Below are 272696 nucleotides of genomic sequence, written 5' to 3'. Positions count from 1 at the left end.
ATTGAAATCACGATTGTCGTCGTCGTCATCATCATCATCAGGGAATAATCCTGAAAACCTCATGTTGGTAAATACTCTTCACTCAGTGGGACGGTATTTTATTTCACATCAACTCCAGTTTCCAGATCCCAGATCTCGACTCACTCGCCGAATAATGAAGCCATGACTGTATATAAAGACGATCAACGACTGTAAAGATGATTAGTGACTGTATATAAAGACAATCAATAACTGCAACTCTTGAATGTACATCTGCTGACATGGAAGGGGGGGGCGGGTCTTATGAGCTATATCGCAGACAGCCACCAGGGGGCGATCCAGATGATTTGGCTTCAGTTTATGAGCCGTCATTTCTTCCGACTTTATGTGCAGTGTGTGGTTTAGACTAACTAAGGTACTTTCTCTATTCCCCACAAAACCCAATGCTGAACTTCCAAAGGAAATATGCTGATTCGAGAGAGAAACAAAAAAACAGTTTAGATTGTCTCAATTCTTCAGCTGCAAAAACCATTTCATCACCATCGTGTGTTCTATTGTTCTCAGATGGATGTGAATCAACGTTTCTCTTTTTGAGGCAGACCGATCGTCTGTTTGTGCGATATCAATCAGAATATTGACCAGGTATCGAGCCCAAAGCGCTGCCACCTGCTACGCACGCACGCACACGCTTGATGACTCTTTAGCCTGCTCCCTGGGGACCAATCAGAAGGTGAGATGTCAATATGACATCACAGCGTGTAAGGAAGGTTTACTGCAAGCACTTTCAATACAACAAGTACTGTTTGTCCTAAACAAATCTGCACTATTGCAACTATTATATTATTACTACAGTAGAATAGAATTGATACTGTATGTAGACATATTAGTACTGTGTTTGGAAGTATTAGTTAATGTCAGGAATGTTTGTACTATGTTTTTCGCTCAAGTATTGTGTTTGTGTGTATTAGTGCAGCGATTATTCGACTACACACAGTACACACGCGGCTGAGGGACGACTGGAGCGGACATCTTTTATAACCTCACATCTCTGACTCGGCAGCTTCAGCAGCCAATCTGAATGAGCCATGTGAGGCCATGTGACTCTGCTCCATGGTCACCTGTCTGTGTCACCTGTCTCACCTGTAGGCCATGTGGTTCTGCTCCATGCTGACCCCACACTCCGTCAGGTACATCTCGAGTCGCCGCCTCTCCATCAGTCTCCTCGCCGCCTCCAGGATCTGCGACGCCAGCGCAGACTCCTCTTTCTCCTTTGTTTCTTTCTTCCCCTCCGCTTTGTCCGTCTTCCCAGGATTCCCTCTGTTCACCTTCGGCTTCTTGGTGAACCCGTACAGCTCCTCCACCGAGAATTTACCGCCTTTTCCGGCCGCCGCCGACCCAACGGCGGCTCCCGACGCCCTGCCCGCAAACATGGCTGCAGGGTGAGAGGTGGAGTCTCAGAGATTAGTGGATCCACTGCACTAAGAAAAGACAAGAGTTAAACATCCACCAAAGAGGTTTGACTCATCCGTCTCCACAGCGATGTGTTAAAGACACAGTGTACCTGTTGAGGTGTCCGATTCCTGTCGTCCACTCAGTCGCTGTGCTCCTTCATCTGTCCATCTCTCTGATACAGCTCTGATATTGTTGGTTTAATGCCACCAATCAGAGCCCAGATATCATGTGTCCGTCCTCTGTCACTAATGACTGATGACTGGATTAAAAACCTGCAGCTCCAAAATACCAAACCTCTGGACAGATGTCCCATATAAACTCATGTCCCCATCTAATCCGTCACACACACACACACACACACACACACACACACACACACATACACATACACACACACACACACACACACACACACACAACAAAATCATTTAGGACAGAGACACATGGATGGATTACTGCAGGCCCATGTATAAATAGTAAAAATAAAACAACCACAAAGAACTAACACAAAAAATACCACGGTGGCACAAACTACGACGAGACACAAAACAACCATGAGTAACAAAACTACCACAAAGACACAAAACTACCAGAGAAACGCAATACTACCATGAGTCACAAAACTACTTCAAGACACAAAACGACCACAAAAATACCACAAAGACACAAAACAAACAGAGACCCCAAAATACACAAAACTACGAGACACGAAAATACTGAGACATAAAACTACCACAAGGACACAACTACCACAATACCACAAAACTACCACAAAGACACAAATCTACCACAAAAACACTAAAATACCACAAAGACATGAAAACTGATCAGATTTACTCTCATCATCTGATCATCCATCTGATTCTGACAGACAGGTAATCAATCATGTTTCCTGTCACAGAATTCCCATCAGCCACTGCTCATTTTAATACGACATGCATCGACCCCGAGGTCAAACCAGCAGAAGAAACCTGTTCACACACGACTGCTCATGGTTATGATCATGACACTAATCAATTCTTTCACCTTCTTTCTAAAATCAGAACCTAAAATTGTTGTTGAATAGTGAGAAAACAGAAGCACCTTCATTAAGTCTTTGAGTGAGTTTTAAAAAGCTAACGGTTGAGATAATTTTGGTTGGCAGTATGTTTTTCAGTGGGATTAAAGATTACGTTACCACAGGGATTATGCCGTTTGCGCGCGCGCACGCGCACACGCACACACGCGCACGCGCACACACACACACACACACACACACACACACACACACACACACACACACACACACACACACACACACACACACACACACACACACACACACACACACACACACACACACACACACACACACACACACACACACACACACACACACACACACACAACTGAGTGCACATCCTCTAACCCTCAAACAAAACCTGATTCTAATCTGAATTTGACACTTTATCAAATTGATATTTCATGAAGTGAGAAGCAGCAGGAGAGTCCCCATTTTACATATGTCCCCACTTGGTAAATGTGTCCCCACTTTGTATCCGAGATATTTTGGCCCCTTTTTTGTGCGACGAGGGGAAGCGGAGACGCGTCGTCCATCGTTATATACAGTCAATGATTGTCTTCCAAATAGTTATTGATCGTAGACGGCGGACGCGCTGTTGACACTGTCATCTGCTGTTGACGGGCATGAACGTTGTGGTGAGGTCATCAGCTGCATTGACAGATGCAGAAGTGAATGAGCTTTAATCACATTAAACTTCAGCGTGTCACACGTTATGAAATTAAACACGTGTTCGTAAAAAATGTCATACATGTGACTGTGTAAACTAAATTTCTATCTAATTTTATTTATCTGATTATACATCTTTAGTCTGTTTCATTCTATTTCATTTATTTTCTTCCTCGAGTCGTTTTCTCTTTAAGACTATTTTTATCTCTGATTTTACTCTCCTCTCTTTGTACTTTATCATTTCTATTTTATCCTTTTCATCTTTTCTTTACTTCATATTTTTATTGTTTTGCTCTGTGTGTGGGGTGGTTTTATTGTTTTTTTATTCTGTAAAGAAATTAGTTTGAGATTTTTTTTATTTATTTATTTATTTTTTTACAAATAAAGTCTGATGGATTGATTTATTGATTAATTGTTCGATCATGACTCCAGGCTCTTGTGGAGAGATGATCGCTTTATTTAAAGAAAACAAAACAGTGGGGAAATTAAACCTGGTTGAACCGTTTAATTAAAGAGTCACGTTTTCCTGCTGCTGTACAGCAACACACAGAGTCATGAAGATACAAAACAACAGGCTGATTCGTGTTCACAATAAATACAATGCAACTCTGTGTGTGAGAGTGTGTATGTGTGTGCGTGTGCGTGTGTGTGTGTGTGCGTGCGTGCGTGCGTGCGTGTGCATCTCTCAGGCGGCTCGGGGGCTGTAGTATGGCAAGGCTCTGATGAAGGCGTCCAGTCGGCTGCTGAACAGTTCACTGTCCAAATTGTGGCCCAACACACACACCGGGTTCTTCACGATGTACTCCACATACAACTGAAACACACACACAAACAGGGTGAGTGATAAGTAGTGAGATCCTTCGCAATAAAAGCTCTAGATAACAGAATCTTTCTTCAACATAAAACCAACCTACAGCTTCACAATTAAATCTAGAACATAAAGTTCAATTTAAACCTCAGCAGAAAATAAAAAAAGAGTCAGGAGGAAATGAACTGAATTATTTACTGTGTACAAAGTTTTCCATCACTTTATTTTCAGTATATAATTTTTCCTACGGTTGAATATCTGACTTTGACTCAGATGAGTTTAAGAAAACAGGCAGATAGATTAAAACAGCTAAGGTAAACGTGAACGTTGAAGATTTTCGGCGTAGAAAACACACATGAATGTTTCACATCCAGTCAAAACGTTTTTCAGTGTGACGTTCTCCCATTTCCTGTTGCCAAGAGATTTTTTTAAAACCAGTAGCAGACAGGAAGTGGAGCGACGCCACCGAGAGGGAAATTAAAGCTTCTTATTTTTGAGGATATTACTTCAAGAGTGAAGTCAAGAATTTGCCAAAAAATGAAGATTTACAAGTAATTATAATAATTCATGAAAAAGACCCACAAAAATTAGGAAGTCACAGTATTATATATATAAAAAAAGTTTTTGGTACATTTTTTTGAATATTCCATGCATACAGTAAAATATTTTGATGAAGCAGTCAAGAAAAAAAGGAACATTGTTTTGAGGAAAAAAAGTTGTCATATTGCGAATCAAGAAGGTTCTCAACATTTCTGTTCACAAAGATCAGATGATGTTGTATTTAGACCGACTGAGTTTACAGGTGTGTGTGTGTGTGTGTGTGTGTGTGTATATGTGTGTGTGTGTGTGTGTGTGTGTGTGTGTGTGTGTGTGTGTGTGTGTGTGTGTGTGTGTGTGTGTGTGTGTGTGTGTGTGTGTGTGTGTGTGTGTGTGTGTGTGTGTGTGTGTCTTACGTTGCTGTATATGTGCTGCAGTGTCTCCCGGGCGTTGCTCACGGACAGGTCTGTATTCATGACAAACTTCAGTCCACTGGGAGTCTCGTAGTAATGCAGACGATACTTGCTGGTCTGAAAGGACAAGAAGCCATCCTTCCTGAGGACAGACGGGCTGCTAAGGACCACAGACAGACAGGTAGAAACAGACAGGTAGAGACAGGTGCTGTAAAAGGATACATGTCGAGAGGAGACATCTTACTGACAAAGGAGCGGATGGAGAACAGCATCCCATACATCAGCTTAAACTCCTGCAGACAGACAGACAGACAGACGTGTGGTTTTATTATTTTTGTCCTCCATTTTCTTTTGTCTTCATTAAAGGTTTGTCCTCTTACCTCATCCTTGGAGATTCCCGCCTGCTTCTTCCGGTTCCACTCGCTATAAAACAGACAGTTTCCATTCCGGTCAAATATGTAAAGGTTGTGTACGGTCATCTGGAATCACATGAGCATCAGATATACATTTTTAATCATTTCAATGACAGAACAATATCAATAGGTGTTTCACATTCATGCCGATGGAAAAAAACATTCTGCTAGAATCTAAAACGCTGTGTGTTTATTTTCTATCACGTGTACATTCATTAACTAGCAAGTGTTAAATGTCGAGATTTTTAAAAAAGCACATTTTCAAACGGAGTCTGGTCTTCCGGCCGGATCAGACGGCGCAATACGACCGGTAAATCGTCTGATAATCCAACAAAATCTCATTTACACAAAACACTTTTCTCGAAAAGTATAATTAATGTCACAAAGAAACAAACTGCTAAGAAACCTATCGAATAAAAGGGTCATGTACGAAGTTTATTAGACATTTAAAAATTCGACAGCAGTGTTTACCTTCTCTTCCTGTTAGTCGTAGGACCCCCGCTGCAGAGGTGTCCGCTTATATGCCGGGAAAAAAATATTTCATGCGGTTTTATACATTTACATTTGTGTTTTTAAAGTAGAAGAAAAATGATGTCATCAAATGTGACATGTGATTAAATCGGTCGGGATTTTTCTTTGTGGTTTTATTTGTAACCGGTTAAATCCGTTAACTGTGTAAATCTGGCGCCTCCTCTGTTCGGCTCGCACAGATAGAAACAAAATGGCGGCAGCACCGATGATGATGCCGGACTTCGGGCAGCGAAATGCTTCCAAAAGCGACCTGGTTCCGGACTGGACCAGCAAGGAAGTCAGCACCGGGGTGAGTTCAGAGGATGGATGGCCAGAGCTGACAGAACCGGAACAGCTTCTGCCCCGATGAGCGGTTTTTAGAAAACAGCGGCTGAATGAGACAGCAGTTCTGCAGCAGCTAGCAACGGCTAACGCTAATTCTTGTTCACTGTTATGAAGTTCGGGATAAAAGGAGATCGAACCGAACAGAAACGAACCGGACCCGAGGGAGAGACTGGAACAGAAGCCTCAAGAGAATAGATATTGTTTTTAAATTAAATCCAATGATGAAGCTGGGTGAACTTTGTGTTGCTAATGCTAATGAATCCATCACCAGACTCTGGTTTACTGTGTAGTTAATAGTCTGTCCGAAAATGGACTCGCCTTGAAAACACAACACAAAACAAAGTAAAAGTACACGAGTATTGGCAGTAAAACATAAAAGTTCCCATTATGCAGAATGATCCCGTTCAGAGATACATTCATTGTATAAATACGACTGACGTCTGAGTTTTACTGTATAGTTAATAGTCTGTCCGAAAATGGACTCACCTTGAAAACAGTGAAAAACTAAACAAAGTAAAAGTACACAAGTATTGGCAGTTAAGCATAAAAATTCACATTATGCAGAATGATCCCGTTCAGAGATACATTCATTGTATAAATACGACTGACGTCTGAGTTTTACTGTATAGTTAATAGTCTGTCCAAAAATGGACTCACCTTGAAAACAGTGGAAAAAAAACCAAAGTAAAAGTACACGAGTATTGGCAGTTAAGCATAAAAATTCCCATTATAAAGAATGATCCCGTTCACAGATACAACCATTTATTATATAAAAAGGTCTGAAGTCTGAGTTTGATTATAATAAAACTAAACTACACCTGAACAGATAAACAACCTGTGTGCCTTTCTGTCAGACCACCATCATGGCGGTGGAGTACGATGGAGGAGTGGTGATCGGTGCAGACTCTCGCACAACCACAGGGTAAGAAAGAAAAGACAAACCGCGCATACGATTATTGTGTGTGTGATAAACACTTGGTTAAACCTCTCTCTGTCTGTTTGTCTGTCAGAGCCTACATCGCCAACAGAGTCACAGACAAACTGACCCCGATCCACGACCGGATCTTCTGCTGCAGGTCAGTTGTTTTGGTTTGAATTATTCTTTAACTCTTCATATACTATACAGGGAGTCTATACCCAGGGCCTTTTCACAGTTAGGTACCTGTAGGACTGTTAGGAACTTGTGATCATGTTTTGTGACCTGCTGCGACCATTGTTGCAGGTCTGGATCAGCTGCAGACACTCAGGCCATCGCCGACGTGGTCACCTACCAGCTTGGCTTCCACAGGTAACACACAGACACGCCGCTGTTACGTTTGATTGACAGCCTCCAGAGGGTTCTGACAGTTGTAGTTAACGTTTGCCCGCTTGTGTTGCCCCCCACAGCATCGAGCTGGACGAGCCCCCATTGGTGGAGACGGCGGCTAATCTGTTCAAAGCCAGCTGCTACCGCTACAGAGAGGAGCTCTCTGCTGGGATACTGGTGGCAGGCTGGGACAAGAGGAAGGGAGGACAGGTAAAACACACACACACACACACACACACACACAAACACACACTCACACCCACATTCGGATGATGAAAAGTGATTCAAGTTTTTTTTACTACACTTCTCTGTGTGGCCACTAGATGGTGGTCTTACTCCAGCAGAGATGAGTTAATAAAGTTTATTCAAAATCAAATCTGAACTTTCATGTACAAAAGTCTTTCTTTTTTTTAAACCAAAAATCAGCCAATTTGTTTTTTAATGAAGTAATAAACTGATCAATGTCTGTCTTGTCACCCGTCTGTCGCTCAGGTATACTGCGTTCCTATTGGGGGGATGTTGGTGAGACAGCCTGTGTCGGTGGGCGGCAGCGGCAGCACCTACATCTACGGCTTCATGGACGCAAACTACAAAACGGGAATGACCAAAGACCAGTGTCTGGAGCTCACTTCCCAAGGTAGAGATGCAACTGCAAGGCATGCTGGGAGATCCACAGACTCCTCTGACATACACCAGCTGCAATATTCAGGCTGCATCTAACTGTCTGTGTCTCACCTGTCTTTCTGTCTGTCTGTGTCTCAGCTCTGTCTCTGGCGATGGAGAGAGACGGCTCCAGCGGTGGCGTGGTCAGGATGGCAACCATCTCAGAGGAGGGAGTGGAGAGACGGGTCATTCTGGGAAACAAGCTGCCTCGGTTCTCTTCCCACTGAGCACACACTCACACAGTCAGTGACTGGGTTAACTTGTCCATCTTGTTGTGTTAATAAAGGTTTGAATCTGTCTTTGTTGTTCTGTTTTTTATTGTGAAGCAACCTGATTCATCTGCCCTCACTTGTGGCTAATAAGTAGTTGTTGGTCATTGATTTTAATCTCATTAAATCAACCAAACGTGAAACACCAACTCACTGTCGCTCTGTCACTGAACTTCCTGCGTGGAGGTTATCTGTAAACTTCCTGATCGGACAAGTCGGATCAAACAAACACACACACGGTTAATGACATGGATGAGACCTTTTCATTCTAAGGTTTTGACCTGACCAGAACAAGGAGGGGAGAAAGGAAGGAAGGAAGGAGTGATGATTTCTCTGAACAGAGAAGCAGAGGTCACACAGGGACGATCGACACTCGGGTGTTAATGCAGAGAGAGAGGATGGGAAAACTAAAGGAACAACCCTGTTTTTTATGTTTTCTCTAAACTTAATTAACAGAAACCAGATAAAGACAAAGTTTAATTTATAATTTATAATTTAATAAAAACTGAAATTTACGGATCATTTTTCTTTATTTCTCTTTTTCTTTTCTCATATTTTCTTGTCTTATAGATAGATGTACTTTATTGATCCCAAAATGGGAAATTCTGGTGTTGCACACACTTTACAAAATAAAAAAGAATGTCTAAAGAATATAGATATAGAAGAATAAGAATGTGCATAACCTTAATGCCAGTGTGTAATCAGATACCAGTGATGTGCATAAGAATATAACAGGAAAAAGGTGCGTATGTTGTGGATCAGTGTCACACAGAGAGACTGAGAGGGGGCGGGTCTAACACCTGTCTGTAAAACCTCTCTATTCTTCTCCCCTTCCTGTCCCTTTTTCTTTTTCTTAGGCTTTGACAGACAGGTGACAGTTTCCCACAATCCATCTCTCTTCTGTTCCCTCCATTCTAATACTGACCACACATTTATTGTCCTCTCCTTCCTCTCTCCCTTCCTTCTCTCCTTGATACCTTTCTTCCTTCGTTCCTCTCCTCTCACCGGCTTCTCTTTCTTTACTTTCTTTCCAGCCCTAAATTTATCCTCATCCCTCCTTTCCTCTGCCAACCCCCTTGTTTATCTCCTTCTCTCTCTTCCTTACCTTGCCCTCTCTCCTTTGCCCTCCTCCACCCTCCTCCTGTGGCTGTTTTTTTGTCCTCTCGGCTTGTTCACACCTTCTCTGACAAAGACCAGGCAGAAACGAACAGAGACAAAGGAGGAGGAGGCGGAGGAGGAGATACCTGACCCTGGTCTTTTATCTTCTGACAGAGGCTGTGTGTGTGTGTATTGTGGATGAGGGGGTGGGCAATGATGGTCGCACGATATTTCTCACCTTTCATCTGATGTGACATCATTGTCTCTCTCTCTCTCACCCTCTCTCTCTCTCTCTCTCTCTCTGTACTGGCAACGTATCTCTCGCCCAGTCTCACCTGCTTTGTGTGACCCCCCCCCTCAGTGTGATCAGGTTCACATTTACTATTTTGCTGTCTATTGATCATTGGTCTCAGTTGTTGACGTGGAAACTTTTACAGTGAGGTGATCGCTGGAGGCCGCACTGAACTCTGGGTAATTATAAGAGACATCATACAGAGGAAACCTCACCTGACACCACAGGTAAACTTCACCACACAAGAATCCATTCACAAAACTGCTCGTTAAACACGTGACACACACACACAGCACTTCCTCTTATCACTGATGATAGTAATAATAATAATAATAATAATAATAATAACAATAATAATAATAATAATAATAATAATAATTACATGACAGTAACATAAATATCAGTTATGATGAATAAAACAAAATCAACTTTATTAGCGAAACTCACGACGGACAGACCCTCTCGGGTGACTGACAGAGCGCCCAGCCAATCACAGCCGGCGTGGGGATCTGGGGGCGCGGCCTCCGTGTCTGCAGAGGTGGAGACCCAAAACTTTTGTCCCAACTTTTTCCTTTGGACGTGAGCAGAGGACAAACGGACAGGGAGCGAGGACCGGAACACACCGAGCCTGACCCCCGCCCCCTCCACCACCACCCCCCGCTCCGTCCTGCGGTCGAGCCGCCGACCCCTCTCCGTTCGCCCGGCCGCCTCTCGGAGCTCCTCTCCCGGGTGCGCAAGGAGGCAGCCGCGCCCCGCGTCCTGCGGGGAAGCGATGTCGGAGGAGCCCCGCTGCTGTTTGTGACCGGAACTTCTGCTGCTCGGGAAAACTTCCTTGCGCGGACCGATACCTCCAGAGGGGGGAGGAAAAGAAGAAGTCCCCGTTCTTTCTTTTTCCTCCATGAAGCGCGCGCAGCCGGCCGAGAGCGCGCCCAGCTGACGCGCAGACATCGATAGGTGTGAGGAGCGACGCAGGGTCGCGCCCGCGCCCGGATTAGGTCGGACAGGCCGGGATGGAGGGTCCCGCGGCCCCGGGACGGGCCTCCCCCTGCGGGCTGCAGCTGCTGCTCCTCCCGCTGCTCCTGCTGAGCTGCTGCGGGGCCGAGGAAGGTAAGGGGCCGCATCGATGAGCACACATGATCGACGTGTTGTTATTGATGCTTCACAGCTGATGGGCCAGCAACAGAACGTTTGCCGTTGATCAGGGGTGGTGATTTACTCTAGTAATCGATTGATCCGATCAATCAGAACATTTTAAGCCCGAGACCTCATCAATAGTTAATTATCAGAGCACTTCTACAGGTCACATTGCTCCTGAAGTGATCAGGGTTGTTTTTCTCTGTCTAAAGTGACAGAAATCTGCTGCAGATTAATTTTTCTCACCGATCGAGTTGCATATGAACCGAGAGGCAGGTTCTTGGTGAGAGGTTTCTGTTGAAGCTTCCATTGATCGATCGATCGATTGGCTCGCCTGATCACCTTCTGTCAGCTTCAGGATTTTAAATCAGAAAAAAAATGGAAACAAAATGTTTTATTCTTCTAATTGTATTTTTTTTATTGAAGTTAAGTTTAAGCTTTAAATTTAGTTCAGTCAATTTGATTAGATTAATTTTATATTAAGTTTATTTTCATTTCAGTTTAGTTTGAGTTGATTAACAAACATCAACGCAACAAAGGAGAGAAACACTCAAACGAACACAAAGGAAAAGAGAAGAAAGTTGTTCAGTTGAAATATTCTTTTGGCCGTCTCCTCCTATGGACTTTAATACCCACAATGCATCAGGCGGGTCCCTCACAGTTGTGACTCACTGCTTCAATCCCTTCATCAATAAAGCTTTATTGATAACTGTTGCTGTTCCCGGCTTTTCGTGACCTCGGACAATTTTCGTGCGTCTGTCTGTGTGTGAAAGAGAGAGAGAGAAGTATTACAGCAGTATTACCTCTCTCTGCCCTTTCTTCTCTCTCGGTTTCTTGAGTAAAATGGGTAATCTGTTCACACACGTGCACACACGCATGCGCACACACACACACACACACACACAAACACACTGTAAACAGTGTATGTAGGGATAAGGTGCATGATGAAGACATGGTAATTACCATAACAACGCTGGCGGGATGTTTATACAAGACACTCTGAGTGTGTGTGTGTGTGTGTGTGTTTATTCTGTGTTAATGTGTGTTTTTATTCTGTCTGTGTCTGTATGTCTGTGTGTGCATGTGTCTCAGTCTGTGATGCCACACAATGCCATCCAATCACCGTCTGTTTAACGCACTTTCTCGGTCAGCCGTTGACGATCCAGACGCTTTCATCACTGTCACAGTCGAGAGCTGACCAATAGAAAGCCAGCGTCCGTGGTACGAAGTCGTCGACCAGGAATTGAGGTTATTGAGGCGACGTCCACACTGAGACGACCTGCGTCCAGATGACACACGTCACGTGACCACTCAGGTGTAAACAGGGAGTGGCCCCCTGAATTGGGACACAGCTACAGAAAAGGACTCTTTTCCTGACAGGAAGTGTTAGCGACGCTTTGCGTTCACCGCTGGCAGTCGAGTCGTGACCGATAAGCAACCTGGAGGAGAACGTGGGGCGTGTGCTTCTTCGTCTTGCAAACGTCCCAGTTACGCCTGGTGTTATCGTAGCAACGGTGATGAGTTTTTGAAACTGGCGCGTGCCAGTGTTGGCGTAGCCTCAGATGCAGTCACGTGTTCTCTCTCGCCTCTTAACAACATCAAACTGCCCGATTACATGACATGACATCATCGTGACATCACGGCCTGCAGCGTCGGCACGGTTCAGGATCAGTGAGGCGTTCAGGTGCTGCAGGGAATCAGACACCTGAACCTGTGAGGAGGATGAAACCTGAGAACACACACGCACACACACACACACGTACAGTTACATTATGAATTCATGTCGGTTACACTTCATCTACATTTACTGGATTAATAAACTGTAAAGGTGTGAAAAACACACTGAGGTCAGTGACACACACACGCACAGTTATTAACCGACAAGGTGGATTAAAGTGTGTGTGTGTGTGTGTGTTCCAGTCAGGGTTAAGCCCTTTAAGTCTCCCTTCTCCAGCACCGATTACAGAACATTATTCATGACTGATATTAAAGATATGCAGTAGTATTTCATATCTGTGTGTGTGTGAGAGTGTGGTTGTGTGTGTTGGGGGGTTAAGCCTGATCTTCTTCACTTGTCCTCCCTTTTCACAGAGTCAGAGACCTTAGTATTACATTTATTTATTACATTTAAAAAACAGAACCTTCAGTTAAAGTTAAAGCGCCACTGAATCAGACATCACATGTTTGATTTGTCATATTTAAAACGTGAATCTATCTTGGAACTGTCGTGGGTATTGATCAATTGATTGGCGTTTTGCGGCAGGCGATAGCAGCAGGGCCGTCCGTTACTATCTGTCCGACGGTGGAAGTCATGGCGACAGCCTGCTCTCTGTTGCCGGGGACTTCTCACCTTCACCTGTGGATTTAGTGGAGGTCCATGTGCTCCGGTCGCTAACCTCCACATTTAATTGTCACTGGCAGGGAGAAATAAAAAATTCCAGAAAGCGTGAAAACAGTTGAACGTGTTTTACAGGAAGATGAAATATGTAAAAATACAGGAGTCAACATAGAACATGCATGATAAATGTCATGAACCATGAAGAGGTTCCAAAGATCCTTCAGGATGTTCCAGGGGTTTCTCAGAGGAACCCGCGGGGTCTTCTGGAGGCCCTACGCTCTCTCAGGAGTCCTGAGAAAGTTGTGATGGGTTTATTCATGGTTCTTTGAGCAGTTTCTAGTGGTCTGTGGAGCAGGTTCAGAAGTTCACGTGGAGGCTTCAGTTCCAGGGGTCAGTGGGGAGGTTTTAGGGAACCGTAGAAGACGTTCTGACCATCCGTCAGGATGTTCCAGAGGTCAGCGAGGAGGACGCCTGATGGTTCCTCGTTGTCGTGTTCTTGATGATGACCTTTCAGAAGGTTCTCCAGGTGGACAGGGAGAACTGCTGGACCTTGTTAACGTTATGTCTGTACCTGTCTGTCTGACTCCACCTGTCTGTCTCCACCTGTCTCTCTCTCAGAGGTGTTGATGAACACTAAATCAGAAACGTCCGACCTTCGGTGGACGAATCATCCCGCTGACGACCCGGAGGTAAACAACCACTGACCGTCGTTCTGTTAGCGCTCAGCTGACGTTTACCATTGATCTCAGTGACGGATCCTAATCCTTTGCTGTCTCCCTGTCCGCAGTGGGAGGAGATGAGCGGTCTGGACGACGAGTCCAACATGGTGCGGATCTATCAGATCTGCACGCCCAACAGTCCGTCCTCCTATTGGCTGAGGACACGCTGGATCCCCCGGAGGGCGGCGACCACCGTCTACGTGGAGATCAGGTTGGTTGATTAGATCCAGATTTTCCCCCTGGGTCATCCTGGATGAGTGACGTTTGTGATCACGTGACGCAGCATGTTTTTCCCTTCAGGTTCACCATGATGGAGTGTTCTGCTCTCAACCAGCGTCACTGCAAAGAAACCTTCAACCTCTATTACTACCAGTCCGACAGTGACGAGGCCACGCCCACTCACCCGTCCTGGATGGAGAACCCGTACACCAAAGTCGCCACGGTCGCGGCCGACCACCTGCTGCGGAGCGGCGGCGAGCGGCGCTCCAACGTCAAGCTGTTGCGTCTGGGGCCGCTGCAGGGGGCGGGGCTCTACCTGGCCTTCCACAGCCAGGGCACCTGCATGGCGCTGCTGTCCGTACGCGTCTTCTACAGGAAGTGCCCGCCCCTCAGACGTGCCTTTGCCTCCTTCCCCGAAACAATCCCCCACTCTCTGGTGGAACAGGTAACCACGCCGTCACCATGACAACAACAGGTTTCAGTACCCAGCATGCCCCGGGAATCAGTCAATTTATTTAGAAAAGAGTTGTTAACAAAACAGAAGCTTCGTAGTTAAGTAAAGCTTGTGTGTGTTGCAGGCTCAGGGTGTGTGTGTGGAGAACGCCGTGACGCCGCCCGGCGAGCTGTCCCGACCTCCCAGCATGCTGTGTGGCGAAGACGGGCAGTGGGTGGGGCAGCCGACATCCAGCTGCGCCTGTCGCCCCGGATACGAAGCGGGCGAGACGGACTTGCGCTGTCGAGGTGAGATAATCGAAATGAATGAATCCCGCTTTAGTTCATGTTGACTTTTCAAATTGAACATCATAACCAAAGACGTGATGATTGACTCTTTACTGTACACAATACACAACACAATGCTTTACTGGACACGTGGACTTGTGGTCCTGAAGGACAAGATGTCGGGGCGTGAGAGCTTTCTGTCTCTGTCACTCAATCACAGACCATCATTTATTAAACAAAGTAAAGCATCTTCAGTGTCAGAGGTGGAGTGTGTGTGTGTCGTCATTATCAGCACTTAACATTCCTTTTACGCACGCACACACACACGCACACGCACGCACACACACACACACACACACACACACACACAAAAAGTGTGTAAACAAAGGGCAGAGGTTTACACAGAGGAGCTGGAGATGATTAGAGACAGAGAGAGAGACAGAGAGGTGTTGACAGTCAGAGGGAAGAAGGGAGAACAACATGGTGTAGTTATAGAGGGAGAGAGATGGATTTTCTCTGTTCTTATTATTTAATGTCCAGTTTCAGTCTTTGACTTTTGACCTTTCAACCGTCTCTGTGGGGACAGACTCTCACGACGGAGAAGAAGCTGCAGAACATTAACTTTTACTTTTGAATTCTTCACAGTCTTGTTTCTGTTTTTTCATTTTTCTTCTTCTTCGTTTTTTCTGTTGGACGGGGTCCGATCATGTGACCCCCGGGGTTCAGACTCAGCAGAGTAAAAAAACCTTGAAACCTTCGGTGGTTGAAGAACGTCAGCGCCCACATTAAACTCTAATCTACAGGAATGTGCCCCTGCATGTTTCTGAGCGGCCTCGCTCAGACGGGGGGGGGGGGGGGGGGGGGGGGGGTAAAAGCAGAGAGGCCACAGACGGTTTGGTTGTCGAAGCTTCCTGTTATTCTCTGTGAGGTCAGAGGTCAGCTGACTGCAACCAGGATGCGTTGCAGTGGTGACTCTGGATGGGGTGGGGTGCGCGTGTGTGTGTGAGGGGGGGGGTCGCCTCTGCTGCTGGTTAACCCTGTGGGGGTTGGGGTGCTGAAGTAATAGCCTGGCTGAGTGAAAAGGTCAAAGGTTAATTTGTAGCTGCTTAAGCTCCGCGGGACAGTGTGTGTGTGTGTGTGAGTGTGTGTGTGTGCTTGGCGGGTGTTGGCGTGGTGACATCATGGCAGCACTTTCCACATCCTGTCCAAGCCAAGGTCACTTCCTGTCTCTGCGTCTGTGCCGCTCTTCCCTCGCTCCCTGTGATGTCCGTCATCCGGACTCTGTCTCATCATTGTCCAGAAAAACAAAGAGACGTCTCCTGTGTCCGTCCCTCAGCACCGTCCCTCCCTTTGTCCGTGGCTCCCTGCTCTGAGCCCGTGGGTTCCTACTGGAGACATAAAAATCTTTACAAAACTCTTTTGTGACGTTTCCTGAAACAGCTGCTCGCTGTGGATTCATCACACAAACAGGAGCATGTGGCGAGGTGACGGGGTCGGGACTATTTTCAGCGGCGGACGACTCCACGTTTGCGCCAGAGTCTGAACGTGACAAATCAGAAGAAAAACAGATGAATCCTTGAAAATCCAGATGCTAATGCTAACTAACCTGTGTCTTTCTCTCCAGCGTGTCCATCAGACCAGTTCAAGGCGGGATCAGGACCCGGTGGGTGTAGCCCTTGTCCAACGAACAGCAACATGCGGATCCCGGGCTCCGCCTACTGCCTGTGTCACTCTGGTTACCATCGAGCCGACTCCGACCCGCCACAAGCCGCCTGCACCCGTGAGACTTGACTTTTCTTTGATTGTGTGTTTCTGTCCTGAAGCATTTCCCACAATGCACCTGGACAGTGTATCTCATTAGGGCCGCAATGTCTGGTGAACAGTCACGGTGTTTTAACGCCTCAACAGCACACACACACACACGCAAACACACACACCTGCTCCATTATATTCTCTGCCAACTCCACACGCCCCTCTAAGTATCCTGATCCCACCCCTTTAACTACATCGCCCCAGGCAACGGCAATTAGCCCAAATTAATAGGCTCATTACCTCTAAGTGTGTGTGTGTGTGTGTGTGTGTGTGTGTGTTATCTCTCAGACAAAGGAGGAAAATAAAAGGGAACGAAAAACAAATTGATGAATGAATTAAATAGAATTAAAATTAATTGTTGTTATTGTTGGAGGCGTCACTCTTTTACCCGTGAGTCAGACTCCACCAAATGTCCCCTGCTGTTGATGGACTGTCGGTGACCTCTGACCTTTTACCCCCAGGCCCCCCCTCAGCTCCCCGCTCCATCGTGAGCCAGGTCAACGACACCATGGTGACCCTGGAGTGGAGCGAGCCGCTCGACCGGGGAGGACGAGGAGACCTGACCTACGGAGTCCTGTGCTCCGGCTGCGGCACCGCCACTGCCACTAAGGTACGCCCCCCCGAGACCAGTCGGTCAAGAATCACAGAGAACACGTAGTCCACCAGAATAAAATGATAATAATAAGATAATCCACAAACTTTTAAACTAGTTCCACCACAAGACCTACTTGACCCAATATCCCAGTTAGACCAGAAACACCAAAGACAAGTTAGAGCAGAAAATTCAGAACCAATCTGACCAAGAACAGAGAGTCCAGTTAGACTGGACAAGGGCAGATATTCAAGATGGCACAACTCTCATCTTCCCTGACTGCACCTCTGACCACGCCCTCTCTCGTGCCCCTTTTTCAGGGACTGGCTGCTCCCTGTTCTCCGTGTGACGACAGCGTCCTGTACCGCCCGGCGCAGAGCGGTCTGACTCAGCGGCGAGTCGTCATCTGGGGACTCAGCCCTTACACCAAGTACACCTTCACCGTCCAATCGTCGAACGGCGTCTCTTCTCTCAGCCAGTCAGAACCGGCCTCGGACAGAGTCAACGTCACCACCAGCAGAGACGGTGACAGACGACACAACACAAAATAATCGAATGTCACAATGTCACACAATGTAACACAATGTAACACAACGTTGGCTTCTGTGTGTGTGTGTGTAGTTCCTGCCACACTGTCTGGACTGAGGCGGGCGGCGTCCTCAGAGACCAGTCTGACGTTAGAGTGGAACGTTCCGCTTCTGCAGAACCAGTACCACATCCTGGACTACCAGCTCCGCTACAGTCCCAAGGTACGCATGCACACACACACACACACACACACACAAACAAGGGGCTGATGTGATGGACTGTGACCTCACTGCTGATGTCGTTATCAGGACGGCGAGGAGGCGGGTCAGTGGCAGTACGTGTCCACCAGGTCTTCTTCGGTGGTGCTGACGGGGCTGCAGCGGGCGACGCAGTATGAGGTGCAGGTCCGGGCTCGCTCGCAGGCCGGATACGGTTCGTTCGGCGCGGCGAGCGGCTTCAACACACAACCTGACGGTACGAGTTCAGGGGTCATGGGAACTATGGGTTTTTTGCTGTGTCGCTAATGTTAACCCTTTTAAAAATATGAAGAACATTATTGATGATTGATTATTGATCTGTTTGTTTGTTTGTTTGTTGCTGCAGCTGTGAGGAGCCCTCAGCTGGTGGTGACGGGTGTTCTGGTCTCCATGGGGATGCTGCTGCTAATCGCCACGGTGATGGTCGCTGTGTACTGTTACCGGTGAGAGAGAGTGAGAGAGAAAAAGTGTGTGTGTGTGTGTGTGTGTGTGTGTGCAGGATGCTCCCTCCCTGCCTGCCTCAGCAGAACAATGGAACGTTGACCTCAGGTTCACAGACAGACACACACACACACACACACACACAGGGTGGGACATGTCGACTATATTAAGACGTAGAAACACGACACTCTGAGAGAGATTGGGCGATAGAGAGATATAATAACATTCCTGAGAGAGAGAAGGAGAAGAAAAGATCTATGTGTGTGTGTGTCTTTTGGGAAATGAAAAATCCTGCAGCTGCTGAAAAACTGAAGGCCTGTCTCTCTCTCTGTCTTTTTTTTCATTTCATTAGTAGAGGACCGTGATGTTCTCTGGTAAATCTTAATAAACATTGTTTTTTAAAAACCAAAAAATCTCTCTTTCTCTCTCTCTGTTCCTCTGTCTCTTTCTCTGTCTGTCTGTCTCTCCCTCTGTCTCTCTCTCTCTCTCTCTCTCTCTGTGTTTCTCTGTCTCTCTCTCTCTCTCTGTCTGTCTCTCTCTCTCTGTCTCTGTTTCTCTGTCTGTCTCTCTCGCTCTGTCTCTCAGCAGGAGAAAGACAGACTCACAGATGAGCGATAAGTTTGGACACTATCAGATGGGACAGAGTGAGTAAATCTTCCCCTCAGTGTTTCCTCAGGTTGTATCCATCTGATGATGGTGATGATGATGATGATGTCGTCTTCTTCACTGTCGTAGCGATGAAGGTGTACATCGACCCGTTTACCTACGAGGATCCCAACGAGGCTGTGAGAGAGTTCGCCAAAGAGATCGACGCCACCTACGTTAAGATAGAGGAAGTGATCGGAGCAGGTAACACACCTGTCTGTCTGTCTGTCTGTCTGTCTGTCTGTCTGTCTGTCTGTCTGTCTCTCTGTCTGTATGTCTGCTTGTGGTACTGATGAATCCAGGAACCCTTAGTTGCAGGAATATTTCAGGAATCAACGACTCATAAATGTTGAGGGAACGTTTTGAGAGCTGGGCGTTACGCAGACTCTTATTTTGAAATAAGTCTGCCAGAGGACCCCGTGACCTTTGACCCCCATGTGGGGGACGTTAACTTTCCCATCATCAGGAAAACCTCTGTTCATGTTCTGCTCCAACATCAATCCTGCTTTATTAAAAGTAAACATGAGAGTGTGTGCGTGTGTGCGCGTGCGTGTGTAGCCACTGAAACAGTAGTAGTCTCTGGTGACGACATTAGTAAAATGTAACTGGATAGCAGTTGCCGCGGAAACAAGGGTGTAAGGTTTTCACCGCTGGCTGGCGAACACACACACATACACACATACACACGTGTGTGAGTGTGTGTGAGGCGTAGATGTGTTGGTATGTGCTAATGAGCCTTAAAGGAACATTACACCTCTCCAGTATTCAGAAAGCAGTTTTTTGGGCTGGACGCTCTGCGTCTGTGGCTCAGCTCCGCTGGGATTGGCTGTTTTTGTTTTGTTTAGTTTTTTTGCTGGAGACATTGTGACTTCGTCAGCCACTCTGACACGTGTCCCTCAGGGTCCCGTCCTCGGTCCTCTCATGTTCTCTCCTCTTACACATTCAGAACGTTGATCCCAGGTCGTCTTTGGAAATGAATTTACTGCTTTTGGCTCAGTGGAAACTAATATCGATGGTGAACGATGTCATCTGTCCAGACACACCTGGACCTGTCCATCACGCCGATTCATTAGAATTATGAATATCCTTTTTCACCGAAGGTTTTTGATATAATTAAAAAGTAATTGGATGAAATCAACATGTGGTTAAACTTACCTGGACAGGTCGTGACGCTGATGAAACATTTTGAAGCACCTGTCCAGATGTTTGGTGTAACACCCGTCCAGACAGGTGGAATCTCTGATTTTATGTGAAAGACTATAACCCACCTGGTGTGCCCGTCCAGGTGAGTTTGGCGAGGTGTGTCGCGGCCGTCTGAGGGTCCCGGGCAGGAAGGAGAACTACGTGGCGATCAAGACGCTGAAGGGCGGATACACTGACAAGCAGAGGCGCGACTTCCTGTCGGAGGCGTCCATCATGGGTCAGTTCCAGCACCCCAACATCATCCACCTGGAAGGCGTCATCACCACGTCCTGTCCCGTCATGATCCTCACAGAGTTCATGGAGAACGGAGCGCTCGACAGCTTCCTGAGGGTGAGACGGTCGCCGCATCGCTCGGGTCCTTCCCCCCCGCTGTGCGTCCGACCACTTCCTCACCTGTCCCCCTGTCTGCCCTGTCTCTCTCTCTGCAGTTGAACGACGGACAGTTCACCACTATCCAGCTGGTGGGGATGCTGCGCGGCATCGCGTCGGGGATGAAGTATCTGTCGGAGATGAGCTTCGTCCACAGAGACCTGGCCGCTCGCAACATCCTGGTCAACTCTAACCTGGTCTGTAAGGTGAGACGGTCACGCCCACCTGCCTGTCTGTCTGCGTGTCGGTGGGATAAACCCTCGCGGCTTGTGTCACAGCTCTGAACGCTGTTTGCTTTGCAGGTGTCCGATTTTGGTCTCAGCAGGTTCCTGACAGAAAACTCCTCTGACCCTACGTACACCAGCTCCCTGGTGAGTCCGCCCCTCGTCACAGTCGAGTCTCCGCGTCGAAACATTTTCAATCGCACACCACAAGACTACGTTCACTGAACAATCAGCTTGCATTGGCAGAATTCTAATGTGTTATTGCTAAAATCTCCCTCCGATAAAAAACATAGGAACATCCGTATTTTTTTCAGCTCTGTGATTGGTTGATTGGCTCGCTGTATTGGGAGTCCCTCAGGGTTCTGTTGTCGGGCCTCTGATACAAACGCTCTTTTCAAATAAACTCTTTTTCATTTCTCAGGGAGGGAAGATTCCCATTCGATGGACGGCCCCTGAAGCCATCGCCTACAGGTGAGTGTCACCGCTCCAGGTCGAATTACAGTGATATTCATTTTTTTTTTCACGTAACAGTCGATAGTCATGATGATTTAATCCACTGACTGGTTGCAGGAAGTTCACGTCAGCCAGCGATACGTGGAGCTACGGCATCGTCATGTGGGAAGTGATGTCATACGGAGAGCGACCGTACTGGGACATGAGCAACCAGGACGTAAGAAAGAAAAACAGAAACAGTCTAGATGATTCCTGCCGAGACGGCATGGTGACGCATGGTGTTCGTTACATTGAAACGACGATCAAAGTGTCAAACAATTCATGTGACGACTTTCCTCGCCCGTCTCTCTGGCAGGTGATCAACGCCATCGAGCAGGATTACCGACTGCCCCCGCCGCCGGAGTGCCCCGCCTCCCTGCACACGCTCATGCTGGACTGCTGGCAGAAGGAGCGGGCCAACCGGCCGAGGTTCTGCGATGTGGTGGCGGCGCTCGATAGGCTGATCCGGAACCCCGCCTCCCTGAAGGTGACGCACCCAGAAGGCACGAGGTGAGGCTCGCTAACGCACCCCGATGAGGAGAAAGCAGAGAGGGCGGGGGGGGGGGGGGCTTGATTGGCAGCTGTGGAATGTCATTCATGCACCAGCTGGTGGCTTCTGGGGTCAAAGGTCAGAGTCTGCCGGGGAGACACAGGCAGTGGGTGGGGCTCCAGGGGCAGCCAGCTGTGTGATTGACAGCTGTTTACATGAGCAGGTGCAGCGCAGGTCACATGATCACATTCCTGGATCAGCACTCAGAATCAAGCAATATCCTGTCTGTCTGTCTGTTTCCCCGTTTCCTGTCTTTATGCTAAACTGAGTTAGACTTACGTTAATCAGAATCATTACAATAACTGGTTCAGTTTCCTTCACGCTCAGCCGTTTCCCTCTGTCCCTCAGTTCGTCCCAGCCTCTGTTGGACCAGCGCGTCCCCCCTCCGCTCTCCGCCTGTGGCTCGGTCTCCGAGTGGCTGCGAGCCGTGAAGATGGAGCGATACGAGCAGAGCTTCCTGCAGGCCGGATTCACCAGCCTGGAGATCGTCTCACAGCTCAACACTGAGTATGATGCACTTCAACTTATCCTTACTGATACACATCAGGTTGCCTGCACTCGGGGAAACACTTCCTCTTGGCGTATTGATCCTTATTAGGAGGATTAAACTGATTTACTTTTAATATACATTTTATTCTCCGTCTGTTTCCATAGAGACCTGCTCAGAGTGGGCGTGACCCTCGCCGGTCACCAGAAGAAAATCCTCTCCTCCATTCAAACGCTCAGGATACACAAAACCCCTCCCACCCTGCTCTACTGACCAATCACAACCAACCCAGGAACAATGCGGAGTCCCACGCTCTCCTTTTTATGAACGCTCAATTCGGATCTGACCAATCAGAGAGCCTTAGGGACCCGCAAGGACTCTGCCTCCTGATGGTTGGACCAATGAGAGGCTGTGACACTTAGAAGCACAAAGAACACTAAAAGAACAGCGCAGAGCTACTGCTCTTTAAGCCTTGCCAAATCACTGCAGCCGTTCCACTGCTCAGGAAAACCCCAGAGCTCCTCATACTTTGAGCTGATTGGTTGGTTAGAGTTCCAGCAGCCAATCGGCATCCACACACAGCAAGGACATATGAGGAGGCCTTTCTTATTGGACGCAGACTACTGCAGATTTTACTGTTACTGCCCTGTACAGCTCCGCTGTCATCACTAAGCCCCGCCCACAGCAGGTTAAAGCGCAGCTGGGATGGGGTTCCGTCCCCCGTCCATCAAACACTTTCCTGCAACATTGACGTACCTATTAACTGCAACAATAGAAATTCCGGAAGATTGAATTTGAGTTTCTACCAGATTCTATTTGACTGTGATTTGTTTTTCCATGTTCTACTTGCGTTAAAACAAAGAAAACCCTCTGACGGCTACGACACGTTTACGAAGAGCTGAAGGGGAATTTCCGTCGTGAAGTGGATTTGTGTACGAGTTCTTCCTAACTCTTACGGAATATTCTGGGATTTTATCAGAACAAATTTTTTTTTTTAAGGACTTCAAGAGGACGCTGCGGAAGAAAGGAAAGTTGTGGAAACACCGTGGACGAAGCATTCTGATTCCAAAGGGAACAGACGGGGCACATCCCGAGGGGATTTGTGTATCCTACTGGAATTCCAATTCAAAAATCTGTGAGGAATATTCTCGGGATTGCCTCTTTTGAGAACATTGCTCAAGCTTTCATGGGAAAAACAAAAACTGTGACAGAACCTCTCGGAGGTTTCATCCGATTCACTGTGATTCTTCAGGTGCTGAAATTCCCTGGAACAATGGGAGACTTTTCATGACAAACTTTTTCAGGACTATTCGCGTGGAATTACACGTCTCTTGAAAGGACAGCAAGGTTTTTTTAAACCGTGGTTCAGCAATCGCAGATGGTCTTAATTTCCGCTTGGATTTCAACAGTGTACTTCGTCGAGCCTGCGTTTCCATACGGAGGGATCTAGAAGTACTTTCACTCCTTGGAGTGGCAGTGCACCCCGAATCTTTCCTTCTTCTATCTGTCAGATGAAGCGGTTTCCAGTGTGATTCATTCAGTGACACGTTGAGTGTCACTTTAAAACATTTCATTTTCAACCCGCCTGCGGCTTGGTGTCAAACGAGAACCGTATCATGGGTCAACTGTCTCGGGTTTGATGACCGGACCCGGGAATATTTGGACAATTTTGTATCGACGTCAAACTGTTGATGGTTTTTGTATTGTAGCACTTTTTGTACCCCGATATTTGATCGTGTGATCATGTTTTTACGCCGAGCAGAAGATCAATGTTTTTGTTTTTTATAATAAACGTACATTTTTCGAGAAAATCTGTCATTGTTCATTTTGTAAAGAAAGAAGTGAACAAGTAAGTCAGTTGTTTGCTCTTCCCACCGTCTTATTCGCCACATGAATGTGTGATAATGACCCAGTAACCATCTCTACCGCCGACACAAGGACACTGAACGTGTCCCCAACCAGAGGCAGGGCAAAACATTTGTTTTGTGTCCGTTCAATCCTCTCCTGTCCCGCAGCCAAAACGCTCATTCGTGGTCAGACTTGGCGAAAGCCAAGCTGTCGTCAACAAAGGAAAAGAGAAGCTGAAACCTGCTGCTTCTTTTCTGTAGGGTCTGATTAGTGTTTTTGGTAATATAGACGGGGGAAGGATTCTTGGACCAGGGCCAAGAAAAGAAAGAATCCATTGAATGTTCCAGGAATTTTTTTCTTTTTAATCTCTTTCTTTAACGCTGACATTCTCACAGATTTCCCAGGGAACTAGAACGTCTCTCGGTAGAGCTCCGACCTCCACCAAGACCCGAGAGTCCAGCGTCATTAACGCTGAAGTTTGGGTCCATTGTTCTGTCTTTAGCACAGGACGGCAACGTTGACACTCTCCGCTTTGAGTCACGACATGAAAACCCCGTCAGGAAATGAAAACCATCAGCCCCATTGTTAGATGCTCATGAAGAACTCTGCCTTTTTTTTCAGTTCTCTTTCAGGTTTTTATTGCAACAATAACTCGGCTTCAGAGCGAAAGAGCTGAGCGGGTAAGATCGGCGCAACATCTGGAAATACGGTCAAACTGAGCCAGGTTAATCAGCAGGTCCACGTTCCTCCACTAACGAGCCAAGAACAGCACTACGGGGAGGGGGCGTCTCCATGGCAACTCCCAATTTCGTTATACTGTACCGATGCATGATGGGAGTTGACTCTGGACCGGGCCAATCACAATAAAGATGAATCCTCCTGCTGTCAGTCAGACTGTAAATAAAGATGGACGAAGTTACAGGTCCCAAGTCATCACGATCGCCCCCTGGTGGCTGGCTGGACTATAGGTCATAAGCCCCGCCCCCCTCCGTGTTAGCAGATGGGACATGGACCAAACAAAAAAAAAATCCAAAGTAGATGTTAAATAAATGTTTCCAAAGACTTGTCTCCAGTGAGGAGGGAGTTTAAACTGAGTCTACTCATCGTCTCATCTTGAGACAACATGGGAACTGTTGGCTTTGACCCCTGACCCCGGTTTGTGAGCGCGTGTTATCAGGAAGGAGGTGACACAGGGACGAGTGTGAGACAGACAGACACCAGGCCTGATAGAGCCGCAGTCAGGGGGGTTACCACGGTGACGAGGTGTTCAGGTATCTTCCGTGGAAAACTCTAGGCTAATCAAAAACCGAGGGGAATTCTCTCGCTCCTGATCGGCTGACGGATGACAGGGGCCCAGGAGAGGTCACGTGGTTTCACCGCATGCAGGTGTTTCTCTTCAGCAACAACAAACACTCGGCGTCGGGGGCCACATGCGAAGGTCGGAGGTCGGCAGCGGCCCTGAGCAATGCCGCATGCAGCGTGATTGGCAGGCGGCGTAACCCGAGTCTGGACAAACAGATTCTGTTGAAACCACAGCAGCCAATCAGAGCCGGGCTTTAAAACACACCCGGATTGGCTATTTCACAGTAGCAGTAAAAAACCGAAATGACGCACAGAAATTCAACGAGCGTCACAGCAACACGGCCTCGTGATGTCATGTTTCCATCATGACTGTCAGAGTCACGTGACCTGGGAGTGAAGCCAATTGTCCCCTTTCACACCGAAGACAAACGATCGTCCTTGTCCGAGAGAGGAGAGGACGACCCAACCTGCCCCGAACAGAACAGACCAGCGGACGATTAGACCCGAACCAGACGTGTGCTGAGTCCGATGTCACGTGTCACTGTGCGAGGTTTTTTAACGTGGACGCTGTTGGTTGGTAAGAATCTTGTCCTGTTGTGTTTCCTGCGAAGACGTCTCCTGGAACAGTAGGTTGTACTGCGGGTTACACGCACACACGCACGCACGCACACACATACACAGACACACACGCACATGCACACGCACCCACGCACACACTCCCAGCTCCTGAAACCTGGTCTTCAGTGAAACCTGCCGTCGCTCCTCGACTCCCAGAGCTCGTTTGACAGAAATGACTTCCAGACGTTTGTACTGAGCTTATAAAGGATCTTACAGCCATACAGTGTGTGTGTGTATTAGTGTGTGTGTGTGTGTGTGTGTGTATGTGTGTGCGTGCGCGTGTGTGTGTGATGTATAGGAAGGAACATGTCGACATGTTATTTCACTTTAATGAGCATATTGTTGGCAGAGACGCAGAGAAATGAAAAAAGCAGGTTCGTGTTTCATCTGAGTATGTGTGTGTGTGTGTGTGTGTGTGTGTGTGTGTTATCCACAGAGATTTTGGCTGCCCTCCTGTTCTGTCTCTCTCTCTCCAGGACGATCAATACTGACAGCCCTGAAGTGCCTGAATACATGTGTGTTTAATGTTTGTGTCTGTGTGTGTGTCTGTGTGTTTAATACATTATGTGTGTGTGTGTTGGACAGTCATGTGATTTTTCCAGTTGAAGATTTTCCAGTGTCTGACAAACCTCCTGACCTCCAACATACCAAAGCACCCTGGAAAGTATTCAAGGGCCTCTGGAACCACCCTCAGAACCACAGGGACCCACTTAACAAGTCTTGGAAACTCCCCCAATAACCCTGGAAACCTCCCGAAGTCTCTGAGAACGTCCTCACAGACATCTGGCAGCTCCTATACGTGACGCCTCATTCCTCCCGAACAACCTCTGGAGCGGGAGTATCGGGTCAGGTTGAGGTTGAAACCTCCTGTAGAACCTGATATACTGTAGAACCTCCATAGCCCAGGAATCGCAACAATGAGTATCAGAGGTTCTTCAAGGACCTCTGGAACTCCTGGAACCTGAAGCACGATTGTCAGCGCCGCCCGGGGAATCTCTAAAACTCCTGAACAAACTTTTTGAATGGCACCAGACTTTTCTTTGAACCTGGTCTTGGAACAACTTATGACTCTACAGGCATCAAGAACCGCGAATATTCTGTCATCAAGACGAATGATAATTGTAATAAAACTTGCGCTGTTATATTGTGCGGGCACACACACACACACACACACACACACACACACACACACACACACACTGATGTTATCTGATCTGCTGTGACCTCAATTCCTTTCAATGAGTCTCCTCCCAGCGGCCATGTTGGATTTTTCTGTGCCCCAGTTTCACTGTACAGAAACAACGCGCGCACGCACACACACACACACACACACACACACACACACACACACACACACACACACACACACACAGATAAGACAGATGTGTGTCTGTCAGGCAGCCTGTCGCCATGGTAATGATCACTTGTCAATCAGCAGGTGATCTGTCAGCTGATAGGCTGACAGGCTGACACCTCATTTCCCCCATCCCGACCTGATGGCGACCTCACACACACGCGCACACACACACACACACACACACACACACACACACACACACACAAACACACACAGAGAGAGAGCCTGCAGTGTGTGAGTCACTGCTCATTAAGTTACAACTTCAAAAACAGATCCTGTTACTGTGTGTGTGTGTGTGTGTGTGTGTGTGTGTGTGTGTGCTATGTACAGTATCTGGTGTACAGTTTTGTTGTGTCGCAGCCTCTCATTGGCCCAGACCCCGAAAGGACATGTCCCTCGACTCACGCAGAAACCAAGTCTCGAGGACGGCCTTCCTCCACCTGAACAAGATTTTGAAAATTAGACATCCTATCTCCAAAAGGAAGCTGAAAAACTATTCCATGCATTAGTTACGTCCAGACTTCTGTAATTTATTACTGTTAGGATGTGAAAAGCCTCCAATTGCATCTATAAGTCTCAGTGCTCAAAACAAAGGTTCTGCTAGAATTGGAATTGAATTGAATGCATCGCGGTGCATTCACTGTTGGCTGCTTCTTCACGCTCCTCATCCTCCCTTTCTTTTTGTGTAACGTGTACACACGTGAACACAGGAATGTTCACTGTTGTTTTCCTCCAGTCACACAAACCTGCCACGGTATCGTTACACAACATCAGTGTGTGTGTGTGTGTGTGTGTGTGTGTGTGTGCGTGTGTGCGCGCGTGCGGCTGTGTGCGCGTGCGTGTGCTACTGTTGTAGCTCTACTGAACATCTGGAACACATCTGCATACATGAATCATACTTATGAGAGCTGCTGCCTCTGTGTGTGTGTGTGTGTGTGTGTGTGTGTGTGTGTGTGTGTGTGTGTGTGTGTCTATCTAGTTTCCATAAAGGAAACGCACAGTAGGATTGGAAGCAATAACATTTCACCGACACATATTTGATCTTTTCCGGTTTCATGTCACAGTTTTTTACTCTGAGAGAAAATCTGAACCAGGTCAAATCAATGACTGTGTATAAAAATGATCAGTGAATAATATAAAGACAATCAATGATCAATATAAAGTTCATCAGTGACGGTATAAAAACACGATTAATATAAAGACGATCAGAGAACAATATAAAGATGATCAATGACTGTATATAAAGACGATCAATAATCAATTTAAAGACGATCAATGATCAATATAAAGATGGAAAACCTGTCTCCTCTTGTTGTACAAAAATAAAGTTAAATGATCTGGGATAGAGTCAATTCTGCTCTGGAAAGTTTTTCTGACGAGCTCTGTCCTGGTGGTCTGTGTGTGGTTGTGTGTGTGTGTGTGTGTGTGTGTGTGTGTGCGGCGTGTCGGATGTTTACAGTGTCCACGTTCGGATTAACACAAACACACGTAATTGGCAGAAACACGAGCGCGCACACACACATCTGGAAGGGGTTTTGGCCGCTCTCTCCGCCTCGCTGTGGTCTCCATGGTGACGGGCTGAAAGGTGAGACCCCGATACCCTCGACCGACCTCTGACCTCTCCCTGCAGTGGCGGGAGGAGGCTCCACTTCCTCTTCCTGTGCACTCCTCCCAGTCGCCACATTCCAGCTGAGAGGAAGTGATGTCGAACCAATGTCTCCTGACCCTGCTGCTGTTCCAGGTTGGCTTCCTACGTTTCCCATGAAGCCCTTCTGCATAGAGACGTTCATATATATATTATACACACACACATATGTATATATATATTTACAAATATATATATATATATATTTATATACACACACACATATGTAAATGTATAGTTACACAAATAAATCAATAAAGAGGGGTTTATGTTCGCTTGTATTTTTACAGTCGTCTTAAAGTTTTTTTCGATGGCGTAGTTTGTTTATGTCGACAGGCACAAAAAAATAATGTAATAAGAGCAGAGCTGCACATCACAACACAAACTTATAGCAAATTATTTCATTTTAAACAAGGCAATTTTTACCTGAACGTATTGATAAAAATGTAAAATAATGAATATATATATATATATATATTATGAGATTGTCCACTTGCTGGCGTTGTGTATCTGACAGTTGTCATACGTCATAATCCTGCGACAATAATATAATTACCAGAACGACTCAAGTAATGCCCGAATAGTGGTTTTTATTTTAATTTTCCCTTTAAAGACATAGTGGGCGATATTGACCACATCCCTTAATTGTCTCGTAGTAACTCCTCCCCCAGGTTCCTCCCACCACGTATCGCACTTTCATTGGCTGTGAAGCTCATTGGCAGTCATTGGCATGCGGGTCGCAGGCGACGGTCCCCGTTCAGGTGTCTGTCTCACCTGGACTCAGTCGTCTCCACAGTGTCTCTGTCCAACTTCAACAGAACCACGGAACGTCCCACACACGTTCTTTAGAACATGTACAGATCCAAAGAACCCCCCCCCCCCCCCCCACACACAAACTGCTCACCTCATCTGGCACTCACTCTGCTTTATCAGTGATGGATGATGAGACACAATCCATCCCCACCGGACCCACCAACACACGCACGCACACACACACATGCACACACGCACACACGCGCACACACACACACACACACACACACACACACACACACACACACACACACGCACACACACACACATTTCCCATTGTGGGACGAATAAAGGAGTATCTTATTGACACACACACACACACGATGACAGGACATGTAAGATGGCTGCTGCCTTCATGTCACGTCGACCATTTCATGTCTCAGATTACATCTTTCTGATCCTCCGACATCTGGGACGAGTTAGAGAAGGAATGAAGGAGAGAGAGACAGACAGACGGAATGAGACAGAAAGACAGAAGAAGAGAGAGAGACATAGAGAGATACAGAGAGAGACAGACGAGAGACAGATTACATTACAGTTGAAGGTCTGAGGCTGAGACAGACAGCTCAGTGTGTTTTCATTATAGAAACCAGATATGCAGCATGTAGCTGACCCTGCCACACACATACACACACACACACACGCGCGCTCTCTACCTCTCACACACACACACCTGGAACTCTTCCAGATGTTTCTGTTGTTGGATCAGAGGAGACTGATGAGTCTGATCCCAGCAACAGAAGTGTGTGTGTTTCTGCCTCAAACACACACGCACATACACACACACACACACACACACACGACATGAAGCTCGACCAGTCAGATCAGACCCCTTGTCTCTACTCACTCACTCACTACTTTGTGGTGGTGGCCGTCTGTCTCTTTGCGGCGGTCGTGTGACTGCAGAGAACCATTGAACGTTGCAGACGTGTTGTAGCTCCAACCGCACTCACCACTGACGTCCCAGTGTACTACAAACCCACCCAGAATGCACCTCTGCAACACCGTAGCGATGAGACATCGGCTCAGCTCATTTTTTACTCCAGTTCTAGTCCCCACAGCTGTTCTCACTCTCTCAACATTATTTTAATCACCCATGAAACGACTGGAGTGTGTGTGTGTGTGTGTGTGTGTGTGTGTGTGTAGGTATTAGATGGAGCTCTGGAGCTCTCAACAGTCTCGGTCAACAGTTTAAAATAATATTAGCCTAACTAAGCAAACACACACACACACACACTGAGGTTTGAACAGAGGGAGTGTTTGATTCGTCCACTGACGACCTCCTGGGTCAGGGTGGATGAAACCAGCGCACCTCAGTGTTTTATTCATCAAACATGATCAAATTGCAGCTGAAACTTTTCTACCTCCAGCTCCATCAGGTGACTTCTGATTGGCTGACAGTATTTCTACCCTTCGTCACATGGACGGCCAACATGACGGACAACAGCCCCAGTCCAGGACCGCCAGTTCTGTGACCTGGTCCGGGACTGTGACCTGGTCCGGGACCACCACGTCTGTGTCCTGGTCCAGGACCACCACGTCAGTGGGTGAACAGGAGAACATATTAAAACACCAACAAACACTTTACTGTCAGTTTTGATTGGAGATGAAAACATGTAAACTCAACCTTTAACTGAGAACAGCAACCCAACTTCCTGTCCCCCCCCCCCCACACACACACACACACACTCAGGATGTGGTGTAATTGACAATAATTGTTGGCGTCATTATCTGAAGTTTCAACCAAATGACCCAGAAAAGATCTGAGTGACCGTGTGTGTGTGTGTGTTTGTGTGTGTGTGTGCATGCGTGTGTGATTCTTTGTTTATCTGTTTGTGACTGTGACTGTGATTGTGACTTACTAATATAATAATAATAATTACTCATTTCCATGAAACTTGTGCTGTGACAAACGTCGGGCTGAACCTCGCCTCATCTTCACAGAGACCACATTTGAGCCTTGATCACAGAATTGTGTGTGTATCCTCACTTTTAATCTGCAGGTTTCCAGGGCATTTCCAGGACATTTCCAGGACATTTCCAGGGTGTTTTTTACATGACATCTTCCAGGACAGGCTGACAAAGTTCGGTCCTCATCCAGACGGACACACACAGACGTCAGAATCATCAGCTGATGTTTGTTGTGCAGTCATTATGGACCATTAAAACATGTTTGTCTCCATACGCGAAAATCAGGACCAAACAGTCGTCATGGAAACATTCTGGAAACATCTTGGAAATTTTCTGATTAAAATCCAGCTCATTTCCAGGACAGTACCAGGAAAAAAACTGGACGTGCGAGATAAACTGTTTTAAACATCCAGCCAATCAGAACCAAGGAAAACAAATGAAGGATGAGCAAACATCAGGGGACCTTTGACCCAGAGGTCAAACGCAAGGTTACCAGAGGCCTCAGAGCGCCAGAGTGACACTTTGAATTAGCACTTTTCAATTAGAAATATATTAAATATGATCTGATGAGAACTGACATTATCACCTTCATGCTGAGATCGGCTGATTCTAAACACACACACACACACACACACACACACTTTCTCTCTCTCTCTCTCTCTCTCTCTCTCTCTCTCTCTCTCTCTCTCTCTCTCTCTCTCTCTCTCTCTCTCTCTCTCATGATGTTTCCAACAGACGTGAAGGCAGTTTTTGTGTGTGTGTGTGTGTGTGTTGATGAAGCATGAAATTCACAGCAGCTAAATTAAATTACACCCGCAGAGACGCAGATACACACACACACACACACACACACACACACAGACACACACCAGATGTTAGTGCTGAACATGTTTCTGTGTGTTTCACATGACGTGACAGAGAAGGAAGGAAGGAGGTTGACCTGGACAAGAGGTTGGTGAGGAGACGGCGCCCTCTGCTGGACAGAGACCACATCACAGCCTGATCAACAGACAGATGGGCAATCAATCGATCAATCAATCAATCAATGATTGGGATTGTGGACTCTTGATTAAATGTTCATCACAAACATCAACCATTGATTCATGATCGACAACTGACACCAACACATGATTGGCCGAGCAAGTGTGTGGGCGGGACATCAATACTGTGGCTCCACTCCACAATTCACTATGGCGCAGATGACGTCACACGTTTCTGTCCATCATGTTCCCATCCATCATGTTCCCGTCCATCATGTTTCTGTCCATCATGTTTCTGTCCATCATGTGTCATTCCATCATGTTTCTGTCCATCATGTTTCTGTCCATCATGTTTCTGTCCATCATTTTCCCGTCCATTGTTGTCCATCATGTGTCAGTCCATCATGTTTCAGTCCATCATTTTCCCGTCCATCATGTTTCTGTTCATCATGTGTCAGTCCATCATGTTTCCGTCCAACATGTTTCAGTCCATCATGTTTCAGTCCATCATGTTTCAGTCCATCAAGTTTCAGTCCATCATTTTCCCGTCCATCATGTTTCTGTTCATCATGTTCCCGTCCTCTCTCCCTCCTCGATGAAGAAGGAAAATGAAGCTTGTAGAATCTGATCAAGGCACCTCTCTGGTTCTTCATGTCCGTAGAAAACAGGGGCAGTTGTCACGGACTCATTTTAACCCCAGTACCATTTGTTAAGGTGAGGAGTCACGTGACGTCCTCGGTTAGTTTGCAGGTAACCACAGGTTTTGCAGGCATGTTCTTTGCCGAACCAGGATTTGTGAACTCTGAATCTGTTTGTCCAGTTGAAGAATCTTGTGTATTCGGCGGCGTCCTGGTCGAGCTGCAGGAGCCTCTCTGCCAGCGCCTTCGGAGAGGGGAAGTCGTCTACATGAATGAAAGAGTCAGCGGGGACGTGGTCCTCATAGTTCTGTCTGGGGGGGCCCAGAGCCACTGGGACGCTTCCCAACATCATGGGCCGGTAGAACTTCTCCGTGATGTAGTCTCTGGCCTCAGAGTTTTCAAAGGACAGGTAGAACTTACAGCTGGATACCACCTTCACATACTCTCCGTCACTCAAGGAACGGTGGAAGGTGCTCCCGTAAGCACTGACGGGGACGTGTTTCTTCAGTTCCTGGTAGAACTGAACCCGTCGGTGACGCGAGTTCCAGTTGCTCACGACCCAGCACACCAGCTGTGTCTTCTCCGGCAGTTTGAACCTCTCGTCCTCAGACGTCAGAGGCACGAGGTACCCATAAGGGACGGGAACGTCTGAATCCAGGCGATAACTGCACGTCAGGTTGAACAAGTGATCAAGTGCGGCGATCGGAGCGGAGTTCGCAGGCGACTCCATGTTTGACCACACCCACTTCTGGTAGCAGGGGCGTGGCTCTCTTGGGAAGCCCGCGAGGTTTCTAGGAATGTCCCTGTGGTGGAAGAGAATGCCGTGGGCTTTGTGGTACAGAGACCTGTCGTCCGTCAGGCGGCATCTGGTGACGTTGAATGCGCTGCAGCCGAGATCAAACTTGAGGCCAAACGGCCACGTCCAGATCAACAGGACGGTGTCGGCATCCTGGCATGGAGCCTGGTCCTGCTGCACGGAGAATTGGTTTGGGTTTGAGTCCCGGGTCGGTGCGTCCTCTGGACACACAGCTGTGCGACATGCCTCCACGGAGAAGAAGGAAACCTTCTCTTTGAAGTATGTGAAGAAAAGGAGCAGAGATGTGGCCAGCAGAAAGCAGCCGAGGGCTAACCGGCGCAGAAACGTCCCCCAGGAACCCGAGGACATGATTCACCCTGGAACAGAACATGGGATTAGACATTACATTGTGTTTTCCTTCATGTGGACACAGATGTGAATGAAACCAGCAGCAGTGTGAAGAAGAAACATTCTCATGTCTTTAGTTAAAGGTGGTGATGTTTTCACCCCTGTCCATTTGTTTGAACTGATCTCAACTGTTCAACTGAATACTGAAATATCGCGGAGGGGTGGGGCGTGATCCAAGCAACAACCCACTCAAATTTGAAGCAGATCCATTTCTTCAACATGGGGAAATACGGCATCAGCCTTGGCGGAGGTATGTCCTCTCCGAGCGTCTCAGTTTGTCATTCTCCACCTTTTTTGGGCCAGCGCCCCCCTATCCATTATCCAGGCCCCTTACCGCCCCCTCCCATCAAATAAGATAGACCAATTTCCCTGAATATGAATGATTAGGCCCTATTATTATCATTATTGTTGTTGTTATGAGGCCAATTGTTGTTGTTACCATTGTTCATCCAAAAAATCATATAATTTAATGACAAACAACAGATTTATTATTTCCCCAGCAGGGGACAAAAAAGCCATGTGAATAGAAATGATATTATACTAATGGGGAATCCTTAATGAACAATAAACTATGAACAATATTTACAACAGCCAATCATAAGACTAGACATTGAACATTCAAACTTACTTAGGTATCACAAACAGCAGCCAATCGGAGACTTGTATTTAGCCTCCAGCGAGGTGACTTTCACACGACGACAATGTTCTCGGGAAGACTTCAAGTTCACGACGAGACCGCGTTATAACGCTGCAGTGCGGAGTTCCTAGAAACAGAAACTCCGATGTCCCGTCGCCGTGAACGCATCACGGAGCTGCGCCACACGAAGCAGACAGACGCAGAAGAGGAGAGGTTCCGATGACCCATGGCGCGTCTTCATGATGCAGACCACTGTTCCCTTGCAAGTGATTTAAAGTGTTAACTTGTATTGTGGTGAATCTTTAGTGTAAAGTCGCCTTAAAACAAGGCCACCTATTGTTTCCAGCGACCCCCCCCCCATCCTCTGAACGGCCCCTGGGGTGCGGTACCGCCCCCGTTGAGAAGCGTTATGGCTAAAGAAGGTCAAAGCGAAAGCATCCTGTATCCGCCCCTTGAATCTGCATCTGCACCGAGACGTAGTGGGTTGTTCTCAGGCCTCACCCTGCCGCCAAGTTTGGAGAAAACCAGTTCAGTAGTGTAACAGAAGCAAAGTAAAACAAACTCAGACACACCCTGGTGATAACACGACTTCCATCAGGTTTTGACTCAAAGGTTTATTTTCCTGTGAGAGATTCTCATCTGTCCGTCGTCATTCCGTTACTCACAGTTGAGCTGAGTTCAAACTGGCAGGAGTTCACCGACCTTGTCCCACGTCCTGATCGTCCTCCTGAAACATGGATTTGAACGAACTTAAATCTTAAGAGCACAGTATATATACTAGACTGACTGGAAAACTTGGTTTGAATCCCCCTGAAAGGACAGGGACTAATTTGTGTCTATGGGTAATTACAAATATAAAAGAAATACCAAAAGTAACGTGGAGTTCCCTCGTGGCTCCATTCTGGAGCCTCTTCTGTTCAACATCTACAAGCTACAACGGCTCGGATTACGGAGAGTAACTATTTCTTATTAGGTCGACGACACATTCATGTACATGACCATTTCACCTGGGGACTATAATCCCATACAAACTCTGAGCAAGTCAAGGATTAGGCTAGATTAAACATGCATAATTAAAAGTCAGCTTCAATTCTTTAAAGTTCAAAAGTACAAACCAAACCAGAAACCGCATACCTGAACTTCAACGTGATTTTTAAGTCAGTCGATCACCACCTGAAGAACATCAGAGTATTTTAGGATTAAAGGATTTACTGTGCGTCTTAGGAAGACTTGGCAAAACACGTCCATGAGTTTATGTTCAAAAAAATAGACCAGACAGCTGCATCTGATTCTGAACGCTCCTGCTGTAAGTGGTGGCGGTTCAGCTGACAGGAAGTGAAGAGAACGTTTTGTAACTCATCTGACAGCGTCTTTCTGCTGTAACCGCCAAAATTAGGAGTAGTGAGTCAGTGTGTGAGACAGAACAACAACCAGCGCAGTGACCAGAGGTTAAATTTCTCTTGGTGGAGAGAGACACTTCAGATTATATATTCAAAAATAGACGGGGAACTCCCATCATGCACTGAGCATATCACATATCAGGCCCTTGAACATTAACATAAGATGTGTTGGAATAATAGTCTGAATCGACAATTTTCCTCATCCTTAAGTTTTCATGGACCTCCAGAGTGACGTGTTCACACGGTGTCATCAAGAGACAGGACACCACGACATGTTGACCCCGAACACCCGCTGCCGGCCGTCTCCGGCAGCGATTGTGTGACATCACAGGAAAGAAAGAAAGCGCCGAGGCAGGTGACGCGAACAAACGTGAGCTGCGTTGCGATTGGGTGCCACGTCCTTCAGAGGACCGGGTCCTTTCGACCTTCGCAGACTGAGGCCAAGATCTCCCATTCGTGTCGTCAGTTTGTCCTGCGCTCACCTGTTGTGTCCCGTTGCATCACCATAGTTACTTTGAGCTGCTGCACTCAGCACGCACGCAACGCTATCTCGTTAGCGGCATCAGTGGCTCGCAATGAATGCTGGGAAAGGTACGCCAGAGCAGAATCCGCCTGTTGGAGCTTTCATGGATTGGGATTTTGGAGGGATACACTTTTTTGGCCATGTTAGAAGGAGGATGCGAAATTTGACGGCCGAGGATGCAGCCCCTGATTTGGGGCACAAATGCAGTGTCTACATGAGATAAAATGATCTATAGTTGTTCTCCGATGGCCATTGATCGCTTCTTAAACCCACCTGATGCATGCTGGGAACTCTCACTGACCCAGAGTCAGTTTGTGTTTCAGTGTGTGTGTGTGTGTGTGTGTGTGTGCGCGCCCTCAACACAATCAAAGTATGCACATACTTCTTGCCAAGCAGTGTGTCTGTGGAGGTGGCAGGAAGTGTGTGTGTGTGCGTGCGTGCGTGCGTGCGTGTGTGTGTGACCACATCACTTTCAGCCTGTAATTTCGCCACAAACCTAAACATTAACATTTTTCCGTCGTCCGGCAGAACTCCTTAAATATTCTGTGCTTTGATTGGAGGGCGGGAGAATGTGGGCGTGGCCCGCAGCTCCGCGAGGTGACGCGGACACAGAGGTGAAGAAGCTCTTTGTTTCTGGACATTTCTCGTCTGGACTTGTTCTTCTTCACACTGTGCGGCGGTACGTCTCCCTCTGGCTCCTCCCACCAGGTGACAACCAATCAAGTAATCAGGAACAGGTTCGTTAAGTAAGTGCAGCATGCTAACTGATCCCATAGATCTTCAACTTCTTCTTTTTACTCAATCTTACAGAACTCAAAGTGATTAATAATTGATTATTAATAGGAAACGGTTTGATTGATGAGACTGAAGTCCAGAGACTCTGATCAGTGTTGACTTATTGATCAGAAGTCAGCTGAATAATGTCCTGCTGTTGTAAAATGATAGACTGATCAGTGTTCTGATCCTTCTCTGCCAATGTCTAATTCATACTCAGTCAATGGATGATAAACTAATCAACAATGAAATACTGTGATCGGATTTTCATTTTCGTGCGATTTTGTTTTTCTTATTTTACTGATCAATTCAACTGTAGAAGATGCTGAGCTCAGTGTTCCTGCTCTGTCTGATGATCGATGTGGCTTCTACAGCACCAGTAAGACTGTGTATAATCATTATCAATGACTGTGTACAAACATAATCAATGAATGTACATTAACATAATCAATGAGTGTACATAAAGACGATCAGTGACTGTATATAAAGACAATCTGTGACATGGAGGGGTGGGGTTTATGACATATACTGCCGCCAGCCACCAGGGGGCGATGCAGATGATTTGGCTCCACGGGAGCCGTCATGTCATCCATGTCTATTCACAGTCTGTGCTGAGGACAGACGTCTATTTTAAACTTGTGGTTGGTGGGTAAACAGTGTTCGACATTCAACACACCGATTTAGACGCATACCACAAACATACATGAATGCACTCATGCATGCACGCACGCACGCACGCACGCACGCCCGCCCGCCCGCACACACAACACAGTGTTTTTACAGTGCAGCTGAAAGCTAAACATCTCCCTCGCTCTCTTTCTGCAGCTGAGCTCAGACTCTGATTCTTCGTCGCCCTCTTCATCTGACAGTGATGAAGATCTTCAGGTAACACAAACATACTGTACACACAAACACAAATCCTCACTACAACTACACAAGTATACTAAAAAAGGACAATGAAGTAAAATGACAAAAAAATAAAACATCTACACAAACATCTTCACTGTGTTTCCAGCTGCCTACTGTGTTTCCCCTACTGGAAGCCCGGCCCAGTGGGATTATTGAGGTGGATGACACAAAAAAAAACACCACCTTGAGGTTTGCCATCTTCCTCATCACTGAGGAGGAGGAGGGGAGCGGGTCTTACGGACGGGAAAGGTACATATCAGTCCGACGCCTCCTTGTCTCCGTTTTTTTTCCTCCTGTTTTATTTATTCAGATTCTTTTTATTTTCACTTAGGTCCGACGACATCAACGATGATGTCAGTAGTGAAGAAATCACACGGCAGGGCATTCAGCCAAAGACATCGACTCTTCCCACCGAGCCAAAAACCAGCAGCAAGCCAATGACTGAAGAGAATGCAGATCCCACGATCAGCGCCGCGGGCAAACACTTCTCATCAGAAGAAATGATGGGTGATCAGCCGATGTTTATGGTTTCTGATGATGAAACTGATGGATTTAACAACACCTCCTCCAGGGGGCACAATCAGAACCAAAACCTGAATCTCTCTGATGACTTTGATTATTTTACCAACAGCTCAACTGAGTCTAATTTGCACCAAAAGCTTAGTGTGTCTGATGATTATGATAATGCTGTTGATCACAGCGAGGACACAGCTGCTCCAACAGCACCAACTTCTGGTGACAACAGCACAGAATCCAGGGAGATGAACAATCAGCCAGCTAGAACCATTCTTGATTTCTTTCATGACATAATTACCAGGTTTGATGAACCAACATTGTCTTTAACTGGTGACTTAAGCAACTCATCATCCTTAGAGGTCACTCAGTCGAATCCAAACCTTCAGGGTATCCCTTTAAATCCAGACAACCAGGGTTCCGACAACAACCAGCAGGGGGTGTTGGGTGTTGACATGGTGGAATGGCCTGTTCCGGTTCCAGTGTCTAAAGAGGTCATGAGTTCTAGCTCAGAGAAAGTAATCTTGGGCAACCAGGACCAAGGCGGTTCTAGAAAAGGTAGCATTAGCAGGTATTTGGGGTTGGGTTCAAGACTTCAGGAGGTGTTCCACTCCATCCAGGAGGTTGTAGATCTGCTTCCCGGCAACCAGAGAGTAATGGGGGCAAAGGGTAACCATCACAAGCCTCTCGGTTCAACTCCCTACACTAGCAGTCAGATGAGGTTTCTTTCGACCTCTGATGAGAGTAATGAGAGTTTAGAATTTGTTAGCACTGATCCCAAAAATCAGACAAGTGTCAGTTTGCGTCCCGAGAGCCTGAAGTACACCACCACCAGTGTCAAGCAAGGCACTGGTTCTACAGATCCCACACAGCAAGTTACTGGTCTGGCCACAAGCTCGGCCGCTGACTTGATTAGTCCTGAATCCACCAAAGAGGCTAACAATGCCAGGTTGAACCCAATCAGTCCAGATCAGGATGCATCCCAGACGAACTTGACCATTCTGAAGAATACTGTGTCCAAAGAGACTTCCAAGTCATCTCAGATGGACAATAGTTTAAACCCAGACAGCTCTGAGGAGAGTCGGGAGGTTGTGGCTTCAACAACACCTGGCCTGGGTCCTGACTCCAGAGACGGACATCCAGATGTCAGCTCCAGCAGTGAGGAGATCCTGCTGGGCCTGGATTTTACACAAACCCAATCTGGAAGTATTCGGTCAGAATCAGAGGAGTCAGATTCATCAGACTCTGGATCTGCATTTGACTCTCCAGGAGTTGATTCAGGGAATAGCTCTATGAGCGTAGCACTTCATGCTAATCCCATCCCAACATCTGATTCCAATCTGAGTCCAGGGTCTACCGTTAATCCCAGTCTCAGTATGAACTTCAGCACCAGCTCAGAGATCAGTCTAGAAGAGTCTGAAAAATCCCCAATCAACAAGATCCCGAAAGATGCTAACCCCACTTTAGACGGTAACACCGACACCGGTATCATAGCCGCCAGCCCTGAGGTTAGCACGGACGGAACGCCTGAGGGCAGTGTAAAAGATGCTGAAGCAGATTCAAGTGCAGATGCAACTGCTGATTCTCACGATGGTGATGATGATGATAGCATTGAAGCTGACCCCATCATCAGCGCTACAGTGTACGGCACTGTTCTCCCAAGCGCGCATGCAAACTTTGATGCCAGCACAAACACTGGCAATGAGTTGAGTGCAGAAGAGGACGGTCATGCTACCACAGAGCCGGCCGCTGAATACAGCACACACCCTCCTGACTCCAGGGCTAGCACTATTGCTATCGCTAGTGTAGAAAAAGCGCAAGCAGGTACGGATTATAGGACTGAAGCCAATTCAGATGCTAACAGCCCAGGTCCAAACCAAGCTGCCAACAGTGAAGAAAATGTGGTCTCTCCTCTTCCTCCTCGCAGGAAGATACCTTATCGCTTTGGTTTCCTCGGCCCCATCAGTCATTTCCGTAGCAACGACCCCGTCGCCAAGCAGGTGAGAGTTGCCTCTCCTCACACCATCGCCAGGGAAACATTAGCAATACTACGTCGCCGACTGGTGACACCACAACAACACGGTCCCGATCAAAACGTTTTCTCGGATCTGCTCCGTGGCTTCTTGAACCGCCGCCCACAGCCAGTCGGTCGCCACACGGGCAGGAAGCAGACGGCAGCTGCAGCTCAGAGCAGCAGTGAAGAAACAAGCTAGTTCGGATGGTGTGTTGCCCCCATTAGCTGATTTTAAAGTGTGGAGGAGGTTTGATCAGGACCATGCACTACACATGCAGAGTTTAGAGAGTGATCAGGTTGCGAAACTCTGAGTAATTTGAAAACAATGGATCCTGATGAAAAACCCAAGTCGCTCCTCGTTTCTTTTCGAATCAGTAACAGCAAGTGGTTGGATTTCATCAGGACAGGACGAGGCTATGCTAACAGGCAAACAGTCACCGGCTCATTGAAACAGGTAGACGACAGAAGTAATAAAAGCTACTCTTGCTTGGTGTTATGGCAAATCTTTTTTCGATGTACAAATTCTCCTTATTAAAGAAGTAGAATAAAGATCAGAATAGGACGGTTAACCGCTGCCACACAGTGGATGCTTCAGACATGATCTTCCAATATATGCCACAAAGCATATCTGTGCATTTGATGTTTGCTCTCATCAATTATAATATTTGACATTACAACAGTGTTCCCTACTGTTTTCTTCATGCCATCTGGTTTACGCTGCTGTACAATTATCACAAGTTTAAATTCTGTTGATGTTCAGGAAACTCGATCCAGTGTAAGTCCCATTATACCAACAGTTTATGTTGTTTATTTTATACAAATAAATTGTATGTATTCAAAAGATGTTCCTCTGGCTCGATCTTGTTGCATTACTTTTTTAAAAATGCAGATTACTTCTCTGGAGTTCTGTGCGTGTGTGTGTGTGAGAGAGAGAGAGAGAGACAGTAAATCTGTCTGTCCTCCTCCTGGTTGTGAAATGTGTTTAGCGTCAGCTCCATGTATTGTTGGGGTGTCCGCTGGTTCACCACAGCTCCATCAATCTGACTACTTTCAACACATCTGCAACACACTGCATGGCCAAAAGTATGTGGACAGCTAACACGCTAAAGAAAAATCATGCAATTCTACAACTGTGTGGATTAATTGCAGTTGTGCAGAGTACTGTAACCAAGTACAGTTTTTTACTATAGTACATTTTTCTGTGTTTTCAAAGCTTTATAGAATGAGATTATGAATTCAACTCAGTTTATAATATATATTGCACTCAGAATGGCCAAAAGGTATATATAAATATGAACTATATATTAATGATTCTATTAGATACTAAAAATAACTTGGACGCAATTTTATGTCCATATAGAGTCCTGCACAAGATGGCGGCGCAGGCATCTGAGATGTTTTAGCTTCATTTTTGGTCAACGGGAGGAAAGCGGAGAGGAGTCATCCAATAAAATATACAGTCATTGGTCGTCTTAATATATATGATGATACTCTCACTGTGTTTTTTTGGGGTGGGGACAGAGGAGAGAATGATAACAGGTCACTTCCTACTCAACAGACAATAAAAGACACAAGTCAGAGCGAGACACAAACAGATCCAGAAGGACCAACAGACCCGGGCTGACACTGGACCATCAGAACTGACCTAGACCACCAGGACGGACCTGCTTCTTTCAGTTTGGACCAGTTCAGCTGAGGGTCTTTCCAGGATGTGGATGTTTATGCTGATGGTGGTTCTGCTGGACCAAAACAAGGCTGCTCCTGTAAGACAGATCTCCATCGATCACCTGATTAGTTGGAGATGTGGCTGATCAATGACTCCGGTGTGTGATGTGTGTACAGTCGGCAGGTGAACGTGGCAGGAGCCTGCAGCTGATTCGTCAACATCTGGACCAGAAAACGGTGAGTGAGGATGAGCACCACTGAAACAGAACAGGACAAATCATCAGTCACGTGGAACAGGAAGGTTTGATTTTCACGGAGTGGAGATCGACCAGTCTTCAACTGCTATATCAATAATCGTTCCAACTGTGTGCTAAACTAAAGCCTTAAGTGTTCATCAAACTGTAATGACTGACATTATGGGGACTTGTGTAATTGGAGAGAAGTTGTGTCCCCACAATATTGTTGTGAACAGATTTAAACACGCAGATAAATGTTGTGATGCATTAAGAATCAAGTGTGATGTATGAGTGTGATGTTTGACGTCTTTGTGATCTTTACAGGAACGTCTAGAGGTGAGAGAGCGAGAGAACCTGGAGAACATGGTAACACACACACACACACAATCAATGGCAATGGCTCCGTCCACACTGATACAGTGGTTGATACAGATGGTTTAAAAATGTTCTATTGTGAAAAACCCCACACAAATTTTCTTCTTCAAACATCTTTAATGTTTAATCTCCAGTGAAAATTTGTGATTTTTTCCATCAAGTGTCAGATTTTACAAAACTGAAACAGAAGAGACGACTCAGAAAAGCAGCTGATAAATTCTCTTTATTCTGAAAAAACGCAAACAAAAAAACAAAATTATATTTTGAAAAAGACAGACCTTTATAGACATGTCACTCTCTCTCCAGTGTCCAGTCACTGTCCTGGACCAGAGGTCACACTTCACTTTGACTTAATGAGGCGGTGTCAGCCAATCGTGCTCTCCGCTTTGATGTGATGTCATCAAGCAGTCATTAAACAACAGGCCCAGCTGTTCAACCAATCGGCTGCGAGCTTTCAGTCACAAAATTTATGGAGGGGTTATTTGGGTGCAACAGGTGAGCGTGTCATCCTGCCTCCACCAATCAGCTCCCTCCTCACCATTAGTTTAAGGGTGCTGCCATGGTAACAAGAAGGGTCTCGGGCTGCACTACCTTGAGAGGAAGGCCCGTCACATCCCGTCCGGTGACCTCACTTCCTCTGGGCGGGGCCTTTGTGGAACAGGTAGATCGGCCGCTGGTTACCTGGCAAACGCACACACACACATGTTATTCAGAAATCTCCATGACTGATGAGCTCCCAACCTGATCAGCTGGACGCTCACCGTGACGCTAACAAACAACTGCTTCCTTATGGTTCTCACTGAAGGGAAATCAAACCTTGTCTCTGACGCAGCTCGCGACCATTAAATGTGTCGACCCTGTGACAACACACGTGACTACCTTCTTATTGGCCAGATTGTAAGATTCGGACCGTGTCCGTTCACATGTTCGGACAAACGTGTTCACATCATTGTCAATAACAATAAAAACCTCTGTGAACTGTGGTTCTTCTGCCCCCTGGTGGTCTACACGTGTCATTTCCAACTGAACCTGCTCTCACCACCTGTCCCCCCCGAAGGCAAAACACAGTCACTGCACATCTGGAGTTAAACCTGCGACGACGACATGACCGGGCCCTGCAGTCAGGTTTGCGTCGTGTGTGTCTGACGACATACCTGTGTGTTTGAGGAGCCTGTAGGAGGAGAAGCCCACAGTGTCTGTCAGGTAGGAGGTGAAGTGTTCAGGTCTCAGCCTCACGCTGCTGAAGTGACGACGCGTTGTCTCCTACAACACACACACACACACACACACACACACACACACACACACACACACACACACACACACACACACACACACACACACACACACACACACACACACACACACACACACACACACACACACACACACACACACAGAATCAGTCTGTCTGTTCTCTGGTGTCATGCGTATTTGTGCTTGTGTGTGTGTGTGTTGTGTTACCGAGGCCCTCTTGCTGCGGCCGTAGCTGCTCCACGGCTGTGGCTCCAGGATGAATAATCCACCCAGTGACAGGCTCTGATAGGCACGTTTGAACAGTCTGACCACGCCCCAGTCACCTGACTGCAGGTGCACCCATTTGGTCAGTCCCATACACATGACAACATCATACTGACCCCGCCCCGACCACGCGTCCCGCTCTGATACACAGTCGCCCTGCGGGAGGAGTCACAGCTGTGATGTAAGCAAGGTAACGATGTCACATTGAAAAAACAGAATTCACCATTCTGTAGTTTTTATTATACCCTGTTCAGTGGAACCAGTGTCCCACAATGCAATGTGGAAAGTAGACCCATGGTCACCAAAGATTGGTTCATCACCATGTGACCAAAGCTGCTCTGAACAAACAGCCGGTGTGTCTGACACTCACCTGAATGAAGGTGACGTTGTTGGGGAACTTGGAGGAGGAGGAGGGCGAAGGGGGGAGAAGCGGAGGAGCAGATAGAGGACCCCGACTCACCCTGAATGACAGGGGGAGGGAGAGGAGGGAGAGCGCCTGCTGTAACGCCTCCATCACTTCCTCCTCCTCCTTCTTCTCCTCCTCCCCCTCCGCTCCTCCCCCTTTCCTTGTAGGAGAGGGGTCTGTCGTTCCTCCCCTCTTCCTCTTCCTCTCCTCCACAACCAGGTCATGTGACAGGAAGTGCCTGACGTTCTGCTTGGCAGCGTGGACCAATCGTTTGTCTAGCTCCACCCCCAGAATGTGGACGGGGTCAAACCTCCGGGCAATGCTGATGGCCATGTGCCCTGCACCGCAGCCCATGTCTAGCACAGTCTTGTCTCTGAACCAATAAGCTTCCAGGAGGCGGAGACGTGGGTCCTCCTCCGCCCCCACCCGCCCCTCCCATCCATCACCATAGAAACCATGGTAGCCATAGTGACGACTGTGGTTGCCTTGCTGGTATCGGTGTTTGTCCTTCCTCCTCCTCTCTGGTCGAGCGGAGCCAGGCTGAGGTCCTCCACACCTACAGGGGCCACACAAAGGTCATGTGAGGGGCGTCCAATCAGAATACAGCATTTCAATTCACCTTTGGTGACTCACCTGCCACTTTTTGCCTCTCCCATCAGTGGTGTCTGGAACTTAGTTGTTTGAGTCGCTGTTGTCGCGGTGACAGCATTCGCATTGCCGTCTGCTAACCTAGTTGAGGTGGTGCGTCGCCGTCTCCGTTGGCGACCATCACCCTGGTTGCCGGGTTTGTGGGTGTGGCCTGGTGGAGGGTGCGTGTGTCTCCTAGGGAGTATGGGGGGCGGGGCTACATCGTCTCGACAGGTGATGGCCGTGTTGAGTTCGCAGGGAAGAGGAGACGCAGAAGCACTGCCCTCTGTGGTCAACAGAGGTACTGCAGGATAAAAAATAATTATCAAAATCCTCTAGCTGTAGCGCTAAAGATAAAAATACCATACAAAAAATTAGAACATTAACTGTTTTGATTAACTAAATGTTATTAACTACATGCTAAGGGATAATTGTAACTGCCCTCTGTGGTCAACAGAGGTACTGCAGGCACCAAGTGATTAACATCATGCCTGATCATCGATCAGATTTCTTTAAAGATCCAGATTTTCAGTCTCACCCGCCAGTGCAGCTGTGGAGGGAAACAGTCGAGCAGGTATCACCTCCCTGTCCCCTTCACCTCCCCCTCCTCCGCCATGGTGTCTGTTCCTGTGTCTCTTCCTGGACTTCACGGGGGACAGCAGGACCCCCCCTGCCGCTGTCCCGTCTCCCCCACCTCCTTTCAGGTTCAGGGGGTCGGTGATGTCGCGTGGAACCAGGATCTCTACGGGGTCACCGCCCCGTGATGGCAGGGGCGAGCACTTTGGTGTTTCCTGATTGGTCACTCTGAGGAGAGTGGAGTTGGAGGAGTTTAATATTTATTTCTAAATTAAAAATTACAGCAGCAAGAAATAAAATTGTTGATTTAATAGTTTGACTGTGTCCGTGTTGTTGCTTCTAACTACACTCTGAATCACGTCCAGCACAAACTATGAACAAAGCTACAGTATTTTTGCAGGTCTGTGTGAACAGGGGTCAGAGGTCACTGACACAGAGGAATAATTCTGTCAAGGTCAAATACTTCATAAGAAAAAAATGAGGCGTGAATCACAGAAGTTGTCAGTCATTGTTATTGGTATTGTTAGACTAGTTCTTAGTTATTGGACTCATCACCGCAGTCTCAACAGTCTCACCTGTTGACGTCTTCGTCCAACAGCGAGTTCAGGTTCAGCGGGTCGAAGATGTTCCCGCCCAAGAGAAAGTGACTAGGCAGCACAGACTCTGACTGGCTGTCACTGTTGGCACGGCGACGGCGCTTGGCCAGTCCCTTGAAGCCGGCGCCCACGGAGTAACGCCTCTTTATATTTCGCTGAGCGGGGGGGGGAGGGCCGGCATGGGGGGGCTGGCTGTTACCCGTTGGCTGCAGGCCATTTTTAGGACAGAGGGGGCGGGTCTTAGTCAACTGCTGCTGCTCTGATAGGGCGATATTGGCAGGGAAGGGGGGGCTGACTCTGATGGGCGCATCATGAGCGAGGACAGTCTCTTTGTCCAATGACATCCTGATCATCTTCCACCTGAGGACAGATCAGCCAATCATAGTGATCTAGAGAGACAGCGAGAGAGAGGGGAGGAGTTAGTCTGAAAGACAGGGGGCCGAACCAATCAGACAGACAGCGAGACACTTTTCAATAGCAATATTGATCTATTGATTAATGGATTGAACCGCACATTATCAGATTTTTAAACAATACATTTTCAAACTATTTATTCACTGAAAATACTCGTCCCTCTTTCAACCAATCAGGGAACAGCTTACATTCACATCTGTCCACACTGATCAAATATGTAGTAAAGAATTTTCAATTGATTTTCTCAGGTGTAAACAGGAAGTAGATTGTCTACTCTGCAGTTGGCTGCTCAGTTACAGAAAATACTCTGAACGAGGAACAGCGATGCTGAAAAGTAAGAGCAGGGATTTATTTTCCTTGGAGCGGGGACGAGGTGAAACTGTTACTGACTACTTTCGAGTAGTGACTGAGAGGAACCAATCAGGAAGAGAACGTGGGCGTCATCATTTAAAAAAAAAACCCATCTCAGTTCCTGTCTCGGAGTTTGGACCCATCTCTTCTTCGCTCAACTTCTCACAGACTCAGCTGCTGCTTTTGGCAACAGGAATCTCTGCGAGAGGGGCCGACACTGGCAAGGACAGAGACGATGCACAGACTGAGGAAGACTTTGGCCAGCGACCAGGGGTCAAAGGTCACCAGTGTGACACCAATCATTTCCTGGACCTTCACTTGCTCACACTTATCATTCATACTAAGCATAATCAATCATACTCACCGTCCTGTACGAGTCAGCTGAGTCCACTTGTTGTCGTCTTCTGACCCCCCCGACTCTCGGTTTCCAATATTTTCGCACACTCTGTGTGTGTGTATGTGACACAAATAGACCTGTTTGTGTGTGTGTGAGTGTGTGTGTAGTGGCTAACACCCCCTCCCACATACCCAAAAACCCTTCTAGCCCCGCCCCTGCCGCGGACTCCACCAATCCCGGAGCGCCGTCATGAATAATTCCAACCAACTGTAAGAAACAAACAGGCAGATAGTTAGCTTGTCCAGCCAGCCACCGCTGGCTAACTTGCAGGAAGGAGTTAGCATGGAGCTAACACACACGCACGCCCGCGCACGCACACACAGAACGCTTACAGGCAAACAACTAGTAAACATCCGCGAAACCCCGCACCGTGCGTGAAAACAGGCCTCTGTCGATCTGTCCGTGCATGTGAGTGCGCGTGTCACTGAATATGTGCGTGTTGATGAGTCATGACTACAACTAAGACACTACACTTCTGCTGCGACTAGCTGCTAACTGTTAGCTCTCCGAGCCGTGCCCACATTTTTATATGCCAGCCGCGGGACAAGGCGAGTGACCATAGAGCTGGCCAATCGCGTGGCAAGCTGAGCCCCTCCTCTCCCGCGTTACAACCAATCAGAGCCAAGCGGTCGTCTGATTGGTCGCAAGGTTGAGGAGGCGGGAGAACGGCCGGAGCAGAAAGGCGTCCTGACCGGTGCCTGACTGGAAACACGAGCACTGCAGGGAAATAAACGGTTTAACGGTAAAAATACATAAAATCAAAAACAAATTATCAGAAAATATTCAGTTGCTGAGGACACGAACACACACCACCGTGTCTGACAACGTGTTAACCGGGCAGGTTCGACTTTTAGCCTTTTTGCTCCACACAGAACTCCTCGTCCCCCTCTTTCGTTCATGGGCTCTCTTTTTGCCCTGCATAAATTTTTGCAGGTGAAAACGAAATCCTGTTCACCTCCTTCAACAAGCCCCGCCCTGATGTGTGCTGCTGGAAATGTGTAAATATCTGTCAATATCGGACTTTATTAATATCTGACTTCGTTGTTCACCAATACTTTCTGTGTTTCGGGAAAACAAATCAGCCTGACAGACAGAACAGAGGGCAAAACACCCAGGGAAAAGTAGGTCATTCTATTTCTCCAGACTGACTTGAACCACAGACCACATTCATATGGTGGTGGTGATGATGATGATGAAGAATGTGATGTTGATTAATATGATGGTGATGGTGGTGGAGGTCTTCATGCTCCAACTCTTCCTTTATTAACTATGATCTGTGTTATGGTCCTCACAGTTTTGGTGATGTGACGCCCTCTACAGGCCTCTTACCTCATCTCCTCAGAGAGCTGCTCCTCCTCAGAGTCCCTCCTGAACACTGACCTCATGACATCTGTCACCTCTGATGTCATCCAGAATAAACCTGCAGAAACCAGAGAGACCAGAGAGAATAGGGGTGAGGTTGAATTGTCAAATTGGCTCAGGAAGTTTCCTAAATCTTGAAGTGACCCGGAAGTATTTGATCAGCAGCCATGATAAGAGCTGTTCGGGATTCTCTAAAATTTAGAGAATCCGAACAGCTTCCTAACAGGAAGCATTGAAGCTCGTCTCCCATGCACTTAGAGTCTAAATGCATAGGAAAGGAGCTTCAATGCTTCCTTTCCTATCTCCTTTAGCAAAGGGTACACTGGACCTTCCTTTGTGAGAGTAATGAGATATAGCCGCCCCACAATTCATTGTGGCAGCGTTATTTAACTTGACACGCCAAGCACTAACTTAAACGATTAAATCTGAAATAGAAGTACAAGTAGTCGAAGAGTATGAATATGAATATGTCATCATGTAAGTTACTGTTACATATGAAGCATTTACATCTGATGTCACACGGCGGTAAAACACACTGAAACATGCTGATGGGGCCACTGTGTTTCTTGTAGTCCATCTTCGGATAATAGTTTTGCCACTGCAGACGCACGTCAATAACATCCGCAGTCGCATGATGATGTAGTCATCTACTATCTGTAGTACCAGGTGGAATCTGAACATCAGGGATGAATTGCATGAAAAAAGAATCAGGAAGTAAAAATTTTAATTAAAAGCTCTTCAGATAATCCAAGACTATTTGCACTTTTTCCCACAGGGAGGCGCTAAATATGTTTACTAAGTGTTGGCAGCCAATGTGTTCCAGCTCTTCGACTTCATCAATAATCCTGTATTGGTTTGATATTGATTCTAAACATCCAAAATAATGGGAGGCATTTTGTTTGGATGGTTTGTAATTTTATATCAGTTCTGTGTATTTATTTCAAATATTTGAAAATAAATACACAGAAGTGATATAAAATTAAAAAAATATTTTATTTTATCTTATAAAAAAAAACTTTTAAGTGTCATTTTTCAACTGTTTTCACTCCCTTATAAATATATGTGCTATACATTAATACATATACAAAAATATAAATAAAAAACATGTTAATTAAATATGAGATTATATATAATTTATGACCTTGTTTTTATGTGTTGTTTGTTTTGGGGTTGTTTTATTATCCTTTATTTTTCAGTTTTAAAGTTGACTGTTTATTAAATGATTATTGATCCTTTCATTATTAAAGGATCACTAGTCATGCTGTCATATTGACCCCTGTCAATCATGTATATAAACAGGGGATGAAATCACAGATTAAACACATTGTGGATTTGGTTTGTTTGGGGGATTGTTTGATTTAAAAAAAAATCCCTAACCTTTAATTTTTCTATTTCCAGTTTCTTTCATATTTTTAATATTATTTCTTATTTACAGTCTTTGATAACTGATCATCTACTTTTACAGAGCTGTCAATCAGACTGACACCGAGGGCATCATCTAGCACTGGAGAGGGGCGGAGCTATATTGTGTAATCTGTGTGGATTGAAGGGAGTGGTGGGATTAGGACTGCATTACCCAGCATGCCCTGTGTGTGTGTGTGTGTGTGTGTGTGTGTGTGTGTGTGTGTGTATGTAAAATCCTTAAAGAGGATTAATGTGGATCAGAGAGAGACGACATGCCGCTGAAAAGAGAAGGTGAGACGTTGTTCAAACATTTTACCTGAGAATGTGTGTTTGTGAGTGAACTGTGTGTTTACTGTTGGTGTGTGTGTGAGTTTATTTTGTTCTCCACATCCTCGTCCTCTTCTTCCTCTTTAGTTTGGATCATTTCCTCTTCCTCTCATTGTCGTAACATTTCTTCTGCCTTTTCTCTGAGTCGTCACACAGTCCGACCTTTGACCTCTGACTGATATGTTTCTGTATTTTTATGGTGTGTATGTATAATACTTACAACTAACTGACGTTACACACCTGCTGTAGGACATTTAAAACATATTCAACATGTATGAATTATCATTAGTTATCACATGCTTCATTACAGTAAAGATTCATGATGAAATATTAGTAACAATGTCAACCACATAACAATATATAGGCACAACAAAAAGTTCCTGTTGCTAAAGGAACTTTTTCAAAATGGAAAGATTTTTTGGCTCAAATGTAGAAGTGACAACGTGACGTGAGACATGTTAGATAATTAAAGGTTACAGGAGCCGTCAGTGCACCGACTGTCCACCAGAAGGTAGAGGACAGGTATTAATTAAGTATTGATTGTATTGATGAAGGACATGTTTCATAAAGTCACATAACAAATATTATAACTTGGTTTTATAGAGTAATACTACTCCAATACTGAAACTATACAATACTGCATCTATACTAATACTACTGTTTACTAATAATGCAGCTAAACTAGTACTGATACTACTGTTGACTATTACTATACAAGTATTAATACTTATACTGCATCTATACTAGTAATAACACTGCAACTATACTCTTATGAATACTACTGTTTACTAACTCTGCAACTATACTTGTATAAATACTTCTGTTTACAAATATGTATTGAAGTATGAAGCATATGTTTAATAAAGTCACATAACAAATATCATACCACTGGTTTTATAGAGCAATACTACTGCAATACTGCAACTATACAAGTGCTAATACTACTTTTTACTTATACTGCATCTATACTAGTACTAAAATTACTGTTTACTAATACTGGAACTATACTAGTGATAATAATGAATCTTTACTAATTATATTACTGCAACTATACTAGTACTAATACTACTGATTACTATCCCTGCAACTGTACTTCTACTAATACTTCTGTTTACTTACCCTGCAACTATACTTTCACTAATACTTATTTTATGAAGCATATGTTTAATAAAGTCAAGTATCAAATATTGTACCACTAGTTTTATATAGTAATACTACTGCAATACTGCAACTACAAGTACTAATACTACTTTTTTAAATTACTAATAATGCATATATATTAGGTCTAATATAACTGTTTACTAATACTGGAACTATACTAGTAACATCACTGAGACCATAGTAATTATAATACTGCAACTATACTAGTACTAATACTACTATTTACTAATACTTCAAACTATACTAGTCATTATACTGCTTTTTACTAATACTGTGGCCATACTAGTAGAGACCGATGGAGACCAGTAGACTCCAGTATAGACCAGTAGAGTCCAGTAAAACCTGTGTTGGTGGCTCTCCTCAGATACCGAGCGAGCTCTTCAGGTGATGGAGGCCTGTCAGGCCGGAGCTGCTGAAGGGGTCAAAGGTCGCGCAGAGAAGCTGCTCAACATCTTCCAGAGTGACTTATTCCAGGCTCTGTTGGGTAACACACACCTTCACATGTTACACACAAACACACGCTAACATACATGTTAACATACATGTTACACACACAACAACAACTTGTGTCCAAAATAAAAAGAGTCAATGAAAATGATTCAAAGCATCAAATCTTCAGTTTGAAGCCGAAAACATGAGAAATGAATTCATCTCTTCTCTCAGGAACTTTGTCTCTGCTTGTTTTAAAGAAAAAATTAATAAAGTTTGTATGTTTGTGTGTTTGTGTGTGTGTGTGTGTGTGTGTGTGTGTGTGTATGCAGACATCCAGGAGTTCTATGAGCTGACGGTGTGTGAGAACCAGACGACAGCGAGCCGACCGCACACACCTGCACAGGTACACACGCACACACTTTTCTCTCCCCGTCTCTCTAATCCACATGGCGACACCCATCGCTGTTACCTAGCAACAGCTGCAGCAGCATTGCCGGGGCAACAGCTGCATAACACCATGGCAACAGGAGCCCAACCCCCCACCTGCTCCTCCTCCTCTCTCTCTCTCTCCGTCTCTGTCATTGTCTCTATGTCTCTCTACCTTTCTGTCTGTTTGTCATCAACCACAGTGACTCAAGGAGGTGAACAACCCCCGCCCTCCCCCCTCCAAAAACCCCCCCCCACACCAGTCTTCTTCATCTGTCTTGCTCTCCTCCTGCACTGCTCACTCACCCTCTCTCTTCTCTCTCTCTCTCTCCCTCTCTCTCGCTCGGTGTTGACAGTCGGAGGGATAGAAGAGGCGAGGGAGCGGGCGAGCGAGGGAGGATAGACAGATAGACGAAAGAGGAGAGAGAGAGAGAGAGGGGGGGAGGGTGACAAAGAGAGAGAGAGAGAGAGAGAGAGATCAAGCATGAGTGTGTGAGTGAGTGTGTGTGTGTGTGTGTGTGTGTGTGTGTGTGTGTATGTGTGTGTGTGTGTGTGTGTGTGTGTGTGTGTGTGTGTGTGTGTGTGTGTGTGTGTGCGTGAAAATGTGTGTGTGTGAGTATGTGTGAGTGTGTGTGGGTGTGTGTGTGGATATGGACTGCCTCTGCATTGTCACCACCAAGGTAAGAGCAGACCGCCCGCATGCATCCGCTATAACACACACACACACACACACACACACACACACGGTTAATGAGGACACACGTGTGTCCTCATTAACCGTGTGTGTGCACGCATGTCCTCATGAACAATCAAAGTGTTTTCATGTGTGTGTGTTCGTGTTTGCTGCTTCTGTCATGTTTTCATTCCCTGCTCTCTCTCTCTCTCTCTCTCTCTCTTTCTCTCTTTTCCTGTGTGTGGTTAGCATGGTCCCATTAGCATGTAGCTCAGCAGCTGTTGGCAGAGCCGTCGCAAGGCAGGATATTCAGCACATGTGGAGACAACATGTCACATGTCAAGAATCACATGCGGTTTTCATCTACGTCTAAAATGTTACTTGTTTTCTTCTTCTTTTTTTTTACATCAAATATGAACAGAAATCAAAATGTCATCAGTTTGAATTAAAGGCAAAGCGCAACAGGTTGTATCTCGTACAGGTAAAATGCACCGTCACTCTGATCCACTGCGTCCGTCATCCTCTCGTATTCTTTTTTTCCACCAAGGGAAGAGACTCATCTCCAACCAGTTCTCCATGTGTCAACCGCCAAACAAAGGCTTTTCGCTGCCTGGAAAACTGGTGCCAAACCAATGACTGTATATGAAGACGATCAATGACTGTATATGAAGACGATCAATGACTGTATATAAAGACGATCACTGACTGTATATGAAGACGATCAATGACTGTATATAAAGACGATCAATGACTGTATATGAAGACGATCAATGACTGTATATAAAGACGATCAATGACTGGATATGAAGACGATCAATGACTGTATATAAAGACGATCACTGACTGTATATAAAGACGATCAATGACTGTATATGAAGACGATCAATGACTGTATATAAAGACGATCACTGACTGTATATGAAGACGATCAATGACTGTATATAAAGACGATCAATGACTGTATATAAAGACGATCACTGACTGTATATAAAGACGATCAATGACTGTATATGAAGACGATCAATGACTGTATATAAAGACGATCACTGACTGTATATAAAGACGATCAATGACTATATGAAGACGATCAATGACTGTATATAAAGACGATCACTGACTGTATATGAAGACGATCAATGACTGTATATGAAGACAATCAATGACTGTATATGAAGACGATCAATGACTGTATATGAAGACGATCAATGACTGTATATAAAGACGATCAATGACTGTATATGAATACGATCAATGACTGTATATGTAGACAATCAATGAAAATAGAAGGAACCAACTTCGAAGTGGCACGAGCACCAGCCCAGAACCAGCACTTTGTTTGTGGTGGTGGAAAGGTGTTAAGTGTCGTTGATTTTTAGAAAACCAAACTGTTAGAAACATAATTTCCCACGGATGATTTAATCTTTTGCGTACTAGTTTCCGGTTTTTCGCATGTGAAGCGAATAACTTCGGGGAACGAACAAGCTGTACATCGTAAGCAAACTCGAAATCGTTCACGTTAGTTACTAATTAACTTGCACAATTTAAGAATCGAGTTTTTACGTTGTTCGGACCAGGTACTTTCTCTAATAAAAACAAACTCTTTAGGACGAGATCAGTTAATAAACATGTGAAACAGCATTTCACCGATGAATTCATGGTACAGCCCCCTAACGTCCAATAATTACTGGGGTTTAGCTTCTACGAGGACTGACTGTCCCTATTACTGACTATATATGTATTGGATATAGGACTTTGGTTTGATCCAGTATGTTTTGGTTTTGGTCTGGTTTTATATAAACTGGCGTTTAAACTGTGGCTTGATCCAATATGTTTTAGTTTGGTTTTGGTTCCGATTCATATAAACTGGTGCTCTAGCTTTGGTTTAATATTAACTGGCGTTTTAACTTTGGTTGGATCCAATATGTTTGGGTTTGGTTTGGTTTCGCATTTTTGTCAATTTGGTTTAATATAAAGTGGTGTTTTAGTTTTGGTTTGGTTTAATATAAAGTGGTGTTTTGATTTTGGTTTGGTTTAGTATAAACTGGTGTTTGAACTGTAGTTTGGTCTAATATTAACTGGCGTTTTAATTTGTTGGAATCAGTATGTTTTAGTTTTGGTTTTGTTTTATGTAGTTTTGGTTTGATATAAACTGGTGTTTAAACTGTGGGTTGGTAATGTATTTTTTCCTTTTTTTAATCCATCATTTACTGATGTATCAGTCTTTTCTACACACACACACACACACACACTCACAGAGATGGATGTGTTGGATCAGAAATAGCCTCTTCTATCTTTAGCTCCATCCGTATGCTAATGGCCACACACACTCTCAGAAGTCTTGTTGTGTGTTGAGACCAAGACTCCACTCTCTCCTGACTCGACAGTCGCACCAGAACCAGGACGACGTCAGACATCAGACCAGTTTACACCAGATTGAGAATGGTGAAATGAAGATGATCTTAACCTGGATTTTGGTCCGAGGCAGACTAGATTTACGCCAGAACATTCCAGGGAGATTGGTTTTACTGACCATTTCCAACTGGAGGAGAAAATCCAATCAATTGATCCAAAAATCCAAAAATCTGAGTTTGGTCTGAAATTTACTGATCTAACATTAAATGGTTTGTTCTGACATTTGTTGGTCTGATATCTGCTGGTTTAGTCTGAGATTTACTGGTTTGGTCTGATAGCTACTGGTCTGATATTTACTGGGTTTTTTTTCTGATATACTGATCAGAAATCACCAATCACAGATACAGCAGCAGGTGTAGTTGTTAACAAAGATTAATGAAAGGCATCAGAGGGGTGATGCTGTATATTGTAATAATGTAATTTCATATACCATATGATGACAATGATTGCCATTTGACAATGTGTTTCTAATGATACCCCCACACACACAACCTTGTTCTTCTATGGTAGTGAGGCCACTCATAACCCTCGAGCAACCCCTTGAAGGTGTGTCAGAAAGTGACTCACTCACTCACTCTCCCATAATGTCCTCACTCCATTAGATCTGGACTCTAGAATGGTCCTCAGAAAAATATTTGCAAAAAATACACACTCACACACACACACACACACACACACACACACACACACACTCTCACACACACACACACACACACACACTCACACAGGTGAAAACGATACCCTGCCTGTGCAGCTATGCCAACGTGCAGGAAAATAAAACTTTAGAAAATGTCGTTTGAAAATCTGTTTGTGATAAACAGTATTTAGATTTTTTTATATGAATGAATATGAATGAGTTAAATTGAGCGACCGTCATATCTAAAAAAATAACATTACGCATTTCTGAGCTCGTCTGTGACTCTACGTCTCGTTTTGATGAAACACAGACGTTTTAGTGACATGACATGTAACGTGGTTATCGTCCCTCTGTGTGTGTGTTTGTGTGTGTGTCTGTCACTCAGTCACACGCGTGTAAACACAGACTGTAAACATCAGCAACACATCAACACACTTCACACAACTGAGGATTTTACAGATGAGCTGTTAACTCTTCCTCGTCTGACAGAGGTCAGAGGTCACGACTGCTCGTGATTCATCTCCATTGGTGTGTGTGTGTGTGTGTGGGGGGGGGGTGTGTGTGTGTGGGTGTGTGTGTGTGGGGGGGGGTGTGTGTGTGTGGGTGTGTGTGTGTGGGTGTGTGTGAGAATGTGTTGTCCTGATATTACACGGGTCTCAGGTGAGGAAAGAGAGACAGACAGACAGACAGACAGACGTGACGACAGGTCAAAGGCGGTGACCTCAAGTTAGCGTCCCTGGAGCAAAGGTCAAAGGTCAACTTTAACTCTATCTGTTTACATGTCTGTCTCTCTCTTCGTGAATCGAGGCTGGCTCCTCCTCTGTCCAGTGATGTCAGTTGCCGGGCAACGGAGGCTCTCAGGGCCTTCTTGTTTCGATGGCAACCGCATCATCATCTCTGCCTCCTATTCTCTACGTCTTTTCCTTCATCCTTCAGTCCTTCACCTTCATCTTTCACTTCTTTACCTTCATCCTTCACTCCTTCACCTTCATCTTTCACTTCTTTACTTTCATCTTTCACCTTCATCATTCATCCTTCATCCTTCACTCCTTTACACTCATCCTTCATATTCCTCATTCACTCGTTGACTTCTTTACCCTCATCCTTCACTCCATCTTCATCCTTCACTTCTTTCCCCTTCACTCCTGTATGGAATAGAAATGAGGCCGTTTGTCGTACATAAATGTCGTCAGTGAGCGTGTAACAGTGCCAATCGTGATAATAGCTAACGCGAACACCATCCGTGTCTCTCTGCAGAAGTATCGTTACCAAGAGGATGAGACTCCGCCTGTCGACCCCAGCCCCGGTCACATGACCCACGGACGCAGCACCGAGCTTAGCCACGCACACCTGGACGGATACACACACCCAGCAGCACTCACTGTAGGTGTACACACACACACACACACACACACACACACACACACACACACACACACACACACACACACACACACACACACACACACACACACACACACACACACACACACACACACCCACACACACACAAACACACACACACACTGAGGTTGTCACTGTGGGGCCTCGCACCACACAACAGTGAGGTTTGACCCAAAGGTCCTGCAGAATATTCTCAGGGTCATTGAAAGGGTCGAGAAAAATTAGAGGAAAGTAAACTTAAGTTATGTTTCCTGGATTTATAATACATTTTAAATGTGTGACATTTCTTGTAGGTAGTGTATAATCAATGTTTCAGTGTCTGCTGGTTTCTCTTCGGGGTTCTCTCTCTGTTGTTCGGTCGCCGGTGTTTCTTCCTCTGTCCACCAGAGGGCGCTGTTCACTGTGAAACTGAGCTCAACATTCGAACAACGCCAAACGTCTTGAGACGAACCTCGAGAAGGTTCAAAGGCTCGGACTGAAAGCTCTAGGGGTCTTTGAGGGTGTTCTAAGGTCCTTGAAGAAAACTCAAGGGCCTTGAGGAGAATGCAGGGGTATTTGAGGAGGTTCTGTGGTCCATGAGCATGTTCTAGGTTCCTTCAAGGGGACTGAAGGGTCCCGGGAACTATCTGGGGATCTTCGACAGGGTCTTGAGCTCCTGGAGGACGTTACAGGGTCCTTGAAGAAGTTCTAGGATTCCTTGATGAGGCAGTATGGGCCTGGAAACACATGGTGACACATCGAAATGGCTCAGGTGTGATTGTAGTTGTAGCAGCGGGCGGCGGGTATGCTCTTAATTACTAACACACACACACACACACACACACACAGGCGTGGGCTGCTTGTACCCACTCTGTGTGTGATGCTGCTTCTTTTTTCCTGCTGTCACCATGGCAACCAAGATAAGAGAGGGGGGTTGGGGGGGGGCACAGGAATGGGAAGGGAGTGTTGCCATGGCAACAATATTAGCTGAAATGTAATTGTGTGTGGTTGTTGAAGCGCTCTTTTTGTTAAATTTCTATTATATTCTTTCTATATCTCTCTTCATCTCTCTCTCTCTCTCCATCTCTCTCCCTCCATCTCTCTCTTCCTCTCTCTCTCCTTCTGTTCCTCTCTCTTTTCTCTCTCTCTCTCTCTCTCACGGCCAGCGGCCAAGTGACATCACATAGGGGAGGGGATTCCTTCAGAGAGCGAGCGAGAGACAGAGAGACAGAGGGAAAGAGAGAGAGAGGGTGGGGGTGTGCAGTGGGGCGTTAGGAGGGTCGAGCCGAGAGAGAGAGAGAGGGAGAGGGAAGGAGAGAGAGAGAGAGCGGAGGAGGGATGACAGAGTGATAAACAGCCTCTCTCTCTCTCTTTTCTCTTTTATTTTGGAGGATTTTTCTCTCTCTTCATTTAGAGGACTCTGCTCGGTTCCTCCCCCCCTCCCCCCCTCTCTCTCTGGATGGACGGGGGATGGCAGGGTGATGCTCTGGTCTGTCCGTCATGACAGACTGAGCGGGTTCCTGCGGAGAACGACCTCTGTGGCGGCGTTCGCTGGTGAATTCCTCATGCTGCCGTTTATGTAACGCAGTGATGTTTGTGTCGGTGTGGTACGCCAAGAAGATGGGACGAAGATTCATCAACAACGTGAGAAAAGCCAAGAGGCACCGGCAGAGGATGATGGTAGGACATCTCAGCCTTAGCACGTCTCATTAACATGTGATTGGCTCTACGGGGGGTGGGGGAGGGGGGCTTCACTTGGACCAATCATGTTGGAGGAAGGGGAAAGTTTCAGGCCTGACTAGTGTTAAACTGTGCATTGAGAACCTGGTCATGTCCAGGACGTCCTGGGAAAAATACCTGGGCGCGTCCGAGGAGGTTAGCGTTGTTCTGCATTAGAATACTATCATCGTTCTACCTAAGCATCCTTGTACCTGAGACAATTGACATCATTCTGCCTGAGGCAGTTAACAACGTTCTACCTGAGACAATTATCAACGTTCTACCTGAGACAATTATCAACGTTCTACCTGAGACAATTATCATCGTTCTACCTAAGACAATTAGCATCCTTGTACCTGAGACAATTGACATCATTCTGCCTGAGGCAGTTAACAACGTTCAACCTGAGACAGTTAACAACGTTCTACCTGAGACAATTATCAACGTTCTACCTGAGACATTATCAACGTTCTACCTGAGACAATTAGCATCGTTCTACTTGAGACAGTTAGCATCGTTCTACCTGAGACATTATCAACGTTCTACCTGAGACAATTATCAACGTTCTACCTGAGACAGTTAGCATCGTTCTACCTGAGACAATTAGCATCGTTCTACTTGAGACAATTAGCATCGTTCTACCTGAGACAATTAGCATCGTTCTACCTGAGACAATTAGCCTCGTTGTACCTGAGACAATTAGCATCGTTCTACTTGAGACAGTTAGCATCGTTCTACTTGAGACAGTTAGCATCGTTCTACTTCAGACAATTAGCATCGTTCTACTTGAGACAATTAGCATCGTTCTACCTGAGACAATTAGCATCTTTGTACCCGAGAAAATGATGCGTAATTCTACTTGAGACAGCGTCCTTCTATCGGAGACCATTAGCATCTAACTACGTGATGAACGGTGATGTCGAACCGTGGTGAACCGTGGTTCAGATGCACATGTTCCCCTCGGGATAAACTGTAAGAACTGCGACCATCCTCCGACCGCCTTGGTTCTAACCAGCCATCGGGCTAACAGACGGTGACGAATCCTCCTGGTGGTCTCGTTTTGTTCAGACCCTTTTTACTCTGGGTGACCGAGAGACAAAGACAGACTGGGAGAGAGAGAGATGTCAGGGGAAATGGGGTTTAATTAATTCAGTGTGAACTGTAACTCTCTCTCTCTCTCTCTCTCTGTTATATAACTCTATTGAAGCTTGCTCTCTCCTCCAGATTCTCCAGAGAAAAACAGGATGAAGTGAACTGTGTTACAGAGAGAGAGAGAGACCCAGAGAGAGGCAGTACCACAGTAAAAGTACTTCATGTAGTTTTTATGTGACGATGTGTGTTTTTTTTGTGTTGTAATTTTTATTTTATGATGTCATGTGATGATGTGGTGCTGACGCAGGTATTATGTGATGTAGTTGTAATTTCATGGTGTAGTTGTTATGTGATGATGTCGTATTTATTTGATTGTGTAGTTTTTTTATGTAGTGATGTAGTTTTATGTGGGATGATGTTGTTTTTATGTGATAATGTAGTTTTTTATGTGGTGATGTAGTTTTATATGGGATGATGTTGTTTTTATGTGATAATGTAGTTTTTAATGTGGTGATGTTGTTTTATATGGGATGATGTTGTTTTTATGTGATAATGTAGTTTTTAATGTGGTGATGTTGTTTTATATGGGATGATGTTGTTTTTATGTGATAATGTAGTTTTTTATGTGGTGATGTAGTTTTATATGGGATGTAGTTTTTTATGGGATGATGTTGTTTTTGTGATAATGTAGTTTTTTATGTGGTGATGTAGTTTTATATGGGATGTAGTTTTTTATGGGATGATGTTGTTTTTATGAGATAATGTCGTTTTTGATGTGGTGATGTAGTTTTATATGGGATGTAGTTTTTTGAGTGATAATGTAGTTTTTATTTGATGTAGTTTTTTATTTGATGATGTCGTTTTTATGTGATGGTGTTTTTTGTGATAATGTAGTTTTAATGTGATGATGTCGTTTTTGTGACCAAGTCTTTGACATCTTAGCTTTAATAATCAGCAGCTTTAATCGTCATGAGAGACATTGTTCATAGTTTTTGTTTCTGGAGTGTTTGATACTTAAATTATTGATGAAAACTGCAACAGCAACTCAAAGAATCGTTTGTCTACAATGTTTCTCCGACACGGGACTCATGTCCGATAAAACTTTCTCGCAATGTTTACGTTTGTGTTTCTGCGTCTCGCGCCGTTTACCGACCGCAGCTCGTCGTCTCCGCAGGAAGTGATGTTATAACCGTGTTCTGGATCTCTGTGACCGTGTGCATGAGATAATGGGTGGTCGCCATAGCTACAGCTACAGTTGCTAAGGTAACGGGCCCCCTGGGGGCTCAACAGCTGTTACCATGGAGTTGCCATGGTGACGTGCGGTCAGCTGAGAGACGGCTGCCGGCCGTGATTTAACCCATCGTGTCTGTGTGTCTGTACAGATGAACGGATCAGAGGGAGAACTGGAGTACGAGGAGATCACACTGGAGAGGGTGAGGACACACACACACACACACACACATTGTGACATCGGCTCGTGTCTGTTTTTAGAAACTGTCACCAAGTGTGTGTGTTCACCTGGTGACATCAGCAGGTTATTTTTATGTTGCTGCTGATTATTTGTGGAAACAATGGTGAGATTAAGCTCCTCTGTCTCTGACAGATCACCTGATCCACTTCGGATTTTCACAACTACAACCGAAAAACTTTTACAAAAACCTCAATGTTCTTTGTCTCATCTGAACCATCTGCTGAGCCTCTAAAGGTTCTCTGAATGTTCTCTGGAGGTTCTCTGAATGTTCTCTGAATGTTCTCTGGAGGTTCTCTGAATGTTCTCTGAATGTTCTCTGGAGGTTCTCTGAATGTTCTCTGAATGTTCTCTGGAGGTTCTCTGAATGTTCTCTGGAGGTTCTCTGAATGTTCTCTGAATGTTCTCTGGAGGTTCTCTGAATGTTCTCTGAATGTTCTCTGAATGTTCTCTGGAGGTTCTCTGAATGTTCTCTGAATGTTCTCTGGAGGTTCTCTGAATGTTCTCTGAATGTTCTCTGGAGGTTCTCTGAATGTTCTCTGAATGTTCTCTGGAGGTTCTCTGAATGTTCTCTGGAGGTTCTCTGAATGTTCTCTGAATGTTCTCTGGAGGTTCTCTGAAGGTTCTCTGAATGTTCTCTGAATGTTCTCAGAATGTTCTCTGGAGGTTCTCTGAATGTTCTCAGAATGTTCTCAGAATGTCCTCAGGAGGTTCTCTGAATGTCTTCTGGAGGTTCTCTGGAGTTATCCAAAGCATCCAACAGGCTGTAGAACCGTCATAGTTCCTTGAATAGTTCCCTGGTGCAGGTTCTATCCTCACAGCTTCCGTTCTCCGACTTTAGGGGAATTCTGGTCTGGGCTTCAGTATCGCAGGAGGAACCGATAATCCTCACATTGGAGACGACCCGTCAATATTCATCACCAAGATCATCCCTGGAGGAGCCGCTGCCCAGGACGGACGCCTCAGGTACACACAGACACACAACACACGCAAACAACACGCGCACACACACACATCGGGTCGCGCTTCACGCATAGGGCTTCTCTCTCTCTCTCTCTCTCTCCATCTCCAGGGTCAACGACAGCATCGTTTTCGTGAACGACGTGGACGTGCGCGAGGTCACTCACTCCATCGCCGTGGAGGCTCTGAAGGAGGCGGGGCCTGTTGTCAGGCTGTACGTCCTACGGCGCCGCTCACCGAGTGAACGAATGGCACAGATCAAACTGATGAAAGGACCCAAAGGTAGGAAAGGAGACATGGAGGAGATGAGGTGTACAGTTGTTATGTAACAGTATATTTCTGGTGCTCTTTCGCCCTCTGCTGGATGATTAGTGTTTTGGTTTCTCATATTTTTTCAGTTTTGTGTTTCTTTCATGATTTCTTAAAAATCATAATAAAACTTATGCTTCTTCAGAACCTTTACTTGTTAGGACGAGTGTCCACACGTGTGTGCATGTGTCTGTTTCTATGACAACAGCATGTGGATAAAATGTCACCTCCGCTGCTCCACCTCTTTCCTTTAATGACTCTGACATAGTGCTTTGTGGAGGAGGTGTAGTGATGGAGGTGTAGTGACGGAGGTGTACTGTAGTGATGAAGGTTTGGTGAAGCAGGTGTAGTGAAGTAGGTGTAGTGATGGAGGCGTAGTGACGGAGGTGTACTGTAGTGATGGAGGTGTAGTGACGGAGGTGTACTGTAGTGATGGAGGTGTAGTGACGAAGGTTTGGTGAAGCAGGTGTAGTGAAGTAGGTGTAGTGATGGAGGCGTAGTGATGGAGGTGTACTGTAGTGACGGAGGTGTACTATAGTGATAGAGGTGTAGTGATGAAGGTTTGGTGAAGCATGTGTAGTGAAGGAGGTATAGTGATGGAAGTGTCTCGATCCACACCAAACTTTAAAGTGTCAGCGGTTCTGCTCTGGTCCAGGTCTCGGCTTCAGTATTGCGGGCGGTGTCGGGAACCAACACGTTCCTGGAGACAACAGCATCTACGTCACCAAGATCATTGAGGGCGGAGCGGCACACCGCGATGGACGGCTACAGATCGGGGACAAAATACTGGCTGTATGTAAAAAACTCACATCACACCGATACACGAGTGACTCACAGTGCGCCAGTCTAACCCCCGACCTCTGACCCCGACAGGTGAACCATGTGTCGCTGGAGGACGTCCTGCATGAAGACGCGGTGGCGGCCCTGAAGAACACAGGGGAGGTGGTCTACCTGAAGGTGGCCACGCCCACCACGCAGTACATCCACCCCACTGATCGATACAGCCCCCCCGACCTGACCAGCTGTACGTACTTCCTGTGACCTCTGAACTCTGACAGGCCTAAGATCAGGTCAGACGTGGATCTGACATGATCCCTGAGGATGTTGGGTAGACTTTTTTATCTCTGTTACTGATGAGGTTCTAAGGGACTGTTCTCCAAAGAAAACAAAAGTTAATAAACCCTGTTCCACAGACCTCTGTTCTGTCGAACATCAGAACATGAATTTCCAGAATTTCCCAGCTTGGGATGAATAAAGTATTTATCTATCTATTTATCTAACATGTACTGTGGTTATTCATTTTATTAAACAGTTTTTTCCCAAAAGAACCAATTAGAAACAAAATAAACACCTAACACCTTAGAATCTGAACAGGTTTCTGCAGAACCTTTTCAAAAGGGTCTCTAATTAGTCGTTATTATTCGTAATCTCTGACCTTTCCTCTGGTGCCATCCTGAGGTCCAACCTAGAACATTTGGTGCTCATTCTTCTGTCGTTCTCCGCAGCCTACATGGAGCCAGACTACATGTGCGACTACCCACAAGCCCTCCCTCCTCCGTCACCACGGCGATACTCACCTATCCCCCGGGGCATGATGGGAGAGGACGACTACTCCCGGGAGCCGCGCAGGGTCTGTGTGCAGCGTGGATCCACCGGCCTGGGCTTCAACATCGTCGGCGGAGAAGACGGAGAGGGAATCTTCATCTCCTTCATCCTGGCGGGGGGGCCAGCAGACCTGAGCGGAGAGCTCCGGAAGGGGGACCAGATCCTGAGTGTGAGTACAGAGACCAGATCCTCAGACCAGATCGTGAGTGTGAGTACAGAGACCAGATCCTCAGACCAGATCCTCAGTGTTAGTTCAGAGACCAAGTCCTCAGACCAGATCCTCAGTGTGAGTAGAGACCAGATCCTCAGTGTGAGATGAGACCAGATCCTCAGTGTTAGTTCAGAGACTAAGTCCTCAGACCAGATCCTCAGTGTGAGTAGAGACCAGATCCTCAGTGTGAGTAGAGACCAGATCCTCAGTGTGAGTTCAGAGACCAGATCCTCAGACCAGATCCTCAGTGTGAGTTCAGAGACCAGATCCTCAGACCAGATCCTCAGTGTGAGTTCAGAGACCAGATCCTCAGACCAGATCCTCAGTGTGAGTAGAGACCAGATCCTCAGTGTGAGATGAGACCAGATCCTCAGTGTGAGTTCAGAGACCAGATCCTCAGACCAGATCCTCAGTGTGAGTTCAGAGACCAGATCCTCAGACCAGATCCTCAGTGTGAGATGAGACCAGATCCTCAGTGTGAGATGAGACCAGATCCTCAGTGTGAGTTCAGAGACCAGATCCTCAGACCAGATCCTCAGTGTGAGTTCAGAGACCAGATGCTCAGACTCATGAATCCTCCATCACCCCTTCACGTCAGGACGTTTGCCCTTGAGGTTGAGTAAAAGCGTCCTAGTCGTTATCTCCTTGCCTCCTTACGACTTGTCTCAAAGTGAAAGTGTGTGTGTCCAGGTGAACGGCGTGGACCTCCGGTACGCGACGCACGAGCAGGCGGCGGCAGCTCTGAAGAACGCGGGGCAGACTGTTACCATAGTAGCACAGTACAGACCCGAGGGTGAGCTCACACACTGAAACACACTGACCCCCCTCCCCGTGTCCTCTTGTAAACACGGATGTCATGGTTACCGTGGTGATCTGTGTGCAGAGTACAGCCGCTTCGAGGCGAAGATCCACGACCTGAGGGAGCAGATGATGAACAGCTCATCGGGGAGTCTGAGAACCAACCGCAGCTTCTACATCAGGTAAACATGGTCCCGAGTCAGGTCAGGTGACAGGTCAGGTGACAGGTCAGGTGACAAACCAGCTCGGACAGAGACGTGTGATCTGTGGTTTCAGGGCGTTGTTTGACTATGACAAGCAGTGGGACGGGGGCGTCCTGTCACAAGCTCTGGACTTCAACTTTGGGGAGGTTCTCCACGTGATGGACAGCGCCGACGACGAGTGGTGGCAGGCGAGGCGGGTGAGCCAGCAGGGGGAGCTGGAGGAGCTGGGCTACATCCCGTCCAAACACAGGTAAGGGGTCAGGGTGAGCGTGGTTCGATGCTGCTGCTGCGGCTGCGGCGAGCAGAGTCCTGGTGTCTGAACACGGTGTGTGTGTTTCAGGGTGGAGAGGAAGGAGTGGTCGAGGATGAAGAGCAAAGGTGAGCAAACGCTAAACCCTAAATCCTTACCCCCTAACTCCTATATCCTAACCCCTAAATCTTAACCCCTTACAAAACACTTTAGGTTTCCAGCCCCCCCTGTGTAACTGCTCGTCTTTTCCCTCCTACAGGTCGAGAAGGGTTTGTTCACAGCTACGAGCTCATCACTCAGATTGAAGGTCAGTGTGACCTTTAACATTTCACCTTATCTCCAGGTTTGGTCGATTTACACCAGTGTTAATGGGAGGGTCCTGAAATACAATCACCAAATCTCACACATTCATAGATATCAGTAAACTCTATACGACAGAATTTTTTATAATAAGATTCTTGAATTATCCCCTGTGACATCAGTGAAAATGTCAAAAAAACTTCCTATCTCACAATGCTAAAGAATGAGATGAAAAAATCCCTGGCTCCGCCCCTTTGTTCTGATCCTCACCAACATTTAAAGGATACACTTTTGGTCCATGTTCCAATCCTTCCGCCATTATGGCTCCTGATGTTGGTTCTGTTGGTTTGTGTGAACTAATCTGTCACTATAGCAACACACTGTTATAAATCAAAGATTTCTCTTTGTCTTCAGTGGACTACGCTCGCCCCATCATCATCCTGGGGCCAACCAAAGACCGGGTCAACGACGACCTGCTGTCCGATTTCCCCGACAAGTTCGGCTCCTGCGTCCCTCGTGAGTGTCCCGTCCTCCGGTGGAAACAGGAAACATCAGGCGGACAAACAGGAAGTCCCTCACGTGACTCTCTCTCTCTCTCTCTATAGACACGACTCGCCCTCGGAGGGACTACGAGGTCGATGCGCGGGACTACCACTTTGTGTCATCACGGGAACAGATGGAGCGGGACATCCAGTCACATCGCTTCATCGAGGCGGGCCAGTACAATAACCACCTGTACGGGACGTCGGTGCAGAGCGTCAGACAGGTGGCCGAGCAGGTGAGACGGGCCGGCTACTATGGCGACGTCTGTAGACTAATTGATAATGGAGCGGTTAAGAGTTGCTCTCGGAGGGTGGTGGTTACCATGGAGATGACAAACTGATCACCATGGTTACCAAAGTGATGAGGTCGTCATTGTTGCCTTCGTGAGAGGGTGTCAGACTGGTTGCTACTGTGATGAATAAAAGTTGTCAGAAACATTATGCTGTTTTCCGCTGAGTTCCGCGTGTGTCCACCAGGGGAAGCACTGCATCCTGGACGTGTCCGCGAACGCTGTGAGGAGGCTTCAGGCGGCTCAGCTGCACCCCGTCGCCATCTTCATCCGACCGCGCTCCCTGGAGAACATCCTGTAAGTCAGTGATGTCACGACGTGTCACTGCTGCTGTCTCAGCAGGAATTTGAACCCAAATATCTGAGCCACCATTTGTGTGTGTGTGTGTGTGTGTGTGTGTGTGTGTGTGTGTGTGTGTGTGTGTGTGTAGGGATCTGAACAAGCGTCTCTCGGAGGATCAGGCAAGGAAAGCTCTGGACCGAGCCATCAAGCTAGAACAAGACTTCCTAGAGTGTTTCACAGGTAAAAATTAATTTTAGATTCACGTTCATTCATTAATTTGTTGAAACAAACAAAGAGCCTCAGTGTGTGTGTGTGTGTGTGTGTGTGTGTGTGTGTGTGTGTGTGTGTGTGTGTGTGTGTGTTCAGCCATTGTGCATGGCGACAGCTTCGAGGAAGTCTACCACCTGGTCAAAGCCGTCATCGAGGAGCAGAGCGGCCCCTACATCTGGGTCCCCGGCCGCGACCGACTCTGATTGGCCACTGCCATGGAAGCCGCCACCCTGCAGCACCTCCTCAGCAGCGTTGCCTGGGGAGCAGACGTTGGTCTTTTTACCATTTTTGTTTTCTTTCTACGGGACGGCGACGAGCGAGCTCAGTGATTGGATTGCTGCTGCAGCCGCGGCAAATGAGAGAGAGAGAGAGAGAGAGAGGGGGCGTGTCCAGATGTCTGTGTGTCCGCGGAGAAGATGGCGACAGACGATTGATCGATTGGTTATGTGTTGGTTCAATAATCCTGTCTTATCAGTAAATGTTGAATCAGACTGTAGAGTTCAGTTGGTATTGAAGTATTTATATTATCCTATTTATTTATTTATCTATTTATTGATTGATTGATTGATTGATCATGTGATGTGAACATGGTGAGTGTGTGCGTGTGTGTTGTGTACATAAAGACTTGTGTGACTGTAAATAAAACGATGGGGCTCAAACACACAGTCTATTCAGGGCTTATCAAACAACCACTGGACTACAACATCCACAATCCCTCTCTGCCTGGACCTCATCTCCCTGATCCCCCCTATCTGGACTACAACACCCATAACCCCCCTCTGTTGCTGTGGACAGATTAGACAGTTTATCTGCATAGTAACAGCACGTAGGTTAAGCTGAAAGTTGAACATTTTCAAAAGGCTGTGAACTACATTTCCCACAGTTCCCAGCTGCAGTGACGCCTACAAATATCTACAGCACAGAAGGACTACATTACCCACAAGTCCTAGCTAAATATGTCCATATTCCCACAATGACCATGGGTCTATGCTGCCATGATTCTGGACTAAAGTACCCATGATTCCCTGCTGCTGAAGAGGCAGTGGGCGTCGGGGACTTGCTGGGGATGGAGCCAAAGCCTCAGTCTCAGAAAACAAACCTGGGCATGGTCACCTGTGGCTCCGCCCACTCCCGTGGCCCCAACATAAGACTCTATTGCTCACAGCGCTTTGGGAGATAACTGTGACCATGGCAACTGGGACTGATATCCAACCTGATCCTGAACTGGTTCTGATGGGTTCCACTGAAGGTCGGGGGTCATGTGACTAATTATAATAATTATTATAATAAAAATGATCATAACTATTGATGATGTAACATCATCACTCACTCTCTCACACACAAACACACACACGCTGATACAAACACTCACACATTCACACAGACGACTCGTTTGTTGTTAAATGAAATTAGTTATTGATGAAAATCAACCATTGAAATAAAATAAATTCCATATAAAAAAGTTGAAGACTGAAATCTGTGTGATGACAGGGTGAGAGGTCAGAGGGTGAGATCGATGTTTTTCTCACTCTCGAATAAATTTCACCGATTAAACCAGATGAAGTGAACTTTGTTTTTTTTGGATTGACCAACCTGTTGTGTGTCTTTGAGTCTCGGTGCCGTTAAATTAACCCGACGAACAATGAGGATTTGAAAGAAAGAAATTCTGTCTGGACACGTTCACGCTGGTCAACATGTTAAAACGTGTTCATATGATTTAAAACATAACTCAAACCAAAGCTGATGAGAATGTTTTCCCACATTTTTATTCCTTTTTTTGTTTGTTAGTTTTTCTAATAAGACTGAGTGTTGAGTTTTGAAGGAAGCATAAAAACCTCACTGCCTCATCACCATGATGAAGTCTGGATGAAACAAACATCTCACCAGCCTTAGAAGGACAAAGAAGAAAGAAAACTGATATTCCAGAACTTGTGTCTATGTGAAGATCCAGATAATAAAACATAATCAGCATAAATGTTTGGATCATTTATCATTGCGGAGTCAAATAGAGAACCAGTGAAATCAGAGGACTTGTTTGTTTTCTCGTCAAACGGATACATTTTCTACCATTCATCCATTTATTGAAGGCACAAAAAGGCATTTGACAGATTATGGAATGATTAATTGTTGATTGAGGAAGGAACCATAATGACGTTTTTGGAAAAGAAAAGCGAATTCCAGGAGATCCATGATCACCATCGTCCTCTGTCCAACATGACAGGACGAGGAGGAAGAAGAAGAAGTTGCTAAGCAGAATGGTAACCACAAAGAAATGGATCAAACAAAAACCAAAACATGTCGATTTACAGTGAAGCCATAAAGTTTGACGCTGCAGAGGTCAAAGGTGAAAGACGTCGATCATGTTGAAGCTCAGTCGAGTTGTGTTGTGCAATGTTCGCGTCAGAAGTCGTGCTCAGTGCTGATTCCAGCAGCGATGTCATCGTACTCTCCAAAACACTGTGTCATCTCCATGGCAACAGGTGATTTGTTTCCTGTGGGCGTTGTAAGAGCTTCAGGTGGAGATTGTGTGTGAGTGTGTGTATGTGTGTGTGTGTTGGTGTGTGTGTGTGTTAGCTACCTGTCTTTCTGCTGCAGCACATCAACACCATCAGGACGGTGCAGATGCAGAACAGACACACGACCACCAGCAGGCAGATGAGTCTGACCAGAGACACCGAGGGAGGAGGCGGGGGAGCAGGAGGAGCTGTGAAGGAGGTTTATTATCCATTTAGCAGAGCAGCGCGCAGGTTAGGAGCGTCATGCAAACAGGAAGTGATGCGACGCGAGTGTTCTGACCTCTGACGATCAGCCAGCTGCGATGAGACGGTCCCAGGAGATCAGTGGAGCACCAGTAGAGCCCCTCGTCCGACTGTTGGACTTTACTGACGCTGAACTCCTCGACTTTAACTCTCTGCATCGGCGTGTCTCTGATGTGGACGCCGTTCCTGAAGAAATACACTGCGTGCGTGGAACCATCTTTGTTCCGACAGCGCAGCGTGACCTCACTTCCTGCTGTCACGGGAAGCGCGGGGATCTCCAGGATAAAAGGACATCTGGCGAAATCTGAAGAGAGGGACACGCCCACGGGTGAATGCAGACAGAGGGTTTCACGGACAGAGCAGAAACCAGAGGCTGGAGGCGTGTCCTAACAGGAGGCGTGTCCTCTGAAGCAGGTTACTTCAGGGGTAACTGTGTGACGTCGCTCTGACAGAAAGACTCCTGCCTGGACACGCCTCCTGTCAGGACTTTGATGCTTTTCTAATCGCCGGCCGAATGAATCCAGATCAAATGATCCGGGCTCAGTGGACACAAACCACCGAGGGAGACCAGAGACCAGCAGAGTGACCCAAGTAAGACAATGAGACAGTGAGGACAGCGAGACAGTGACTGTACCGTTCCGAGGACACACACTGATGTTGACCTGCTGGCTCATCTGTTCACACGCGGCCTCACACCAGTAAACTCCAGAGTCGGACGGAGACAGACCTGACACGGTGCAGGAGGAGCCATCAAACGTCCCAAAGCCTGAACCACACAGATCCGTCTGTCCCCCGGCTGTCCTCTTTACTGCCTGTCCACCCGCCTGTGCCCCTACAACACAACTCAGAGACACCGAGTCGTCGCTGAAGAACTGCTGAAGGTTCGGACTGACATTCAGAGACACTGGAGGACAGAGTCACAGTCAGACATGTACAGACACATTAATTGTGTTATTGTCAGTGTCGCTTCCATCACCTCACCTGCAGCAGCCGTCGGTGCACACAGCAGCAGAACAGACACACCTGCAACAGGAGGTCAGAGGTCAGCGAGGGTCAGAGATACGTTGGTCTGCCTAAACTGTGAGCGAGTAAAAAAATATCAAGACAAAACGTGACAAAACAGCGGAGACTCTCGAGTCCTCGTCCCCCTGCGTCTCAGCAGAGTGAGGGCCGCTGCCACCTAGAGGCAGGTGAGGGGAAGCTGCCGCGGAGACAAGTCCGTCCACCGAGACACAGGGATGGATTTGGATCGTCCTTCGCTTTCTACTATTCCTTGACCTCGGTGGAAGGAAACTTCCTTAGCAAATTTGACAATTCCACCAGGTTTTTCTCTGACAGTTTCCTCGCTCAGGCGTGAATAGATAGATGAGTGAATGAATGAATGGAAGAATACATTTATGAATGGATGTGGAGTGTGTTGGACTCACCCAGCAGAGACAGAGGCGTCATGTTGCCCGGAGGAGGACGACCGAACGACCGACTGACTGACTACCTGCCTGAGGCTCTGAGCTGTGGCTTCACTTCCTCGTGAACATCAAACCTCAACACGTCGGTGCCTGTGCTCCGTGTCGGTCGATCACACGCGACATGTATGGACACCCGTTCACCTCAGTGGGTTCACCAGCGTCAGCGAAAATGTTCACTGAACAACGGCAAAATTGATACATTTCTGTGCTAATTTACGTGATATTTTTTGGGGCTGACTCTAAATTTTAAAAAAAGTGGTTCTTTTATATTTTAGCTGTTCGATCATACTATTTACATTTCACTTTTACATTTCGCGCACAACAAAGTCACAAGTAGTGGTACCAGCGTTACTTCTCGTGTCATGTTGAAAACTTTATTCACGGTTGTGACGATGTCGCCCGTAAGTAACGACTCCGACTCTCCAGCATGAATATCAACAATAATTATAATCACCAACAACAATAATAATAACTTACAACAACAATAATAATAACAATCATAATAACAATAACAATATTAATAATAATAAAGTAGTGCTCCTGCAGCTCTGGAGTCAGATCATGGAGGACAAACGCACACTAGACGAGAATCACAAATTGATGAACAGACCGATCAATTAAACTCATCGATCAGATTGATCAGTCATCAAAGGAGTTGGATCAGTGAAGCTGCGTCTTCCCCGGTTGTCGACGTTTTCATCTTCTTCCGGTCGCCTCTCTGCGGAGGATACAGAAGAGAGTGAGACAGAGACAGACAACCAGAGACAAACCAAGAGTCAGACTCTGACCTTTGACGGTGAGCTGGAAAGTTTTTTCTCTCAGGAATATTAAACCTGCGCCGTACACTCTGCAGGCGTAGGTCCCCGCGTCTCTGACTGCGGGGCGATTCAGGGTCAGAGTGAAGATTCCGGTGTTCAGCGGGTCTTCCCTCATCCTCGTCCGGCCTCTGTAAACCTCGTGCTGGTCTGACTCCGTCCCATGCTCATGGACCTTTTTAGCCGGTTCAGGTTCGTCACACCACCACACCACTAAAGTGTCCTCAGGCAGGTCAGCTGTGGTTTCGAAGGGCAGCTGGACAGACTCCGCCCCTGAATCCACCTCCACCTGTTGGGCTGAGACGAGAGCAAACCACAACGTCAGCCGCACAGAAGATCCAGTCTTCAAGGTGTTGGAGAGGATCATTGCTTCTCCACAGTAATGGCTAATTTCTTTCTAGAGAAGTTTAGAGATGCCATCATTCACTTCCTGTTCTCCCCGTTCATCTTGTCTCGTCAGGACCCCACTGATCTCGCCCACTGTTCAGAACTGTACTTTGTCTTTTGGAAGCTCTTTGTTACATTTAAAGTGTAACCTTCTGTCAGTATCTTTGATTTCGTCAAAAAACAAATGGACAGACCGCAGACGCATCAGATCTGAGTCCAGGTGTCACCCAACCTATGTTTATCAGTTTCTGTGGTAACGGCGTAACACATGCGTACGTATCCACCGGGGAAGTGAGAGCAACGGCGTTCCACCATCTGTCCACCACACAAGCTAAACCAAGAACGTCGTGGGTGCTCTCTGACAGCAGTGCCAGCAACTCTGCTGCAGTTGTGCGACGTGTCGCGAACGACTCAAAAAGACACTTTGAGATGTGATGTGGTCAGAGGAAGAAAGTAGGAACTTAGAAGTGTAGAAAGTCAAATGTCAACCTTGACGTGTGGTTCGGATCCCATTTAAAAAGGATCTGGATATTAGAGCTGCAACAGAAAGCACTGACCTGTGACTTGTAGCTGCAGTACTGACCTCTGACCTGTAGCTCCACACGTGTTTCCACGCGGGGTGGTCCTGCCCTGCTGTAGACTGAGCAGGTGTAAGTCCTGTTGTCTCTGACTGTGGGGAATCGCAGGGTCAGACTGAGGTTTCCGGTTCTCAGCGGGTCTTCCCTCATCTCCGTTCGATCTCTGTAAACCTGGTTCTGGTCTTCAGGCTCCTCAGGGACGCAGGAATGCACGTGGACCTTCCTGTCTCCGCTGTCCGTCCACTCCACTTTGACGACGTCGTGCAGTTCAGCTGTAGTTCTGCAGGGAAGCTGGACAGACTCCACCCCTGAAATCACCTCCAACTGTTGGACTGAGAGGACAACGAACCACAACGTCAGCACACTTTTTGTTCAATCCTATATGTTTTTAACAGTAGATATTTCTTTTGATGCTGTGTGAATGAATGAGGAGGCGTTACCCGGAGGCTCAGCAACCTGCAGCTCCAGCGCGCTGTATGACTCAGGTGGATCTAAAAACACACGAGTCATCAGCGTCACACGAGAAGACAAACCTCGCACTGCAACACTGATTCGTCACCTTTTAAACATCACATCAGCGTGTTTCATTACTGCAAGCAGAGATGTAACGCTATCAAAAATTTACATCACGGTAATAGTGACAAATACGAGCACGGTCATCAGTGTTGTCACGGTATAGTGTAATGAAAAGTACTGATATATAAAGGGTCGAACTAACCGTCGGGAATTTCCGTTTCATCCTTAACTCCAAGTTACACGTGCAGAGTTCGGCTGGACACAGATTCCAGCATTTTTCTCCTCAAACTACCTCGGCGTCATGGCAAACGCACGCACCTCAAACCTCCGACAGTTACGGGGTCTTGTCTTTTCGGGGATGCGCCAAACAGAGCGAGGCTCCATGATAAGCACCTGGAGCCTGAGACCATCCTGAGTGTCAACACAGAATCCTCAGACAAACCTGCTCTGCCTCAAACTTTCCAGGGCTGTGGATTCTGGCGACCTCGGACCTGGGGCCCGTTTAATACCGGGCACAGCCGGCCTACATGGGGCCCTAAGCAGAAGTTGACCTCTGCCATCCCTTCCAACCCAAAGACCCTGGGGAGGAGGAGCCCTCCAATGTCAATAAAAGGTTTGATTCTGTTATAATAAGAACACACACACACTGACACTCTACCTACCGTCTCTGTTCCTTCTCCTTTTACAGATGAAGTAGATGATACCAGCAACAACAGCAACAGCAACAACAGCAACAGCAACAGAAACAGCAACGACCTCTTTGAGATTTGATGATGGTGGTTCTTCAGTCGACAACAGCATCACGATAAAATCTTAAATTAATATGACACAAAACCTTAGAATGAAACACATTTACTCTGACCTGTGTCTGGACCCTGACCTTTGACCTGTGTCTGGACCCTGACCTTTGACCGTGAGTTGTACTTCTTTGCTGTCCTGGTCTTTTCCGAACTGTCTGACGGTGCAGGTGTAGTTGTCGCTGTCGTTGATGACGGGTTTTCTCAGAGTGAGGCTGAGGTCGCCGCCGTGCAGAGCGTCGGCCCTCATCGACGTCCGGTTGACGTAACGGTGGTCCTGGTGTTGCAGGACGTCTCCGCTCTGATCACGTGCGTGGACACGGAGGGAGGAGCGGCCCCACAACACCGTGGACCCCACAGAGACGTTACTGTGGCAGGGCAGCAGGACGGACTCCTGCCCCTCATCCACCTCCACCTCCACACACAAGGCATGCTGGGAAACTGTGAGAGGACACACACACACACACACACACACACACACACACACACACACACACACACACACACACACACACACACACACACACACACACACACACACACACACACACACACACACACACACACACACACACACACACACACACACGTAATAAGCCACTGGTCTCCACGAACAACTGACGGTCTAAACATCCTCCGTCTGGGGGGGAACGCTCGCAGACAAGGGTCCGACTCTGATGGTCCCAACAGAACGTCCTGGAATTTAAACTGTTCAGGTCCTGTTGCTAGGCAACAGACCACCATCTCAACCGCCCATGATCAATGGCCAGGGGTGGATGAGGGTCTGAGGAGAGAGACGGTTCAAATAATAACCTCCTCGACAAGACAAAAGGAAAAAACTACAACAGGAAGAAGTTAAGAACTTCAGGAAGATGAACTCAAAGAGGAAGTGGCCCACCTGACCCCCCTCCTCCACAGGTAGGTATCAACTCGCTGTGACGTCCCCCATTGACAACTCGAGGTAACCGAGGTCACAAACTCCTCAGGAAAATGTTTACTGACGTCATAAATCAAGGGAGGTGGTGTCGAGTCGCCCCCTGCCGGTCATCCCAGAGAACACAGGTTTTCAGACCGCGTCTGTCGCCCCGCAACCCCCTGCCTCCCGAGTTGTGTTCAGGGACCGTCTGGAAAGCTGTAGGGTGATGGAGACAGGTTTTTTTTTTTTTCTACCCACCGTGCAGGACGACCACGAACACTGCGAACTCTTTAAAGCTGCTCATCTGAGGCGTCGGTCGATCACTCAAATACGCGGAGACACAGGCCGACAGGTGACACAGACACACAGACACGTTCTCTTTCACTTTCGACGGGAAGCCTGCACTTGTCCCAAGGCAGTCTTCATAATAAAAGCATTTACAGTGACTGCTGACAGCATCGGACATGTGGACTGCGGTTGCATTCATCCTCAATGTCATACAGACATTGAGGATCCTGTTTGTCATCCCAGGAGATCAATAATTAATAAACTGTCATTGATAACTAATAGATTACACTTCAAAAAAAATCTTGGCTTAACACTTAATTTGGGTCAAAAATATAGTCATACAACACACGTTGACTTGGTTTTTTTTGATACTTGCGCATCTTTTCACTTCCTGTCCCTACAATCAGCCTCACCTGCATCTAATTACTAACCTGCACGCAGGTGTTCATCAGAGGGGGACCGGTCTGTTCACCCTGTGCTGTCGCCCATTGTTCTCTCCAGTTTAGCTTTGGCAGGGCTCCAAATGATCTCGTCCATCCTCATACAAAGTCATTGATCGTCTAAAAAAATAAAGTCTGCATTTTTCTGACGCAACAGTAACTACAACACTGATGTTTAGACGTGCCGACCGATCGAGCCTCTGAAGACACCGGGGCGGAGACAGATTCAGACGCTGCGCTACAAACCGCCGTGTCACCGTCGCCATAGACCCGAGGCTGTGTATCGATCCATGTGACAGCTTTACTGTTATATTTTGGAGAAAAATTACACTTCATCATAAGGCGAACCAATCAATAAGTTGTGTCCACGTGTGCATCAGACAGGAGGCGAACACAGTCGATGATTTTAATAACGGTCACGTTCCATTCAGCCGAGAGGCGTCCAGGGCCTGGGGTACGGGGACATGATGATGTTCCTGTGTCGTTGGTGGACAGCAGGAGTGAGGCGGTGCAGGATGACGACCTGAAGGAAGACGGATGTGATCGAGAAGGAGACGAGAGACAGTTGGCTTTTTTTTCCCCTCAGTCGGTGGTTTTATTATAAAAGTTGACGTTTCTATTCTGACAGTGAACAAGGAAAGAAAAACTCGCTGAATTCTCCAGTACGAAAATAAAAAAAACAACATGACGATTATAAAGAGCAATAGGGGAGGGGGGCATTTCCATGGCAACACAGGGGTGATGGTGGGCACCAGGGGGTGGGGGGGGGGGTGCAGGAGTAACCATGGTAAGAGTGAGGGGGGGTTTACTCTACTATCCTCTGGTGTCGGACAGTTTAACATCTGATGACCTCCAACACACACACACACACAATCTCTCTCTATCTCTCTCACTCACACACACACACACGCACGCACACACAGTAGTCGTGTGTGTGTGTGTGTGTGTTTCAGAGCGACCTCTCTCTCTCCTGTGTCTGTGTGTGTGTGTGTGTTTGTGTGTGTGTGTCATGTCGTCAGTCTCATGACTCTCACCGTGGTCATGTGACCTGGTTCCTTCCGACGGTGACACACAGGAAGTGTCGGGACGTCACCTGTGGTCTCATCAACATTACCATTGATCTTTTCTGTGATTGGTGCCAGAATAAAAACATAAAATCTGATCATTAAAAATGGGACTCAATCAATAGTTAAAATTATCAGTCTGTCAACTGATCAGCTGATCGACTGACACTGACAACATGTCATTGAAGCGCCACGGCTTCCCGTCACACACCAACCTGGACACGTTACCATGGAGAGAGAAAACAGCTGCTCTGATAGGCTGGCAGATAAGACTCGTCATCCTCACGAGTCCTTCCTCCTCTTCCTCCCCAAGTCTGAACTCCTGCTGTGAAGCTCCACCCCCCGTCTCCCTCTGTCCAATGAGCTGCCAAAGATCCTGCCCCTCACTTTAACCTTTAACCTGTTAAAACAGTCTGACCTCTGAAACACACACACACGCACGCACGCACGCACACACACACGCACACACACACACACACACACACACACACACCTCTCTCTCATCCAGCTGCAGCTCGTCGTCTCTACTCGTCGTCATCGTCGTCGTCGTCATCCTCCCCCTCGTCGTCATCCTCTTCCTCTCCTCCCTGAGCTGAAGAGCCGGGGTTCCTGGCGTAGGTCGCGCCGCCGCCGCGGTACGCCACCATGTCCTGTCAGAGAGAAGGAAGCCGTTAAACATCCAGCGAATCACAGGTAACACTTCCACCTCTTCATCGCTCATAGAAAAGAAGTCCCTGCTCTGACTTTTCATCATCGCTGTTCATCGATTATTTTCTGTAACTAAGCAATCAACTGCAGGGCAGACGATCTTGTCTCTGTTTACACCTGCATGATCATGTGACATGTGTTCTTGGGTGTGTTAGGGTGGGCGGAGCCTGAGCCTTTGCATATAGATAATCCAAACAAAATTCACGTTTCTGCTTGTAGTCACTGTAAAACATCTGTCATGAAATCATGTTAAGACGAAGCCCCGAGGACAAAAAAATCTCACACGGCTCAAAACCGAGTCAGTGTCAGCAGTCAATCATGACGCCTGAGCCCATTTTTATATCATCAAATAACTAATGAAAACCAAACTGATCTGAAACATTTACACTTGAACGTACATCAGTGTGATGAGAACTACCTCAAATGACGGTAAGCATCATTGAAAACGTTTATTTAACGTCTACTTTGATTCATTTTTATGTCTCATCTGCTAGCACGGAGGGCGGGGTCTATGACCTATACTGCAGCCAGCCACCAGGGGGGCGAGCCAGGTGATGGCTTCACTTTAGGGAGCCGTCATGTTGTCCGTCTTTATTCACAGTCATATTCTGTTGGCAGCAGAGCCTGTCCACTTCCTATCAATGCTGTTGTACCGAAACAGATTGCAGTCCACCTAGAGGGCGCTCAAGAGGCCGACCTCTTAGTGTGTAATTAGTGTGTGTCTCTTGCTCGCTCTCACCCGGTCGTATTTCTCTCGTAGTTTCTGGGCCTTCTCTTCGTACGGTAGTTTCTCAGATTGGGACAGTTTACTCCACATCTCTCCCAGTCTCTTGGCACAGTCTCCTATTGACAGACCAGGATACTGCTGCTTCACACTGGGACGGTACTCGCTGCAGAACACGAAGAACGCAGACCTGTGCACACAAACACAGGTTCATGAGAGACACATCAGTGTAAACTGTGTGGACGTAAATAAAGTTGACTCAAAGCTTGGAACACTGTCCTGGACCCTCTCAGCATCGTGACTTTGGGGTGCGTTGCCAATCAGTTGGTGAGGGTGGCCCCACTGTGACGTCATATCATTTCTGATAAAACTTGCAGAAGAGAATTACCCAGAGGTCATAGCGCAAGTGAACAGACTGAAAATCAGCGTACGTGTAAACACGCTGCTTCTGTTTATTTTAAATCTTAGGATGTAAGATGTTACATATAAGGACTAAAATGGCATCTCATCCTTAAGGGCGAAACCAGAGTCTGAAACACGGTGACACCTGACATCGTGGTTTTCAACAAAAGAAAATGAAAGTCACAAAACGTTTAAGAAGACATATTACTCTTTTTCAATTTTTCCATTTCCTGTAGTGTTTAATATATATTTTTAATGTGTATGTAAAAGGTCGACAGAAAACACTGCTCCTGGAGTTCCAAACGCATTGTCAGTGGTCTGACCAATACTTCCATTAGATGTGTGACGTCATCCTATAACGAATGTGCACAAAAAACATCTAGCAGCTAATCTGACACGCCCCCAAGCAAAGCAGGAGCGCGGGAATATTCCTTCACGTGCTGGAGGCGGTTGACCTTAAAGTGACAAGAGCTAAAACCCAAGTGTTTCAGACAGAGTCTGAAAAGCGGAGCTGCAGGAGTGGACAGTCTGAGGAAACTTATGTGTTGACTGAACACGAAAGCATGTAAACCAGGGATGCACCAAAATTAAAATTGTTGGCCGAACCGAAAATAATAAAACACATGGCCAATGGTCGAATACTGAATGACCAAAAACGTTTTTCATTTATTTAGCCATTTTTTTCACATAGATTAAATACTCCAAATGTGTTTTTATTATGTATTGTCTTGATTTTAAAGTAAGACAAAATGTCTAAATATTTATATAACACGTTTTTTTTACATTCCAGCAGACATTTTACCACCAAAGCACAATATAACTTAAAATAAATAAGTTAGAACAAAATAAAAATAAAATATTTCTAGTTTCTCGACTAACACTCAATGGTTATGCTGTGAATGTCGCAGGCAGATCATGCTCTATTTTTGACTCATTCGCTGACATTTTCAATGCTTCCATGCTGCCGACATGTTATGTGAACCGCATTCCAAGCTGGCAGCTTTTTGATCGCGTCATTAAAAACATTGTGCGGTAAAAACTATTCAGTCTTTTCACTTATTCGGTCGCCGGACATTCAGTGCATCCCTGACGTGAACTTTTTCAAGTAATATTGAAAATTTAAATTATGAACCTGAATATGAGCATTATACTTCTTCTTTAATGAAGCTACTCGTAATGCCGTCGTCATGGAAACATGATATAAACCACAGAGCAAGTGGACATAACGCTATGAACTCCGGGTAATTCTCTTTGGCAAGTGTGCAAAAGAGGGGTCATATTAAGGGTCAGGGTCAGATTCAATGGTCAGGGGTCTGCAGGTCTGACACTTACGGGGGTCTTTTGGGTGCGTTGGGGTCTTTCCTCTTGCGGCCCCTCTTTCCGAAACCCTTGGGGGGGACGTAGTCGCTCATCTCCCTGTTGTAACGCACCTTGTCGGCCTTGGCCATGTCCTCGAAGCACTTCTTATCGGTAGGGGTCAGACCCTGGAATCACAACAGGGACACCGTCACCACCTCTGACCTTCACCGAACCCGAGGTCACACCACTAGTCCTTGACATTGAAGACAACCGACACTGAGCCTCACTTTGAAAGGTGAGAAATGGAAGTGGATCAGTGTTTTATTGTGAAGGAGCAGCACTGTGACATTAGGGCTGGCCAATCAGTGAGCTGTCCGTTTGCGGTGTGAATGAGACAGAACAAGATGCACCACATCTCACACACACACACACACAGATATATACACAGTGACTCTGGCTGTTGTAACCAATGATGTCATCAGTCTTTTCCTGCCATTTCTGCCTAATCACTCACAACTGAGGTGAGTCCACCCCCCCATCTCTCTCTTTCCTACCTTCCATCTCTCAGAGCATTTCTTGGAGAACTCTGCAAAGTTGACAGACTGCTCTGGGTGCTTCTTGCGGTGTTCCTCTCTACACGTCTGCACGAAGAAGGCGTAAGCCGACGTCTTCCCCTTCGGCTTGTTGGCGTCTTTACGCATCATGGTGGCGGCCTGAAACGGGGGGAGGAGGAAGAGGCAGGTACAGACAAAAAGAGAAAAGGGAATTATACGCGGCACTGATAGAACCGGTCGGTTATTTCATTTGCAGCTCTTAAGTTTTCTTTCTTTATTTGTTCAATCACGAATGTCACAGACCTCAATGCTCAGAGATCGATACACAAACATTTACACACAGAGCAAAAAAAGGAGAAAAAAATGAAAAGCAACAAGCATCTGCACACTGGTCGGTTCCTGAGCCGAGTCAGAACATTTTGAGCTGCAAATAATTCATCAAATGATGTTAGTTGTTTAATTAATGGCCGAGTCTGTAGACAGCAGTCAGGCCATATGTCCAAAGACGTTGTGTCCGATGAGGTCGTTTTATTTCAACGGGGTCAATACACTTCACATCGTGTGGTTTGATGCAAATATTAATTTTCTGGAATCGGGCAGGACAAAGAAAAGCAGTAAATCCCGTCGGTCAACGCCACGGAGGAATCAAAAGAAGAGATCAGAGTGATGGTCCCTGACAGCGTCGTCGTCTTTGAAAACCCGTGGTGGGGATCAATACGTCTGGATTCATCTTTGAAGAAAGACAGCAGAGGTATAAAACATTTATTCAGTACTTTACAGGCAGTCGGCACATTTGGGTGGAATGACCCTTTTTTCCAGTTGTAATAATCACAAACAAAAAAATTTAACCTTGTGAAAAATGTAAATGTCCTTTTTTTTTTTTTTTTATTCAAGTGATATATGAACACACAAGCACAACAACTTTCCCCATCTGTCCCCGTGAATCGGTCCGTTTTCGGGCCAGTTCAACCCATCGGCGGTGCAACTGTGCTGCCCGGGGAATAACAAAGGACACAGTCGGGATCCATTTTCTCTACCGGGGAATACGCAGGCCCGCGGACTGGGGCTGCACCCTCTCTGTGCCCGGCGGGGCGGCGGGACATCCCGCCGGGAGCGCGACTGCCCCGCTCCGCCTGTGCCTGCAAGTGTGCGAGCGGCGGAGGCGAAGCAGAAGCGGAGCTAGCCGCTCTCCTCCGCCGAGGTGCGCGGCTGCGGCATGTTAGCCTAGCCGCGCTAGCGCGCTAGCTCCCACAGAACAATGGGCCACCATTTGCTTCCCGCCCTCTGCGGAGCTAGCCGCCCCATCCCCCTCCGCTAGCAGCAGGCTAACTGGCTAGGAAGGCAAAGAAAGAGACATTTAAACCACACACACGTCAGAAACCACGACAACGACACTTTCCGTTAATACGTGGACAGTATTTTTTTTTGTTGGAGGGGGGGTTATCTTAGCGGCGCAGTTTTTACACCAGCCCGCCGCATCTGCAATGGAAATAACGAGCGAGTGCGACAGCTACGCAGTTTTCAACGCAGGGCTCCGACTATGCCCCGGAGAGCTCAACGTTGTGTGCACGGGACACGGCTATCTGCTGGCATTCACACTCGAAAATGGGCGTTTCGTGTTTACAACAACACGTTTCGATCGGTGCCTGGAGTGCGCACACCGGACGGCGGGGCAATGCGCGCACAGCGCACCGCCGCCAGGCTCCGGTGTTAAAGCGGCCATTTTATTCTTTTATTCGAGCTTTAATTCACGGATATTTGATCACAGCACGTCAGAAGAAGATGAAAAAAAAAAACCCGACCGGCAAATCAAAGCCAGCTCATTGTCTGTCACCGTGAATGAAATGTGCAGCAGCGGTGAGATGCTGGACCGTGGTACTCACTCGTCAAGGGGCCGACTACAGTCGGCGGCACACTTCACTTCGGTTCGGTTCTTGGGTTCGGGTCTTGGGTTCTTGTTGTTGTTTGGAGGCTGAAGACGCGACTGGAGCCGTTGGTTCACTTTCAAACTGGGTCGAGCTCGACACCGGCCCCGCCCCTCAGCAACGCCCCCGTTGGTTATTCCTGTGCAGGGGGCGGGAACACTGCCGGGCGCGATGGGCGTGGTTAGGATTAATACTCACCTGTGATTGGCTCCAGGGACCGCAAGTCAAACCACGTTAGGAACGCCAGCAGGGCGGGAATTTTACACTTACAACAGGGTGGGACTAGTTTGTGTCTCTTCATCCAATTGGCCAGAATTGTTGTTTGTCAAATCGACCGGCCAATCCTAGAGGAGATGGAGGAGGGGCGGCGACAGAGCGCAGCACAGCGACGCATGAAGATGGAGAGTGAATAAATACAGCTGTGGTTGTGTGTGGTGTTAATCTCTGGCTGCAGCGGGTTATCAATGAAAGAGGTCAATCGACAGATTGTCGATCAGCAGCTGTTTAGATAATCAGAAGATCGTTGCAGTTGTAAAATAAATGTTGTGCTGCTGACTCAGGAAACTGAGTCACTTCTCCTCTATTTTTCTTTGATTATTTCTTTACTTATTTTTTTTTTCAGATGATGCTGCAGCGCCTCTGCCTCAGCACCACACTGAGCAGAAGGTGGCGCTACAGGTAATACTCAGAATTTAGAAAGTCATCTTTTCACACAGTTTTTCCACAGTCAAGAGTATAATTAGGCTCCAGCAATGTTGTCCCGACCGGCACCACTTTTCTCAAACATCACCAACGTGTGTGACAGCAGTGGCCTTGACCTTTGACCTCTTAAGGGGTCGAGGTGTGGGACCATGTAATCCCAGTCAGTGAGCCGCCTGCAACAAAGATTTTAAAAATATATATATATTTAAATAATAAACAGGCTCTGACATAGGAAAACTGTCTGCAAATGATTTATTTTGTCTGACCAGTTTTTCATAATTCACAATTGGGCCGGCCCATCTGGCATTTGCCAGATTGGCAAGATTGCCAAATGAAGATGAAATGTCTGGACTGCAGTTTCTAGACTTTGATGTCTACAATGTTTTGACATCTCTCTCTAGACTAGACTCTGGATATCATAGTCTAGACATCACATTCTAGATATCAAAGGCTAGATACCGCTGTATAGACAAGGAATTCTAGATATCAGAGACATCACATTTTAGACATCACATTTTAGATATTACATTCTAGATATCACATTCTAGATAGGATAGCAATAGCTAAATGGGAAGAGACACAGTTGGTGAGACAAGACAAGACAGACTGTAATGGATATCATGCACCAAATAGAAGTGAAAACAATTCAACAATTACCCAGGAACAAACAAAGAAATCAAAAGGGATGTAGATGTGAACAAGAGTTGTGTTTGAGATGTGCATCCATGTATGAGTGATTTGAAAATGAATGATGTGAGTGAAAAGAAGAAAAAAAAGAAATGTGAAGGAAGAAGAAAAACAAAGAGAGATATCAATAAATCGACATAATCAACTGTGATGATAACAAGTATTAGAGGCAGTTAATACTGCGGTGATAACAATACTAATACAAACATTATTATCATTATTGTATATAAACAGTGTAAATGTTTACAGGAGGAATATTGATGGTCCTCACACTGCACCGCACCGCACCGCACCGCACCGCACCGCAGACTGATTTGAGCCTCTCCGGTTACCGTACTGTAGCACAACAGGAAGCTGTTTGAGGGTTTTGGCGGCAGCGGTCCGTTGGCCTCACGGAGTCCTGACCATGGTCCTGACCAGGTCCTGACCTGACACCTTCGTCTTACAACGCCGAGGGGACGTGAGCTCGCAGTTCGATGGACCCCGAGCAGCTGTTTCTGGATCGGTTCAAGCCCAGCAGTGAAGCGGTCAGTACACTCCTCACTACAACAGGAACTCCGTTGAGAAAAGAGCGAATTTTCAGGATTATTCGCCTGTGAGCGGCGCAGGCTCCACGAGAGAACAAAACGTAGACTTTGTCAGAGTCACGAAGGTGTTGTGCTGAGTTCCGCTCATACGTGACGCACGTCGCACCTCAGCTGTGTAGTTCTGACAGTGGTAAAACACTAATCCGTCACGGTGACGTTTCTGTCGTAAACCCATGATGTTGATGATGGTACCGTGTTGTGTTTACTGACTGTGGGAGATGTCGGACTCTTCGGCTCTCATTGAAATAACCTGTTGTTCATGCAGGAGGCGTGCTGGTTAAAACACATCCTCAGCTTCGTCACACAGCAACTGTGTCCGCTGCTCACTGACCCCGCCCCCCCTGCTGCCCACGACATATTGACAGGTCAGTCATCCAATCAGCCTCCAGGGTTGTGTTGCCAGGTGAGGTCCTGAGGAGCTCAGGTCCAGTTGTATTCATTATAATACCACTGCAGCTAATTATCAAGCATTCAATTACACTGTTACACACGGAGGGAGACTTTCACGTTACCATGACAACAATAAACCTGTGACACACTGCGTCACTAACTAATACAGGTGAAGACCACAGCTTCAGGTCAGAGGTCACCCCTCCTTCCACATGTTTACTGGTGTTGTTCTATTGCAGGAGCAGTGCGGCCTGATTTGTGCGTGTCCCTGAGTGTGTGTGTGGTGAAGACGCTGCTGGAGAACACGAGTGTCACACACACATTACCTGTCAGTTACAGGTACGACCACAGGTCACTGCACCTGTCTGTCTGTCTGTCTGTCTGTCTGTCTGTCAGGTTTCACTCACATCTGTGAAGTGTGTGAATAACATGTTGCTTATTACAACGTTCAGCAGCATATTTTATGATTGATTGATTGATTGATTGATGACTGCAAGTGGACCTCTGACTCAGAGCGAGTCATGTGACTTTTATTATAGAGAAGTCCCTTTTTGTTTCACTTTGACAATCAGGAGCCTGTTGATAATCAATAATCATCAGCTGCAGCTTCTCACTGATAAAAACAATGATTAAAAACGGATTCTATTAATCTGTAATTGTCAGGTCTATCGTGTTTTTATTTTACCTCTGACCTCACTCATGATCCTGTCCCCAGATTGGTGTCTGTCTCCGAGCTGGTTTCCAAGCAGCACCTGGCCTGTGTGGGTAACCTGTCCTGGAGCACCACTCAGCAGCGAGCGTGGACGAAGGAGGCGGAGCTCTCCCTGCCAGGTAACAAGGCTCTGCCGCGGGTCAACTTGTTGCTGATTGGCTGTCTGAGAGAGGGGCGGGGCGGCGAGTTGAGGCTGATGGACGGCAGCGGGAGCCTCAGGTGTGAGGTGAGTCTGAGGCCGAGTGATGCAAGCAAGGCTATACCGTATAAAGATGAGGTCCCGCCTATACACGCTCTCGACCAATCATGAGTCAGTGTCAGCTGTCAACCATGAAATCTCATCCTGGTTTAATAGCATCAAATAACGAATAAAAACCAAACTGATCAGAAAAATGATCACTTGAACACACATCAGTGTGATAAGAACTAGTTCAAGTTTACCTCTGATTCTCCGTCACCTGTCTGTCTCTCCGCAGTGCCTGTCTCCCTCTCCTCGCTGGCTGAATCATCCCATCTTCCTCCCTCACTGGAACTACATCCCCCACAATGCCCTGGGGCAGGATGAGTCCGGAGGCTGTGTGGAGGTTGTCAGTTCTCCTGTGCTGCTGTGTCCGGGCCCTGAGCCGGGATTGGCTGCTGGTGCTGGAGCAGGGGCGGGGCCTAGCAGAGCGGTGGGAGTCAGAGAGGCTGGAGCTTTGCTGCACAACAGGTGGGTCAGCTGACCTCTGACCCCTGAGGTCACAGGTCTCTCTGTCTGTTATGTTCCATCTTTATCGGATTCGTCGATAATGAAGAGCCTGTGAGTCTGGTACTCTGTCTGTCTCTGTCTCAGGGTTCGAGGACAGCGAGTGTCTGTCTGTGGACAGGTGGGCTCAGTGTGCCCTCTTCTGGTCGTAGCAGGAACAACCTTTTTCTTCTTCACACTGACAGAGGAGCGACAGTCTGTGCCTGTCCTTGTGAAGGTGAAAGACACAGATCGATACACTGATCGAGTTTAATACACTGACCAAATCAGTTTTGAAACAGTGATCAGTTTTGAAGCCCGCCCTCTCTCTCTCTGCAGGACAGCAGCAGGTTGTCGTGGTCTCAGTGTGTGTGTGTTGGTCAGAGTGTGTGTGTGACGGCGCTGCGCGTGTGTGTCCTACGAGGCTGGAGAGGAAACAACATCCTGAGTGTGACCGACCAGTCTGAAATACACACAAACTACACACCGACACGCACGCCTTTGAAAGACACACACACTGAGTCAGACACACAGCCATCCACGGTGTTGCATGCTGACGTTGACAGCTTTGAGGAGGCGGAGCCTGCGAGAGATATCATGCAATCGAGTGTGAGGTTAAAAAAGGCCAGAGTCATCAGTTACCAGGTAATACACAGAGGACACTGAGCTCTGATTGGCTATCAGAATGTTACTTTTTGTTTAAGTTTCCTGTGTGGTAAGCCCCGCCCCTCTCCTCTGATAGGGCATGGTGACTGAAGTAGTGAGTGAGGGGGCGGGACTCTATGTGGTTGACAGGAAGGTTGGTCTGTGTCTGGCCTATCAGCCATCTCTGAGGAGGACCCTGAGAGCAGGCGACTGTGTGGAGGTGAGTCACAGGACAGGTGAGACCCTGCTGCTCTGTGATTGGACCAGGTTGATAAAGTTGTATTGAATTTCATCCCTGCAGCTCCACAACGTCCACTTCCTGTACCAGCCCTGTCCCGACTTCCTTCCCATCATGCTCTGTGCCTGCCTGCGCTCCAGCCTCAGGGTCACCGGCTTCAGCAGGGTTGGCGCTCCTCAACGTGACTCCACCTGTCCGGGTGATGGGGCGCTGCCGCGGTTACTGCTGGAGAAAAACATGGGCGTGTCCGAGTACCTGTGGACGTGTCACCTGAGCTCACGGCTCTCGCGCAGGTGAGGCGGGGACGGGCGACGTCGGCAGCTCTGCCCCCCTGTAGACACAGAGCAGGAACTACAACACGTGAAGACAGACACATCTGAAACGTCACTTCCTTTATTTACTGTCCAGACTTCCTGTCCACGACACGTTTATGATACGTTGAAGCATGAAATATGACGAAATTCATTCAGGTCTTTAAATGAAAACCAGCTTCAGAGATCTGAGACTGTCTGTCTCTCTGTTTCCAGTCTGTCTCCCAGTGTGTTGCAGCAGCAGCATTGTGTGTGTGTCTTGTCCTGGAGGCTGATGGAGTTTGTATGGAGAGGAAGAGGAGGAAGAGGAAGGAGAGACATCTACTCAGAGATGTTGGAGGAGCCTCACACATGTCCTCTGACTCAGGTAGGTACGGTCGCCCCTTATAATTTGCTTTGTCAACGTAGCGCAGTGTCTCTACAGTAGTGTCTCTGTGTCTCTACAGTACAGTGTGGACCCTGCAGTGTCGCAGTACATCAGCGTTTCAGAGCTTTGCCGGTCTCTACTGTCAGATTGCTGGTCGTCGGTGTCTCTCAGTTCTCTGTTGCCTCCTGATGGATCCAGTCTGACCAGATCTGAGATCAATGCAGCCCTGGCCTGGTCTTTCAGGACTTCTCTGAGTTCTGACCCCCAGAACAGCCCCCATTTGGGAGAGACACTAGGGTAAACTGTGACCTCTGACCTAGGTTATACAAGTTATAACTGTGTTCGGATAAACATCGGAGTTATGACGTGTTTATTACATGTTTCAATTTTTTTTTTAAAAGTCTGACTTGTTATCACTCTAACAGACGGCGCCCCCTGCTGCTGGTGGGGCTGTTGGAGCTTCCAGCACAGACGTCCGAGAACAAACACACCATGCAGCTCAGAGACGGGACAGCAGCAGTGACCTGTGTTGTCACGGAAACCAGTGGCGAAGAGGAGGGAGGCCAGAGGGCGGCCTTCAACACTGCCTGGATAGGTACACCACATACGGCACACACAAACATACAGAGGTTAAAGGTCAAAGACTGCAGGTTTGATAAATGTGTGTGCGTTGCAGGTTGTCTGGTGTGTGTCCATCAGTTCACCATGGTGACGGAGAGATTCCTCCAATCAGATTTCCCCTCCTACCAACACCTGGACCAGGATCAGTTCATCACTCACAAACACTGCATGTACACGTACACACACACACACACACACACACACACACACACACACACACACACACAGAGGCTTTAATGTTTTCCTCGTGTGTGTGTGTGTGTGTGACAGAGTTTATCTGCAGTTTTCTCTTGACCACCTCCACATCCTGAGTCCATCTGTCGCCATGGTAACACACCTGAGACAGAGGGGGGTTGAGTCAGAAGGTGATGTCACAGAGGGAGAGCAGCCAGAAGAAGAAGGGAGGAAGAGGAGAAAGAGTGAAGAGGGCCCAGCTTCCGCTGTTGCCGTGACAACGGGCCCCGTTAGCGGCGCCTCCCGGCCCTGTGCTTTCATGGTGTTCAGGGTGGAGCAGAAGGAGGGCGTGGCCTGGAGGAACGTGGGAGCGGAGTTGGATGTGGAGGGGGAGGAGTTGATGTTGTACTTTACTGTTCGGGCTGCTGTGATTGGCCCAGTGGTCTGCGGCGGGCAGGACCCAAAGAACGGCCCAATGACAGATAGAGAGATGGGGAGGGAGGAGAAGAAGGTAAGAAACACACGTGTGTGGGTGTCACATCCCACGGTCATGTTACCTGTGATTAGTATGTTACCTGTGTGTGTGTGTTCGTGTGTTTGTTTGTGTGTGCGTGCAGGTGGTGCTGATGTTGTCAGGTGTGTCTTCTAGATGGTTCCCTCTCCTCCAGCCGGGATGTTTCTACAGACTCGTCGCTACTAACACTCAGGTAAACTCCCCTGTGGCTGCTAACGCCCAGACTGTCTGACGTTGTTGAATGATGAGATGTGAAATATAAATGGACTTCCTCTCTGGGACAATGAATGTCTGAGGAGAGAATCACAAGACAAACTTGATGTTCGTCAGGATCCCAGTGTTTTGACTGGCTATGATGTTTCTGGGCGGAGCGGGGTGGAACTGCACACTGACTCCACCCTGCAGGTCCGATCGGATTGGAGGTTCCACACTCTTACACGCCCACTGTTACTGCCCACCTGCAGACAGGTAAGGCGCACACACATCTTGTACAAAAATGAGCCTAAAATATCCGCTAACATTGAGGGGGCGGGGCTTATGACCTATACTTCAGCCAGCCACCAGGGGGCAGAGTCTGTGGCTACAACACATCATGAGAAGATGAAGCCTGTGCTCTCTCTCTGTGTGTGTGTGTCCTCAGGCTCTCTCGCCCACAGTCCTGTCTGTCTCTGAGGTCCTGGACTGCAGGTAACCACCATTCATATCACAATGACGCCCCCCTGTGGCTACCGCCTTCATAACCATGCACTGAGAGGTGTGTGTGTGTGTGTGTGTGTGTGTGTGTGTGTGTGTGTGTGTGTGTGTGTGTGTGTGTGTGTGTGTGTGTGTGTGTGTGTGTGTGTGTGTGTGTGTGTGTGTGTGTGTGTGTGTGTGTGTGTGTGTGTGTGTGTGTGTGTGTGCGTGCAGCTCAGAGCTGGTGTGTTTTCAGGGTCTAGTGTGTGACAGGATCAGTTTGAACAACAGGACGTCCGACTCTGGACACACAAACATAGGTATGTACACACACACAGTGTGGATGTAAATACACGAGTGTTTGTAGAAACAGCAGATTAACACATTCACACACACACAAAAACTCTGATGTGTGGTCATGAAAACCTTCAGGTGTGCGTCTCACCATGTGTGACCGAAATGGGAGGAGTCTTCAGGTGTACCTGGACTTAAGACACACACCATACCCACCAGGCTTGTTGCCGGGCAACACACTGCTGCTGTCTGCTTTCCAGAGGAGGCTGTCCAGGTAACACACACACACACACACACACACACGCATACAGATGTTGTTTTTGCAACAGGAGGTGGAGGTAGTTTTTCAGTTTTGAGTTACGTCTGCAGATCACATGGTATAACCATGTCATGAACAGCCGTGTGTTACCTGTGTGTTTCGTGTGTTACCTCTGTGTAACGCTTGTTTTTCAGGTCAGGAAATGTGTACTGCAGTTATTTACCTGTCAGCTCGATAACTGTCGTCTCACTGGGAGATACCAGGTAACGTTAAAATGACGCAGTCATGACATTTGATTTACAGTTTGTATCTTTTTTAATCTTTTTCTAAATTTAATTTTTATTTGTGTCAGATCGGCTCCGCCTCCTCCTCCTCCCATGATGCATCTGGGTCTTTGGGCTCTGGGCAGGGAGCAGATGTCGAATGTGGGTCAGGTCAAAGGTCACGTGGTGTGTTTCCTGTTTTTGCAGCTGCAATGGAGCTGCTCACTGTGTGGGAGTGTGTACACACAGGTATACACACACTGTACACACACACTCACACACTGTACACAGGTATACACATACTGAGTCGTGTAATGACTAGAAAAGCGTATATAAGTCCATTTACACAGGTAGACACACACACTGACCACAGGTAAATATTTCACGCACTGTACACATAGCTATATGTATAAATGTATCTGTGTGTGTGTCTCTCTCTCTCCAGTCTTGTTCCAGTTCTCAGTGTCGTTCGACCTCCTCAGTCTTTCAGTCCAAAGCAAAGTAAGAAACCCTTCTTCCTGTGAAGACAACAATGTGATCAATACAAACAGATCAATACATCATCAATCACCACTGTGATCGATACGTCAACAATCTGATCAATACAGACAGATCAACACATCAATAATTACCAATGTGATTGATACAGAGAGATCAATATATCAACAATCACCACTGTAATCGATCCAGACAGATCAGTACCTCAACAATGACCAATATGTTCAATACAGACAGATCAATACATCAACAATCACCAAAGTGATTGATACAGACAGATCAATATATCATCAATCACCAATATGATCAAAACGTCAACAATCTGATCACCCCAGACAGATCAGTACATCACCATCTGATCAATACACACAGATCAATACATCAACAATCACCAGTGTGATCAATATAGAATGATCAATATGTCATCAATTGAGATGATCAATAGAGACAGATCAGTATGTCACTTATCAATAATCTGATCAATACACCATCAATTACCATTGTGATCAATACAAAAAACACCAATCTGGATGTGTTCATCAGATTGGTGATTGATGATGTATTGATCTGTCCATATTGATCACATTGTTGATGTATTGATCAGATAGGTAATTGACGATGTAACGATCTGACCATACTGATCATGTTGTGGATGTATTGATCAGATTTGTCATTGCTAATGTATTGATCTGTCCGTATTGATCATGTTGTCGATGTATTGATCAGATTGGTGATTGCTGATGTATTGATCTGTCCGTATTGATCATGTTGTTGATGTATTGATCAGATTGGTGATTGACGACGGAACAGGTGAGGCTCACGTCTGGTTCTCAGGTGCTCTGGTTCGTCCTCTGCTGGGATTGGCTGATTCTCAGTGGGAGGGGCTTCAGAGGGCCCTCAGGGTCAAAGGTCATATCAGAGTCTACCCCCGGGGCCGGAGCCTGGTCAGTATCACTTCCTGTGTGTGGCAGATGTCACTGCTGAGACACACCTGTCTGTCTCATTACCTGTACCTGTCTGTCTCATTACCTGTACCTGTACCTGTACCTGTCTGTCTCATTACCTGTACCCGTCTGTCTCATTACCCGTCTCTGTCTCTCAGGTGTCTGATGCTGACGACTCTCTCCTCCACTTCCTGTTGTGTGTGTGCAGCAGTGATGTTGTGTGTCGCCCGCTCTCTCTCACCTGCAGGACACACAACAACCAGAGACCAGAAGGTATACACACACACACACACCGCTGTAAACAACATGATTAGTGTGTCTTTGTGGGACTGAAGTCGTGACTGAGACGGAAACAGTCTGCGTCTCTGTCCTGATGCATGAGCGTCTGTTTCAGAGATGAGGAGGTTCAGTCGAGGAGACAGAGACTTCGTGACGAGGGTGACTCCACCTCTCCAACTCACCTGTCTGACTGTCACACCTGACGTCACGTGACCTGTACCCGGCTCAGCTTGCTGATCCGAGCCCATGCTTCACAGGAAGTGGTTTGTGGTGCCACTCTGGACCGGAGAAGCGGCAGCGTCTTAAACCTGGCTGGACTTGTCTTTACACGTTGTTATATCCACGTCACCACCAGGTGGAGCCGTCATTCAGCATTCACACTGATTCATTTTGTTTTCATGTGGAACACGTTCATGTAAATTATTAAAGCTTTCGTTTTTTTCCCCCAAAGTTTGCTTCAGCTCTTATTTTACACCCAGCTTCTTGTTGTCATGGTAACACAACAACAACAACAACATGAACACTGTTAAAATGTCAGCAGAACAGGAAGTGAGCAAAAACATCCAACTAAGGAAAAAAGAGATTCACAAGTGGACCAGAGGGGGAGTGTGTGTGTGTGTGTGTGACAATTCTCTCTATCACCTGAGCAGGTGTGAACTGCCCTGTCAAACCTTTATGATCCAGTAGGGGGCGTCTGAGCTCCTCCTCTCTTCTGCTGTTCAACTCGGCTCAACTGCAACAAGCTGCCCTTGGCGACTGATGACACTTCAACCGCTAACTCTCTGATTGGCTGCTGAGGAAAGAGGAAGTGAAAGCTGTTTTGTTTTGTTGGTTTTTTTTAATGAAAGTGAAGCATTGGGACTTTCCAGGGACGATGTGTTCAGGTGACTGAACCACAAACTGCTGACAAACTGGTTACATGAGTCTGTTTCGTTCTGAAAGCTATCTGTACCGACACGCACACACACACACACTGTCTGAGTCCGAACAGTATGTCTTTCTCTGGAAGGTTCAGACTTGGGCTGTGTCCGAAATCACCCCCTAACTACTATTTAGTGCCTTCGCCATTTTCTAGTGGTGTCCGAATTCTTAGTGAAATTTCATATACCTTATATAGTGCACTGATTGTATCCCAGAATGCATCGTGAAAGGTAGTGGACAACCGGCGGTCACTAACCGAGCAATATATACCACGATGCATTGCGCTTCGACACAGGTGTGTCTCGCAGCAGCAACACGTCTCGGCCTTCTCTCTCTTCTCGCTCTATTTCGCCTAATTTTTGTCAAAAACCATTGAATAATGGTGAAAATACACGCGGACAATTTAATATTCGCGGGCATTTTACCGAGACAAGCTAGAGCGGTTTTGTGAGTATTCCGACAGTTTTTTTTTTGTTGTTTTGTTTAGCAGGAAGGAGAAATGTGATTTGTGGCGCTCAAATAATATAAGAACAGAGCAGCGCACCACAACAGAAACATAGGCATATATATATGTTCAAAATCCCTTTATAGTGAGTAGGGGGTAGTGAATGAGTGGGTGATTTCGGGGACAGCCTTAGTGAAATGACCTGAAGTGATTCAGGAAACACTCCCTATCTCCCTTAGGAAACACTGGAGCATCCTTTATACCAAAGGCAAGGACAACACTGCCCACAATTCATTGAAACCCTCTAGTTGCACCAAAAGAGCCACTGACTACGTTTACATGGACACAAATAATCCGAGTCTTGACCTTATTAATAAGCATGAGACGTTACTTTGATTATGATGTTTTCATGAGTTGCTGATAAAATCATTGATTCATGTTCCTGTTCATGTGGAGCAGAGTGTGTTCACCTTTATTTAATCTGATTATTGAATCACTCAGTAGCTACGATTAAACAACATGAATCTGCATCCTACATCGGACAAACTGCTGCTCCCGGTAACTGATGATTCATTGGCAGCTCTTTTTCTGATTGGCCGCTGAAGATGAACTAAAAGTGAAGCGTGGGGACTTTTCCACAGACGCCGAGTGCTAGAGCCGATCCTCTGTCAGAGGGGAACCGGGTAAAGTCCTGGTTTCACAGAGACGCCTGAAGGCATCATGTGGTTGGACTGGATAGGTCAGGACGCTGAGGCTGCTGCGTGTTGTGTAGAGGTGTGTGTGTGTGTGTGTGTCATTAAGAGTCAAGGGTGTGTGGTCATGACCATAAACACACCACAGTATCAGTGTCTCAGTGAATTCTGCCAAAAAGAAAATGATTTCAAGACAGTATACATTTTGTCTCTATTTTTTTTGTCTGGTTGAAAAGAAAAAATGATCTCAAGTTTAGTAACAAACTTGGATGTATTAAAATAGTCCAGCTGATGCTGACCAGTAACAAGCTTTAACTACGGTTTGTAAGTGAACCAGCAGAGGAGCAATGTTGTGGATTTCAGGACTGAGGCCACTCATGAAGTTAAAAATAATTTTAAAAAGAAAAGTTTCTCATGTCTTGATTTAAGACAGAGTTACTTGTTCCTCATTAAATACTTTAAGCCTTTAATTCTGATGGTTAACCTTTGACCCCTGCAGTAGAAATGTTCCTCCAGCTCCTAAATTGTTATTTTGCTCACTGTGATGTAATTTCCTGGAGAATCTTCATATGCCTCATATCTCTCAAATCTGCACGACCTCAGCTTAAAAGGTTAAGTAAGTCAGTAAACCATAATGAATGATAAGCGTTCTGAAATTGGGTTATAGCTTTTTGAAAACTACAAAATTGTTTTTTCATCAATTAAAAAAACATACGGGACACAGGATTTGGTTTTTTTCAAAACCTGATTTTCCAACATGATGAGGTGGAAGACAGAGTTCCAACTATTATTATTCTGATTATTTGTGATAATTTCACAGCAGAGTGACAGAAGCTCCACAGCAGCTGAGTGTCAATCCTCTGACTTTTATTGTTTTTTAATTGTATTTTTATTTCATGAAGAATTCTCACCGTTAAAATAAAGTTTCAGATTTTACCATAAACATTTATTTAACAGTTAAAGTTTGTTTGAAAAGGCTTCGTGGAGAAACTGCTGAGTCCAGAGCAGCTGCTGCCTCTGTCTACCTGGACACCGGTGACGTCAGGTGATCTCTGCACTGTGATTGGCTGCAGTGCGAGTAAGAGCTCAGCTGCTGCCGCACTGTGTCAGTTAGTGTCGGTGAGCTCAGAGAGTCGGAGCTCCACGGACCTGCTGCTGGTCAGGACGACGATGATGATGATGAAGATGATGATGAAGGAGCTCGTCCTCGTCCTCGCTTGTGTCCTCAGTGTCTCTGCTGAAGGTAAGACTCACTGTGAGAATGACATTCACTGACACAACTACAGACAGTCAGTTAACTAACTAACTACAGACTGTTAAATAACTAGAGCCAGTTAACTAACTAACTGCAGACAGTCACTTAATAAACTACAGACAGTCAGTGAACTAACTAACTAACTAACTGCGGACAGTTAAATAACTACAGACAGTCAGTTAACTAACTACAGTCAGTTAGTGAACTACAGACAGTCAGTTAACTTACTACAGACAGTCAGTTAACTAACTACAGTCAATTAGTGAACTACAGACAGTCAGTTAACTAACTACAGACAGTCAGTTAACTAACTACAGTCATTTAGTGAACTACAGACAAGTCAGTTAACTTACTACAGACAGTCAGTTAACTAACTACAGTCATTTAGTGAACTACAGACAGTCACTACAGTCATTTAGTGAACTACAGACAGTCAGTTAACTTACTACAGACAGTCAGTTAACTAACTACAGTCATTTAGTGAACTACAGACAGTCAGTTAACTTACTACAGACAGTCAGTTAACTAACTACAGTCATTTAGTGAACTACAGACAGTCAGTTAACTAACTACAGTCATTTAGTGAACTACAGACAGTCAGTTAACTAACTACAGACAGCCAGTTAACTCACTACAGTCATTTAGTGAACTACAGACAGTCAGTTAACTTACTACAGACAGTCAGTTAACTCACTACATTCATTTAGTGAACTACAGACAGTCAGTTAACTAACTACAGACAGTCAGTTAGTGAACTACAGTCAGTTAACTAACTACAGACAGTCAGTTAACTAACTAGTCATTTAGTGAACTACAGACAGTCAGTTTACTTACTACAGACAGTCAGTTAACTAACTACAGTCATTTAGTGAACTACAGACAGTCAGTTAACTAACTACAGACAGTCAGTTAACTCACTACAGTCATTTAGTGAACTACAGACAGTCAGTTAACTTACTACAGACAGTCAGTTAACTAACTACAGTCATTTAGTGAACTACAGACAGTCAGTTAACTAACTACAGACAGTCAGTTAGTGAACTACAGACAGTCAGTTAACTAACTACAGACAGTCAGTTAACTAACTACAGACAGTCATTTAGTGAACTACAGACAGTCAGTTAACTAACTACAGACAGTCAGTTAGTGAACTACAGACAGTCAGTTAACTAAATACAGACAGTCAGTTAGTGAACTACAGACAGTCAGTTAACTAACTACAGACATTTAGTGAACTACAGACAGTCAGTTAACTAACTACAGACAGTCAGTTAACTAACTACAGTCATTTAGTGAACTACAGACAGTCAGTTAACTTACTACAGACAGTCAGTTAACTAACTACAGTCATTTAGTGAACTACAGTCAACTAACTACAGACAGTCAGTTAACTCACTACAGTCATTTAGTGAAGTACAGACAGCCAGTTAACTAACTAACTGCAGACAGTCACTTAATAAACTACAGACAGTCAGTGAACTAACTAACTAACTGCAGACAGTTAAATAACTACAGACAGTCAGTTAACTAACTACAGTCAGTTAGTGAACTACAGACAGTCAGTTAACTTACTACAGACAGTCAGTTAACTAACTACAGTCATTTAGTGAACTACAGACAGTCAGTTAACTAACTACAGACAGTCAGTTAACTTACTACAGACAGTCAGTTAACTAACTACAGTCATTTAGTGAACTACAGACAGTCACTACAGTCATTTAGTGAACTACAGACAGTCAGTTAACTTACTACAGACAGTCAGTTAACTAACTACAGTCATTTAGTGAACTACAGACAGTCAGTTAACTTACTACAGACAGTCAGTTAACTAACTACAGTCATTTAGTGAACTACAGACAGTCAGTTAACTAACTACAGTCATTTAGTGAACTACAGACAGTCAGTTAACTAACTACAGACAGTCAGTTAACTCACTACAGTCATTTAGTGAACTACAGACAGTCAGTTAACTTACTACAGACAGTCAGTTAACTCACTACAGTCATTTAGTGAACTACAGACAGTCAGTTAACTAACTACAGACAGTCAGTTAGTGAACTACAGTCAGTTAACTAACTACAGACAGTCAGTTAACTAACTAGTCATTTAGTGAACTACAGACAGTCAGTTAACTTACTATAGACAGTCAGTTAACTAACTACAGTCATTTAGTGAACTACAGACAGTCAGTTAACTAACTACAGACAGTCAGTTAACTCACTACAGTCATTTAGTGAACTACAGACAGTCAGTTAACTTACTACAGACAGTCAGTTAACTAACTACAGTCATTTAGTGAACTACAGACAGTCAGTTAACTTACTACAGACAGTCAGTTAGTGAACTACAGACAGTCAGTTAACTAACTACAGACAGTCAGTTAACTAACTACAGACAGTCATTTAGTGAACTACAGACAGTCAGTTAACTAACTACAGACAGTCAGTTAGTGAACTACAGACAGTCAGTTAACTAACTACAGTCAGTTAACTAAATACAGACAGTCAGTTAGTGAACTACAGACAGTCAGTTAACTAACTACAGACATTTAGTGAACTACAGACAGTCAGTTAACTAACTACAGACAGTCAGTTAACTAACTACAGTCATTTAGTGAACTACAGACAGTCAGTTAACTTACTACAGACAGTCAGTTAACTAACTACAGTCATTTAGTGAACTACAGTCAACTAACTACAGACAGTCAGTTAACTCACTACAGTCATTTAGTGAAGTACAGACAGTCAGTTAACTTACTACAGACAGTCAGTTAACTCACTACAGTCATTTAGTGAACTACAGGCAGTCAGTTAACTAACTACAGACAGTCAGTTAGTGAACCACAGACAGTCAGTTAACTAACTACAGACAGTCAGTTAACTAACTACAGACAGTCAGTTAGTGAACTACGGACAGTCAGTTAACTAACTACAGACAGTCAGTTAACTAACTACAGACAGTCATTTAGTGAACTACAGACAGTCAGTTAGTGAACTACAGACAGTCAGTTAACTAACTACAGACAGTCAGTTAACTCACTACAGTCATTTAGTGAACTACAGACAGTCAGTTAACTTACTACAGACAGTCAGTTAACTAACTACAGTCATTTAGTGAACTACAGACAGTCAGTTAACTAACTACAGACAGTCAGTTAGTGAACTACAGACAGTCAGTTAACTAACTACAGACAGTCAGTTAACTAACTACAGACAGTCATTTAGTGAACTACAGACAGTCAGTTAACTAACTACAGACAGTCAGTTAGTGAACTACAGACAGTCAGTTAACTAACTACAGTCAGTTAACTAAATACAGACAGTCAGTTAGTGAACTACAGACAGTCAGTTAACTAACTACAGACATTTAGTGAACTACAGACAGTCAGTTAACTAACTACAGACAGTCAGTTAACTAACTACAGTCATTTAGTGAACTACAGACAGTCAGTTAACTTACTACAGACAGTCAGTTAACTAACTACAGTCATTTAGTGAACTACAGTCAACTAACTACAGACAGTCAGTTAACTCACTACAGTCATTTAGTGAAGTACAGACAGTCAGTTAACTTACTACAGACAGTCAGTTAACTCACTACAGTCATTTAGTGAACTACAGGCAGTCAGTTAACTAACTACAGACAGTCAGTTAGTGAACCACAGACAGTCAGTTAACTAACTACAGACAGTCAGTTAGTGAACTACGGACAGTCAGTTAACTAACTACAGACAGTCAGTTAACTAACTACAGACAGTCATTTAGTGAACTACAGACAGTCAGTTAGTGAACTACAGACAGTCAGTTAACTCACTACAGTCATTTAGTGAACTACAGACAGTCAGTTAACTTACTACAGACAGTCAGTTAACTAACTACAGTCATTTAGTGAACTACAGACAGTCAGTTAACTAACTACAGACAGTCAGTTAGTGAACTACAGACAGTCAGTTAACTAACTACAGACAGTCAGTTAACTAACTACAGACAGTCATTTAGTGAACTACAGACAGTCAGTTAACTAACTACAGACAGTCAGTTAGTGAACTACAGACAGTCAGTTAACTAAATACAGACAGTCAGTTAGTGAACTACAGACAGTCAGTTAACTAACTACAGACAGTCAGTTAACTAACTACAGTCATTTAGTGAACTACAGACAGTCAGTTAACTTACTACAGACAGTCAGTTAACTAACTACAGTCATTTAGTGAACTACAGTCAACTAACTACAGACAGTCAGTTAACTCACTACAGTCATTTAGTGAAGTACAGACAGTCAGTTAACTTACTACAGACAGTCAGTTAACTCACTACAGTCATTTAGTGAACTACAGGCAGTCAGTTAACTAACTACAGACAGTCAGTTAGTGAACCACAGACAGTCAGTTAACTAACTACAGACAGTCAGTTAACTAACTACAGACAGTCAGTTAGTGAACTACGGACAGTCAGTTAACTAACTACAGACAGTCATTTAGTGAACTACAGACAGTCAGTTAGTGAACTACAGACAGTCAGTTAACTAACTACAGACAGTCAGTTAGTGAACTACAGACAATCAGTTAACTAACTACAGACAGTCATTTAGTGAACTACAGACAGTCAGTTAACTCACCACAGACAGTCAGTTAGTGAACTACAGACAGTCAGTAAACTAACTACAGACAGTCAGTCAGTGAACTACAGACAGTCAGTATTTCACCAGCTCTTCTGTCCTCAGGTCTACATGATGACCTTGCTGTCGGTGGCTGCTCAGACACTGGTGGAGAGTTCACATACAATCTGGATGGTGAAGAGAAGTGGTTTGCTGACTTCGTCAACAAGAGAGGAGTTAATCCTCAGCCCAGTTTCATAGATCCAATCACATACCCGGAAGGAGCCTATCAACAAGCTGAGGCCAATCTACAGATCTGCAGATCAAACCTGAACATCGTACGTGAAGCCATGAAGGACGTCCCACTGGAAAATGGTAAAAACTCATTTAAACTTCTGTCACTTTACTTTAACTCAATAAACTATAGGAAGTATCACAAAGTTTACACTTGATGAGCTAATAAATCAGAAATATGAAGAATTCATTTTCATATTTTAATCTAAAAGATAATAATTCTACAGTATATATCACGCTAAATTAAAGTGATAAATACTTCTCTGGAATAATCTCCCAGTAATACTTCAGTATGTGATTGAGACTAGGGGTGAAACGATTCCTCGAATAATTCGAAAACCTCGATTACAAAAAATGGAATTTTCTCTGCCTCGAGGAATTATTTATTTAATTGTAAAGCTCAAAGCATGTATTTCGCACTACCTTTAATCTGGCACAACGCGCTCACGTCACCCACGCAAAGGAAGGAGGAGGAGGAAGCGGACATGTTTGGTTGAAGGAGCGGGAAGAGGCGAGGGAAAACAATAATGACGACGAAAGAGAAGAACGTGTGGGAGCATTTCAGACTGAACACGAACAGAAAGGAGAACAAGGTGACATGTTCTCGTTGCAACACGGCCCTTGCATCAACTTCGATGTTGCAGCATCTCCACAGACGACACCGAGAACTGAGCGGAGGACACGACACAAGGTAAAAATAAAGAAGCGCAAATCAATGAGATTAAGGTTAATGTGTTATGTTAGTAAGGTACATTAACGTAATGTAATGTGGGGCTAACAGCGCTAACGTTAATGTACCTTTCTACACAAGGGGCTAGGTTTCTGTTAACTATGACTACTGTCCAATGTGTGGTTAGTTTATTACATTGGTGACCAGTCACGTGACTTCATACAGGGTTTGTTTAATCTGTAAAAAGACAGCACTGTGGAGCTAAGATGAAAAATTAAAACATGATAGTTAGCTGAGCAGTTGTCAAATTTAGCTCACTAATAAGTAGCTGGTCACTTCAAGCAGACAATACTGTGTTTGTCAGCTGGTGTAAGTTTAGGGTTCATAAATGCACAACCATGAACCTACTGTATTATGTCATTTAGTCTCAGAAATGTCAATTAACTAATTATTATTTCTCTTCTTTTTCAGTAAATCATCACAGTCTCGGATGGACAAATGTATTTGTGTTTGCAAATGTTTCAAGACCGAAGAAAAATACAGTTTGTTGTGAATTTAAGAAATAAAACTGTTTATCTGAAAAAGGAAACCAATTGGTCGTTCATTATTAAGTGAAATGTCTTATTTTCTCTTGTGTATTTATAATTGCTCTTTAACCAAGAAAAAATATGTTCTATCCGATTACTCGATTAATCGAACGATTTTTCAGTAGAATACTCGATTACTAAAATATTCGATAGCTGCAGCCCTAATTGAGACCATAATTTGATAAAAGTTGTCTTCCTGTACAGATCCTCCTTCCAGTCCGATGATCTACACCAGAGACTTTGTGGAGCTCGGAGAGAAAAACACCCTGATCTGTCATGTGACTGGTTTCTACCCTGCTCCTGTCCAAGTCTACTGGACCAAGAACGGAGAGAACGTGACCGAGGGAGCGAGTCTCAACGTTCCCTATCCCAACAAAGATGGGTCCTTCAGACAAACGTCCAGACTGGACTTCACCCCACAGTCGGGAGACGTCTACAGCTGTTCAGTGTCACATCCAGCTCTGAGCCAACCAGTGACCAGAATCTGGGGTAGGAAAACTTGATTTAAATAAATAAGATGAACATCTAAACTACAGCTGGTCAGCGAGATAGCTGTATCCAGATGTGGAGGTGAAGTTAACGTGTGTGTGTTTCTGTCTCCAGATGTGGAGGGGAAGTTAACATGTGTGTGTTTCTGTCTCCAGATGTGGAGGGGAAGTTAACATGTGTGTTTCTGTCTCCAGATGCGGAGTTGAAGTTAACATGTGTGTTTCTGTCTCCAGATGTGGAGGGGAAGTTAACATGTGTGTGTTTCTGTCTCCAGATGTGGAGGGGAAGTTAACATGTGTGTTTCTGTCTCCAGATGTGGAGGTGAAGTTAACGTGTGTGTTTTCTGTCTCCAGATGTGGAGTTGAAGTTAACATGTGTGTGTTTCTGTCTCCAGATGTGGAGGGCAAGTTAACATGTGTGTTTTCTGTCTCCAGATGTGGGGGGAAGTTAACATGTGTGTGTTTCTGTCTCCAGATGTGGAGGTGAAGTTAACATGTGTGTGTTTCTGTCTCCAGATGTGGAGTTGAACTTAACGTGTGTTTCTGTCTCCAGATGTGGAGGGGAAGTTAACATGTGTGTTTCTGTCTCCAGATGTGGAGGTGAAGTTAACGTATGTGTTTTCTGTCTCCAGATGTGGAGTTGAAGTTAACATGTGTGTGTTTCTGTCTCCAGATGTGGAGGGCAAGTTAACATGTGTGTTTCTGTCTCCAGATGTGGAGGGCAAGTTAACATGTGTGTTTTCTGTCTCCAGATGTGGAGGTGAAGTTAACATGTGTGTGTTTCTGTCTCCAGATGTGGAGGTGAAGTTAACATGTGTGTTTCTGTCTCCAGATGTGGAGGTGAAGTTAACGTATGTGTTTTCTGTCTCCAGATGTGGAGTTGAAGTTAACATGTGTGTGTTTCTGTCTCCAGATGTGGAGGGCAAGTTAACATGTGTGTTTTCTGTCTCCAGATGTGGGGGGGAAGTTAACATGTGTGTGTTTCTGTCTCCAGATGTGGAGGGGAAGTTAACATGTGTGTTTTCTGTCTCCAGATGTGGAGGGGAAGTTAACATGTGTGTTTTCTGTCTCCAGATGTGGAGGGGAAGTTAACATGTGTGTGTTTCTGTCTCCAGATGTGGAGGGGAAGTTAACATGTGTGTGTTTCTGTCTCCAGATGTGGAGGTGAAGTTAACGTGTGTGTGTGTGTGTTTGTCTCCAGATGTGGAGGAGCAGCAGCCCAGCACTGGACCTGCAGTATTCTGTGGACTGGGTCTGACTATTGGTCTGCTCGGTGTGGCTGCTGGAACCTTCTTCCTCATCAAAGGAAATGAGTGCAGCTGATTGGCTGAGGCTGATGATGTCAGGCTTTCTGAAGAGATCGTCCTATCAACCTTTAACCTGCTTCAGTCTGTTTTTTTGTCCGTCATTTTGCTGCTGTAATAAGATGATGTTTTTCTCCTGCTTTAAAGACGACCTCGTTGTTATAAAGAAAAAAATTGTGTTCTGTCTTTGATCAGCTGCAATAAAGCTTCACTCTGAGAATAAAGTAAAAGTAAAATCCACAATTTTCCTTTGATTTTCATTTAATTTTGTCAATCACTGATCACAATGATGACGCCAGCCGTTGACACATGATTCCAGTTTTGAAGTGTCAGTGATGATTAAAAGCTGCTGTCCTTGAAATACTTGAGATTAAATACATTTTAAAAAGCTCTGTAATCTGACAGTTATCTACAGTGTTTCGTCACTGATGTCACTGGGGTCGGCAAAATAAACTTTTCGATTGTCCAAGAACCCCTTTAACCATATATACCATGGAGTTTCCATTTTAACAAAGAAATCAACCAGTCTTTCCTAAATATTAAAATACATAGAATATACTTTTTTAGGACAAAACAGTAACAAGTAATCATGTCAGTTTAAATAGGATATGATCAAATACCTGAACATTGATTCTGTGAAATGATTCTGATTCACATAAGCCTCATGTTGATGTCAGGGCTCTTTACTGGGGATATGTGGGCAATAGCAAACAGCATAATTGTCAATAGCCCAAATCATTTTCAGGAATCCGACCTGTTCTGTATGTAGGTCTGCTACTATGCATATTGAAAATAGGCCAGCCCCAAGTATTTTATACTGCAAATCCCGCAATCCCCTAAAAGCCTCTTTGATCATGAGAACATTTACTGTAAATGTCTGGATCTGTGGCCTGTGGTGTTGTGATGCGGTGCCACATGAATCAAGCCGGGATCCATTAGTGAACTACACAGTGGCTCAATTCAGCGGTTCGACCCAACTTCCCCCACTCCACATGCTGACGTGTCTTTGGGCAAGACACCTATGTTCAGATGTAATGACAAATAATCTTGAAACATGAACTTTAACTTTTAAGACTAAAAATTCAGCCACTAAAATTATTTTAAAAAAAAATCATATAATTAGTCTATAACTGCTGCAAAGTTTCATAGTCGCTCATGGTACAGGAGACGACTGTGTAACAAGACTGTATTTATAACAGGAAAAATAAAACCATTTTTAAAACCAAAAGTTATCTAGCAGAAGAATGTTTTTCAGTAAACAACACGGCATTATTTCTCTTCGACTGAGGCTATACTGTCGCTACCTGTTGATTTAGGCTACAAGCTACCGTAGTTAATATTTTCGAAAGCCTTATTCACACTAAAGTTAAAGGGGTGTAAAATATCATCAGTCACGGATTTCAGTTGGTGGCTGGTAACATCCAATCATCGTCAATGTTTGATTTCATCGTACTCAGTCAGAGGAAGACGAGTCACTGCTCCTCATCGCTGCAGTGTCTGTCGGAAAAAAAACCTCATTTAAACTTCTGTCACTTTACTTTAACTCAATAAACTATAGGAAGTATCACAAAGTTTACACTTGATGAGCTGATGAGTCAGAAATATGAAGAATTCATTTTCATATTTTAATCTAAAAGATAATAATTCTACAGTATATATCAGGCTAAATTAAAGTGATAAATACTTCTCTGGAATAATCTCCCAGTAATACTTCAGTATGTTATTGAGACTAGGGGTGAAACGATTCCTCGAATAATTCGAAAACCTCGATTACAAAAAAATGGAATTTTCTCTGCCTCGAGGAATTATTTATTTAATTGTAAAGCTCAAAGCATGTATTTCGCACGGACTACCTTTAATCTGGCACTACACAGGAGAATGTCATGTGTCCAGGCCAGGACTTATCACACAGATGGGTCCATGTACAGGCCACTTGTAAAGTACTTCCTGTTTCATGGAGCTACCGTCAAACAAAAAATAAACCCATTTGTTCATTAACATTGTTTAAGTCTTAGGATTTGACCAACAAGAAGTCCATCATAGACGAGGTCCTACCTGAGGTCGTGTATGTGCTGAGAACACTTGAGTCTCCTCCAGGGAGCAGAGCCATGAGTGATGAGTGATGAGAGGAAGGAAAAGAAAAAGGATTTACGTTGCAATTTAACCTGTTTGAAAAAGAAATTACATTTATATCTGATGTTACTGAGAACCGCTCATTGTTTTTTCTGTAGATTTGACATTAGGAATAAAAAACCTTTTCAGGGAGGAAACTTCAGAGTGTAAAAACTTCCTGGAGTTTAACCTGTAATTGGATTGTGGGATTTTAAATTGTTCGTTTGTAGTTTGTGACTTGAGGTGAAACCGTGACATCCAGTGAGTTTTCTTTCTTTCTTTATACCTGTACATGATTAGTTCTCCCCGTGTTTTCCGACAGAACCCCCCCCCCCCACACACACACACACCACTTGTCCCTGTGTCTCCTGATCTTCTACTTGTTGAGACACTCGACTGTTTAAACTCTCCTGACTCTCATGGTTTCTGTGCCATGAGCAGTGTTGTCTACCTGGTAACAAGTGACGCTGCAGGTCATGTGATCTCTGGTTTTAAGAGCAGCTCTCAGTCAGACTGAGTCAGTGTTGGTCAAGTGAGCAGAGGAACATGGCTTCATCCTTTCTCAGCTTCGCCCTCCTCTTCATCACTGTCTACACAGCAGGTAGGATCAATACACTGAGCACTGATCAATACACTGAGCACTGATCAATACACTGAGCACTGATCAATACACTGAGCACTGATCAATACACTGGCGATTATCTGACTCTGTTGTCTGTTCTTCAGATGGATTTCTGAATTATGTAGAGGATCACTGTGTGTTCAACTCCACTAAGCTGGACGACATTGAGTACATCAGATCTTACTATTACAACAAGCTGGAGGTCACGAGGTTCAGCAGCAGCGTGGGCAAGTATGTTGGATACACAGAGTTTGGTGTGAGGAACGCAGAGGCCTGGAACAATCTCCCGGGAGAGTTGTCTCGAATGAGAAATGAGAAGGAGAGGTACTGTCTCATCAACGTGGGAAGTGACCAGGAAGCTATTCTGACTAAGTCAGGTGAGTGTGTGTTTGTGTAACATCGTCACATCTTCATGTTCAACCTCACATTCATCAACACGGACCCCCGTTTATAATAAACGTTTCAAATGGGGGGAAAAAAAAAAATCATAAGAACGAAAGTAAATTTTAAAACATAAATATAATATTTGATATATGTATGTATTAATAACATGGATGTATTTCTTTACTTGGTGTTTGACGCTTTAACATTTGATTTCATGAAAAGTCCTGCTACTTTCTTTGTGGAGAAAACCTTTTCAGCTCTGTGTTGCCAGCTGCTGGTCAAACACCGGTACTACAAACACTGGACTTCCTTTAAGTGCTGTTCTTTTTAAAAAAAAAATGTTAAATGATTCTTTGAAGCCTTGTGATGTCACTTAAACAATCGAACCACAGACTCCATGATCCGGTTCCACAGACCAGACTGATCTTACACATCGTCAGTAGAATTTGAATTTGAGTTTAGGTGCAGCGTGACGACGACGACTGCTGCTGATATTAACAACAGATCTAACAACACAATCTGTGCTCCAGTTAAACCCTACGTCCGACTTCACTCTGAGGAGCACCATGGTGGGAAACATCCTACCGTGCTGGTCTGCGGCGTCTTCGACTTCTACCCCAAACGGATCAGAGTGAGCTGGCAAATAGACGAGAAGGAAGTGACCTCGGGCGTCACTTCCACCGATGAGCTGGCGGACAGTGATTGGTACTACCAGATCCACTCTCACCTGGAGTACACACCCAGGTGAGTCCAGACCAGGCAAGCTGAAGGCCCAGTTAGAAGAGCAGTGTCACAGAAAAGTGAGATGTTGGTGTGTGTTGCAGGTCTGGAGAGAAGGTCTCCTGTGTGGTGGAACACGCCAGCCTGAAAGAACCGCTGGTTACTGACTGGGGTAAATAGCTGTCTGTCTGTCTGCATACAGTGTCTGTCTGCTCACCTGTCTGTCTGCTCACGGGTCTTTCTTCCCGTCCGTTGTCAGATCCGTCCATGCCCGAGTCAGAGAGAAACAAGATCGCCATCGGAGCCTCCGGACTGATCCTAGGTCTGACCTTATCTCTGGCTGGATTCATCTACTACAAGAGGAAGGCACGAGGTCAGACACCCAGTCTAAAACATTCTTACACCAGTTTACACCAGTTTACACCAGTCATATACCAGTTTACACCAGTCCACATTGTACTGCAGTCTGTTCTCGATCAATGTGTCCATTTCAGACCCGGTTTACCACATTACAAGTTCAGACGTCTTTAGTGTCAGATTGTAATCAGATCTAATGAAAACAGTAAAAACACATTATCATGATAAAGACAGTAAAACTACATTATTAGATTAAAGAGGAAAAAACTAAATTATCGGATTAAAGACAGTGTAAATACAGTATCAGAATCAGATACCAAAACTACATAATCAGACTACAAACAGTAAAAACTACATTATCATAATAAAGACAGTAAAATACATTATTAGAATTAAGACAGTAAAAACAACAAAATTGGACTAAAGACACTAACGACATCATCAGACTTAAGACAGTAAAAACTATTAGAATAAAGACAGTCAAAACTAAACAATTGTTATAAAGAAAGTAAAAACTACTTTATCATAATAAAAACTGTAAAATACATTATTAGAAAAAGACAGGCAAAACTACATTATCGGTATAAAGAAAGTAAAAACTACATTTTCAGAATATTTTTCAAAAGAACGAAACAGTGTTTTCAGAAGACGTTTAATAGAGGGTCCTGACTTTGTAACTGCATCAGGCCGATTGTTCCTCAGTTGAGGTTCTCTGACAACACTTTCGGGGGAAAGAAGCGTCCCTCTGTTGGTTCTCACCGACTAAGTCAGGGTCCTGACCCCCGCCCCTTTTCCCAAACCAGTTCAGATCATCCAGGCCAGTTCAGACCAGCTCTGATGGTGTGTATTTGTCCTTGTCTCTCCTCTTTAAACCAGGACGGATCCTGGTTCCCACTAACTGAGTCTGGTGCTGCCACCTGCTGGACTGACCAGATTCTCTGATGTGGTTTTCTACTGGTCCAAACCCGATCCAGGACTGTACTCTGATACCCAGCTGGTCTAAACCTGATCCATCATACTGTACGCCACAGTCCAGTTCATTGTGTCAACGTGTTGTCGTTCCCTGTGTTCGCTGGATACCTGAGATGTTCAGGCTCCGTCAGAAGTCGTCATGACGACTGTGGTTTTCTCCGACAGTGCTGGATCAGGTTTAGTGTGGACTCTGGTGTATCAGCTGGATGCGAGCTCTGCTTCATATGCACATGATATGCTGCTTTACCGTGTGAAATCAATGCTTCTATGCACAAAGTGACTCAGTAACTGTGCTTTTAAATCCTGTTTGATCCAGTTCTTCGATGATTTGGGGCTTGTGGGTCGTGCGATCGTTAGATTCATATATTTTGACTGGAGTGGGACGTTTTCTAATCTCAATAAACCAACAGAAAACCCTGACACACTCTGCTTCGTGGATGAAATGTTAAGAAAATGAATCTGTGATGAATCATCATTGATCATAAACTCATGTGAACATTTGGAGACGTTCCACTGATTTCCTTGTGTTCGGTTCAGGTACAAACAGAATCACTGCGCAATTGTTGCACTGGTCCCTCGTCATTCAAAGAAGGAAAACACCGAGAGCAATATAGATATGATCACTATGATCAATATGGTGAGGCTGTTCTGATGCTCACAAGTAGAGAGATTCACAGGAATAGCAACGCTAAATGACATGATTATAAATACATATTAAGCATCACGTCATATTCAGCGCCAATGTGCATCAGCGGCACTCGATGGAAGAAGAGCAGAGTGGCAGACTGGAGCAGCCTCATCTGGAGCTTCGGTCGGAGGTATCCAAAATGAGTTGGCGAGCAGGAAAGTTGGGCTTAATGAGGCATAGATATTAATATACAAATACATTGGACTGCAGCCCTCACCGTGTGTGTGTGTGTGTGTGTGTGTGTGAGAGATCCGGATGTAGTCACCATGTCAGACTCGGTGTAGTTCATTCTCCAGGCCACCGGAGGCTCCACTGCCGCTGATCCTCTCTCTGTTGTCATATAACAGACTGACTGCAACTCTGGACTTATGTAACACACACACACACACACACACACACACACACACACACAGGGTAGAGGAAGATAGGAGATGAGGAGGTAGAGGAGGGGAGCAGCACAGACAAGTTGTTGTTTATGATAGAAACTGATGAATTGGCCAAAAACACCGGTCAGGTCAGGTGTTCGGTCACGTCACAGCAGCTGCTGTATATATTCCACTTTTACACCTTGGGGTTGAAACCAATCCCAAGTCTGTAGTCCTAAAACCCATAAATATTCCCGTTTGTAGTCCTAGAACCTGTAATTATTGCAGTTTGCGTCGTGGCTCCGCCTCCTCCATTTCCTCCCATGAAATACAAAGAAAGGTTTTTAGTTTTTTTGGTTTTCAGTTTAATTTCTTTGTTGTTGTTTTTTTTAAATCGACTGTTGAACACAAGGACAGTTTCAGGCAGGAGAAATCATCCAATCACAAACAAGTAAGAGCATATGACATCATACAGCAGGACCATCTCATTGGCTGGTCACTCTTTGAAGGAAGACCATTGGTGGAGAGCAGGACAGGTGTGTGTGTGTGTGTCTGTGAGGGGAGGGGGGGGGTTTCAGGGGGGCAGGACAGAGTGATTGATAGACAGTTGAGGAGACGGGTGACTGTGTCACATGGCCGTGGTTGTCGTGGTAACGGTGATGCTCAGCCCCATGATAACGATAGTGAATAAAAACTAATAAGTAAACAAATCAAAAAGAAAAAAGTGACTACCCAAAATTTCCCAAAGCGCTAACTAACTAGACCACTACCTGGTTAAGTTAATGACTAATTAATGATCTAATAAACCAAACGAGCCAATCAAAGAGGAGAAAACAAAATGTGACGTCAAACACCAACACTGCTGCCATGGAAACTACAACTATCTCTGACCTGCTTCCATGGCAACAGACCAGTTACACGGACCAGTTTCTGAACGGGTTTGTGATCTGGTTTATCTTTGTTCTGGTTTATGGTTCAATGTGGTCTGTAGTGTCTGAACTGGTTGATGGTTCGATGTGGTCTGTAGTTTCTTAAACATAAAATTTACACAAACAAGCGACAAAAATGAATAAATAAATAAAAATGAATAAATAACAGATTGAAGGTTGACCCGTCAACAGCTGGGTGATCAATAATTTTGTTTTCGATTCATGCAGATTGATAAGATCATTGACCGTTTGTCCTCTCTTCAGTCCGTCCTCAGTGGCAGTGACATCAGAGCGCGTGTGCGTGCTGATTGGCCGGTTTCAGGGTCTAGGTGTGTTTGAGTCAAAGCTGCACTGAGTCTGTCGTACAGACGATCACATCACAGAAAAACACAAAATACAAAAATGTGTCGTTTACGGGGGGGGGGGACTGTCAGTGAACGCATCATGACGCTGGAGGTCAGTTTGTGGCTTTAATAGGACGAGGACAGACTCACTATAGTTTCATTAAACATCTGGATTAGTGCAGCTTTAGTGTGTGTGTGTGTGTGTGTGTGTGTGTGTGTGTGTGTGTGTGTGTGTGCGTGCGTGCGTGCGTGTGTGCGTGCGTGCGTGTGCGTGCGTGTGCGTGCGTTTTGCAGTGCTTCTATTTGTCGTTGATCCGTAGTTTGAAGGAAACCCGTCCGGCGAACTTGTCCCTCTCGCTGCCGGTGGCGAGAGTGTTGGAGTTGATTTTACACTCCACGTTGATGTCTGTGTTCATGGAGGCGTTCAGGAACTTCACGGCCACCAGCGGCTGAGTGTAGTTCACCTGAGACAGCAAACACATCGCACGCACAAGCACGCACGCACGCACGCACGCACGCACGCACGCACGCACGCACGCACGCACGCACGCACGCACGCACGCACGCACGCACGCACGCACGCACGCACGCACGCACGCACGCACACACACACACACACACACACACACACACACACACACACACACACACACACACACACACACACACACACACACACACACACACACACACACACACACACACACACACACACACACAGACTCATCAGTACGATACGTGTATGTGGATCTAATGGATCATATTAGAGCTTGACGGATATACACATGGATCAATCGATCAGTCTTCTTAGCCAAGTTCCATTTGTTCTCCACAGGCCAGGGACAGTCTAAACGTGTCGTTAGATGTTGAATTGTGGATTTAAAATAGTATGTTTGAAGACAGGATCACTCACTGTGTGTGTGTGTGTGTGTGTGTGTGTGTGTGCGTGTGCATGTGTTACCTGAGCTTTCTTGCCGTAGTATGGGTAGTACATGAGATTGAACGTGCCATTAGGAGGATAATACACCAGAGGTCCGATCTTGTCACTGTCCTCCCTCTGTGAACACACACACACACACACACACACACACACACACACACACACACACACACACACACACACACACACACACACACACACACACACACACACACATACACACACACACACACACACACACACACACATACACACACACACACACACACACACACATTTACTACTTGTCTCCTCTGCTTCAGCAGCACAAACCGTCTGACATCACTTCAGCTTCTTTTCATCATAGTTTGAGACATTGTGATACAAAAGACAAAAATATTGAATTATTCAATATTCAAATACTCACTCAGTTGCAAACTTGATCAAATCCCTCTGTCTATTTACAGTCTATTATTAGACATCAAACATTATTTCTACTGCTCCTTTGCTTTTCTAGTTATTTGATCATATTCTTTACAGTTGCTGTGTTGCTTTAACTTAATTGACCTGCAGGTGTCAGTGTTTCATACGAAGAACTTCATTCATGGCTGTGATGATACAGGTGAGGAGAGGGAGGGAGGGGTGCTGCGTTCTAACTCTGTGGGTCTAAGCTGAGTTAAAGGTTCTATGTTCTACCGTTCTTACCCAATCATCTTCTCCCATTCTGTATCTCTGAAGACAGAGACAAGACACACGAATGAAGACAGATGGACAGAGAGATAGACAAACAGACAGACACACAGAGACAAGACACAGGACATGATGACAGACAGACGGAGAGACAGAGACAAGACAAAGGACATGAAGACAGATGGACAGACAGTCGCACAGAGAGAGAGACACAGACAGACAGAGACAAGACACAGGAGATGATGACAGACAGACAGACAGAGACAGAGAGATAGACAGACACAGACAGACAGAGACAGAGAGATAGACAGACAGACAGACAGAGACAAGACACAGGAGATGATGACAGACAGACAGACAGAGACAGAGAGATAGACAGACACAGACAGACAGAGACAGAGAGATAGACAGACAGACAGACAGAGACAAGACAGAGGACATGAAGATAGACAGACAGACACAGACAGACAGACAGACAGACAGACAGAGATGGAGAGAGAGAGAGAGAGGCAGAGTGAAAAAAAGAGAAGGACAGACAGAGAGAGAGAGAGAGACGGAGACAGACAGGTTCAGACCTTGGCTCCACAGGTGACATAAGGAGACTGACCGTCCTTTCCCGGCAACATATTGATCACCTGGAGAGACAGACAGGTAGACAGACAGGTCAGGAGAGGGACTTACCCCACCCACCAAACTCTCTGGTTAATTATCCTGTATCTGTTCACACTGAACTGATGGTGACCAGCTGCTGTTTGCAGTGAATCCAGTGATGAAAAGTCAACTGTCACTGGATTCACTGGTGACACTGAAGGAAACTTAAAAACATCAAGATTCTCTATGAAGTCTGTGTCACATGACAGTGTGACATCACTTCATCAGGAAGTGATGTCACACTGTGTCACATGTCTGTGTCGACTGCAGCTCACCTCCTAGTCTGCACATGTGTAAACTGGACCAAACACAAATCTCCTCGTGTCGGCTGGTTTGCAATAGGTTTAAAATTGGGGTCAGGGGTCAGAGGTCAACGTACCCGGTTCAGTTTGATGAGGATGCAGGGCTGACCTTTGTTGTAACCATAGAAACGGTCTGACACCCCAGAACACTCCTCCAACATCGTCCGATTGAACTGACAGGAGCGCTTTGGATTGTTCCTCACCTGTGGAGAGACAGACAGGTGAGCAGATAGAAAGGGAGACAGGTGGTCAAACAGGCTGACAGAGAGTGAGACGGGTTAACCTCGCCACTGTCCTCTTGAATGAAGTACTGATCTGCGGGGCAGTTATCATTGGTCTGAGCCTGGTGGCTGTCGTTGTACGCTGCAAACAGACAGACAGACAGACAGTCTGACTATATCTTCATCGTAACAGGTACATTGGACTCAATAATCAATAACATTGGATAATTAATATAAATATTGATGAATGAGCGCCTCACGAGACAGGAAGGTGTTGAGGTTTTGGACGAGGTTGTCCCAGCTCTCAGTCTCCGAGACCGAGAACGTGATCTCCAGCTGGTCGCCCTTCGGACGGATCATCATCCCTGACACATGAAAACATCGTGCGCGTTAACCAATCACAGCCGGAACCTCGTTAGCCAATCACAGCGTGACACACATTGACTCCCACATCATTTGTCACGGTGAGTATTGTGTTATTAATGTTGTTTATACATGAATTGAGACTAATATAATCAAGACATTGATCGGTCGTGTATCGTAGACACAGGTGTGTGTTGTCGGGTGCGTTTGATCCTCTCACCCGGAGTGACCAGGCGGTCCTGCCAGGTGGGTTTGTAGTCGTCGAGCGTCAGCAGCATGATGTACATGGTGAGAGCAAACATTCCCGCCAGAAACAGGTAGAAGACCAGGTAGAAGAGCAGGATCAGACCTGGGGGGTGGAGGGTGGGGGGTGTCACAGAGCAGGAGTTTTATTACACAGTAAAGTACATTACGTCCTTTCTCCCCCCCTACCCCCCTCTCCTCTAAATGCCATCTTTATAATCCTCTTGGGTTTAGCCCCGCCCCCAGCTGATGACCTACATTATGTCTGAATGGAGGAGGTAGGGGGGGTGGGGGGAGACAGATGGGGGAGGGTCTAATCTCTGTCCGCTCTCTCTCTCCCTCTCAGTGACTTTAAAATGGCTATGCATCAGTTGTTACCCCGGCAACACAAAAGTCCTGCCCTCCGATTGGCTGACAGAGCTCTGTAAAAAAACTAAAAAAAAATCAGCTTTCTTAACGTTGACCTGCAGGTTACCATCGCAACAAGACTGATAATTCACTATGTCTTGGCTTGGGGATCGATTAGGAGAATCATTATTGTGTTTATATATTAGTTTTTTGGTTTTGATTGATCAGTGTTCTTGTTATCGGGAGTAAATATTTTTTTACAACATTGTGTTTTTAATGTGGAATGAAAACAATCGGATCCGTTTCTGACCATTCGGTCAACGTGCGCCCTCTGCTGGTGATCCATTAATCTGCCTCAGAGTTGTGAGTTTTGCGTTGTTGTTTCTTTCAGATGATGTGTGGCCCCAGACCGCGTCTCTTCCTGTTTCCATAGAGCATCAAACGACCCCCAACTCTGGAAGGAATCCAATATCGTGCCTGTCGCAAAAAAGAATTTCTGAACGGATAAAATGGTTCATCAACCAGCGAAGCTCCTCTCATGAGGATGGTGCCTCAGCAGCAGCTACAGCAAGAGATCTCATTCGCACGGCGGCCATTTTCCTGCAACATCACGCTCCGACGTCGCTGTGATCGGAATAACATCGTCGTGCTGCTCCGTGGTTTGATAAGTCATATGAGCGTAGAACACACCCGGTCCACAAGATGGAGCCTCACTGTCTTTCACACCGGTCCTGGAATCTCCGCCTTGGGTTCAATGCGCCGATTTCCAGGAGGATCAGTGAGTTAAATCGGACCTGGAGTCAGCGTGAACCTGTTAAAGGCTCCTGCAGCAGGGTTAATGTCATCAGACGTGTCCTCGGGTGCAGATTAGACAGGATTACATCAGAAACCTGATCCAGGTTCACAGAGTCAGTTTAGTATCATCATAATCACAGTATAGCGTGTCCTCCTTGACCCGACAACTCTTGACACTTTCTGACTAAAACACAGACCAGCTTCACGTTTTAGGAGAATCTTTGAAATGAAAATGCCAAAGAGACAAAGTTAACTTTTTATTCAGGCCGTGTGAGTCGTGAGAGGTGAAACGACAGGGTGGGACGGATACAACATCTCCAAACACCTGGCCACCATCTTAACCCCCGGGTCGGATTTATTCCAACAAGGAAAGAGAAATTAGACTGGACCCCGATGAAACCACGGCGTCATATGACATTCACTTCTCTTTTTACATCCCGCCACACAGGGGCGGTTCACATATCAAGGAAGCGACTCCTGCAAGACATGACATGTGGATTGCACCTGAGTCAAAATCCAAACACGGGAGGTTGAAAACCTTCTCGGAATCAACGCAGTGGTCGCCAACTCGAGTTCACCCGTGAGGGTGTCAGAGAAAGCAGTCTGACCTGAAGAAGGCAGAAGCCTCAACGTCCAAGTTTATAGGTAAAAACACACACACACAGATCAACACTTACTATTCAGAACCACCCAGCTCAGCAAGTAGACACAAGAACCGAGGGGAAGGTGAAGGCAAACTGGACCTTTATCAAAACCACCAAAGCAAACAGAACCTATGGGTGTCCTGAACGAGTCGGCCTGGGGGTCAACGACCTGCACGTTTGACACCATGACCCTCTAGACAGGCAATGAGGTGAAACACCCGAAATCTCCCGATGAGAAGTGAAACATTCGGCTGCAGCACGTGGCTCAGGTGCGAACCGCAATGCCGTCGTTACCACGGCTACGGCAGCATCTACAGCTGATCAGGAAGCCCCGGGTGAGGGGCGTGGCCTCCAGCAGCTGACCAATTGGAGCAGACTTGTCTTGAGCTAAACCGAGTATTTGAGACTGAGAAGAGCGATCGATGGTCACAGCAGATTAACACTGGGAACCTGTACATGTGTGTACTGTCCCTTTAAGTAATGAGAGCAACTGTCCTCACGAATACATCGAGGCCCATGTTTGTGTGTGTGTGTGTGTGTGTGTGTGCCTCTGTGTGGACAGATTACAGTCCAATCAACCTCGTCTGTCTGTTTAATCCAGATTAACACACACTCTGTTCAGTTCATTGTGTGTGTGTGTGTGTGTGTGTGTGTGTGTGTGTGTGTATGTGTGTGTGTGTGTGTGTGTGCATCAGTGTGTAAGAGTGTGTGTTTGCAGGGGTTTTCTGTGTCCTTCAGGCTCCATCATCCACTGCCCTGGTGCATGATGGGAGACATGGTGACATCATCACGGGGTACTTATGTAAAGACTGAGCTGCCTTGAAATCAGTTAGGAGGGTTTTAACATCGGTGTGATATTATACAGACCGTCTGTGTGAACAGGTGACAGGTGCCTACAGGTGACAGGTGTGAACATGTGACAGGTGTCTACAGGTGACAGGTATCCACTGGTGACAGGTGTGAACATGTGACAGGTGTCTACAGGTGACAGGTGTGAACAGGTGACAGGTGTCTACAGGTGACAGGTATCCACTGGTGACAGGTGTGAACAGGTGACAGGTGTCTACAGGTGACAGGTATCCACTGGTGACAGGTGTGAACATGTGACAGGTGTCTACAGGTGACAGATGTGAACATGTGACAGGTGTCTACAGGTGACAGGTATCCACTGGTGACAGGTGTGAACAGGTGACAGGTGTCTACAGGTGACATGTGTGAACATGTGACAGGTGTCTACAGGTGACAGGTATCCACTGGTGACATGTGTGAACATGTGACAGGTGTCTACAGGTGACAGGTGTGAACATGTGACAGGTGTGAACATGTGACAGGTGTCTACAGGTGACAGGTGTCTACAGGTGACAGGTGTCTACAGGTGACAGGTGTCTACAGGTGACAGGTGTCTACAGGTGACAGGTCTCTACAGGTGACAGGTGTGAACATGTGACAGGTGTGAACATGTGACAGGTGTGAACATGTGACAGGTGTCTACAGGTGACAGGTGTCTACAGGTGACAGGTCTCTACAGGTGACAGGTATCCACTGGTGACAGGTGTGAACATGTGACAGGTGTGAACAGGTGACAGGTGTCTACAGGTGACAGGTATCCACTGGTGACATGTGTGAACAGGTGTTGTATCAGACTGTGCCTGCTGTGGCAGATCATGACCTTAATAAAAAGGTAGAAAAACTAGATCTGTCAGTTGTGTCTTAATCCGTTTCGACAGAGTCAAGTCTGTTTTTGATGCTGTTGGTAGAATACATATATACATCTGTGTATTAGCTTCTCGTCTACACCGAGACACGGAGCAGTGTTTCAGAGGATCAGCTTCTGAATTATTCTATTGCTAAGGCTATGATCGGTTCAAAGTTTCTAATGAGTTAGGCACATGTCGACAAAGGGAAATTTCATACCTTTGTATGAAGAATAACAAAACCTCACTTTCTCACAACTGAGGTGAAACTTCTTCCTGTTTCACTTATTATTCTCTGACAAATGGAAGTTTACAACTTTTCACATGCATCAAAAAATTAATGTTAAAATTGTCTAAAAGAGCTTCGCTTTGTGTTTCGACCTCCATCATAAATGTTCCATTGCGGTGCAGAAGGTTCTACATACTGTACAACCATTTCTGCTGCTTATCACGCCACTGCCATTGTCTTATTCGTATATTTTAGGCGGTTTCATGAGTGTAAATGAAAAAAATCTCAAAGGTTTATGTGAAAAATCATCATCATCATCATCATCATCATCATCATCGTGCCAGCAGGACTGTGAGATTATGTGCTATAGTGTGTGGAGTTCGTCTTTAAAGATCTGACGGTGATACTGGAGACACGCAGTACTGCAGAATACACACTACCGTACACACGTACACACACACGTGTACACACACACACACACACACACACACACTCGTCCTATTTTCTGTCAAATTCATCCAGCCACCTTTAAGAGCGAGAGCGAGAGAGAGAGAGACAGATTATAAATAGAGAGAGAGTGACCTTCAGACAGAATATGGCTGACAGAGGACGGCCAAGCATCACTGAGACACAGAGAGAGAGAGAGAGAGAGAGAGAGTTGTATATACAGAGAGATATAAAAAGATTCTGCTTGTTTACACAATTTCTCGCATGATGAATGTTTATTTTGTATTCGTGAAGTTTCTTTTATTATAAATAATAATAATTATTATTATTATCATTATTACTAAATTAAGTTACAAAGAGCTTCACATGATTGTCCAGGGTTGAACAAAATAAAAAATAAAAAAAATGATCTAAAAATCATATGAGCTTTGGCTTTATTGTAACATCTGTATGAAGTCATTGATTATTTGATAAGAGGGAAAAGCTACTTGATCGGATGTCTCTTCTCTCCAACTCTCTACAAACTGTATTTATATTAAATATAAGTCTGGTCGGATACAAAATATTTATCTGTGATTATTTACAGTAAAAAAAGAAAGAAATAGATTCTGTTGGTTTATTCAACGTTCTTGATCAAACATTGTGCCGAATGTGCTCCAGATGTGGAATTGCTCTGGTCACTGTTCAAGAACCCCTCGGACTCAATAAAGATCTTTGCTTTTGAATCCGACAGACTGAGTCGGTGGTGAGCATCGACCGAGCGACCTGCTGATGATATTCCCCGTTGATTGGCCAGTTGGTCGAGGTGACGTCATCGAACATGAAACATCACAATATTCACATTAAGAGAGAGAGAGATTGGACACTAACAGACAGAGGAAGAGAGACAGTCTGTTATATATGTTGCAGTATGCATATTTGTGTATTATTATCATAATATGAATCCTTACCTGTGGGTGTTACCATGATATGTACAGTAGTGTTACATGTGTGTCGTATTAGTATGTGTATTGTTACATACATGTGCTATTTTATGTCCGTTAGTGACATTAATGTCATCATTTCAACACAGAGAGAGAGAGAGAGAGAGAGAGAGTCGGTGGTAGAGCGACATTAATAATGGCTGACGGACAGAGAGAGAGAGAGAGAGAGAGAGAGATTAATAGAAAGTGAAATGGACTTACCCCAGCTGGAGGCGGTTCGGCCCAGCAGCTCATGGGTCCGCGGGTTCCAGAAGGAATCCCGCCAGCTGCCGGAGTCTGCGCGGTCCTCCTCCTTGGTGCCGGACATGGTGGTGAGGGTGAGGATGGAGACGAAGGTCTGTCCCTATACGCACGGACGGCGCGCGATGTTCCCCGCGATGACGGCACGAGCCTCCCGCCGCCGCTGCCGCTTAATTGTCCAATTCAAATTGTTAAAAAAAAAAAAGAGGGAGAGGATCAGTTACAGTAGTGGTATTGATCCTGCAGATCGATGGTGATCGATGGGATGAGACCGGGACAGATGAAGAGAGAGAGAGAGAGAGAGAGGACGGTGTCACTGCGGTAAACCTCCCCCTCCCACAATACGACTGAAGTCAGGCCAATCACAGAGCGGCTTCATCGGGAAAGACTCCGCCCACTGTACTCTGCGTGTGCTACATGAAGAAGAGAAAAAGGGGGCTGCATTAACCATCTCATCCAGACTTTGGATCACAGATCTTCACGATCATCTTCACGAGGAACGTCAATTAAGATAGAAAGATATCAGCCCCGAAATCAGGATGATATCAAAGTTGAGGTCTGGGTTACTGAGAACACTCACCTGGGCCTGTGAACACTCGCCTGGGCCGGTGAACACTCGCCTGGGCCCGTGAACCCTCGCCTGGGCCCGTGAACCCTCGCCTGGGCCTGTGAACCCTCGCCTGGGCCGGTGAACACTCGCCTGGACCCGTGAACCCTCACCTGGGCCTGTGAACCCTCACCTGGACCCGTGAACCCTCACCTGGGCCTGTGAACCCTCACCTGGGCCCGTGAACACTCGCCTGGGCCCGTGAAGTCTCGCCTGGACCCGTGAACCCTCACCTGGACCCGTGAACCCTCACCTGGGCCTGTGAACCCTCACCTGGGCCTGTGAACACTCGCCTGGGCCCGTGAAGTCTCGCCTGGACCCGTGAACACTCGCCTGGACCCGTGAACCCTCACCTGGACCCGTGAACCCTCACCTGGGCCTGTGAACCCTCACCTGGGCCTGTGAACCCTCACCTGGACCCGTGAACCCTCACCTGGGCCTGTGAACCCTCACCTGGGCCTGTGAACCCTCACCTGGACCCGTGAACCCTCACCTGGGCCTGTGAACCCTCACCTGGACCCGTGAACCCTCACCTGGACCCGTGAACCCTCACCTGGGCCTGTGAACCCTCACCTGGGCCTGTGAACCCTCACCTGGACCCGTGAACCCTCACCTGGACCCGTGAAGCCTAAAGGTTCAGAGTGACGTTTATCTGAGGAAGGTTTATCTGACCAGGACGTAACTTGTGGGGACCAGAGATTATCTTTAAGTGGGTCATTGTCAAAGATCTGTCCACCTCAGCTCTGTTCTCCTGAACTGTTGCAGAACTTATTCCTCAACACACATATCATTAAACAATTGATTCAGCTGCAATGAAATATAAAACATGAAACTACATAAAATATGAAACATTCATGTATATGAAATACAAAACCTCCATCAATATAAAAACATGAACCTATATAAAATCCCTATTAAATATAAAATGAGCCAATATAAAATCTCTATAAAATATAAAAACATGAACCTATTTAAAAGATGTAAAATATAAAAACGTGTGCCCATATAAAATATAAAAACATGACCCTATATTATCTATAAAAACATGAACCTATATATACACTATAAAACATGACCCTATATAAGCTATAAAAACGTACCTATATAAAACATGACCCTATATAATCTATAAAAACATGAACCTATATATACACTAAAAACATGACCCTATATAAGCTATAAAAACATGTACCTATATAAAACATGAACCTATATAAGCTATAAACACATGAAGCTATATAAAATATAAAAACATGACCCTATATAAGCTATAAAACATGACCCTATATAAACTATAAAAACATGACCCTATATAAGCTATAAAACATGACCCTATATAACCTATAAAACATGTATCTATATAAAATATAAAAACATGACCCTATATAAGCTATAAAACATGACCCTATATAACCTATAAAACATGTACCTATATAAAATATAAAAACATGACCCTATATAAGCTATAAAACATGACCCTATATAACCTATAAAACATGTATCTATATAAAATATAAAAACATGACCCTATATAAGCTATAAAACATGAACCTATATAAAATATAAAAACGTGACCCTATATAAGCTATAAAAACATGAACCTACAAAAATATAAAAACATGACCCTATATAAGCTATAAAAACATGAACCTATATAAAATATAAAAACATGACCCTATATAAGCTATAAAAACATGAACCTATATAAAATATATAAACATGACCCTATATGAGGTATTAAAACATGACCCTATATAAACTATAAAACATGAACCTATATAAAATATAAAAACATGACCCTATATAAGCTATAAAAACATGACCCTATATAAGCTATAAAAACATGACCCTATATAAGCTATAAAAACATGAACCTATATAAAATCATGACCCTATATAAGGTATTAAAACATGAACTTATATAAACTATAAAACATGACCCTATATAAGCTATAAAAACATGAACCGATTTAAAGTTAAAACCTTTATAAAAACAAATGTATAATAAAATGTTAAAACATGAACCTACAAAACATAGAACCTATAAAACAATATAAAAACATGAACCTATATAAAATATATAATACATGTATCAAATATCAAACCAATAAAAAATCTCTATAAATATAAAAAATATGAACCTATAGAACAGATATCTAACATATAAAAACATGAACCTATATAAAATATAAAATCTCTACAAAATATAAAAACATGAACCTTTCAAAAATATGAACATGAACATATATAAAACATAAAACCTATAAAAAAATATGTACACATGAACCTATATGGCTCAGCCGAGCTCTGCCTGACGAGAACGTGTCGCAAGTTTATACTGAATCCTGTCTGTCTGCTGACTGTGACATGACAAATAAAGTATATAAACAGTTCATATACAGCGTATATTGGCTGCAGTATATACGTCACTTCACGTTATATGGTACACATCACCCCTCCGATGCTTTCTGTGATTTTTTTGTGGTGACGTAGTCAGTTTGACTCAGTATGATGCTGTAAACACAGTATAAAGATAAGGGAGGTTGACCTACTCCACAACACAGCTGTTCACCGCATAGTACAAGAAAACATAATTCTGTCAATTCAACAACAAGTGAAAATTTAATATGGTTAATTGGTTTGTTTGTGTGTCGGTACTCGACCTCACGTTGTTTACGAGTAAGTGAAGCAACAACTGTTAACACCACTGTACAGTCAGAGTGTCTGTCATTTCCGGCAACTTCGACAGAGATGGACCCACATCTCTTCTTCACGTCATTTTTAAAATCCACGTTTCGGTATCAAATTGGATTTGGAGTTAGCAGACGCACGCGGTATTAAAGAACTCGGACTGGATGTGAGAAACGTGATTGGAATGTGGTGACCTTAAACCTCAGCGAAGTTAAGTTAACAGAAAGCTACAGGTTGTTACGTTCCTGTGATGGAAAAGGTCGATTTTATTTTGTACCAGAAGTTTAGGGACAGGTGATCAGTATAAGGAAGCATTACATCTCATGGGGGGGGGGGGCAGTCCCTCAGAAGTGGACATGTCCAGAGTGTGGATTGGGCGGGGGTCCTCCTGTGGGCGGATCCTGGAGCAGGTTCCTGGCCAGCTGCCTGCTGACTGGGTAGTTCTGGGCCAGAGCCTCATCGGTCCACTCTGTCCTGGACAGCAGCTGGTCCATGTGAGGCCCCGGGGCTCTGTGCGGAAGTGGATATGGACTGATGACGAGGTCGCGCTCCACAAGCGAGAGTCCCGGGGCTCGATGAGCCCCATCGGGCCCGTATGTCGTGCCCGTCAGTAGAGACGTGTCCCGGTCCAGTGTGGACTGCAGTCCCTGGCTCTGCTGGTCCATCTGGTAGAGCTGCTTCTTGTGGACCTGAATGTGGTCCTGGTGGTCTAGTCTGGCATGGCACAGTTGCTTTTTGTGAATTTGGAGGTGGTCCTGGTGGTCCATCTGAACATGATAATGCTGTTTCTTCTGATTCTGAATGTTGTCCTGGTCCTGGTGGTCCATCTGAACATTATAATGCTGTTTCTTCTGATTCTGAATGTTGCCCTGGTCCTGGTGGTCCATCTGGATGTGGTACTCCGGTTTCTTCTGATTCTGAATGTTGTCCTGGCCATGTTGATTCATCTGGCCATGGTACTGCTGTTTCTTCTGGTTCTCGGTGTGGTCCTTTCCTTGTTGGTCTAGTTGGGCCTGGTAGTGCTGCTGGTGCTGCTTCTTCTGGTTTTGGACTGGGTCAGGTTGTTCCTGGTTCGGTTGTTCCTGGTTCTCCTGAAGGTCCATCTGGGCATGGAACTGCTGCTTCTTCTGGCTCTGGATTTGGTTGTGGACCTGGTTCTTTATGTCTTTCCAGTGTCGCCCCCTGAGGACCGGCTCCAGGTCCAGACAGCGCTGACAGACCTCCTTCCCCGGCACGGTCTGCACCAGCACGTGGACCCCCAGCTGTCTCCAGATGGCCTCCTTCTCCGCAGACGACCACGGGCGGCGCCGGACCTTCCTGGGAGCAACGGGGACTGAAAGGACAATGCAGGTCCCTTTAAATATGAGACTGACCTACTGAACATACATGCGTGAGGGATTCATGAATCCAGGGGGGGGGGACCCACCTGTACCTGGAGCCTGCAGCCTGGACTCTGGTGGAACCATGGAGCTCACAGGTCTGTTACTGCTGTTTGATGGAACTACGGACAGGTGAGGAGAGACAGACAGGGGGGTCAAACAGTACCATCTACTGGGCCGCTACAGTTATTACATTTTAAGACTTTGTAAACATTTGTAGTCAGTTGCTGATTGCGATTGAAGTTACATGGCAGTTTTTGTAATCAGTAACGTAATCCATAGGATTACAAAAATGATGTGATCAAAGATGAATACTTTTGGATTACTTCAAAATCAAACATTGAACATTTTTCACCTTATACTAAAAAGCAAATGGAGGCAACCAAAATAATACAGTTGTACATCACCAAACTTTTTCAATGCAAATGAAATGCATTTAGTGTATTCAAGATTTACAAAACAAACAAAAATGTATCGTCATTATCTATAAATCGTAGAAAAATTAAATAAAACATCAACGAATTTGCCAACATCACAAGAGTACTGTACACAGTCATATACTGTTAAGTAATGTACACGGTAATATACTTTTTAAAATATTTATTGGGATTTTAAAATTGCCATATTTTAAAGACATCATCAAAATGTAATTGAGTCCTTGATAAAGCAACTATAATCACATTATACATTATTTCACATGTAATCTGGTCTGATTATAGTTACTTATTTTTTCAAATCTAATTACATGTAATCCGTTACTACCCAACCCTGAACATAACTTTGAGGCTCCCGGTGGTGTGCAGCAAAGTGGTCATAACAATCATGACAGTTATAACAATCAGTAAGACTACCCCCCCCCCCATTCCCCGCACAAGGAAAATTAAAAGTGATGAATAAATAAATAAAAAAAAGCAAAAGGAACAAACATAACCAATGAAAAAGGACATTTGACATGATTTAACTTGCTGAGTTTATTAAACATCCCAGTACAGATCTGTTTTTTTACAGCTTCCTGTTAATTATTATTTGTACTTTTTAGGGGTAAAAATTGATAGTTTAAATTTTAATCTGTGGCCAGATTTGGGCTCGAGGCTCAGCGTTGCGATGAGTACTTGTTGATATTTGTGGGCATGTACGTCATGTTTGAATGCCTGTAGAACCTCTGTCGAGAACTCACCCTCTGGACTTGCGTCTGCCTCTTGACACAACTTCTTTTCGTTCCGTGATTGGACCAGTCGCTTCTTTGTCTTTGCTCCGCCTTCAGGAGCGACTAGAGGGAGAGAAAAAAAAGGAAGAGTTGTATTGATCCTGTACCACATATGAATCTGTAAAACCCTGACGAGCTGTCAGAAAACGGTAAGAGCCTCCATTACCAGAGTCACAGACATGATCAACCTCCGGTTCCTCTTGATCAGGTCAAAGTTCAGCCTAGTAACTTTTAACCATATAGTCCCGAGGGTCGACCCGGGTGTTACCTGTGTCAGGGTCGGGGTTCAGCAGCCCAAGGTTGTCCCACTCTCTTCCCAGCATGTGGTAGAAGTCGGTGGTTTTGGCTGCCGCCTCCCAGTCTCCGTCCTGCAAACTCTCCCCGATGGCAATCTCACAAACCGTCTTCAGTGTTGTCTTCACCGCCAGCGGAGGGCGACTCCACCGGTACCCGGACGCCTTCCTAGCGGCGGCCAGCGCCAGGCTGAGGCGGCCCGGGGCCAGGACATCGAGCAGCGTGTGGACATCAGAGTCCAGAGATTTGGCTGCCAGGAGGAACCTCCCGAGCTCCCTCAGTTTCTGACTGACGTAGTCGTACCTCTTCTGGCTGCCGTCTTGGTTCCCCATCAACTTATTTCCATATTTGCAGATTAACCAATCAGATTTGACCTGGACAGAGTGAGGAAGCGTGGAATTAACACAGAGGACGGGTAAAAGACAGACGTGTGTCGAGACAGGTTCGGCGGGTGGACAGACCTGATGTGAGATGTGGTCCTGGTTCATGCGGTGCAGGACTTCGCTGCAGCTCTCCGACGCACCGCCGGAAATCGGAAGGAGGCGGGACGCTGCTGCTTGGACCCTACTGCGCTTCCTTGGCTGGTCTGTGCCGGAGTCAGAGGCTGCATTCTGATCCCCACTGGGTTCAGCGGTAATTGGCCGTTTGGACACAGTCTCAGAGGTCCCGCTCTGTTCCGCTGCAATTGTGTCTCCTGGGGGGTCCGGTGGTGGCGTGTCCTCCGCGGAGCCGGGGGTCTCACCGTCTGTCCGATCACAGAAGGGATTACTGGAGGAGTCGGAGGTGGTGTCCTTTACGGGCTCCGAGGTGGTCTCTGCTGTTAAGGCGGCGTTCTTGGAGGAGTCAGACGCCAGCTTCTTGCGACAGGACGCCTGATGTTTCCACAGATCCGAGCGGAGGAAGAAGCCGAGGCAGAGCGGACACGGCAGGTAGTTCCTCGCATCAACCTCCTCCGAGGGCTGGCGACATGGGACGATCTCCCCGCTGCCCTGTCGGATCACCTGGGGGACCGGCACACAGGTAGACAGGGAGGCAGACAGGTACAGTCAGACAGGTAAGATGACAGACAAGGTAGGCAGATAGTCAGACAAACAGGTGAACATACAGACAGGTGAACGGACCTCGATGTTGTGCAGGTAGTTGCCCCGGCAGCGCAGGTGCTCCAGCAGCAGGTGGCGTTGTTTAGAGCCCGTTGGCAGCGTGCTGGCGGCCGTCACCTCCGCTTCGTCCGTGTGCTTCCGCAGCAGGTGACGGGCGATCTTCACCTGTGGCCGCCGACAGAACACGCAGTACTGCCGCTTGCCGCCGCTCCACATCCTCTTCACCGTCACGCCCTCCTTCTTCTCCTCCTGACCGCGCCGCTTCTCCTTCTGACCGCGCCGCTTCTCGCCCGGGCCCCCCCGCCGCTTGTCGACGGGGGGGCCACGCTTCTTGCCTCTCTGGCTGCGCCTCCCCAGCGTGACGGCAGCTCGCCGGCGGGGCCGGCGGCCAGCCGGTTTCTTCGCCGCCGCCTCTTCCTCCTCCGGAGAAGAGCTCTGGTCTGGAGCGTGGAGCTCCGTGCTGTTCGCCATGGCAACGTCAGCTTGTGTGCCCCCCTGATGACAGCGGTCTCCACGGTAACGGAGGACCTGATGATCAAACATACAGACAGGTGAGCGTCAGTGTGATGGTTTCCTTATTCAGATCCGGACTGTACTGTCTGTAAAATGATATGCCTCAGACAGAGAAACTCCAGACACCGTACAAATACAAGGCAGTTTAAAGTTTCTCTACTTCTCGGCTCAACGAGAGAACTCATACAGACACGTACAAAACGTTTTATAAACATTTAATTGATGCCTTTCAATTCGGCGTTCACCGAATGTATGAACGACAACACGAACAGACTCAGAGAACCGCTGTATTCCAACAAAGTCTTCATTGTTGTTCCAGATGTAACGATGAATGCAAAATACTTAATAGGCAAATAGGCAATTTTCAGAATGGAGTCTGGTTCTGCTTCCTCCTCCTCCTCCCCGCACCGGACAGCCGACCTCCGGTCACGCATTCCCGGTCTCACCGTTTGCACACTGACGATGAGGGAAGTGAGCTCGCATCGGTATCAACGGACCGACTGTTCAGTGAAGGTCAGCCGGCGTTCAGAGCGCAGTCACGAGCGGGGCGTGTCCGATAATGGACACCGAGCCACCGTTACACTACATGCTAGCAGCTAGCGGGAGCGAGGCTAACCACAACAATCGCCGCCGCGGGCATGACCGCAGCCAACGGGTGGCTGCTCTACGCCGTGTGCCGTTAAACGGAACCGAGCGACGGCGAACGGAACACACACGGAAAAAAAAGAAACAGTCGTCACCCTGTTTACAGCTCTTCCACCTCCCCCTCCTCACCCCTTCTCCTTCTCCTTCTTCTTCTTCTCTGCCTCCTTCTTCTTCTTCTTCTTCTCTGAATTTTTGTTGTCGGTTTGTAAACCAGCTCATAAGAGCGTTACCGCCCCCCTACTGACGGGAGGTTTGACCAGTTTAAAAACAAAACTACATTTCCTGTCACTCCTGTTAAAGTGACTCTTCTTCTTCTTCTTCTTCTTCTTCTTATCTGCCTCCTCCTCCTCCTCCGCCTTCTTCTTCTTCTTCTTCTTCTTATCTGCCTCCTCCTCCTCCTCCTCCTCCGCCTTCTTCTTCTTCTTCTTCTTCTTCTTCGTCTTTTTCTTCTTCTTCTCCTTCCTAATGAAAAACTCCTGTTAAATTGATTCTTCTTCTTCTTCTTGTTCTTCTTCTTAGTCTGACAGTTTTGAGTTGAACGCAGTAACCAGGGGGACGGAGGTAGGACAGTCGTAACGCACGTAAGATCTCATTCACCTGCAGACACCTGCAATCTTTCTAAACTTGATGTTTGTCGACAGGTGATAAGAGGTGACGATGGCCCGGGTTAGGGGTCAGGGTCAGGATCAGGGTCAGGGTCAGGGTCATGGTTAGGGTTAGCCATAATGCGAGCAGCATTCTGGTTGTTGAGGGTCTGATCTTCTTCTGTGAACATGAGCGCCTTCTGCTGGTGTCGGTCAATAAAGGTTTTGTTGTATGGCCCATCCCGGTACGTGTTTAGGTTTAGGTTCTTGTTATGATCTTTGTTTTTTAGTTTTTTTCCTCTTTCATAGAATCCTGGGATAGGCTTGGCCGGGGAAGGATCCACCTGTTGGATCGATGGTTGCATCGATGGAGCTTTCTAAATGGGATGAGTCGCGCCGCAAAAATCAGTCTTTGGGTGTCGCTTTCGAAGGAGGCGGGGCCTGAGTTGGGACACACCTTTTGTGCGCCTGGTGCTTCACTTCCTGTCTTAGTCGAGTTTCTTGCCTGTGTGAATGTGGCCTCGCCCTCGTGGGTTAGGGTCAAGCTTTTGGTCTGCATTATAACTGATGATGGAACCAAGTATTTTCCTTCTGTAACCGAGTATTTTCCTGGCATTATCGAGAATATTCCCGGTGTTATTGAATATTTTCGCTTCATCTATCCACATGACCACCGTGTGGCGTAAGATGGAAATGCTTCATAGGCAACTGGGTGATATTCACACTCCTCTTCTTCCTCTTCTACTTCGGTTTTATTCGTTTACGTTCGTGCACGGTGCAATGAATTGTGGGGCCTCTATTTCTCCTTTCCATAGGCCCAGAGTAGCCTATGCTACAGGAGACAGGAAAGGAAGCATTGAAGCACCTTTTTTTTCTAAGTATTTAAAGAATTGGAACAGCGCTTAATCATGGCTGACGATGCAAAAATTCCAGGTCATTTCAGGATTTCAGAAGAAAAAGTGGACAATTCGACCGCACCCCAGGACTCAGTGATCAGGTTTTTGTGATAATTCCTCACTGACATCACCTGCAGCGACGTCAGCAGCAGGGGGCGTGGCTGAGCAGTGTGGTGGGGGGAGGAGACCAGGAAACCTCTCCAGCATTTATGTGCGGGACAGAGCTCCTGGTGTCACTTTGAGGACGCGATGGACGAACTCCAGGTGAGTGCGGACAGGGAACAGCCGCTGCTTGTGGTTCAACGAGAACCTGAACATGGTTCAAAGTAGTTTTGATTGCAAAAAATAAATATTCCAACATAGAACAACAGTGAACAGGATGAGGATCTAGACCTTTGACAGGTGTAACTGTAGGGGTCTGTGGTGTAGACCTGGTCAGATGCGGACTGACTGGACATCTGTCCAGGTCCATCTGTAGTATCTTCCCGCAGGTGCAGTTCAGGCCTGGCAGGTTTGTGCTCAGTGTTTTTCTCGGTGCGGACCTGGCTTTCTTGTGCTCTCTGAACTGTCCCCGAACGCAGCACGTCTCCTGGTGTGTTTTGCTGCAGGTAGGTGTGTTGTGCAGGGGGCAGGGCTTGCCAAGGTATGCAGGTGGCAGGTCACTGCTAGGAGACAGAGACAAACAGAGAGCGACGACGACGTGTTTTCAGATTGGAACGCTGCAGATCAAAGTGAGAGCAGTGGAGACCCGATCGCTACCAGAACCAGGACGGGATCCAGGGGCCAGTCCACTAGAACACCTCGTGTCGCCTGTCCTAAACTCTAGAAACCGAACATAAATTTAGTTAACGGAGTAGTTCAACAGTTCTGACCGTCTTAGCAGCATACAGGGACAGGTTCAAGCTCTCTGTGGTGGTGTAGAGTTTGTTTGTAGAGTTTGTTTGTGTTTGTTTGGTTGAAAAGAAAAATCCAAACCACATTTCATTTCCTAACCCTGTGTCCTGTCTTCGGGATGCCTTGCTTCATAACCCTCCTTTCCTCACCATGTCTAGCTGGGTACGGTCGAATTGTCAAATTTGCAGAATCTTGAAGTTCCCCGGAAGTATTTGATCGTCAGCCATGATAAGAGCTGCCGAGGAGCTTCAACGCTTCCTTTCCTATGTTCTTTAGCATAGTGTACACTGGACTTTCCTATGAGAAAGGAAAGGAGTCTCCACATCATCTCCTCTCCTAACCTCGCCGCCTTTTCTCACCACGTCTCTCTTCCTCACCAGGTGAGCATCACATGTCTTCTTCTGCTGATGACCCTTGACCCCAGCTGTCAGGGCCCCATCAGGTGTCCGACGTGTCCAGAAGGTAGCCGACTCTGCCCATGTTCGTCCTTGAAAGATTGCAAATCTGAGTGTGCAGCTACAGACCTCCCCCCGTGTCCTCGTCTGTCCCGTGTCACAGGTTACTTTGTGATGCAGAACTGCACAGCGAGTCCAGCGAAGGCGGTGGGCGTCCGCTGTAAACGCTGCTCCGACTGCTCAGGTAAACACACAACAATGACATCATGAGGTCCGACCGCCAAAACAGTCACTGACAGAGTCATAGACTAGGTTACAGACAGACTGACTGAGTGACTGACTGACTGACTGACAGAGTCACTGTGTTGATCGCTGTATTGATCTGTCCTCTGTCAGCTGTTCGTCAGGACACTCTGGTCAAGTGTTCCACGTTTTCTGACTCTGTGTGTGGCAACAGGACCACAGCTCCACCCGCGGCTCCACCCGCTGCTCCGCCTGCAGGTAAACTCACCTGAAAGGAGAACGTTAACTCCTTTAGTCTCCTGTGACGCCTTCAGGTTCGCACAGGACGACTCACTTATTCTCCTTCTTCCCCTTCTTCCCCTTCTTCCTCTTCGTCTCTCGTCCTCAGTCTCTGCTCCCGAGACGTGGATCGTCGTCACTGTTATGTAAGAATCAAACTATGTTTATTAATCATCAACTGATCATATTGACCATCAAACCACCCACTGATCATATTGCTCAGTTGATGATTTAATTGAACTTTAACCTTCAAAACAAAGGTTATTTACAATTATTAAAAGAATCAAATCCAGAGTAACCAGGTCCTCCCGGGTTTGAATTCAGTTAATTTTCACCACAACTCTAATTCTTTCAACACTCGATTTGGAGATCAGCCAATCAGCTGGTGTGTGTGTCTGTGTGTGCACGTGCGCGTGCACGTGCGTGTGTGCGCGTGCGTGTGCGTGTGTGTTTGTGTTGATGAACACGAGTTGTGAAACATATGTTCCATGTTTTGTCTCTGCAGACTTGTTTCTGCTTTCTTGATCATCCTACTCAGTTTGTTTCTCAGCCTGTTGTTCTGTCAAAACCAGCAAGGTAATGGACACAAAAGTAATGGACCCCCCCCCCCCCAGACAATCCGCCCGTCCGTCCAGTGACACACCTTGTGTTTCCTCCACAGGTTGGGATCTGCTGTGACTGAAGTGGATCTGTCTATAAAACTTCAATCTGCCCCCCGGCAACTGTTGGACCTGATCCAGCTCTCAAGAATACCAGAGTCCAAGGGTTTGGGGAGTTATCCAGGTTCAGTCCAGGTCTAACTTTGGTTTAGTCCAGTTTAGGTACAGGTGTAAGTCAGGCTTAGTCCAGGTTCAGGCCAGGTTTAGACCAGGTTTAGTCCAGGTTTAACTCAGGCTTAGTTCAGGTTCAGGCCAGGTTTAGACCAGGTTTAGTCCAGGTTTAACTCAGGTTTAGTCCAGGTTTAACTCAGGCTTAGTCAAGGTTCAGTCAAGGTTTAGACCAGGTTTAGTCCAGGTTTAACCCAGGTTTTGTACAGGTGTAACTCAGGTTTAGTACAGGTGTAACTCAGGTTCAGTCCAGGTTTAACTCAGGTTCAGTCCAGGTGTAACTCAGGTTTAACTCAGGTTTAGTACAGGTTTAACTCAGGTTCAGTCCAGGTTTAACTCAGGTTCAGTCCAGGTGTAACTCAGGTTTAACTCAGGTTTAGTACAGGTTTAACTCAGGTTCAGTCCAGGTGTAACTCAGGTTCAGTCCAGGTGTAACTCAGGTTAAGTCCAGGTTTAACTCAGGTTCAGTCCAGGTGTAACTCAGGTTTAGTACAGGTTTAACTCAGGTTCAGTCCAGGTGTAACTCAAGTTCAGTCCAGGTGTAACTAAGGTTTAGTACAGGTGTAACTCAGGTTCAGTCCAGGTGTAACTAAGGTTTAGTCCAGGTGTAACTCAGGTTCAGTCCAGGTGTAACTAAGGTTTAGTCCAGGTGTAACTCAGGTTTAGTCCAGGTGTAACTCAAGTTCAGTCCAGGTGTAACTAAGGTTTAGTACAGGTGTAACTCAGGTTCAGTCCAGGTGTAACTAAGGTTTAGTACAGGTGTAACTCAGGTTTAGTCCAGGTGTAACTCAGGTTTAGTCCAGGTGTAACTCAAGTTCAGTCCAGGTGTAACTAAGGTTTAGTACAGGTGTAACTCAGGTTCAGTCCAGGTGTAACTAAGGTTTAGTACAGGTGTAACTCAGGTTCAGTCCAGGTGTAACTCAGGCATAGTCCAGGTTCAGTCCAGTTGTAACTCAGGCACAGTATTTTTAAGGAGACTATTTGGTTGGACTTGGATGGGGGACACGTGATCCGACTCCGGCCTCACTCAGACCGTGGACACTCGACCAGACCTGTCTCTCGGTCCAAGACTGAGGTCTGTGAAGCCCAGACTGACTTGCCTGATCCAGAATCCAGCAGAGAAACCTGATCCTGCAGACGTCTCGTCAAAATCCGTTGTTTTATGTCCTGAATATTCTGAAAAAGAAAATGTGAAAGTTTTGAGCTTCTGTTTTATTTATTTATGATGTTCACCCACACTACTGCTGTACTGTTTGTTTGTTTGTTAAACCTCAAACAATTTAATAAATTCAAAGTGTCTTAAAGAAACAACCGACTGCTTCAGAGTTTTCTTCCTTCTTATTAAAAAGACCAAATGAAAATTCATCACATTTATTTTGTAAGCAGTAAAAAAAGTTATAAGTTAATTTTTTGAAAGCAGAAATCAGACTCTGATAAAACCTTCAGCACAACAGAAAATAAAGTGGACCCTACATTACCCATAATGCACCTGAACTTACAGCATACGGAGGAGAAGGAACGTCAATGTTCTTTTCACTCATAAGCTAAAAGAAATAGTCAGAGGGAAGATGACGATGATGATGATGAGTCCAGCTGAGAACACGCCTCCGTCATGTTGGTCCAATGTTCAACCTATAAGTAGGCGCACCCGCCTTATCAGGTGTAACCATGGCAACAGACTGAAGACAACATTGACAACTCAGGTTGGTATAGTGACTTTACTGTAACATCAGACTCTGATCAGTGATACTGGTGTGTCATGAGAGGAGATGTGCAGCATTCCGTTAAACAGGTTAAGTTTTTTAAACAAAAAACGTGATAGCACACCCTAAACACACAAACACACTCAGACACACACACTCACACACACGTTGCCATAGTGACATACTGATGCATCAGATTCTGATCAGTGATACTGTTGATGTCATGAGAGAAAACGTCCAGCATTCAGTTAAAATTTTGATTAAATACTTCACCTTCCACACACACATACTCACACACACACACTCACACACACGTTGCCATAGTGACATACTGATGAATCAGATTCTGATCAGTGATACTGTTGATGTCATGAGAGAAAACGTCCAGCATTCAGTTAAAAATTTTGATTAAATACTTCACCTTCCGCACACACACACACACACACACATACACAGCCCAGTGTGAGTGTGTATAACTTTTCTCTTAAAGCTAAAACAACATGATTTAATTATTTGAATAAGCACAAATTGAAAGGTCTATAAATCTCATGTGATGTAACGCGATGTGGTGAAACACGAACCAAAGTGTTGAGAGTCGTGTTCTGTATTTCTGTCGTTTCACAATGTTAACTTACAAAACACTGAGCGGGTGAAATGTTAATCATCACAGAGTTTAAGTTGAAGTAATAAACCAGTTTATCACATCACATTGATTTACAGTGTCTTAGTTTAGTTTAAGTTTAGAATAATAATGATAATTGTACCAACAATGGAAGTATATGTAGTATAAGCTCTTTCTGATCCACTGGACGACGTTTCTCATCACATTTAACTAACTTTCAAACTGTTTCGTAGTGTTTAAAAATAAACTTTATTTCAACGTTTCCGTGAACGCACCTCACTCCAGACATTTTTTTCGTCACGAGCTCTGATTGGCTGAGAGGAACGCGCCCAGAGGGAGAGGTTCTCGTACGCATGCGCGGTGGAGGAGAGGGGGCGAGCGTGTATGTGAAAGTTTGCTCGGACTAAGTTCGGAGTTATGGATTATATTCATTTTTAACAAAGAGAAAAGTTCATCACCACCGTCTGCTGGAGAAAACATCGTCACACCGACACACAGACAGACAGACAGGCAGAGAGACAGACAGGCTCAGACAGAGACAGGCAGAAAGAGAGAGAGACACAGCGACGCTCTGACGTCCAGGCGGAGACATCGGGAAGTCGCATCGCTCCAAGCCGGGCTAAGGGGAGCGTCCGCCGGCATGAAGATCGAGTTTGCCCCGCTGAACATTCCGCTGCGGAGGAGGCTGCAGACAGCCGCCGTCCTGCAGTGGACGTTCTCCTTCCTGGCTCTGGGTAACACTCACCTGTCTGTCTCTCACATGTCTGTCCCTGCATCTGTCTGTCTCTACAGGCAGAGAGACAGACAGGCTCAGACAGAGACAGGCAGAAAGACACACATGTCTGCCTCTACACATGTCTGTCCCTGCTCCTGTCTGTCTCTACACATGTCTGTCCCTGCATCTGTCTGTCTCTACACACACACACACACACACACACACACACACACACACACACACACACACACACACACACACACCTGTCTGTCTCTACACACGTCTGTCCCTGCATCTGTCTGTCTCTACACATGTCTGTCCCTGCATCTGTCTGTCTCTACACACACATGTCTGCCTCTACACATGTCTGTCCCTGCACTTGTCTGTCTCTCACACACCTGTCTGTCTCTACACACGTCTGTCCCTGCACTTGTATGTCTCTCACAGACCTGTCTGTCTCTACACACACACACACACCTGTCTGTCTCTACACACGTCTATCCCTCCACCTGTCTCTCTCTACACATACCTGTCTGTCTCTCACATGTCTGTACCTGCACCTGTCTGTCTCTACACATGTATGTCCCTGCACTTGTCTGTCTCTCATCTGCCTGTCTCTCACACACCTGGCTATCTCTCACCTGTCATCACCACACAGACCTGTCTGTCTCTACACACAAACACACACCTGTCTGTCTCTAAGCCGTCTGTCTCTACTCCCGCCTGTCTCTCTCAGCTCAGTGCTGTCTGGCTGTCTTCATCCTCCTGGCCCTCTCTGATTGGTGGACGGTGGCCCTGCTGTATGCTTGTTGGCTGTGGCTGGACTGGGACACGCCCACCTGTGGGGGTCGGAGGTCAGGATGGGTCAGGAGCTGGACCATCTGGGACTACTTCAGGGACTACTTCCCTATAAGGGTGAGATCAGGTGGTCTACAGTATTGATCTGATCAATCAGTGCTGATACACTGTCTGCTCATTGATTATTGATTTGTGTCTGCAGCTGATTAAAACTGCCGACCTGGATCCAAAGAAAAACTACATATTTGGATTTCATCCTCATGGTGAGAAAATGTCTGGTGGCTGTGCTGACCTGTCTGTCTCTCTGCCTGTCTGTGTCTCAGGGCTACTGGTCGGTAACCTGTCTGTCTCTCAGTGGTTCTGGTGGCTGATCTGTCTGTCTCTTGTCTGTCTGTCTGTCTCTCAGTGGTTCTGATGGCTAACCTGTCTGTCTCTCGCCTGTCTGTCTCTCAGGGGTTCTGGTGGCTAACCTGTCTGTCTCTCAGCGGTTCTGGTGGCTGACTTGTCTGTCTCTCTGCCTGTCTGTCTCTCAGGGGTTCTTGTGGCAGGGGCGTTTGGTAACTTCTGTACGGAGTCGACCGGTTTCTCTCGTCTGTTTCCTGGACTCAGATCTCACCTGCTGATGCTGCCGTTCTGGTTCAGAGTCCCACTCTTCAGAGAATACATCATGTGTGGAGGTGAGCACCTGTCTGTCTACCTGTCTTTGCAGCTGTCTGACAACCTGTCTGCCCACCTTTCTGTATACCTGTGTGTACTTGTCTGACTACGGGTTCTGAGTTAAAGTCAGGGTTCAGGTTTTTCAGGGTCCTTGGTTTGAAGCCTGGACCGATGCTCCTTTCTGATAGTTTGTCACTCGTCTCTTTTAAGTAAACAGACACTGTGTCAAAGGTCAGCTCAGGAGGAGGCAGAGAGCTGCTCTGTGATTGGCCGTCTCTCTGGATCACCGGGGTTCATTTGTCTCTGCAGCGATCCATCAGTTTGATCATTAATCCAGACGCATCACCCTGCTAGTTCATCAGTGCATGATGGGAGTTGTAGTTCCTACAGCAGCAGAACTAATGGAAGTTTCAGGCTCTAACTGTTTCCTCCATCTCAGACGAAAGTTTGAAATGAAATATTGTTCAGGAACCTGACTGTCTGAACCTGTCTGTCTGTCTGTCTGTCAGGTCTGGTGTCGAGCTCTAAGTCCAGCCTGTCGTACCTGGTCAGCCGTCCCGAAGGAGGAAACGTCGCCGTCCTCGCGGTGGGCGGAGCTCCGGAGGCTCTGGACGCTCGACCAGGAGCTCTAACGCTGCAGGTTGGTTTGACTACATTAAAACCAATTATTAATGCCTATGTAAAATTTTATTTATTCGTTGTTTTTATCTGTTGTTTTTGTTTTAGGTGCAAAACAGGAAGGGCTTTATCAAACTGGCTCTCAAACATGGGTGGGTGGAGCATATCTGGAGCGTGCTCGGGAGGGCGGAGCTATAAACAGTACACTAAATGTGTGTGTGTGTGTGTGTGTATGCGTGTTCAGGGCTCAGCTGGTCCCAGTCTTTTCTTTTGGAGAAAACGAGTTGTTTGATCAGATGGAGAATCCCGCCGGCTCTCCTCTCAGGACATTGCAGGTCAGAGTTCAGCCCCGTGGACGTTAGAATCTAAAGTCACTGCTTAGCAACAGCGTTACTGTTTTCCCCCAGCTACTGTGTATAGAGTTTGTGCGAGCATTATGGGATGTCAGCATGCAGTCATGTGTCCACAGAACCGTCTGCAGAGCATCATGGGAGTAGCGATGCCTCTGTTTCACGCCAGAGGAGTTTTCCAGTACAACTTTGGCCTGATGCCGTACAGGACGTCCATTCACACCGTCGGTACGACCGCAACCTCCCGCTAACACCACTCTCACGTTGGGCCTAGACTTGTTTCAACATTAACCCAATGTTTACTCAACTTTAATCCAGTCTAATGAGGACGGATGTGAGTTTTACTGTGTTTACGCACACGTTAGCAACAGTTAGCCCCTGAGATGTCCTATGTCTCTCTCTCTCTCTGTTTTCAGTGGGGAAGCCGATCTCGGTCACCCAGACTCCCAGTCCCAGCAGTGAGGACATCAACACTCTTCATGATGTTTACCTGCAGGGTCTGAGCGACCTGTTCGAGCAGCACAAATGCGCCTACGGCCTCCGAGACGACCAGCACCTGACCTTCAAATGACCCGCACGTGTCACCTGACATGACCTGTAAACGAACTGTGAATAAACGCCTGACCATCACCCGACACCCGGGCTGTCATTTGTCTAGGCTGTGTGGATGTTACACTGTCAGTTTTAACTGACTGCTCCTCTACTGGACATCGCCATGACGACACTGCAGTGCTCAGTGATTCCAATGGGCCACGCTAACCAGTGCCAGAAGAGCTCCTTGATTTTAATGGGCATTGCTAAGAAGTGTGATGTCTCTGTTTGTTGTGTTTATGTAAAAAAAAAAAGTGACATCATATGATGATCATATCATGATGTAACAGACGCGATTGCCACTGTCTGATTGGTTGATTTCGACGATGTCGTACGTCCGCCTTTCTGGCTCCTCAGCTCTTTAACTACTCGTTGTCATGGTGACTTGTCATGGTATTGGAGCGCCATTGATTCTCATCGTCTTTCACCAGACGCACTGAACTCGGATCAGGAAGTCGTCATCATCATCATCATCAATCATCATCAGGTTGTCCTGACCACGAGAGGTCGCCACAGTAAATCAAAACTTGGACTCGGTAACCACAGACTCACAAACGACAACACAACAAAAATACAACAACACCATAACAACACAACGACCTTCAATCATGATCAAACTTTACTGACTGACGAATGAAATAAGAGTGAGACCTCTTCCTGCTCCTCCTCCTCCTCCTGCTGCTCTTCCTTCCTCTTCGACGCTCGCGTGCACGCGCATTGCTTGCTCGCGGCTCGGTCACTCGCCGGTCACGTCCCGCGTCCTCTAATGAGCTACAGGGATGGCTGATACGGATCTGACCTCACGGACCCGGACCGAGGTTGTGTTATGACCCCGACATCATGACAATAATGACGATGATGATGATGACGATGGTGAAGAGGAAGGTGTGTTCTGGCCGCTCACGGGGTGCTATGTAGAGACACGCTGTTTGCTGTGACAGGAGTCAGGAGAGCCTGTTTTCCTCGAGAGAAGAAGAAGGAGAAGAAGACCGGATTAAAATCTGCAGAGGAAAACAACTTTGACACTTCCTGGTGAAACTTTTTTTTTTAACCTCCGTAAACTGTGCGCGCTCCCGACCCCCGGGCTCGAGACTGACGCGCACGCTGCCCCGCGCACGCTGTGGTCGCCGCGAGCACAATGGACCAATTGTGTCAGCGCGCTCGCTCGTGACGTCACCGCAGAGAGGCGCGCCGCCGCTGAACCGGCTCAGGAGCGGGCTCGCGCGCCAGGGCCTGGTACACTGAAGTGGGGGTTCACGAGGATGACGTCGGCGTAACGTCACACCGTAAGGTGCCCGTGCACTAACAGAGGTGTTCATTAATAATTAATTAGTCAGGGTTAATATACAGAAATTTAAATAAAAACAATACAACACAAATAATAAAAACTCCCTCCCCCCAAAGATGATACTAAAGATGAAATTAAAATAATGAACTAATAAAGTTCTGCACAGGGACGTAAACCGTCCACTGCCATTGGCTGCTGTAAACACCAATCAATAATCAATATATACGACAGTTCCGCCACAGATTCATGTTTTTAATATGATGAATCAAGCAAACGACAGGGGTATATATATGATCAGTGGTGATGATACCTTCATCACGCTGATACAGAAAACTATTAAAGTACAAGTAGAGTACAAATACTCGGATTACAATTACTCAGAGTACAAGTAAAGTGAAGTACAGAGCAGTAGGTCAACGTACAAACTGACTTACGGAGATGTAGGCCTGTGAAATCCAGCAGAGCCTGAACTGATAACACACACACACACACACATTGAGTTGCCCACTACTGTACTGCTTTACCCTCTGATACTGGCTCATATTTTGACTTTACTTCCCATTCTGACCAGGCGGAATAGTTAACACACTTAGTGAGGATAGTTCTTAAAGGAGAAATGCATTTTCAGTATCTTCTCTTTCCTCTACTGTGTTTTATAGTTTTTTTTGGTGTGTATGTAAAAGCTCTGCAAAGTAAAAAAAAAAAGGTCAGTAAACGCAGCTTCTCTCCGCGACAGAAAACACTGCTCCTGGAGCTGGAGCTCCTGAAACGCCTCGTCAGTAGTCCGGTCAATACTTCCCTGACGGAAGTGCATAAAGCATGTCTAGCGGCTAGTCTGGCGCGCCTCAAACAAAGCTGGAGTAAAGAGAGATAACTTCCTACACGCGCTGGAAGCGGTTGTCCAATCACAAGAGAGTGGGCCAGCCGGCCAATCAGAGCAAGACTGGGGCTAAAACCCAAGTGTTTCAGACGGAGGCTGGAGAGAGGAGCTGCGGGAATGGGACAGTCTGAGGAAACTGATCATTTACTAAACATTAGAGCATGTAAACCTTTTCAAGTAATAAGCCAAAATTCAAATTATGAAACTGAATATGAGCGTAATATGTCTCCTTTAAGCCTCGATGGCGTAACAAGCGGAACAAGTGTCAGACCCTAAACCTGGTTCAGGGTCAAAGGTTAAACTTTTATTCAATGAAACATGCTCATGAGCTTCTTTGTCTTGTTTGTTTTTCAGTAAATCTGTGTGTGTGTGTGTGTGTGCGTGCGTGCGTGTGTGAGGATGAGTGGTGGTAAAAAGAGGAGTGGCTTCCAGATCACCAGCGTGACATCAGAGTTCAACAAAACTTCGGCGGGCCAATCGTCTCCCAGCGTGGTGCTGACTATCCTCCAATCAGAGGCCCCCTCATCCTTCAGTCAACGGGGAAGCTCCTCCCAGCCGACCACACCCTCTCTGAAGAGGAAGTACATCTCCCACGATGCTCTAGGACAGCGAATGGGGTCTCCCTCCAGGTTCCGGCTGGTGAGGCTGGCAGTGGGCGGGGCCAGCAGCGGCGGGCGGTCTGAGCCGTATCGCCGGGGGCGGTGGATGTGCACAGACTTTATGGAGCGACAGGAAGTGGAGGGGTTCAGGCGGGTGATGGACAGTATGAGACACGCCCACTCGCTGGAGTCCCTGGAGACGATTGGCCGGGACAGAGGCGTAATCCACACCCACCACACTGCCCACCTGCTGGATGAGCCAATCAGAGGTAGGCAGGGGGCCGGGCTCAAAATACGAAGCGGGCCACCCTCCCCGACACACCAAGAGCCAATCAACACCTGGCTCCAGGACCACAAGCAACCAATGGGAACGCAGGGCGTGGACCCCAGTACTTCACCCCTTCCGCCCCACCCACGTAACATCCCTCCTCCTCTTCGATTGGATGTTGGCGATGCCGGACGGGTACGCACACACAGACACTTGTTTTAAATATAAGTTATCTGTGGTTGGATCTTGGATCTGGAGGGAAAAAAAAATTAAAAATGTGAAAATTTTCTTTGGATTTTGGAAAATATGAGCTAAATGAGCTCTGTAAATCTGTGGAGTCTGAGGGCGATAAAGGCAGGAGGAGGAAAGGAGGAGGTGAGGAGAAGAAGAGGCGCAGAGAAGAAGAAGTGTAGGGGAGGAGAAGAGTTGTAGAGAAGAAGTGTAGAGGAGAAGAAGAGGCGCAGAGATGAAGAAGTGTAGGGGAGGAGAAGAGTTGTAGAGAAGAAGATGTGTAGAGGAGAAGAAGAGGCGCAGAGATGAAGAAGTGTAGGGGAGGAGAAGAGTTGTAGAGAAGAAGAAGTGTAGAGGAGGAGAAGAGGTGTAGAGAAGAAGTGTAGAGAAGAAGAGGTGTAGAGAAGAAGAAGTGTAGGGGAGGAGAAGAGGTGTAGAGAAGAAGTGTAGAGAAGAAGAGGTGTAGAGAAGAAGAAGTGTAGAGGAGGAGAAGAGGTGTAGAGAAGAAGTGTAGAGGAGGAGAAGAGGTGTAGAGAAGGAGAAGTGGAGGAGGAGAAGAGGTGTAGAGAATAAGAAGTGTAGAGGAGGAGAAGAGGTGTAGAGAAGAAGTGTAGAGAAGAAGAGGTGTAGAGAAGAAGAAGTGGAGGAGGAGAAGAGGTGTAGAGAATAAGAAGTGTAGAGGAGGAGAAGAGGTGTAGAGAAGAAGAAGTGGAGGAGGAGAAGAGGTGTAGAGAATAAGAAGTGTAGAGGAGGAGAAGAGGTGTAGAGAAGGAGAAGTGTAGAGAAGAAGAAGAGGTGTAGAGAAGAAGAAGTGTAGGAGAGGAGAAGAGTTGTAGAGAAGAAGTGTAGAGGAGGAGAAGAGGTGTAGAGAAGAAGAAGTGTAGAGGAGGAGAAGAGGTGTAGAGAAGAAGAAGTGTAGAGGAGAAGTGTAGAGGAGGAGAAGAGGTGTAGAGAAGAAGAAGTGTAGAGGAGAAGTGTAGAGGAGGAGAAGAGGTGTAGAGAAGGAGAAGTGTAGAGGAGGAGAAGAGGTGTAGAGAATAAGAAGTGTAGAGAAGAAGAAGTGTAGAGGAGAAGTGTAGAGGAGGAGAAGAGGTGTAGAGAAGAAGAAGTGTAGAGGAGAAGTGTAGAGGAGGAGAAGAGGTGTAGAGAAGGAGAAGAGGTGTAGAGAATAAGAAGTGTAGAGAAGAAGAAGAGGTGTAGAGAAGGAGAAGTGTAGAGAAGAAGAAGAGGTGTAGAGAAGGAGAAGTGTAGAGAAGAAGAAGAGGTGTAGAGAAGAAGTGTAGAGAAGAAGAAGTGTAGAGGAGGAGAAGAGGTGTAGAGAAGAAGAAGTGTAGAGGAGGAGAAGAGGTGTAGAGAAGGAGAAGTGTAGAGGAGGAGAAGAGGTGTAGAGAAGAAGAAGTGTAGAGGAGGAGAAGAGGTGTAGAGAAGGAGAAGTGTAGAGAAGAAGAAGAGGTGTAGACAAGAAGAAGTGTAGAGGAGAAGAGGTGTAGAGGAGAAGTGTAGAGAAGAAGAAGAGTGGAGGAGAAAAGGAGGTGTAGAGGAGATGAGGACTCACTGTCTCACTGTCTGTCTCACTCTCAGCCCTGCTCCCCCCCTGCTGGATCACACCATCCCTCACTGACCCCCACACTGACGCCTGCGGCCTTCAGTCTGGACCAAACCATCTTCAACCTGCAGGCGAGCGACAGGTGACTTTTCTCTTGTCTTATTTATTTGGTTGTTTACCTGTACGTCAGGTTGTTGTTGTTTACCTCTGCGTCTACACAAATGTGTAAATGCACCCAACGACACGTCTGGACCATCGTCAACTGTTTAACACCTAAATACCAGAACGCTGGTAATTGCGGTGATGATTTCCTGAATCATCGTGACGTTCGTCGTCACTCCAACTTCGGCTTCTCATCCAGAAAACATTTGTAAACGTTTGATTTTGTTGTTGGTCAGCTGACGCGATGTGTGAGTGTGAATGAATGGAGCTCTGTGTTTGTGTGTGCGTGTGTTTGTGTGGGCACCAGCAGAATCTCGCCGCCGCATACCTATTGGCTGTGGCAGGGAGTGGGCAGGGGCTGGAATGAAACAGCAGCCAATCAGAGAGCAGTGTGTATGTGTGTGGGAGGGGGGGTCGGGTCGACATGAAGACCTGATGTCTCTCACTCAGAAACTCTGAGTTTAGTTTAAAGTCAACATCTGGATCAATGTTCTGAGGCAGCTGCGTCTGATTGGACATAGTTTTAGGGGTTCTGTGACATCACAGAGAACCAGCCAATCACAGACCGTCTTTCTGTTAACGGAGGACAACGCGCCTCAGAAAGGGACATCAGACGTGAACGGAGGACAACGCAGCGGACTGGTGTCGTTGACTGGATGATCTGAATTGTCTTTGGTCGGCGTGTTCTTGCAGTAGCTGACCTCTAATCGGAGGATCATGTCTGATGGTGGACTGGTTGGTTGGAGATGTTTGATCTTGCGAAGCAAATGATTTCGGGACGTCAGCGGCCGTCCTCTCCCCTCTCTGACCTCGCACCGCGCTCTCGTCCTCAACGGCGTCCTCCGTCGACCCCGCCCCTCCCTGTCAGGACTCTGCAGCTGGTCGCTAGGCGACCAGAGGCACCTGTTGTGCTGCGGGATTGTAGAAAGACCAGAAATGGCAGGTCAGGCGTCAGGGAGTCCTGGCCAATCACTGAGGCCCAGGCCAGAAGCTGCAACCGTCACATGTCCCCGTCAACCCAGAATCCCCTGCTGCCCTCCGCTCCTCGTCCTCATTGGTCGATCCCTGTTCAAGCTCCTCCCACTGGACGGCAGTCAGAGGCCTCCATGATGTCACTGCTGCTGTTCTGCCACAGGTAATCATGGCAACCCAGCGGAGAGGGAGGAACTGACACATGCCGACATGTCTGAGCGCCTTATTGATCAGAACTGAAGCGATTGATTGATTGAAGGTCTGTCTGTCTCTCACCTGTCTGTCTGTCTCTTTGTCTCCACAGTCCAACCAATAACAGTCTGGTTGCCATTGACAACAGAATACAACAGGCCATGGTGAGTTTGATTCCTCCTCAGATTTTCCTGTAGTTTAAATGACCTCCTGAACTTATGATCAGCTGTTTGTTTACAAAACTTCTCTCTCCATCATGAAAGTCTTCTTCTACAGGGACGGGACCTTGCGAGGTCAATGCTGACATAGAGTAGAGCGTTTGGTTCGGCCCTCAAATCACACGTGGGCGGAGTCATGGTGTTCATAGACAAACTGTGGGCCAGTCTTATTCCAGTAGTGTAGCTTTTTTCCTTTCGCTCCTCCCACAGGCTATTGCAGTGCCACACACACACACACACACACACACACACACCTGGGAAAAGGAAATTGACACTGTCACTCACATCCAACCCTGCCTCCCTTTCAAACCCCACCCAGTAAAACTATTGTTTTTCCAGAATGATGCAGTGGGTGGAGTCAAGCTCAGGGGCTTGGGGTGGAGTTAAACCAAAGATGTGTTACATCACATGTTCTGATCAAGTGATGCGGTGTCAGTTCCTCATTTTTGTTCCTGCTGTTTTGACATTGTTAATGATGATTTGGTGCGACTGCGCCCTCTGCTGGCTGAATTAGAGTAAAACATCTGCACATTCTCCATGATCTCTGTCTAACACTGAGCTGTGTGTGTGTGTGTGTGTGTGTGTGTGTGTAGGACCTGGTGAAGAGTCACCTGATGCTGGCGGTGAGGGAGGAGGTTGAGCTTCTGAGGGAACAAATCAGAGGACTGCAGGAGAAAAACGAGCAGCTGGAGAGAGAGAACCTCATCCTGAGAACACTGACGCACAACAGACACACAGCACACTGACACACTGACACACACACACACAAACACACACACACACACACACACACACACACACACACACTGACACACCCTAACACACTAAGCACTAACCATTACACACAACAGACACACAACACACTGACACAACAGACACAACACACATCCCACTGATACACGACACAACATCCTACTGCTCAGATTACTGTTCCCCTCGTCCACTCACCTGCGAGCGTTGTCGTGACTAATGGTAACCATGGCAACAGGATTTTTACAATGGCTGTGACATATCCAAATGTTATGTGTGATGATGATGAAGAGTAAAGTCTAATAAATTAATGTTTTTAACTGGCATGTGGGTCAGACTGATGATGATGATGATGCTGATGATGATGATGATGATGTTAATGGGGATGATGATGGTGGTTATGGGGATTATGATGATGATGATGGAAGATGTGAATGATAATGATAAATTAAATGTATGCAAATAAATACACATGAATTAAGTACAAATAAAGTATATAGCAATATTAAATACAAAATAAACACAAAAAATATATTCAAATTAAATAGAATAGAATATTTAGTTATTCTGACTGATGCATGAACATATAAGCAGCTTTCTAACGAAAACAAAAACAGAAAAGAGAAAACACTTAAATCCTTAATCCAACGGGCCCCGCCCCCTCCCTACACACACACACACACACACACACACAAACACAAACTCATTGTGGTGATCTGAAAAACAAAAACAGGATTAAGATGAATTGTGCTACTGTGCAGTATTAGGGCTGTCCCTGCTCTCTGATTGGCTGGCAGAAGTCACACAAGATGTAACCGTAGCAACAGGAATGATGCTACTTGTTACAGTTTCCAGTCGTCAAACTGTCAATCTGAACATCTGTCCCCTGCGGACACGTCCACACATCTGACCGTGACCTGTCTCCACCTTGACCTGTTCTGGATCTGAACCCATCCCCTGTCCTCCGTCCCCAGACCCCCGTCCTCACCCGGAGCACCTTCGTGGAGGAATGAGCGCAGGCCTGACATTGAAGTCGAGCTATGGTTGCGGCCACAAAACGATAAGAGATGGCAGCGTGATTGATTTCACACTAGATATCCGTTTCAGACAGTGGCAGATATAAAAAATGTGGTGGAAAAGCGAATGAAGAGAGGTACCTACGCTGACGTAAAGATGTCGTGATTATTTTGTTTTTGAAACCAATATATTGTATTCTTCATATTGACAGGTCATAAAAAACTTGAAGTCAAACGCAGCATTTAAATGCTTTTAAAGTGGAAAATAAAAAAAAATATGTGACCTCATTCTCATCGTGTTGCTGGCCTCAGACATACCTCCAGAAGTCTGGACACTGGACGACGCCAGAGTGAGTCTTTAACCTCTGGAAAACGCCAATGAGAGTGTTTAACCTCTGGAGAACATCAGTGGAGAACGCCAGAGTGAGTCTTTAACCTCTGGAGAACATCAATGAGAGTCTTTAACCTCTGGGGAACGTCAGTGGAGAACGTTAGAGTGAGTCTTTAACATCGGCAGAACGTCATTGAGAGTCTTTAACCTCTGGAGAACATCAATGAGAGTCTTAAACCTCTGGAGAACATCAATGAGAGTCTTAAACCTCTGGAGAACATCAATGAGAGTCTTTAACCTCTGGAGAACGTCAATGAGAGTCTTTAACCTCTGGAGAACATCAATGAGAGTCTTAAACCTCTGGAGAACATCAATGAGAGTCTTAAACCTCTGGAGAACATCAATGAGAGTCTTTAACCTCTGGAGAACGTCAATGAGAGTCTTTAACCTCTCGAGAACATCAACGAGAGTCTTTCACCTCTGGAAAACAGCAGAGTGAATCTTCAACCTCTGGAGAACATCAATGAGAGTCTTTAACCTCTGGGGAACGTCATTGAGAGTCTTTAACCTCTGGAGAACGAGAGTCTTTAACCTCTGGGGAACATCAATGAGAGTCTTTAACCTCTGGAGAACATCAATGAGAGTCTTTAACCTCTGGAGAACATCAATGAGAGTCTTTAACCTCTGGAGAACATCAATGAGAGTCTTTAACCTCTGGAGAACGTCAATGAGAGTGTTTAACCTCTCGAGAACATCAACGAGAGTCTTTCACCTCTGGAAAACAGCAGAGTGAATCTTCAACCTCTGGAGAACATCAATGAGAGTCTTTAACCTCTGGGGAACGTCATTGAGAGTCTTTAACCTCTGGGGAACGTCATTGAGAGTCTTTAACCTCTGGAGAACGAGAGTCTTTAACCTCTGGGGAACATCAATGAGAGTCTTTAACCTCTGGAGAACAGCAATGAGAGTCTTTAACCTCTGGGGAACGTCATTGAGAGTCTTTAACCTCTGGAGAACATCAATGAGAGTCTTTAACCTCTGGAGAACATCAATGAGAGTCTTTAACCTCTGGAGAACGTCAATGAGAGTGTTTAACCTCTCGAGAACATCAACGAGAGTCTTTCACCTCTGGAAAACAGCAGAGTGAATCTTCAACCTCTGGAGAACATCAATGAGAGTCTTTAACCTCTGGGGAACGTCATTGAGAGTCTTTAACCTCTGGGGAACGTCATTGAGAGTCTTTAACCTCTGGAGAACGAGAGTCTTTAACCTCTGGGGAACATCAATGAGAGTCTTTAACCTCTGGAGAACAGCAATGAGAGTCTTTAACCTCTGGGGAACGTCATTGAGAGTCTTTAACCTCTGGGGAACGTCATTGAGAGTCTTTAACCTCTAGAGAACGAGAGTCTTTAACCTCTGGGGAACATCAATGAGAGTCTTTAACCTCTGGGGAACGTCAATGAGAGTCTTTAACCTCTGGAGAACGTCAATGAGAGTCTATAACCTCTGGGGAACGTCAGTGGAATGCATTTGAGTGAGTCTTTAACATCTGGAGAACAGCAGAGTGAGTCCTTGTGGGAAAACATCAGGAGAGTCTCTGGGAGAGGACGAGTGGGCGTGTAGACGACTGGGAACAAAACGTCAGTGGGCCTCTGTAACTGTGACAGAGTGAGACCTCCTGTCTGAGGCGGCTGGCCCTTTAAGAGAGGAAGAGGACAGGATGAGCCGACACCCACCCCCATCTCCCCTCTCCCTCCTCCCCCACCAACACATTGTTCTGCGGCTCCCGGCGGCTTCTCCGCTGCTGCTGCTGCTGCCGACACCGGTCACAGCAACCGACTGACCGACGGTCCGACAGACAGGCAGACAGAGGGGGAGACAGGCTGGCTGGCAGGCAGGCAGACAGACAGACAGACAGACAGACAGACAGACAGACAGGCGGACTGACAGGCAGACAGACAGACTGTCAAACGTACAGGTTCTCGGGTTATTAGTAACGGTTTGAAACGGAACTCTGCCTCTTTGTGTCAGGGTGACGGAGGGGCGGTGACGAATGCATCTACTGGTTCACACATGACCGGAGACAAAGACACACACATACAGGCAGACAGACAGGCAGACAGACAGGCCGACAGACAGACAGATGCTATGACCGGAGGCACGCACCGCTGGACCGGCAGGCTCGAGCCCAGGTGAGTGACAGCGTCAGAACAAAGGGTCTCTTTTGTCTCATCCTCTGCGATGCTCCCGCCGCCGCTGTCATGGCAACCATATCATAGTCTGAGGTCATGAGGAGAGGAGGAGAGGAGGAGACACAGGCAGAGGAAACAAGGGGAGGATGAGAGAAAAGAGGGAAACAAGGACGTGTCAGTGAGTCTGTCAAGGCAGCAGGATCTAGGTCAGGGGGTCGGGGTAAGGATTGACCTCTGACCTCTGACGTCTTTTATTTTCATCAAAAGTGAAAGTTTAACGACAAGCTTCCCTTTTTTTCTACAAATGTTAAAACATTAAGCATTTGCCAGATATCTAATTCATATAAAGGTAAAATTCATTACAGTTAGTTGTGTTTATATATTGCATACAACACTGTTCATTATGTTTGTATAATTCTTATAGTGTAGTTCATTATGTTTTTTATTTATACAACATTTAAGTTCATTACATTTATATTATTTATATAACACAGAAAAGTGCCTTATTTTTTAACTTTACATAACATTATTAATCATTATGTTTACATAATTTATATAACATTACACACACACACACACACACACACACACACACACAGAAAACAGGAACAAACGGTGGGTGTGACTTCACCTGTCTGTGTACCCGTCCAGGTAGCCCAGTGCTTAGGTGAGGTGGTGTGTGACTGGTGGTGGCCATGGCACCCAGGCCGTCGTCAGGGGAACTGTGGGGGCTCCACCTGATGCCTCCCCGGATCCTGGTGGACTGCTGCCTACCCAATGGTAGGACTCTTATCATTTGTTCTTGTTGTTCCGTTCTGTCCTGTCCTGGCTCTGGCTCTGGCTCTGGCTCTGGTGCTGACAGGGGTCCTGATCTTCTTTCAGGGATGATGGTGAGTCTTGAGTGTCTCAGAGAAACTCCGCTCATCAGCATCAAGCAGCAGCTCTTCACTGAGGCCAGGAAGTACCCGCTGTACCACCTGCTGCAGGTACCGTACACTCAGTCTGACCTGTGACCCCACCTCCTCCACCATAAAACAGTGATATAATCTCTACTCTATGATTGGCCAGGAGGAGTCCTGTTACATCTTCGTGGGCGTGACCCAGGAGGCCGAGAGGGAGGAGTTCTATGACGAAACGAGGCGGCTCTGCGACCTCCGACTGTTTCACCCGATCCTGAAGGTCATCGAGCCGCTGGGCAACAGGGAGGAGAAGATCCTGAACCGAGAGATAGGTAAGACCCACCTCACTGGATGGTCATCAACCGTCATCGGAGTCGGCACAGTCATTGGTCGCGACAACGCCCATCATCAGCCAATTGTAGGACAACTTTCATTGGTTAAAAATCACCAAAATGTGACGAACCGGTTCCGACACGTCAGGGCCGACTTGGCTAGTTTGGTCCTGACGTGGTTCCAAAAATGTTGGCGGTTTCGGGGGACGGTTGAGGGGTCAAGGGTCATGTTGGTTACCCCTCTGCCGCAGGGTTTGCCATCGGGATGCCCGTGTGCGAGTTCGAGATGATGAAGGACCCAGAAATCCAGGACTTCCGGCGCTCCATACTGAGCGTGTGCAGAGAGGCCATGGAGGAGCGGGAAGGGGGCGGGGCCCACAGCCAGGCACTCTATGTTTACCCCCCCAACTTGGAGTCCAGCCCCCAACTGCCACAGCACATCTACAGCAAGCTGGACAAAGGTACTTCCTGCTTCCTGCTCTGATGGCAGCTATGTCAGATTTTAACAATATACGTACGCGTCGTATGGTGCGTCGGTTGTACTGGACAGCTGTGGCTCAGGAGGTAGAGAGGGTCATCCACTATGGTTTGATTCTAGCTTCCCCCAGTCCGCATGGCGAAGTGTCAAGACACTAAACCCCACATTGCCCCTGACGACCGGGAAAAGTTCTACATAAATACATTTACCATTTACACAACCACGGAAATTGATGCTACGTTTTAATTTAGAGACTTTAGTGTGACATTCATCGTCTTCATGATGCAGGTTCAGTTCGTTCAACTTAAAATAGATGTTTTGATTAAATAGAATCAAAATGTTTGTGAAATTTGATGAAACAGGAACTAAAATAAAAATGAAATGGATCAGTTCAGAATCAGGTTCCCTGTCCCTCTCGATGTCCCTGTCTCTCTCTCTCTCCCTCTGAACGTGTCTCTCACTCTGTACCTGTCTCTCTCTCTGTACCTGTCTCTCTGCAGGGAGGCTGATTGTGACCATCTGGGTGATTGTGTCTCCCTCCAACTCCAAACAGAAATACACCCTGAAGGTGAATAAATTAAATACTTGACTTCTTCTTCTTCTTCTTCTCTGCAGATGTTAAAGTTCTTCTCCTTAGTGCTGTAAAACGTGAACACTGTCCATGTATAATATATATATATATATATATACATGTGTGTGTATATAAATAATTAAATGACTAATTGTATAGACTGGATATAAAACACCCAGTCTTGATACGTATTATCTCATGTGAAAACTTCATAAAAACACTTTCACCTGCGTCCACCTGAGAACTAAATCAATCAGTGAAGACCAAAGGTCTACTGTGTGTGTGTGTGTGTGTGTGTGTGTGTGTGTGCGCGCGCGCACAGGTGAGTCATGACAGTTTACCTGAGCAGCTGATCGCAGAGTCCATCAGAAAGAAGAGCAGATCCATGCACCTTTCACCTCAACAGCTTCGCCTGTGTGTCCAAGAGTACCAGGGCCAGTACATCCTGAAGGTACACCTGTCTGTCTACCTGTCTGTCTGTCTGACTACCTATCTGCCTTTCAGTCTGTCTGTCTGACTCACCTGTCTGCCTCTTCAGGTGTGCGGCTGTGATGAGTACCTGTTGGAGAAGTATCCCCTCAGTCAGTACAAGGTAACGACCTCACTCTAAAAACACGACCCGTCTTACTGTCTCCACCCGTCTCACTGCCTCCACCTGTCTGCCTGCAGTATATCCGCTCCTGCATCATCGTGGGCCGTCTCCCTCACCTGATGCTCGTCTCCAAAGACAGCCTCTACTCTCAGTTACCTGCCTCCGGCTTCGTCACGCCTTCGTACAGGTACAGCACAGCAGCCAGTCGGCGTCCCTGACACTCGAGTCGCGGCCAATCCTCGCGCTTGCACGGATACAGAGGAAGTTTCTGTGTTTGTTTGGTTTCAGTCGTCGGACTCCGCAGCCGTCCCCCTGTCCGGGAGGAGGTGACGGTTCCCCCCCTCGCTCTCTGTGGGCCTTCAACACCCTGCTGAGGGTCCGGCTGCTCTGTGCCACCTACGTCAACGTCAACATCCGAGACATCGACAAGGTCGGGTTCTGCTCTTCGTCAGTCGCTCTTTGTTTGTGTTCAAGTCGTCCGACGTTCTCATCATATTGTCCAGTCGTGTCTGTCACAGACCAGATCTCTGTGGTCCGTCTCTGTGGGGGTTTAGAGTTTCTGGTGGTCTTGGGTCTTTGTGGTCTAACAGTAAACATTAATGTCTGTTAAATTGAGGGTGAGACTCACACCAACATGTTGCAGAGTTGATGGTGTGTGTGTGTGTGTGTGTGTGTGTGTGTGTGTGTAGATCTATGTGAGGACAGGTATCTATCACGGCGGAGAGCCGCTATGTGACAACGTCAACACACAGAGAGTTCCCTGCTCCAACCCCAGGTAACACACACACACACACACACACACACACACACACACACACACACACCACTTGTCTGTCTGCCTCTCCACCTCTCGGTCCGACTGTCTGTCTGTCTGCAGGTGGAACGAGTGGCTGACCTACGACATCTACCTGGCTGACCTCCCTCGCTCGGCCCGGATCTGCTTGTCTATCTGCTCTGTGAAGGGAAGGAAAGGAGCCAAGGAGGTAGGAAAGGAAGGAGACGCATCACACCCTGTCCGTGTCTTAGACCGCAAGCTCCTAAGTAACCTGTCTCCCCCCCACCTGTCTGTCTGTCTGTCTGTCTGTCAGGAACATTGTCCTCTGGCCTGGGGGAACGTGAACCTGTTTGACTATAAGGACATCCTGGTTTCGGGTAAAGTGGCGCTCAGCCTCTGGCCCGTCCCTCACGGCCTCGAGGACCTCCTTAATCCCATCGGAGTCGCCGGTTCAAATCCCAACAAGGTACACAGCTCCTCAGTCTGCCTGCCTGTCTGTCTGCCTGTCTGACCGTCCATGACAATGAGGATGTGTGAGTGATCCAGGTCGAGCCCATCAATAATTGATTGATTTGCCTGGTCCCCCGCAGGAGACTCCCTGTGTGGAGCTGGAGTTCTCCTGGTTCAATCAGACGGTCGTGTTTCCCGATGAGCAGCAGATCGAAGAGCACGCCAACTGGACCATCAGCCGAGAGCTGGGCTACAACTACTGCCCCGGACTGGTAACACACACACACATATACACAACTACTACTTAAATATATATTCAACTTGTGGACATGTCTCTCTCTAACCAACCTGCCCCCGCCCCCCGTCTCAGACCAGTCGTCTGGCCTGCGACGTCAGCGTCTCAGCGGCTGATGCGGAGCAGCTCCGTTGTCTCTGCTCCAAAGATCCTCTGTACGAACTGTCGGAGCAGGAGAAGGACTTCCTCTGGAGACACAGGTGACGGGAGACATGGGAGACACGGGGGGGCGGGGCTTCATGTGGACAGATTACACATAGACTAGAGACAAAAAAAATTATTCTTCTGTCATTTTCTGTCTCTGCCTGTCATTAATTCTCGACACTTGTGTCTTATTTTGTCCCTTTGTTTGTCTGTCTCTCTCTATCTGTCTCTGTCTTAACCTGTCTGTCTCTATCTGTCTCTGTCTGCCTCTGTCTTTGATTATTCGTCTGTCTCTGTCTTCCTACCTGTCAGTCTCTCTACCTGTCTATTACCTGTCTCTACCTGTCTGTCCTTACCTGTCACTGTCTCTACTTATCTGTCCTTACCTGTCTGTCTCTGCCTGTACCTGTCTCTCCGCCTGTCTCTGTCTTCCTACCTGTCGCTCTCTCTACCTGTCTGTCTGCCTGTCTCTCGCCGCGTGTGTCTCACGGCAGACATTACTGTGTGAACATCCCAGAGTCTCTTCCCAAGCTGCTCATGTCCGTCAAATGGAATTCAAGAGACGAAGCGTCCCAGGTAAAGAAAAAAAGGAGTATTTTTCTCGCGGTGATGACGGATTCTTTACGGATTCTTTACGGATTCTTTACTCATCATTCCTCCTCCTCCTCCTCCTCTTGCCCCCTCCCTCAGATGTACTGTCTGTTGAAGGAGTGGCCTCTGATGGAGCCGGAGTCGGCTCTGGAGTTGTTGGACTGTAACTTCCCCGATCCCATGGTCAGAGAGTTTGCTCTGCGCTGCCTGGTCAAAGGTCTGACGGACGACAAGCTGTCGCAGTACCTGCTGCAGCTCGTACAGGTACGTCCACTCAGCCACACAGCCCAGAGACCTCCAACGTCTCTGGGCCTGAGAGGATCGACCTGTGAGATTCCACCAGATTGCACCTCGATCAATAACACAAGACGTGTTTGAACCATAGTCTAAATTGTTAAAGAGAAACTACACAATCCAATCTCACCAGCCTGCGTTCGTATCATCAGTCAAGGGGCGTCAACGCATGACGACACATGTATGATGCAGACAAAACCAACCCAGCGCTTCTTCTTCGTCTGCGTCTGCAGGTGTTGAAGTACGAGATGTACCTGGACAACCCTCTGGCTCGTTTCCTGATCAAGAAAGCTCTGACCAATCAGAGGATAGGACACTTTTTCTTCTGGCATTTGAAGTAAGTCGCGCGACCCCGCGGCGTACAGGAACAGTTCGTCAGTCGAAGGTCTCTCGAGTGATCTTTCTCGCTTCTTGTTGAAATCTTTTTTTTTTCTCACAGGTCAGAGATGCACAATAAGACGGTGTCCCGGCGCTTCGGTCTGCTGCTGGAAGCTTTCTGCAGAGCCTGTGGCATGTACCTGAAACACCTGAACAGACAGGTGAGCGCACACGCCACTGAACGCGTTGGGGTCAGCGTATCTCTGAAACTGACTGTGTGTGTGTGTGTGTGTGTGTGTGTGTGTGTTCAGGTGGAAGCCATGGACAAGCTGGTGAACCTGACCGACACATTGAAACAGGAGAAGAAGGACGAGACGCAGAAAGTAAAAGCCGTCTTTCGTGCCTCCGATGAATTGAGGTGTCTGTGCACGGTGATTGGTTGATAGTGATGTGTCGCTGTTCTGCCATTGGTTGTCAGACTCAGATGAAGTTCCTGGTTGAGCACATGTCTCGTCCCGACTACATGGAGGCTCTGCAGGGATTCGTGTCTCCTCTGAACCCGGTTCACCAGCTGGGAAACCTCCGGTAACCAACTCACCCTTCTTAAGCGAACTAATTAACTGACCGACCGACCAACTGACTGACTGACACCATCACTGACTGGTGTCATAACACAGATCTACAGAAACTTACTTGGACTTTATGGTTTTTGTCTTCTTCATTTTTTGGGGAAATCACATGAAATCACGAGTATCAGAATTCCAACAATTATTGAAGTTGTTTGTGATTATCAATGACCAATGTGTAACAGTTGTCATCTTGTTTGTCGCGTCCTTAGTCTGGAGGAGTGCCGCATCATGTCCTCAGCGAAGCGCCCCCTGTGGTTGAACTGGGAGAACCCCGACATCATGTCCGAGCTGCTCTTCACCAACAACGAAATCATCTTCAAGAACGGCGACGGTAGTTAGCTCGCCGCTAATGATAACCCTCCTGTCAATTGAAAACGCTAAAGTCGATGACGGCGGACGTATGCTGGAAGGGGGGTTGTGGGAAATGTAGTGTGTATGGAACTTTTCTCGGTCCCGTGCAGGGGGGTTGTGGGTAACGTAGTGTGCACTGTGTGTGTTTCAGACCTGCGCCAGGACATGTTGACTCTGCAGATCATTAAGATCATGGAGAACATCTGGCAGAACCAGGGCCTGGACCTGCGGTGAGAAACCGTGACTTCCTCAGAGACTGTGTCTGTGACATCATCAATCACACACCTGACTTACTGAGTGTGTGTGTGTGTGTGTGTGTGTGTGTGTGTTTGTGTGTCAGCATGCTGCCGTACGGCTGCCTGTCCATTGGAGACTGTGTGGGTCTCATCGAGGTGGTGAAGAACAGTTTCACCATCATGCAGATCCAGTGTAAAGGAGGCCTGAAGGGGGCGCTGCAGTTCAACTCCAACACCCTGCACCACTGGATCAAGGACAAGAACCGCGGAGAGGCGTCAGTACCTGTCTGTCTCAGAACCTGTCTGTCCGGCTGCCTGTCTGTCTGTCTCACCACCTGTGTGTCTCTCAGGTATGACCGGGCCATCGACCTCTTCACCCGGTCGTGTGCCGGTTACTGCGTCGCCACATTCATCCTGGGAATCGGAGACAGACACAACTCAAACATCATGGTGAAGGAGAACGGACAGGTGAGTCCTTCTCTAACCCTCCTCGTCTTCCTCTTCCACCAGCTGTTGCTCCTCTTCACGCTCCTCCTCCTCCTCCTCTTCCTCCAGCTGTTCCACATCGACTTCGGTCACTTCCTTGATCACAAGAAGAAGAAGTTTGGGTACAAGAGGGAGCGCGTTCCCTTCGTCCTGACGCAGGACTTCCTCATCGTCATCAGTAAAGGGGTCCAGGAGTCGACCAAGACGAAGGAGTTCGAGAGGTCTCGCCTGCACTGCGCCTGTCCGTCTGACGCCACTCACTGCTGTCTGCCTCTCGGCCGGTCTCACTCTCTTTCTACCTGTCTGTCTGTCCGTCTGTGTGTCAGGTTCCAGGAGATGTGTTACAAAGCTTACCTCGCCATCCGTCAGCACGCCAGCCTCTTCATCAACCTCTTCTCCCTGCTGCTGGGCTGCGGCATGCCGGAACTGCAGAGCTTCGACGACATCGCCTACCTGAGGAAGACCCTGGCCCTGGGTGAGACAGACAGGCAGAGGGAAAGACGGGTAGAGAGGGAGGTAGAAGTGATCAGTGCATGATGGGGAGTGTAGGTTCTACCTCCTGTTCTCCTCTTAGAGACTCTGGAACCACAGTAATCGTGAATTTAGACAGAGAAGTGATCTAGTGGGACAATACATCATTAAGGGCTTTGTATGTGAGGTGCAGGGTTTTGAATCTTTTTCTGAATTCTACAGAGATGTGAGCACAGGAGAAATATGATCTGTTTTTCTGGTCGCAATAAGAACACGTGCTGCTGCAGCATTTTGGAGTAACTGGAAGCTTTTCACAGACTCATTAAGAAACACCCTAACTGTAATGAGTTACAGTAGTCCAGTCTGGAAGTAGTCTTGAATCAATTTCTCTACCTGTCTGTGTGCCTGTCTGTCTTCACAGAGAAGAGCCAGCAGGAGGCCTTGGAGTATTTCACCAAACAGATGAATGACGCTCATCACGGAGGCTGGAGCACGAAGATGGACTGGATCTTCCACACCATACGACACATGCCCAACGAACATTGACCTATAAAAAGTATATGTAGCACACGTTTATACATAACACACATTTATATATGGCACACGTGTATATATATATACACATAACACACACATACACGCACAGACACCATGTGTGTACTCCACCGTCTTTAACGACGATAAAGTTTCCGATTTTTGTAGGTTTTAGCATCACGCTGACGTGTTGGTTGGATGGTTGTCATAGCAACATGAATCTCAGGGTCACAGGTCAGAGGGTGGTTGACGACGCCAAAGGCATTCTGGGAAAAGAGGACGATTAAGGCGTTGATGTTTTTACATGTCTTCCAGTTGGAGCCACAGTTAGTCTGTTAGCTGTTAGCTGCTCTGAATGCGGCGTTTTAAAAGGAAAAAGACTTTTATCGCTGTGGCGTACATTTGAATCAATCTTTATTGAGAATCAACTGCAACTTTATCAACTGATATTTGTTGGGGGAATTCAAATGAAACCAGCTTTATTGAAACCAGCAAAGTGAACACTGTGGTCACTGTGAGAGCAATAAAACCCCAATAACTAATCAATACTTTGATTACGACAATCAGGAGTTGTGACCAATAGGAAAGCAGTGCTGTGCAGCTGTGGGTGGAGACAATATGCTGAGATCAGACCAAACGAACCAATGGTTTTTCTGTGGGAATCAAAAAGTAGAATAAAGTGAATCATCAGAAAATATCTGAAGTTTGAACCAACAGGATATTACGACTGTTTACAGAGAGCATCTTGACTTTGCTGATTTTAATATATTAACTTTTCTCTCTCAAAACATTATCAAATATTTTGACATGTCCTCATAGAACAATTGTATCTCTTTATTTCCGAGATACTAAAAACTCTTTTCTTAAAAATGGACTTTTTCATGAATAAATATTACGACCTTGTCCGTTGGCGAGAGAAAATGTGAAGACAATTTACAGTTTTTTACAACTTCACTACAACTGTGTCCATCCACAGCTGGTGACTCACTGTCTGACGTCTCGAAGACGTTGTGATTATTGATTACCGATTGGCTAACGGTCGGACACCCTGCACTGATCTGAACTAGCTTCTACTGAATCGACATATCATGGAGTTTTATCAGGGATCAGAGTCGTCAGACGACAATCACAACCTATCAGCTGCTCTTTAGCCGTGAGCCTGATCAGGTGTTTGTTGGCCTCTAGTTTCTGATGAATAGTGCTAGGCTAGTTAGCATTGTTAGTCTCCCTCCTGAGCTGGTGCCCTCTAACTCACAGTTACTCATGAGTAAGCTCAGCTATTGCACTGGAAAAATGTAAGTAGCTTGTAGTTAGCGTAGCGTAGCATCAAGTGACGCTCTGATGGGTCAAAGGGCAACGATGCCCATCTTTTACTGTGAAGGTTTGTTTCCGCTCAGGTCAGAGGTCAGCCTGAGACTGGCCACTGGCCTAGACGCGACAGGTGTATAGGTATAGGTTGTTACTTATAGGTGACCGTGACGACCTATAAGGCGGCCCGAGCCTGTACCCTGCTGCTTGCTGGTCAATTTATTGATTTATGACATCGTCGACTGTGCCGGTTATCGTAGTGACTGAAGGTGAGCAGACAGGATGTATTTGTTTCCATGTGATCGATATTACGGATTATTTTGTAGACTGATGTATTGATGATTGATTTATGTATTTAACAGGCATGACGGCTGATGTGATCAGTTTCTAAATGTCGAGTATTGATTTGTGATAATTATTGATCGTGGTTGAGATTTTATTAAACCCTTTTTTTTCATAAAATATTAAACATATTTTCTCTAAAAATGTTGTGATGAAGAATACACGCTGCAGGCCAATCAGAGCCTCCTTTGACAAAACTCTGTCAAAGCTTTACACTCAAAGACTCATCTTTTCCTTTTTATTATTTACATTGTCACATTGTTACATTTACATTAATAATAAAGTTTAAAAACTAAAAAACTTAAGCCTTAAAATATTATTTTATGTCACTTTTCATTTTCCATCTGAATATAATAAGATGGAGTAAAAATATCAGCAGCAATCAAACAAATGATTCCATGATATGCTCTGACCCTGTTCTTTCCTTGTACTCGGGCGCCCCCTACTGTGCAAAAGAGGGAATTACAAGTGAACGCAGGCAACACGAGACTAATAAGACACAAAATGGCTCCTAATTTTTAATAACAATTACATTCGGATTCCAACATAATGAGCTAAATATATAAACATTGTATTTAAACTGGGCTTGATTGAGAGGAGCATGAGGACGACGATGAAGATGACGAAGACGAAGAGAACTTCTTTTTGTTCCAGTTCCAACCTTTCCCAAAAGATCTGCGATGTGCTCACCGTATAATACTAATAATAACGTTTGTTTTGTTTATTTTGGAATAGGTTGTTTTCTGTCTTCAAAACAAGGAATCGATAACAGATAAAGAGAAACTCATAAAAATTATAAGAAAACAGGAATACGTTTTCTTATGACGTCAGTATTTCTATTAAAGCACATTCCGACTGTGGCAACTGTTTAACTGATTAACTGTTATAATATAATGAACAGCCAAATCCGTGGTGACCATGTATAAAGTAAATAAAATACAAAAAAATATTTCACATCAAAAGACAAAATACGATTTTGTATTGTTCCTTCTCTGAAACGTTCATATTTAGAAAAGTGGCGGATTAAATTAGTCCCTTTTGGCTCCTTTTTTATTTTTTATTTGTATTTATTTTTTCTTGTATATTTTTTGTTTGTTTGATTGTCTTTGTTTCATTATTATTATTACCATTATTAGTAACACACTCCGGTACAGTAGGTGGCGGTATGCACCTTAAAAGGTTGGTTTGCGATCCACCATAAACCAGAGAAGAAGAAGAAGTCCCTCCTGGCTCTCCGTCCGACTGGCGCTGCGCACGCGCAGTGTCGAGCAGCAGCGCCGGAGCCGCACGAGTGGAAACCAGGAGGAGGAAACAAAAAAGTGGAGAGATATAAAGAAATAAAGTTGATACAACACAGAATTCCAGCGGAGAGAAGGGCGACGGAGCCGCTATGAACCAGCTGGAGTGGTAAGACCGACATTTCACCGGCAAATCAGCGGGCGAACCACTGGAGCACCGCGACAGCTAACGGCTAACAGTTAGCATCAACTTCACCTACAGAAGTTATTGGATAAATCGGATTTTCTCGAAGTCGTCTGGTGTTTTAACGCGTTTTAAACTGCGATTCGATGGATGAAGTCCGTTGAATCGTTTTTTTCTGTCACCTGGGAGACGTCGACACGTCAGACCGAGGTTTAAACTGTGGTGATGTGGAAAGAGCCAATGTGTGTTTTCATCTCATCGTGTCTGTGATCAGCTGATCAGAATCAGCTTTTTAATCTAAAAGAATTATACAACCTTACGGTTAATGTATATTATGTTCATTTTATTGATCGATCGTCTCAAATAGAGACGTTTTGTTATAGGCCTGTTGTTATGGACGTGGACAGTTAAACTCTGTGTTTGATTGAACTCGCTGTGGGACAATGTTGTCTTCATGTGTCTCATCAAAGTAAATGTAGAAACAGAACTGAGAAGAAACCGTTGAGCGGACGCCTTTGTCTTTCACACGATTGATTATTTACCGTTTATTACACCCGTGACATCAGAGTGAAGTGTCTCCATACTAATTCATGATTTCAGAACTTAGTAGTTGTGATGATCAATAATCAGTAATAAAAAAAAGATTGAGTGGTCGTGACATTAGACGTTTCCTGTTTGTGTTTCAGTACAAGAGAGGAGGAGGACCAGGGGGAGTTGGAGTGTCACCATGACAACAGTGACGGGACCAACATCAACAACAACAACAACCAACGCAAGGTGTCAATTTCAATCTTTCTTTCCATAAAGTCTGTGTGTGTCTCTTCACGTGTCAGCGTCTTGAACGTGTCGTTGTCACGGCAACCACCGATGACACAACTTTCCCCTCCCTGTTGTGGGCTCCTGACTCAGCTGTAATTTCTATTTTTTGTGTTCCCCCCCAGGCGTATGAACCTGTCTATCTCTCTGCCTGTGTCTCTCTCTCACTCAGACCGTGTGTCCAGGTGTAGGTGAACACCCTCTTCAGTATAACTACACCTTCTGGTTCAGCAGACGAACTCCGACTCGTCCTGCGAGTTCTCAGAGCTACGAACAGAACATCAGACAGATCGGCATTGTAGCGTCGGTACGCACACACAAACGCACACACACACACACACACACAAAATGACTCTAATTGTCACTTGATTTATAACGTCCGTAAACATTTTCCTCATTACAGATCATTTATGCTATTAACATATAATCAATAAGAATAACAGATAATCAATACTGTGTGTTCAGGTGGAGCAGTTTTGGAAGTTTTACAGTCACCTGGTGCGCCCAGGTGATCTGAGCGGACACAGTGACTTCCACCTGTTCAAGGAGGGAATCAAACCCATGTGGGAGGTAACGCTGTCACACTGTGCGCAAACTGCACTGCCACTGTGGTACTCTGTCATACGTATACCACTGTGGCGTCATATTATGTAAGTGTCACTAAAGGTCAGCCCCTCCCCTTTCAGGACGATTTTAACCGCAGCGGGGGGAAGTGGATCATTCGTCTCCGCAAAGGTCTGGCGAGTCGTTTCTGGGAGAACATCATCCTCGCCATGGTGGGGGAACAATTCATGGTTGGGGAGGAGATCTGTGGAGCTGTGGTCTCTATACGCTTCCAGGTACTACAGTACTTCAACTGGTACAATATTAATACTACTGTATTACTGCAGTAAAACTACAATTAAACTGTCTGTCTGTCTGGCTTTCAGGAGGACATCTTATCCATCTGGAACAAAACGTCCAATGATCAGACGACGACGTCGAGAATCCGAGACACACTGAGACGAGTCCTGAACCTTCCAGCAAATACCATCATGGAGTACAAGACGCACAACGACAGCCTCAGGTACTAACACTACGAATACTGCAGTACTGCTGCTGTTACTGTCATAATACTTTATACGAGACGCACAACGCCAGCCTCGGGTACTAACACTGCAGTGCTACTACTTTTACTGTGGCAGTACTTTGTAGTATTCCCTTGTACTTCCTCGCTAAATAGTATTTCATGTTTGAAATTAGGATGAATGATAAAGCTGAACATTGCTGCCCTGACCTCTGACCCCTGACCTCTGATCATCAGGCTGTGTGTGTTTCAGGGACAACTCGAGCTTCAGAAACACAAAGATTTCTCTCTGAAGACGCGGAGGTCGTCTGACCAATCGGGACGCGGATCACCACCATCTCACCCTGCTCTCTCATTGTACAGTTGAGGTGTGTGTGTGTGTGTGTGTGTGTGTGTGTGTGTGTGTGTGTGTGTGTGTGTGTGTGTGTGTGTGTGTGTGTGTGTGTGTGTGTGTGTGTGTGTGTGTGTGTGTGAAGATTTATCTGTTTTTGGTGGGAACTTACAAACTGAACTGTTCGGACCAATGTACAATGAAGAGATCAAAGACTTGACAAATGACTGGGGGGGGCAACTTAATTTTTTTTGGTGCCAGGTCTCCATGGCAACATGTTCTCAAATCATACACAAGCCAGGAAATTGTAACGTCAGACAAATGAAAAGGGCACCACCTTGTGGCGCCTTTTTGGCATTACAGCATTCAGCCGACACTCGTCTGTTACAGATGACCTCGGCTCTTGTTTACAAGACCAGAGGTTGAACACGTAGCGTGACAGTGAAATCTTAAAAACAGTAGATGAGTGAGAACATTCTGCTCTTAGTTTACTGTCAACATGAGGGAAATTTTGGCTCAACTGTTAAAAGTGATTATGTCTAAAGCTAAATTTCGTGACATTGAACTCATTCCCCACTGTCTGACTTTATCAGAGGTAATGTGCTAGTCTGAAAAAATAAAAAAAATATGATGCTTAACATTTGTCTTTCTCTTTGATGTCAGTATATTAAATAGAATTTCCTATTTATGTAAGAAAACAACTCAGGCCTTTACACTAGCATTATTCTTTTAATTTTTTTTTTACATGAGGTAGCCCTTTTTTTGTCACCACACGAGTTTGTATCCATGTGTGTGTGTGTAACTACCACATTGAAGCCGTAGAATATAAAATAATAGATCAGTCCGGGTTGTTGTGAGCATCTTCCCGGCGTCAGTTCATCGCAAGCCATCACATGACCCATGTAACGAAAACTGTTATGCGTTTTGTATGTGTGTTAACAATAAAGTTTCAAAACAAAGGAAAACGGTTGACCTCAAATTGTGACGCAGAATCTCCGCACCGACACATCTGGACGGACTTCGTTTAATGAAGGGTACATCTCTCACGTTTTTGTACTTTTTATCGTCAGAAGATATCACAATTTAATTACTTCATATATATTTATAATATACTTCAGCAACTAGTGGGCTACTTGTACAACAGTAGAAACCAGTGGAAATCAGTAAAACCAGTTAAAATCGCTAGTTTGATCATAGTTTTTACTCTTGTAAATTAAACAAAGATAAGATGAAACCTGCAAAACTGGTATCACCAGTGGCCACAGCAAAACTAGTATGAGCCAATCAAACCAGTGACTTCAATAAACAGAGGAACCAGGAAGTGAGCTCGATGGCTTCACAATTTGTGCGGGGGAATACTCTGATTGGCCAAAATTGCGGAAACCGCTGCGGCGATTGGCCAAAATTGTAAGGTCGCGCTGTTAATTGTTGCGACGTGGCAACGCCGCTAAAATCCTGGAGTGACTGACTAAGGTTCTTACTTCTGTGTTGACAAAGACACACCGCTGTCATCTGTCATCTCTTGCAGAGCCGTTCCAGGCCGTTCCAGGGTTAGTGCGGCTCTAATCCTGCCTCTATTCCTGGCTGCAAACCAGCTGGGACTTGTGATCTCTGAGGATGGAGCTAATCCAGATCAGGATTAACTGATGGACCAGCAGTCAGCGCACAACTGTCAACCAACAACTGACACTGTAGAACCCGAAACACACACTCACACTGACACACACACACTCACACTGCGTCTGTGTGTGAATATTCTGTTTTTGTCAGGAACTTTCAGACTGACCTGATGAGAGCTGAGGGAATGAGCTTCAATGCTCCCCATCCTATCTCCTGAAGGAAACACTGGACCGAGGAGAAAATGTCCCACGGTTCATTGCAACACCGTAGTCGCGCCAGAGCATATATAGACATTAAATATGTTAATTTAATCCCTCCGATACGTCGGTGAGCTGTCCAGGGTGAACCCCGCCTCTCGCCCAATGTCACAATTCCGTCACAATTCGCACCATCTCTCCATTTGTGCTGCATTTGATTTTTTTTTCCACCGATCGTTCATATAATTTCACAATCAGCGTGCTGACGTCATCCGCCAGGTTTCGGTCAGGACTTGAGACCTTCACCCTGGAAGTCATCCTCTCATGACTAACTCGATCCGAAGCCAATGCGTACTAACGAAGGTCAAACAAGATTAAACTAAATCCTCTCTCTCTCTCTCTTTTTGTCACTCTCCCTCTCTCTCTCTCACTGTGAGAGTGTGTGTGTGTGGATCTCTCTCCCTTCTTTTCTTCATCGGAAACTGAAGATTTGTCTTTTTGGACACATGAAGCTCTGAGACCAAGGTAAAAATCTGTGTGTGTGTGTGTGTGAGATACGGTCGCTGTTATAGTTTTGATAGAAACCAGACTGGTCGAGTGAAGAGTCCTTAGTCGTAATGCCGTTAGCTGTGACAGTTGTGTTGTACCACACTGCTTCATGGAACAGTATGTTTTTTTTCCCCTCTGGAAGGTTCCAGACTCAATGAAAGGACCTGAAAGGAGAGTTTTTGACCTTTTCCACCTCAACCCGTATCAACAGGTTGAAACGGGATCGTGACCCCGAGCCTCATTTTTAAAAGTAACATGAACAACTTCTCAAACCTGCAACAACAAAAATTCGACATTTCCCCTGTGGGACCAGATTTTCACTGTCCAGCATCACATATGATGCGCCGACCTCTGCTCTCACCTGACCGGTGCTGATCCCACCTCCACCTGAGCGTCACCTCCACCTGACCGCCGCTCTCGCCGGTCCGTCGCATCCTCACGTCTCTGAAAGCATCAGAGCAGAGGTCCAAGATGACGTTTTAAGATTAAATGATCACATGGTTAAAAAAATCGGAAGAAACTGAAAATGAACTCGGCCCTGACCTCAACATCTCCATCACTGCTGCAGTGCATTCTGGGACACTGTCCTGCTGCTGAAACAACAGACTTTTGGGGTATTTGATGTCAACTGGACCCGACGGGAAGAAATGTGTTCTCTGGATGTTGACCTGGTCTTTAGATGATGAACTGGTCTCTGGATGTTGACCTGGTCTTTAGATGATGAACTGGTCTCTGGATGTTGACTTGGTCTTTAGATGATGAACTGGTCTCTGGATGTTGACCTGGTCTTTAGATGATGAACTGGTCTCTGGATGTTGACTTGGTCTTTAGATGATGAACTGGTCTCTGGATGTGGACTTGGTCTTTAGATGATGAACTGGTCTCTAGATGTTGACTTGGTCTTTAGATGATGAACTGGTCTCTGGATGTTGACTTGGTCTTTAGATCATGAACTGGTTTCTGGATGTGGACTTGGTCTTTAGATCATGAACTGGTTTCTGGATGTGGACTTGGTCTTTAGATGATGAACTGGTCTCTGGATGTTGACCTGGTCTTTAGATGATGAACTGGTCTCTGGATGTTGACTTGGTCTTTAGATGATGAACTGGTCTCTGGATGTTGACTTGGTCTTTAGATGATGAACTGGTCTCTGGATGTTGACTTGGTCTTTAGATGATGAACTGGTCTCTGGATGTTGACCTGGTCTTTAGATGATGAACTGGTCTCTAGATGTTGACTTGGTCTTTAGATGATGAACTGGTCTCTGGATGTTGACTTGGTCTTTAGATGATGAACTGGTCTCTGGATGTGGACTTGGTCTTTAGATGAAGAACTGGTCTCTGGATGTTGACCTGGTCTTTAGATGATGAACTGGTCTCTGGATGTTGACTTGGTCTTTAGATGATGAACTGGTCTCTGGATGTGGACTTGGTCTTTAGATGAAGAACTGGTCTCTGGATGTTGACCTGGTCTTTAGATGATGAACTGGTCTCTGGATGTTGACTTGGTCTTAGATGATGAACTGGTTTCTGGATGTGAACCAGGTCTTTAGATGTGAACCAGGTCTTTAGATCATGAACTGGTTTCTGGATGTGGACTTGGTCTTTAGATGATGAACTGGTCTCTGGATGTGAACCAGGTCTTTAGATGTGAACCAGGTCTTTAGATCATGAACTGGTTTCTGGATGTGGACTTGGTCTTTAGATCATGAACTGGTTTCTGGATGTGGACTTGGTCTTTAGATGATGAACTGGTCTCTGGATGTTGACTTGGTCTTTAGATCATGAACTGGTTTCTGGATGTGGACTTGGTCTTTAGATGATGAACTGGTCTCTGGATGTGGACTTGGTCTTTAGATGATGAACTGGTCTCTGGATTAGGACTTGGTCTTTAGATGATGAACTGGTCTCTGGATGTGGACTTGGTCTTTAGATGATGAACTGGTTTCTAGATGTGAACCAGGTCTTTTGATGATGAACTGGTTTCTGGATGTCAACCAGGTCTTTAGATGATGAACTGTTTCCTGGATGTGGACTTGGTCTTTAGAGGTGACCCTGGTCTCTGGATGTTAACCAGGTCTTTAGATGATAAACTGGTTTCTGGATGTGGACTAGGTCTTCAGATGTGAACCCGGTCTTTATACGTGTCCCTAGTCTCTGGCGAGCCAGTCCTGATTGTTGTAGTCCTCCATCCACCTGGACATTCTCGCCGCTGTTTGCATTTGACTTTATTCCTTATTATTATTAATGTTTTACAGACGCTCACAGTTTCTCTTACGCTGGGCCAGTTTGTTAAAAATAAGTGCACTGATGTTTCAGTGTGTGTGATGTCGTCCACCTGTGACGTCACAGGTCGCACTTCAACCTGAACCAACCGAGCGGATGACATCATCAGACTGGCGTACGCTGTCGCTCGGGGAGCCACGAGGGCTCAGGGTGCTGGGGATTTACTGCCGTTCTCAGCCCAGCGTTAAGAGCGTTTGCATGGCTGCTATACTTAGCGTTCTCAGCGCTCTTCAGCATAAGCTAATGGTGTCACTCGGCATTACCGTGAAGCCTTACAGGTCACAGCAGTCACCTGGTTTCAGTCTGTGTGTGTGTGTGTGTGTGTGTGTGTGAGGAAAATTAAACTAATGTAATATTCTGAGAAGATAATGATCCCTTCAGCAGGGAAGTGGAGGTTCTCAGAGGGCAGGCGGGGTTACCCCCAAAAGAGTCCAACTGTGACATCACAGTGGGAGAGAAATCTGAACCGGTTGTTCAGAGCTTCAGGCTGTCGGGTTTAGCCAGGGTGGTCTTTTTTCACAGTTTGTGGGCCGGCAGTCTCTACAGATACGCACATTTATGTGCACAATATGCATAATTCTTCTCAGTTAATGGAAACTGTGTTTTACAGGTTTTCAGGATGCGGCGTCCTCGGTGGTTGCTATGGGTGTGTGTGTGGTTGCTGAGCATTGCGGAGGTTTGGACGGCGACCTTCAAGCTGGCTCTGGTTGGTCCGTGGTCATGTGACCCCATGTTCTCCCGGGCAATGCCGACGGCAGCGGCCAACATGGCGTTGTCGCGGTTACGGAGCGACGGTAGTCTGAGCAAAGGCTATTGGTACGATGTGAAACTACTGGACGAGGACTGCCTCGCCTCCAAAGGTTTGTAATATTAATATTGTAATTATTAAAAATGTAATTCTACTTAACGAAAATTCTGTCTGTCAACTTCACTCCAATGGTTCTATTTCAGCTCTGACAGAACTCGGGGAGATGGAGGGTTATGGCCATGCCTACATTGGCCCCTTTAACCCCGCCCTCTGTCACGCCGCGTCCTTATTGACTCAGCACTGGGAGGCGGGGCTCGCCTCTCCGGGCTGTCTCGATGCCAATTGGCCGAACCTGCCGCCCATCACTCCTCCCAGCAGAGTCCTGTTCACCGTGCTCAGGTTTTTCCGATGGGCGCACGTCGGCATCATCACAGGTGACTATGTGACATCATCACATGGGACGTGGTCTTGTTTCAGGTTGTTTCGGGAAAGAAATTGAGCTGTGAAATTCAAATCTGAAGTTGGTGAATTATTGTAAAATGTATTGTTGATCATATGTTCTAACAACAGACTGCAAAATGAATCACTACAATTTCTACACTGTCATTATAATTCAATAAACATGATATTTTACTATTGATATTTCTATAAAATAATTATAGTGACAGTAATAACTATGTTTCTTCCTCTCACTCTGTCCTCTTCCACTTCATCATCAGCTCCATCCAACCTATGGGAGAGCACTGGACAGGAAGTGGCCTCGGCGCTCCGGGCTATGGGCCTGCCAATTGGCCCGGTGGTTACCATGGAAACAAGGCACAAAGTCGCGGCTCAGGAAGCGCTGGGAGCAATCAGAGAGGCTGACAAGGTCAAAGGTCCGAGCAGAGAGACCCGATTTAAAAAATATGTTTCTCACCGCTCCTTCCAGATCAAGGACCCAGATTTGCTAACACACATCATCTGAATAATCGCAACTGTATCTTATGTATAGATATTTTAGCTTCATGTTTGTACAACGGGAGGAAGTGGAGACACTTTGTCCATCTTTATTTTCAGTCATTGGTTGTGACGTGCTTTAAATAATCCTAATTTACTTGTGACGTACAAAACTGTTTATATTTTATCCTGTTTCAGTGGTGATCATGTGCATGAGCTCTGTCCTGATTGGTGGGGAGGAGCAGAGAGAACTCCTATTGGCTGCTCTGGAGATGGGGATGGTTTCTGATGGTTATGTGTTCATACCGTACGATGCTCTACTGTACGCCATGCCGTACCAGGTAACTGATCAATAAATGAAGGCTGTCTTGGTTTCAGATGTAACCGTTGTACTGAAAACATCCTCAAGTTCTGATTGGCTCCCTGGATCTCTTCTCTGTCCCATCAGGACATGGCGTTCCCTCAGCTGACCAACAACACACAGCTGCGTCACGCCTACAGCGCCGTCCTCACCGTTACCATGGCTTCGGACCAGAGTTTCTACGAAGCTTTTCGTAAGGCTCAAATCAGCCGAGAGATCCGGTCTGTTGTCGCAGCAACAGAGGTAAATGAACAACAAATACTAAATTGTTTTCATTCATGGTAGATTGATATGAAATTATTTTATTGTAGCTGATAAGCCCCCGACGAAGTTTGTCCCGAAATCTCGTCTGCAGGTGTCCCCAGTCTTTGGGACCATCTTTAACATGGTGTACTTCGTCGCCAAGGCCGTGGAGGAGCGTCGTCAGGCAGGAGGCGGGCGCTGGGTGATGGGGGAACAGCTTGTCCAATCAAATGGAGGCTTTGATTTCCAGGGTTTCAATCAGGTCAGAAATATTTAGAAAGATGCAGAAGTAAACGTTGGTCTGTCGACGTTTACTTCCTGAGTAAAACCGTCTCCTCAAAGTTTTAATCCCAATAACTTTCATCAATCAGGTGTTGTACGGCGGTAAAGAGGGGCGTGGCCTGCAGGCCAGGTACGTGGTGTTGGACAGCGATGGCGACCGACTCGTGCCAACACACTCGCTGGCGCCAACGCACACGGACGGGACGGTCGGAGGGCTGAAGCCGCTGGGCCGCTCGTTCACCTTCCCCGGAGGAAAACCCCCCCAAAGCAGCTTCTGTTGGTTCAGTCCAGAGGAGGCCTGCAGTGGGGGTGAGGTCAGGGGCGAGGTCAGGGGCCTGCAGTGGGGGTGGGAACTTGTGCAGAGTTTGTTTGGGCGCCTCCTGCTGTCCACCATGATCTATGCGCATAATCCAGAGACGGGAAGTGTAACTGATCTGAAGACGTTTTAATTCTTGTCCGATGTTAAATCCCTTTTATTACCCCGTGTTTATCTGCAGGTGTCGACACAGTGACGATGTTCTTCATCTTTCTGTTGCTCTGCGCTCTGATTGGAGCATTTTTCTACTGGATCAGGTCACCACACAAACGCACACACCGCATAATGAACACATTCACACTCATTCTCTGGGACTTCCTGCTGCTCAGTTTTCGAATTAAGGAATCATCATCATCATGACATTGTGTGTACAGGAAGTACAGGAGAACAGCGAGCGTCACCAAGGTGATGCTGACTCTGGATGACATCGTGTTCATCGACACTCAAGTCAGCAAGAAGGTGAGACAGTGTCGTCGCCTGGACGATACAGAAAAACACACAACGACGGCTCACGTTTGTCTTTTTTTTCGTTGTTGCTGTAGAAACTGAACGACGAGTCGATCATGAGGAGTCTTCTGGAGATCAAAACTCCGTTTCGCTCGATCGCTCGGAGTTACATCCTGACGACGCCCGAGAGCTCCAACATCGGAATACTGGAGGTACCGGTCTCGCTGTCTGCTCCTGTAACTGTCTCACTGTTTGCATCTGCCGCCGTCTCTCTGACACGCTGATTGGCTGTCTTGTTACCAGGGCGACTGGGTTTGGATGAAAAAGATCCACGTCGGAAATGCGACGACGTCCGTCAAACAGAACACCCAGAGTCTGTTCAGCCACGTACGGAGCACAGTGGATACACAGTAGATTCACTGTTATATTTAACGGCACAGTTTTTAATACGTCCCGCTGAATATTTCGCACCACGTGTCCAGCTGCGGGAGATGCGACACGAGAACCTGAACCTGTACCTGGGTCTGTTCCTGGACTCGGGGATCTTCGCGCTGGTCGTCGAACACTGTCCCCGGGGAAGTCTGGCCGACCTGCTCGCCGACGGCGACATGCGCCTGGACTGGATGTTCAAGTCGTCGCTGCTCATGGACCTCATCAAGGTGCTGCTGCTGCTGCTGACATTAATAATTAAAAAAATTAAATTAATTAGAACTTCATGATAACACATCTCGATAATTGAAGTGTCTTGATTTACAGTTCAATTCTGCTGACGGAGCCTCAGTCCATTTAAAAAGTCACGTTTACGTTTTATTTAATATCACTAACAACTCTGTGTGTGTGTGTGTGTGTGTGTGTGTGTGTGTGTGTGTGTGCGTGTGTCAGGGGATGAAGTATCTTCACCTACGAGGCTTGAGTCACGGTCGACTGAAGTCTACCAACTGTTTAGTCGACGGGCGGTTTGTCCTGAAAGTCACTGACTACGGCCTTCCCATGATCCTTCACTCTGAGAGCCTCGACCCTCCTGTGGACCCCCAGGGTAAAAGCAGTTTGAACATCTCAAAGAGTTCCTGTCGTCATCAAACTGAAGCCACAAAACTCTCCTGTCTGCTTTTTCGCTCATCCCAGGATTCATGTGGGCTCCTTTCAGTCGCGTAACATTGATAATAACGGCAGATACAATGCAACATTATGGAGGCGTTTGGTGTTTTGTGCTGACTCCATCTTTCTTTTCCCGAGGCATTTAAAAAACAAAACATATAATTTATTCGCTAAATCGCGTCACGGTTAATTTGGAAAGCGCTGTTTTGTGCGGTTTATTCACGTCAGCACTGTTCTTTCATTGTCTCTCACCCGTGTGACTCTACACTACCCTGTCTGTCTCAACGTGAACCTGTCTGTCTCTCAGAGTTGCTGTGGACAGCTCCGGAGCTTTTGAGGAACCCCGTCCGAGGAGGTTCGATCGCAGGCGACGTCTTCAGTTTCTCCATCATCATACAGGAAGTGATCTCACGGTCGCTGCCGTACGCCATGATGGACATGCCCGCCCACGGTGAGACGGGGCGTCTCCCTCACCACCTGTCTGACCTGTCTGTCAACCTGTCTCCCTGACCACCGCCCGTCTGACCTGTCTGTCAACCTGTCTCCCTGACCACCGCCCGTCTGACCTGTCTGTCAACCTGTCTGTCAACATGTCTCCCTGACCACCGCCCGTCTGACCTGTCTGTCAACCTGACCACCGCCCGTCTGACCTGTCTGTCAACCTGTCTCCCTGACCACCGCCCGTCTGACCTGTCTGTCAACCTGTCTGTCAACCTGTCTCCCTGACCACCACCCGTCCTGTCTCTCAGAGATCGTGGAGCGCCTGAAAAGCCCCCCGCCGCTCTGCAGACCGGTCGTTTCACTGGACGAAGCTCCGGCCGAGTGCCTCGGTCTGATGACCCAATGTTGGAACGAAGATCCGAACAAGAGGCCGAGCTTCGACGACATCTTCAAGCAGGTGGGACACGCCGCCGCCTGCTGGCTCGTGTCGGAAACTGCAGACCAGATGTGTTTTACGTGGAATCTTATTGAAACTTTGAGCGTTTCTTTTTTTTTCTTTGTGTTTTGAAGTTTCCGGGCATCAACAGGGGGAAGAGGGCGAACATCATCGACTCCATGCTGCGGATGTTGGAGCAGTACAGCTCCAACCTGGAGGATCTGATCAGAGAGCGAACGGACGAACTGGAAGTCGAGAGGAACAAGACGGAGAAACTGATTGGACAGCTCCTGCCCAAGTGAGACGCTTCATCTCAAACGGACACATAAAGCAGCAGTGCCACCCGGTGGCCGGGAGGTGTCCCGGCTGAGGCTGCACGCGTAAAATCTAAATAATCTTCCTCACCACGTCTTTCTGTGTCTAAGGTCCGTGGCTCAGGCTCTGAAGAAAGGGAAGCCAGTCCGACCTGAACATTATAGCGACTGCACTCTGTACTTCAGCGACATTGTTGGATTTACAACCATCTCGGCCCTCAGCGAGCCCATTGAGGTACAGCGTCTTCCTATAATGTCATTTAAAACCACCAGGATCTAAAAAATTATAAATAACCCACTGTCAGATTTCTCCAGGTTTGAGAGTACGAAGATATGAATGCATGAAAACAACTGAACGACATAAAAAAAACACAGGTCGGGTTGTTTTGAGGTAAATGAGGTAAAGTTACGTACCGAAGCTTTAACTAAAGGTGTGTGTGTGTGTGTGTGGGCAGGTGGTTGACCTGCTGAACGACCTCTACACCATGTTTGACGCCATCATTGCCAGCCATGACGTCTACAAGGTAAAAAAACAACAACTCTTCACCTCATCAAACACCTCTGAAGGTATCGATTAATGTTCAACGTCAGCGGCGATGACTCGACCGGGGCCCGCGCTCTTGGTTCCCTGGAAACCAATCAGCGGGGAGGAGTTATGACGTGACGCATCCATCGAACCGCTGTCGACCGCTGTGTCCGCAGGTAGAAACGATCGGCGACGCCTACATGGTGGCGTCGGGCGTTCCCAACAGGAACGGACACCAACACGCGGCTGAGGTGGCCAACATGTCCCTGGACATCCTGCACTCGATCGGACACTTTAAGATCAAGCACATGCCCGAGATTAAAGTGAAGATACGCATCGGACTGCACTCAGGTACACACACACACACTGCGCTAAAGATGTGTTAGACCCATTGTCCTGGTGGATGGGGATAAACAACCACAGAGACGTTTGCCTGCAGGCGTCGCCATGACGACACCACCATCTTTCTGTCTGCAGGTCCGTTGGTCGCAGGCGTGGTCGGTCTCATGATGCCCAGGTACTGTCTGTTCGGAGACACGGTGACCATGGCGTCGATAATGGAAGCCTCCGGACTGCGTGAGCAAAAAAAAAAGAAAAAAAGATTCCATTTGCAGAGGATCCGACTCTGATCCGATTGATTTTTTTTTTTTTTTAATGACGAGTGTTTTGAATTTTTCAGCCTACAGGATCCACATCAGTCTGAACACGGTGAAGGTCCTGACCAGCCTCAAACTGGGATACCACTTCGACACCAGGAAGGCCCAGGTCTCATGATCTCCTTACTACGTCACATATTAACAAGGAAATGAAAGATCTTTAAAACGATTTTCTATTCATGTATAGTTACTCTCCAAAACTTTTCTACACTGTTGGTGTTTGGGGCGTCTGATGATGATGATGATGATGACGACGAAGGCGGCTTTGTTTCCTCAGGTGAAAGGCACAGAGGACACGTATTGGCTGATGGGTCGAGACGGTTTCACTAAACCTCTTCCCGTTCCTCCGGACCTGTTGGGAGGGTGAGAAACGTCACACGTGTGGAACACAAGAAGCAGTTCAAAATGATCAGATTCAGCCAATCACTGGCACAGCCGGTGGTGACATCACACCCAAGGCTTAGCTTTAAATAGACGAGGAGCCACGCCCACAATTCTAACCGTGGGAACAGCACCACTCCCGATTCAAACATAAATACAGACACAGCCAGTCAAAACAATAATGTGATCAATAGTCTCTCTCTCTCTCTCTCTCTCTCTCTCTCTCTCTCTCTCTCTCAGGGCCAGTAACCATGGCATCAGTCTCGATGAGATTCCAGTTGAGAGGCGACAAAAGTTTCTGGACCGACAGAAGAAGAATAAGAAATGATGCCAACACATACACACACGCACACGCTCTCTCTCTCTACCTCAAGGACTTTTTTATCATTGGTCAGTGACACGAGTGACACCCTTCGCTCTGATCGGTCACGTCATCAGGCTTATGTTGAACCAGTGTTTTCTGTGCCTCCTGTGGGTCCGATGCGTCACAGTGGAAAGGAGATAAAAAAAAAAGGGACAGAGCTCCGTCGCTGTCAAACATGTCGTGAAAATGTTCTTGCGTGGCTCGTCCCGACTCCCCAGGGCCCAAGGGGCAGGAAAGCCTGGAGCTGCTAACTTTAACTTTTAATAGCTGAGTACAGTAGGAGTTAGCCAGCTAGTTGCTTTTAGCACACGCACGCACACAGCATCATAAATTAATCAGCATCATGGCTGCGGGGGGCCCCACAGAGACTGCTCATGTATAGGGCCCAGGATTTGGTGCTACACCCCTGCGCGGGTCTATAGAGTTCGGACGACCCACAGAGCCACAGTGGACACTCTCATGGGGAGCACATGACGACATGCTGTACAGTACTGAACAGTCAGGAAGACTTTGACGCACCATGGTTCACGCCCCCGACTGGACTGCTGGAGACTAAATCAATGAATGGACACGGACCCTTTGACGATCCACTTCTGATGATCAGTCGCTTGTTCATCAGTGGGCTCTGACAGCACCTTTTGGTCACTGAAGGTGATAAAATATGAAATCCCTTTATTCCCATATTTTTATTTCCGAAGACAAAAATTTTGGACGTTTAACCCGATAATCGCTGAAATTTACACAAAACAATTTAATTACCTGTACAGTTATTATTGGTCTAATGTTTAAAGTATGAATTAAAAGAAATGTGCACATTTAGGATCCAAGGAAATGTGTAATAATTTTTGTTTGTGTCTCTGGCTCTGTCCCTTTGATTTATTCATATATCCTGATGTTGTTTCTGTCATGTGGCCAGTTAATCAATAAAATGTCCAACGTTTGTCTGCGTCAGTCGGTGTGTTCAGGGATTTGAAGGTTATAGGAATTATCGGGGTTGTCTAGATGACAAAAACTAAATCGCTTAGATGCAGAGGCGGTGTCTTTCCGTTCTTGAAGCCGCATCGCAAAATTGATTGAAGATCCTTTTTTAAAAAAATTTAAACTGAGGCCGAAGCAGGCGAAGATGCGTGCAGCATTAAAACAAGACGAGTTTTTCGCACCGAAAATGTTTTTAATGTGAGAACAAAATCCTCTGGAAGAAGAAAACATGGACACAGGAAGAGGACAACCAAACACTGTAAGCCACAAGCCCCGCCCAACATTCAGCAGCTGAGGGGGAGATGATGTCCCGATGTCCAAAGGTTCCACTGCCACCTGGTAACAGTACTCTGTTACTTTCTGTTGAAAGCTTTGCTTTTGTCAAAGACCGCAGTGGCCGCCTTCATTGCAGCCTCCTGGGGGGTTCTGGCTCCCTGAGCCGCCGCATATCCAACACAACCTCCAAACAGTCCTCCTGCGGCTGCCACCACTCCGGTACCGATTACCGCCACTTCTCCGACTCCTACCGCCGCTGCGACTCCCTTTCCTGCCGCGGGAATACCTTTCAGTTTGGAGAGCTGCGAAAGACTATTCATAGCGGTGATATCAAATCCCACCATCAGTGCCAGGCCAAAGAAAGCTCCGAGCACTGCTCCTGTTGCAGTTCCTGCCAGCTGGATCAAAAGCCTGTTAGACACATTTATTATGGCACGTTGTCTGATCTCGGACCGTGACATGTTTCCTCGGGCGTGCCTTATGCGCTCCTCCTCTCTCTTTATTTCTGCCCTCACTGCCTGCAGCTTCTCGTTGGTGTAGTAGCCGCCCTTATTGTCCATCACCATCTTGTCTATTGTTTTCAGAAGGACCTCCGCCTGGAACCGGTTGCTCCTGTAGTCATCCTCCCGCTTGTTCTTCCAGTATTTGTTGTCGAAGACGTGGCACCGGCCGCCGCACTTGCGCACCAGATCACTGAGGTCCTCATTCTGGCCGACAAAATCCTCAATTTGGCTGCCTTCAGCGAGCTGGTCGCCATGCGTGAAGACAACTACAGCGTGTTTCAGAGCATCGTCCGAAAAATACTGGCGGATTTTGGCGATGACGGCCTGCTCCTGACTGGTGAACCTATCCACCTGAAGCACAATGAGAAAAGCGTGCGGCCCAGGAGCGCACTCTGTGATACACCTTGCCATCTCGGACTTAATGTCCTCCTCAGGCCTGTGCGAATCGAAAAACCCAGGGGTGTCGATCAAAGTGATGCTCCTTCCATTGACGAGTCTGGTCTCCGCTTGACATTGACTAGTCACAGAATTAGGAGAAAGGCTTGTGGCGAACAATTCCTCGCTCCCAAATATGCAGTTCGCTAGGGTGCTCTTTCCAGACCCACTTTTTCCCAGCAAGACGATCCTCATTGTGGCCAAGTCTGGAGGGGAATAAAGACTCTGTTATTTACATTTTGGCCTGCATGTTGTACATTATGCACATGTAACACTGAGTTGTCCATGACGGCAGCCAATGCACATGCCACAAAACTCCAACAGAATGAATCAGCCAATTTTGAAATTGTCTCCATTTTTCCCCAAAAAAGCACACAGCTCATGTTTTATCAGAAAAGAGAAACATGAGCATTAGGTGCCATACCCACCTTCGTCTTTCATGAATCCTCTGAAGACCTGCAGATACAATGATGCAGAAAACTGTTAGCTGATATGTAGAGCTAAGAAGCAAAGAAACAAATGAATGCATTTGCACTGCTGCTGCTAGACTTGAACACTCCAGGGTTTCAGTCAGTGTCTATGGCAGAAGGCGTTCCCCTTACCTCGCTGGCCTCTGTGTCACTGGGGTGGATAACTATTCGGACCAGGAAAGGCGTCCTACTTGCTCGGTTCTGTTTGAATGCGTGGACCTGCTCCTGCAGAACCCGAGCTACCACGCTGTTGGGAAAACCCAAGGCAAGCCCAGCCCCGAGTACCGGGAGAGCAACAGATCCAAACCCCCTATTGTCACAGGCAGTTAGGATTGCGTTGATGCCCAGTCTCATAACCTGTCAAAGATCAGAATTCACAGATTTTTCAAGGCAACACATAGGAAACACGGCATCGCGGTGTTCCAAGAGTATCAGTAGTTCTCAAACAGGGTCGTGCATGAAAACACTCCACTGGTTCACCTGAACTGCCGTTCCATCTTCTTCATCATCCCAGGGAACCAGGTTGAGGAAGATCACTGCATTCGATGGAAGTCCAGTGAAGCCCTCCACCAGAACTGCATCACCAGGCGTCGTTCCCTCTTCCGACTCCTTTGTAAACATTGCCGTCAACTGGGATCCGACTATTTTGGACAAAGTGTTGCCAACGCGGGTGGAGAGAGGATTGTGTCCAAACATGGGCGACACCACGGCATCCACCTGTGATGAAAGGTAGAGGATGAAGTGACGGCTACATTGCTGACTGTCTTTTATTTGTCTTTTTCCTTAATTCCAAGACTCTGACCTGCTGGCTCTCAATGGTTGCCTGAACAGTCTCAACATGGACACCGTCTCCAGGAGGTCCAACGGTGGCTCCGCTTGCTGTTTCTTGGGCAGCGGCATCCGTCAGGAGCCCCAGGTCACTAGGCGGACTGTATCCGGTGCCTCCTTGGAGAAGCCGGTCACATGCGTCCTGCATGGCCCTCACCACCTCTGCTCTGTTATCAACCAGGGCGATTCGTCTCAGCCCCCGCCCTCCTTGACTACCAAACTCTTCAACAGCGGTCACGATAGCCTCGGAGCACACAGAAACACCAGACCCACCTGAGACGGTACAGGGTAAAGCTAGATACTTGATCTCCATCATTTCGGCCATATTCAGAGTGAACTGGACAGTTTTCTCCAGCAAGAACCCTACTCTGCCACCCGTCTCTCCAGCTATAGCTCCACTATCATGCAGCAGTTTCTCGCAGAGTAAGTTTCCCACTGTGGTCACTTCCTTGTCACCTGTCCACTCTTTCAAGGTACTGCTCTCCCTCTGTGATTCAGGACTCTCTTTACTCCCCGCAGCGGCAACACCTCCACAGTTGCCCAGATCTTCATTGGCAGTGTTAACCGGCGTATCCGCCTTCTGTTTGGTGACATCATCCTGACATACCTCCACCTGGAGCCCGTCACAAAGGCTGTAGCTGGCAACCACCGTGTTTTCATCCTTCAAACTCAAGGCCTGAACAAGGGAGTCTACAAATGGACTCAGCAGGCTCATGACCTCCGTCACCTCTGAAAGGTCAGCTGGTTGCAGCTGGTTGCAGCTGCAGAAATTCTGATAACTCTTGTGCCAGCCCAAAATCCTCTGTGCTCTGCAAAATCAACTGAGTGATAGTTTCCCTCAGTTCTTCAACCTCTTTGGTGTGACCCAGTAAGCACACTGTGCTACTTGAGTCAAACAGGACCTGGGCCCTAAATTGCACTTGGTTCATCTCATATGTTTTGGACATGAGCTCAGAGGACAAAGCGGGGCAATCAGGAACATCAACCTTCATTTCCCTGAACTCGCGCTGCAGGGCTTCTTCAGCCTCATCCAGTTTATAAGCAGATAGGGAGAACAATCGTAGCTCTGTGTCCTGTAGCTCTATTTCCATATCGTCGTCGACCCCTAAAAAGTCCCGCAGCTCCCCTGGGCCTCCATAGGCCTTCCTTAGGAAGGCCAAAAGATGTGGCCTCAAGTTACCAACTGTTCTTTCAGACACCAGATTCTCCTTATCAGAGATCCAATCGACAGCTTCAAGAACGTCCTTTACAGAACCTTCCAATGCTACCTGACCTACATCTCTCCTCGTGACCTCAACTCCTGGGAAACGTTGCCCCACACCCTGCTCAATCTGTCTCCAGAGGAGGCGAAGTTTGGCCTCGCCCAAACGACAAATGCTGGTTAGCTTTTCATTCGAATGGGACCTTCGGTGTTTAACAGTCAAGTCCTCTACCTCCATCAACCTGGCTTTAACCTGAGAATGTTTCCCCACCACAACGGCAATCCCCATTTCCCCGTACACCTTCACCCCATCTGTGGCCTGATGAGAGCTGCAGGACTGACGCAAAGCTTTGGTTTTGTGAGGGTCCACCTCAAAGTGGCACAGGTAGCCATCAAAGACTTTGTCTACGTCAGCTTTCCAATTTCTACCTTCATCTGCAGCGCCTGGCTGAGCTAGTCTCCTGACTAAAACCCTCTCCTCCTCTGGGTAAAGCTGAGCAGAGCAGGCCATCGAGACAAGTTCTGCCTCTAGGTCTTGCCAAACCTTCGGACATTCCTTAAGGTAACAAAGGATGTAGGTATCAGGGCGTAGTTCATATTCTTCACCACCTGGTGGAGGAATTGAGGCAGGTGTAGACTGTGGGCTCTGTGTTATAAGGAAAGATGCATTAAAATAAATGGTAAAAACATGTTTTGGCCTCATTTTGTTTGTCAAGGTGCATGATTGAATCACTAAAACAAATCCTCTGCTCATTTGCACCGTGTTTATCCAAACTGATTGGCATATGACATGAGAATCTGTGAATGTTAATGTATTTTTTGAATGCACAACATTGACTGACTGACAGAAACTTGTTTTTCTCTTTTTGACCGACCTGTGCTGGAGCTGTTGACTCCTGGCTCGGAGTGGAGGCTGCGATGGAAGAGGAGTTGTGAGATTCCAGGCTGCCATGGACAGTAAGCATCAGAGGCCCATCTGCAAGCTCCACAACATGCTCACATCTCTGCAGGACACGCTGCTGATCTACGAAGGAAAGAAACAACAGTAGAACATTATTGAGTTATAAATAACAGAAATATTAGAATAATCTAGTGGCTTTTTACTTGATGAAATTCCTTCTTTCTGTTGGAAAATAAAGAAAGGTTAAGGATAAAACCTAATGTAAGGCCACTCAAGCTCTCTCTTTTCTTATTTTCTTATCTATAAATGAATAAAGTACATTACAAGTAATCCAATATTTGATATTTGATTTACAAGTGAAAGATCAATTAAGAATATATAATTAAAATGAATGAGAGATTTACAAAAAACAACATAAAAATGTCAGAGTGAAGTCATTCAAAATACAAAAATACAGATGTATTTTTAAAAGATGTAGAAGTTGACTGTTATGTTTTTGTAAACTGATATGATCTCTTTTTAAGAATAATCCCTAATTTTAATAACCATTAAAATCTCAAATGATTAATTACTTGTCATTCAGTGCATTTATTTATAGATTCACGCATTCAGTTCTTAATGCAAATTTTTTTATCGTACAATTAATCACTGATCACTGAAGCTTTATTACCATTGATTTGACATTAATGGTCCTCCATAGAGTTTCCAACCCCAGAGTCAAATTCAACATGACTCACTTATGACTGGGTTTTACGATTTCTTATGAAACCAGGATTGATTGACTAGCTTTGGTTTCACTTCTCCAAGCACTGTGCAGTGATTCAGCTGATCAAACTTAACGCGAACTCGTCTTTATATATACACATATATATATATATATATATATATATGTATATATATATATATATATATATATATATATATATATATATATATATATATATGTATATATATATATATATATATATATATATATATATATATATATATATATATATTACCACATTAACAATATGTAGACTGTATTTTTGATTAATTTAATGTTATCCTCATTGAAAAAGTGCTCCTTTTTTTTTTCAAAAATAAAGACATTTCTTAGTGACCCCAAACTTTTGAACGGTTGCGTGTATGAATTATTCCGCGACTTTTTCAGTGTCCTGCGAAAGTGAAAGTACTTGGTGCAGTATGCGACCCGGTTTCACAAAGTTCCCCAGAGCTCCTGGAGCTTTCAAGCTGTAACTCCAACACACGGTGGACCCTGTGGGCTCCGACTGTTCCACGGCACTTTACAGTACCAGAACGCACCAGCTCGGAACACTCGGGCCCCCCCTTTTCACGACCACGGCCACAAAACACGGCTTGTGCTTGTGAATGTGATTGTGATTATGATTCTGTTTATGATTCTGACGATCCCTGTGCGTGCTCGGTGCCGCTCACCTGTTTGACTTCTGAACGCCAGGCTGTAGCCCGCGGGCCCCGCGCGCGCCAGGGGCCCGCAGTCTCCTCCGCTGGACCTGCGGCGCAGGGAGAAGTGTCTCTCCACGGCCCTGCGCTGCTGCGCGCTCAGCCGCCGGCCGCACTGGAGGAACACCGGATACTGGTACACGTCGCCCATCGTCGTCCCCTCTTTTCTTTTCCTTTCCTTTTTCTTTTTAGTAAAGAGGTGAATGGAGGCCGAGCCACCACGTCCGCGCTCCTCTCGGGCCAAATGCGCCACTGGGAGGGAGGGAGTGGAAACGAGACTTTGGTAAACAGCACAGGGATGGGCCCTCTTCTCTTTTCTTTTCTTTTTTAACCCTGAAACTGAATGTCAACGTCAGTTTATCCCAACAGCACCTTTCATGACAAGTGAGCCCACAGGGCGTCACGTTAAAAAGAGCGTACACATTAATAGAACAAATCATGAATAGAAATAAGAATACAGTGCAAGTATGGACACGAGACCATCAACAAAAACAAGCAAAAAAGTGAAGCACACGCATGCGCGCGCACACACACACACACACACACACACACACACACACACACACACACACACACACACAGAGTAATTATACAAATGAGTTCTATGTGTCTGTTTGTATTTGGGTTTTCATGGTTAAACTAAAATATCAAGCCTCAATTACATAATGACATCTTAGGAATCATTGATCCATATCCATCCATCTATCTCTCTCTCTCTCTCTCGCGCTATATATATATATATGCACACACGCACACACACACACACACACAGAGAGTAATTATACAAATGAGTTCTATGTGTCTGTTTGTATTTGGGTTTTCATGGTTAAACTAAAATATCAAGCCTCAATTACATAATGACATCTTAGGAATCATTGATCCATATCCATCCATCCATCCATCTCTCTCTCTCTCTCTCTCTCTCGCTCTATATATATATATATGCACACACGCACACACGCACACACACACACACACACACACACACACACACACACACACACGCACGCACACACACGCGCGCATCAGCCAATGTATCGGGAATCTTGTACTCCCAAAAATCCATATCGGTCGGGCTCTATTAAAAAAAAAGAAGGCGTTTTGCTGATATATATGAGTGACAGATTATAATGGGAAGTTTGGCAAATGTGCCATGTCTTCCACCCTCCATTTATTCATTGACAATGCATAGTGATGAAAGGTTCATTCCTTATTTACTTCCGTACATCCATCATCATCATCATCATCATCATCATCATTGTCCTTATTCAACAGCTGACCTGTAATGAAGAAGAAAAAAAACACAGCCTTTGAATTCATTCTGGAGAATGTCTTGAAAACAGGGTCTGAGCACTTGCCCAGAGTTCGCAGTTCGCGTGTGAAGAACGCGGCGGGGAATTTGGTGCCTCACCCGATTGTGCGACATCCAAAAACCGGTTACGCCAAACCTGCAATAGAAATCGGGCCGAAGCGCCGACGTCCTCGACAAAGCGCGGGGTTATTTATAGCACAAATATTGTTGTGGTTCTTTGTCAAGGAACCATCAGTCCCCCGGCCCCATCAAAATACATAACATTCATTTAGCTGGCGCCTCTGTAACCCGCCGAGCGGATCCCATCCCCGCTGCTTCCTGTCTGTGCGGCGCTCAAGCTCTAAAGCGACCGTGCGTTCAACAACAATTTGACGACGACCGGCTAACCTGACCTTCACGTTTGCAGTCGCGCAGCCTACTCAAGTGTTTTCGCTTTCCTTTCACTCGCAAGCAAATCTATTCTAAGCCACCCCGGGGGGTTATTTGCTGTGTGGCGAGTGCGACGGGCGCGTGTCACCTTGCACCTGCACGGTGACTCACATCCGCACAGAAGAGCCTCAGGGCCCAGGCCACGAGAGAAAAGAAACCCCCCCACGGAAAATGGAGGAAAGTCATAAGAGCCGGTAGAGGGACGTGCATTTAATGGAAGAAAAACGATCACTTACGGACTTGAAACGCAACCGAGGAACTGGACACAACTCAGGGAGCAGAGCGACAAAGTGCCCACACACACCTGAGGGGCAGAGATCATCGGACACAGGTGCGACACACGGCAGCAGCCGGCGCACAGGAGGTGCGTGTCAAAATAAAACCGGGGACGGAACCGAGCTCAACATATGACGAGGGGGAACTTAACTGACAGCAAACGCGCAAGACGCAAAGGAATTAAATAAAGGAGGAAAAAACAAACATCTTCAAGGGTTGGAGAGGAAGCTTGTCCTCTTCCATTTGGCATTCGGAAGAACAAGGCCACAGGTGTGGAGAGGAAGTCAGAGGAAGGTTTTTGGAGGCGTCTGATTTGAGTTGGACTTTATTCAACTTAATTCTGCATCATCTACACAAACGAAACTAGGGACAGCCTCCGACACAGCGGGACACACCGGCCTAGACCCGTGACCCTAAAAATCCAAAAGAGGCCACGGGGATGACGCGAGCTCTTCCGCCGTGTTGTCGAAGAAGCAACTGCAGACTCACGGCGAGCGACAGGGGGACGACCCCGTGTCTGTTAACGTGCCTCTTGTTTCCCGCTTTCATTCAGTCCGACCGCAGGGTGACAGGACAGAAACAAAAGCCACAGAAGCTTCCTGTACGTGATTTGTGACTGACCACAGTCATCCATCGCGTTACCCAGACGAGGGAAGTGTCTCTGGTAAATCATTTATATCCAATGAATTGAAATTGAAAAAGAAACCCCCACTGATAATTCAATTTTTTCCTCTCCTTCTCCAGTATTTCTGACTTCATTGGATTTGAACAGATATCCTCCTCATGTCACAGCATCGTGTCAAATTCAGCATTCATTTCACCTCATATACTTGTTGTGTTGCACACGTTACAAAGGTCACATCGACGGTTAAATACTGATATACAGATACACACTCAGGCACGGACTCCGGGAAATGTCCGGGAAATCTTTTTTAGCGAGGGAGCTAGTCCCGAGAAGCATTTGCGGACATCTGCTCTCAGACGGCCCCTACGATAGAGAAAATCTGGAAACTGTCCGGATTCAGTGCATGACTGAAAGCAGCTATGGTCATATAGCATTTTACAATTAGGCAGCAACAGCGTGTGTGTGTGTGTGTGAGTGTGTGTGTGTGTGTGTGTGTGTGTGTCTCCCTCATCCCTCAGACACTGACGAACACGAGTCTGGCGGTGTAGGCCAGGTCAGCGAGGTAAAGCAGGAAGTTGAGGGCAGTGAGCACGGCCACGGCGATCAGTTTGGACGACGCGCTGCCCGCGCCCCGGTACTGCTTGTCGAACTGGAACACGGGCCAGAGGATGGTGGCGGTCAAGTACATGATCACCGCCAGGAGGCCGTACGCCGACAGGAACTTGGAGAAGGGGATGGGCAGACAGCCGGTGCACTCTCCCACACACAGCAGCACCACGGCCATGGAGAGGATGAAGCAGATGCAGTACACGGCCATGCACCACTTGAGCGCCGCGTGGTGGTTATACGACACGGAGTCGCTGACCAGGATGAAGATAACGCAGGCCAAGGAGGTCTGGCACACCTTCAGCAGGCCCGGCGCTGTGGCCATGTAGCCCGCCACCTCTCCCGGCCGCGCCTTGGTCAGGCTCACCTCCCCCATGTAGGCCACCGTCGCCAGGCAGGAGAAGACGGTGGAGACGATGCGATGGTCGCGGGCATCACTGCTCACCGGCTGGTTCCTGAGGAAAAAGAGTGGGAAGATGACGGAGGCCGACAGGCAGAGGAGGGCGCCGTAGCAGGCTATGGTGATGTGGAAGTTGGACCAGGACACTGGGATGCGGGCCTGGAGGCCAAACTGCTCCACCAGCAGCACCAGCAGGGTGCACGCGAAGCTGAACGCCCAGCAGAAGATGCACCAGTCCGCCATGCCCCCGTACAGCGCGGCTCCGTGCGCCGCCACGCTGAAAGCCACGCAGGTGAACAACAGGGCGGCGACGCGCACCCACAGCAGCCGCGAGGTGGGAAACACGACCACGGGCATGATGGGAGGTGAAAGTGGCTTCTGTAGTCCGGCGGCGGTCAAGGCGAGTCTTTGAAACTGAATGTGAGATCCTGTGTTGGCGCCTTGTCACATATTCTGTAAAACAAAAGAGGGTTTGGGGATGACGACATGATTTTGACACGTTTAGGATGCGAGAAAAAACGTAAAGGTCCAGCGTGTAGGGAAGACCAGAAACTGAAGAATTATCGTAATTATGTTTTCGTCCGTGTTTTCATGTGCCTTTTTTTTTCCAGATGTCACAGAGAGAAACAGCAACATCACTGCTGCTCCAAGCAGCATCGCCGAATGTTTTCTGCTCTGCTCTGTGGAGAGCGGCCTAAAGAAAAGAGAAAAGTCTTTTCACCCCCGACTGAAGAGTGTCGGCTCCAACTAAAGATGTGCAAGTGTGATGATGAATCATCTGATTTGGCTGCTCGGGCCGTGGCCTGTGCAGGGTGAGTGTACAGGATGGAGATGGAAAGTCCCTGAGCATAAAATGGAAGTCGGAGAACATGAATAACTCCAGACTGTCCTAAGAAATGTGTGCCATCGCTGCCCTCTAGTGCCCAAACTGTGACGGTGTTAAGTCAAAGCCAAGTCTTGTATATTGAGTCAAAAATAGCTAAATCATCAATTTACAAAAAAAACCTAATGCGACACCTGTGAACACACACATGCACATTTTGTGTTTCCTGTTTCCCGTGAATACAAAAGTTACAGTGAGCATCTTGGGCACAAAGACAATCTCCGCATATATCTGCCTGATTGTTTTTGCTGTGCTGGTTTTAGTGAATTTGTGAATTTTACAATTGCACTTCTTTGTGTTGGACAAACCAAACGTCACAACGAGCCAAGAAAGGTCCGGCCTAGAACCGCCGCTCCGTCCCACGCGTCTTTTCACGCGAGCATCACTGCCAAATGCGGAACACTTGAAAGTACTTGGCTCATTAGCCACACACACTTCCTGTTCTGTGTAACAGGAAGCAGCTCTGAGGTCCCTAATGGGGTCTGCAGGAACCCACACTCACAACACGGACCAAACTGATTGCACAGTGGGGAATCGGGCCTGCACTGGGGGAAGTCATTTGAACTTCCAAAAAAACACTCTGCTTCTACACAATCTGTTGGTGATGAGAGAAGTCCTGAGCTCAAACTCAAAAACACCATCCTTCTGTTGCACATTGGCAAAGATGTGGTTGTGTGGTGGCGCCGCCCTGCTGACAGGAAACCAACCTTTGGTTGGATAGAAACCATGTACACCATGATAAAGTGTGGGCACATCAACATTACATTCACTGAATATTACAAAAAAAAAAAAAAAGGACACAATATTTGCTCATAATTACGAGATAAGCTTCTTTACACTCGTGGAATCTTTCCCCTCTTTAAAACAGAAGCATGGCTGCACTGCAGTGACGCCAGAGGAGACGCGTTTATACTTGTTGATGGTTATGTTCTGTAAATCCAACATGAGAAGTGACACGATGAGCGAAGTGTGGGGAAGAGATTTGTGTCTTTCTGTCCATTCCCAGGCCACATAGCGGACATACCGCGCCCAGCCGCGCCGTGCCACTGTCATCAGCTCCGTTCCAAAAAAGAAATAGACCGAGAAGATAAACGCAAATCAAAAGGTAAATTCCAACATAAAGAATCTGAAACTGAAGAATAATAATCTCAGGGTTTATCTTACCTTTGTAAAAGTCCGGGTTTTTTTTAGTCTTTCACGCGTTTTTGGAATGTGCGTAAAGTTCCTGAAAGACCGCGCGTACTCGGCGGGCGCATCACCTCCTCCCCGCAGCAGAACGCGTCCCACCCACCTCACGGGCCATATTTGGTAAAGTGTGGAAGCCAAACCCCCTTTTTCTCTCAAGCCCCAGCAAGATCATCAAAATTTATGTTGCGTCAGTTCATAAAAAAAAGAAGAAAAAAAAGTACAGTCCACATGAACTGGAGGCGTGCATGTGTGTGAGCAGACTGTAAAGATTTTGGTGTATTTGTGATATAGTTGCAATTTTATTGCAGTAAAAAAAAATCATGTTTTCTCAAGCTTGCAGCAACAGGAGGATATAAAACGTACCCAAACTATTGTGTATAGGCAGGGGTGTAGCACCAAATTCTGGGCCCCTATACATTGTGACTGCCCGCAGAGAACCTACATTCTCTCAACCAATGTATTCAGCCAATTTTTAATCCCTGTTATGACACAAACATATCGCTATATAAAACTATTGCACTGTTATAACCAAGAGTCATCTCACAAATAGTGATGATTATCACTTGTTGTATCTGGATACTAGTCGAAATGTGAGCCACTTTTTTTATATAATATATATATATATATATATACACATATATATATATATATATATATATATATATATAGAAAACTGCAAGTAAAGAAAGAAAATACTGGCTGCACAAGCCCATAGACACTTATTTGGAGATATTGTATAGTTCACTATCTATCCATCTATCAAGGACATGTGCACAATATTGTTTTAGTGTTTGTTTCAGTTTCAACATCATAAACAAGGTTCAGTTACTGTAGGACACTTCCGTGACCAACTGCCTGCAGTACCACGGTCCGGACAGGCGGGGTCGCTGTTGTGCCCCCCACCCCCTCTCGTTCGTCCGTGTGATCTTTGGGACCCTGGTGGTGGATCAGCAGGAATAACAACACAGCAGAGATCATTAGATCAATAATCGAGAGTAAAAAAAAAAAGAAGAAAAAAGGGGGGGATCAATACATACATGCAAGGAGGAATCGCGATTGAACCGCGGGTCTTCTGGCGGACAAACGGGAGAGAGAAGCAGATCCAGATTGTTCCTCAGTGACTTGTTTTGGGACAGAAGAGCCGAGGTGGAGCTTCTGCCTCCCGAGCTAGCCGGCTAACGTGCAGCTTCAGTGGTCCGAATTTGCACGAAAACTGGGACACGCGGAGCTGGAATTTGCGTGGACTGCATCGCCCCAACCACCGTTATTGTTTTTAAACCATCCGCATACATAAGAAGTCACACTGAGCATTTTTTAGTCTTCGCAGACCTAGCCGGTTAGCTAGCTAGCTAGCTAAGTAGCTAGCTCAAGCGAAGGACCGAGTCGTCGGCGCAGCCTTAAGCCGACTACTGCGCGCTTTCGGTCAGCTAACACCCGGCGCCATGCCGCGGCTTGAAAGCGGCCTCCGCGAAGAGCTAACACCAGCCAGCTAACGCTAGCCGACCACGGCAGGCCGCTCCGGACGTGGTGAACTCGAGAACCTTTTTATTTTATTTAAAAAAATCTTTTGTGCCATTCACGGGACTTTTGTTTTCTATTAGCCCAAATGTTGGCACTAGCTGGGGCCGGCTAACCTGCTAACTAGCTAGCTAGCGCTTTTGGGGAGCGATGTAAAGTCAACGGTAGGTCGGTTGTTGTTTACAGTGGGCTAGCATGTCGCGGTTAGCCTGGCAGTGGGAAGTCATTGTGTGCACATCAAGCCGAGGTACGTGTTTTCGTTTCGTTCGTGTGTAATAAACACGTCATAACTCATCATATCGCCACCATAATTCACCTGTGAGCGTTAGTATCAGGTTGTAACCTGTGCAGGCACATGACTGAGAGCCGAGGGTGTTCTGGGGCTTGTGTGAGGTCATTTGGTTCGAGCCACATTGTAAACAAGCCTGACTTGTGTGCGATATCTTTTGCAAGCTGTCGAGCACAGTTTCACTCAGTCACCGGGGGAGATTGGCCTCAGAGGACTGGCTGCACGCTGACACCAAAGAGGCAATGATGGCTGTTTTTCTCCTGGAGGCACGACGACACCCATCGGCCATTCATTCATGATTGATGCTCTGTGAGGGAGGCAGACTGTCCCACCACTGCACACAGCCGACTGCCAGCACATCCTCTTTGAACCACTCATGTAACCCGCCCCTGGCGAGGAGAAGGACAGACCTGAGGGACAGTTTTGAGCACTTTTACCCCCCCCCCCATCCCACTGTACACCTCACTGGATGGGAACATGAGGCGCACGCCCTCTGACCTGGCCCGGCTTCCGAGTAGCTCGATGGCGGCGAGAGAGGCCCAGTGACGCGCGCATCATCCCGGCGAACCAGGAAGCGCCGCAACGGCTGCAGACATGAGTCTCCGCCAGCCCACCTCCACGCTGGACAGGTACGATGCGTCCCGTCCCACCCCACCACTGCACCCGGGACAGTTTCTGTTTCTGTGGCACCTCTAGATGATGATACGTGTCTTGATCTCACTTCCCGCCCGGTCCGGCCGATGGGAAACTAGTCGGACAGGCTGTAGACTGGGAGGTGATGAGGCTGCACTCTTGGACAAGGAGGGTGGGAGGGAGAGGGCGGGCAAAATACTGAAAGCATGATAAAAAATAGAAGCCTGAGATTTCATGCACAAAGCAAATGTTTCACAATCATGTATTTATAGCTGCTAAAACGCCCCCAGTGCATCCTGCATGTCGCCGCCGCCGCCGCCGCCACATCGACCACGCAGCCCCACCACACTGTGTGATTGACTGCAGCGTGACACCTCTTTGTCTCGATCACGTCTTTCCTGTTCCTTCTCAACTCAACCTTCTCTTTTGTGTGTGTGTGTGTGTGTGTGTGTGTGTGTGTGTTCGTTCCTGTTGCACGTGCTGCCCACCGCTTCCCACCACTACTACTGTGTCTGTGTGTGTCGTGACCGCAGGGCGCCCAATAAGAAACACGCCCACCTGTCCCCTTAAGAGCACCATCAAAAGTTTGGCAATTTTCAAAGAAATTAATCAGCCACTGTATAAATATAAATATTCACATTTAAGAAGCTGAAATGAGAGAATTTGGACTGTTTTTTTTCTCAATAAAACTACTTGAACCGATGAATCGATTATCAAAATAGTTGGCGATTGATTTAGTAATCGATTACTTATCGATTAACTGTTGCAGCTCTGTTTTTTTTCAACATAATTTCCCCATGAATTGACAAATCAGTGCAGCGCAAATTGGCTGGAACAGGAACAGGGGAGCTCAGTGTCAGTAAATCCCAACTCGATCGCAGATGCAGTTTGATCACATCATGAGTTTCACTGAGTTTTCCAGCAGAGCGACGGTCACGGGACTTCCCGAACGATGCCAAGTGTTTATTCTTGTGCCATTAATAAATATATTTTTGGAAGTCGTGGCCACTCGGTGTGTTTATAGTCTGCGAGAGGAACGAGGGCGCGGGGATCATGTGAACTTCAATCTGTTTCCTTTTCGTCAGTTCTTCAAATTCTGAATTTATTCTCTCTCCCTTCTCTCTGTCCCGTTTTTCCTCCCTTGCTTCGCTCTCAGCCCGTTTGCCGCTTGGTGAGTTTTCCTGTCGACGTTCTTTTTCCCCTGTTGGTTCTGATGTTTATCATGTATTCGTCTTCTCTCTCCTTCTAACTCATTTTCCTTGAATTGTCTCCCCCCGAGCTCCTCTTATCGTTGTCTTCTGTGTGAAGCTTCCCTTCTTTCTCGCATCACTTTTTCATTTATCTTCATTTTAATCCCTTCTGACTTTCTGATTTGTATTCGTGTCAAGCATCTCTCTCTCGTCCCCTCAAACCCAGGCTCAGCAGTCTGACCATCGGGGACTCGGAGCGCAAATCCTCTGCCACCCAGCAGAGGGAGCCGACGCCCGACGTCCCCACTGAGATTACAGGTAAGCGCCACTGTTTCGGAAGTAGGATATTACATTTACATATCCTCCCACACACCCATTTCACATCCCTCCGTCTTGCTCTCCCAGGTCCTGGCCTCATCCAGAGGTGTGTGGTCGTGCAGAAGGACCAGCTCGGATTCGGCTTCACAGTTTGTGGCGAGAGAGTCAAGCTCGTGCAGAACGTCCGACCAGGTGAGACACGTTAAGAGACGCGCTAGCGACAGACGCCAAGGCTCCGGGGTTTGACCTCGTGGTTAGTGCGTCTGTCTCCCACACCAGTGCAGTCAAAAAAATCACCAACAATCAATCTTTCTCCAAACATCGCCCACTGCCCCTGTAATTACACTACTACTACTACTTCAACTACACATTTCATACATGCTATGACTTATTTCGGAGAGTGTTTTTAAAATAGATGTGATAAATGAGTCGGTTACTGTTTGTAATTTTTCATTCTGCCGTCGCTCGTCCTCGCAGGTGGAGCAGCAGTCAAGGCCGGAGTCCAGGAAGGCGACCGCATTATAAAGGTCTTTACTACTCTCCCGTGACTGAACGTGACCGTCGTTGGCTTCTTCCTGTTTTTTTAGTGTTCTCTGTTGCTGATTTCTACCGCCCTGTCTCTCTCAGGTGAACGGCGCGTTGGTGTCCTCCATGTCCCATCAGGAGGTGGTGAAGCTCATCAAATGTGAGTCTTGGAAGAAGAGTCATGTTCTGTTGTAACTGCTGTTAAAAAAAAAACTCTAATTAAATTTGCTTTGTATGTTTGTATCTTGTTTTATTTACCTTCAGCTGGAACGTATGTAGCTCTGACACTACAGGGGCCTCCCCCGTCAGCTGCCTCTTTGCCCTTGGAGCCCCTCCCCACCGACCTCACACCCAATCAAAGAACGTCTCTGGCTGGGGAGGCTCCGCCTCCTCCACCTCCGCCCCTGCCCTCTGGACTGAGCAGCAACTCATCCCAAAGAATCACTGGACCCAAACCACTACAGGCGAGTGAAACTTGTCAGTTACAAAGAGCATGCATCAGCACTGAGCAATGATAATGTTGAGCTAAATAATAATAATAATCAAAATAATATGGGTTTTTTTCAGGACCCAGAAGTACAAAAACATGCCTCTCAGATACTCAGGAAAATGCTGGAGCAGGAAGAAGCTGAACTGCAGGTAACACACGAGCTGTTCCAGGAAATGAAACTCCTCTTCGTTCTCTCTGTAAAAAAGAACAGAAGGAAATCAAAGTATTTTCACGCAGCAAAATCCATAATGTCTTACATGATAATACACTGATGTTCTGCTGCTGATAAACCAAACCCAAACCATTTTTTACAGGAATTGATGGAGGAGCACTCGAGGAACCCCTCGCCGTCGCTGGAGGAGCGGATCGAGAGTGCGAAGAGGCGAGCTCACCAAGTCAGGGTGAAGATTCAGGGAGATGTGGTGAGGACACGGTTCACGGCACCGAAAACCTCCCCGTGTGTTTCACCTTACGTTTTTTTTACCGGAGCACGGGATGTGGAATTAAATTCGACAAAAAGCAAAACGCTTCAAATCCAAGTCATGTGACCAGATACGTTTAGTGATTTAGCTCAATATCAAGTGGGAAAAGAAGGTCATGTAAAGATTATTTGCAGGAGGAAAAACAACAACGTTATGCATTTTTAATATTCAATATTTACCTGCAACTGATAAAGTAATTGCTGAATATTAACCAACGCTTTATTCTGCTTCTCCAGGAGGGAACGCGGTCAGAATCGATCACGAGCTACGTCATGGCAGGAGAAGGTTTGTTTCTCCTTATCTTTTAAAAAGCTGCACGTAAATATCACACGTGGCTTTTTTGGCTCAAAATTGTAGCACCAGTGTTTTTAAAGTTGCTCTGTGTTTTCCTGCAGGTCGACTCTCAGTGGACTCGGGCGAAGGAGACGTGGAGGTAGGCTGCAAATCTCGCCTCAGCTTCAAAAAGGCGAGATTGTGTGTGTGTGTGTGTTTGTGTATGCGATGGTCCCACTCATCCCATCCCCCTCGTCCTCCCTCCTCCTCCTCCTCCCCAGGCCTTTGAAAGTCCCCACTCCTCCCCCTCATCCTCCTTCCGGACCACCCCCCTACACCGACGGCAGAACTCCGACACACACACCCTCCCTGATTCGGTGAGACAGACGCACACACCCGGCCACACACACTCCCTTTCACTTTAACGAATTAGTTATTCAGAGTTTGGCAGAGGCCCACCCCCCCTGATATTGAAAACAGCCAAAAATGTTGATTGATATTTTTAGTTTTTGCAGCGTGTCATTCTCAATCTCCCGGACAAATAAAACAACAACGATTTGCCTCTTTATAGTTGTAGCTCAGTTCTCTCCTCTTCATCAGCGAGACGATGTATCAGCTCAACCCCTCAATCCATATTTCACATCATCTTACTCTTTTGCGTCAAGCATCACATGTAAAGCCATATGAGTCAAAATAGCAGCTGCTGTTGGTGTGTTACCAAGTGCCTTTCCATGTCTTGAAATCTCTGTGTGTGTGTGTGTGTGTGTGTTCAAAGGGCGGAAAGGCCCAGATCATCGGCCCTGAAGAAGAGGACGAAGATAATGACGGCTATGCATTTAATGAGGTGAGGAAGAGGAGGACCGGCATCCGGCAGACAAATCGACCCAACGATCTACTTCTTTTCAACCCTTTCTATACAATTATTCATATTTTTTTTTTATTTAAAAAAAAATCTCTGCCGTGATCTCAGATGGACGGTCCATTCCAGGACATCGAGCTGTTGAAATCACGGCCGGCGCACATGACGGTGTTCATGAGATACGTCTTCACCCAGCTTCTGGACCCCAACCCCCTGGTCAGTCGAGCTTTGGTTCTATTCCCAGATTTAAACAAACGTGATCTAACAAAGTGTTGTCCTGTGTTCCTGTGATCTTCGGGACAGACTAACCGCTACTTCTTTGGACAACATTGTCATCTGTTGTAAATGCAAATACACTCTTCCACCAACAGGGAACAGACTCCGTTCAAACATTGAACCGTTTAGACCAAATAATCTGCACAATAGACTGTATATAAAAATGGACGTACAGTAGTCACCATGTCCGGCAAGTGAAGGCAACGCTGAAGGGCCTGAAGCCTGTTTTCTCTGGAATGACCAGCAGAGGGGGACTCCACTAAGTGCAAAAAGAAGATTTATAACGTCCGTAAACATTTTTACTGAGGAGTTTATGGTTCAATCTCTAGTTTCAAGTCTTCTTCAATACAGCACGATGTTTGTTTTTTAAATGATGGTCTCATTTTGAGTCAAATAGACGATAAAGCATCGTAGGTTTTGGGGCGAGGATGCAGTGTGATTGACGACTAGTAGTGTCCAATAGGTGCAGGTCGTAGGTGTAGGTGAGAGTGAAGTGGACGAGCTCTCAGTCAGACCCGCCGCTCCTTCGTATATATGGTTGCTTCTGTTTTTTATAAAAACCAAGATGGCGATGTCGGCTTCAAAATGGCAGCTCACAAGCCAACGGATGAGGTCACGGTGGGTTGCCAGCCACTTGTCCGGAACCTGAAAAAGTTGTGGGTTCTTCCGTGCGAACGTGACGATATCGGTGGTCGACAGTCTTCAACGTCTTCTTATCTCCAGAAGTTGATCCATGCTTTTTTTGGATTACAGTGGTTCCGTCAAAACAACCCCGAACGGAACGGGTTCCCTGTCGGGTTGGAAACGGACCGCTAACCAAAACATTGCCCTGTGTTTATCTTGCTCACGTTTGTCTGTAACAGCTGTTCTACCTGTCGGTGGAGGCCTACCTGGGCTCCAGTACGAAAGACGCCCGCGCACTTGCACCCCAGATCTGCTCCCATTTCCTGGACCCGGATGCAGTACGTACCGACATGACTCAGTCCTTCACCTTCTCCTGTTCTCAGCTACTGATCTGTTTCAGTGCTGCAGTAACATCGATCATTTAACGGTTAAAACTTTCTCCTGATCCTCAGAAAGAAAGTAATATGACTTATTTAAAAACCAGAAAGTAACCAGTGTGTTACCATAAACCACATAGTATCATGCAATATCAGTGTCTGAAAGCCATTTCAACTTCTTTCCTCTTTCTTACAGCCTCTGAAAATCAAAGTACGAGAGGAGTATCTCACGGATATCGGTAAATCGCACCAAAATTCGCCACTGCACTTTGTTCGGGGGCCCTAAGCTGTTTTCAGGCAAGAACTCCGGGAAAATGTCCTGGAGAGTTGGGTCAGGACATTTTCTGTAGTTTGCCGTTCACACATGACGAACGCAACAGGAGCTCGTCCGAGTCGGACTCGTTCACGACAGCAGGACCATATCCAGAAAACATTTCACATACAGCCCCCTCTGGAAAATTTAAGGAAAACATACTGCAGACATACAAAGATTCTTCGCTTTATCGTTGGATTATTATTATTCTTTGTTACGTCGGCTCAAGAGTGACTCTTCGTGTTCTCTGTCCGCCGTCCCGTCAGAGAGTCGACTACACGCCCAGGAGGACATCAGAGGACCTCTGTCCGAGCTGCAGCAGCAGGTGCTGCCCGACATCCAGGACCAGATACAGGACTACAGGTACATTCACTTTGGAAATTTTCATATTCATTTACACTTTTAGGGTCATTTTATCTTTTATCTCACATTTAGGGTCATTGTTTTGTTGTTGTCTGTGTCTCACAGGAACAAGCAGATGATGGGTCTTGGCTCTCTGTTTGGAGAAGGAGACCTGCAGCACCTGGACGGGGACCCGGTCAAAGAGAGACAGGTGGTGGACAGACAGGTCACCGCCCTCTGGGAGATATTGTGAGTCTGTTTTTTACGAGAAATACAGTAAATGGCGAGGGCGCGGGTTTATTTCCTGGTGAAGCGGCTTAATCAACGTCGCAGAGAGAAAAGAAAAAACCAAAACTCTTGAATGCAAAGATTCTAAATCCACCCGCCGACTAAATACACTCGGGTCAACTTCAGCTTGTTCGGCTCTAATCACGCAGTGAATGTTAACGCACACACACACACACATACGACACCGCTGAAGCACGTTCGCCTGGCAACAGGGGCCAGCTTGTCAGGAGCCCAATAAAAAGAGGGTTATTACGAAGCGACAGACAGAGGCTCGGCCGAGCCGTCATCACAAAGGTCGTTACTGCAGCTGCAACCACCTGACGTTTTATGCCCGTAACTTTAATACACACACGACACATGACTGTGACAGTACAATCTGTGAATGAAGTGGATTTAACTTTGTTTGTCTCTCTCTGTCCTCGCACCAGATCAAAGCACGAAGAAGACCGAAGGTAAGAGGTTCAATCTTATTTTCTTTTACAGCAACACCTATCTCAGTGATTTGCTTACCCATCTTTTCCTCTCCACCTCCTCGTCTCCATGCCACCACCCACCATATTCGTTTGTTCCGTCTCTTCTTTTTCTCTCTCTCTCTCTCCGTCTCCACCCCCTTTTGCTCGTCTCCCGCAGTTCTCCTCTGGCGTCGGCGGTCCTCCTCTACCTGCGCCACTCCGGCATCAAGCTGAGAGACTCCAAGGTTTTCCCCGGTCTGAGCACAGAGAAGGAGAAGTGGCTCGCGTTCTTGAAGACGAAGAAGGTAAGAGCGGCAACTGCCTTCAAAAAAACCCCCAAAAAACAAATAACAAGAAAGATTAAAAAAAAAATCCCTCTATGGGAGCAAAAGATTTGACATTGTAGACGCTTAAACCATCTGTGCGTGTTTTCATTTAAATGGTAACGAAAACCACTTTTCTCTATGCCGTTTAAATTCGAAACATCCACCGCCGTATCTCATATAATAATAATATAATAATATTGAAGAGATGTCGGTAAATAAGAATGAGGCTTCGTACGTCGATTCTGTGACTCGACATTTTGGTTCCTCTCCCCGCAGCTGAGTGGCACCAGGAAGGAGAAAGATGGAGAGGACAAGAAGAGAAATCCCATCCTGAAGTACATCGGCAAACCACGGACCACATCCCAGTCCAGTAAATACACACACACACACACACACACGTATTCATGCATTAAGGTGGGCAAGGAAACGAAAAACCGACATCCTGCCGCTCTCTTCATTAATGGATGTTTTTCTCTCTCGCTGTGAAGAGCTAAATGCACAGATGTGAATAATGTGAGATCCTTTAAAAAGTATGGATTCTTCAAATCTCACGAGTCGTGTCGGCCTCACGAGTTTCGTTATTAGCATTTAAAATGCAAATCTCTCTCAAAGGTCAATATCAGCTGACAGTATTGGCCCGGTGGCACCCTACATTAGGAGCACCCACACACACACACGCTGCAGGCATTGATCGTACTTGTCTGACATCATTGATTTCTTCTTGTCCTCTGTTTGCCCTTTTATCGCTATTGCAGGTTCATTCATTGATTTTATGGAATTTCCATTGTGTCTTGTGTTGTCCTGATTTCATTGTCTCTTTTTTTTTCGGTTTCATTTTTGGCTCCGTAGCATTCCATGTCCCGTTGTCACCCAACGAAGGTACACTGCCCCGTTTGTTTTTGTGCTTTTCTTTCCCCTTTTGCATTTCATCAAACAATACCTGACTCGAGTGCATTTTCCTCATTTTATACACAACCTATTTAACTGAGTGATACCCGTGCGTGTGTGTGCAGTCCGTCCGGGCAGTGTGAGGAACATGATTCAGCAGTTTGAGAACCACACGGAGACGACGGGAGAGGAGGGAGGCGACGCCGCCGCCGACCCCCAGAGGCTATCGTCCAGCAGCCTGGGAGAAGACAGCATGGACAGGTAGCGCCAACAGGGCTTCGCACGCCAACTTCACACCACACGACTTATCAAAGTCGCCTGATCGCCCGGGACTCTGGAAGACAAAGTCTTTCATCCCGACTAGTTTGTCCGGTCTCCCAAAAAACAAAGCTCCCTGTGTTGAGGTCATGTTGAACGTTTCTGTGAATTCAGGCATTTCAACAAAGTTTTCTGTTAAGAGTTTGTATTATTCTAAATTTGTGGAAGTGAGGAAAATCATGTAGTGTGAAATAGGCATTAATGTATAATATATATGTATAAACTCACCATCAGCCCATGGCCCCCCTGGTTAGTTATGAAAGCGTTACATAACCTAACGTCTCGGTTTCGCTCCCCTTGTCGTCTTCTCGCCCCCTGTCCAGCAGCCCGACGGTGTCGGTGCGTCTGGCACGCAGCGAGTCGCTGAAGGCCCAGGGGGAAGGGCGTCGGCGGGGCGCGGCGGCCTCGGGAACGGAGTCTGTGCCCCGCTCACGCAGCGACGTGGACATGGAGGACTGTGGGGAGGAGCGGGAGGGGCCGGGCCTCAGGCCGCTGCAGCACAGCGCCTCGTCTTCGGCGTCCAGCAGCTCTGCACGGTAAAGATTCCCCCGGAGCAGGACTGGAGATGGTGCTGCTGACATTTGCACACGGATTATTCTAATTTAGTGTCCTCGAGCTCCCCCTTAGTAACACATCTACATCCCTGACAACAGACTCTCCACCAGCGTTGCCCCTGAAATTTGTAGGTTCACCTCATGACATCTCTCTCTCCACTCTCAGGTCTCTAGAGAACCCTACACCCCCATACACCCCTCGGTCTAGACGCAGGTGAGTGTCAACGTTGCCCCGTAGATGATTGATGATCGGTTATTAAGTCATTTTCTGATTGGAAATGGGGATTAAACATGATTGACCTCTTTCCCACGTGCACAACTCTTGAAGTGTGAACAACAAAAGAGGTGTTTAGTTTTGTATAACCTGAGATGAGTGAGTGCAGGTAGATAACGGTTTGTCTCTCTTTCTTTCACTGTCTGTTCGTGCTCTTTTGTCTGTGATCGTGTAGGAGCGTGGACTCTACGCTGGCCCTGCTGCCGGACGCGGCGGCGCTGGAGGACGATGTGAGTGACGGTCAGAACTGGCAGGACACGGTGTCTCCTCAGCTCCTCGCCACGCTCAGCCCGAGGGAGGTGGACAGACAGGCTGTCATATATGGTACGACACGCGGATAAACGGAACTATCATTTAAGCACAAATCTTGATTAAAAAATGTCTATATCACAAATCCTCTCAATCCTCCTCAGAGCTGTTCACCACCGAGGCGTCCCACCTGCGGACCCTGCGTGTCCTGGACCAGGTCTTTTTCCAGAAGATGAGGTCTGTGCTGAATTCGGATGAGCTGGCCTGCATCTTCCCCAACCTGCCCCAGGTTTACGAACTCCATGGTCAGTGTGTGTCTGTGTCATATGCAGTAAAGAAATTAATAAAAAATGAAAATTTCACAATCCCAATTCGTCGATTACGAAAAGAAACATAATCTGGCGAACAAATCTGGCACCTTTTTGACTGTGGATCAATATGAGCTTTTTGTGTTGCTAGGTAAATAACAATAAGTGGAGCAAATACAAAGCAAAGGTCATAAAGTGTAATCTCAGCCTGCTGTCAATATGTACTCTGGGTCTTCGTTCGGAGCCAAAGAGTCACATGGTGTCACACAACGATCCTACAATGATGTAGTTTTCTCCTTCACCGTTTGTTTTTAAGCAGAATCTGTGGTACATGAAAGAACAATTTATGATAACTGTCTCTCTGAACTAGAGATGCCACAGTGTAATAAAACGCTAACCGGGTAATAAAACCGGTGACAAAACTGTTTACACCGCACATTGAACAGGAGAAGACGTATGTACTTAATAATCTTTTACACCAATATCCGCCCGCTCTCTGTCTGATGCTGACGTCAGTGACGTCTGGTGAATCTCACAGCTGTTGGCTTTTGTGACATCGCATGGCGCGAATATTTCTACATGAGCGAGCGAAGTGTATGGGCACGAATTTCGCTTCGCTCGCGTCTTTGTGTCGACTTCCTACGCACGATCAGTTAATAACTGCAGCTCAGACTAACTTTTATACACGAGCAAATTATTACAAATTAGAGATTCGTTATGATGAATGTGGGACACTACCACAGATGCAGGAAAATTAAACAGACGGTGGGGCCAGTGGGTAAGTTATGTAATCGGCATGAGCCTGAACACCTCGTAACACAGACTACCGTGGCAAACCTAGTTTGAACATTCATTTAGCAGAGGACATATTTACTCAGGATTGAGATTAAGCTTCTTTAACGTTGCCCCTGTATCACCTCTTTGCAGCTAGTCTGTGCGAGGCGATGAAGAGGCGAAGAGAAACTCCCATCGTTCAGGACATCGGGGACGTCATGCTGGCCAGGGTGAGCTCACGAGTCAATCACATTGGCTTCTTTTCTATTGTCACGCGAGGTGTGCACTTCCATGTGCAGCGTTTTCAGTGTTTGGTGTGCGCATTTCTAGTTTGAAGGTGCAGCCGGAGACGAGTTTCAGGAGCAGGCGTCCCAGCTGTGCAGTCAGCAGTCTCAAGCCGTGGAGCTCATCAAGAACAAGAAACGCAAAGACCCCCGCTTCGCTCACATTATCCAGGTCCACACACACACACACGAACATAACAATCTGAGTAGTTGTGTCGTAGCCAAACTATCTTCATCTATCTGTAAGTCTATGATTCTTTACCGCTGGCGTGCTTGGCTTCTCTTCAGGAGTGTGAGGCGAGTCCACACTGTCGGCGGTTGCAGCTCAAAGACCTGATGGTGTCCGAGATGCAGAGACTCACCAAGTATCCTCTGCTGCTGGACAACATCATCAAACACACAGAGGGTGAGGAGTGTTTTTTGTACTTAACGTCAGATGGTTGTTTCCTCTTCTCTTCTTTTAGACATATTCCTCTCTTTCCTTTAGCCGGTTCGTCGGACCTCCCCTCGCTACAGCGTGCCCAGGTCTGTTGCCGGGGGATCCTGCAAGTTGTCAACGAGGTCGTCGGGGAAACGGAGCAGCGGCAACGCCTCAGCCAGTACCAGCGCAGGCTGGACGCCGCCCCTCAATTCAAGGTGACGGAACAGTTCTTCTATTTCTTTTTGTTCCTCCGTCTTTTTTTAAATATCTAATGTGTTGTTTTACTTTTCCTTCCCCCAGAGTCTGGACCTGACCACAAAGAGAATGATCCATGAAGGTCCTCTCACCTGGAAAGTGAGCAAAGACAAGCAGATCGGTCAGTATCTTTGCGTGTGTGTGTGTGTCGAATACGTTCCATCCCTTTGTTGTCTCGTGACCCTGTGCTCACGCGCCCTCTCGTTCCCCCCCCCATCAGAGATCCAGGCGCTGCTGCTGTCGGACTGCCTGGTCCTCCTCCAGAGGGGCCCGGACGACCGGCTGCAGCTGCGGTACCCGTCCCGCTGGCTGGGCGGGGGCGGAGGGGGAAGCGGCGACAGCAAGACCTCCTTCAGCCCGGTGGTGAAGCTGGACTCACTGCTGGTCCGCTCGGTAGCCACAGGTACATCTACAGTCCGTTATTCAGAAAGGTGGTCTTTTGTTCTGGTACCCCAATTTCCAAATAGGCACGTTGTAGTTATCTGTTGTGGATGGAGTCACACAGCGGGAGTAGAAGTTCACCGCGGTTCCCGCAGACCGCCTGTTAAGTCACATTACCCCACTCCCCTGTTTACTCAAAGTTTATTCATGTTGAACGTATCGCAGTGACCGAACTCCACACTGCACACGTGAAACCGTTAAAGGTGAACGGTTCTCGAGATATCCGAGTCAAGGTCAGACAATTCCTTGCGTCCCCGTTCCAATTGTCCACGTGTCCTCCTTTCTCCCCCAGACAACAAAGCGCTGTACGTCATCAGCACCGCAGAGTGGCAGATCTACGAACTGGTGGCGGGGACGTCATCGGAGAAAAACACGTGAGCTCTTTTTCTGTTGCCAATGTTTCACCTCAGGAACATTTCCTTTTTTTGTATTGCTGTACATTTGCAAAAATGTGTTGTTTTTTTTCCTTTTACAGATGGAAAGATTTACTTGAAAAGACCGTCCCGTCAGCCGACGGCTCATCACCGCTGACCAATCACGGATCCAACCCCATACCGTGAGTACATCGAGACGTACACGAATAAAAATATGTATTGGGAATTATTTGCAAGGTTGAATTACCTTTTAAAAACAGACAAAGGATCTCATGACGTGATTGCTTTGTGCGTACTCTCTGTAGTTCCCCCAGTGTACGCAGTTCATCCCCAGTCTCAACTGGCAGCAACGTCTATACAGGTAAAAAAACACAAATATAATATTTTTCCTTCAATATCTAAACTGTCTGCAAATGTTTGTGGGGGAAAATAATCACCCATCAAATTTTTTAAGAATCAATTTTTCCGCCCTGTTAAATTCTCCAGACACCTCGATGGCGGAGCAGTCGGACTCCACGGAGGCTCATTCCTCCAGCAACGACACGGGGCTCTCTGACAGCGCGTCCGCTGACCAATCTGGAGCTTTAGTCTGCGGCGAAAGACAAGCGGTCTGCGTGGCTGAGGCCGCGTTACAAGACGGTGAGAACAAGAAAGCGGAGAGCGCAGCCGCGAATCTCACAGGACGTTTGGCGTGATTTCATCTTTATATTGAAGCATAACTGCACCGACGGTCGATCCCACATCACGCCTTCATGTTGTTTCCCGGCCTCCACAGTCGAAACGCTGCGGCGGCTCATCCTGCGAGACTTCGAGGAGGACGGCTGGAGCCACGACTCCGACGACACGCCCACCAACGAGACGGCCAACGAAGGGAGCTCGCTCACGGACAGGCAGCGGCCGGAGTCCATGGAGACGGTCCTCAGCTTCGGCACCAACGACTGGGAGGCCGACGCCGAGGAGGAGGCGGCGCCCTTGGACGCGGAGCAACCCGGCGTTCAGGTCGTGAGGAAAGGTAGACGGGATCCGACGGAGAATTGTTCCCTTTCATTCTCATCCGCAGGGTCGACTGATCAGTTTTTAAGATGCTTTGATGTTGGTGTGTGACGGAGAACTCGGCTGCTTCCTGTCTCTGACGTTTACCTTCCTTTGCATGTGTCCTCTGCGCTCGGTGAATCGTTTTGTTTTGTTTCTTACACACTTATATCTTCTCTCTCCCTTTTCTTTTGGTCTGCTTGCCCTCACCAACACGACGACGACTTTCTTCCGTCGACTTCTTCCCTCGCTCCTACGCACTCTGTTCTTATCATTCCACTTCCACACACACTCTCTTCTTTGTCACACATCTGTCCTCTGTGCATAGCTGTGGTTGCGGGTCCTCCTCCTCCTCCTCCTTCTTCTTCTTCTGTCCCTGATGATGTCGCCCTCCCCTCCGACCAATCGCCCAAGCCGAGAGGTGAGGCCACTGCGCAGGGTAACAATGAGCGATTCAGCCCAGAGCTGTAGTTTTAATCGGACAAGAACATTTTCACATTGATTAGAATCTATAATCCTGGGGTTGGTCGCTCACCACCACATCTCTGTGCTCCAGGAAACACTTTCTACCTGGTCATGCCGACGGAGCAGGGAGAGAGCGTCGCCGACGACGACCTCACCGACCCTCCCACGCCCACCGCCACACACTTCCCGCAGCCTCTGGAGGAGATGATGTCACCACGGACGCAGCAGGAGGAGACGCCCGTCTGTGAATCGGAGGCTACGCGATTGGAACGGGAAGAGGAAGAAATGGGTCAATCGCAGGCAGGGCACCAGAGTCACGTGATCAAAAACGTGGACGAGATTTTCCACACGATCGAGGGGCTGACGAGCAAGTTGCGCCAGCTGAAGGTGGGTTGAGCCCCGAGGACGTCGTGATTTGTTGTCGGTAGTATTTTTTCGAAACCAAGCAACCGACTGCGGAGTGGACAATCTGCTTCCTGTTTACACTTGTACGTGATTGGCCGTGGGAGAACAAACAGAGCCAAAACTCTCATGTGGGCGAGGGGCTTTTCATTTTTAAAAAGCAATAGTGTGGATCTGTAAATGTAAAAAGATATGGACCAAGAAAAGTTATTTATTCACTCTTATGCCTCTCTGACACAGCTCTGTCCTGTCTTGGGAGGACAGAGATATAAATAGAGATATATATATATATATAATTTTTAAAAGCTGAGATCAGCTTTCAGGCAAGAAGAAAACACTGCACACTCGGAAGAGGCTTTAATGAATCGACAGTTCTTTACCGCTCTGGACAGTAAGGTTAACGTATAAACAATTAAGGTTCAGAATAGTGACCCTCACTTTATATTTCACAGCTGTGTGTACTTTCATTACATCAGATATTCTTGTATGATGTACATCATCTCACCCACATGTTGGAAGAGCACGGAACAAAGTGATGGGCTGTTGTACATAATCGCTTGTTGCTCGTGACAAAGACTCACTTTTCGGCATCTTCACCCCCTTCGACAGGATATAGAGACGGCTCATCACGAGCTTCTGAAAACCATCACGGAGCCCCCTGTCAGTCAGGAGTCAGGGGACCAACAGTGTCACTCGGCAACAGTCTCCAGGACGCCGTCCCTGGACCGCGGCTCGGGAGACGGTGAGTGAGCGGGCGGAGGATCTATTTGCACTTGCAGAACAACGGCCGACGACTCGGCTACGATTCTGTTGCATATCGTATAATGTCTTTTTTTTTTCTTTTTCTCCAACCCCTTCCAGGAAAAGAAGGATGTCCAGCAGAACCCAAGATTCTGTCGACGGGATTCTGACGTTGCTCTGGAGCGGATTTACTTGCAGTCGTTCACTTTTTGGCACACTGACCTACTGTCAGACTCGAACCCATAGCCCCCGCCTCCCCCCCTCGCATGCACCGACCAGTGGAGCAGAACCTGAGGAAAAGGACCACGTCCGTTTTTTTTGTTTTCCCGGGACACCGAGAGGCTGGTCGGACTTATCGGGGGCTTCCGAGGTCGACTAGGCGACTGAGGAGCAAGTATGAAGGAACAATAAAAAAAAGAAAAAGGCAGGAGACAAGTTGACAAGCGGAAGAGAAGAGGGGAAAACAAGTTGGTAGAACTGAAAGTTCGTGAAGGAAAATGAGTTTGTGTGGCTTTTTTTAAGAGCTGGTTGAAGAAAAACGGAGCAGGAAAGTGTTGAAATGTTAATTTAAAGGAAAATAAATCCAAGGGACCATCACCCCAGCACTTTACTTTACCCACAATGCATCCCTCTGTCATTGTACATTCTCTACAGTGGACAGATCAGGGACTGGACCCCCCCCCCCCCCACCTCACTTCCACTGGTTGCTTTACACTGAGTTCACCTGCCACTACGGCCAAAGGACTGTGTCTATATCATTCAGGTTATTTGCACTGGGTAAGGAAATCTCTCATACACACACAAGCATCATTTCAGCCAGAAACACTAGTTCAGTATCTCATTATCATCCCCGGAACAACGTACAAGTTCCACGTGTACGTTGTGGGAAAACCCGACTGCACTGTTTTAACTACTGAAATGCTGGCAGGTTCTTTTTTTTCAGCGCCGCAGGGATCTCGGCCATTCGCGCCGCTTTTTCCCCCCAGTCGTGTAAAGTCGTTGAGGTTTCCGGGCGGGCGGGCGGGGGGATTTGGGGGCTAGATTCAAACGCCGAAGCCTGAATTTTGCCAGTGACAACCCGTTTGTTGCTCAATCAAGTTGCTGCTAAATATCGCCGCTGACATCGCCGGACGACATTTTCTCTGCGTGTGTGTGAATGCCACAGTAACTGCTGTGAACCAGCATCTAATTCATCTAATACATACATACAGTGTTTATATCCCACATCCAAAACCATGAAACGAGTCTTTACCAAGGAGCTTTTCCAATGAGAGAGATCCCCCCACCGTGAACAGGTCAACTTATATTTATTGGGAGATAAGAAAAATAATAATTGTATGAATCGAGGACACGCAGTTGGATGAAATAACTTTATTTTGCTCTTTTTTCCTGCAGAGTGAGAAGAGAGGATTGTTCCCACAAAAAGCACATTACATCTTCGGTTGTTCCCCCAGAGATTAGACCAAAAAAAGATGCAGCATGATGAAGGATTTTGTTAAGAGCTGTTCTGAAGGCAAAAGCGGCCTCATTATGCTAAGCTAAGCTAACGTGCTGATCCAGACGCGGTGTTGATCTCATCGTTTGACTCTTTGCACGAAGGCGAATTAGCGTATTTCCCAGGAGTGGTCTGTCCTTGACGCTCAGCAGCGTTTTGTGTAGCCAGTAAAGACTCGACACTGTTCATCCCTCTTCACGGATCTAACACTAATCGATGCAAAAGAAAGAAAATGCATTTGTTTCCTTAAAAAAAATAGAAAGTACAAATGGCTCCGAGAAAAGACGTTCTGGCAGTTTTACGCGTTTTCTTTCGTTGTCTCCTGAAGCTGAATCACACACTGGACTGACTTTTTTTTATTTGAGCCGGTTTCAAATACTAACGAGGAGCGTTTTCTTTTCTTTTCTTCGTGAGCTGCCTGACGACAGACACACCGCAGAAGAGCCAATCACGTTTGACCAGCCACTGAGATCTACTTCTTAAAGTGAAGTTTCGCTGCCCGGTGGTAGTTTTTCCGCCTCTTTGGACGGAGAAGAGGCGTGTGACTTGTTTTTTCCCCCCCCCCACGCATGTACAGGTTTTGTTTTCCGGAGAATTGCAACCGCTACTAATCACCGGGGGCGGCCCGACATTCCCGGCGGGAGAATATGCGCTAAACTTTCAAAAAAACGTTCTGACCAAAGTGAAATTTCTCCTCGGAGGTGTTGAAGGGAACATTTTGGCTGCTTTTTGTCCATGAAAGGAAGAAAAAAAACTGCAATATTAGCAACTTCACCGTAATTTCGGCTTATCACCCGGTCTGAGGTGGTTGAATCAAAATGAGCATCTATTCTTTCTTCCTTAAAACCATTTCCATGCGTCTTATTTCCTCCCTAATCTCCAATTTCTACCTCTTCACTTCAATTTCTTTGTACCTTCAACTATCTCTTTCTTTTTTTCCCTCATACCTGGACATCAGCGTTGTGGCCGTACCTGGATGTAAAGAAGCTATAAATGATTCCTTAAAAAAGAAAGAAAAAAAAAAGTAATGTTGCACAAACAAAACTTCCCTGCACGGTGCAAACTACTGTATGCGTACACACACATCTTTAACTGTCATCTCATTGTCCTCTCTTTGTTTTATCTTGTTCACTCATGTAATATAGAGAAATCAGACCCACTTGTTTTATATATATGTTAATTTTTTCTTTCTTTCTGTAAAGCCTTAGTCCTAAGTATTTGATTTTATTTTTGTAGATATGATAAAAAAAAGGATGTATAAATTATTTTCTTCGCCCTTGTTTTTAAAAATTGGTGAGATCGTTTAGCTGCACAGACGGAGCTCGTGTTTTCAGATTCATGTGTTTTGTGAGATTAAAATGAAACTGGATAAAGAAACGACACGGTGGCGTTTGAGTTTGTTTATGAAAGCATCCTGTGCTACTTCTCTCTCAAGTCTAGATTCCAACTTTGACCACATCACTTTAAAATTAATCACTGTGAATACATGACTTTCATAGACGCTGAGAAAGTCCAGTGTAGAAGAGTCAATTATTCGTTTATTAATGGTGGAGTGGGAAAATAATGAAATAAAGAAAAAGTAACTTGGATGTACTTGTAATGAGGAAAGTAAAAAATTGAAGTTAGTTTTATGGTTTCTCAAACAGAAATGAATTAAGTTTGAACAGAAAATGAAAATATATCAATTTGTAAATGTGAATGACTAGATATGGCTGATATTCAGCATTATTTTTTTAATTTCCCTACTGTTCACATACATAATGAAATGCTGACACCAGATATTTTCTTAATACACAAGCAGAACATTAATTTGCCTAAACGTCCCCGAACATGACATTCACTTGTCTGCTTATTAAGAAGTGGAATGTTACATTCGGTAAAACAATTTGATCTTTATTTAAGAAATAGATTTCCTAAAATAATTTTATGATGGCATCTAATATTTAAATGGAATCTTCAACTATGCCACTGGTTTGGTTTTTGTGCACATATTTAAACTAGAAATTCAGCTCAAATTAATTATGACATATTATAGATCAATAATCTTGCTAGAACGCAATATAAATAATGTAAATGTCTCTACTCAACGTTGTTGTTGGCTCCTCATTTTGCATGTCACATTAATTATTACAGGTTTTTAACCACTTCATTTAATATTAAATCCGGCAAAACAACAGCAACCTGGTTATGAATTTATCATTTTGAGGGACGTGTTTTGTTTGTTCACTGGGAGCAGCGTCAGGGGCGTAGCACCAAACTCTGGGCCCTATACATAGGAAGTCTCTGTGGCCCCCCCTCAGCTGTGATTCATTCATGATAGTAACTAGCTAGCTGACTCCTACTGTTCAGCCTCTCAAACCATGTTTTAATTCATGTTATGACACTAATTACAAACAAAGAAACGTTTAATTCCAGGGCCCCCACCGCCCTTGGGGCCCCCCTGGGTAGTGTGCCCCCGTCCTTCCTCCCAGTGCTACGGCCGTGAGCGGCGTCAGTGGGTTTTATTTTGACACGCCGCACCGGAAGTACAGCGCCGGTGCTGGACGTCCGCCCAGTCCCCCACCACCTCCCCCACCCGCGGCTCAGCGGGGCTCCGCCGCCTCACAGCGGACGCGGAGCCGGGGATGAGCTGCGTGTCGCTCGCCCTTTGTGCGGATCCGCCGCGACTTGCAGCCGAAAGACGAACGAAGCCGAACGCGGAGCGAGCGACGGCGAGAGGACGGACTCGACTTTTTGCACTTCGGCCGTAGACGATCGCGCGGGCGACAGGAGTCTCCACGCGGAGTGAATTTGAAAAGCCTTTTTTTTTTTTTTAAATTTCGCAGCCACTTCTCTCGGACCCCCCCCCCCCCCCCCCCCCGGTTCTTTGTGCTGCAGCACTTTCCCCTGTCGGATAGAAAAGGTAAGAGACACATCCCGGCACCCGCGAAAGATGGCGGACAATGTTACTCCACGAGCATGTTTCTTTATCACAAAAGTAAGCGGGTTGCGACTTTAACAAAAGTACTTGTCGGTGCGGGGACTGGTGAGCTGGCACCGATGTCAGATCCCCCCCCCCCCCCCGGGTATCGTTCTCCGCTCCACTGTCTTCATCCACGTTGCGCTTTTACGCACGGTCGTGTGCGCGCCAAATGGAACAAATGGATCAAATGGATCAAATGGATCAAATGGATCACTTTACGGACAGAGGTGGATCACTATTTATGTTTTGCTGTGTGGTCCACACCAGGCTGTTGCTTGCAGCGGCACGCACTCACACCCCCCCCCCCCCCCCCCCCCCCCCCGGGGTGTGTTCCTCTGTCTGTGTGTGTGTGTGTGTGTGTGTTCCCATGAAATGAAACCCCACATCATCATTTGTTGACTGGTCATCGCGACCTGCAGCTCTTCAAACAACTCACTGTGTGTGTGTGCGTGTGTGTGTGTGTGTGCTGGTTCCCTCTCTCAGCCAAGTGGCCTACAGGGACGTAGAGTAGCCAGGCCTCACTGTGCCGCCTGGAGGCCCCGCCCCCTCCCCCCCGGGGGGGCCACACACACATGCAGTGTGTTGACTCAGAAGTACACACACCAATGTCTTCACGGTTGAATGCACTGAAAGAAATGTTGAGAATATCCGATTGTTCCCACATGGAGATGAGGCAGGACAATCTCAGAAGAAGGATTCCCAGAGAGCGAGCGTGTTGACGACTGTGGGGCTGCAACAGTTAATCGATTAATGGGCTCAAGTTGTTTTTATTGGGGAGATAATGTCAACATTCTCTGATTTCAGCTTCTTCAATGTGAATTTTTCCTGCGCTCGCGTCTTTAAAAAACCTCAATTCGGCCCGAGTGACACAAATCTCCATTCACCGGACATAGAAAACAAATCAAGACCCGTCTGTAGGCGTTTATGTAAAGCTGATGATATAATGTGCAATTAAACAACGAGCGCATTTCATTTGTCCGCCAGAGGAGACGTTCCACTTTCTGTTCTCAAAGAAGAACGAGAGCTTGCTTCCTGGTTCCACTCTGCCCCACGTCCCAGATGATGCTGAACGCCCGGGCGCCCGGCTGCGGATTGATTACAGTGGGAGAGAGGCTCATCGGAGCGGATCGATCGACGGCATCGACGCAGAGCTGGTCGGGTTGGTGTTGAACCGGCAGAAAGCGCCGGTTGTTGCGCTTCTCTTTTGAAGAATGAAGAAGCAGTTGTCTTTTCCCCGGGGGAGTCTTTCAAATGTCGCTCCGACGTCCGTCCTTCAAAGACCCATCCACACTTGGACACGGGGCCACTCCTCTCTGGTCTGTCGCTGGGGAAACAAGTCCTCTCCAAAGTGACCTGTGGTGGTTTCTCTTCTCCTCCGGATGGTTTGTAGGGCTTGACTCGTACCAAACCTCCGTTTTTGGGGTTTTCGTTAGGCCACGGTTGGTCTTCGTGACCCCGACTTCAGGATCTGACGAACTGAACGGTGGCTTTGCCCCAAAAAACCCCAAACAGAATCCACATATATCAGGGCACAAATCAGTATTAACACCTCCCACGATCCCCCGGGGCTTCGACGCCATGCGGGTACGGAAGGGCCGCAGGAGCTGACGTTCATTCCTCGGTCCCGCCCGGCGTGTAGGGCCCGAACGCGTCCCGTGTGCAGGTCACATGAAACCCATCAGCGCGACGTGAAGTGTCTGATGTGGTTGACGGGGACAAATAGAGAGCGCGAGGAGATTCCGTTATTAGATCAGGAGTCCTGCGTGTTTGGCGGCCCCCTGCTCTGTGCTCTGTCGGGATGGCGACTCGGAACTTCACGTGTAAAACTTCTTAAAGAAAAACAAACAGATGATGAGGTCTTAAATACATTTAAAAACTAAATCAGAGTTGTAGCCCTGTAAATGATTTGTGTGTCTTTGTTTTTTCGGAGGTGTTTAGTCGGGGGGGGGGGGGGGGGGGGGGGGGTTCTGAGTTGATGTTCGTGTTGCTACGGTAATACCCCCACCCCCCCTCCTGTCTTTTCTCACCCACAACCTCCCATTCATCCCCATTGTAGTAGCTCAGCTCCGTTGCCCCTGGAGACCATGGGGGACCGCTGGGGAATGCGGCGTCTGGACGAGTGTGTATCTCAGAAGGAGCCAGAACAAAAATCCCCAATACTAAGGCGTAGTTGCCAAACCCCCCCCCCCCCCCCCCCCCCCCCCCCCCCCCAAACAAAATGTTGTTTTCTTAACTTGGCACCGTTTGAGTGGCTCTTGTGCTCGGGTCCCGCTCGTGTGTTTTTAAACGGGGACGTTTTAGAGCCGCACCGTCGCTCTTGCCTCCACACTGGAGACTCGCAGCCCAGAATAGACGCTGGTGCAATTTGCCCTTTATTGGCTGAGAATGCACTCGGGGACGAATCACTGGAGCTCGCTCATAAAAAAAAAAACAACCTCCCAGAAAGCGGAAGAATGGGCCCCGGCCATGTCCTGTGCGACTGGACACACACACACACACAGACACACACACCTCCCAGTGCCAACAATGCAGTCTCTCTTCTTGTTGCTGTGGCTCGGTACGTTTCCACTCCTGTCCGATATGACAAATGATCTTTTGCCGTCCTCTCTCTCCAGGCCTCCAAGATAGATTCCCTCAGGAGTAAAGTGGACTTGCTGCGCCTCCCCCTGGCCCTCTCCTCCAAGTCCATCAGCGACCGCAAGAGCCAGCTGGGCGTGGTCTGGGAGAAGGGCGGCGGCGGCGGCGGCTCAGGGGCAGCACGGGCTCAGAAACCCCGCCCACCGCCGGCCTCCGACATGGACAACGAGTCGATGTACTCGAGCTACTCCTTCAAGTCGTCCCACTCACGGACGTCCCGCAAACACAGGTAGACGATCGCAGATCGCCGCGCAACTAGCGCAGCAACTTTAAGATTGTATTAATCATTTCCGGACCCGTTCTCTTTGCTCACGTCTCTCCAGAGAGCGGCGGGACAAGCATCGCTCAAAGAGCCGCGACGGCACCGTCCGCGGGGACAAGTCGGTGAGCATCCAGGCCCCCGGGGAGCCGCTGCTCGATGCCGAGTCCACCAGGGGAGACGACAGGGTCAGAGTTCCGCTCCAACGACACCGACTTTCAAAAAATTGCGCAATTGCCGACACTCACGTCCCTCTGCCCTCTCCTCTCAGGACGACAACTGGGGCGAGACCACCACGGTGGTCACCGGCACCTCGGTGGACAGCGTCTCCAACGAGGACCTGACGCGGATCTCCAAGGAGCTGGAGGAGTCCTCGCCGCTGGAGTGTCGCCGTTACCTCGGCGTGGTGCTGGGCGCCGTCCTGGGGCTCTTTGCGCTCGTCACGCCTCTGGCCTTCTTGGCCCTCCCGCAGCTGCTGTGGCGGGACAACCTGGAGCCGTGCGGCACGCCGTGCGAGGGCCTTTACATTTCCCTGGCCTTCAAGCTGCTGATCCTCCTCATCTCCACCTGGGCGCTGTTCCTGCGCCCGCCCCGGGCCACGCTGCCGCGCTTCTTCATCTACCGCTGTCTGCTGCTGGCGCTGGTCTTCCTCTTCGTGGCGTCCTACTGGCTCTTCTACGGCGTGCGCGTGCTGGAGCCCAGGGAGACGGACTACAGGGGGATTGTGGGCTACGCGGCCTCTCTGGTGGACGCGCTGCTGTTCATCCAGTACCTGGCCCTGGTGCTGCTGGAGGTCAGACACCTGCAGCCGGCCTTCTGCCTGAAGGTGGTGAGGACGACGGATGGAGCCAGTCGCTTCTACAGCGTGGGACATCTCAGGTTAGTCGGCGTGTGTCTGTGGAAGATATCCATCGTTATCTACGGTGACGACTGCGTGTCCATGGTCCCGTTTGTTTCGGCTGCAGAGATTTATCAGTCAAATCAGATTTAAAGAGTTGCGTAAAATATTTTTACTCCGGCCCAAAATAAGGTTTAAAATACTGGTTTTACTTCAACAACACAACTGCCCTGATGTGTTTCCTGTTATCAAGCAGACGATTGGCTCACGTGCGCAGCGTTTAGAAAACGCGCTGCAAATAGGCCGCGGCGAGAGGACACTTAAAAGTGACGCACGTCTGGACGAAAAATGAATCCAATCAGTCAAAATCCGCTGCAACAACAAGCGTGTACAGACGTGTGCATCACTTTTAAGTGTCCTCTGGAAACACTACCGTTTCGTTGCATTTCTATTTGCGGCGGCTTTTTCGCAACGTGTCGTGTCGCGGTGTTTGCAGCTGCGCACGTGTTGGTCCAATTGCTGGAGATGTTTTTTCTCAGTTTGCTCCGGTTTTGTCCGGCAGCAGGTGAGCGCTCAGGGCCGCCGTAGCTGCAGCCATAGTTTTTAGCTGACGCGCGAACAAGCACGTGGCCGTAGACGGCATCACGTGACATCGGAAACAACAAATGTCTCCCCCCTGAGCTGTTTTCATCCCTGTCTCCTGTCTCCGCTCGGTGCAGAGCTGTATGTTCTCATGGTACATTTACACTCGACGCGTGTCATCTTCCGCTTCTGACCGTTTACTACTTCCTTCCTCGTTAAAAACCGACATCTGACTCAGCATTCAGCGGGCAGCGGCGTGGCTCCTGGACCAGTACTACAGCGACTTCCCGGTCTACAACCCCGCCCTGCTCAATCTGCCCAAGTCCATCCTCACCAGGAAGATGTCCGCCTTCAAGGTCTACAACCTAGAAGGTAAAAAAAACACCATTCAGTCCCGTTTGCGTCAATTGAGCAATTCCAACTAATTCAGAGTTCAATTGGAAAACATACCCCACGACGAATTATCATAGTGGTGCATTGCGCAGTCCGTCTTTAACTTCAGCTCCTCGGTCCACAGAGAACAGCACCAACGCCTCCACGGGCCAGTCCAGAGCCATGATCGCAGCCACGGCTCGGAGAAGAGACAACTCCCACAACGAGTTCTACTACGAGGAGGCGGAGGTGGAGCGGAGGGTCCGCAAGCGCAAGGCCAGGTGGAGACCAAACCCCCCCCCCCCAGAGAACACACACACACACACACTGAAGCTGACGGCGTTTGAATTACCAAGACAACCATTATTATTAAACCGTAATAATACGGCTTCCATTTTTTTTAATTCTTGAAAGCTGCAGTAATTTCAGTATCAGCTGAAAATGAAATTTTATTTTTAATTCGTGGCTTTCGGCTTCTTCCGCCGGGGTCCGACTACAAGATGTTTTATTCGTTAAGTTGGTCATTGCGTCCGATGAGTTGATGATAGAGTCAAACATTTGTGCCATATCACATCATACAAGACCAAAACACAGTGCGGTGAAAGAGGGGTCATGTGAGAACATTCTGTGGCTTCATCCCTACGAGCAACCTCTTTCACATCCTCCGTCGGCACCAGCGCGGCTTTAAAAACCAAAGTTGTTGTTTCGCCCAGGCTTGTGGTGGCAGTGGAAGAGGCCTTCACCCACATCAAGCGTCACCAGGAGGAGGCGGCGGCGACCGCATCCTCACCCAAACACCCGCGGGAGGTGATGGACCCCAGGGAGGCGGCGCAGGCCATCTTCGCTCCCATGGCGCGGGCCATGCAGAAGTACCTGCGTGCCACCAGGCAGCAGTCGTACCACAGCATGGAGAGCATCATCAACCACCTGCAGTTCTGCATCACGCACAGCATGACGCCCAAGGTCAGATGGGGGGGGGGTTTGACCGACCGGCAGCACAGTTGTTGTTTTCCAGCTCGTGATGTCCCGCCTTTCCTCGTGAAATGCTCACATGTCGCCGTGTCTCCGTCCCCCGCAGGCCTTCCTCGAGCGCTACCTCAGCCCCGGTCCCACCCTCCAATACCTGGACGGCAGTAGGGGGCGCCAGTGGACGCTGGTGAGCGAGGAGCCCGTGACGGCCGCGCTGCGCCGGGGCCAGGTCTTCACCCTGAAACGGCCAGACTTCTCCCTGGTCGTCACGGCGACGCCGCTTCCCTTCCTGAGCCTGGGCGAGGAGTTCGTCGACCCCAAGAGTCACAAGTTTGTCATGAAGCTGCAGTCGGAAACCTCGGTGTAGTGGCGGCGGAGAGGGACTCTCGCTGCACACAAAACAACATTTTGGGGTTTTTTTTCTATCTGGTGATTAATGTGTCGCGTCTGAAATATGAACTTACAGAAAAGAAGAGGCGCGGCGACAGAAGTGCCACAACGCTGACCTTGTTTCTAGGAAAGATTTTTTTTAAAACATGACACATCTCCCACAGTGCTGACTGTCAACTTGTGATAATGCACTTTAGGCTGCGTCCGCTTCCGATCACACCAAGCGAGTCTGTTCTTCAGTCATGGGACATTACACATTTTGGATTAATGCGTTATTTCGACTCTATACATTGGATTGTAGCCACACTTTAAATTCATGTAAGACTGATTTCAGAGGATTTGGACATCTACGACTTGTGGTGAACATTAAAAGTCTTCCACCTCTGTAAGAACAGCGTGTAGCTGCCCTCTTCATTTAACGCAGCCGACCTTACTTCTCTTTCTTTCTTTTGTTTTTACCTGATCTTCTCGTTCACGGTCCGAATCGAGTGGAGAGCGACAACGCCGCCCATGGACCACTTCCTCTTCCTTTTCTGATTCCGACGAGCGGCTTGCTGAATAGCGGCCACGCATTCTTCCTACTTGTGAGACGAAGTAGGAAGGAATAAACACTCGATGGACTTCTGCCGCGTTGATTTCCCCCGTTTTAGTGAATCGCTTTTATTGTCTTGGATTTCCTCCCAACGTACGTGTTGTTGTTCATTTGTTTGTGCACTAATATTCAGTTACACTGGAAGTTTTTCACCTCTGCATAAGCTCCGGCACATGACGGCCAGGTACTGCCAGTGTGCTTCTTTTTCACCTGGATTACTGTCTGATATTTTTTTTTATGCGTGTGCCCGTTATCAAACTTGTCACTTGTGCTCACTCTCTTTGAGGCCATTGGCAAACTTCTCGCAGCCTCACGTTCATGTTGGTCAACAGCCAGAGCCGACTGTATTACACTTGGGTACGGACTGGGAAGCAGATCCGGGATGTCAAAAGTTTATTGTGTTGTGTGTTTTTAATGACTAATAAATCATTTCAATTATCACACCTCTTCTCTTTTTTTCTTCCAGACAATCATGTTCAAGGATCTATGCGGTCACTGTCATATATTCGGCATCAAAATAGTGGCAGATTGATTTTCTGTTGAGGAGCTGGTTACTGAAGAAATGATGACAGTACGCGTGTCATGTACTTGGGGGGTCGACAGGGGCCCCTGTTGTCACGAAACCAGGCTCTCAACACTCGTCTCATTGTTGTTTGCTGTTCAGGACTCTGTAAAGGATATTCCATCAATGATCACAGTCACGAGTTCTGTTTTTTTTGTTTGTCACAAAGACAGGAAATGAGAGTTAAGTGTGGGAGTAGGCAATGTGAAGCCTCTCAGTATTAATCTAATCGGTTTGTCGAGTCATGCGCGACCAATGACACTGATCTGTGGGGAGTTTGTGCAAAAACGACCTTTTGTGTTTGCAGGCGCCAATAAACGTGCGAAACAAACTCATTTAATACAGAAGTGAGGCCGTGAAAAGCATAATCAAGAAACGTTCGCTTCAAAGCAATGGGCTGACGACCTTCAAAGGCACCGAGCCAGAGCCACCGACAACACATGAAGTCACCACGACGACGCCAAACCTGCCGCCGGGAGCCAGTACTCGCAGAGCGACAGTTACATGCAGTAACCCACAGGTAACCCAGGAAGCCAAACATTGCTGCTCATTTTCAACTATGACGTGAACACGTGGAAGTCTAACTAGTCTAGGTCTGTATAAAAAAAAAAGTAAACAAAAGTGCATGATTATTTATTCTACTTATCACAAGTGTAGTCGTTCAAGCGCAGTAATGTCAAACATATCGAAATGCTGGTCTGGTGCTTTGTGACGTATCTGGCGACATTGAAACCCCCCCCCAGAAGTTCCGCGTGTCATCGCTCCGTCTTCCCCTTTTACCATTGTGCCTAAGTGACGATGAGACTAGGAGTCGTCCTCACCCTACTCCTCCAAGGTAAGTTCTGTTTGCCATTTTCTGAAAAGTAACAACGCAGGAGCAGCTCATGGGCCAAACTGCCAAAGGAAGGGCCAAACTGCCAAAGGAAGGGCCAAACTGGTCAAAGGTTTCAAACTGCAATTCAGAACCGACCCAGTCACAGAACTCGTGTGGTTTAGACCAAAAGATGAAGAGACTTACAAATATACGTCTACCCAGCTTTTATTTATCACTCGGTTTTTCTATGTCACTGACGTTTTATTTAAATGTGTAGTACCGGCTGGAAGGGAACTGTAACATTTGTCCTACAACGGTAAAACAGTAACAGGAAGTGTGCATACCAGAGACAGAAACTGCCGTGCCCCGAAGCCCGCTCACACCCAGTGCAGCGCATAAATTAACTTCCACCCTCGGCGTCTTGAGCGTTAAATCATGGTCTTGTCTCGCACCACCTATGGGCTTCGGCTGCAATACCTCCATGCTCTCACCATCTCCACTGCTGAGTGGAGATGGTGAGAGCCTGAAACGAACGCCGACGTGCCCCGCGCGGCCATTCGAACGAGCTTCGGCCCCCTGACCTCAGGGTTTCATGACCGGCGTCTCCAATTCATCGCGTTGGAGTAATCTGGAAAAGGCCGAGGTTCTCGAGTGGGAACGCCGCCTCCAGTCGGGCGGTCGTGCACAGAAACAAAGTGGGAGATTCAAAGCGTTTGGTTGATGGTGCAAATTTACATGTCGCAAATCAATTGTGGCTTACGTCAAATTTGAAATACGGTATTAAGTTGTTTAGTTAGTTGCTGTCCACGTAGCTGGGGGGGAAAACACTATAATATTTATATGCCCCTGTCACATCTCTCTTTAAGGAAAATGGCTTTCTCCTCTTATGACCACACAAAATCTCGGAGACTGCATATATGGTGATGCTGATTTTTGTAATCAAAATATTTGTTTTCAGTGGCACGAGCTCAGCCCCTTGCGGAAGTCATCGGGTACCTTGGGGACACCATTGTCTTGCCCTCGGGAGCAGATCCATCATGGAATCTCTCCAAAATTGAGTGGTCAACATTTTCCAACACCACCTGGATTGCCACCTATCGCAATGGAAAGAAGAACATCGAGCGCATCGCTCGGTATAAAGGACGACTCGGTCTTAACAGCATCACGGGTGAGAGAAAACAGGTTATCTGAGCTCGAGTGAGTCGAGTGTCCTTTTCACTGACTTCTTCCTCTCCCTCCAGGGGACTTGACGATCCGTAATTTGAACAGAGAAGATGCCAGGGAGTACAGAGTGGACCTCAGCCAAACAAGTACACACAAATCAGGAAAGACCAGGCTCACGGTTAGACGTAAGTGTGGCTAGCATTGGAGATCCCTGCTGCTGGCAGCATGGCCCTACGGAAGTCAATGTGTGTCAGTCACTCGGTCCGTGGAGTCGGTCTCGACTCAAAGATCTCGGCGACTATGCGATTGATTCCCTTTAAACGTTGTCCAAACGAACGAGCATTTGACACATGGTATCGTCGTATCTCTGCCGCAAAGACGGCAACACTGGTTCCCAGACATTGTGGAATCATCACCACGGGCGTCTCCTCTCTGCTCCAGTCTGTTCCAATCCGTCCAATTGCATCCGGAGGCATTTTGCTCTGCGTCCGTTGGTAACGCCTCTCGGAAATCGAAAATGAACCGAGAGGTCCCGGACTAATGGCCACGACAGGCAAACACGTTTTGCAAATATTTCGCTACTGAACTGGTCCGCAGTGAAATTTTGGCAAGGACATAAAACCATGTATTAATTCATAAATACCATTCATTCCCGTGCAGAACACCTCCAGAAACCGACCATAAGGACACTTTTCAACGTGCCCGAGGAAGGGGGCTGCTTGATGGTGCTGAGCTGTTCTTCCACAGATGACAGTGTTGACCTGTCCTGGCAGGTTGAACCTCTCACCGCCTTCGACGCGAGGAACGCGAAGACAAACCCGCGCGTTCTCGTCACGTTTGTCAACAGCACAGGGAACCGCGTCAAGTTCACCTGCACCTCCAGCAAGGCCACGGAGAAGGCCTCGAGCGCCGTCGCTCCACGGTGTGATGGTAAGGCCACAATGTCCATGATGTCGTTCTGAATTATGGGGTACAAAACATGTAGCCATAAAACATGGCAACCTAGGACATACCAAGGTATAATTTGAATATACGGCAGAGGCTGGTCACACACAACATACGTGCAACCAACTCCCACTGAGTGTCACTATCCCCCCACTTCTCCTGCACTGGACTGTGTTAAAGATCAGTATCTTACAATTACTGTCATTGTTATTGTTTCAGGATTATATCATTATCGCTTGTAGTATTAGTAATGGTATTACGTTTGTCATGGTATTTTGTACTTGGCTCTTTACTCAGACTTGCAACATCTGTCACTTGATATGTGTATTGCACTACCACTCATATTATTCTTATTCCATTTCATTCTGCCTGTGGGCTGCTGTAATATGTGGGTCTCCCGCATGGGGATTAAACAAGGATATCTTACTTTATGGAAGACCAAAGCGGCCAAAAGCTGAACATCAAATTCTTTACAATTAAATTTTTTACATTGTATCTATGCCAGATCAAACACATTGTTAGGGATGTGTAACACGCGAGCACAAAAAGATCTGAACTCGTGAAGGTCTAAAAATCAAATAGTGACACGCAGACACTTCCCCAAAAAAAGGTGCTCAAACTCAGACTATAAAGCCATGTTAAGTCCTTTATTGCATCGGTTCCAGCACCATGATGCAATATGTTATACAAAACAATTTGCTGTCGTGACAATAACATGACAGACCAAGCCGTTGCAGACTAAAACCATATGAAGTCCAGACGGGGATTTGTGTTTCCCTACCTCAACTTTAGAGAAGCTGCGGTTCAACAGATTCAACAGATTACTTGTCATTCTGTCAACTTTTCATATCAACAGTGTTGTTCTCTCTTCTGTATAGTTGCAGACGGACGCAGGTGCAGATATGTTCTTTGGTTTCTCTTGGGAGTGGCCCTGGGCTTGGCAACTGTTGTGTTTTACATCTGCAGAGGTGAGAGGAAAACAACTCTTCTCATTACACGTTACATGAAGAAAAAAAAACAAAACTGTCTGCTTGTGGCTCAGATTTGTAACGACTGTGTTATGTTTTAATGACAGAAAACATCAGAGCGTTATCGAAATACCTCCGAGGCATGTAATTCACAGAAAATATTTAACACTATTAGTAAGTGTTCAGCTACACAAACTTGTTTTCTCCCCCCAGACAAACTGTGTCCATGTGCAGTTCCAACATAATCTGAAGGTTGGTTTCCATCCGTCTCTGTTCACAGAAGCTATATGAAACAACTTTTCTTCCTTGTTGTTTTTAACTCTTTTTTTAGATTTCTAGGAGTAAGTGATAACACAACGCCTTCACTTTAGGAAATGACCAAGTTTCCCTCTCCTTCCTGCAGTTAGCCTGACATCCAAGCTTCAAGATTGACGACACCACAGAAAACTTCCACACTGACGGTGACAACACTACGTGTGTAGGATAAGGAATGGTAACTCAAACATGAGAATGCAATAAAACAAATGCAATGGTGGATAAATGGTGTAACAAAATTATAGCAGTCCAATTTGGAGTTATAGAATATAGAGTCAAATTTCCTTATCAAACCAAAGGATTGCTTGTTTTTTCCCTCGTTGAGTAAGCCCCCATCTTGTCTTCTTGTGTTATGTGGTTTGGCCAAACGAGTGTAAATGTTCCCTTGTATGTTTGTTCAGTTAAGACCTTATTTATTGTCATATTTTGTTCACCTCTTTTACAGGCCTCGTTAGATTCTTGGTTTATATTGTTTTTTCAGATTGGGGGGCAATTAATAAAACCAAACCTCCCGTTTCCTCTTGGTGCAGTGGTGTACGTTTGAGATTATGATGCTGTGTGAAATTATTCTGGGGGGGGGGGGGGGGGGCTGGGGAAGATGACGTGATATACTAAGGCACCGGTGGTGAAGCGACGTGAACACTTTCAGACGTGAACACTTTCAGACGTGAACACTGCAAATCAAAATCATGCTACGAAGCAGCTGGAAGTCCGGATTCCAAATTGAACTGGAATGTGTTAAATGTAGTTATTGTATTTTAATATTAGGCCCGAGCAACATCAGTTTCAGCCCGTCCACGAAGCTACTGAACCAACTATGTGGACGCCAAGTAGCCTCAGGGATGTCATTGACAAATGTATGGTGTGCTAATCATGCCAAAAATTCATTCAACTGTGTAAAGAGTTTATTGTGCAGGTACTGAGATTCTGGCTGTAAAGACTCTTTGTAAAGCAATAAACTAGTTACTGTTTGATACAAAACAATGACACGATTTAAAAATTATTGCAGAAAATGAAAGCAAATGTAGTTTAATATGGCCAACTTTGTGAGGGATTACAAAGACTGACAAAATGCACACGTTTTACACAATATATTCTCTGTATTTACAACACTGACACTGATGAATGCAAGATGGAAAAAAATAAAATTCAATCAAACAAGGTGAAATCTCCTCTCAGGGCACAAAAAACGGAAAATGTCGGCTGCTGGAGTCTCCGCCTCGGTTTGTGGCCTTCAGACAACGTTGCACCTTTGTGAGGCAGAAGTTCACATTTACGCTGCGATCCCCGAAACGCCTTAGGAGGGCGACTCCGTGGCCTTTCTCATACGACTCAGCTGGATCTCGTCATACACAGTGAGAGGCTGGATGTGCGACGGAAAGAGGAGATCAGACGTGAGGCTCATATTAATAAGAATTCACACTAAATATGTCATTTCAGACAGAAATGTATTCTAATGTGATGCTCACAGTATTTGCAGAATGTTTTGTGAACAGATCATAACCCATTCAGTGTCGTTAGGAGGAACCCTGCTCTTACCCCAGGTGGAGGTGCGACTCTGTTGTCAATAGTGTCGTACACTGAGGAGTTCATCAGAGCTGACGTCCTCTGGAGGTTTTACCGTGCATCACAATGAATCAGACCAAAGTGAGTAAAAAATGCATCGAAGCAAAGGGCGACAATTCACGCAGAGCAATGTGCGCACGGTCGAAGCACCGATACTGTACTCACGTCTTTGACGATCGCGACGTCGGCGATATCGGCGTACACGGTGAGGTCGTTTGAGTCGCCGCCTGAATTTGATGGACAAATGAGGCAAAACAAAATATCACGAGAGAAACTGTCAATAGAAATCCAACTCATTATGAAGTGTTTAAAGAGTTTCTTACCAGCTTGTCTGTGTTTGCAGTTACATACACCGATAACTGCCGCGATGACAACCATCAACGCACCTCCTGCTGCCACACCCACGAACAAGATGAGGTTTTCTGCTGATGTAATTTGCACGTCAACACGTTTCCCCAACTTTTCCCTACGATTTAACCAACTGCAATTCATTCAGAACATGATTAAAAGTCCTCATCAGTGAACTCACAGCCGCTCCTCTGCTCATACCTGTTTCCGCGGCGTCGGATGTTGCGTTCATGCACTTCACCGTTTTTGATGCAGACTCCTCACGGACAGAGTCGGAAATGTTGCAGGTGAATCTGGTTCCTCCGTCCAGTGGCCAGATGCTGTACGTCAGCCTGCGGCCACTCAGGGTCTGGTTCCCCACGGCCCATTTGTAGGTGACGTTGCTGTCGGAGCGTGAAATGCACTCCAGCCACACTGTGCAGGACGCGGTCGAGGCATTCCAGGTGGTTTTGGCGGTCAGGACGGGCACGGTTATGGGCTCTGAAGGGAGAAGATACGACTTGGCAACAATTCTGCTTAAACCAAGACAGACTATTTTATAGCAGCTGGTAGTGGGTTACACCTCTGACTTTGGTACAGAAGGTTTGGGGTTCAATTCCCAGTTAAGGCCTAATGCAAGAAAAAGGATGGGCATAACAAATACACCTCAGGTCAATATCACCAAAACCTACTTTAAAAGTAATTACTAATCCTGTCCCAATACAATTCCCTTTAATAACAAATCAAACTATAATAAATAATACACTGTATACAGCACACATATATATACACACATGTATACATGACGTCATTGCTGTCCCTAGTCGAATGGAGAAGCAAGCCTTCACTTCCCAGACCTGGACAGTGAAGCTGACTAGACAAACTACAGCCGCTGCTTTTGTTCACTTCCTCGTGAAATCCACAGCCCTCGTCTGTTCCCTATTGTGAGCGGCAGATCTGCGGCTGGTGTGTTGTACTGAATATGTGCAGTGCACAGTTGTCTGACCTTTTATCGACAGTAGCTGAGGGAGATGGACAAACATTCGGTTATGGCAGAGCGACCGAGTCTTTAAAGCCTCTTGAGACGCAGGCATGAAAAAAAAAGGATTTTTATTTTTGGATTTGTGCATGATGGCAGTAAATATTTTGAACGTTTCTGCAATCTATAGTAAGACAATCTAAAATGAACAGTATATTGTTGTAATTATACACTGGATCAACAGTATTTAGCCTTTTTTTTAAGTAAATCAATGGATTCATGGGCAGTATACCGTTTTATACATTAAATATTGGTTAAATAGCCAAGATTTTTCAAAATTATATAATAATTCTCATCTAATAACAGCACTTCTGCAATTTTAGGTCTGATTATTTTTATTATAGCAGTGTTTTACCATACTTATAATTTCATTGTTTTATGGGTGTAAATATCTATGGAAAATAACTATTCCGTTAATTTACAGTGTTTTTTGGCGCCCCAGCTGCCGGAATATTAGTTTTGTTGTTGTTGTTTGTACATCTACAGTCAGTGTAGATGAACAATGAAAACACACTGGCACTTGATGATTTGGTAAAAGCTATAAAATGTCATAAGCTGCTTTCAGACATGCACTTAAGTCAGGAACTTTTCCTGCCAGCATCCCAGTATAATTTCCGGCAAGAGTCCGAGTGAGTCCATGTGAAAATACTGCAGGAAACCTCTGCAAAGCTCACAGCGAGTGAGTGGGCGCATTGATAAGTGTAAATAAAAACTCTGCTTTCCACAGCCAAAGATCATCGCGTCCTGCCGATCTGTCCACACGCCCCCAAATGTTTCTGGAAATGTTGCTGTTGTGAACGCGTCTGACCGGGACCGTCGCCTGCTGCTTTCTTTTGTTGTATGTGAACAGCAAACTCCATCAGTTCATGTCTGGAAGCAGTTCATGGTATGTTTTTGGAGGTGCGGCTGTGTCCCATCAATTCAGCAAACATTTTTTACCAACATTCATCGACATTGTCCTAGAGCCTGTAAATAATGGGCCACGGAAAAAGAAAAAGAAAAGTATCTCACCGTGAACTTGCAGAGTGATGGTGACCGTATGCCTTTGTTGCCCGTTCACTTCTGAGAGAAAACTGAAAACACCAGAATCTTGACGAGTCAGATTTCTCACTGTTAAACTGAAGTTTTTGGGGTTTAGTTCTACTCTGTCCTGAAACATAGATTTTGGATATACAGTCATAGTATTTTCTGCTACTAGTGTATCTTTATTATAGTTCCAAGTTGGGAAGTCGACCCCTTCAGGTGGCGAGCATGAGGGAAACTCCACCGTGTCTCCAACTTGCTTATGGAAGATAAGTTGACAGTCGGAAGCCTCCGCATCTGAAACACAAAGGCACCGACAGATTGAGTGCAATCTGTTCGAAAGGGCTGATGCTCTTTTCAAAGAGAGAAAAAAAAAGAAGAATGATGTAAAACACTCCATACTGACACATAATATTCATACATTCATTATGACGTAAAGGCACAAAATGATCCTGGTAGCAGTAGGCGTTGAAAACAATGTGACAGGAATGTTTTCCTTCTCCATTTGTTTGTGGCCTGTTTCCTGTCAACAGTCAGTTGTTTCCTCACCTCTGAGTTAATTTCAGTAACTTGACTTAATCAAATAGTAAAGGGGAGGATCTAAAAAAAAACACTCCTATGAGTCACGTTTTAATGTCACTAACAGTTGTTGGGGACAGTACGGACAAATTATATTTTATTGCTATTTAGCTGAGAGTCTGGCAAAAGGTTTACATACACAAACACGCTCAACCAATCAGCTGCCAGTGCCACACTTAACTGTACAGTCCCATTATTAAACGGATTAAAAAAACTAATGTATTTTGGTGACATGTTAAGTTAAGTTTACTTCGATCACAGATACACGTCACATACATAACAAGAAAACAAAGTGTCGTCTTAAAGCTATAGTGTGTAATTTATTACATATTAACACTTATTACTTGCAGAAGAAAAAAAATAGAAGCAAAACAAAATACATTCCCATTCATATACACATTGCCATACATGCCTCACTTTTATATTTGTTGAGCATCTTTTTTAGTATTAGTATTTTAATATTTGTAGCGTGTTACACATTTTCTCCTCATGTTTACTCTTGCGTTTGTTATAATGTTCATCTTAGTAGACATGCACATTCCCCTTAGTTCATACTTGCTCTCTCTGATCTGAAACAGCTTCTGGATACAGTCTGGAACCATCCTATTCTTTGACTTTATACATTATTTGTGCTGTTTTGAACATCACCAACCCTTAAACATAATGTTGCACAGGTTCAATTGTGAAGCATTAGCCTATTCTCATTTTTTGGGAAAAAACAACCCTGAGAACAAAAGTCCCAGAAGAAAAAGGTTTCACGTTGAGTTTGCCAACGGAATATTACATTTGGAAATAAAATCCCTCTGTACCGGTTATGAGGTAGTTTCTGTTGTGGCTGTTTGTGTTGTAGCAGCCGACACTGTTCACATTTGATTAAAACTGACCAGTTTACCACAACCCCCTTTTTTGAAAAGAACCAAGATGTGACAAAGGGTAACAGGAAGAGTCGCTTTTTTTTCATCATTTTCGGTCAGTGCTGCTGCTGCTATGGTTACTCAGGAAATGAACGGTTTACCAGTTTCTGCCATCACATTGTGTGTTTGTTTTTACAAGCCTTGACAATCACAACAGTGTAAACTAAATACTCACATGGTTTATAGGTAGCAAGATTTTAACACTGAACACAACTTCTGCAAATATTTTTTCTGCAGAGGTCCACACCCCACATGTTCCTCATCTAAGCAGTTAGTATATACACTGTATGACTAGCTGCTTTTTCGGAATAGCATGAACAAGTAACAGGACTATGGGGTAAAAATAGATCCAATCCTCCTGCAAGGATGTGGACACAAGAGCAACAGAAAGGATGAGTCAAGTTAATTTCCAAGAAAATGCAGCAGAGAATTTTCAGAAACATTGTGCCCCCCCCACCAATTGGAATATCTGCAATTAAAAACAAAAAAATTAAATAGTCTAGCCTATTCATTAAGATCCAAAACCATTTGTTTGTGCCAGTTCAAATCAGTATATCACGACCATATCTTTGAAGCCACAGCTGTCTTTTTCATTGTTGCCATCTAACTACAGTCATATTTCCTTTTACAAAACGCACAAGACAAAAAAAAAACTAAACTACTTTCATGCAAGACATTTGTAAGTTGACCTTCACACAAATCCACTAACTTTTCTGTGCATCAGCGCAAACCTGCCCCCGAACAACATTACTCATAACAGTAAAAAGAAATCCATAATCTTATGATCAGGGGTGTACATACCATGGAGGTAAACCCAGTGCAGCAGCGTGTGAAGAAGGAGCCCACTGTGTTGTAGAGAGCGGCTCAGGCAACAGAGGCGACCACCAACCATCTCTGTGGGGGAGAGGAACAACGTCTGCTTCCTCTTCTGGTCGATCAAACTACTGAGCTGTGCAACAAGTCAGCAGAAAAAAAAGGAAAAAAAATATTAGACAAAAAGTGTGTGAAGATTGGTTGAGGTTTCCGTCAGTCAAGAAGCAGACGATGTGGCCTGGCCGCATTTACTGCAAAGTAAAAGAAAAAAGAAAGAAAAGGAGGCCCCTCAAACGACATTACAGTTGAATAAAATAACCAGTCAGACATTTCACATAATCATTCATCTGTTCTGCACTACGTTATACCATATTATCATCACATTTGTTTACAAATCTATTAGGTCAAAAAAAGTAATATTTTTGGCCTAATAGGTCAAAAAGGACTTGAGCTAAAACAGCTCCATCCGAGTTGTGTGGAGATTCATCATATATTCATCATTTCATATAGTTAACCTGTGAGCAGGAAGAACTTGGCTGCCACCTGCCATCACATGTTCCTGCAGGCGAGGGGCCGCTCACACCGGCCAACACAACCGGCGGGGTCTGACCAAGTACCGCTGGACGAGCTGGGAATGAAAGATTCAACGGTGAGGAATTCCCTTTCCTGAGCAGGAGGAATGACCCCCAGAGAGAAACTAAACTAACCCGGTGGTGGTGGAGGGGAACTAACCTCGGCACCCCATGAGAGAGAAGCCTTCTTGTCCGATGAGGCCAAGAGTCGCTTGCATGAAGCAAAACTCACACTTCGCGTGTGCGGCCTATAGCAGCAAACACAACTTGACGTTTGTCCCGTTCATGACGAAGAACGACCCAGAGGCAGAGACACTTTAGATGCATAACTTTATTGGTCCCAAGCTGGGAGGGTACAGCAGCAGGTATCACGTGACACGCCTAACAAAATATACAATACATGCAAAAAATCAGACAAGGAAAAATGAATAAAAAATACGTGACATATTAACAGGGCAAAAATGGTGCAGAATGTAATATCTGATACCAGTAATGTGCAGAAACCACGTGGTCACATTTAGGCGCAGATGAGCCCGATAATCCAACACGGGGAAGGAGCATAGACAACACACACGACCGAAGAAAAGAAAAACGAACAGGAATCACAGAAGGGAAAGTGCAAAAACAGACTTACAGTCCTGGAAGGCGAAGAAATCCAGACGTGGAGCTCGACGCGAGCAGGAGACGAGGAGCGGAGCAGAGAGGAAGTGACACACTCCCAGGGAACTGGACGCAGGTGACACACATTAGGAACAGGTGCGGGCAATCACAGGAGGCGGGAAACACCGGACAGAGTAAAGCGGCGGACAACCACACGGTTGCGGGTGGAAGGGAAGTGGACGACAGACTTCAAAATAAAACAGGAAACACCCGACACAACGCGCACCAAACATGCGGCGGAACTGGAGACAGGGGAACCGGAAGGGGAGATATGTCGAAACCAAACGGGACACAACGAGGGATGAAGGAGCTGACAAAAATGAATAGAGACGCAACCGGAATGGTAATAAGGGCGAGGTCAAATTGTCAAATTGTATTTGATCGGCAGCCATGAGGAGAGCTGTTCGGATTCTCTAAAATGCACAGGAAAGGAGCTCCTTCAGCAAAGGGTACACTGGAGCTTCCTATGTGAGAGTAAGGAGATACAGACGACCCACAATTCATTGCGGCAGCGACATTATACGTGACCCGCCTCGCACGGACGTGAATGCTTCATTCCGAAGTAGAAGAGTATGAATATGACCCAGAAGAGACGTCTTCATGTAAGTTACTGTTACATATTAATCATTTACATCTAATATAGTATAGTATCTAATAGTAGATAGGAAGGACAATTCGACCTCACCCTAAAAGCATAAATAATTTTTTTTTCCATGAGGTTGACATTTAATTTTTTTTTTTAACAACAGTTTGACGGGTGAAAAAATATTATGTTTATTGTCTAAAACCTGCTCACACACTTTGGACCACCATTCTTCTCTCTGCCACATTATTTTCTATTTCAAACACCATTTTCTAATTTAATTTAAAATAGTCCCTTTGGGGAAGTGTAAATGTGTAAAATACTTGGCGGAAAAAACCCTGAAGTGTAACATTGACATGTTTGCTGACATTTATTCTGAAAGAGGAAGTGATACAGTGACGGTAAAGCGATGCTGGCCAGTGAGTCATCAAAGAAACAGAACCAAGAATGCAACAACGTCTCTGAAGGAATAACCAGATGAGTTTAAAAGTGTAAATGTGTGTATTTAGCAACAACATTTCTACCAGGAAGTTTGTTGACTTAATTACTCGTCGCGACTCATATTTTGATCATTAACTAAAAGATCCCATGATAGGTTGCTGCATTATGTAATAATTCAACAGGAAACACAACGATGAAATGTAGAAAATAATCTACAAAACACTCCGGCGTTATCCAGTGAGTCTATACATTAAATACTAGTCAATACATTAAAACATTGAATTTTGCATCACACCTAACGTGCACTCACAGATGCAACTGCAAAGATACTCGAACGCAGGAGCCACTGAGCAAACTGAACTGCCAAGTACTTCGACTGAGAGGAAAACCACAGAGCACCATCAAGTGGCTAAAAATGTAAATGTGCAGGTATGATAAAATGATCAGTGTGAAAACAATACTGAGGCTACTTTTAAAAGGGACATTTTCTCACTACACACACACACACATATATATATATATATAGAGAGAGAGAGAGAGAGAGAGAGAGAGAGATATGTATGTATGTGTGTATGAGAAGACCTAGTTATAGCACATCATATAGTGCCAACTGTCACAGCAGAGCATGGTCAGTTTTATTTAACAGCTAATCACATGTGAGAAACAACAAAAAACATTGTATTACTCATTCATCCGCACACATTATCACACTCACCCAGTAAACCTAAAACTATTCTATTCATCAAGCTATTCAGAGGAATCATTATAGCACCCAAAAGATAGGAAAGTCTGAGCTTTGACTTACTGCATATATGAACATAAGACATGCACGTGTGTCAGGGCAATCAGTATCACCGTTAACAATTTATGACAACAAAATATAATCGAGAAACTACATCAAAACATTAAAGATGACAACTATCTTTGCCGATTTCATAAAAAAATTAACAGTCAAATGCTATTTCACAATAACAAACCAAAGCAAACACTTTTTTCTAGACAAACTTAAAATAAAAAATTTAAAACCATTGAAAGTTAAGTGATGAAATAATTGTTAAAAAAACAAACATTGATATGCATTGATTAGTACAATTAAAATTAATATAATGGTTTCTTTAATATAAATTGACAACTATATAAAATACTTCATGTTGTTCTTCATGTCTCCCCTTGTTTTGTTGATGATGCACAACTTTTTATAGACCTGAAAAAAAATTTAAAATAAACAGCTGGAAAATTCGCATATCATATCTGACATGACACCATTTATACACTGTAATTAATAACAAACATGACAAAGAAGAGAAAGGAAATATTTATATTGTATTCACCAACATATCATCTTTTCTATGCTGTTCCTACCTGTTCTCTTTATTTTTGTCCACAACAATTTCTACAAGAAATTTCATTAAAAAAAACAATACAGCTTAAACGATAAGGTAACAAAATAAAGAAATGTAAACAAATCTGTTTACATTTTTACACACAGAAAATTTAAACCTTGCAAAGTGAGCTACATGTTTTTAGTTACTCATCATATGTGCTCCAAAATGTACCGCTTTAATCGACAAACATCTTTATTAAATTTGTCCCTACTATAGTTTTTTTGCCTATTGCCCTGAGTTTTAAAAAGCCTCTCTCTAAATTCATGCAAATTCTGAATACTGTTGAGGAAGTAACTGGTGATATGCTTTACACATTATTCATGTAGTATTCAAGTCAACTAGATCAGAACATTGTTAGGCACATAACTTAATAAAAAGTGAGGTCATTGGTTCATAAGAGCCAGATCGATTTTCTATCAGGAAATTAAATCAAATTGAACCTAACATAAAGTTGAACACATACAGTATTTAGCCTAGTGTATAGCAAACAACAAGTTAATAAAATCATCCAATGTGCAGCATAATCTTAGCCTGAGATGCAGGTCTACATCATAATTGTACATTTTTTAAGAATTCGAAAACAATTAAATATAAATTATGAGATTACAGGAGTTAATGTTTATTCCTGTGGTATAATCTCAATTCTATTAATATCAACAGCTGATGTGACAGTATGATCGATTGACCTAAAAAATTACAAACATACGCTCGACATAAAGTTCACACTTTACCTTCTCCAGTGTTTCCAGAGCCTCGGATTGTTTCATAGACACACGCGTCACCTGCAGGGTCAGTGACAAACAGCCATACGCACATCAGAACATTTCTTGGGTAATCTGTCAAAGTACTGGCAGCACAAGACGTGAATGCATGAAAAATAGGTATAATAAGTTAGATGAAAAACTGACCGTGGAGGAGAGAGGAATAAAGTTGCTGTTGATTTTCATAATTGTTTAATGTTGGGTCTGTAGCAGAGCCCCGGTTCTCTCTATGAACCTGGGCGAGTCTGAAACATTAGGGATTGTAAATATATATATATATATATATTAGTAGTAAACAACTTTGAAAAAAATGTAAGTGAAAACTGAAGGGAGAAGCTTCACAGTCTTTAAGATGAAGTGTTGTACGAACCTCTCACGGCATGAATCTGTGAGAAGCAGAGTGGGATCTGTGTTTAATTGTAACCATGAAACAACATATATCATACATATATACACACATACATACTGTATATACCTGTACACATACACACACATATGTATACATATACACATCATGTTATAAAGATGTAGTAATTTTAGTTAAAGTTAGCAAAGTTAAATGCAGCATTTAAATGCTCTAAGAGTGTAAAATCAAAGAAAATATATGAGATGTTACGTCGTTGTCCCAGAAAAGGTGACAATACGCATACGCAAGCGGTGAACTAACCAACGACCTTGTTCTCATCTTGTTGGCCTCAGACATACCTGGAGCTTCATCCTGGTTGATCACGTGGTCTGTAGCAGAGCTCTGATTGGTGCGCTGAGATCTGGCCAAACGGATATAATAGATTTAACAGAGAACATGTAATAGTAAACTATTGTTATGCTCAGAATGAGAGAAGTCAATGTTGAACTGACCTGATAAAGCATGACCCTGCGAAGGAGACATTTGCTGTTACTGTACAATGTTTATGTATTGCAAGAATAGTGCAATCAAATATCAGAGGGAAAAGGTCTGACCTTTTGACTTTCTGATGCAGAACAGCAGCAGCAGCAGCAGCAGAAATATGAATGAAAGACCACCAACCAAACCAACAGTCAGTGGCAAAGGAAACGCAGAGCTTTCACTGGACACTGCTGGTATAAATAATCTGTATCATTTCCACAAAGCATAAGGAAATTTCTCCCTCATATACAGATGATTAATAGGTTCACGTAGAAGCTATTTTAATCATACTCACATTTCACCGACATCCAACTCTCGGCTGACGTCCAAACTTGTTTTGAATCTGTTCTTTCACATTTGTAAAGGCCTTCATGTGACTTTGACACGGCAGCGATAGTCAGCTCCCGTCTCGTGTCGTGTTGGACGAGTTTGTTATTTTTGTAGAATAGAACATTAGAAGGAACATTTTCCGTCTTCAACCTGCAGCCGAGAGTAACAGATGTTCCCTCGACAACCGGTTGGACGGGGCTCTCCAAGATAATGCCATCGTCTGTGAAAAAGTCAAAGAATATGACGTTTTATTCTGAGATCATCTTTTCTCTTGAATGTAACCTGGAGCAAATTGATAGAAACAAGACAAACATGGATTAAAACTCACTGTGCACGGTGATGTTGACCGCACTGCTGAACTGTCCTGATCCAGACTCACACCAGTAAACTGCAGCAGAGAGCCACAAATTCTGTTTGCATATTGGTCCAGTCGCTGTCGGGCTGGTGCGACAGAGTGATGGATAACCACTTCCATCAAAGGTCATCACTCTCCACTCAGTGGAGTTTCCCTCACAGCTCAGTGACACAGAGTCAGAGTCGAAGTGTTGCACTCTGTCAGGACTCACTGTGAGAAATAGTGCTGAATGAAAATCTAGAAAACAAAAAGTAATAGTTGTTCACAAGTTGCGAGATAAACACATCATGTGCAGCTGTGACTCTGAGTGACAGATTGTTCAATTGTATGTATTTGTGCCATTTTCTAAAGATCTTCAATAATATGCATAAATATTTGTTAAGCACCCTTTTAATTTGAATATGTGGGTTTTTTCTACATGTACAATCTATGGTAAATTGTCACTAATGTGGGCCTGCAATTGTAATGTTGCTGTTGACAATTATCAGGTCAATGTGGGGAAGTTTGTGTTTGATATAAAAATGTCCTATGTTTTGAGGAGCCTTTGAACCCCTCAGTTTCTTTTTACGGGTTCGGATTTGTTTGGGCAGGTGTCAATCAGTTTATCTGTCATTGGGAATTAACCTGTCGGATTGTCGGAGGGGCGGGCCCAAATTTGATTCAGAAGAGGATTTCTGTACGAGCTCCAACATGCGCGCCAACACTGGTACCAGCAACTGAACCTTATAATGGGAGAGCTGAGCCACATGCGTTTGAATTAAACTGTATTACTATTGCTTTCAATTCTTGTCTCTCCAATGTTTTCCTCCATGTTGATGGTATTGGTTCATGTTGAATAAGGGCTATAGTTACAGTTGAAATACACGGCATGGGAAATTAATGCTCAATACCAGTATAATTACATTAATAAACTAACCAGGCCTCTTGGCAACATAGCCAGAGTCATCCTTAAAGTGCGGTAACTTTTATATGTTAAAGGGACCTCCTATAAAAGTCATTTAACCAAAACAGAATTGAGTGAGAGGGCTACATTTGCAAGAAGTCAAGTAAAATGAGAAGCAAATCTGAAACTGCTCGGTTCAGTGGAATCCACCAACAGCAGCACCAAACAACATGGACAACATGAATGAACGCGTGAATGTACAAAGGCGACATAGACTTTACTTCTGGAGACATGTTGGTTACAGAAAAACACCTGAATGGACTGAAAGGGGAAGAGGAAGTGGAAAGAGAGAAAAACTGACCTCTGCACCAGACGAACTTAGATCCACTGTGATACGTGTGTTGCACTGGGTCTCCTCTTCCAGCTCTGCACACATATCCTGCTGTGTGTGTCTGACCGGAAACGATGTAGGAATCCTGTGTTGTCCCGTTGATGCTTCCAGGCAGCATCTCGTAGCTGTAATAGTTGTCTGATAGTTTGGGAACAGCCTTGTACCAGAAGAACCTCCAGCCTGCTGATGGATGTTCCAAACTGCAGGTCAGAGTTACTGAGGCTCCAGGACTCAGCCACGATGGAGTCACTTGAAGACCAGGATGTGTTTCTGTTGGAAAGTGACTTTTTTTATTGTGTGAGGCTTCCTGTACATTCACTGTTTGTATTCCACATATCTTCTTGATTCAATTTCAAAAAAATTCATTAAGGAAAGCAAACATAGTGACATAAACATACTTACTCTCAGACACTGTCAATGTGAAAACATCACTCCACTCTGTTGAAGACCTGTCACCTTTCATCACGCCCATACATCTGTAGTCTCCATTGACGGACGTCGAAGCGTATGAAATCTTATATACATTTGTTCTTTCAGTTAGTGGTGACGTCCCTTTTGTCCACACATACTCCCACTCTGCGTCTCCTCCGTCCTCAATCTGACATGTAAGACTGATCCTCTCTCCTCTGTATATCTTAGGCCATTTGGGCTGCAAGGTCACAACAGGCCTGAGAGTGACTGCTCAAGGAGACACAAATATCACAATTAGAAGAACAAAGTGAAACATACAAACATATTTCTGTCAGTTATCGTGCCTACAGATGCTGAAACTATAAACAATAATTCCAAATTGCCAATTTTGTCAATACCGATCGGGTTGCTGTACTGTGTGTAGTACACAGGTTCTCCTCTTCCTCCTCTGCACCAGTAGATTCCTTCCTGTGAGACTCTGATTGTGTCGTCTGAGAGCAAGAGACCTTCCTCTTTGGTCAGAGGTTCAGAGGTTTTCTTGCCTCTGTACCAGTAATATTTCCAACCAGACGATGTTCCAGTGACAGAGCAGGTCAGCGTCACATTTGGACCAGATCCTGTGTCTCTCCTCAGTGTGGCCTTTGGTCTGTGCGCTGTTTAATTTAGAACAAGGGGGGGTTCAAATGATAATGTAAAAGTGATGATACAATATCTTCCAGCATGTTGGTGGTGGTGTAATGACTAACTGCAGAAAACAACACAGAAAATAATCAATCAGTGTTTGAATTTTAGAAGTATAGTGAACGGGTTGGTTGGCTGGTTTTTCAGTTGGTTGATTGGTTGGTTAGTTGGTCGCAGGTTGGTTAGTTGGTCGGCAGGCAGCAGGATTATGCAAAAACTACATGACGGATTTCCATGAAAGTTGGTGGAAGGATGGGTCATTGGCCAAGACACAAATTTTAAAATGTTGGCGAGGATCCAGGATTTTCTTTTTACCACTTTCTTTAACATTGTGAGATGAGATCTCCAGAGGAATAATGCATGACAAATCAAAAACAGGTATAATTATGCAAATAAATCTTTGCTTCGCTTCAAGAAACAACTCCCTCTGAAGTGAATTTTGACTATGTACAATAAGAGCGACTCACGTTCCACTTTCAGTTTTGTGGGTTTGGATTGTTCGTGCTCATCAAATTTACACATGTAGGAGCTCCCGTCTGCCGCCACTCGAACGGTCGCCTCCGCTGTGTTTTCTGATATTATCTGTGATGGATGGTTTGTGTCCATGTCAATGGGTGATGCGTCTCTGTAGAAGGAAGCTCTCCTCCCGTCCGTCTGAGTACGACGCCTGCACCTCAGAGGGACTGATTCTCCTCGGAACACGGTGAGTGCAGGATGTTCCAGGATCACATCATCGTCTGTGTGACACAGGTCAGTCTTTGATTCACCATGTCGTCTCAACTAAATAAATACAAGTTATTCATACAACCAAAAGTAAATACAATATATCCGTGGCTAAGGTATATCTCTGGAAAAAAAAAATGTAAATCAAATTTAATGTTTGAATATAGTTAAGTAGGAGACGGATGAAACTGCAGAAGTAACACTTAATGTAATAAATAATGAACCATATTGCACAAACTTATGTATTTTTACTAATTTGTTTTGTCATGCACCAAAACACCAAAGATGGACAATTTCTTAATTGTGCGTCTTGTCTTAATATTATTATTAATGTCAAAGAACAGATTAAAAAATACATTAATCATTATATAGGCACATAAGTGCTATTGGTGAACCTGGTCATGCTGGTGTCACTTACCTGATACAGTTAGAGAGACCGTATTACTTCTTTTAATGATGTTTAGGTTGAGTTTGTGTTGACCAACGCACTGGTAGTCACCACTGTCTTCTGTTAGAAGTTGTAATTTAATGATCTTGTTTGTGTAGTAATTGACAAATTGATAACCCTTCTTTTTGAATGAGTAAAACCAGTCAGTTTCTCCTCCTTCCTTCATGTCACATATAAAGGAGACAGACTCTCCGGTGAATAGAGTGGAACAGTTTGGCTCGATGGTCAAAACAGCGTCTAGAAGCCGTTAAAAGACAGAAAGAGAGTGAGTGATCTATAGATGAAGATTAATCTTGACTGAATAAATTGAAAAAGAAAAGAACCAAATGGAAAGCTACCTTGAGCGTGTCCACAGCAGAGGAGTGCACTCAGCGCTGAAGAGAAAATATCAAACACACGAGCAACGTCAGAGATTTAAAAACCGAGTAGCGACGACTCAAACAGGGACATGACTTGAGTACTCACAGAACAACCCCAGCACACCGAGCAAAGTCTGTCCCATCCTCACATCCAGCACAGCACATGAAGAGAAACTGTGGAGCAACAGAAGAGACATTTCACATGAAAATTGTACTGGGCGTGTTTGTGACAACTTCTTCTTCGGAGTTTAACACGTCTGTGCTTCCTTCCTTTTGACACGAAGAAAACACAAATAGACTGAATTTGACCACAGCACACATCAGCCTGTGGACACTTCTTCTCTTGGCACTGCAGGAGCCGATTGGTGTAATTTGTACTTGATCTTTATTAAAATTATGAAATAAGAAATATTGTTGTTGGTATGGCAACAGTCCAATTAAAAAAACAGAAAAGGTATTGGTGTGTGGATCCACCGCACACAGTTTTACAAGGGACATCAATCCGTGGGCCTCCTCACCAAAGAGCGACAATACTATCTGGAAATACGTTCTTCCGTCAGTCCCGATCACTCGAGTCCAGCTTCAGTACTGAAAAGAGAACTATTCAGTAAACCACCAGATTCAAGTTCAGTCACAACTTCACCCACAGGAAGTGACCGAGCTCGAACGACACAGAAAAAGAAAAGAGCTTTAGTCCGCCATTGCTTTTTTAAAACCCTAGGACCCAATGCGATTGTGCTCGGGAGAAGAACAGAAGCGCCAGAAACACACGGCAACGCAGCCGGAAGTGGATGTTGCCATCGACAGCACTGGACGTCACAAGAGACTGCGGTCAGTCCTAATGGACCGAGTTCACTGCAGTCAGAAATTCCAGTCGTTTTGAAGATGGTGTGCTCCTGCTGCTGTTGTATACTAAGTAGCGATGATGTGAAGATGTATTGACGAGAAGTCCGACAACGTCTTGATTGTATATAAAGGTTTATTACAAAAAGACACTACACTGCTGTACAGATTACTTGGCAACAATAGGCACAGGCGTGGCACTGGGGGGGTGCAGAGGACAGACTCCCCAGGCCCAAGGTTCATTTAGAACAAAACTAAGTAGCAGTGAGCTTGGAGCTTTCAAAAGGAAGGTGGCTAGCTATTAGCAACTCCTACGGCGACAGCTAGCTATTAGCTAGCTAGCTGAGATCGACACAGCTGGTATTGCTAGCTAGCTAGCTAACTGTAACTTATATGTTCTACCTGAATACAGTAGGAGTTAGCTAGCTACTATTAGAACACACACACACACACACACACACACACACACACACACGGTATCATGAATGAATCAGCATCATAGCGGCGGGGCCCCCAAAGAGACTGCTTCCCACGCCCCTGACTAGAGGGCCTATGAAGCAACAAGCCAGGAAGCTGCTTCTCAGCGTGAGTGAAAAAAACCCAAACCACAATATGACGTGTTTCTATGAAAGCACGAACTAGATGTTAATCCGTTTATTTACAGAAGATGGGTCGAGTGGGACAGGATGTGCAACATGGAAAATTATGTCAACTGTAATGCGCATGAATATGACTAAAGACCCGTTAAATCAACGCTGCACATTTTATATCGCTCAATTATTGTTCCATGTATCACCTATTGCTTAGGAATATGGGGAAATAGATACAAAATGTACACTGTACAAATCCAGTTGTCATCCTACAAAAAAAAGGGCAATAAGGATCATCACAAAAATACATTGAGCCTACATGGATTTCATTAAAGGCCAAACCACCTGAATTTCAAACTGCTACTTTTTTACTGCTGTTTAAAGCAGCTTTAAAACCTATATTGACAAAAAAACAAAACAGTGCAAAAATACCCAATGGGAACATTATATATGTACATGTATTATATGATATCACATTACATGCAACATTTGTATTTTCACCAAGAAAAAAACTTTACATCAAAAAACTTTATATAGAAGCATCAAATATTGTCCAAACAACGATTTTCATGTTGTCATCCATTCCATGGGTTTCGTCAGTATAGATCTTCTTTATTGATCTGGATCTAAACAAAAGAGAAAATAAAGAGTTGTTCGGTCATAGAAAAATTAAGGGTGAACTCAATAATTTTTGCTTCATTCATAACTCATTGAACTTTATGTCATATACACCAGTACACTGATGAATCCTAAATTAAAGGTTACGTCAGTGCTGCATTATTACCTCAAGCTTTTCGTGTTTTAACTTCAGAATAAACCGTTTCATCAGCCACGGCAGGAGTTGATTTTCCTGTGAAAGGTGATATGATTAGATGGAAGTGTTTGGTAGTTACATATGTGCTGATTCATACATATTTCTTCAGAAAAGTATACATAATATAAATCAAGCAAATGAAAACACAAGAGAACATCATTGTAAATTAATTGTATTCTACGTATTCATTCGTCGACCTAAAACTCAATTCAGATTATGAATCTGATTATTTATTTCTATTTTAAAATTGCATTTTCAATTATATTTCAAATATTATTATTCAATTTGGAATTCATTAATGTATTTCTTATTCATGTGATTATTGACTGTTTTATGTTGTTGTTGCAAATCTTTCATTATTTTGTAACCATTAATTGATCGATTAATACATTAATTTGCAAAGAAAAGTATTAATGCTTATTTGTATTGTACAATTTGATATTAATCCATGAAATGCCTCATTACCACTTTTGTGACACTTGTGGTCCTCCACACACGGCAACGCCTTCTCAAGTATTTTCTTTTTTATTGCATGTGGTTCTTACTCCATCAACAAAGTACTCACCATTTTCAACAAGGGTTTTAAGCTCAACCGAAGAGTATATGACATCCCGGGATTCATCTGAAATACAGACATAAAAAAAGTGATTTAATCCTTTAATAGTCTCCTTAAATATGTAAATGCCCCCATGATAAAGGTACTTTACCATTTTCATTGACCTCAGGACCCTTAATTAGTTCATAAACACAAGCGTCACCTGCAGATAAGAGAAAATGAAGCCGATGTCAGATTAATAGTTTTAATCCCAAATCAGATAACTGCAAATGGAACGATTTACGCTTATAATTCACAAAAAATCATGAAATGAATCAGCAGTAAAGCAGACGAGAGGGGAGGTGTCTTTGTTTCAGAGTTTCAGAGCTATGGTTGAGGCCGTCTTCTTAACACCATAAGAGAACGCAACGTGATTGGTTTTACGTCTTTTTTAATGTCGGTTGGCAACCAGAGTACTTGGTGCATTATCGGTTGTCAGTAACGCGTTGTTGGCCTCAGACATACCTGGAGCTTCATCCTGGTTGATCACGTGGTCTGTAGCAGAGCTCTGATTGGTGCGCTGAGATCTGGCCAAACGGATATAATAGATTTAACAGGGAACATGTAATAGCTAACTATTGTTATGCTCGGAATGAGAGAAGTCAATGTTGAACTGACCTGATAAAGCATGACCCTGCGAAGGAGACATTTGCTGTTACTGTACAATGTTTATGTATTGCAAGAATAGTGCAATCAAATATCAGAGGGAAAAGGTCTGACCTTTTGACTTTCTGATGCAGAACAGCAGCAGCAGCAGCAGCAGAACAATGAATGAAAGACCACCAACCAAACCAACAGTCAGTGGCAAAGGAAACGCAGAGCTTTCACTGGACACTGCTGGTATAAATAATCTGTATCATTTCCACAAAGCATAAGGACATTTCTCCCTCATATACAGATGATTAATAGGTTAACGTAGAAGCTATTTTAATCATACTCACATTTCACCGACATCCAACTCTCGGCTGACGTCCAAACTAGTTTTGAATCTGTTCTTTCACATTTGTAAAGGCCTTCATGTGACTTTGACACGGCAGCGATAGTCAGCTCCCGTCTCGTGTCGTGTTGGACGAGTTTGTTATTTTTGTAGAATAGAACATTAGAAGGAACATTTTCCGTCTTCAACCTGCAGCCGAGAGTAACAGATGTTCCCTCGACAACCGGTTGGACGGGGCTCTCCAAGATAATGCCATCGTCTGTGAAACAGTCAAAGAATATGACGTTTTATTCTGAGATCATCTTTTCTCTTGAATGTAACCTGGAGCAAATTGATAGAAACAAGACAAACATGGATTAAAACTCACTGTGCACACTGATGTTGACCGGACTGCTGAACTGTCCTGATCCAGACTCACACCAGTAAACTGCAGCAGAGAGCCACAAATTCTGTTTGCATATTGGTCCAGTCGCTGTCGGGCTGGTGCGACAGAGTGATGGATAACCACTTCCATCAAAAGTCATCACTCTCCACTCAGTGGAGTTTCCCTCACAGCTCAGTGACACAGAGTCAGAGTCGAAGTGTTGCACTCTGTCAGGACTCACTGTGAGAAATAGTGCTGAATGAAAATCTAGAAAACAAAAAGTAATAGTTGTTCACAAGTTGCGAGATAAACACATCATGTGCAGCTGTGACTCTGAGTGACAGATTGTTCAATTGTATGTATTTGTGCCATTTTCTAAAGATCTTCAATAATATGCATAAATATTTGTTAAGCACCCTTTTAATTTGAATATGTGGGTTTTTTCTACATGTACAATCTATGGTAAATTGTCACTAATGTGGGCCTGCAATTGTAATGTTGCTGTTGACAATTATCAGGTCAATGTGGGGAAGTTTGTGTTTGATATAAAAATGTCCTATGTTTTGAGGAGCCTTTGAACCCCTCAGTTTCTTTTTACGGGTTCGGATTTGTTTGGGCAGGTGTCAATCAGTTTATCTGTCATTGGGAATTAACCTGTCGGATTGTCGGAGGGGCGGGCCGAAATTTGATTCAGAAGAGGATTTCTGTACGAGCTCCAACATGCGCGCCAACACTGGTACCAGCAACTGAACCTTATAATGGGAGAGCTGAGCCACATGCGTTTGAATTAAACTGTATTACTATTGCTTTCAATTCTTGTCTCTCCAATGTTTTCCTCCATGTTGATGGTATTGGTTCATGTTGAATAAGGGCTATAGTTACAGTTGAAATACACGGCATGGGAAATTAATGCTCAATACCAGTATAATTACATTAATAAACTAACCAGGCCTCTTGGCAACATAGCCAGAGTCATCCTTAAAGTGCGGTAACTTTTATATGTTAAAGGGACCTCCTATAAAAGTCATTTAACCAAAACAGAATTGAGTGAGAGGGCTACATTTGCAAGAAGTCAAGTAAAATGAGAAGCAAATCTGAAACTGCTCGGTTCAGTGGAATCCACCAACAGCAGCACCAAACAACATGGACAACATGAATGAACGCGTGAATGTACAAAGGCGACATAGACTTTACTTCTGGAGACATGTTGGTTACAGAAAAACACCTGAATGGACTGAAAGGGGAAGAGGAAGTGGAAAGAGAGAAAAACTGACCTCTGCACCAGACGAACTTAGATCCACTGTGATACGTGTGTTGCACTGGGTCTCCTCTTCCAGCTCTGCACACATATCCTGCTGTGTGTGTCTGACCGGAAACGATGTAGGAATCCTGTGTTGTCCCGTTGATGCTTCCAGGCAGCATCTCGTAGCTGTAATAGCTGTTTGGTAGTTTGGGAACAGCCTTGTACCAGAAGAACCTCCAGCCTGCTGATGGATGTTCCAAACTGCAGGTCAGAGTTACTGAGGCTCCAGGACTCAGCCACGATGGAGTCACTTGAAGACCAGGATGTGTTTCTGTTGGAAAGTGACTTTTTTTATTGTGTGAGGCTTCCTGTACATTCACTGTTTGTATTCCACATATCTTCTTGATTAAATTTCAAAAAAATACATTAAGCAAAGCAAACATTGGGACATAAACATACTTACTCTCAGACACTGTCAATGTGAAAACATCACTCCACTCTGTTGGAGACCAGTCACCTTTCATCACGCCCATACATCTGTAGTCTCCATTGACGAACGTCGAAGTGTATGAAATCTTGTATACATTTGTTCTTTCAGTTAGTGGTGACGTCCCTTTTCTCCACACATACTCCCACTCTGCGTCTCCTCCGTCCTCAATCTGACATGTAAGACTGATCCTCTCTCCTTTGTATATCTTAGGCCATTTGGGCTGCAAGGTCACAACAGGCCTGAGAGTGACTGCTCAAGGAGACACAAATATCACAATTAGAAGAACAAAGTGAAACATACAAACATATTTCAGTCAGTTATCGTGCCTACAGATGCTGAAACTATAAACAATAATTCCAAATTGCCAATTTTGTCAATACCTAATGTGTTGCTGTACTGTGTGTAGTAAACAGGTTCTCCTCTTCCTCCTCTGCACCAGTAGATTCCTTCCTGTGAGACTCTGATTGTGTCGTCTGAGAGCAAGAGACCTTCCTCTTTGGTCAGAGGTTCAGAGGTTTTCTTGCCTCTGTACCAGTAATATTTCCAACCAGACGATGTTCCAGTGACAGAGCAGGTCAGCGTCACATTTGGACCAGATCCTGTGTCTCTCCTCAGTGTGGCCTTTGGTCTGTGCGCTGTTTAATTTAGAACAAGGGGGGGTTCAAATGATAATGTAAAAGTGATGATACAATATCTTCCAGCATGTTGGTGGTGGTGTAATGACTAACTGCAGAAAACAACACAGAAAATAATCAATCAGTGTTTGAATTTTAGAAGTATAGTGAACGGGTTGGTTGGCTGGTTTTTCAGTTGGTTGATTGGTTGGTTAGTTGGTCGCAGGTTGGTTAGTTGGTCGGCAGGCAGCAGGATTATGCAAAAACTACATGACGGATTTCCATGAAAGTTGGTGGAAGGATGGGTCATTGGCCAAGACACAAATTTTAAAATGTTGGCGAGGATCCAGGATTTTCTTTTTACCACTTTCTTTAACATTGTGAGATGAGATCTCCAGAGGAATAATGCATGACAAATCAAAAACAGGTATAATTATGCAAATAAATCTTTGCTTCGCTTCAAGAAACAACTCCCTCTGACGTGAATTTTGACAATGTACAATAAGAGCGACTCACGTTCCACTTTCAGTTTTGTGGGTTTGGATTGTTTGTGCTCATCAAATTTACACATGTAGGAGCTCCCGTCTGCCGCCACTCGAACGGTCGCCTCCGCTGTGTTTTCTGATATTATCTGTGATGGATGGTTTGTGTCCATGTCAATGGGTGATGCGTCTCTGTAGAAGGAAGCTCTCCTCCCGTCCGTCTGAGTACGACGCCTGCACCTCAGAGGGACTGATTCTCCTCGGAACACGGTGAGTGCAGGATGTTCCAGGATCACATCATCGTCTGTGTGACACAGGTCAGTCTTTGATTCACCATGTCGTCTCAACTAAATAAATACAAGTTATTCATACAACCAAAAGTAAATACAATATATCCGTGGCTAAGGTATATCTCTGGAAAAAAAAAATGTAAATCAAATTTAATGTTTGAATATAGTTAAGTAGGAGACGGATGAAACTGCAGAAGTAACACTTAATGTAATAAATAATGAACCATATTGCATAAACTTATGTATTTTTACTAATTTGTTTTGTCATGCACCAAAACACCAAAGATGGACAATTTCTTAATTGTGCGTCTTGTCTTAATATTATTATTAATGTCAAAGAACAGATTAAAAAATACATTAAACATTATATTAGTACATTAGTGCTATTGGTGAACTTGGTCATGCTGGTGTCACTTACCTGATACAGTTAGAGAGACCGTATTACTTCTTTTAATGACGCCTGAGTGTTTGTGTTGACTAACGCACTGGTAGTCACCACTGTCTTCTGTTAGAAGTTGTAATTTAATGATCTTGTTTGTGTTGTAATTGACAAATTGATAACCCTTCTTTTCGAATGAGTAAAACCACTCAGTTTCTCCTCCTTCCTTCATGTCACATATAAAGGAGACAGACTCTCCGGTGAATAGAGTGGAACAGTTTGGCTCGATGGTCAAAACAGCGTCTAGAAGCCGTTAAAAGACAGAAAGAGAGTGAGTGATCTATAGATGAAGATTAATCTTGACTGAATAAATTGAAAAAGAAAAGAACCAAATGGAAAGCTACCTTGAGCGTGTCCACAGCAGAGGAGTGCACTCAGCGCTGAAGAGAAAATATCAAACACACGAGCAACGTCAGAGATTTAAAAACCGAGTAGCGACGACTCAAACAGGGACATGACTTGAGTACTCACAGAACAACCCCAGCACACCGAGCAAAGTCTGTCCCATCCTCACATCCAGCACAGCACATGAAGAGAAACTGTGGAGCAACAGAAGAGACATTTCACATGAAAATTGTACTGGGCGTGTTTGTGACAACTTCTTCTTCGGAGTTTAACACGTCTGTGCTTCCTTCCTTTTTACATGAGGAAAACACAAATAGACTGAATTTGACCACAGCACACATCAGCCTGTGAACACTGCAGAAGCAGAATAGTGTGGTTTGTACTTGATCCTTGATAAAATTATAAAATAAGAAATGGTATGGCAACAGTCCAATCGTTTTTTTTTTCCTGGTATTGGTTTGTTGATCCACCGCACACAGTTTTAAAAGGGACACAGATGAAACCACACGTCATACTCACCTCCAGTGATGGAGCGACACAGAAAACGGAAAGAGCTTTGGTCCCGCCCCCTCCACCTGATGACTGCGTTTTTAAAAATCCTCCAGTAACTACAGAATCATGCCGCCCGGACTCGTGGGACTCGTTGTTGAATGCGGCCACAAAAGAAGAATTGTCAGGCAGGAATTGTCCAGATGGTGTGGTGTTCGAATGGCACCCTCCGGTTCAGTGGATGCACATCTCACTTCAAATACAAACAGAGACCTCGACAGGACCATGTTTTAGTTATAGAATGGATATAAAGATGACAGCTCGACAATAGTGAAGCCAAATCATCGCCATTGCCCCCTGGTGGCTGTCTGCAGTATTGATCATAACCCCCCCCCCCCCCATAATAGTGGATGAAACTTGTATCAAAGCTAAAGTTCTACCCAAAAATGGTTTACATCATTTTTACGGAGTTCTTATCGCACAAATTCTTCTCTTCCGTACGCATGAACTCAGGAGAAGAGTGGTAATAATATATCTGGCCAGGAATTTTGACTCCAGTTCTGCTAATGTTGAAGCGTTTGCTCACATGAAATAGTGAGACTGAACAAAAGAGGGTTTTATTATTATATTATTTTATATAGAGCGAATTATACATCCAGGTAGAAAGTAGAGGACCATTCAAACCCCATCAAACTATGAAACATGCTCACCTACCTTTGGTCATCAGTGTCATAGGCCTTTAATTTGAATCAGCAAGGACAGAAAGACATTTTGCAGAAAAAAAAATAACAGTTCCGCATTTAAAGAAAAAGTCCTAACAGAGTTTTATGAAAAAAGAAACACAAACTTTCCCACTTCCTGTTTTTTTAAACCCCCCGGCCCACAAATACTTGTGGTGTCGTTGACTCTGAGACGTCCAGGGGATGACAGAAGTAACGGAAAAAGGAAATTACGTGTCAATGTAAATGAAGTTTTAGCACAAATAAGGATGTTTTGGTGTGAAAAGTAAAGTACCAACAAGGCCTGTCCCGATAATCACGTAATCGACTTGTCGTATGATACATGAAAATGAAATCAATCATTTTTTCATTGACCTCAATAACAGCCGTTGTGTCTACATGCGTGTTTGTGAATGAACGCCAACAACAGCCCAGCAAAGTCGTGTGATTAATAAATCACTGGTTCGGTCTATAAAATGTCCGCAAGTATGGATTTCTTTGTATTTTTTCGACCATGTTGGACAGCAGTTCTCTCATGTAGGACTTGTGAGCTCACGTGATTCAGTCTCAAAAGAAAAAGGTCTTCAGAGGACGATAATCTTGTTCATGGCGGACAACGTATCGTGACGGGCCTAGTGCCGACAACAGAATAACAAGTTCCTATCAAACAAACGGAAGCTGATCTTTATTCACAATTTCAAACAACTTGTACGAACGAAGGAAACAACGAGCACCCGCCCTCCCTTTTCCCCCGATCGGCAGCGGAAACTACCGATCTCCGGACGCCTTTTTCATCTCAAGCTGGCGCCAACACACTGGGCCTGGAGGCCGCCGACGAGCACACGGGCACCGGCCGCCTCTGCTCTGCGGAGGGGAGCGACATGGGCCGCGCGCCATCGCCGGCTGCAGGACAGCGCCACCCTGGGGCGAGCGCCGGAACAAGAGCGAAGCGACCGGGGAGCGCCGCTGGCGACGCGGCGTTGCCGGTGACAACGCTGGATGTCGCGAGGGGCCTGGGGTCACTCCAAATGGGCAGAGTTCACTGCGGTCAGAAATTCCAGCATTTTTGGACTTCGCTGGATTAATCCTCCTCCGAACGCAGCGCATGGAGTGCACAGCGTCCAAAGTCTGCTTCTTCTTCCACCTGCCACGTTCACCTCTCACCTCCTCTGACCCGTTGGTGGCACCGTGGCCTCTGGCCTCTTGGGCTTTCGCAAGACGCTGTACACCGTGCAGACCTGCGAGGCCTCGTCCACGGCGGCGCACTGTGAGCTCGCCGCCTCTCCGAGCGCCTCGTGTCCTTTCACGTCCCCCTCGCTGTTGCCCGGAGAAGGGGTCACACTCGCGACTGCCTGCAAAACGCTGTAGACAGTGTCTACTTCCTGCCGCGCGGCGTCCACATTTTCATAAGCCGCCTCCGTTGGGGAGGAGGACGAGGTGGAGACCCTGCGCTCAGGTCGTGGCGGTTCCTCGATTGGCTGGCTTTGAATCAACCGAGCGGTGGGCGTCTGACCCTGGAAATAAGCAGTGGAATATTGGTTGAGACCTCAATTTCATGGGCATCAATTCATTTCATCAGACAGCAGCAGCAGTTAATTCAGAACGCAGCTGCTGGAGTCCCCACCCAGACCAAAAAAAGTAGATCATATTAGTCCAGTCCTCAGATCTTTACCCTGGCTTCCTGTTTGTCAAAGAATTGACTTCAAGATACGCACTGGACGGTTTAATACATTTCTGATCTTCTGCTTTGCGACGAACCATCCGGATGGTCTCGGGTCGCCCGGGACTCGTCCGCTCTCCGTCCCCCCCCCCCGGACTCAGAACTAAGCATGGAGAGGCAGCGTCCAGTTGCTGTGCTCCACAGATCTGGAACAGACGCCCAGAAAACCGCAGGACAGCTGCAACTGTCGGTTCTTTCGACTCGAGACTGAAGACTTTTCTGTTTGCCGCTGCCTTTCAGGAAATAAACTATCTTTGCGGTTTTTTTTACTGCGCTGTAACTTCAACAGCTGTCTAAATCTACTTCAACGTGTTCTTATTTTCTCTTTTAATTATTGTATTTTAATGTGATTTTATGCGTTTCTTCCCGATGCTTTTAATGTTTCATGTTGAATTGCCTTGCTGTCGAAATGTGCTATACAAGTAAACTTGCCTTGCCTTATCAAACTTAACTTTAACTCATTGTCTTCTACAATTTTTGGTTCATTATCTTTTGTTTGTTTTTGTGTTTTTGTAACTGCAGAAGTTCCTTGTTATTGTCCTAGCACGGATGTCGTTTTTTAAGTAGGTGAATCTTACCTGATGATGATTACATTCTGAAAAAAGCCTCTTGGCCAAAAAAGCAATAAATGCACAGAGACATAAGCACACTGCAAAAAGTAGTGCGATTGCAAATATTGTTTGTGATGCCTCTCTGTGTTCAGGGTCAGATTCATTGAAGCCTGCGAAGAAAAATCAAAACACTGTAAGCGGATGATTTATTGCGTTTCAGACACCAGAAACAGCAGCTGTACTCAAAAAACTGCGGAATTATTAAAATAGTGAGTAAAAATGACAAAATGAACACTTACACATTGTCGCCGTGCTTTCAGAGACATTATTTGCGCTGACATGGTTGCTGCCGCTGCAGACGACGGTCCCGTTGTCGCCGGAGATGGTGATGTTGACCTCGCCGAAGGACCTGCGGGACGGTGCGCAGCCGTCCCCGTCGCAGACCGACCACGCCCAGTCGGCCCGGACGGAGCAGTTGACCGTGATGCTGCAGAGTCCGGCCGACCGGTTGTTGCTCAGCACCGACGTCACGACGACAGGCCTGGGAACGGGGTCTGCAGACACCCCGACGGGCAGTTGGAATGAATGGGGTGGCGTTAAGGTCGATTCAGCGGCGCCTGCTGCAGTTGGAAACTTCACCGCGCACGTATTACAAACAAGTTTGCGACTCTTCAAATTTTCTTCAAATTGGAAAGTTGCCGAAACTTTTGGTGCACGAGTTGCCGATGTCATGCAAGTCAAACCAACTAACATCAAATTTGCAATCGGCTCTAAACAGTGGCTTTTTACGTGGGCTTGCGAGCTGCATGTTCGCTGAATCGCCAGACTTTTTTAGCCAGTGCAAACGTTTTTATGATTTTATGATTATGATCGTTATTATGCAAATATCAGAAATAGGTGTAAAGGTGCTGTCTTACACATTTCGACTTATTCATGAAATACCACAAAAAAAAACCCTCCTTCTGATTTAATTTGACTTTATTCCCAATTTATACTCTGAAAATGAAAAAGGAATGCTTATTCACGCGTCTATGTTCCTGAGTTTTGACAACGTATTGCTGCCTGAGTAACCCGAGTTATCAGCAAATTCAGAAACGTACGGACATGCGAGGCAGATCCGGACAGCGGCGGACGAGAAAGTACCAACCTTGGACGATGACGTTGTGCGTCTCGGTAACTTCCTCGAACTTGGAGTCTGGAAATGTGACTTTATAGACGCCAGTGTCCTTGTCAGTCAGCCCTCGGATGCACAAGGTGAGATTCAAAGGGTAGAAATCCACTTTCCCTTTGTAGTTGGGGTTGATGTTTTGGTGAGAGACGATACTTGTTTTGACAAAGGTCCACGAGCCACTTATATTGGGCGGTGGCTTTGTGACATGGAGGCACAGCGAGCTGTTCTTCACGCGGTAATGTGTCACGACTGCGTCCTCTGCCACGACACCTGATGAGAAACATCCCGAGGGGAGAAAAGTGTCGCGCCGCACAGACGTTAATTCAACATGCAAAAGATCGACTGAGATCAGTTTGACTTTTTTGTCGTCCGCAGTCGAAGTCTGATTGAGACGGTAAACATCGGTAAGCACGAGATAGCATTCAAAATAAGATGATGGAAATCGCACGCGACGTCATTGCTCTTGGGTCATTGCCTCACAAAATAAGACTTTACTGCATCAACCTTGAAGGTCGCGGGCCCATTTCCTAACGACGCCTCATCAAAACAGATGGTTAACTGGCTCTGACCTTTGACCACAGACAACATCACGTTCGTTCCTCTTACCCGCGAGAGCCACGCAGCCCAGGAGCAGCAACATCGTCGAGCCACTTGACACTCTGGGCACGTACGGTCGCCGAGCGCCGAGCTGTTAACCAGCACGCGGAAAGAAAAACGAAAAAAAAAACGGGAAAAAAAAAAGGCCCTCCTCGGGGCCCGACAGCGCAGCCAACCGCGACTGCAGCGCAGCAGTGGAGGCAGGTGGAGCGCGCCAGGAAGTGGTCGCCTCCCCCGGCGCAGCTGCGAGTGAGAACTGAGACACACACCGTTGGTCTCAATTCATTCGAACACCACCCCCACACTACCGGGACCTGAACTTCGCTCCGAGAGACGAGATGAGACGCGGCCTGGATGTTCTGCGGCCGTAAAGTAGCATGCCTTTCACAAAAAAAAACATGCCCTTACCTTTATTCACTGTTATTCGATTCGCAATATTGATATTAGATATTGGACCTTGTGCCATTTTATTTCAGCCAGTCAATCTACCGCAACAGATCGTAAAAATCGAGCACTTCTGGGGTCGAGACCACGCCGCGTCGCCAGCCCTCACCTCGTCTTTTCGACCGCCGTCGACGCGCGGGCCAGCGACGCTCAGCAGGAACCTGGTAGTTCCTTGCAAAAAGTGCCCGGGACTAAAAAGACTCCCGGGAATTTCTTTTTCCAAAACGCGGCGTACGTGTTCTCCTTCGCAGGCAGCTGGAACAGGAATCTGTCGACAGACATTGTAAATAACAAGTTTATTAAAGAAGGCACTTAAAAGTACATTAGCAGTCCGACCAATGAGCTTCCAGGATACAGTGTACAGTGCAGGCAATACAGTATAAACAAACACAACCTCTCACCAGGTACTGATGCTGAAACATTTTCAGACACACAAGATTCTCATTGAGCTTGTGTGGCACAGCGGAGGATTTTCATTTGAACAGTGGCATTTAAGTCCTATTTAAAATAGATGTAAGTCCTTAGTGCCCCTGAAAACCCAAAAATTTGGTGCTTTATAATTTGAGGTTGTAATTTTTGAGTTAACCAACGCCAATCCCCTTGAACAAGCACCATGATAAAGTACCATTTCCGTGTACAGTAAAAAGAGGGGAAAATCAATTTTGATGCAAATACATCATCTGATGGCTTACATTAGATGCACGTTTGCAGGATTCACTGACACTTCATGTAAGAAGAAATCACAGCGGTTCAAATATTTTATAGAAGTGATATTGTGCACTGTAATAACAGTTACTATGGTACACTATGAATGCACAGCTGTCGGGACAAAGATGTGGGGGGGGGGAAATATATTTTTACATACTGTACAGAGGTACATTAAAACATGCATTTGTACATGACATTTAAAACAGTTCCTACGAACAATATTATCGCACTCACACAAAGTTACCCATTTGTAAGCACGGACACAAACGCACAAATTGAATTATTTGATACGGTGCATTAAGATTCAAAGTTAGTTCAGTTACTCACATTGTGTAAAATGCCACTTTTCTTTCAAGTTAAAGTGCGTTTAGTAACATTGCTAAACATATTTACTCCCAGTAAACGAGGCCGTTCATATCAGAGAGCACAATATTTTCAGGCGTAACAAGTAATGGTGTCGTTAGAAACTACCTGCTCCATCAAATATAATACATTCCTTTAAAGTCCGTTGTTAAAAAAATAATATGGTTCCGGAATTTTCATAACCCTTATTGGGTATTTAATGAACGGAGGGGGGGAAAACCAGTGCTGTGATCCGGTGAAGAGAGGAACGTCCACACCGGACGTTGAACTTCACTGCAGAAATCGAGATATATATATATATATATATATTTTTCAATTTTGCCGTCGCGTCTTGGTCCGAGCATGAGACACATACCGCTCAAAGTGTCTCGGAACAAGTTTCAATTGGGATCTGGGTGAGTGAAGTCGCGAAACTTTAAAAAGGAAAAATTCGACACACAGAAATGACCTGATGAGATCTCGCGGCCGCTTCAGGATCCGCCGGTGACGGCGAACCGAGGCCTGTCCGCGAGAGAAAAGAAGAGAATCGAAGGTGAAACAAAAGAATACGTCTTTGCGTGGATGAACTGATGCCGCGCTGTACACTTGCGCACGTCGGGTCTGCGAACTCGCTCCCTCGGAGGTGGGCGGCGGCCATCTTCAGCATCTTCTCTGCAGACTTGCAGCAACAGGAGCACATGGGTGCATCGCGTGGGCGTTTGGTTGGTGTGTGTGTTTGTGTGTGTGTGTGTGTGTGCAGCGAGAGGATCCCCAGGTGCTTTACTTCCTGCCGTGTGTCCCACGATTTGAATTTGCGTAGGCAGAGAGTGGTGTGTGGGAGTGGGGGGGAAAGGTTGTACGTGAGAGTAAGACTTGGTTCTATTTTTCTCTGTCTTTGCCTTCTGTGTGAGTTTCATATCAACTTTCCGCAGCCTCTTCCTGCCTCTCCTTCTTCAGACATTGCTTATGCGCACACTCAACGGGCTGCTGTCTCTCATGCGTCCCCTGTCGCGGCCCCGCTCCTCCCCCCTGAAGTTTTCCTCCAGCCTCAGCTTCTCCGGGTCCGCCCCGTCCTCCTTGCTGCCGTGACAACGGGACGTCGGCGATGGCCGGCTCGGCGGCAGGGCCTGCTTGAAGAGGGGCGGCATTTTGGTTTTGGCCACCTTGTCGAAGAAGGCAAAGTCAGCCACGTACTTTCCGGAGGGGGACAGGGAGACGACGGGGGGGAACTCGTAGCCCCAGAGGATCTCGTCCGGGAGGTAGGATGTCCGCACCTGGCAGGTGGCGGAGGTGGGCTCAACGGTGGCACTCATGATCACCAGCAGCTCAAAGTCTGCCAACTCCGGGTCTGTCCAGCCGCCACCTGGAGGAGAGAGGAGACCTGAGACTAAAGATTTATTAACGTCTCAGCCCATTATCAACAAACTTAAAATTGTGCCTTTTCCAAAGCGAACCAAATCATTTCTGTTCATCCTAGAGCAGTTTTAATACAGTCAAGTATTCAAAAACAAATGGCAGAAACGCAAAACCTGCCTAAAATACACACACACACACACACACACACACACACACACACACACACACACACACACACACACACACACACACACACACACACACACACACACACACACACACACACACACACACACACACACACACACACACACACACACACACACACACACACACACACACACACACGTGTCAGCGATGCTAAATATATATTTAAAGAAAGAAAAAAAAATGGGGATAATACATAGTTCCTGCATCGACGCACGCAGCACCCACGACACGACGGACAGACAAGAAGACGTATGAACGCAAAAAAGAAACCGCAGCACCCACCTGCGTCAACAGGCCTCAGTCAGAATGCAGACTCGGCCATCTGTGTGAACAGGCCTTACCCTAACCCAGACCCAGTACCGCTCCCACCGGGGCCAAAAACACCAGGTTGCGCAACCACTTGTGCAGACTGCGACGCAAGCGCGGTCGAGGGATTCTCTGTTTTCGGCCCCGTCGTGGCAGGTGCAAGGGGCTCCGCCGGCTTTTGTCCAGTAGTGATCGTCCCAGCATCGCCAGCGGCATGACTCCAGGGGTGGGAGGGTCACCCGGGCATCTGGTCAGGTCGGGTATGACGGGCTACAATGACGACTGCGGTGAAGCCCCGACTCTTCCTCTGGCGAGTTCACCTTTGGGTCTTCGAGTGAAATTTATCGCCACAGCCGTTGGATGCATTCGCATGAAATTGGACCATTGTCCAAATACTGTCGTTGTCGGCCGAACAACCTTAACCGACGGCGATCGGCCGTGCTTCTTTGGACAGCTACCAAATGTTAGCCTGCTGAAATGTCAACGTCACCGTGCTGTTCATAACGGGAGGCTCCGTCGACGCAGTAGTCGACGACGCACTTTAGCCGTGCTAAATATTTGCAGTGTGAGCCCATCAGTGACAAGCTGCAGACAACTGGGAGAACCGACGTGTAATGAACATTTAAACATTGTGCACTTCACATTGAACTATCACCAGCTCCACCAGAACCCATTATAGCTCAGTGTACCTGCCTTGTTTGCCACTTTCATCGTGCATTCTTGCCGTATGTCTTGCATCCTGTTGATCTTGATCGCCCTGCTCGACTTCCTTCCTGCTAGTTTACGCTTCTCTTTCATCTGACAAACATCGGCAACCGCAGAATTTCATGATCGCTCGGCTCTACAGGAAATAAAAGCCATTTGTATTCATTGATAACATCTATTTCGCAGGGTGCATTTCGAGTTCCCCACACTCGGCTCGGCGGGTTCAACAGCCATGACATCTCTCCTGCGGACCATCTCCACACCGTCCTGATTTAATGACTCGTGGTACAAAAAAAATGCCAAGAAGGTCCACACTCTGTTGCACTGGATGCCGGCATTCATCGGTTCAATGCTCTGTCAAATGAACCAGTTTGTGCAGAATCATGATCAGGTAGAACAGAACTTCAGCAGTAGGTTTTACGCCGCTGTTTTTCCCTTCTGAGTACAGTAAAGCCATCATGTCTGGATTCATGGTAGGAAACGACCCAGATGAAGCAACAATCGGTACCTGGCGACCGTCAGTGGGCACTGCAGCACCAGGGCCTGTATTATGTGTGCTGTGATATCATCTCTGAGAGTTAAAAGAACCGGAAGTTCAAGATTCACTACAAAGAGGATAATCCTGACTGAAAGGGCTGAAACTGAAGGGGCGGTAGTGACGACTCACAGTTAACAAGCCAAAGAGCTAAAGGGTAAAGTGAGAAGAGGGAATTCAATGACGGTAACAAATGAAGAAAAACGAGTCAAGTGAGGTCGAGGAAGGGAATGAGAGGATCCACGGGGAGTTTAAACGGGGCAACGTTCAGCGCCCGAGGCCTCCGAAGCCTCCAGCGCTGAGAGGTCTGAGTGGTGTAAGTGGATCTGCGCGGGCTTCGTGTCAGCAACCCAGACTGTGCGGCATTGTGCTCTAATGAGGGGTGTCTCTGGCGATCGCTCTCACACACATTCCGGCCTGGAGAAAACCCTCTCCTCCCGTGCCAATCCAGGCCAACATCGGGACGGCGAGAGGCAGCCAAGCACGCAGCACATGACCGTGAATACCAACACACCTACATACGGTACATAGGCACATTCAGTCGTTCTCAATCCCAGAGAGTCACAAACGAGACCAGGCTGAGTGGTGGGTTTCGTTTGGACATTTGTTTTAGGAGAGCTGCTTTACAACTTGACTCAAAGTATGATATGTACCCTTTGCTGCCCAGTTTCTCAGGGGGCTGTTGTCGTCAATGATGTGGTAGAAGGTCAGGGGGATGATGAGGAAGGGGCTGTCGCTGGACGTGTCCACCTGAAAAGGCACATTGCGCTGGTCCAGCCGCACCGTCTCGCCCTCCTTGGTCAGAGACGTCTGTAGCAGCTTCCCCGTCACCTGGGAGCCAAGATGGAGTCAGTAAATGTAGCCAAGAGGTTGCAGAAGGCATCCTGTAACCAAAAGGCCCCAGGTTTAATACCCGAAATGGCCAATATCTCCCATCAGGTGTTCTCGGAGCAATGACATATTCGGTCAATGTATGAGTCGTTAATATAGTTCATTCCAGCAAGGCCATGAGAGTAAGGTGTATCAAAATACAATCTTATCTGTATGGGGGGGAACACATGTGAGCTCTAAACGGGATAAAATCATGAAAACATATGCAAATGTCAGGCAATGCTAACGTTTTCATTGTAATAAGGCCACTGTATAATGTCATTTTTGACCTCACAGTGATGTCATGATGACATCATTCCTAACATATGATCATATTTATATATGCTTTTCGTATTATATATGTATATATCATTATCTTTTCAATCTATATAAGCTTAAGCTTGTCCATAGTCCTGTCATGTTTTCTGACTTCTTTGTGACTTCCTCATGATGTCACTTTTCATATTATATGATGCGATGGAATAATTTAAAAAAAAATAGTTTTTGGGACCATGCATTTATTGACTATTTGTATGATCTACTTTGTCCACACACACACACACACGCACGCACACGCACACACACACACACACACACACACGGACACGGAGGCGGAAACACATCCTGTCTACCGTACATAAAAGTTGCTTATGTCTCATTACCTGGCATCCTAACAGCAGGCTCTTACGCATGTTGGCAACTCGGATCATGAGGCAGGGGTGACCCTCGTAGTTGGACACAACAGCATGTTGACTAAACTTCACTGTCTCGCCTCTCTTCTTGGGACGGGCGACCTGCAGGTGGAGGGAAATATCGCATAAACTTCAGTAATCATCTACAGGACTCTTTCTCTGTTCAAGAAAACACGTAGATACAAGAAAAGAAGAGGAGGAAGAGTGAAATTACAGGCATTTAAAAAAAGTACGTTAGACTAAAAATGAGGAGGAAACTGTTGAGAAATCTCTGCTTTTGACAGGTAAGAGCGACAGTAATCAACGTGGTGTTGATCTGTAAGCATAACTGATAACTTACAAGTTGATTTCTAAAATACTGATAGTTCTAATGCGACTTGGAAGAACATATAATCGGAGGAGGGGCTTTGAGGAAACAGCTGTTAACTGCAATGTCCCTGACTGACTGTCCAAAATTACCCAAAGAAACCGGCAAAGGTATTACTGTAAAGTTACTTTTAAGGAAACATATCTATAAAGTGTATTCAGTCAAAGAACGTGTTTACTTTGCTGAACCCAGCAATTATTGTCTTTGATTACTGAAAGCTACAAATCAAAGATTTTCAGTGTTTTGCTCCAAACTAAGGCCTAGAAACGAACCTACCTTCGCAAGGAAGGTGCCGGTGATGAAGATCTCCATCACCATGGTGATGACCAGCTGAAAGATGAGCAGGATGATGGCAGCGGGACACTCCTCTGTGATGCACCGGAAACCGTAGCCAATCGTGGTCTGAGACTCCAGAGAGAAGAGGAAGGCGCCCGTCAGGGTCTTGACCTCCATTACGCATGGCGTGTGGTTGGAGGGGGGGTCGAACTCTGGCGGGGAAGAAGGGAGGCACGGCAGAAGGACTTGCATTTCGGGCGTACAAACAAATTACCAAGGAACATTTTGTCCCTCTCTCAATGCGAGATCTTTCTCTTTCTCATGCTCTGACAAACCGTTCTCCCATGTATCCTTCATTGTCTATTCATTCACACACAAAAATGACTTGTGTCCTTGCATGTCACATTTTTTGTGTCAGTTAGAGGACATCATTGTTTGAGGGGAGAAGAGAGGTTGGGGCAGGTTGCACAGATGTTCTACCGGCTCCTAATAGAGGTTAATAAAGGTTCTAAGTGAGACAATTGGCCTCGAGACTCTGTCTTTCAGTCACTTCCACACTCTCTGCACTAAAAAAACCCTTTTATCCTCCAACAGCCGCTCCTCCTTACCCAGTAGGTCTCCGTGTACCAACGCCACCAGGTACCAAAGCACCCCGAACACGAACCAGGTCCCAGCGAAGGTGGCAGAGAAGAGGAAGAACTTGTAGCGCCACTGCATGTCCAGAAAGGTTGTCCAGAGGTCGCGGAGGTACAGTGCCCCCCGCCCGCTTATGTGCTCGATGCGCACATTGCTGCGTCCGTCTTTGGAGAGGACGCGGCGCCTCCGTCGCAGAGCACACGGCCCCCCAGGTCCCGTCCCACCTCCCCCACCTGCACCAGCACCTGCACCTCCGGGCGGCCCTGTGGAGCCCAGCAGGGGCTTGGTGATGTCCGTCTGCGTCTGGGAGTGGCACACCTTCTGCGGGGAGGAGTCCTCTGAGGAGGGGGGAGTGGCCGAGGTCATGGTTGGCGCTGCGAGGGGTTGGAGAAAGTGGGTAAAATGTAGGCTCTGCGTAAGATGGCAAGAATTTGGCACAGTGTTACATGGAGTGAACAGCAGGGGATTTCAGATGAAACGGTGCACAATGTGTGCAAGAGAAGACGGACATTTGATATTCACATGAATGAGCAAAATGACAGAGTGGAACATTCGGGAGGAGAGGGCGATGGCGACGAGGTAGGGGATTATTTTTCCCCGCTGGACAGTGTTGTGGCCTTTCCACGGTGGTCCACTTAAGAGCCTTTCCCCTTTCACTGGAGGCAGCTGGCCTTGTCAAAATAAAAGCCCCCCCTTTCAGCTCTTTCACATTAAAAGCGCGATCGTGCTGGTTGGTCGGTTGCACAAGACGGCCACTGAATTCAGATGAGGGGGACACTGTTCACCCTTACTTTACAGGCGTCTTTGAACTTGAATCAAAGATACAGAGATCTTCCACTGGTCGATCGCCCGCCTCCAATTTGCTGACAGCTGGTTTTCACACTCTTTATGGCTTGTTTTTACTTGAACAGACACCTCGAGTGTGCGGCATTTGGAGCACATGCAGAGCTTCTTCTACAAAAGGGATAGGATATTTTGGGGGACGATTTGAAGGTTCTGATCATCAGAGCTGCATGACTTTTAGAGACTTTTTTTTGTGTGAAGTTGTCTGCTTTGGTGAATTAATGACATGGGGTTGTTTCCCCACGGTTTGTGTGAGGCTGAAATTAAGGAAGACCTCAATGCTACCACACACAATCCATTGATACAAAGTTAGACCTAGTTTGGTGCGTAAGAGCTTAACTAGCCGGACATCCTACACCCTTTTTTGGGATGAACTGGAGCGCAGACTGCAAACCAGGCCACATCGGCCAACATGAGCGCTTGAGATCGCTGATGCTCTTGTGGAGCGAATCCCTGCAGCCAGGTTCATTTGAAAAAGCACCTGTGGAACAGCGGAGGACGTTGCACACCCACACATGTGGTTTCTGAATTCAACGTTCCAACGTTCGAATAGGAGTCTAAGGTTCATCCCCGCGTCCACATAGTACCGTACAACTACAGCGTTCCTCAAGTGGCAAATGAATGCCTGTGAGGATGGTGGTGTCATGTGGTGAGACGTCGTAGTGCCAGCAGTATATTATTGAATGAGAAGTCTCCCGCCCCACCCCTGGGTGCCATGGACACGGGTCGTCCACTCTCAACAGATTCACCCTCGGCCGGTTTCTCTCTCTCTCCTCGTCCTTCTTTTTCTTTCCTTCACTCATGCTACCGCTCGCCGCTTGCTAAACAAGGCTTTTTGTCTCAGTCTGCCTCTGCTTTTCCGCGGCGACTATAACCAAACTTTTTTTTTTTAAACAAAGCGACAAAAACAAAAGACCAAGAACCGAGGCGATGTGATACGCTCTGTCTTTTCGACCCCTCTCTCGCCTCTCTCTCCCTGTGCCGGAGCTCACACTGTGAGTGAATGAATGGGGATCTGTGTTGATGTCTGTGCTCTGAATACTAAGATGTGGAGGGGGAGAGAGCGGAGGGAGGTGGGGTCAAGAGGAGGCCCATGTGATTGGCCCGGTCCATCCCGGGGCTGAACTCTGAACCCCCGAGGAGCTCCTGCCTACACATACAGTAAACACACACTTGTGTAATAGACATCTAGGCCGTTTGAGCGGTTCGAACACAAATGCAATACAATTTACTGCTCAAAGGAACCTTTGGTTTGCAAAGCGAAGACCTTACACATTGAAGAAGTGGTTTATGAACTGCTGTTTTAGCCAGCGCCATCTTTGTAGGAGCCGGGTGTGGGAGTTCAAGGACATCGCAAACATCCACCTACACCTGCCACCTGCTCCCATTGGACGGTACTAGCTGTCAATCACACGGTATCCATGCCCCAATGCTTTATCGTCTATTTTACTCTCAATGGAACCATAATTCACCATGTGAACTTTGAGGAAGACTTGAAACTAATGATTGAACCATAAACTTCTCAGGAAAATGTTTCGACTGATTCTACAAATCAAGTGAGTCATTTTCACATAACTTCTTTCTACAACCAGTGGAGTCGCCCTCTGCTGGTCATTCCAGAGAACAAAGTTTCGCTTTTCCGGACGGAGAGTCTACATCCATATAGAATCACCATACAAATACACAGTGGCAAAACTTGCATGGCCTATTTACACATTCAGCACACACACAGCAACTTTAGCATCTTTTTCAATATGTTTCTGGCAAACTGAGTCCAATAATCATTCCCCCTAAACGACGAAGGATGGGGCCCTTCAATTGGGACACGGCTCCAGTTTTTGGCTCTTTATCAGCCAATTACTCCATTATGTTCCCATAGCTGTAGTTTGTTGCTAGGCAGGTATCGTGTACAGTGGGCGAATCTATAACTACAGGATGTCGATATCAACAGTTATTGTGTGTAAATAAAGGTGATATAAAGTGATTAAATGGAATTATTGGCAGGCTCAGGGGAGCAACAACAAGTGGCGGAGGCTACTTAACTGATACTGAATGACAATATAGGGAGATTGTGAAATAATACGGTACCTTTAAACATTTTATCTGTTTGCTACTACGTTATGGTGTCATATTCAACTCATCGAATGCCTCTCGAGTGCTCACGAATGTCACCATAAGTACGTTTTATCAATCTCCGTGGAGCCAAAGGCGAAGATTGTGAAGCGTCTCTCTGACACTGATGCTGACGGATTCCCTCTCTTGGACAATGACCCCCGCGCCCACTGGACAAACCACACTCAAGGTCAGGATCTCTTCCTCTCCTTCCCCCTGTCCATGTGTGCACAAGAATCCTTTGTTTAGCAGGAGATGAAAGGGACAAAAGCCACCATTGAAAAAAAAATCTGACTGGGTGAGCGAGTGAGTGGAGGAGAGAACAAGTTCGACCGGGAGAGGAGAGCGCGGCGGAGCGTCGGAGTGTGTGTTTGAGACTGTGCTCGATCCTGTGTGTGTGCATGAGGATGCGATTCTTGACATGGTGAGGGGGCAGAGATGTAGGGTCTTGGGGGGGGGGTGGAAGAGAGAGAGAATAATTGGTTTTGAGAGGAGGATGGAGCATCGGGTGACAAAGAGTGAGAAAGGGGACGGCTGGGAGGGACGGACGGTGGAAGGGAGCGAGAGGACCGGGGTCTCGTCGAGTGAAGGTGGACGAAACGGACGGGGCGACAAAAGACGCTCATTAGCATTCCGGCAGGGAGAGTAATCCCTTCCACTTGGCAGCCCCTGTCCAGTGGCCACATCCATAGAGAAGAAAACCCCCTTGCAAGCCAGTACACTGCGCTGAAAAGGCCCAATTCAACGCCGACTTCAATGGCCGTGCCTTGTGTCAGCGGCGAAAAGGGGGGGGGGGGGCGTCCAAACACCAACACAGCTCCGTGCCAGGAGGGCGCCCGGCTCAGCCAACACAACGCCGTCGAACCACAAACTTATTAAGCACTGCACATTGCTGCACCGCTGAGCTGCCGGTGGATGATTTAAATGCGTCTCTAAAACTATTGATCTCTAACTTGTCAAAATTTCACACGCTAAGAAAAGCCCCTTATTTACCCCTTCATCCCACAAAAGGATCACCTAAACCACTTGCTCATTCCACAAAAAATACAACCAAATTTGGAGAGTGGCAGTACCAGATCCCTTTACACACCAAAAAACAAACCTGACTAATAATATTCATGCAGTTCCTGTCCCAGACAAAGTGACTATTCATCCATGCGCAACAGTGTTTTGACACTGTGTAGTTATTTATCTTCTCCAGTTTTACGTGTATTTATTAATTGTTATACTTTTGACCCAAGTCTCAAGCGGCTCAGAAAACCCCTGGACAGTATCTGCTGCAGAGAAACCAGTTAAAGCGTTGGTGCACTGGGCGAAAGCTGAATTCAGAAACCATGAAACAGCCCAATCCTTCTTTTTGGAACATTGGTCCTCCGTGGATCAGATGAAAACATTCAAATTGAAATCCTCAAAAGATTTAAAAATGTGAAAAAAATAAAATAAATAAAAAGCACAATTCGTTTGTGTTGTGGCCGAATCTACAGCGGCTCCATTCCACGTCGACATGGTTTAGCTTTAATGCGGATCGTACAGCGACAGCAGGAAGTGAAAGCGAGCCGTAACCATGGCATTGGCCTCGATCGGCGACCGTCCAGAAGGGCCTACCATCTAAATCTCGCACCCCCCCCCCCAAAACAAAACCCCGCTCGCCCTTCGCTTCCTGGGCCCAGAGTTACAATCCCTGAAGAGTTACGACTCCGGCCCACATTGAACAACGGAGAGCGGCCGTTCCCGCCGCCGGGCGCTGATTTACGACGACTTTTACCATCTCCATCCAAGGCAGTCGTTCTCGCCAATGACCCGTCTTCTCTGCTGTCAATCTGACCGCCCCGGCTGCTGTTGCGGTGCTGATGAGGGTTTCTCTCTGTGACGCCATGCTTTCATATGGACTTGGAGGGAAAACTCCATTCATACCTCGTTTCTCAAAGACTTCTAATGGTTTTGCGCAACATCCGCTGCTACTTTTCACGTACAAATGATCTTTTCCTGTGTTCTGCATTTAAGTATTCAAACAAATCATGCTCATGCCGGACGTAGAGAGACTTAACTTAACTGAACCTCAACTAAATACTGACCTTGCACCGTGATTACTGGCCTTTTGTAGGATCTTGTGGTTCTCCTTGCCACTACAGAGACATGCAGAATCTCCATGTGACGATAAACGTGGTCGTACAGTAGTGAGTTCCTGCGTGGAGGTGAGAAATCGCGGTGCAGATGTGACAGTGCAGCACTGATTTATTGTTTCACACCAATGTCCCGCTGCACTGTAAAATGCAACAGCACTACAGCAGCGCTGGGCACGTGCAGCCGCATCAGAAAAGTCCACGCGTTCGCAGTGCCTTCGCCCCGATTCTTTCCAAACACCAGTAAATGTGATGAAGACACAATGACGCATGTCGCAGCCAAAGTGCAGGGACTGTAGGATAGAGGGATATCACAGTGGCACAACAAGAGAGGCTAGGATCCGTTCCCCCGCTAATACAGATACGCCCGTGGGTCCTCGGAGGAAGCTTTGCAAAGATTTTTAATTGAGCTGATTGAGTTGAAATCCACGAGATGATTCGTGCGAGCGCGAGAATCACACAAACACGTAATCGGTCAGATCTTTGTGTTTGGAGAGAAGAAGAAAACGTACAGTGAATTTGAAATGGTTTTTTGCGCGTCTTACCTCGGTGGGCGCCGCGGCTTGGACTCTTTGACGATGTGGTTGGTTGCACTTGTTCAGCCAACGCGTGAAGGATCTGAAAAGTTTTTTAAAAGACGTCTTGGAAAGAAGCCTGGGGGAAAGGGGAAAAAGAGGAAAGGAAGGTTTCTGGACGACGCGCACTTGTTGACAACTCGCTTCACATCCCTGCTCCACTTTGACATCACATTGTTGTCGTTGCTCCTTCCCTCCGATTTCTTCTGCAGTCCTTCTACGTCGTTGTCATCCTTTATTAAAAAAAATCAAAATAATTAAATCTCTCGTTATAAACCCAACCCCCCACCCCCCCACCTCCAAAAACACACCGAGGGCCCCCGTCGGAGGAGAGTCCTGGGTGCCTCCCAGCACACTGGTACTGGTGGTACCGGTCCTGGCTCACTGTCCCCGGGCCATTGTGTAATCAGAGGAGCACAGTTTGCACTTCTTCTTGCGTCTGAAACAGAGCGGGACACGGAGAGGAGTCAAAGAAGCCCGTGCTGTCCACTCCTCCAGGACCCCCCACCCCGCGTCGCCTCTCTGCAAAAGCCCACGAGTATTCACTCGGCCGCTGTTTCACGACACTTTTAATTCATTAATGCAACTCTCCTCCCAGCTTCTCCTCCCACCCTCCCCTCCCCGTGCCCCCCCCCCCCCGACTGTACGCCATAAATGGGGCCCTTTGTTCGCGAGGCCTCCTCCGCTGCTGCTGCTTCGGCCTTTTGTCAACTTTCTCGTTGTAGATGTGTGATGGTTATGAGATACGGGGCTGGAAGTCGCTCCGTTGTGAGAAGAAAAAAATGGAGAGGAAAAAAAAACGGGGAGGTATTTACAAATCAAGAAATGACAGGGCCTGTTGTCCGGTGTGTGCGGTGAATGGATGATGCCGGCGCATCTCTCTGAGGCCGCGCCACGTCCGCCCCGCGGGAGGTGCTCCGTGGTGCACATGGCCCCTGCTGTGAATGGACGAATTAATTCACCAGAGTGGCAACCATTCTACTGAAACACTGGCCCGGCGGTGATGGAATGCTTTGCAGTTGTCACTTGTGCTGTAAAGGAAAGAAAGAAGAAAAAAAAAAAAGCAGTGCAAAGTAACTTGTACTCAAGTACTGTAATTAAGTACCTTTTTTGAGGTACTATTTTTTTGTTTTAATTCGCTACACTTTTGCACGACCATGCTGCAGATTGTATGATTGACATTTAAAATGTGATGTTTAGATTAAACAGTCTAACCTTTCTGCAGCGACTATGTGGTGGAGCTCGTTGCAGATAATGAAAAATTGGAGCCCCAGTGTGTAATCTTTGTAATTTTCTGGCGGCAGCTGGTGGGAAAGTTGCGAACCGCAACCAACCGAGCGACCGACAGGGGGACACTTTATGGTGGCGCAGCGCCAATTCCATTTCCGGTTTCCGGCAGCGTCTGACAATTCCACGTGACTGCGACGTATTCTGGACCGTTTTGTGCAACAGCCGTATTCGACGCGACGCAGCAAACATGGCGCCTCGCACGGAGGTCGGCTCCACGTCACGTAGCTATATTTAACTCATTCAGAGTTGACGAAAAAACATCGGTGATTAAACATATATGAACACATAGTTATGGAGAATATATTCAATTTCTGTGATTAAGTTCTTCTAAATATGACACACTGCAGCTTTAATATGACAATCTAAAACAAATGCTTTTGCAGAAAGAACAGCTTTACTACATTTAAGTTTAAGTATGTTTCACTGATACTACTTTGTGTACTCTTATTTGTTACTGTGTATTTTGTGCTGTGGTTTTACTGCATCTACTTAAGTAAAACTACTTCAATGACTTTCTCCCTTTACTTTTTTAAACTGTTACGTACCACACAAGTTTTTTTTTTAAATTAATTTCGAAGGCAATGGCGTGCCAGTTGTTCGAATGGCTCATGGAAAAAGGAAGATGTGACTTTGTGATCTTAGCCGGATATAATTTGTGTATAATTCTTAAGGGCATCAGGAGGCACACGGTAAGAGAGTCTTCAAATGTTTTGCCTGTGCCTATATGCCAATTGTTTGCATTGCCGTGTACAGTATCAGCCAGTACACTCCACTGGCTGATACACGGGCTCCTTTGGGGATGCTATGGGAACAGTGTGGTGATGCAACAGCGCACAAACCAGAAGCAAACATAGTATGTGGTCAAACTCCCTATAGAGTTAATCCACCTCTCTATAGGAGCAGTCTAATAGAGCGTTTTCATTCAAAAGAAAGTTAAAAGGTTATTGTGTCAGTCCACCATTCAAAGCTTGGGCTCTTAACTTTGTTTTGACAGAAGTTGAATTTACCTCATGGTCTTATGAGAGTCCCCGGGCGGCATCTGGGCCCTGCTCGATATGTGGCCCCGGCTGGTTTCACACGCACATCAATCTGTGGGGCCCCTCCACCCTGCCAACGGGTGTTGTTCCCCTTCAATGCCCGCTACCGTCCTGCAGATTTTCGGGGCTCCCCTCGCGGAGGGAGCTTCACCTGAATGAATAAGGTAATGAATGAGGTATTAAAAAAACAAAACAAAAGATAAATTAAAAATCCAAAGTATTTACATTCAGCAGTTTTTAATCTGTTGTGTGTTTTTCGTATCAAACAAATGTTACAAGAACAGAAACTGTATCGTTGCTTCATCTGTATCAGAAGTTGCTTTCCTTGGTTTTTCCATTGGTTGGTCAGTTGCTCGGTTGGTTGGTTGGTCAGTTGGTTGGTTGGTTGGTTGGTCAGTTGGTTGGTTGGTCAGTTGGTTGGTTGGTCAGTTGGTTGGTTGGTTGATTTGGGGGTTGGTTGGTCAGTTGGTTGGTTGGTTGGTCAGTTGGTTGGTTGGTTGGTTGTTCGGTGAGTTGGTCAGTTGGTTGGTTGGTTGTTCGGTGAGTTGGTCAGTTGGTTGGTTGGTTGTTCGGTGAGTTGGTCAGTTGGTTGGTTGGTTGGTTGGTTGTTCGGTGAGTTGGTCAGTTGGTTGGTTGAGTAGTTGGTTGGTTGGTCAATCGGTCAGTTGGTGGAATGATTGGTTGGTCAGTTGGTTTGTCCGCCAATTGCCAAGAAAAATATGATGACGTTTAGTACAAACATCAGTTGTCCCCAGAGGATAAATTCCTCTTGACATGGAGAAAGTGCTGGCAAATGTCCAGAGAGACATTGGCGTTATCGTACAAAGCCCCTTCAGAAACCTTCAGTGTATGTCGGAAAAGACCTCTTTATTGTGCTCAGTTTGGAGTACAACCCCAATTTAATCATGGTTTAACCAAACCAATCACATTCTTTTAACATCCTAAGCCCATGAAATTGCTGCTCCATTTATTCCATTGTGTGTATATGTATATATGTATATATATCAATGTACATTCTGAAAGCTCAACAGTTTCTATGAAAGAATGTGACCCTTCGCTATGCTCACAGACACCAAGACATTGCTCCTCTGTTGTCGGATCGGCGAGAGTTTTAGGAAAACTATGTCACGGGGGTCAGCGGTCACTGAGGGGGAGTCAAGGGAGGAGGGGAGGGAGTAGAGAGGGAGAAGACAAAGTTTGACATATAATGAATGAGGAGAGAGAGAGAGAGACAAATAGAGGGAGGAAAAGAAAAGGCAGACAGGAACAGGAGATGTTGGAGACCAGGATACAGGAGAGAGGCAATGACAAAGGAGGTCGGGAAGGAAGGAGAGAAAGTAGCACACAAAGACGTAACGTGGACCAGTCGGAAGGTGTCCCTCCCTTTTTCACCCCCCCTCGCTTTGTTGCTCCGTCTCTCTGGCCATTTCTTTCTTAATCTACCCCTCCAACACACACACACACACACACACACACACACACACACACACACACACACACACACACACACACACACACACACACACACACACACACACACACACACACACACACACACACACACACACACACACACACACACACACACACACACACACACACACACACACACACACACACACACACACCTCTCATTTACAGTTCTTAGGTCATTCAAAAGTGTGTGTATATATATAAATATATAATAGTATTTAAGTTGACAAAGGCACAATAGATACAGTAGATATACAGCAAATATCTGTATATATAAGTAGATAGTTTCTGACTCCATCTAGTGGTCAACTGTTATATACACGTTTGAGAGTTAGTGTGTGTGTGTGTGTGTGTGTGTGTGTGTGTGTGTGTGTGTGTGTGTGTGTGTGTGTGTTAAATACATACTGTACATATACAGGTATGCATGTAATGAACATATCTACTGTTCCCTTGTCAACTTGACTATTAGGACTATTGTATCTTTAGTTTCCAATGACACAACATATACATTTATTGTTACATACATACACACACCTCTATCTATATATACATACACACATACATATATATATATATATATATATATAAAGAGCGAGCTTAGTGTAGATGCGATCAGTCGCCGTGGCCTGTAGAGGTCCTCGCCGCTCTTTGACAGAAGGACAAACGATCGGCGACGTACAGTACGGGATGTCCAAACCTGCGGCCGTCGTCTCGTGACTGGGAACTCAATTGTGCGCTCATGTGACCAGCAGACGGATCACAAATTTAAAACAAACGACGGGAACACACTGTGCAAACGAGGAGACCGACCACACACACACTCACTCACACACACACACACACACACACACACACACACACACACACACACACACACACACACACACACACACACACACACACACACACACACACACACACACACACACACACACACACACACACACACACACACACACACACACACACACACACACACACACACACACACTCACTCACTCACTCACTCACTCACTCACTCACTCACTCACTCACTCACTCACTCACTCACTCACTCACTCACTCACTCACTCACTCACTCCTGCCTTCATTAGTGCGAGTCAGGTTCCTGGTCAGGGCCGGCGAACTCGCCTGACCCGTCTGTGGCCGCACGCCGCGCCGCTGCAGAGTTAAAGGCCTCCGCCATGTGTACGTGTCAGTGTCGAATGCGTTACCGCGTCACATTGCTCCCGGTGCCTTGACCCCCTCGTTTCTGCCCATCAGTTATGCAAGAGTGTGTTTTCACAGCTGCCACGCCCGAACCCCGCCGCTTCATCTGCGAGACAGACGGACAACCCGAGGCGGCGCCGTGTGCCGTGTCGAGCCAATCACCTGGCTGTTCAGAGTCAGCCTTCATTTGGGCCCTATTAATGGTTCAACCAGGTTAATAGCTCATCTGTTTGGGTTTCATGAGCCAAATGTACAGTTTTCAGTTTCAGTACAGGCTCCAACTCTCACCTGCTTTGCGTCGTCCGGTCATCGCCGGAGGCAACACGGCTCATCCGGAGCCTTGGCAGCGATACCCGAGAAGACAAACAGACGATGTGGGTCGTCGGTTGGGCAACAAGTCAGATAAACCCCTGCAAGTGTCTCTTCCGACCTCCACTATCAGAGTGTCATCACACACGTCGGTGCCCGCTTGTTTGCCTAGTTTCATCCACTTTCAAGAAATGGCATGCGTGTTTCCTTAGAAATATATATTTTCAGTTTACGGTAAACACAGACCCAGACTCTCTGCCGAACCGCGTCGCATCTCAGGGAGCCCGGTAGATGTGTCTTTCTTTTCAATAGAACGTGATCAAACTGGTATCGGTGGGCGTCAGTCCAGACTTGGCAGGAACACAAGCCAACCTCCCTGCTGAATCAAAGTCATTGGACTTTAATTCACGCTGGTGAATTAAAGTCACTGGACTCTTAATTCAGTCTCCCTGGAGTAATCTTCCACACATTGCTCTCCGACCTCCGCTGTGTGATTAAGGCCCATTGGCTCCGCGAGTCCTCCAAATTGCGACCACATGATTGTGGTTTCCGCATGTCGCCACCGACGCAAACATTTTCAGCTGCAACAGTTGGACCGCGCCCCCGTCTTGTGTCCTGAGACATTAGAAGTTTGGGATACTTATAGATCCCTTTGACCTGGCATCACTTGGCACAGTCGGGGGAAAAGCAAAACTGACGACGGCGCAAAAGTGATTGGGAGCAAACACGTAACCAAGTGTCCGTTTGTGAATATTTCCATATTTCCAGCTCATAACTCAAAACCTGAAGAGTCAACACAGTGATTCCCCCCTCCCCCCCCCGGGCATCATGTGACCCTAAGTGTCACAGTAAAAAAACACTCCAGCCCCCAGGTTATACGGCCGTTATCCCGGCGTTATCGCCGTCGAGATAAGCCATCCGCGCGGGGTTACGTAAAACACCTCGCGCCCTGGGGACGCATCCGCGCCAAAACTCTCACACTTCCTTGCGCCTTTTCACACGTCGCGGATCTCGTAACGCGCCCCCAGCGAGAGCCGGAGCCCACCGGCGGCATTTGGCACCTGCCGGAAATGTGCCAAAACCTCTTGTCGGCCTGGTGCTGATCAACTCGCAGGGCTTCACTTACATGCAAACACACGTTTTATTGCAGGAGAGACACCGGCAGACCGGAATGTTCTCCTTCCATACGCTTATTGCGCCTTTTGTAGCGATGCAAGTTTACACGTGCTGCAGTTGTTAACTTTGCCTGGTTGTTGCCGGGCAGGAGAGGATGCAGTAGGTACAGTACAGTGTTGAATGGACCTAATGGCCACTCACACACTTCCTCTGGAAGT

General features: G+C 46.2%; 29 protein-coding genes, 1 long non-coding RNA gene and 1 other non-coding gene across 82 annotated transcripts in view; 16 read left to right on the top strand and 15 right to left on the bottom strand.

Annotated features, from left to right (window-relative positions):
- Window positions 1–3502, bottom strand: part of LOC118284497 (voltage-gated potassium channel subunit beta-3-like) — a 14092-nt gene extending 10590 nt beyond the window's left edge. Inside the window, exon 1 of one of the 3 annotated variants that reach the window (XM_035607246.2) lies at window positions 1120–3502. In XM_035607246.2, the coding sequence (XP_035463139.1) occupies window positions 1120–1409 (290 nt within the window). In that variant the 5' untranslated portion in view covers window positions 1410–3502. Of the gene's footprint in view, window positions 1081–1119 lie in introns of those variants that run through there. The other 2 variants (XM_047336274.1, XM_035607268.2) reach the window with 2 other exon arrangements.
- Window positions 3503–3650: 148 nt separating this feature from the next.
- trappc1 (trafficking protein particle complex subunit 1) lies at window positions 3651–5932 on the bottom strand. Of its 2 annotated transcripts, XM_035608997.2 has the most exons (5): window positions 5803–5932; window positions 5299–5397; window positions 5141–5211; window positions 4922–5060; window positions 3651–3974 (listed from the first exon to the last, which is right to left on the bottom strand). In XM_035608997.2, the coding sequence occupies exons 2-5, from the start codon at window positions 5395–5397 to the stop codon at window positions 3846–3848; spliced, it is 438 nt and encodes a 145-aa protein (XP_035464890.1). In that variant the 5' UTR covers window positions 5803–5932; the 3' UTR covers window positions 3651–3845. The 2 variants fall into 2 exon arrangements, with proteins under 2 accessions (XP_035464890.1, XP_035464898.1); XM_035609005.2 differs by lacking the exons at window positions 5141–5211; window positions 5803–5932 and having other exon boundaries at window positions 4922–5078.
- A 60-nt stretch (window positions 5933–5992) lies between these two features.
- psmb6 (proteasome 20S subunit beta 6) lies at window positions 5993–8453 on the top strand. The gene is made up of 7 exons (XM_035608734.1): window positions 5993–6151; window positions 7041–7108; window positions 7197–7262; window positions 7409–7474; window positions 7573–7702; window positions 7985–8129; window positions 8255–8453. The coding sequence occupies exons 1-7, from the start codon at window positions 6053–6055 to the stop codon at window positions 8380–8382; spliced, it is 702 nt and encodes a 233-aa protein (XP_035464627.1). The 5' UTR covers window positions 5993–6052; the 3' UTR covers window positions 8383–8453.
- A 1908-nt stretch (window positions 8454–10361) lies between these two features.
- Window positions 10362–24357, top strand: ephb4b (eph receptor B4b). Of its 2 annotated transcripts, none has more exons than XM_035605998.2 (21): window positions 10362–10921; window positions 13905–13975; window positions 14074–14216; window positions 14306–14669; window positions 14803–14965; window positions 16569–16724; window positions 17218–17366; window positions 17669–17873; window positions 17970–18097; window positions 18185–18350; window positions 18480–18576; window positions 19163–19218; window positions 19310–19423; window positions 20505–20752; window positions 20851–20997; window positions 21094–21162; window positions 21437–21486; window positions 21586–21685; window positions 21824–22017; window positions 22406–22564; window positions 22712–24357. In XM_035605998.2, the coding sequence occupies exons 1-21, from the start codon at window positions 10825–10827 to the stop codon at window positions 22815–22817; spliced, it is 2982 nt and encodes a 993-aa protein (XP_035461891.2). In that variant the 5' UTR covers window positions 10362–10824; the 3' UTR covers window positions 22818–24357. The 2 variants fall into 2 exon arrangements, with proteins under 2 accessions (XP_035461891.2, XP_035461886.2); XM_035605993.2 differs by having other exon boundaries at window positions 10363–10921; window positions 19160–19218.
- A 7007-nt stretch (window positions 24358–31364) lies between these two features.
- Window positions 31365–43512, bottom strand: LOC118284714 (4-galactosyl-N-acetylglucosaminide 3-alpha-L-fucosyltransferase 9-like). Of its 7 annotated transcripts, none has more exons than XM_035607704.2 (4): window positions 43276–43512; window positions 36632–36670; window positions 36163–36224; window positions 31365–34829 (listed from the first exon to the last, which is right to left on the bottom strand). In XM_035607704.2, the coding sequence occupies exon 4, from the start codon at window positions 34819–34821 to the stop codon at window positions 33709–33711; it is 1113 nt and encodes a 370-aa protein (XP_035463597.1). In that variant the 5' UTR covers window positions 34822–34829; window positions 36163–36224; window positions 36632–36670; window positions 43276–43512; the 3' UTR covers window positions 31365–33708. The 7 variants fall into 7 exon arrangements, with proteins under 7 accessions (XP_035463597.1, XP_047192233.1, XP_047192234.1 ...); XM_047336277.1 differs by lacking the exon at window positions 43276–43512 and adding an exon at window positions 35489–35999 and having other exon boundaries at window positions 36632–39441; XM_047336278.1 differs by lacking the exon at window positions 43276–43512 and adding an exon at window positions 35489–35756 and having other exon boundaries at window positions 36632–39441.
- LOC118283848 (dentin sialophosphoprotein-like) lies at window positions 38035–42471 on the top strand. Of its 2 annotated transcripts, none has more exons than XM_035606250.1 (5): window positions 38035–38166; window positions 38514–38573; window positions 39020–39079; window positions 39210–39352; window positions 39435–42471. In XM_035606250.1, the coding sequence occupies exons 2-5, from the start codon at window positions 38517–38519 to the stop codon at window positions 41827–41829; spliced, it is 2655 nt and encodes an 884-aa protein (XP_035462143.1). In that variant the 5' UTR covers window positions 38035–38166; window positions 38514–38516; the 3' UTR covers window positions 41830–42471. The 2 variants fall into 2 exon arrangements, with proteins under 2 accessions (XP_035462143.1, XP_035462146.1); XM_035606253.1 differs by having other exon boundaries at window positions 38062–38157.
- A 985-nt stretch (window positions 43513–44497) lies between the features above and the next one.
- Window positions 44498–49330, bottom strand: LOC118284096 (7SK snRNA methylphosphate capping enzyme). 3 transcript variants are annotated; one of them, XM_035606764.2, is made up of 9 exons: window positions 49127–49329; window positions 48762–49001; window positions 47612–48021; window positions 46999–47264; window positions 46467–46764; window positions 45798–46389; window positions 45371–45583; window positions 45061–45169; window positions 44498–44587 (listed from the first exon to the last, which is right to left on the bottom strand). In XM_035606764.2, exons 3-9 carry the CDS (start codon window positions 47983–47985, stop codon window positions 44535–44537), a joined length of 1905 nt encoding a protein of 634 aa, XP_035462657.1. In that variant the 5' UTR covers window positions 47986–48021; window positions 48762–49001; window positions 49127–49329; the 3' UTR covers window positions 44498–44534. The 3 variants fall into 3 exon arrangements, with proteins under 3 accessions (XP_035462657.1, XP_035462635.1, XP_035462651.1); XM_035606742.2 differs by having other exon boundaries at window positions 44498–45169; window positions 49127–49330; XM_035606758.2 differs by having other exon boundaries at window positions 44498–45169; window positions 49164–49329.
- Window positions 49331–49869: 539 nt separating this feature from the next.
- LOC118283926 (disks large homolog 4) lies at window positions 49870–70869 on the top strand. 3 transcript variants are annotated; one of them, XM_035606382.2, is made up of 22 exons: window positions 49870–49915; window positions 50089–50247; window positions 51622–51851; window positions 53413–53532; window positions 53810–53883; window positions 58886–59011; window positions 63205–63255; window positions 64132–64256; window positions 64363–64532; window positions 65215–65351; window positions 65433–65583; window positions 66065–66333; window positions 67066–67168; window positions 67259–67355; window positions 67450–67626; window positions 67717–67754; window positions 67886–67933; window positions 68341–68442; window positions 68532–68704; window positions 68946–69055; window positions 69189–69280; window positions 69407–70869. In XM_035606382.2, the coding sequence occupies exons 3-22, from the start codon at window positions 51833–51835 to the stop codon at window positions 69511–69513; spliced, it is 2289 nt and encodes a 762-aa protein (XP_035462275.1). In that variant the 5' UTR covers window positions 49870–49915; window positions 50089–50247; window positions 51622–51832; the 3' UTR covers window positions 69514–70869. The 3 variants fall into 3 exon arrangements, with proteins under 3 accessions (XP_035462275.1, XP_035462309.1, XP_035462350.2); XM_035606416.2 differs by lacking the exons at window positions 49870–49915; window positions 50089–50247; window positions 51622–51851; ... (1 more) ...; window positions 53810–53883; window positions 58886–59011 and adding an exon at window positions 60396–60691; XM_035606457.2 differs by lacking the exons at window positions 49870–49915; window positions 50089–50247; window positions 51622–51851; ... (7 more) ...; window positions 65433–65583; window positions 66065–66333 and adding an exon at window positions 66368–66989.
- Window positions 70870–71060: 191 nt separating this feature from the next.
- LOC118284989 lies at window positions 71061–73746 on the bottom strand. 2 transcript variants are annotated; one of them, XM_035608251.2, is made up of 6 exons: window positions 73497–73746; window positions 73051–73092; window positions 72704–72973; window positions 72107–72373; window positions 71889–72014; window positions 71061–71802 (listed from the first exon to the last, which is right to left on the bottom strand). In XM_035608251.2, the coding sequence occupies exons 1-6, from the start codon at window positions 73516–73518 to the stop codon at window positions 71711–71713; spliced, it is 819 nt and encodes a 272-aa protein (XP_035464144.2). In that variant the 5' UTR covers window positions 73519–73746; the 3' UTR covers window positions 71061–71710. The 2 variants fall into 2 exon arrangements, with proteins under 2 accessions (XP_035464144.2, XP_035464149.2); XM_035608256.2 differs by having other exon boundaries at window positions 72704–72901.
- Window positions 73747–73883: 137 nt separating this feature from the next.
- On the bottom strand, window positions 73884–94848 carry LOC118284538. Of its 9 annotated transcripts, none has more exons than XM_047336261.1 (8): window positions 94832–94848; window positions 77803–79829; window positions 76737–77069; window positions 76494–76643; window positions 75756–75806; window positions 75321–75647; window positions 74324–74647; window positions 73884–74253 (listed from the first exon to the last, which is right to left on the bottom strand). In XM_047336261.1, the coding sequence occupies exons 2-8, from the start codon at window positions 78068–78070 to the stop codon at window positions 74159–74161; spliced, it is 1548 nt and encodes a 515-aa protein (XP_047192217.1). In that variant the 5' UTR covers window positions 78071–79829; window positions 94832–94848; the 3' UTR covers window positions 73884–74158. The 9 variants fall into 9 exon arrangements, with proteins under 9 accessions (XP_047192217.1, XP_047192216.1, XP_047192218.1 ...); XM_047336260.1 differs by lacking the exon at window positions 94832–94848 and adding an exon at window positions 92874–92897; XM_047336262.1 differs by lacking the exon at window positions 94832–94848 and adding an exon at window positions 92866–92889.
- On the bottom strand, window positions 78843–85066 carry LOC118285269 (high mobility group protein B2-like). Its single transcript, XM_035608790.2, has 5 exons — window positions 84907–85066; window positions 83024–83182; window positions 82503–82654; window positions 80784–80958; window positions 78843–79986 (listed from the first exon to the last, which is right to left on the bottom strand). Exons 2-5 carry the CDS (start codon window positions 83171–83173, stop codon window positions 79861–79863), a joined length of 603 nt encoding a protein of 200 aa, XP_035464683.1. The 5' UTR covers window positions 83174–83182; window positions 84907–85066; the 3' UTR covers window positions 78843–79860.
- On the top strand, window positions 86665–95279 carry ctc1 (CTS telomere maintenance complex component 1). The gene is made up of 25 exons (XM_035605559.2): window positions 86665–86864; window positions 87190–87289; window positions 87554–87653; window positions 88030–88252; window positions 88503–88735; window positions 88859–88988; window positions 89090–89395; window positions 89493–89615; window positions 89697–89926; window positions 90161–90311; window positions 90391–90608; window positions 90737–90906; window positions 90988–91102; window positions 91203–91617; window positions 91724–91813; window positions 91951–92088; window positions 92261–92307; window positions 92527–92612; window positions 92725–92860; window positions 93040–93108; window positions 93198–93357; window positions 93554–93609; window positions 94394–94550; window positions 94709–94823; window positions 94945–95279. The coding sequence occupies exons 1-25, from the start codon at window positions 86814–86816 to the stop codon at window positions 95040–95042; spliced, it is 3717 nt and encodes a 1238-aa protein (XP_035461452.2). The 5' UTR covers window positions 86665–86813; the 3' UTR covers window positions 95043–95279.
- Window positions 95280–97973: 2694 nt separating this feature from the next.
- Window positions 97974–106321, top strand: LOC118284801 (mamu class II histocompatibility antigen, DR alpha chain-like). Of its 2 annotated transcripts, none has more exons than XM_047336279.1 (4): window positions 97974–98130; window positions 102865–103113; window positions 104494–104778; window positions 105979–106321. In XM_047336279.1, exons 1-4 carry the CDS (start codon window positions 98058–98060, stop codon window positions 106098–106100), a joined length of 729 nt encoding a protein of 242 aa, XP_047192235.1. In that variant the 5' UTR covers window positions 97974–98057; the 3' UTR covers window positions 106101–106321. The 2 variants fall into 2 exon arrangements, with proteins under 2 accessions (XP_047192235.1, XP_047192236.1); XM_047336280.1 differs by lacking the exon at window positions 105979–106321 and adding an exon at window positions 104852–104925.
- Window positions 103588–104280, top strand: LOC124850836. The gene is made up of 2 exons (XR_007031882.1): window positions 103588–103723; window positions 104174–104280. It is a non-coding gene; the product is annotated as an uncharacterized LOC124850836 (long non-coding RNA).
- A 2316-nt stretch (window positions 106322–108637) lies between the features above and the next one.
- Window positions 108638–111668, top strand: LOC118285121 (H-2 class II histocompatibility antigen, E-S beta chain). Its single transcript, XM_035608503.2, has 6 exons — window positions 108638–108794; window positions 108920–109192; window positions 109730–109943; window positions 110024–110091; window positions 110179–110292; window positions 111153–111668. The coding sequence occupies exons 1-6, from the start codon at window positions 108740–108742 to the stop codon at window positions 111176–111178; spliced, it is 750 nt and encodes a 249-aa protein (XP_035464396.2). The 5' UTR covers window positions 108638–108739; the 3' UTR covers window positions 111179–111668.
- A 974-nt stretch (window positions 111669–112642) lies between these two features.
- Window positions 112643–122990, bottom strand: atp1b2a (ATPase Na+/K+ transporting subunit beta 2a). Of its 2 annotated transcripts, XM_035608151.2 has the most exons (9): window positions 122305–122990; window positions 116941–117069; window positions 116618–116722; window positions 116420–116499; window positions 116214–116339; window positions 115759–115818; window positions 115199–115225; window positions 114536–114631; window positions 112643–114038 (listed from the first exon to the last, which is right to left on the bottom strand). In XM_035608151.2, the coding sequence occupies exons 1-9, from the start codon at window positions 122408–122410 to the stop codon at window positions 113874–113876; spliced, it is 894 nt and encodes a 297-aa protein (XP_035464044.1). In that variant the 5' UTR covers window positions 122411–122990; the 3' UTR covers window positions 112643–113873. The 2 variants fall into 2 exon arrangements, with proteins under 2 accessions (XP_035464044.1, XP_035464052.1); XM_035608159.2 differs by lacking the exon at window positions 115199–115225 and having other exon boundaries at window positions 122305–122970.
- Window positions 122991–125553: 2563 nt separating this feature from the next.
- On the bottom strand, window positions 125554–131061 carry LOC118283806. Of its 4 annotated transcripts, none has more exons than XM_047336232.1 (7): window positions 130916–131061; window positions 129643–130150; window positions 128983–129522; window positions 128496–128895; window positions 128198–128290; window positions 127068–127142; window positions 125554–126974 (listed from the first exon to the last, which is right to left on the bottom strand). In XM_047336232.1, exons 1-7 carry the CDS (start codon window positions 130996–130998, stop codon window positions 125986–125988), a joined length of 2688 nt encoding a protein of 895 aa, XP_047192188.1. In that variant the 5' UTR covers window positions 130999–131061; the 3' UTR covers window positions 125554–125985. The 4 variants fall into 4 exon arrangements, with proteins under 4 accessions (XP_047192188.1, XP_035462079.2, XP_035462072.2 ...); XM_035606186.2 differs by having other exon boundaries at window positions 127074–127142; window positions 129643–130149; window positions 130909–131017; XM_035606179.2 differs by having other exon boundaries at window positions 129643–130149; window positions 130909–131015.
- Window positions 131062–137568: 6507 nt separating this feature from the next.
- On the top strand, window positions 137569–140995 carry mogat3a (monoacylglycerol O-acyltransferase 3a). Its single transcript, XM_035607844.1, has 9 exons — window positions 137569–137956; window positions 138674–138852; window positions 138938–138998; window positions 139269–139412; window positions 139902–140032; window positions 140119–140162; window positions 140255–140345; window positions 140480–140588; window positions 140777–140995. Exons 1-9 carry the CDS (start codon window positions 137863–137865, stop codon window positions 140929–140931), a joined length of 1008 nt encoding a protein of 335 aa, XP_035463737.1. The 5' UTR covers window positions 137569–137862; the 3' UTR covers window positions 140932–140995.
- A 146-nt stretch (window positions 140996–141141) lies between these two features.
- zgc:153012 (uncharacterized protein LOC777626 homolog) lies at window positions 141142–148381 on the top strand. 5 transcript variants are annotated; one of them, XM_035607996.2, is made up of 5 exons: window positions 141142–141836; window positions 143474–144181; window positions 145799–145905; window positions 147202–147253; window positions 147901–148381. In XM_035607996.2, exons 2-5 carry the CDS (start codon window positions 143519–143521, stop codon window positions 148051–148053), a joined length of 975 nt encoding a protein of 324 aa, XP_035463889.1. In that variant the 5' UTR covers window positions 141142–141836; window positions 143474–143518; the 3' UTR covers window positions 148054–148381. The 5 variants fall into 5 exon arrangements, with proteins under 5 accessions (XP_035463889.1, XP_035463882.1, XP_035463857.1 ...); XM_035607989.2 differs by having other exon boundaries at window positions 141142–141983; XM_035607964.2 differs by having other exon boundaries at window positions 141142–142237.
- A 2791-nt stretch (window positions 148382–151172) lies between these two features.
- On the top strand, window positions 151173–161819 carry zgc:158659 (uncharacterized protein LOC791141 homolog). The gene is made up of 28 exons (XM_035605831.2): window positions 151173–151596; window positions 152248–152376; window positions 152479–152582; window positions 152665–152827; window positions 153079–153288; window positions 153806–153873; window positions 154199–154327; window positions 154415–154468; window positions 154546–154655; window positions 154757–154898; window positions 155158–155243; window positions 155346–155451; window positions 155557–155709; window positions 155834–155965; window positions 156064–156188; window positions 156627–156708; window positions 156823–156987; window positions 157251–157354; window positions 157457–157556; window positions 157647–157718; window positions 157814–157920; window positions 158174–158295; window positions 158467–158545; window positions 158656–158826; window positions 158902–159019; window positions 159107–159258; window positions 159364–159512; window positions 159930–161819. Exons 2-28 carry the CDS (start codon window positions 152292–152294, stop codon window positions 160052–160054), a joined length of 3213 nt encoding a protein of 1070 aa, XP_035461724.1. The 5' UTR covers window positions 151173–151596; window positions 152248–152291; the 3' UTR covers window positions 160055–161819.
- Window positions 161820–162932: 1113 nt separating this feature from the next.
- eif4e2rs1 (eukaryotic translation initiation factor 4E family member 2 related sequence 1) lies at window positions 162933–166989 on the top strand. Of its 4 annotated transcripts, none has more exons than XM_035608410.2 (8): window positions 162933–163099; window positions 163801–163891; window positions 164103–164237; window positions 164396–164500; window positions 164617–164769; window positions 164860–164996; window positions 165234–165364; window positions 166856–166989. In XM_035608410.2, the coding sequence occupies exons 1-7, from the start codon at window positions 163083–163085 to the stop codon at window positions 165361–165363; spliced, it is 768 nt and encodes a 255-aa protein (XP_035464303.1). In that variant the 5' UTR covers window positions 162933–163082; the 3' UTR covers window position 165364; window positions 166856–166989. The 4 variants fall into 4 exon arrangements, 3 of the variants coding, with proteins under 3 accessions (XP_035464303.1, XP_035464294.1, XP_035464312.1); XR_004785028.2 differs by having other exon boundaries at window positions 162934–163099; window positions 165250–165364; XM_035608401.2 differs by lacking the exon at window positions 166856–166989 and having other exon boundaries at window positions 165234–165965.
- Window positions 166990–167092: 103 nt separating this feature from the next.
- LOC118283623 (retinal guanylyl cyclase 1-like) lies at window positions 167093–178459 on the top strand. Of its 2 annotated transcripts, XM_047336229.1 has the most exons (25): window positions 167093–167198; window positions 167633–167669; window positions 170589–170838; window positions 170930–171160; window positions 171446–171601; window positions 171861–172003; window positions 172111–172266; window positions 172379–172528; window positions 172638–172857; window positions 173046–173121; window positions 173239–173323; window positions 173407–173523; window positions 173615–173698; window positions 173794–173970; window positions 174194–174347; window positions 174717–174860; window positions 175159–175307; window positions 175421–175584; window positions 175712–175835; window positions 176056–176124; window positions 176303–176477; window positions 176604–176702; window positions 176806–176891; window positions 177060–177145; window positions 177404–178459. In XM_047336229.1, exons 3-25 carry the CDS (start codon window positions 170598–170600, stop codon window positions 177489–177491), a joined length of 3174 nt encoding a protein of 1057 aa, XP_047192185.1. In that variant the 5' UTR covers window positions 167093–167198; window positions 167633–167669; window positions 170589–170597; the 3' UTR covers window positions 177492–178459. The 2 variants fall into 2 exon arrangements, with proteins under 2 accessions (XP_047192185.1, XP_047192186.1); XM_047336230.1 differs by lacking the exons at window positions 167093–167198; window positions 167633–167669; window positions 170589–170838; window positions 170930–171160 and having other exon boundaries at window positions 171454–171594.
- A 218-nt stretch (window positions 178460–178677) lies between these two features.
- On the bottom strand, window positions 178678–185138 carry LOC118283447. Its single transcript, XR_007031831.1, has 7 exons — window positions 184557–185138; window positions 183094–183242; window positions 180992–182864; window positions 180670–180906; window positions 180322–180546; window positions 180148–180175; window positions 178678–179925 (listed from the first exon to the last, which is right to left on the bottom strand). It is a non-coding gene; the product is annotated as an uncharacterized LOC118283447 (transcript).
- A 557-nt stretch (window positions 185139–185695) lies between these two features.
- Window positions 185696–190435, bottom strand: LOC118284956 (myeloid-associated differentiation marker homolog). The gene is made up of 2 exons (XM_035608208.2): window positions 190279–190435; window positions 185696–188684 (listed from the first exon to the last, which is right to left on the bottom strand). The coding sequence occupies exon 2, from the start codon at window positions 188586–188588 to the stop codon at window positions 187740–187742; it is 849 nt and encodes a 282-aa protein (XP_035464101.2). The 5' UTR covers window positions 188589–188684; window positions 190279–190435; the 3' UTR covers window positions 185696–187739.
- Window positions 190436–191208: 773 nt separating this feature from the next.
- On the top strand, window positions 191209–210529 carry arhgef11 (Rho guanine nucleotide exchange factor (GEF) 11). Of its 6 annotated transcripts, none has more exons than XM_035605337.2 (42): window positions 191209–192738; window positions 193899–193913; window positions 194159–194250; window positions 194338–194442; window positions 194728–194777; window positions 194878–194935; window positions 195040–195239; window positions 195343–195414; window positions 195580–195687; window positions 195984–196032; window positions 196143–196180; window positions 196302–196397; window positions 196796–196864; window positions 196991–197095; window positions 198019–198117; window positions 198353–198395; window positions 198736–198832; window positions 198938–199060; window positions 199528–199551; window positions 199730–199856; window positions 200154–200247; window positions 200727–200756; window positions 200891–201026; window positions 201410–201619; window positions 201804–201851; window positions 202087–202235; window positions 202325–202465; window positions 203396–203472; window positions 203573–203698; window positions 203815–203932; window positions 204014–204162; window positions 204248–204323; window positions 204423–204605; window positions 204936–205017; window positions 205119–205199; window positions 205323–205378; window positions 205504–205656; window positions 205793–206029; window positions 206378–206470; window positions 206606–206901; window positions 207526–207658; window positions 207778–210529. In XM_035605337.2, the coding sequence occupies exons 1-42, from the start codon at window positions 192704–192706 to the stop codon at window positions 207825–207827; spliced, it is 4323 nt and encodes a 1440-aa protein (XP_035461230.2). In that variant the 5' UTR covers window positions 191209–192703; the 3' UTR covers window positions 207828–210529. The 6 variants fall into 6 exon arrangements, with proteins under 6 accessions (XP_035461230.2, XP_047192163.1, XP_047192165.1 ...); XM_047336207.1 differs by having other exon boundaries at window positions 201407–201619; XM_047336209.1 differs by lacking the exon at window positions 193899–193913.
- Window positions 210530–211981: 1452 nt separating this feature from the next.
- LOC118284192 (vang-like protein 2) lies at window positions 211982–219194 on the top strand. Of its 2 annotated transcripts, none has more exons than XM_035606931.2 (8): window positions 211982–212054; window positions 214730–214980; window positions 215075–215198; window positions 215282–215889; window positions 216669–216802; window positions 216948–217083; window positions 217516–217765; window positions 217881–219194. In XM_035606931.2, exons 2-8 carry the CDS (start codon window positions 214910–214912, stop codon window positions 218136–218138), a joined length of 1581 nt encoding a protein of 526 aa, XP_035462824.2. In that variant the 5' UTR covers window positions 211982–212054; window positions 214730–214909; the 3' UTR covers window positions 218139–219194. The 2 variants fall into 2 exon arrangements, with proteins under 2 accessions (XP_035462824.2, XP_035462820.2); XM_035606927.2 differs by lacking the exon at window positions 211982–212054 and adding an exon at window positions 213477–213496.
- A 149-nt stretch (window positions 219195–219343) lies between these two features.
- On the top strand, window positions 219344–224065 carry si:cabz01074946.1. 4 transcript variants are annotated; one of them, XM_035608480.2, is made up of 8 exons: window positions 219355–219835; window positions 220059–220150; window positions 221088–221297; window positions 221371–221478; window positions 221954–222223; window positions 223117–223206; window positions 223420–223458; window positions 223610–224065. In XM_035608480.2, exons 2-7 carry the CDS (start codon window positions 220114–220116, stop codon window positions 223449–223451), a joined length of 747 nt encoding a protein of 248 aa, XP_035464373.1. In that variant the 5' UTR covers window positions 219355–219835; window positions 220059–220113; the 3' UTR covers window positions 223452–223458; window positions 223610–224065. The 4 variants fall into 4 exon arrangements, with proteins under 4 accessions (XP_035464380.1, XP_047192250.1, XP_035464356.1 ...); XM_047336294.1 differs by lacking the exons at window positions 223420–223458; window positions 223610–224065 and adding an exon at window positions 223314–223369 and having other exon boundaries at window positions 219351–219835; XM_035608463.2 differs by lacking the exons at window positions 223420–223458; window positions 223610–224065 and adding an exon at window positions 223314–223369 and having other exon boundaries at window positions 219351–219908.
- Window positions 224066–224411: 346 nt separating this feature from the next.
- On the bottom strand, window positions 224412–231613 carry si:cabz01074944.1 (T-cell surface antigen CD2). Of its 4 annotated transcripts, none has more exons than XM_035607531.2 (10): window positions 230989–231613; window positions 230515–230735; window positions 230298–230410; window positions 229771–229918; window positions 227465–227773; window positions 225637–225915; window positions 225411–225512; window positions 225253–225314; window positions 225061–225129; window positions 224412–224884 (listed from the first exon to the last, which is right to left on the bottom strand). In XM_035607531.2, exons 2-10 carry the CDS (start codon window positions 230570–230572, stop codon window positions 224819–224821), a joined length of 1206 nt encoding a protein of 401 aa, XP_035463424.2. In that variant the 5' UTR covers window positions 230573–230735; window positions 230989–231613; the 3' UTR covers window positions 224412–224818. The 4 variants fall into 4 exon arrangements, with proteins under 4 accessions (XP_035463424.2, XP_035463433.2, XP_035463443.2 ...); XM_035607540.2 differs by having other exon boundaries at window positions 225411–225509; window positions 230989–231612; XM_035607550.2 differs by having other exon boundaries at window positions 229771–229913; window positions 230989–231611.
- A 1276-nt stretch (window positions 231614–232889) lies between these two features.
- LOC118289046 lies at window positions 232890–248767 on the bottom strand. Its single transcript, XM_047336360.1, has 32 exons — window positions 247824–248767; window positions 247697–247732; window positions 247332–247595; window positions 246658–246927; window positions 245908–246162; window positions 245501–245776; window positions 245069–245368; window positions 243798–244061; window positions 243435–243689; window positions 243214–243330; window positions 243112–243127; window positions 242959–243020; window positions 242606–242656; window positions 242464–242520; window positions 241876–241934; window positions 239758–239899; window positions 239631–239666; window positions 239263–239529; window positions 238589–238858; window positions 237839–238093; window positions 237432–237707; window positions 237000–237299; window positions 235729–235992; window positions 235366–235620; window positions 235145–235261; window positions 235043–235058; window positions 234890–234951; window positions 234555–234570; window positions 234332–234429; window positions 234155–234205; window positions 233401–233431; window positions 232890–233242 (listed from the first exon to the last, which is right to left on the bottom strand). Exons 1-32 carry the CDS (start codon window positions 247912–247914, stop codon window positions 233197–233199), a joined length of 4875 nt encoding a protein of 1624 aa, XP_047192316.1. The 5' UTR covers window positions 247915–248767; the 3' UTR covers window positions 232890–233196.
- A 141-nt stretch (window positions 248768–248908) lies between these two features.
- On the bottom strand, window positions 248909–253172 carry LOC118284733 (SLAM family member 5). The gene is made up of 5 exons (XM_035607734.2): window positions 252954–253172; window positions 252324–252617; window positions 251476–251730; window positions 251204–251346; window positions 248909–250419 (listed from the first exon to the last, which is right to left on the bottom strand). The coding sequence occupies exons 1-5, from the start codon at window positions 252985–252987 to the stop codon at window positions 250066–250068; spliced, it is 1080 nt and encodes a 359-aa protein (XP_035463627.1). The 5' UTR covers window positions 252988–253172; the 3' UTR covers window positions 248909–250065.
- Window positions 253173–253669: 497 nt separating this feature from the next.
- Window positions 253670–263494, bottom strand: kcnj10a (potassium inwardly rectifying channel subfamily J member 10a). Of its 3 annotated transcripts, none has more exons than XM_035607162.2 (6): window positions 263323–263494; window positions 260364–260765; window positions 259756–259967; window positions 259083–259214; window positions 258204–258381; window positions 253670–255825 (listed from the first exon to the last, which is right to left on the bottom strand). In XM_035607162.2, exons 1-6 carry the CDS (start codon window positions 263330–263332, stop codon window positions 255392–255394), a joined length of 1368 nt encoding a protein of 455 aa, XP_035463055.1. In that variant the 5' UTR covers window positions 263333–263494; the 3' UTR covers window positions 253670–255391. The 3 variants fall into 3 exon arrangements, with proteins under 3 accessions (XP_035463055.1, XP_035463057.1, XP_035463059.1); XM_035607164.2 differs by having other exon boundaries at window positions 253670–255819; window positions 263323–263493; XM_035607166.2 differs by having other exon boundaries at window positions 253670–255801; window positions 263323–263487.
- Window positions 263495–272696: the final 9202 nt, after the last annotated feature.

Source organism: Scophthalmus maximus, chromosome 12 (assembly GCF_022379125.1).
Source record: "Scophthalmus maximus strain ysfricsl-2021 chromosome 12, ASM2237912v1, whole genome shotgun sequence".
Classification (NCBI taxonomy): domain Eukaryota; kingdom Metazoa; phylum Chordata; class Actinopteri; order Pleuronectiformes; family Scophthalmidae; genus Scophthalmus; species Scophthalmus maximus.
Note: the sequence above shows the minus strand (reverse complement) of the source record. Positions and strands in the feature narration are given on the sequence as shown.

Bases quoted from the DNA above. Each gene is read 5' to 3' on its own strand.
- si:cabz01074944.1 (XM_035607531.2), bottom strand. From the start codon at position 230,572: ATGCAAGCGACTCTTGGCCTCATCGGACAAGAAGGCTTCTCTCTCATG. The intron at 227,774-229,770 runs GTATGTACACCC...TTTGTGTTTCAG, and splicing joins GCACTGGGTTTACCTCCATG to ATGCGGAGGCTTCCGACTGT. The intron at 225,513-225,636 runs GTATGAGCAGAG...AAATTACATCAG, and splicing joins ATCCGACGCCGCGGAAACAG to CAGAAAACCTCATCTTGTTC.
- LOC118284801 (XM_047336279.1), top strand. From the start codon at position 98,058: ATGATGATGATGAAGATGATGATGAAGGAGCTCGTCCTCGTCCTCGCT. The intron at 98,131-102,864 runs GTAAGACTCACT...TTCTGTCCTCAG, and splicing joins CCTCAGTGTCTCTGCTGAAG to GTCTACATGATGACCTTGCT. The intron at 104,779-105,978 runs GTAGGAAAACTT...GTTTGTCTCCAG, and splicing joins ACCAGTGACCAGAATCTGGG to ATGTGGAGGAGCAGCAGCCC.
- LOC118283926 (XM_035606382.2), top strand. The intron at 67,169-67,258 runs GTGAGCTCACAC...ATCTGTGTGCAG, and splicing joins AGCACAGTACAGACCCGAGG to AGTACAGCCGCTTCGAGGCG. The intron at 67,755-67,885 runs GTGAGCAAACGC...TCCCTCCTACAG, and splicing joins GTCGAGGATGAAGAGCAAAG to GTCGAGAAGGGTTTGTTCAC.
- LOC118283848 (XM_035606250.1), top strand. From the start codon at position 38,517: ATGCTGAGCTCAGTGTTCCTGCTCTGTCTGATGATCGATGTGGCTTCT. The intron at 38,574-39,019 runs GTAAGACTGTGT...CTCTTTCTGCAG, and splicing joins ATGTGGCTTCTACAGCACCA to CTGAGCTCAGACTCTGATTC. The intron at 39,080-39,209 runs GTAACACAAACA...CTGTGTTTCCAG, and splicing joins ACAGTGATGAAGATCTTCAG to CTGCCTACTGTGTTTCCCCT.
- LOC118283623 (XM_047336229.1), top strand. From the start codon at position 170,598: ATGCGGCGTCCTCGGTGGTTGCTATGGGTGTGTGTGTGGTTGCTGAGC. The intron at 175,308-175,420 runs GTGGGACACGCC...TGTGTTTTGAAG, and splicing joins TCGACGACATCTTCAAGCAG to TTTCCGGGCATCAACAGGGG. The intron at 176,478-176,603 runs GTACACACACAC...TTCTGTCTGCAG, and splicing joins ACGCATCGGACTGCACTCAG to GTCCGTTGGTCGCAGGCGTG.
- LOC118283806 (XM_035606179.2), bottom strand. From the start codon at position 130,998: ATGAGCTGGTTTACAAACCGACAACAAAAATTCAGAGAAGAAGAAGAA. The intron at 130,150-130,908 runs GTGAGGAGGGGG...TTTGATCATCAG, and splicing joins AAGAAGGAGAAGGAGAAGGG to GTCCTCCGTTACCGTGGAGA. The intron at 128,896-128,982 runs GTCTGTCCACCC...CACTCTGTCCAG, and splicing joins AGGACCACATCTCACATCAG to GTCAAATCTGATTGGTTAAT.
- LOC118284538 (XM_047336261.1), bottom strand. From the start codon at position 78,070: ATGACAAACAGGATCCTCAATGTCTGTATGACATTGAGGATGAATGCA. The intron at 74,648-75,320 runs GTCAGTACTGCA...CTCTCGTCTCAG, and splicing joins TGTGGAGCTACAGGTCAGAG to CCCAACAGGTGGAGGTGGAT. The intron at 74,254-74,323 runs GTCAGAGTCTGA...TATCCTCCGCAG, and splicing joins TTTCCAGCTCACCGTCAAAG to AGAGGCGACCGGAAGAAGAT.
- LOC118284989 (XM_035608251.2), bottom strand. From the start codon at position 73,518: ATGACGCCTCTGTCTCTGCTGG. The intron at 72,974-73,050 runs GTGAGGTGATGG...TCTGTCCTCCAG, and splicing joins TGCACCGACGGCTGCTGCAG to TGTCTCTGAATGTCAGTCCG. The intron at 72,015-72,106 runs GTCAGAACACTC...CCTCCTTCACAG, and splicing joins CAGCTGGCTGATCGTCAGAG to CTCCTCCTGCTCCCCCGCCT.
- kcnj10a (XM_035607162.2), bottom strand. The intron at 259,968-260,363 runs GTAAGGAGGAGC...CTTCCCCGCCAG, and splicing joins GGTACACGGAGACCTACTGG to AGTTCGACCCCCCCTCCAAC. The intron at 259,215-259,755 runs GTAGGTTCGTTT...CTCCACCTGCAG, and splicing joins CCGGCACCTTCCTTGCGAAG to GTCGCCCGTCCCAAGAAGAG.
- ctc1 (XM_035605559.2), top strand. From the start codon at position 86,814: ATGGACCCCGAGCAGCTGTTTCTGGATCGGTTCAAGCCCAGCAGTGAA. The intron at 89,396-89,492 runs GTAATACACAGA...CTCCTCTGATAG, and splicing joins CCAGAGTCATCAGTTACCAG to GGCATGGTGACTGAAGTAGT. The intron at 90,312-90,390 runs GTAGGTACGGTC...GTGTCTCTACAG, and splicing joins ACACATGTCCTCTGACTCAG to TACAGTGTGGACCCTGCAGT.
- si:cabz01074946.1 (XM_047336294.1), top strand. From the start codon at position 220,114: ATGAGACTAGGAGTCGTCCTCACCCTACTCCTCCAAG. The intron at 221,479-221,953 runs GTAAGTGTGGCT...ATTCCCGTGCAG, and splicing joins GACCAGGCTCACGGTTAGAC to AACACCTCCAGAAACCGACC. The intron at 223,207-223,313 runs GTGAGAGGAAAA...TTTTAATGACAG, and splicing joins TGTGTTTTACATCTGCAGAG to AAAACATCAGAGCGTTATCG.
- trappc1 (XM_035608997.2), bottom strand. From the start codon at position 5,397: ATGACCGTACACAACCTTTACATATTTGACCGGAATGGAAACTGTCTG. The intron at 5,061-5,140 runs GTATCCTTTTAC...GTCTGTCCTCAG, and splicing joins AAGATGTCTCCTCTCGACAT to GAAGGATGGCTTCTTGTCCT. The intron at 3,975-4,921 runs GTAAGACACACA...TGTGTGTTTCAG, and splicing joins TGCAGCACATATACAGCAAC to TTGTATGTGGAGTACATCGT.
- LOC118284714 (XM_047336275.1), bottom strand. From the start codon at position 34,821: ATGTCCTCGGGTTCCTGGGGGACGTTTCTGCGCCGGTTAGCCCTCGGC.
- arhgef11 (XM_047336207.1), top strand. From the start codon at position 192,704: ATGAGTCTCCGCCAGCCCACCTCCACGCTGGACAG. The intron at 194,443-194,727 runs GTGAGACACGTT...TCGTCCTCGCAG, and splicing joins CGTGCAGAACGTCCGACCAG to GTGGAGCAGCAGTCAAGGCC. The intron at 206,902-207,525 runs GTGGGTTGAGCC...CCCCTTCGACAG, and splicing joins GCAAGTTGCGCCAGCTGAAG to GATATAGAGACGGCTCATCA.
- zgc:158659 (XM_035605831.2), top strand. From the start codon at position 152,292: ATGGCACCCAGGCCGTCGTCAGGGGAACTGTGGGGGCTCCACCTGATG. The intron at 152,377-152,478 runs GTAGGACTCTTA...ATCTTCTTTCAG, and splicing joins GGACTGCTGCCTACCCAATG to GGATGATGGTGAGTCTTGAG. The intron at 156,988-157,250 runs GTACGTCCACTC...CTGCGTCTGCAG, and splicing joins ACCTGCTGCAGCTCGTACAG to GTGTTGAAGTACGAGATGTA.
- zgc:153012 (XM_035607996.2), top strand. From the start codon at position 143,519: ATGAGTGGTGGTAAAAAGAGGAGTGGCTTCCAGATCACCAGCGTGACA. The intron at 144,182-145,798 runs GTACGCACACAC...TCTCACTCTCAG, and splicing joins ATGTTGGCGATGCCGGACGG to CCCTGCTCCCCCCCTGCTGG. The intron at 145,906-147,201 runs GTGACTTTTCTC...TTGTCTCCACAG, and splicing joins AACCTGCAGGCGAGCGACAG to TCCAACCAATAACAGTCTGG.
- mogat3a (XM_035607844.1), top strand. From the start codon at position 137,863: ATGAAGATCGAGTTTGCCCCGCTGAACATTCCGCTGCGGAGGAGGCTG. The intron at 140,033-140,118 runs GTTGGTTTGACT...TTTTTGTTTTAG, and splicing joins CAGGAGCTCTAACGCTGCAG to GTGCAAAACAGGAAGGGCTT. The intron at 140,346-140,479 runs GTCAGAGTTCAG...ATGTGTCCACAG, and splicing joins CTCCTCTCAGGACATTGCAG to AACCGTCTGCAGAGCATCAT.
- atp1b2a (XM_035608151.2), bottom strand. From the start codon at position 122,410: ATGTCCGGCACCAAGGAGGAGGACCGCGCAGACTCCGGCAGCTGGCGG. The intron at 116,723-116,940 runs GTGAGAGGATCA...TTCATGTGTCAG, and splicing joins GGACCGCCTGGTCACTCCGG to GGATGATGATCCGTCCGAAG. The intron at 114,632-115,198 runs GTAAGAACGGTA...GTGTGTTCACAG, and splicing joins GAATGGGAGAAGATGATTGG to AGGGAGGACAGTGACAAGAT.
- ephb4b (XM_035605993.2), top strand. From the start codon at position 10,825: ATGGAGGGTCCCGCGGCCCCGGGACGGGCCTCCCCCTGCGGGCTGCAG. The intron at 16,725-17,217 runs GTGAGACTTGAC...TTTTACCCCCAG, and splicing joins GCCACAAGCCGCCTGCACCC to GCCCCCCCTCAGCTCCCCGC. The intron at 21,487-21,585 runs GTGAGTGTCACC...GACTGGTTGCAG, and splicing joins CCTGAAGCCATCGCCTACAG to GAAGTTCACGTCAGCCAGCG.
- psmb6 (XM_035608734.1), top strand. From the start codon at position 6,053: ATGGCGGCAGCACCGATGATGATGCCGGACTTCGGGCAGCGAAATGCT. The intron at 6,152-7,040 runs GTGAGTTCAGAG...CCTTTCTGTCAG, and splicing joins GCAAGGAAGTCAGCACCGGG to ACCACCATCATGGCGGTGGA. The intron at 8,130-8,254 runs GTAGAGATGCAA...TCTGTGTCTCAG, and splicing joins TCTGGAGCTCACTTCCCAAG to CTCTGTCTCTGGCGATGGAG.
- LOC118285269 (XM_035608790.2), bottom strand. From the start codon at position 83,173: ATGATGCGTAAAGACGCCAACAAGCCGAAGGGGAAGACGTCGGCTTAC. The intron at 82,655-83,023 runs GTAGGAAAGAGA...TTGTGATTCCAG, and splicing joins AATGCTCTGAGAGATGGAAG to GGTCTGACCCCTACCGATAA. The intron at 80,959-82,502 runs GTAAGTGTCAGA...TTGTGTGCACAG, and splicing joins AACGCACCCAAAAGACCCCC to GTCTGCGTTCTTCGTGTTCT.
- LOC118289046 (XM_047336360.1), bottom strand. From the start codon at position 247,914: ATGTCTCTTCTGTTGCTCCACAGTTTCTCTTCATGTGCTGTGCTGGAT. The intron at 246,928-247,331 runs GTAAGTGACACC...TGTGTCACACAG, and splicing joins GGTCTCTCTAACTGTATCAG to ACGATGATGTGATCCTGGAA. The intron at 243,690-243,797 runs GTGAGTTTTAAT...ACTGTTTCACAG, and splicing joins GGTCAACATCAGTGTGCACA to ACGATGGCATTATCTTGGAG.
- LOC118284192 (XM_035606927.2), top strand. The intron at 214,981-215,074 runs GTAGACGATCGC...ACGTCTCTCCAG, and splicing joins CGGACGTCCCGCAAACACAG to AGAGCGGCGGGACAAGCATC. The intron at 216,803-216,947 runs GTAAAAAAAACA...CTCGGTCCACAG, and splicing joins CAAGGTCTACAACCTAGAAG to AGAACAGCACCAACGCCTCC.
- eif4e2rs1 (XM_035608410.2), top strand. The intron at 164,501-164,616 runs GTAACGCTGTCA...CTCCCCTTTCAG, and splicing joins GAATCAAACCCATGTGGGAG to GACGATTTTAACCGCAGCGG. The intron at 164,997-165,233 runs GTACTAACACTA...TCTGATCATCAG, and splicing joins ACGCACAACGACAGCCTCAG to GCTGTGTGTGTTTCAGGGAC.
- LOC118284733 (XM_035607734.2), bottom strand. From the start codon at position 252,987: ATGTTGCTGCTCCTGGGCTGCGTGGCTCTCGCGG. The intron at 251,347-251,475 runs GTAAGTGTTCAT...TTTTCTTCGCAG, and splicing joins TGAAAGCACGGCGACAATGT to GCTTCAATGAATCTGACCCT. The intron at 250,420-251,203 runs GTAAGATTCACC...GCTTATTTCCAG, and splicing joins CAGAATGTAATCATCATCAG to GGTCAGACGCCCACCGCTCG.
- LOC118284096 (XM_035606742.2), bottom strand. From the start codon at position 47,985: ATGATCAGGATGTCATTGGACAAAGAGACTGTCCTCGCTCATGATGCG. The intron at 45,584-45,797 runs GTGAGTGTCAGA...CTCCTCCCGCAG, and splicing joins ACAACGTCACCTTCATTCAG to GGCGACTGTGTATCAGAGCG. The intron at 45,170-45,370 runs GTAACACAACAC...TGTGTGTTGTAG, and splicing joins GCCGCAGCAAGAGGGCCTCG to GAGACAACGCGTCGTCACTT.
- LOC118285121 (XM_035608503.2), top strand. From the start codon at position 108,740: ATGGCTTCATCCTTTCTCAGCTTCGCCCTCCTCTTCATCACTGTCTAC. The intron at 109,193-109,729 runs GTGAGTGTGTGT...TCTGTGCTCCAG, and splicing joins AGCTATTCTGACTAAGTCAG to TTAAACCCTACGTCCGACTT. The intron at 109,944-110,023 runs GTGAGTCCAGAC...TGTGTGTTGCAG, and splicing joins CACCTGGAGTACACACCCAG to GTCTGGAGAGAAGGTCTCCT.
- LOC118284956 (XM_035608208.2), bottom strand. From the start codon at position 188,588: ATGCCCGTGGTCGTGTTTCCCACCTCGCGGCTGCTGTGGGTGCGCGTC.